A 288,358-nucleotide genomic window follows, 5' to 3' on the forward strand; every position below is an offset into this window, starting at 1 on the left:
CAGCAGCCAGCAGCGCAACGCAAAACTCGAAACACCGACGACCAAGTGGGGCGAATCTCGCGCGATATATTCCACACACAACAGAAAATGAAAAAGTAATTCTGTATGTTATTGAATTCGACATATTAATGTGATAACAAAAATTTATACCATTTGTAAAATAACGAGAAAAGAAGGGTTAAAGGAGAGCGCAAGATGAACGGCAGCGATGTGTCCGTTTGCGTTGAGTGAAAAACGTTGGACGCTAGACGGTTGCTGGTTGGTTGGAAGGATTGAAGGGAAGGCATACCTACACTGACTGAGACAGTGGGCAACTCTTTCCGACGTGCCGAAGGAAGGAAATCTGCTTCACCGTGGTGGTGAAAAAGATTTAACACTTCGAGGCGATTGTTGACTAGCACCTCTTTTTTAATTCTTTTATTACTTTTGCTTCACTTGAGAAATTGGTGCCGGGGAATTGGCCTGGTTATACGGCGGGCAGGCGAAGAATGCAATCTCAGTCGACGAGCCCTCAATGGTGGCAGATTTGAAACCTCGATGTTTAATAAATTATTTGCGTACAGGTATACTGCGAGATGAGTTTATCTCAATGAGAATTGTTGCAATAGGAATTTGAATAGCTTAACTTTTATAGTTTTTCTTCTTCTTATTTTAGGTTTTTGGTACTTTATACGATCTTACGCTTGCTCTATGTTTTCTGTTTATTGAAGTGCTTCCAGATTTATTGAGGCGATTGAGGTTCAAAATCATTTTTTTTTTCAACGCGTGCAAAAAGCTCACGCCATTTTGTGTAAAATAGCAAAAGGAGAAGAATGACGCTACACACTTAGGAATACCTAATTTTACACACGACGGAATTCATCTTTGACATAAAGGATGAGACGTGAACAAACATGTCATGTAAAATTAAGTGCTCCGAGACTGAAAAGTTCGGTACTCGACGAAAAGTACGTTTGATTGAGCTGAATTTCGCGTCTAGTATGACTCAATTTTATGTCAAAATTGACGCTCGTGTATGTCAGTCTCAGGGAATCAAAATTTACATGAATTTTTCTAAGTGTGTAGCTCTTTTAAATCTGAAATGATTCGTCGAAAAAAATACGAAAAAGACATGTAAATTTCAGTGCCCTGAGACCGACACATGCAAGCGGCCCTTTTGACATAAGAATCGGTTGAAAAGGACTAGAAAATCAATGCAATCAAACACACTATTCGTCGAGTTGCATATGTTTCAGTTTCAGAACACTTAATTTTACATGCCATGTTTGTTTACGTTACATGATTTACGTCAAAGCTGAATTACGTCTCGAGTAAAAATAATAATTTTTAATTGTGCACCTTATTAAAGCAGCCCCGGACAACCAGGATCCTAAAACCGGCACTGGGTTCCAGCACGGCCAATTGAATATTTGTTACTCCTCCTTTTATGCCATCAGCAAGGAATAAAAATTTCTCCAAATGACAAAATGACAAGCGACCAACGAGCCGAACGATAATGCTTTGTCAGAAATGGAACGCAATAATGATACACTCAGGTCTTTTTTTACACGGGGGATATGTACCTTGTAAAAAAACCGTGTAAAAAAATCTACCGAGATTTTAATTTTCACATGCTTAAATGTTTTTAAAAAATCGGATGCCATTTGTAATTATAGCATGATATGGTCCATATAGACATATTTTAAAAATTTCTATATTTACACCAAAAATTGTGATTTTTTTTTTAAATATGCCATTCGATTACCTATAGCTTGAAACGGATAATGTGATTGGAATCAAGTCGATAGGTTGTATCGTTGTCGAGAAATCGTTAAAAAGGTACAGTGAAAATCGCGAAAAACCGCGTAAAAAACCGTGTTGCTGACTTCAGTGTATAATCTTCTTTCTTGTTTTCATGACAAACAGCCTCGGCCAAGCAGCTCGCTCAAGCCGGTAGAAGGAAAAGACCAAATTGTTGGCAAGCTGTTTCGCGAAGTAAAGCTGAAGATGATACACATGTGTTAATGGGAATTTTTTTTTATATGTCTTTTCCAGATTCCGATCAAGCTATATCCTCAACCATGTATATTGCAACAAAGCAGGCAAGCAATATATCATTATCCTTTTACCACTCCGATCGAGCTGTGTTGCAGGGAGAGTCTGTCGTGGTAGTCGTAGCAAGCATTATGTCTGTATCGTTGGTTGCTATATGTGTTTGGATTAACTGGCCATTAAAAATAGTTAGGTGTCCATTAAAAAATGAGAATGATTTCAATACTTTTCTAACAGAACAAAAACGTCCGCAGAGAATTGTCACCGAGTTGTCACCTAAGGTGAAAGAATCCCTACAGTCTCAAGAAAATTGTAACGCACTTTATTTCACTCTGACATGTACAGTCGTGTTCAGCATGCCGACCATTTTAAGAGGGAAAATGTTCCGGTATCCACCGTATATCGTATCCTGGCATCAATGACAGTAACCTGGAAGAGAGGTAGCAGCCGTGCAACGAAGATAGTGAATAAGAAGACGCTCCGCTCGCTGCACAACATGCTCAAGGATTCGGTAAGTCAACGGGAAGCGGCCAGAAGGTTCCGTTGTTCGAAGTCACACATCTGCAAGACTCTAAGGTAGGAGGGAATAGTGTGTGGAAGAAATCCAAATCCCCAGAGAACACTGCCGAGCAAATCCAAATCTTGAGATCCCAATGCCGCTAGATGACCGAGAAGTACAGCGGAAAGATTTTCGGAGTCAAAATAAACCATATGTGCCAAAGGACCGGAATCCGCCAAATCTGCCGCAGTGGCGTCCTATCTAATACTGAAAGGCCAAGGACACCAAGCAACTCACCAACAGGATCAAAAGCTGCAGCCGGAAAATCGATGTGGCAGCTGTCCAACGGTCATGTCACTCAAACGATACTAAAAGGAGGAAAATCTAAGACTAACGCTTAAAATGGATGCGCATATGCTGAAAAGAGAATTGGCAAAATTGATTGAGGATAGCAATCTTAGATTTAAAAGATGAGGCAGATGTAATATCAGGTGTCCGTGTGTATAGACTAAGATATCTAAATGTGCAGTGCCATTAAATTAATATTCAAACAGCCTCCTTTCACCTTGTGTGGCGATGGGACATTGGACTGTCTCCATCCAACCTGACGGAAATATTACACTTCCAATAGCAATAGGCCCTTGTACATGTTGTACCACCGTATTATTGAAAAATGGTCTCACACGGTCAAGTCAAGATGGCTTCCAAGCCTAATTTTTTTTTTTTTTTTTTTTTTATTATAGTCACTTTAACACTCTTGGGTCATTCGTGACTTGTCCGGGGGTGAGATTTGAACTCGTGACTTTGGCGTGAGAGGTAAGGACGTTAACCACTACGCCGGGGTCGCCCCTCCGAGCCTAATTGCTAAAGATCCTTTACCGTCCTCAAAGGGCAATTCCCTCAAGGTGCTTTAATCGTCAACGAGGATCCCTTCTCGGCTCGACTAACGTGGCCATGCCACTGTCAGCCGATTTCCGCCAACGAAGGAAGACGCCTGCCAGCCAAATGACCCAGTAACGCCTGCAGGGCCGTTCACAGTTCAGGATATTCGTCATTCTCCCAACCCAGCACTATTTGCACCCAGCACTGCAAGTTTCCGGCCACACGGTAGTGCAGGAGCATCCGTGGGGCCAACACCACCGTCGCGACGCTTTAGGAGATCCCGCTGCAGCAGTGAGTAAACTCTCGCTTACACGCCACACTAATGGTGAATTTGGTTTTGATTCAGTTCCAACCTGGATCTGGTATCAAAATTGGGTCTGCTTGTTGCCTTTCAAACGTCACTGTTAACGTTTGTTTTTGTAACCAGGCTTGCAATTGCTCATTACAGCTAAAATGCTATTTTTCGGTATTATGAAACAATGGGATACTATAATAATAATTTTTATTTGTAAGATGCAAGAAAAGGTGGTAAAGTTTGTATATGACACATAAAATTTGTCAATTTTGCTTTCAGAAGGTCACAACTAACGATTTTATGATCGCTGATTGCTCGCTCATCGCGTTGCTTATCGTTACAGCTAATCTCTAGTTGTGCCCTTCTGAAAGCAAAATTGACAAATTTTATATGTCATATACAAACTTTACCACCTCTTCTTGCATCTTACGAATAAAAATTATCATTATAGTATCCCATTGTTGTATAATACCGAAAAATAGCATTTTAGCTGTAATGAGCAATTGCAAGCCTGTTTGTAACCAGTCACGGGTTGAGGTCGCACTGACAATAAGCTCGGGTTCACCTGGTTCCAACCTGGATAATCAACAAATTCGCTATAATGTAAATATCCACACCCGCCCGTCACAGAATAGGGCCCTCTGAGACCCAGTTCGAGGAGTCTCTTGCTATTGCTTAGTTATTGGGGTAAACTGTTGGGCATCAGCAAGTTAAAATTTCGACTTACATGAGTTTTAACAGAGCTCATTCGATCATGTTTTTGATTATTCAGCATTTATTGGACATCGTTGTTTCTCCTCTAAAACAGCGATGCTATTTTTATACGCTTGGATTCTCTGGTGAAGTAACGTTTTAATAAGACACTATTTTCATTTTCATTTTCGTTTTGCAGCGTTTGGTGGGGCAATGGGAGCTTAAAGCAATCTAAAGCCGAGGATAAAGTAAGGGTGATGGCTGAATAGTCTATGCGAACCACTTGAACCCCATGGGAAAAGGAAGGTATTGAAGAGGTCGGTTATTGAGGGGTTTTGAGGAAATGCCACATAGTACTAGATTTGTGCTGCAAAATGTAAAGAAACCGAAAATCCATCTCCCACTGATTCATCCTTTCACATATATACCAAATTGATATTTTACAACAACCATCAAAATAAACAGACAATATATGAAAAGGCTAGTTGCCAGTTGCTTTACAGGCTAGTTGCTTCCCTAAGCGGACCCCCCGCATCCTAACTCTTTTGTTAATCTACCTTATGCTATTAGGCTGTCTAAATTTTCTTATTTAAGTTCGTTTGATGATTATGATATCTCATTGCCTAATTTAATAAATAATTGAAATCTCTAATCTACCTATCCATGCTTTATTAAGTACCTGCACTTGTGCATCCAATCTAAAATTTAACGTGTCTCAAGTTGATTTTTGCTTTAACCTATATTTATTATATATTAGTTCATCCCAGGTGACACCTTCAAGTGACTAAAATGCTTCACTTTGAAGTTTGTTTCCTAGCTGATCTTTAAATTATAAAGGGTATATGCTCCAACTACGCTCACACGTTTCCACTATGTCGTCCCACAAAATTACGTATGCATATGTCGCAATAGAAGCACGCCACAGTGGAAATTCCGAGCCATAGTTCAAACACTTATCCCAAACCAAAATGAAGCATATATAAGATTAGTTACAATACCATGTACAAAAATGGTGTTTAGCATTGTTCCCTGAGTAATGCTTCATGCAGTAATGAAAACAACAATGAAAGCTTGTCACGCAAAGAGAAGGAGCATTGTTGGGCACTTTCTGAACTTTTTAAATAGTATAATTCCCGTGTAAACCCAAATAAATCTATCTGTGTATAAATAAATAAAATAAGAGTGATTGCGGGAAAACCCGCCAGTATCGCTCCCAACGTCAGTGCCTATACGTAAGCGTACTACGACGCGGCTCTTAAAAAAAGGAGCATCAGGTGTGATAATATTACTTCAGACTAGAACGTTGGATCTCTCATGAAATGGTTCATCAGAGCGAGGAAGCTCAGTAATCCTCATCACATGCTCATGACGCTATTCTGCCACGGCATGAGCCAACGATGCCGGACCTAAACTTACCTTCTCCAACGGTCCACTATGAAGCATAAGATTAGGCCCGCCGTCTAGGTTAAAAACTAGCCAAGGGGAGGGAACGTTTTAATAAGACACTATTATACATTTATTAAACGATTATTCAACTGCGGGAAAATTAGCCCGAATATAATAACAGGAAACAGGGTTGATTGTTTCTTCAGTTATTGTTTTCATTTTTCTGACGAGGCACACACCACACAGCTATTAGAAAATGTATTACATACATACATGGGATTCGAACCATGTACCTCCGATCACCAGCCGCTTGCTTTGCCATCTGAGCTATCCTATAAAATGTTGTTGTATCAAGCGAAATTTTCAGTTTAATTTTCGGAAATAAATTCGCGACGAACTATTTTCCGTTGTATCTTGTTTGGGTTTTTATATGCAACTGACTAAAACAAAGGTACATAATGCGCGGGAATTCACTTGAGCGAGGGAGTGGTTGGTTGATATAGGGGAAATGACGGCTTCGGCATGCCAGACTATTTTCGGCAACTCAAATTGAAACACTATTTTCACTGGATTTTCTTACGAAAACACTTCGCTGAATGCATGCAAACGATTCTTTATGCTTTCAGCTTCAATTTGACTATATTTTTACCACTGAGAAAAAGCAATCTAGCAGGGTTTTCTTGAAATGAAACACACGCACTACAAATTGTAGCTGATTTCGAGTTGCCGATAATAGAACAGCAGATTTACATGCAGTTCAAATGGAACGGTTGCCGAAGAAAAACTGATTGAAGAAGATTGGAGCTTTGTAAAAGCGTTTCAACAGTTTTTGACAATTCTTCCGACTGAAATTGTAAGAGCAGCTGGCAGCAAAAGATTGTAAACAAACCAGTACTGTATATGTGTGCGTTCCTTAGAGAAAAAGGCTATAGAAAGAAGGTCGCTGCTTAGGTTACTACTTAGGTTACGTAAATTCCCCTACTCTAAAACAATTTACTCTAAACAGCTCCCCAACTTGAGGCAGGAGCCTCAATATCTTAAGCTGTCGGCAGCGGTACTAACTTGTGGATCGGTCGTTGGTATTCAGATGATCCTCTGCGAAGTGTGACAGTCCTCACAACACCTTGACGATCCGGATGGACCGCGATAATCCGGGCAAGCTCCCACTGTGCTGGTGGAGTGTTCTCATTTTTTACTAGAACAAGTCTGTTGATCTGCAGGTTATCCTCCATAGATTGCCACTTGGTTCGTGGTTGCAAACATGAAACGTATTCATTTCTCCAGCGCTGCCAAATTTCTTCTAGCTGCTTCTGACATATCTGCCAAGAGTCGAGTCGATTAACGGGTACGTTTGGGACTGATGGTTCTGGCAGCAGATTCATCGGCTGCCCAATGATGAAATGCCCTGGAGTTAAAACATTGTAGTCGTCCGGTGAATTGGAAATGGCACACAACGGTCTTGAATTAAGGCAGGCTCACAGACAAACAGACATAACACTCGTAAGTTGTTCATCGAACAAGCATTTAACGGTTAATTTAAAAGTATCGTAGTTGGTAGTACCGCCACCTGTGGCGCGCATAGTCAATTTCCTTGCGTTTGACGTTTACACACTACCGCCATCTGTTCAGCGTACTACCCACCTCAGTGTACTCAACAGATGGCGCTAATGTTTCAGCGACGATGTTTTACAGTGAGAAATATTCAATGTGTTATGTCTGTTTGTCTGTGGCAGGCTTCTACTTGGGTGAGAATAGTATACAGATGTTCGAAGGTTTGCGGTCCACGACTGAGCACCTTGTATAAGTGCGTTTTGACACTCTTCACTGCCACCTCCCACAAACCACCCATGTGGGGTGCGGATGGTGGCATGAATGTCCACTTGATGTCTACATTCGAAGAAAAGCGGCTTGCTTGAGCTCTAAATTCATCGGATTGGAAAAACTCCTGCTTCTGGCGATCAGCACCGATGAAATTTGTCCCATTGTCAGACCAAATCTCTGTACATAACATAAACCACGACGAGCGATGAACCTCTTGAGCGCTTCGATGAATACTGCGGACGACAAATCACTGGCAGCCTCTAGATGAATAGCTTTAGTGGAAAGGCACACGAACACAACTATGTAACCCTTGGTTAGGAGAGGTTTACGAGGATTGCCGCTTTTGAGGATGATTTGACCGGCATAAATAATCAATCCCAACGTGGATGAAAGCTCGCACTGGCATGGTGCGAACGGCTGGCAAGCAACCCATAAGTTGAGTGGCAGTCTTCGCTTTCATACGACAGCAGCGGAGGCAGTTCTGTACTGCACGACGAATCACGTTCTGGCATCCAATTATCCAAAATCGTTGATCGAGTGTAGCTAGCAACAGCTAGAATCAATAAAAGCTTGCTTGAGAAATAATACCTATCAGCACTCTATAGCTATATCTCCTCCAAGGTCCAGTGGGAATGATTAATTCATTCATTGTTGTTTAACATTAGACCAATTTTACTACTTCATCTCTCCAATATCTAAGGAAAGTAGGGTAAATGGATCAAAAATATATCCATTAGTACCGTCCCACACTAGATAAAACTGAAAAAAATAGCAGATTGGGGTTGAGCTTGGGATTGAACACGCGACCTTCTACTTGAAAACCGGAAACGGTACCACTGTTCTACTGATTTCGTCTTGTTGTTGGGCTGAACCTGTGTAGAGGAATAATTAATCAAATACGTCGTTTATAAAGCATTTACAAAGCATGCGATTACAACATGGACGCTTATTGATATAAGAGCAATTATGCTGGCTGTATCCCCCTTTATTATTAATGTTCCCAAAAAGGACCTTGCTGGAACCTGCACCTGATGTTCCTCATTGGCCACACCATATTGTTCCGGAACCAATATATGCGAAGACCAAGAAATCAAACCCAGTTTTTTCATTTCAGATTACATAAACCTTTCGTCATTACATTCGTTTTTCTATTTTACACCAAATGCCGCGAGCTTTTTACAATCTGAAATGATGCGTTCAAAAAAAAAACTGTATTTTAATTTTTCGTAAATGCATAAAAGTAAATTGCTTAAGGTTGGAAAATTTAAATTTCAATACAAAATACCTACTCCATACAGCAGTCTTAGTTTGGTCATCGGCTGAAAACTGCATAACATGAGGAATTTGGAAGTGTTTGAGCTCATCGCCGTTTCGATTGTACACGCGCTCGCTCATTTGGGAAATGGTTGCACAAGCAGTGCAGTTGTAGATCCCCACCCATTGCAAATCACATTTTTTTTTTGCGATTTCCTCCACCCAGTTGTTGTTGGTTCGCCTGCAGCAACTACGTGCGGTCGACAATCGCGCGCGAGGAATGCACATTTCACAATGTGAAGCAGCAACGAACGGCAGCAGTCATCATCATCATTACACATTTGAATTGAAAAATTCAGCGCAGAAAAAGCAAAACTCCCTTCGTCACGACGCTCTTTCACCCTTTTTTGTGCAACACACGATCGACTGGACTTTCTGGATCGCGAGCTTTATAGTACTTACCCCCTGTGTGGCCAAGTCCACCCTTCCTTCCGCTGGGTTCTTGCAGCTCGAGGAGATCAGAGAGGAGGATATACGACCGCGAAGACGCGGCGAACTCTGACTGTTGTAAAAGCGATTTTTTTTCACCAATATGAAAAAGACAGAGGATCTCAAATTGAATTTTAACAATAGCCTTGAGGTTTGAAATCAATTTTTGGCCATAAATGATACCGCAAAGCCTGTAATTAATAGGCTCTTACTCAAACGCAGGTTACTGACCTTAAACTGGTAACTGGCGGCTTAAAAACGTCTTGCATCATATCATAGCTTGTGTGTCACTTCTAATACGACCAAGTATTTAATCGATACATACAGCTTTGATTGCAAATGAGGTCGACGAAGTTAAAATGCGATCGATTCGGAATGTCCATCAATAGTGTCAACTACTACATTTCACCTGCTAATAGTATCGCGTCCCTTGGGTCTCCTTTTCGAACGCTAGTAGACAGGTTTTGGACAACCTCGGGCATGCGAATGAATGAAACTACAACTGATCTGCTTCCATTTTCTCTCCTTTCTTATAATTCATTATCGTGTCAAATACCAGATGCTGTTTCGTTTCATGCACCCTCATTCCCATGGTACCTTGCAGCCACCGCCGCCGTTTATTACGTAAGGGAGTTTGAGTTCGGATTGCCAACTGAGCCACAGCAACGAAATATTTAATCTTGCTTAATTTATTCATAAATCTAATTAATGAACACTTTCGTTTTTCAATCTCCTCCGTTCCTGGCGATGTCTGGCCGATACTTCCATGAACGCGATAAACTCCTCGTCCAAAGCGTCGTTTTCGTCATCGGCTGCAGCGGCTCCTTGCTTTTGTTGCTGCTCACGAGCCGTGGCTTCTGCATATGTGTGATGAAAACGAGACGGGCAGAAGAAAAAAAAAAAACATTCAGGCAGGAGGCAAATCAGCAATGCTCAATCATGTGGCGGGTGGTTTCAGTCTTAAAGCATTTTTTTTTTTTGTATGTAGGTACTCACTCCTTCCAACTCTTGCGTAACCGTCTCCACGGTGGAGCCCTGCAAAAAAGCGAACCGATCGGACACTGTGACCATGCACGCAAGGGAAGGACAGAGGAGAGGCCATAGGTAGGCTAATTTGAATCGTTGTCTGTTTTTGGGGGCTGCCTGACACGAGGGTATTAAATAGTGATCGCTTTAAAGTGACCATGCTGAATGCAGGTTAGATATAAAGGGTGAGAAGTGCGTTGGCGAACACAGATTCGAATACGTTGGCCTCTAAAAGCAGCTTAGATACTTCGCAACCTAGTATCCATACATATTTCGAACATTTTGAATTTCCACCATGTATCCGTTCAGGTCCCTACTACAATAGTCGAATGCAAGAGCAGGCCATGCTGGGGGTGGCTGTGGATTCGCCGATCTGGTCGCGGATTATTTCGAGATGGAAATTATTTTGATTTATTTATGAATGCTTAAAAATAATCGCAATGCTGAATTTCAAAATTGTTTCAAACTGCTCGACAGTTCTAAAATTTGAAACTGTCAGAAGTTGAACTGCAACGTGATTAGCGCTACGCACAGTTTTGTGCGGGTTTTTCTTTTGCTTCGGTGATTTTAGCGCGAATATGAACTTGATGGCCTTTGAAATAGTTTCTGAGCAACCTGGTATCATAAGAGAATATCTGAGAGACGTGATTTGTATTATTGGACAGTAGAAGATCATCAGAATAGTTGATCCACCAGAAGTATTAAAAAAAAATCCAGAGCAGTTCTCTGATCACCTGAAGATCTATGGAAAAAATATAAGTCAGAATCTTCTCTTCAGAATTGTACTCAAGACTTGCAAAAATATATCTGATCACATGGAGGGTTATGAAATAATGAATAAGGTACTTGGTATCATGTGAAAAAATATCTTAGGGATGCCATTTTGATTGTTGATTATTTATGGAGACCGCTGATCTCCTCATGGTCTGATTGAATATCTGAGAGACGTGATTTTGGTGGACAGTTTAAGATCTTCAGAATTATACTTAATCAACCTAAAGGCTTGAAAAAAGATCATGAGAAGTTTTTGGAGATCTCTGATCACCTGAAGGTCTATGGAATATATGCTGAGTCGCCTGGTAGCATGAGAGAATATTTGGGAGATAAAATCTTGAAAAAGTATCAAGAAGACTTTATGGAAATATTAAAAAAAAAAAAACATTTCGGTCTTTGGAATAATTCCTGAACTGCCTGGTATCACATGAGAAAATATCTGAGAGATATGATTCGGGTTGTTGGATAGTTGAATATTTTCAGAATTGTACCTGATCAATCTGAAGTCTTGGAAAAGTAACCTAAGGTTATCATGACGACCTCTGATCACCTGATGGTCCACGGAATAATTTCTGGACAATAACCATGCTGACTTCGGTTCTGACCACCTTCCAGTAACTTTTGAAATATCTCAAGAAAAAATTTGTAATCCCAACAGCTCTATTTTCAATTACCATAGAGCTGATTGGGAGCAATATCGAACATTTATGGAATACAACTTCGATCCAAACATTCCTTCAAAAAAAAAATGAAAATAATTATGCTCTTGAATCTCTGACTACTTCTATAGTTGAAGCAAGAGCTGCCTCAGTTCCAAAATGCGAGGTTAAATTCGATTCAATTATAATAGACGACGATCTTCAGCTCTTGATCCGTCTTAAAAATGTCCGTAGGAGACAATATCAAAGAACACGCGATTCTCTGCCCTGAGGAACAAAACTTTTGAAAATAATATTTCTAAATTAGACCCGAGTTCCAAATCCTTTTGGAAACTCACAAAAAATTTGAAAAAACCACAAAAGCCTATTCCACCGCTTAAGGAAGATGGTAAAATTTTGATCACAAATTTGGAAAAAGCTCAGAAACTTGCTAAGCAATTCGTGAGTTCCCATAATTTCAGTTTGGGTCTTACTAGTCCTATTGAGAATCAGGTTGCTCGGGAGTATCTGAATATTTTCTCTCGGGAAAATATTTTTGATGATTCCTGGAGGACTGATTTGGACGAAGTAAGGTCTATAACTAAAAAGTTTCATAATATGAAAGCTTCAGGGGATGATGGAATTTTCTATATCCTCATCAAAAAACTCCCAGAGTGTACCTTGTCTTTCTTGGTAAAATTATTTAACAGATGTTTCCATTTGGCATACTTTCCTGATAAATGGAAAAATGCAAAAGTTGTTCCAATTTTGAAGCCGGATAAAAACCCAGCTGAAGCTTCTAGCTACTGCCCAATAAGTTTGCTTTCTTCAATAAGTAAACTTTTTGAAAAGATAATAATGAATAGAATGATGCTTCACATCAATACGAACTCAATTTTTGCAGATGAGCAGTTTGGATTTCACCATGGGCATTCAACTACTCATCAACACTTAAGAGTAACCAATTTAATTCGTTCAAACAAATCTGAAGGCCACTCAACTGGAGTTGCTCTTCTAGACATAGAAAAAGCATTCGACAGTGTTTGGCATGAAGGTTTGATTGCTAAATTGAAAAAGTTCAATTTTCCACTTTACATTATGAAATTAGTTCAGAATTATTTAACTGACAGAATTTTTTTTTTTTTTTTTTATATCTTTATTAAGGAGACTTTCAGCCGTTGGCATTTAACTGACAGAACTCTGCAGGTAAATTATCAAAATTCCAAACCCAACCGACTACCTGTTAGCAACAATCAATACGAAACTAACGATTTTAAATTGGCTCACCACTTTAGTAGCCTATTGGTCCCAAGCAAACGATTAACGTACCCTATTCTAGTTGAAATTCTATTACTACACTATGTTTGTTTTGATTCGCTATGAAAGTTTGACAGATAACATCAGGGTAACTCTAAGACCACTGAGTCCCGAAGAAAATCATTATTATTTTTGGCTCACTCAGTACCAGAACAACGGTCCCAAGCAGTCCCAAGCTATTTCACTCACCCCTGCATGTTATGCATGAATCCACACACCCCTGATGTTATCTGTCAAACTTTCATAGCGAATCAAAACAAACATAGTGTAGTAATAGAATTTCAACTAGAATAGGGTACGTTAATCGTTTGCTTGGGACCAATAGGCTACTAAAGTGGTGAGCCAATTTAAAATCGTTAGTTTCGTATTGATTGTTGGTAGTAGTCACATAGGCACTATGAACGGAGTTCCAATTTCCTGGTCAAACCAAGTGAAATATCTTGGATTAGTACTTGACCAAAAAATTAACTTTTAAAGATCACATTGAGGGCATTCAAGCCAAATGTAACAAATATATAAAATGTTTGTATCCTCTTATAAACAGGAAGTCCAAACTTTGCCTGACGAATAAACTTCTAATATTTAAACAAGTTTTTAGACCGGCCATGCTTTACGCTGTGCCAATATGGTCTAGTTGTTGCACTACCAGGAAAAAAGCACTTCAAAGGATTCAGAACAAAGTTCTGAAAATGATTTTGAAGTTGCCTCCCTGGTACAGTACTAACCGAAATACCTAGAATTTCGAATGTTGAGACTTTAGAACAAATGTCCAACAAAGTAATTAATAACTTCAGGCAAAAATCGTTGCAATCGATTAATTCTCTTTATACTTAGATAAGATTTAGTTTTAGTTTTTAGTTTTAAGATATCAATTGTTATACTGACATGCAGGTTTAAAAAACCTGTTTAAAATACTGAATTGCCAAGACAGGAACAATGTAAAAATACTTAGATATATATCAGAACAATTAAGGCTGGTAAGTTACTGTACTAACTGGAGCACCTAGGTTAAAATGAAATGTAATTAATTTGAATTTGAAACAAATAAAGAGTTAAAAAAAATAATAATATTTTCTGGGCAACCTGGCATCATGAGAGAAATCTAATAAACGTGATTTGATCTGATGGATAGTTGAAGATCTTTAGAATAATACCTGATTAACCTGAAGTATTGGAAAAATATCAAGAGGACTTCATGGATCTCATTAGAACACCTGAAGATCGTTGGAATAATTTATGTGCAGCCTGGTATCATATGAGAGAATATCTGTTTGATGTAAAAGACGCAAGCGTAATGCAATTATGTGACGATTCATGCATTTCTACAAAGTTTACTAATATACTATGAAATTCCCAGAACTTCTATGATGTTTCTCGATCTTTTATAAAATATATCACACTTCTATGAAACTACCTGATCTTCAATGATTCTTCCTGAATTTTTTTTAAAATACAAATTCCATAAAGTTTACTTTTCTCTACGAAGTTTTTTCGATATTTTTGTGAAGCTCTTCGTATTTTTATGTAGTTTTCCGAACGTCTATGAAATATCCCCAAACTTCTCAGAAGTTCTTAAACATCTGTAAAATTCACAAATTTCTATTAAATCTTCTCAACTGCTATGAAGTTCTATCAACATTTACGAGAAACATCTATAAATACATCCAAATAAATTTGAAGCAGAGTTCGATTCGTGTTTCAAACCTGCTCAGAAATAAAGTCGAGCAGTTGTAAATTGGTGAAAAATAGTGCTCGAATAATGAGACTGCAACTCAGCATTGCTAGGGGTGCGTTTCCGTTCTAGATTAAAATTTAAACAGTTCATATAAAATACAACAGCATTACGAGGCCGTTCACCGTAGGTAAAACTTTCAGTATGGGAATATTCACAAATGACGTAGCATTTGAGTGGGGAGTGGGGGCGTATCTGAAGTTGTGACCGACTTAGGGGAAAAGTCTCTAAAATTGGTTAAAAATATGCTACGTCATTTGTGTATGGTCCTTATCCAATGGGATCATGATAAGCTAGAAAGAAGAATCTACCGAAAGTGCTTTCCAAAAATTTGCTAAATCAAAAATTATTATGCAAATAATTCACCCAAGCAAGAAATGTAAGATTCTACTACAGATTTGCATGAAGAGAATGCAGAGTTTGCAATGTTTCGCGACATGAACAGGTTATGTAATGTAGTCGCCGAAAGGTTTATTGGATAACGTTGTAAATTTTATGTTAGCCTAATTTGAGAACAACGCTTGTTTCCTCAAATGCATTGTCTCAAGTGGAAATCATCTCGTGAAGGTTTTTTACAAAAATATCCATTCTGAAAAAAACTTGATTTTACGCTGCAGCCCATTGCAAAATCTGCCGTTACATTTGATGTATGAAACATATGCAGAGGATGTAATAAATCCAACCTAACATTGCACAGTGGGTCAGGATTGAAATCTAGCAGGAAATAAATAAGGTCCGTTCCGTATGCGCACACATCAACACTTAAGTAAAACACAAATATCGCATTATATTTCAATTGTAGTTGTATATTGCAGATTCATCGGATATGATTTAAAAATTCACGAAGTCAAAACATAGTTATTCGTTATTTGCATAACATTTTCGAACTTCGCGCTTAACTCCACCCATTAGGGTTTATACAGACTCCTCAGATACCGTGGTGGCCGTAACTCTGGACAATTTGGCGGATTTGCGATTATTGTAACAATATTCACTTGATTTGCTTCGCATCACTCCATCACAGTTTAGCATAATGGCATGATGCCAAATCGGGCCAGAACAAAGGGTATTCTTTTTGGCTTTTGATTAAGGGTACCAATCGCTTCTGCAGGCACTCTTTCTGGTAAATCTCCTTGTTGATTGTGCCTATAGTGACAAAAGATTTACTCTTTCGGCTACACGTGCAAATTGCTTGCCAAATAAGGTATTTTTTGGGAAATTTCGATGGCTTCTTCGTGCAGAAATTCTCAGCTGTAGCATTTTTGACCATAGCAGAATAGAAAGCCAGCCCTGGAAGGTGCTTGAAATCATCCAGGACATAAGTTTCATCGTCCATAACAACGCATGAAAACTAAGACTTAGATAAAATTGTATATGAATATTATAACGGCTTTCCTTTCACTAGCAGGCTTGTTGGTCCCACTAGCGTCCGACTAGGGGATAGTAAGAGATTAAAAGAATAAAGAGAGAAATAGAGGATTTTGTTGTTTTGCTGAAAAGAAATAAAAAGAACTAAAAAAACACGCCAGCTTGTTCTGCAACATCAGGTTTGTTCGCTTTCATTTCCGTTCCAAGGGGGCTACGTCCATCGCTGTCGTACTCAAATGCCTGGGAACCTTCAGAGGTGCACAGGGCAAACGTGAAAGACTTCCATTCTGGGCAGCTGCTTGACCTGGGCCCAGGTCAAATTCCTATCGGCTTGCTTGATTTACTTATTGACGCTTCACCGCCTTAGTGTTTGCCTTTGCTGCGATGTTCTGGCGGATTTAATTCATAATCATAATCAACAAAATTCGTTTATACTTCTTCACTAGTTAATTGTAATTGGTTATTGGTAGTAATCAGTTGCTTGACTGAAACGAGACAAAAACAAATACCGACAGAAACAGGAATAGAAATTTTTTGGTATCTCCTTTCAGCTGCAACTAGTTATTGGTTTCTCTTCAAAACTTGGTTGGGATTAGTTTATCGTTAGTCGTTTATCATGACTTCCATCCTCGCGTTCCGCTGAATAAGAGACCTGAAAAACAGAAATCTGTAAATCTGAAAAACAGTGCTTTAACAAGCCCCTCCTCTTGAATGCATTCCTTTATTGTGTTCCTCTCCTATTCCCCCTTATTCTGCGAGTCACGTGACTCTCTGTCACCGGTGAGGTGACAATTGTCACCTCGTGTGAGGTGACCCTCCGTGCGAATCAAATGGGGGGATTGTAGCTTCCGTCTTATCATATCCCTCCCAATGGGCGAACTTTATGTAAATGTTCCCAGATCCCCTTCCCAATCCATATCTTCACAATTATTGGTTATTAAATCTCGCTAATCTTAAATATGTAATTAATTTAGGTTCCTATTCCCATAGTCGATCCCGTTAATCCAGTTAATTAGTTAGTGCATCATGTTACGTTATCTTATTATTCTTATTTTATTATTATCTTAACTACTTAATTCATTCATTAATTCAATCAATTACAATTATATGCAAATTGCAAAATAAAACTTGACAAATCACGACAAATCATCGTCTATTTCTTCTTATTCTTGGGCAGGGCCTGATGATGTGAAGCTAATTTTGATTAGTGAACGGGCACCATATGGTACATTCTCTCACTATGAACCTGTAATTTCTAGCCTATCTGAACAATTTAATAAATGGAAACCATAACATGGGCTACGCTCCCCCTAAGCGGGCCCTCCGCATCCTATCTCTGTCTAATCTCTAATATCAAATGCCAATGGTTTGAATGTTTGGAAATGACGTTCAATCAAATAAACCCATGCCCCACTCACTTGGCCAGGCTTCAGAATCGTCCAGTGGGCAGTGCGCTCTACACTCCAAGTTCCCTTTCTTTCAAATTCACCCCAAATTTGATATTTTACCCCATTGAGTGTTGATTAATCACAATGAAACATTGTGACAGAGCACGGACTTGAGGTTACTAGAGTATTAAATAATCTAGGTCCTATTTAGGATTATATCTGAAAAATCCAAATCTGGCCAACGCCCACCAAGATCCTTCCTAGACAGTCATTTCAGTAAAAATCTAGTAGGGGAATTTACGTATTCTCGGCAACCTAAGCAGCGACCTTATTTCTATAGCCTTTTTCTATATGGAACGCACACATATGCAGTATTGGTTTGTTTACAATCTTTTGCTGCCAGCTGCTCTATCAATTTCAGTCGAAAGAATTGTCAAAACTGTTTTGAAACGCTTTTACAAAGCTCCAATCTTCTCTAGTGAGAGCTAGTATTGTCGGCAACCAGTTTTTCTTCGGCAACCGTTCCATTTGAACTGCATGCAAATCTGCTGTTCTATTATCGGCAACTCCCCAGACAACCAGAATGCACGTATATTCAAAGTTGTTTACGTGATATACAAATATATATACAAACAAACAATTCGTATAGAATGCAAATAAATGGCTTATACGTACAAAAGTGGAGGCCATATACGTGCATATTGTAATTTAATTTTAAACGAGCTGCTTTAACATCATATTCGATTTAATCTATAAAAACAAATTAATTTTGAAAAGTCTTACGATGTAATCCGATTTAATTTGTGATACAGTAACACGGAAAAATGAGTCATCGCATATAGGTCGGAAATTTGCATTCTATACGATTTAACTTAAACATAATGTGAGGTATGCCATTCTTATATGCGATTTTGACTTAAACTGTAGAAATTTACGCTACTGTCTGTACATTGTTATACGACTTCTGGTTGTCTGGGTCGAAATCAGCTACAATTTGTAGTGCGTGTGTTTCATTTCAAGAAAACCCTGCTAGATTGCTTTTTCTCAGTGGTAAAAATATAGTCAAATTGAAGCTAAAAGCATAAAGAATCGTTTGCATGCATTCAGCGAAGTGTTTTCGTAAGAAAATCCAGTGAAAATAGTGTTTTGATTTGGGTTGCCGAAAATAGTCTGTCATGCCGAAGCCGTCATTTCCCCTATATGAATATTAAAAACAAATTAAATTTTTGGTTAAACCCATTCGGTACCAATTTATTATTTACGCGTATTTTATACGGGTAAGAGCTTTTTCAGTATTTTTAATTTATTTAATCACAAAAGCATACAAAAATCACAGATTTTTTATTAACTAAGCCATTCAAACCATTTTGCTGCTGAATTCCGGGTATAAATTTCAGCGAAAAGATAGAAATTTATACATATTAGGTATATGTAGAAATTTTAATACGCTGCTAATTTTTGACAATATAGCTTAATCTCCAAGGCACGTGTCTTCCCTATAGAGAATGTACAAACATGTCTATAAAATCTAGATGCATCATTCAAGATTCCATCAGATTCAATTAGCTGGAAAACTTTTGAATACTTCCTGAGTAACCTAGTCTTGAAAGGATATTTGAATTATTAAACAGTTTGAGATCCTCAGAACATAATCAAGCTGAAATCTTGGAAAAATATTCAGAGAACTTTACTAATATCTTCGTCTATATAGGTCTAGGAAGGATGTCTTAAAAGAATATCCTGTAACTTATGCAACGTTTACTAAACTTCTATAAAACACCCAAGTTTTACAAAATTTCCTGAATTTATTCCAAATTATTCTACGAAGATCTCTAAACATCTTCGCACTTCTGGAAAGACACCTATCATCTTTAAATATTCTTGAACTTCTAGAAAATTCTTTGAAATTTAACGAAGTTCCCAAAACCTCCAAGAGCATGGAGCTTTTATGAAGTAAGATCTCTGACAAACTGCAACGAAGTTCCCTTAACTGAAGTGAGGATCCCTTAAGTTCATAGAAGTTTATTGAACTATTTTTAGACCTTTTACAAAATTCCTTACACTTATATAAAGCTTTACGCAGCTCCTCAAAATGCTACGAAATTCGCAAAACTTCTGCAAAGTTTGCTGCACTTTTACGTTTCTCGTTGGTTTTCCACGAAGTTCCACGAACGAAATTTCTTGAATTTCCACAAATATTCCAAGTCCATGAGGCTTCAAGCAAGTACCCTGAAATTATGTAGAAGTTCCCGATCAATAATAAGCTTCCCTGAAATAACATAATATTCCCTTAACCCTTAACTTCTACGAAGCTTCTCAAACTTAAATCAATTTTCCACTTCTACGCAGAACTTTTCCAAGTTCCTTGTTTCTACGATTTTTTCTGAAAATGTATGAAGTTCCCAGAATTTCTAGTCATTTTTCTCAATTTTTACGATGTTCCCTGCACTTCTTAGAAGTCCTTGAAGTTTAACGAAGTTCCCAGGAGTTAAAGACAAATCCCTGAGCTCATGGTCAAGTTGCAGAGCCTGAAGACGTTTTATTTTGTCATCGATTAATTATCGTTATAATATAATTCCTCAAAACTGCTTCTCTAGTCCAGAACATAAGAAAAGTAGTGACTTTAAGAAAATCATTGTTTTTGGTCCAATTTCATTAAGGGCCTGTTCATAAACTACGTAGACAGTTTTTTGGGATTATTGACCCCCCCCCCTCCCCCTGCGTAGACAATCGCCCATACAAAAATTTTTAAATTTGTATGGACCGTGGATAATTTTCAACCCCCCCCCCCCCCCCCCAACTGTCTACGTAGTTTATGGACAGCCCCTAATCGCTGATAAATAGTAACACCGAACTTGATAAGCTTGACAAAATACCGGTGAATAAAAAAAAACATCAAAAATAAGGGGGGAGTGGACTGGATAATTCTGGAGGGGGCCAGGCCCCCTTGACACCCCCATTAGCTACGCCAATGAACAATACTCTATATGCCAAAAGGAAGTCGAGAAAATTTCCCACTCGAAAGATTTTCTAGATCAGCCGGGAATCGCTTGGTAATACCGTGCTTTAACTGACCAAGCTATTTAAGGTCCTTGTAAGTTGTTAGGTTTTGCTAAAGCAAGCACTAAATGGGCAAAAGTATTTACAATCATATTGATGCAAATATTGACGACGAAAATATTGATGATAATATTAACGTAAATTCAAAAAAGTTTGATTTCATGTTTCAATATTTCCCCTTCTGTTTAGTGGACCTCACATGATTGTTTGACTACATCAGCAAATTGGGCCAGGTCCTCTTCCACTTTTGTCAAGGTAGTTGTGATGTGACTCGGAATATTTCATCGGAAACAACAATTTTAGTGAGGAGCAACGCTCTATTGATGACCCCATCGAGAATATTGTTTAAAATATTGGCATAAAAGTAAAACAAAAAACTGGCTGATAATGAAACAATCCGATATAAACCTACCTTCGTCATCTTCGTCCTCGGAATCCTGAACCGCGAGACACCTCCTCAGGCGTGCATTTTCCTCCCGTAGCTGCAGGGCGTGCTGTTTCCAGTAGTTTACCTGATGCTGAAACTGCCATTTTACGATGTTCTGATACGTTTTAATCCACACGTTTTGAGCATGTTTTACCAGCGGATAAATTGACCGCGGTCTTGGAGGGTACGAAGCCGGAGCCGTGGAGGGAGATTTCCCAGCAGCAGCGTATGGTTTATCTTCGAAAATCCGTTTCGTTTGCTTGACGCTAGACTTCTTGCGTTTGTATTTTCGTTTGTTCTTGTTTCGGAAAGTTTTCTCCTTGTGCGGTTTACCTTTGTCCTGGTCGGTGGATTTTTTCATTGAAAGTTACTGGTTGGCTTTCGTGTAGCTCCTAAAATTTAAGAAAAACCTTCAATGGATCTATTTACAACTTCTCCGCACTTTGTTTTATTTATGAATGGGGCATGACAAAACAATGAAGGAAAAACGTCGCGAATCAACTTATCGTTTTTCCCACGCTCGACCGACTACTGATCGTTTTCGTGCCAAGTTGCGAATGATGCAAGAAAAAAGAAACGAAGAAAAATATTTTGGTTACAAAGTTCATTGTGTTGACTGCGTACAAAGTGAAAAACACTCCCATTTTGATTATTGTGCAGTCAGTATGTCGTTGTTTGGTGTAAATATTCTCTGAATAAATCCACTAGCTCGTAATCTGTTGTGAGAATATTGGAATCTAGTGTAAGCATATTTCACACGGGCTTTCGTCATCAGATTCAGAAACAGTGTAAGTGGTAGTGGCGTGAGTAATTTTATTGCACCTCTTCGTGGGAAGGTGTCATCAGCAGACTACGGCTGGAACACGGAAATAGTGATTAGGGAGCCATCGAATTACGGAACAATGGACAACGAAAGCACATTCGAGGTGAGCACACATAAGGAAGCTTGTTTTGGGCTTTTGCCTTTATTATTATAAATGCGTCAAATTTGTAACATACTCAGTTACTAGACAGCTAAATGACCTTGGAAGACTTCCGTGCCAAAACCTAGCTTTCACTAAAATAGAATGGAATGCCTATTTTGATTTATATTTTTGCAGGAAATTTTCATTCAGCATGGCGTGACGCTGAAAAAGGCCAGTGCAAGCTATATGTCCGCTCTCAACACGATTGGTGTACTGTACTTTTGTAAATATCATAAAGGGAATGTTCACTTCTTCGAGTGGAAGGTTACGGAAATGTGCGAAATCATGGACACCGACAGTCAGGACAGCGATTGGTCCCTGGTGCATACTTTAACTGTATCTTCCGATAAAACATCAGACGAAAATCCAAACGCTGAGAACGATTCACAGAAGAACTCCAAAATTACCATCCGAGTGCTGTTCCGAGATCTTAGAGGAATCGAATTCAGCAAGAACGAGCTTCGTTTGTACAATCAAGACTTGACCGTTCACAGTCTATATTTGTTCAATCATGGTTCGCCACATTCATTTGTGGACTTTCTCGAGCGAAAGCGATTCGTTCGAAGGAGCACTCGCCGAAAGCACTTCTATCATTGTTTGGAAGAAGCAGACAACGACAAGCTGCAGAAATCATTCTCAGAGCTCAACATCGAAGACATCAGAAACAGACCTCGCACTACGAATAATTACATGGGTTTACTATCCCGGCTGGCCAACGTACACCAAATATTGCCTTTAAGCAAACAGCCTGGAGAAACCAGGACCCGCATTAGTCCACCGCAAGAGGATGGCGCGACTAGCAATGGAACCGACGAAGTTAATGGTAGCAAAAGTGACGAAAGTAATGAGGCTGAATGCAACAAACTGGCACCCCGGCCTGACGTGCATCGAGGCGAATCCTTGGATGCCAAGAAGTGGGCTGAATTTCGAGCATCTAATGGATCGATTACTGATGCAGACCGAGTGAAAGATATCATCTTCAGAGGAGTAAGTTAATGACATTTCCTTTCCTAGGAAAAATTAACCACCCTTCCTGATTTTCCAGGGCATCACCGATGAGATCCGTGCTGAGGTATGGAAGTACCTGCTTGATTTGGACATTTGGGATCATACCACCGCTCAAAGGGAAGAAAGAAGAATGACCAAAACCGAAGAATACTTCCTAATGAAACTCCAGTGGCAGACGATGACAGACATTCAGGAGCGTAACTTTACTGGCTATCGAGAACGCAAATGCCAAATTGAAAAGGACGTGAAACGCACTGATAGGACATACGACTTCTTCGCCGGTGACAATAATCCAAATCTTGCAAAACTGCAGGAAATTTTGATGACATACGTTATGTACAACTTTGATTTGGGCTACGTTCAGGGTATGAGCGACCTGCTGGCGCCGATTTTGTGCCTCGTTCAGAACCAAGCAGACAGTTTTTGGTGCTTTGTGGGTTTTATGGATAAAGTTTTCAACAACTTTGACATCGATCAAAAGGGAATGAAACAGCAATTGGAGCATCTGCGAACGTTGCTTGCATTCGTGAATGAAAAGCTTTACAAATACCTGACGGACAACCAATCGGAGAATATGTATTTCTGCTTCCGATGGCTTCTTGTCTGGTTCAAACGGGAATTTTCCAATTCAGATATTATGCACCTATGGGAAGTGCTATGGACTGGACTTCCATGCCCGAACTTCCATCTATTCATTTGTGTAGCCATTCTCGATCAGGAGATGGACATTTTCATAAACGGGCAATTCACATTCACCGAGATCCTCAAACATGTGAATGAGCTGTCTGGTAACTTGAATGTGACGGCCGTTCTGGAGCAAGCGGAAAGCATCTATCTCCAGGTGAAGAAAACGTTGGACTCGTCAAAAGAACCACACTTGGAGCTTCGCAAAATTATCGGAGAGAAAGTGAGTCCAGATGGAACCGGAAGCACCGGTAGTGATGAGGATGACGATAGTTGTATGTCAATTGTGAACGATAAATCTTCGGAAGATCAGGAAATGATGCAGCGAAAGATTGATGAGGCTTGTGATATGTCGCTGAGCTTTGCGTTTTTCTAGACGGCGGCAGCGAAGCGATTGTATTTTTTAAATTTCCTATCCTATACCTAATATGTTTATTCGATGAATTCGGAAATAAATGGACGATTGGACTTTATTTGTAGGTAGAGGCATACTTTTCTTAATTTTGTAGTTAATGGAAGTAGTAGTGCTCAGCATCAATGTACTTTCGAGATCTAAACTAACTAACACCAATAAACATAACGATTTTTTTTAGAATAGCCAAAATGACAACTTTTCTCGATGGCCCAGAGGGGGAGAAAATCCCATCGTCCGAAATTAGTAAACGTCATTTGTAATTTATTTCGAGCCGATCTCTTCATCTGCTATATTCTTGGTACGCCTGGTTTAAGTCAAACATAAACCTAGGTGGATAAACCATGCGGGACAACTCGCACAGTAAACAATCACTCAAAGTGCCTAACCACCTAGGTATTCGAGTTATTATACCAAACTCTTATGAATCATAGTGAGTACCGTAAAGTGTCATAATTCCGCACCTAAGTCATAACTTAAGTTTTGAAAATTTCTAACATTATTATAAATGGTATATATGTTTTGTTTGGATTGTACATGAAGTTAGGTAGGTATACTAACCGATTCTGTGACACTACCCCGAATGTCACTACCCCGAACGCCATAACCCCTAACGCCGTTACCCCGAACGGTACACTACCCCGAATAGTACACTACCCCGAATAGCCATTACCCCGAATGGCGACTACCCCGAAATTAAGACAAATAGAAGAACAGCAAGGGATAAATTTTTGAGAAGGAAATTTTCTTTTCTAATTAACCACTTCATTCGAGCACTTAAAATGACGTTTATTACCATTCAAACTTTGAAATAAAACATTATTTTGAGATTTTTTCTTCTAGAACCTCGAGAAAAGTAGCCAACATTTGTGCGTTTTATAATTAAAAATAGAAATTAGTTGGTCCAGTTTTGTGAAATCGCTGGTAGAAAGTCACGCCAAAACTGCTTGACAAAGTGGTCAATTTATACTGAATACAAATGATAGGATTCTATAACATTCCCCAGAAAACCATTCCCCAGATTCTTATTCCCCAGAATGCACCATTCCCCAGAATGCACCATTCCCCAGAAAAGCATTTCCCAGAATGAACCATTCCCCAGAATGTACCATTCCCCAGAAAAGTATGCCATGTATTAGATTGACTATTTTTGTTTATTATAGTCATTCCTGGAATATTCTTTCGCGTATATAAAAAGAAAAGAAAAAACTTATTAGGATATGTTTATAAATTATGTAGACAGTTTAGGGAAAGGGGGGGGGGGTCTGGGGGTTGGCAATTGTGCACGGTCCATACAAATTTTAAAAATTTTGTATGGGAAATTGTCTACGCAGGGGAAGGGGGGGGGGTCAAGAATCCCAAAAAAACTGTCTACGTAGTTAATGAACAGCCCCTTAATGGCTCAAGGGGGTTTCCCATCTTTGAAAATATAACAATAGGAAATAATTAATTCTTTGGATATACGATAAAGAAGGGAATATTCGCTTCTTTTAATATATAAAAGAGAAAATAATCAATTTGTTAAATATATGATAAAGAAGGTAATATTCCCTTCTTTGAAAATATAACAAAAGGAAATAATTAATTATTGGATGAACGATAAAGAAGGGAATATTCCTTTCTTTGAATATATAAAAAGAAAATAATTTATTCTTTGGATGTATGATAAAGAAGGGAAGGGAATATTCCCTTCTTTTAATATATAAGGAAACTATGTAATCAATAGCTTTTGGCAAGGGATTCAGGGTAATGACCATTTGGGATAATAACGTGTGGAATAATGTTATAAATTTGTAATCGATAGTTCAACGTTCCATGCACCAATTTTTCAATCCATAACGAGAAATTCTTCAACTCAGGTCTAGACTCAGGTCGAACAATTCTTTGATAAGGTTTAACAGTTTCCGACTGGTATTGCATATTGAATTGGATTGCATATTAGACCCTTTGACTTTTTAAATGGTGAACGAGGGGCTCGAAAACTTGAAGGTTGTCATTTTCTAAAGAGCTTTAAAATGGTTTGGAATTGATAAATACATAGTTCCATATAAGTAAACGTAGTTTATCATCAATTTAGTAAAGTGAAACTAATCAGAGAGTTTAATCACAGACAACAGACATAACACTTTGAAAAAGTTTTTCTTGAAAACATAGGACCTCAGTAACGACATCTCTCGGGCTTCTCGCGTAAAACAAGCTTGCTCGCATGCAAGCTTCAAAATTCCAATAAAAAATTATCATTTGTATTCAGTATAAATTCCAAAACGAAATTTCCTTCTAAAAATGTACCCTTCTTTTGACCCCTTGCTGTTCTTTCATTTGTCTTAATTTCGGGGTAATGGCCATTCGGGGTAGTATGGCATTCGGGGTAATGGCCATTCGGGGTAGTAGGACATTCAGGGTAGTAGCATTCGGGGTAATGGCGTTCGGGGTTATGGCGTTCGGGGTTATGGCGTTCGGGGTAGTGACATTCGGGGTAGTGTCACAGAATCATACTAACCACTTGTCAGTGTTCACTCGGCTGTCGACAGAAGCAGACCACTCTCAATGTGTGTCACGCGATCGTCTTGTTCTTCATCAGCAGTTCTTTCAGTCGATGCGTCGTCGACTTTGGAAAGCAACCGTTTCGTGATGAATGTGTTAGTGCTAACCACGTTTTTCGTCCATTGCTGCAATGGAAGCGATCTGACCCCCGTTGACGTATCTGCCATACAATGAAACCACTGGAAGCGGCTCCCGTTCCGGTGGAGGAGGCTTATTGTATAGCGGAAGATAAAATGTTGTAAATTTTGACTATAGTTTTAAGATGTATAGTGAACAAGAATCTTCGGCTCTGTAAAGTTAATTCAGTTGAACCTTATCAAATAAATTAATGAACAACAATTAACCACTTGTGTATGGAAAAAATATAAATTTAGATAAAGTTGTAATATACTGCAAAATTTTGGCGAAACGCAAAACGAACGATAATTTGAATGGTATAATTATATTCATACATGAATCATAGAAGGTATTCATAATAATGGTAAGGGGCTGTTCATTAACTACGCAGTCAGTTTTTTGGGATTCCTGCGTAGACAATTGCCTATACACAATTTTTTAAATTTGTATTGTCTGTGGATAATTGCCAACCCCTAAAGAGTTTTGACCTCATCATTGAAGAAGTCTTCATTACAGAATTTATTACATGAACCGTAAAGTACAGTTGTCCCACAGCTGTCTACAGCAGCAGTCGATTTTTTATTTCGGTGTGAACCACGCGATAGCCTGTTTTCGAGACTCGCTATTATATAGTTGCTCTTTGTTCGTTGCTAGCAGTTCGGTGCCTTTTGTTGCTACGGTGCAAGATGTGTGAAGTAAAAAACACCATCAAGTTTAGCTTCAGCCACCATGATGCTAAACCAAACATCGGAGAGATTGTAAATTTCGCCAAAGCACTCGATGCGGATCGGGGTGAAATGGAAGCTGTTTATCGCATTGGTGAGGAAAGGGGAGTATTCATCAAGTTCAAATCAGAGGAAGCGATGCTCCATGCTCTGACGTTCAATTCGGAGGATTTAATCTTCCATTATGCGAATGGAACGACGGCAAAGGTACGCATGTCGCATGCTGGTGAATACATTCAATATGTGCGTGTGTATGACTTGCCACCAGAGGTACCCGACAACGAGCTGGATAAAGTGCTGGGGAAATATGGAAAAATTAAACGCATCATCCGGGAGAAATTTCCATCTGATCTGTGTTTTGAGGTATATACTGGGATACGCGGTATATATATGGATGTGAAGAAGGAAATCCCCACGTCATTACATTTCTTCAATCGCAAAGGAAATATATTTTATGAAGGCAACAAAGATAAATGTTTTCTGTGCAAGGCGGACGGACACCGGAAGCTTTCCTGTCCCATGCGGAAGGCTGGGAAGGAAGCGGAGAAGCAACCTAAGGAAAAAGGAAAGCAGCAAAGTGAAAGAAAACAAAACAGCAGCAGTACGTATGCTGGTGTAGTGGTGGAAGGTGCGTCGCTAGTCATTAGCGACCAGGAAACGGACACGAGGTTGGAGATGCTGAATGAAAATAACGAAATGGACGTGACGACCCCGACGACCGACGAGAGTAGTGGAGAGCATGCAACGGAAAACGACGTTCAGAAGCAGCAGCAGCGATCACGATTCGGGTTCGGAACAAATTTGGGAAAGAAAGAAGTTGCGTGCACGGGAGAAGATCGCTTTGTCGCCGCTTCGATCGCCACCCAGAAAAATCCTATGATAAAATGCATTTTTATATATTTTTTGGTATTTGAGTACCAAAATTGGTATTCCATGTACTCGGCTCCGCTAAGTTATTTTTATAACATTTGAGCCTTCCAAATAAACGAAATGAAAAAAAAAACCGTAAAGTACATAAAACGTTAAACAACTGTAAATGAGTAGCTAATTACACGGTCCCTAACCTCACTTTTTGCTCCCTATCATTTTGCCTCTGAGTAAAAGAGATGGCAACGAATGGGAGCCAAAACAATTTCTGTTTTGCAAACCAATGGAAAACTGCTTGAAATGTTTTATCAATATTAAAACAGTACATACTGGCTTCCAAGTGACAAGTACATTGAGTGGGTCCACAGTACCCAATTCAAAACAATACACGAAACGGAAATCTTATTATTTTATTCATGTGTTTCACTTATACATTTTTGCCAAAACATCAGCCTTGTACATTCCATAAGACAAACCGCATAGGTCCTATATTAGAATGTATACACGGATTGTGTGACATTTCATCTGCCACATGATTCTCATTAACTTTGTTGCATATCGTCTTATTATTAGTCGACTTATAGTACGTTCAGACTACGGAGTTATCCCAAGTAACCATAGACACGTTATTTCACCTTTTTGGCTATATACAGCTTAAAAAGGGCTATACCAGTGTTTGTAAGTTCTGATGAGGCCCGTATATAGCCACACAGGCGAAATAACGTGTCTATGGTTACTTGGAATAACATGTTATAGTGCTATATGCTTTATCAGGCATAACATTTGATAACGGCACAAAAGCATTTGTAAACAAACTTTCTAAGGCCCTTTACACGCGAACCAAGGTACGCCCACGCAAACCAACATCATCATCGGATAGGGGCAACTATCACCTTTCCGAAAGTTGTATATTATAGTGTTGCGTTTATTTGAAATATTATAACTGCTCAGTCTGGACAGCGCTTTATACCCTAATAAAAATAACCATAAGAAAAAGCCCTGTCCAAGGATGAGGGGCTTGATGATGATTTGTCAAGTGTCGCTATGATTTTTTTTTTGCAATTTGATAAAATTGTAGTTTTTCTCCAGTTTATTGATTTGAATGGTTCATGCGAGTTAATTTCACGGAGCCGTAAATTGTAGTTTTATCATAATTTTAATATTTAATAGTTTGCTTTGAGTGTAAAATTAATTTATAAAAAAGTTCTAACAGTTTTTTTTTTTTTTGCACTTTGAAACTTGACGGGTCATACCTCTAACATAGTAGCTGTGACAGTGTCGCATGTCCTAACAACAACTGCCTGCGACTAGTGTTCGAGGGGCCGACAGGGCTGAATACGGGTCAATACTAACAAAACTCTAACACTAACATGACCCCGAAACTAACGTTCATCCATTGCACTAATAGTTATAATGTAGTTGTACTTTCCTAATAACCCATCTATCACAGACAAACAGACATCGGTTGGACAGGTTGTTCATCGAATACGCATTTGACGGTCAATTCGGGTGTTTTTGGTTGGTGATGCCGCCACCTGTGGCGCGCACGGTCGGTTCTCTTGCGTTTGACATTTGCACACTAGCGCCATCTGTTCAGCGTACTATCCATCACATGATACTCAACAGATGGCGGTAGTGTTTTAGTGACTATGTTTTGTGGAGAAAAATATTAAATGTGTTATTTCTGTTTGTCTGTGCATCTATGTTTCTTTTTCGTTGTGTGTGTGTGTGTGTGTGTGTGTGTGTGGGGGGGGGGGGTTAATGTAACCAATACTAATACCTTTCTTTCTGTTCTTTTATTCGTTTTCTATATCCCTTCATCATCACCCCATATCCCATCATTTTGACGAGAGATGACTTACTTGCATGGTGCATGCCCAAGTCGTACTACAGTATAATATGCTGAGCGTGGTTCTATCACAAATCGATAGAACTGAGGAATAATGAGGTAAATTCTACACAGTATTTTAAAGGAGCCAACTCTAAGCAGGTAATAATAGCAATTAATAATCAAACAACCATAAAAAGGTAAGAATGAATTTATTTATTTTAAATATTTTCACCAACCTCGATCATTATTAACAGGTAAATATTCATTTTATTAAATTACTATATTATACTGCCATTACTGTTAACACTATCATTGCAACTAATTCAATTAGGCATATTCAATTGACCTGCATCGGGTTATTATTTTGCATGTAATGATATGGGAAAAGGGGGGACTCACGATTCAGCATGGAGAGTGTATGGGAGCCGTTCTAGGGGTTGGTTGGGGCATGTGGTTGATTTTAGACATTATAGTCTGACGTGAGAACCATGTTCCACTCAAGTTCTGGAATTTGGCCTTGAGACTTGAGATCTGGCCTTCATAAGACCCCCTTCTGTCTCGCAAAATCAAAATCAAAAATCAAATAAAAATAACCATAAGAAAAAGCTTAACGACGTGTTCGCGGTATCATACAAACCATTTGTAGGATACTTCTACCATCCGCGATATTGTTCGTTTATGGTATTTTTTATTAGGGTACATTTTATAATTAATCAGCAACATAAATTTGCCAAAAGGTGTAAGGTTATTTCTAACCGTGTATATTTCTTCTGCGTTGAAATTTTTTTTTATCGGTTTGATTCAATATCCCCTAATAAAAAAGTGATTCTGAAGGGGCATGTGACGTTGGTAGCTGGATTCTGCATTCAACTTCATGAAGTGACATTTCTCACCTTCACATTAAGCTTCACCTAAACTTGCTCTCCACATGTAAATAAAAACAACGTGCACATTGTTCTTTCCAGAAACGATCGTTTTAATTTCGTTATTCTCGAGAAAAAAAGCTGGAATAAAAATCATGAGCGACTCCGATTCCGACGCCAACGACCAAGCTGGGAACATTGAACACTTCAACGGTCCGGTGGAAAACGCTTGGCTGCTGAAAATCCCGGAATTCAAGAAGGACGATAATCCCCAAGGACTGGGAGAGGAGAGTTCGTTCTCTTGTCTATTTCCGAAATACCGCGAGAAGTACATCAAGGAATGTTGGCCGCTGGTGGAGAAGGCATTGGATGGACACCACTTGAAAGCTGAGCTGGATTTGATTCAAGGTAACATGACGGTTAAAACCACCAGGAGTACATGGGATCCATTTATCGTCCTGAAGGCACGAGACTTGATAAAACTACTATCCAGATCGGTTCCCTTCGAACAGGCAGTTAAGGTTCTGGAGGATGAAATCAGTTGCGATATTATAAAAATTAAGAACCTGGTTCGAAACAAGGCAAAGTTCGTGAAAAGAAGGAATCGATTGATTGGCCCAAACGGATGTACACTGAAGTCACTGGAGTTGTTGACGAACTGCTATGTATTGGTCCAAGGAGCTACAGTTTCTGCCATTGGCCCTTACAAAGGGTTACAATGTGTGAGGAAAGTCGTTGAAGAAACGATGAAGAATATTCATCCAATCTACAACATCAAAGCTCTAATGATTAAACGAGAGCTTATGAAAGACGACAAGCTAAAGGAGGAAAACTGGGAACGTTTCCTGCCTAAATTCCAGTCAAAGAACACGACCAAGCGGAAGAAGCCAAAAGAACAGAAGAAAAAGAAGAACTATACACCGTTCCCTCCTCCGTTGTTGGAGAGCAAGGTGGACAAAGAGTTGGCTTCTGGAGAATACTTCCTCACAGAGGCACAGAAAAAGGCCAAACGAAACCAAGAACGGGTCAATAAGGAGCAAAAGAGCTCCAATGCTCAAAAACAACGCCGAGAAAAGGACTTCGTTGCACCTGATGAAAGTAAATCCAAGAAGGCAGGTGCTGCAACTAACAGCAATAAAGTCGATGTGAAGGCGTTGAAGAGTAAAATCGCGAAAGCGAATAAGAAAGCTAAGTTGATTAAATAAAGTTACCCCTAATGAAGAATTCATAAATTCATTGTCCGCTTTTTATTGTAGAACCGAACTTTTGTTTATGAACTTTCATACTTTGGTGATAATTTATAATAAAAGACTCAACCATTTCCGATTCCAAAACACTTCTTACGGCAGAGTTTTTTATTCTTCATCAAATTACAGTAAAACAGAATAATTTAGACCTTATGAGAAAAGAGAATAAGAGTGAGTTTTTTCATCTTACAGTTGTTCATCCCAGCCTGCGGATCCCGTTGTTTTACATGCATCGTATAAATCATTCCCACTTCCGGCTTTGCAAGATAGTTTTTATTTACTGTCGGCCACCGCGTAGTGCCAGGACCAAATGGAGCACGGAACCGCCTTGCACTTTGTAATCCTGTGCCGTTTTATCGTCATTCCTTATCAAAACAAAACATTATCAGTGTGTGGAATAATAAATACCTATTATGTATCTAGATTCCTACATCTGCTTGCCGGAAAAGATGAGACGCTGCTGCTGCGGGGGTATTCCTTCCTTCTCCTCTACCCTTTCCTTGATCCGATCCACTTTGTCTGTAGGTTCAATGTCGATCTCGATTTCCTTTCCGGTTAAGGTCTAAAACGCAGCAAGTTCGCAGTATATGGCACTTACTATTTTCATCGCAAGCTTACCTTCACTTTGATCAGCATTTTGAAGAACTTATTGCTCTAGAAATGGGATGAAAAGACGATTTTTGACGATATCTTAATCAAGCTTGATTTTTTTGTTCTGCAATTCTATCGCTTTTTATGAAAATCAGCTTGAACTGACAGCTGCGATGGCGTTTCGACCTCGAAAGAAGGTATACCACAAGCCCTTCAGGAAGGTCTAGCCTGAACCCTGAGCATGCACGCTAACCTAACACTACCAAAATACTCCATTAAACTGCGCAAATAAAAGTTTACACGCAAAAAATTCAACAAATTTTTAGTGAATGATTCGTACTGGCATCACGAATAGCACTCACCACCAGAGAGCGAGCAGGTTTCAAAAATTTGGGATGATGGAAACCTGACTTGGATCTATGTTTAATGAGAGGTACAAGGACGTAAAAAGAAAGTCACAGACTGAGTCTTGAAACAGATGATGTGGGATGCAAGTAGATGCGAGAAAAGAAAGAAAATTTTCGCAGATTGATTCGCTAATGTGAGATTTTTCGTGCAGCTAGAATTGAGATTTAGATGTGACGCCCCCTCGAAGGTAAGCACATATTATTAGTAAGAGACGAGGGTATGAGAAAATTTGCAAAAAAAAATATCTAAGGGCACATCTGACAATATAAACTTGAGTAATAAAATTAATACGATACTCAAAAATGAATAAATTACCAATTGGGTTCTTTGAAGATATTGAGGTAAATGCATATTCGTATTCTGCATTAAAAATGGTACAGGAATTCAAAATTTCATCAATTTTGGTACACTGGAACTATTTCAAATAAGTGCGATTATAATGGCAGAACCCTAATAAACGGGTACCATACACTAACGATACCATAGATGGTACGACCATACTACATAAAGTTAGGATGATATCCCGAATTGGTAGTTAGGCGCTTCTTATGATTATTGATTATGCGGGAAACCACCATCTTAGCGGTGAGACTTTGTATGGAAGCGAGCAGTCAATTTATTAGTTTAGTGTCAAACAGTGAAGTTATTATTTAGCTTTAAATCTTGATATTTAAAAAAAATATCGGTGTGCTCAGAAAACGAAGCTTTTTCAGATAGTGTATAAAAATCGATATATTTTTCAAAATTAGAGAATTTTGAGAAATTTTTATTAGCGTGCAATAGATTTTTTGACAGCATACGGGTATACCTTCTACCATCAATTTACCTTTATATTAGTTTACAAACATTAAATTACCAGCGTGCAAAACAAAATCGTCGTGAGTTTCGTTTGATTGTAATTTTTAATCAATAATAATAATTAAATAGCTTTTGGTTTATGACCAAGTATAACGATGAATTCTAATGCAATCGTTAAAGTCCTAACAGATCTAGTAGAAACTAAAGCTGAAGGTAAGATTAGAAAGCTTATCTTGTCGATTGATATCCTATAAACTAACATTTGCCTATATAGATCTGAGTATTGCGCGCCTGCAATCCATCCTGCAACCCGCTAATGAAGAGCTGACTGTTCTGGGGTGCGACGAAGGCGATCCCCTGTGGAAGTTATCCGTGCAGTTTCTTCACATTCAACACCGCTTCCTGACTAGCTGTTTAATTCAGACACGCACTTCTAATAACGGTGACGCAATAGAGGAGGAGTTGATTAATCTTCCGGAACAGCAACTGTTCCTAAAGGCAGTGGATCGAATACGGCAGTTCACCGTCAACTTGTACCTTCCCAAGGAGTTGCGGGGGTTGACAAAATGCGATTTGAAGATGATGGTTCAACTTGAAGCTGACGAACACCGGGAAAGATTGAAGTACTGCCTAGAGGCGTATCGAAAGTTATTCGAGTATAAGGTTGTTGCTGTGCAAACGAAACTAGAACATTGCATTTTAGAATATATTGCAGGAGTGTTCAGCTATCATTTCCTACTGGGAGATTTCGGATGTTTGAGAGATAATTTGCTATACAAAGGCATAGAATTATTTCCAACGGAGCAAGTTTTCAAAAGTTTATTAGTTATCAAAGGCGTTCCGAACCTACCGTTAGAATTGGCAAAACAAATCCATTTGGAGCTGCTCAGATTAACTGGAGAATCAGGAGGATTTCCTGTGCTATGCAAAACACTGCTGGCGAATGTCCCTTCGGACGAGACACCCACGTGGAAAAAAAGCGAAATCATTGCAAAGATCTTGGCCAGTAAAGGTCACACTAAGAAATTTTACCGACAGGTTCTTCACGATATATTCCAGTTCTACGAAGCGTCGTTGTTTAGCAGCGAGCAGGATAATCTATCCTTTGTGGGTACTTGTATTGAGTGCCTGAGACAAATGTACCTGCTTCCGTCTGCGTACCAGGAACTTCGAATTACTATAGATGAATATTTTGTGGGGAGGTTTGATCAACTGGCAGAACCGAAGGAATTTTTGAGCGGAACAATTCTGTTGGAACGTTCCCAGTTGATGGCAGGGCTGTATATAAATTATATGGCTTTCAGTGGATCTTCATGCACTTCTTTGAGCTCATCGATTCTGGTACGTTATCTTAACGTTTTCCTTAAATTATATTCTATGCTGTCAGCAACGGCGGCAGAAGAAAGAAAATATCTACAAACGCTGATCTTGTTTTGCCTATCGAATCGTGAGAAACCTGAACTTGAATCAGTATTGGAAGAGTTACTGCTTGGAAATGAGAATCCTGCTTACGTGACTAAAGAATTTCATCCAAGAATCTACCTTAAAGCTGTAAAGGGAGCCGAAACTTATTCGCTACAAATTGGTCCATCCAAAGAGGAAGATGAAGAAAGTTTAGCGCCAACGTTGATTGAAATCCTCAAAGTGTCCAACAGAAATATTCTAATATATGACGTATTCATAGTGCTTCTGAAGTTTTTTGAACGAATAAGTGTGGTAATTTTCTTAAGATTTTAAACTGTTATACAGGTTTACTAAACTTTTGTATTCTACAGGGAACCAACGAGAATTTGCTTCTAGAAGCAGCAGAACAGGATGCTTCCAAGTGTAAAACATTTTATCAAAAGTACGTTATCATTCAAGCGCTAGTGGAACTAATCAGTCACAAGCACTTCCATAGTCAGCTGTATGAAAATCCCTCCGATATACTTGCGTTTATTAAATCGCTTCTGGTTAGGAGCATCGAAGGAACAGATGTTAATGAGAGCTTACTAGAGGTGATCCTCTCGATATTTCAAGAATATCTACAACGATTGCAAACTCGAGAGGATGTTCAGGAAATTCTCAAGCTTCTAAAGCAGTTCAAATCGTCTAGCTACTGCAGCGATCAACTAAGATCTCAAATTGAACAAATTTGTGAAGGAAGCAAGCCTAAGAAGGACTTTGAATTGACCCCTTATCAGAATGCAGTTAGTTTGTGTTCCGATAAGGAACCCTATTGCAAAGTATACGGTACAATGCTGATGATCGGTTTGTTGAGGGAACGTGACCCGGAAACGCTTACTCAGAAGCATGCGGTTCTCATTTTGGCATTAACAAACTTGAGAAATGTGGAAAGTTATGCATTTTTGAACTCGGTTCGCTTGCTGGTAGCCTTGTGTGACGTTCTGGAAGCCGACACTATTGATGCTCTGATCAGAGAGTATCAATGCGGCGATAACAACGTGGACTTCCGATTGAAAATCGGCGAAGCAACTATGAAGACGGTGGAAGCCATCGGACCAATTGCCTTCAAATATCGGGAACAGCTCATCAATTGTTTTCTTCGCGAGTGTAAGAATCCGATCGATGAGTTCCGGTCATCTAGTTTGGCGAACTTGGGTAACGTGTGCAAGATTTTATCCTATCAGGTGCATAATTTCTTCTATGAGGTAAGTCCTTTTTTAAGTGCCATTCCATAAAAGTGTTTGAACTACTTACAGACGCATGCGGTACTCAAAATTACGCCAATTTCAGATGTTCCTGGTCATCAAGTCCGCCATCGAGACGGACTCCTATCTCCCGGTTCGTCGAGCGGCCATTCTTGTGCTTTCACGGCTCATTGAGGGCATCGATAACCTGCTCGACTTCCAGGATTATCTGTTGGGGATCTACCGCTTTCTCAAGTTCATCAACGAAACCGAACAGGACGATGTCACTCGATTGCAAGCCGCCGTCGCTTTAGATCATCTTAAAGCCAAGACGAAAGACTTTCTCACCGCTGCCAACACAGCCCTCGCTGCAGGTCGTCTTGAAAAGGAGATTCGGATATTTGGTATTAAGGAACAGGAAGCAGATGAACGTCGACGAAACATACGGGGCAGTGATAGCATACTTACTAAGATGTTAGACTAAAAATGTTTATTACAGTATCGTATCGTTTCGCTCCTACATTAACTGGGTTGAGTTTTATTAAATTTGTAATATCATACTCGGTCTAAGTCTTATAGAGGCAGATTTTACCTGTTAGATTTATAATAAAGTAAATTTTATTGGAATTGCATGCCGGCAAATTGAATATTGCTCAGAGTCTTATTCATATTTAGAGTATCACTTCATGATGACGATATAGTTAGGAATCAAAATATTTGATTTTTGCTATTCTATTCAGTTCAGTAGAGTAGAGATAGAAGTAGCAGTGTTGGTTCCTACAAAAAGCAGTTTAGAAAATTTTGTACACTTTTTCCTCGTAAACATACCTTTTAGCATGTTAATTGTTTTTTAATGTTCAAGTTGCGTTGCAATATAGGTAGGTTAATGTCTTAGATAAATTGGAGTAGAATCCTAGCATTGGGTGAGACTTATGCTCAGTCGTTTTCGAGAAATTGAAATTAATACCTCTTGTGAAGAATATTGAAAGCTAGTGTCCAACATATTTCAAAGGCTAGCATTTCAATAAAACAAAAGAGCATAGATTCACGCTCTTTCCAGAGATAGTGGTCTAACTTTTTCTTCTATAAAGTTTAAAACTTACCGTTAGCTTTACCAGTCGTGGTTACTGTTAAATAAAATTATGCCTATAACTACGTAATCTATAGCTATCACTTATCGCGAAAAAACACCACTTATCTGCGTTGTCGAATTTCAAAACGCTGCCATCCGATTCGGCGGTCGTTGCGTTTGCTGATGTTGATGGTGCTGTTGGATTATCCTCTGTTTCTTGTATTCCTTCAGCAACACGTACACGAAAGCACCTATCATTATCACAGCGAGACAAGCGGAAATCAGCAGACTAGGAAGGTCCACGGATCGGTCGTTGCTTCCAACAGAAGCTCTGGAGCTGAACTCTTCTTCTCCTGCTCCGGTAGACATTTCGCTTACTCCTACATCATTGTCTCCAGCAGCAGTCTTCGTTTCAAACAGCCTCGCATACTTGGCATCGCGGAGGGGTTCACTTTTATCAGCTCGTCGCCTGTTTCCCTTTCTTTCAGCAATTTCGTTCTCTTTGGAATTCAGTTCTTGCTTGGTCGATGGCCGATCGGTAACCGAGCTGCTCTCTGTGAACACTTCCTGATCGACCTGCCCAATGACATCATTCTCTTCAACCTCCTTGACATGCGCTGGAAGAATATCTTCAACTTCCTCCTCGTCGGAAGCCTTGAGGACCAAGCTGGTCTTGTCCACCATGTTGAATTGTCTAACACGAGCATTCCTTCCAGTAGCCGGCCAGTAATCAGTCATCGGAACCGGAGCCGCACCGCCTCGTCCCTTTCCGGGCAAAGCCAGCCGGGCTCTGACAGTCAACGTATCCGGCTGGAAAGTGCAAACCACTACAAACCTTCTAGTGCTGTGGGTCAAAATTCCCAAATTTTCCTGCACTGTAATGTACGTTTCAACGGTCAGATCCTCAGGGCTTACATGGCTGCCGCAGTTTTCGTGCTCGATGCGCATCACGTAAATGTCCTGTAGACTGTTGGCGTCACCTTGAATGCTGCAATGGCCATTTTCCGAACTAATACGGCCACCAAAGTATGGTCCCGTTTGGACCTCAATCTCCGAAGCGTGCGGCAGGCATTGGGTTGCGTGGGCGGAAACTGGGACAGAAAAGTGTAAAAAGATAAAGTGTTATTATAAGTATGTTTATGGAGACGCGGAGATTCTTCAGTTCAGAAAACCCAAACGAGCTCACCTGGGATCGAACCTAGAACCACTGGGGTAAGAATGTCACGATTACCCCGATTTCCACTCAAACAGTGGTGTCAGTGAATCAGTCCCAAGTTACACCGTAAAATATATGGATCATGTGCATTATATGGAGAATTTAAAGATAGTTCTGAAGATAATTCTATGAGGATTGTGAGAAGAGATCCAAGTGAATTCTAACAAGATTTTTTACGGCATTTTGAAGTGATTTTGTTTGCATTGTATTGCGAATCCCTCTGTTTTCTCTGTCTAAATATTTCCTTTTCGTGGTACCCAGCAGTAGTAAATTAGTATAAGTTAGAATATGCACAAATTGTCTGAAGAATTCCAGTTGTAAAATTAAAATACAAACCAACCCAGTTCTGAGCAGATTTTGTAACGAATCTCGAGAATAATTCCAATAGAACTATATTCTGATCATAATCACCCATATTATTGCTTTCGTTCGAACCGTGTTTTTCATACAAGGATATCATTATGGGTGAATACCGAAAATTTTTGAAGATGATTTTTCTATAGAGAATCGAATAACGTGGAAATTTTTAAAGGAATTCAGAATAGCAATTTAAAAAAGTCTGGGAGCATTCCTAGATAATGCGAGGTAACTAATAAAATTTGAAAACAATATGAAGCGAGGGAGTTCTGAGATAAACTTATAGACATTCTGAAGTGAATTCCTATGAAATTCTGAGGATAATTTCAAGGCCATTCTACGAGGAAAATTTCCAGTAATTTCTGAGATCATGTCCACTGGACTGTTAAGGAGAATTCTAGATAGAGCTGGTATAAGGGTGTAACAGCTTTTGTAAATAAGGGGCTACCCACAAACTACGTAGACATTTCAGGGGGGTTGGCATTTATCCACGGCCCATACAAAATTAAAGTTTTTGTATGGACAACTGTCTACGCAGGGAGGGGGGGGGGGGGGGCAAGAATAAAAAAAAACTGTCTACGTACACGCAGAAAAATTGATTTTTGTTTCAGGGCCAGGGTATTTTGTTATTGATTCAAACGTATTGTATCACTATTTCAACAAAACATATTTTAGAATCAACAAAATGGTTTTTAGAATCTACAAACAGATTATTGACTCTACAACCGGTTTGTTGATTCAAAAATATTTTTCTTTGAATTAACCGAATAATATATTTGAATCAATACCAAAAATATATAAGCCCTCAACCAAAAATATATCCATTTGAATTTTAAGATCATTTCTCTGCGTGTAGTTAATGAATAGTTCCTAATGACTTCTCTCGATGATTTCTAGGAATTCAAGGCACGCCCACGCAAACCAACATTACAATCGGGTAGGGGAAGTCTTACACGGAACCGAATTTTGTTCATTTAAATCAAAAATATAAATGTTTATTATATAAACATATGAATAATTCAAAATAAATTATAAACATGTTTGCTACAAAAATATATACGTTTGAATTAAAGTCAAAAGCATGTTTATTTCAACAATATATTATTTGGGTAAACGATTTTTAGCGTGCCCTGCCTTTTTTCCCTTCTTGTTTACATAGGGAAAAAAATTGCCCCAGCTTTGCCAATCAACTGAAAACGGCACACCTAGGTAAGTGTCTTAACAAAGTTCCAGCTCGATAAAACCGGAAAAACCCCACAGTATTGACGTCACTCTGTCGTTTCTGAAGCCAATCCCTGTATCATCCTCCTCCAAAACTGACGTCGGAAGAAAAACGAAAATCCTAAATGGATTTCGAATCTATTCCGGATCAACCGGGGCGGCCCCTCCTTCAACACCGAACGTATAAAGAGGCCGGTATGAGGATCAGCGTTAGAAACGACAAAACGACGCTAATATCACAAAGTTTCACTGGTTTTACTGAACTGGAACCTCTGGAACCTCCGGACACTCACCACGACGGGTCTCCGCATCTCGCACCAAGACCCCAACATCCACAGCCCACCCTTAATCGCACCCGAAAAAGAGTAGGAGTTTAGATGCCCTGTCTGCAGTTCGTTTTTTCATATCTTTGCAATCCATTTTTTTTTTTGCTTTATCCTTAATGCTAATATAATTTAAAATTAAGTATGTTTCTTTCAAACATAAGAAGGATGTTTAAAATAAACATATTTATTTTTGTTCGCATAGTTGTCAAACCAAACAAAAATATTCACGTTTATTTTCAACACGAATATTTTTAAAATAAACGTAACATTATTTTTATTTTAAACATTATTATCACATGACTTCAAACATGGAATACGTTTGAAATAAACCTTGTTTATTTTTGTGGCCAGAACAAACTGAATATACGTTTAAATTTACCTCAAATATGTTTGTATCAACGATAAATTTTTCTGCGTGTACCCTACCTGATGGTGATGCTGATTTTTAAGACATCATCGAAAGAAGTCATTGTTTACAAAAGCTGTTAAGCCCTAATTCCAACTCTATCTTGAATTCCTTAAGAAGTTTGACACAATACTTAACAACAATTAAATTTTATGGACGTAATTTTTCTATAGTGTTTCTAACTTTGCATATATTTTTTGTTTTTATTTGAAAATGCAAACATCTCAAAATGGCTTCCGGTCATATGAAACAGGTCCAAACCTGTCCATCGTCCGTAATTTGATTTAGTTTGGGCATTTTGTAAGGTGAATTTTTTATGAACTTTGACTGTGAGCACATTCACACCTTTAAATCTCTTACATCCCGGTCCTTCACAATGTACCTGTAATGCAATTATACCAATTATACCAAAGATGAATACTAAGATGAAACTGTCGGACGAAAAACTTTCTATTTTAGTCGAGGGGGACGACTCTATCTACGATGCAGGAAATATTGTGTTTTGCTGTGGCTAGCTGCGCGTACGCTGAGTAGATAGAAAGAAGATTTATCACGATTTTGAAAATTTCCTGCAAAAAGATGATGCGCGATGCAAGTAGATGCGAGAAATGAAAGAAGATTTTACGAAAATTTATTCGCTAGTGTGAGATTTTTTGAGCATCTAGAATTGAGATTTAGATGTGTCACCCCCCTCGATTTTAGTGTCCTCTTTCACGGTCCCTTTCATCTAATGAATACCCCCCGTATTCAAGGTAATTTTGTGGTTTTGCTGCGCCCTCGGTAGAGATGAAATTTTTCGCTCTTTTATATCAAAACCTAAGAGGAAGAGGTGACAATTGGCTTCTTCCTCTTTTATTTCTATTTCTATCTCTATCTTTATCTATCTCTATCTCTATCTTACGCACATGAAATCGGCCAATCAGGAGCTGGTTCACGTTTGACAGAAAAGTGGTTCATTTTCGCCCCCGTATTGTCACCTCTTCTCTTAGATCAAAACAAACACACCAAAATCAGAGATGTCCCATTTTTTAATTACTCGATTAACAACAAATCGATTTTTTTTTTGTTCACTGTGCTGCAATTTTTCCTTCAATGAGAGCCCTAATAAACGGGTACCATACACTAACGATATCATAGATGGTGCGACCATACCACATGAAGTTGGGATGATATCCCGAATTAGTTGTAAGGCGCTTCTTATGGTTATTGTTTATGCGGGAGTGCAGCACATGTTTGAAAAGATGGGTGATGATCCTCTGGAGAAGTTAATGCTTATATCGGCATGATATAACCGATTACAAATATTTTACTTTTCGGTTGGTTAATCGATTAATCAATTATTTGAATGAAAATCGGCCATCACTAGATGAATGTGAAACGTCATTTCAAATTTAAGGACCGTACATAAATAATGATACAACTTGAAAGAGACCGGGGCTAATCACGAATTACGTCCCCACGGTAACTGAAATAAACACGAGTGTTCACCGGTTGATTATACTATACTCACATCCCTTCGTTGGAATGATGACCGTCTGACCGAGATTGATTGAGTTACCATCGAACTCATCTTCGTCATGTTCCGATCGTCCACTGATCTTCTGATCACCTGGTTTGGTTTGAGGCTTCACGTGGAAAGAATATTTCGTAGCCATCCTTAGGTTCTTCACCGTCATCGTATACTGCTTACTGCTCCTGCACAAATCAAACAATTAATAATCTATCAATCGTTCAAACGATTACCGAACGATCACTCACCCGCTATCCTCGGAATTGTCGGTCAGTGTCTTGGATCGACACCGGTGGGGTCCCCAGTTCTGTATTTCACAGTAGTACACGTTGAACGATCGCTGCTGGCGGCCTCCGCGAGCTGCTTTGTGCTGCCGATGCTGCTCATCCCGTTGTTCGCTACCGTCTAGCGATTCCACCTCCCAGGTAAGGTTGACTGATTTGTAGTCCGGCTCTCCGGATAGATATCGTACTTCTGCAAAGAAAACAGCGAAAAGAAAAAAAAAAAACAAAGGGTTAGGGAAAATTGTGAATGACCTATTCTCAATCAAGTTTATGTGGTATTGTTGTTTTGTTGGCAAATCAACGGCGGCCGAGTCGGCGCTCCTTCTGTTCTTTTCTGAGACAAATATGTAGGTATTATTAGCACAATAATCTAATTAGCAAAACTGACGACACCAACTGCCAATTGTTTCAAAAAGCTCGGAGAAAAAAGCTCGTCCACATTTTAAATGGTAAATTATCCGTAAATTTGTAGTGAACCATTCATTTTCCACCTAACCTGGGTAGGTGTATCGTTCGTCGAGCACCGTGGTATATTTTCGTTGCATTTCTTCTTCACACTTCCGCGAGTTGCGCAACGTGGGGTTTTGTTTTGTTCCACACTCATCACCTATCCGTCGACAGATTGATTAAGTCTTAAGTCGACCGACCGCGGCACGATGATGCCGGTCGGTGTGGGTAATTGATATAAAATCACAAGAGGAGAAAAAAGCGCAGTGTATGTTCAAGTTCATTCATTAGTCGCTTTTTCATTGAAGACGTAATGAATATGGAAGTGGAGATTGAAAAAAAAAAAAACGATGCCAGGGTTTGCAGAAATAATTGATTGCATATAGATAATGGAATTGGCGGTGATCATTGTTTGCCCTGCCTTGCCTGAGGGTTGTCTATGGTGGAAATCGTATATTGTACCTGTATCGTACCTTGCTGAGTAATCTTCACTGCAGCAAACTTGTTTGTATTGGAAGTCGGTGGGCGAACGCTCATGATTGATTTTGAGACCCATGTTTTACGAAGTATCCCAGGAGTTCTTTTCGAAATTTCTTAGATAAATTTTGGGATTCTTCTGGAATTCCTCTGACATTTTCACCGCAACATTCTAGAATTCTCTCCAAAGAAATCTTGGCATTCATTTTGAAATTCTCTTCGGTCTTTTCAAAATTCATGCAAAATTTACTAAAATTTATTTCCATAGCTTTTTTTAACGTCTCCTTGAATTATTCAACACAGTTTTTTTTTCTCAAAACTTTCTTCTGAATTTACTTGAAGTTCTTATTCGTTCACAAATATCCTTTAAATATTTAGCATCCCAGAATTTTCCCATCGATCGTTTCAGAGGGGGTTTCACTGGTGTATACATGAAGATTTCCTCTACAACTTTTTAGCATTTCTTTGTTCTATAACGGCGCCGGTGGTGTAGTGGTAAGCGTGATTACCTCTCACCCCAGCAGGCCTGGGTTCAATCCCAGTCGGCGCCGCCGGGATGTTCTGTGGCATAACATCTCTGATCACGCCTTCCTTCGGATGGGAAGTAAAGCCGTTGGTCCCCGGTTCATGAGTTGATGGGTCGATAGGTAGGGTCCAGGTGTGGGAGCTGCCTTCCTGGCACGTCGGTAGCATTGGTGCTCAGCACGGAAAACAAGATCGACGGAAAAAAACAAACCAAAGGAAAAAAAAAATTTCTTTGTTCTATACAAATTAAACAAACCAACAAAAATTTTGCATTTACTCTTTCTTTTTGAATTCGATATTCATATTTTATTATTAATTCTCGAGAAATATTCGTTAGATTTTAAAATTACCTTGGATTAATTCTTAGAATTTTATTGAAATTCTCCTTAGATTTTATCAGTGCCGTCTAGCGGGACATTTGCACCTGAATCAGTGTTGAGCCTCCTTGCGAGAATGCAGCAAACAAAATTCACGCTTGAGATTGCACTCACTCTCACAATGCCGAAAAATCATTCCAGCTTTAAACATATAAAAACCACTCAAACGTCAATTTATAGCCATGCTTATTAGAGTGATGCAAAATTTGAATTTTTCGCTCCACAATACTTAAACGATTCCAAATCGGATCCTAACTAACCTCTCAAAATTTGAACCCATTTGGTGAGAAACTGAGATGGCACAAACCATTTGAAGTTTGTATGGGAATTACTATGGTAAAACCAAGATATTTGTTCATGTCTATCTACTAATTCACCATATCGGTCTGCTTCAAAAGCTTTCAATTGTACTTGTAGGAAATTTTCCCAGCTACAACTTTGCTGAAGGCCACTTTTATATTAAATGCAAGGATCGAAAGTTATCAATGGTTCAATGCGCTGATGTCTTATGATCATGCTCAATCAACTGCTCAGCAGGCAACATTGGTTTTTCTGGGGCGTTGAATAGGACACAAAAATCATGGCTACTATGTCACACTGCAAAATACAGTGTTGCCTACAGAGCAGCTGCTTGATCATGTCATAACTTTACCAATCTCTTAAATAATTAATAACTTTTTCCTGTCTCGCTTTACATAGAAACGATCTTGAGCAAAGTTGTAGCTGAGAAAATTTTCTTTGAGAATGGCTATCGAACTATTTCGCTGCTCAATATGAAAAAAAGACTAGAAGGCAATGAACAAAAAGTTGAGATTTCCCATAGTAGTTTACATGTAAACTTCAAATGGCTTGTGCGAAGTCTGTTCCTAACCAAATGAGTTGTAACTTTGGGAGGCTAATCAGGACCCGATTTGAAACCATTTAAGCACTGTGGAGCGAAAAAGACAAATTTTGCATCAGTCTAATGGTTGCGTGTTAGTTTTCCAACCCCTGACACAAAAACAATGGTAATAACAGTTAATTGCGACGTTGAATTTTGGAAGACAAAGGCGCATAGGCGCATAAACTCATGCATGAGATTTGAGTTTTTCCGAACACTGTAACTGATGTGCATATTTGGATTTCACCCTTCTACACACTTAATCACGGTTTCCCTATTCGGTAATTTTTTCTTACAGTTTCCGAACTGTAAATCACAAAAAATACATAACATTCAGCTATTTTCAATAAATCTACTGATGCTCAGTAACTTTTGCAACAACCACTGAATGCGGTAATAGGAAGTTCTGAATTTTCCGTAAAATAACAGATTTCTGGTGAATGACTAAAACTCAGTAAAATAGAGTACCAAGTTTTCAGTATTCATTATGTTTTACTGAACAATCATCAAACGATATTCCACAATTGCTGATCTCACCAGTTGTAAGAGATGAACTAGCCTATGGCTAAAAATCTCTTTAATAAAGAAAAAAAAAATGATCTCACCAGTAAGTCAACTTGCTTGCGTCATCCTCATCCGTTTCAAATCACGCATTTTACATTGGAAATCTCTGGTGTGCCAGCAGAAAACCCTAGAGAAAACCTTTGTAAAATTCAAGTGAAAAATCTGAAAATAAGTGAAACATCTGGAAGCCAATGCAGGAGTGCTAAACCTGCCACGGAATTGGGCAGTTTATGCACTCCTGAATCGACTTCCAGATATTTCACTGATTTTTAAGCAAAAACATCCACTATCATTGCCTGTTGTAGAGCTCCAGGCATGGACACGCAATCCGCGCACCAAGAGAGCAACCAACCGGCCGAACCACCAGGAAGCGATAAACTTGTTAACCTCGTCCCTAAATAAAAATACTTAAAAACCTACCCATCGTATGAAACCATAAAGAAATCTTTAACTACCAGTAAATAAACATTTTTGATGAATTTACTGGCTTATGCAGAAATAAACATACTGAACAACGCACCAAAAAATAAAGGTAAACAAATAAATTACTGATATAGACAGCAAATTCATTACTGACTTAAACGGTAATTTTTGACAGTTCAGAGATCCTGCGATTTACGGAGTTTTCAGTAAAAGTAAAAACTACTGCGTTGATTACTGTAAACTCAGCTATTTAAAAACCCAGCAAAATTTTACCGACTTCGGTAATCTAAACTCTGTGTGTAGATTTAATTAAAACTGTCTGCTGCTTTTACTAATCTATTCACACCACTTACCACAATAAATCCTTATCTAAAAGTATCCCAACCCAATAATACAACTATCCTTTCCATGGCAATTGTGGAAAATGCAGAAATATACCTCTACAACTCGGAAACTAACGATTTTAAATTGACTCACTACTTGACTAGCCTATTGGGCCCAAGTACATCTATAAGCGCATCCCATTTTAGTCGAAATTCTTTGTTTGTTTTGATTAGCTATGAAAGTTTGACAGATAAAATGAGGGGTTCGTGGATTTTCCTATGTTTCGAAGGGTGCATCGATTAGATTAGGACCTAAGATAGTACCAGAGGCGTGTGTGTGTGTGTGTATTCAATCTAACCCCCACTGGCCGGCAGTGGTATTATGGAAGAAATTTGCTTACAACAGTCCTTGATGTAATAATTTAAAGCAAGTTTAGTCCGGGAGTTAGAAAGCGATAGCTCTACTGCCGATTCAGCAACCCATTTCAGAATGCCTGGTAATTCACGTCCATTCCGAGGTTACTTTCACATACAATAAGCCCTGCATGTAAACACTACCGTTATCATATGAATAATGGTACTGCAAACACACTTCCAGATTTCGAAATGTGATGTTTCGAAATCTGGCGCGTATTTAGTAATATATGGAAATATGCATTTATGATTGATTATAAATCAGATGGATCTCACCAAATTCTGCCTCCGAAAAAGGACCGGTTTGTTCACTCGCGGTAATCGAAAAAATATTCCGCGTTGTTTTTACAACCCAACACGAATTTTTGCTTGACATTATTCGCGTGCATCTTCCGGAAGGCAGAACGCCAGCACCAAGAAAAGAAAAAAACATACCCGGTAAAAAACCTAAGATAGTACCAGAGGTGAGCCAAAAAGTTGAGCACGTTTTTTTTGCCCCTTCTGGCCTTAGAGTTACATCTATGGTATTACCAACGGGTGGAAACTAACGATTTCAAATTGACTCACTACTTGACTAGCCTATTGGTCCCAAGCAAATCGATTAACGGACCCCATTCTAGTCAAAATTCTGGTACTACACAATGTTTGACAGATAAAATGAGGGGTTCGGGGATTTTCCTATGTTTCGAGGGGTGCATCGATTAGGACCGAAGATAGTACCAGAGCTGAGCTAAAAAATTGAGCACGTTTCTTCGGGACCTTCTGGTCTTAGAGTTACTTCTATGATATTATTGTGCTTGCCACAAAATATACAAATTAATGCATTGGTATTGGTCTCGAATGCTTTCAATTAAGGTGGAAGTCAGGTTGAAAATTTTGCGAGTGTCTGTGTGTTTGAGAATTACTACTGTAATCAATGCATTTTGCAACGATTCCGACTCTCAGTGAAAGTTGGAAATACTATAAACAAAATCATCAAACACTTCCCTTGTCATACAGCTCACATGAATCTAGAATTTTACATTATTATAATAAAAAACTGCCCGTTGCAATTCAGGTGCACTGTCATTTTGTTTTGCGTCCCCTACACCAGAGTTGAAAATTATCTGGGGAGAATCACCCGGGTGCAAAAGATATCATTCTCTGGGGTGAATCTCTGCTAGTCTCCTGGGAGATTTTTCCTGGCACCACTGGAGAGATTTTTAGACACAGCACGAGAGAGTGAGAATGTTGATAGTTCACTTTTTGTCTGTTTATACACTCTGTGTTGCTGAGTTTAGTGCGGTTTGAGGACGGTACCGAAAAGGTGGTTGTAAAAGTTGTGCTTTGCAGGGCAAATGAAAAAAAAAACATTAAAAGTGGTCACGGTATTCAACTTAAAGCGGCATCTCGTCAATATTCATCGGGTGTTCTGGTGTGGCTAGATCTCTGCTCCTCTCTACATTTTCGCTGCAGCTGCTGACGGCATTCTAAGTGCCTTCCTCTCGACACATTTCATCGACGGCATTCTCCACGTTAAGGACGGGCATCTCCCTTCACAAAACTGCCTTGAACCTTGGACAGTCGAAGACCACATGCTCCGACGTTTCATCCACGTTGCCACACTCCGAACAGAGGGGTGACACTGCCTGTCCGAACCGATGCAGATACTTCCTGAAGCAGCCGCGGCCAGACAAGAACTGCGTTAGGTGGAATTTGACGTCTCCGTGATTTCTGTTCACCCACGTCGGAAAAAAAATCTGTATTAGTCTACGTGGTTAGGTTTAATAGAGAGACTTTCAGACAGAGGCTGGTTCATCTCTTTATTAGTCTACGTGTCCATCTACCGTTCTCTGCCGTATTCCACTCCTGTTGCCACTTAGCCAACGACTCCGCTCTCACAACTTTCCGTACTCTTCCGGCTTTCCTCCGCCTGTAGCACTCGCTGTCTTCCACTTTGAGGTTATGAAATGCCTCCGACGGTGATATCTTTCCGCTGTACCACTTTACAGTTACTGTCCAATAGAACTTCCGTTTTATGATGGACTATCTGCAGCTTCGCTCCTTACATCCAATTACCAATCATGTCGATCGCCTCGATCGCCAGCACTTCCACCTCTTCCAGCGTCTCGCCTGTTACCGTCAAGACAATGTCACCCGCAAAGCCAACGATCTCAACTCCTTTGGGCAGCTTCAGCGTTAGCACGCCGTTGTACATCCCGGTCCAGAGCGTTGGACCAAGGATGGAGCCTAGTGGAACTCCCGCTGTGATCCTAATCGATCTCTGTCCCATGTCTGTCTGTCGACTAAACTGAAGCAAATTTCAATAATGGTGCGCTGATGCACTTCCCGTATTCGCATTTCAAAATATGTATAGTAACCTTTAAAAAATCTTTGTATGCAATAAACCTAAGAGGAAGAGAAGACAATACGGGGGCGAAATCGAATCACTTTTCTGTCAAACGCGAACGAGCTCGTGATTGGCCGATTTGAAATGCGTAAGATGGAGATAGAGATAGAAATAGAGATAAAAGAGTAAGAAGTCAGTTGTCTCCTCTTCCTCTTAGCAACAAACTAACAACCAAAGTCTTCACCGGGGTGACTCTCCCGGTGAAGCAAACGAACTCTCTATGGTGCTCCCTAGTGATCACTCATACGCTCCGGTGTGTCGGACTGGTGGAGGTGCGAGGTCAGAAACTGTATTTGTTTGCGAAGTGGGAGAAGTGATAGAAACTGAAAACAAAATAAAGATCACTCGGGTGAGTTTGCTTTTGTCATAGTGCGAGGTGTCTTTTCAACTCATCACCCTGCTTACACTGGGGAGAATGGCATCCCTGCCCTACACACACCTTCTTAAAACACTACACAAACACACTCAAAAAATGCAATGCTAAGTTTCATTGCCTATTTTATTATGTTTCCCAACACTTTGCAGCCTTATACTAACCGGTGGAAACTAACGATTTTAAATTGGCTTACTACTTGACTAGCCTATTGGTACCAAGCAAACGATTAACGTACCCCATTCTAGTCATCATTCTAGTACTACACAATATTTGTTTTGATTCGCTATGAAAATTTGACAGATAAAATGAGGGGTTAGTGGATTTTCCTATGTTTCGAGGGGTGAATCGATTAGCTTGGGACCGAAGAGAGTACCAGAGCAGAGCCAAAAAGTTGAGCACGTTTCTTCGGGACCTTCTAGTCTTAGAGTTACCTCTATGCTTATACCAAAGATTTGCTTACAAGATTAATTACGATTGACACTGAAACATTTGCGATAACCCGTAAAATGAGCGATTTTAGGAGTGTTAAAGTGTATGACGAAGGAAAGCTGAAATACGACGGACTAGCGCGGAGCCCTATCTAATGTCTGAAATTTAGATAATATAAGCCCCTAAATCTTGAGATTTCTGTTTTTGAAACTGCGATTTTTTTTAACTTTATTATTGAGATTTTTAGCCAACGGGATAGTTTATCTCAAGGTGAAATTGCGAAGTGTGATATGAATGAGGACTCTTTAAACAAACCTTTGCTTCTAACAATTTTATGGATTTCCAGTTTGTTTAAATTTTCCGCAAATTTTCAGCGATTAAGGATCTTATTTAGCGGAATTTTGATTACAACATGATTTCAAAATCATATGATTTAAAGATTTTTTAAACAACGCTGGTTTAATAACTCTTATTATTAAAAAGACTGCTGAAGTTCATAGAAAGTCCCTAAAGTTCGTAGAACTTCCCTGAAGCGTTAAGGTCTTTCCTGAAGGGTTCATTGAAGTTTGTATTGCCTGAATTTCATGGGACTTCCCCGAAGTTCGAAGGACTTTTTTTAAGATCTTAGGACTTCCCTGAGGTTCGGAGTTTTTTTTTAATTCATTGGAATTTCTTAAATAACGTAGAAGTACCACGAAGTTCGTAGAAATTCTCTGAAGTTCGTAAGAATTCCTTCAAGTTCGAAGAACTTTCTCGAAGATCTGAGGACTTCCCTGAAGTTTGAAGGACTTAACTGAATATATGAGGACCCTAAATTTAGAAGAGCTTCCCTGAAGTTCATAAGGCTTTGAATATCGAAGGGTTTTCCAAAAGTTTGTGGGTCTTTCCTTAATTTCTTGGAAATTCCCTGAAGTTTGGAGAGCTGTTGGAACCTGTAGTTCAATCGACTTCTCGGAAGTTCTAGGAACTTTTTTGAGCTTGGAGAACTATGTTAAGTTCAGAGGACTTCCCAAGAGTATTGAAGACTTCTCTGAAGCTCGAAAAAAAAATCCATAAGTGTCATAGGATTATCCTTAAGTTTTAAGCAATGCCCAAATGTCGTAGAAGTTACATTAAATCTGTAGAAAATTCTGTAAAATTCGTAGTTATTCCCCAAAGATTAAAGGACTTCCCTGAAGTTCGTAAGACTTCTCTGAAATTTGTAGAACTTCTCTGAAGGTTCGGAGAGATTTCCTGACCGTCGTAGGTCATCACAGTAGTTCACAGGGTTTTCCTGAAACTTGTAAGACTTTCCCGAATTTTGTAGAACTTGCATGAAGCTCGAAGGCCTTATCTGAAGTTTTTAGAAATGGAACTTTTTTATTGAAAATGTTGAACAGATACTTCAAAGTAGTTACGCGTCGGCACTGCTTAAGTCTGCTATCAATTAAGCACAAATCATACATGCAATTGATTCGAGAAAAAAAAATTAAATTAAAAATAAATGCAAAATATATTTACTCAACTCTCAGGGTAAATTTTATTCATCAATGTTTAGTTGTGTGAAAGATTTAGCTTGAACAAAATGGTTAGTTTTGACCTGATTATAAAAAGAAACTTTGACATACATAAAATTTAAAACCTATGTAAATTATACAAACAAGATTATTTTCCTGGTGGACTTATGAAATTCCTGGTGTTTCCCGGTTTTTCCTGGTGAAAATAAATTCCCGACTTTTTCCCGGTTTTCCTGGTTCACTTGCCACCCTGATAATATAAGAGAAAATGTCTGCAAAAGGTTTTCGCAGTAGTCATACAAATTTTTGTTTCACAGATGCATACACTATGATGTGAATAGCAAAAGTTAAATAAAATCCTTGTCTCCTTTTCCGTTGAGATGTGTTCAGATTGATAAATTTTACAATTGCATTGTTAATCAGTTATTTCCCTCATCTAATGCTCTTGAACTATTTATCTGTGTAGAAAAATCTCTGCTCTGGTTATTTTCAAGCGGTACAGTATGCACACCTCTCAAGATAAAACCGGTAACAGCAAACGAGAGGGAAAATTTCTGCGCTACCGTAACTTCAACGAATCCCATCCATATCCAATCATGTGATATCATCGCAAAATTGCATTCAGTCGCATCGCCTTCGCACAGTACAGGCTTATGATGCTATCGAGACTGCAAGTGCTACTGTGAGCTGCATTGTTTGATCGTGTGCATATTTCTTTTCTGCCATCAACGATGAAATCCTACCCAGTAAACGAGATAAGAAAGACAAGAACAATAAATGATAATTACATGTTGCGTCGGGTATCCAAAGATGAGAGGCTACATGCTGTGGTGTCGTTTCATAAGCATGACGCTGGAATGGGATGTCTTCGGATGGGTTGATAGGATTTCATGCGTTGCGCTTGGGCTTGGAGCAATGATCATAATAATTTGCCTCAAATTTATGGTTCGGTAGCTAATGAGATGAAAACAGAGATTATGTACTATGAGGACACGTTGCACACATGTGCACATGTTTTCTGCTTTTATGGTTTTTGTGTAATGCAAATCCATATGTCAACAATAAAGCTAGGAAAGAGCTAGTGTGTAAAGTAAAAATCTACGATTATGATTTTGAGCAAAACAATGTTGGGTGTCATCATCACGTAATTGTTGCTTGTGGTTTATATCGAATTACATAATACCGATAAATAAATGTTAACTATCAGAACCTATGAGAAATTACAGCCTGAAAGATAATGTAACCAATGAACAAAAATTGCAAAATCTATCTCGATAAAAATTCGTGTTTGTTACCTGAAACTTGACAATCTTTTAAAATTTCAACATTAAACGCCAAGCAAATGGCTGTTAAAATCTCGGCAAAATAAAATAACTGTGTGTAAAATTAAGGTTTCGCTAAACATTGCTGATTACAAAATATCATCAATTATCACAGTATTATTCTGCCGTTATACGCATAAGAGTTCCACAGCCCATAAAAATTGCATTGAACATGGGCCTGTGATGTGTATAACGGCAGTATACGTATATTGTATAAATCGTACTAGGATAATGTATACAGCAATCTTCCTTATACAAATGATACATTTATAACCCCACAATCTAAAATGGATACATATCATAACATCAACAGCAGCCGCATGGCAATCAACAACTACTCAAATTTATTGGTTTTAGCATGTTGCTCGACCCAATTTTCTCTCACTTTCGATGCAAACATAAAGTGGCTGGCTTTTAACCATCTCACCATCTACCGACAAATCCAATCTACCAGAATGAAAACCTATTATTTCATGCATAGCAGCACGGGATGTGAGCTCCTTGTACTTCCGACAACCTCTCCTGTACGACCCAAGGCGGAATGATAGAAAGTCTTCACTTAACCTTTGAACGAGCGGGAGCATAATTTCCTAGCGCTGCCTGCTCCTGATGACTAAGCGTATACCGCGCTCTGTTCGCTGATCGGACTCTGAATCTGATAGAGTCGTAACAAAATAGCGCATATGTATGCAATCGGTTTGCCGCGGGAGTCAAATATCATATTTCTCTCAACCTAATCCGGCTCTATTTAATCACACTGTTATTACCCTCCCCCCCCCCCTCGTGTGTTTTTTGCTGGATGGTGGCGCTGCGGCAGATTTGTAGAGTTTTTCCTGGCCATGCAGACCGACCGTTGGTGCGAGCCTCTGGGAACTAGTTTTTGCAAACTCTGGATGCATTCGTACGTTTGATGAGAAATATTTTGCATATCATCGTAAATCAACAAGGATAGAGTCATATTATTTGCATAGTGGGACGATGACGATACTTCGAATACACAGACTAAATGCCTGTGGGAAAAAGTTTGACCTGCGACACATACGACAGATTTCGATATTTATGATCGTTTTATAACAACTATAGTTGGAGAAATGAAAGCACTTTTCGAGAATAACAAATACTGACTCTATTGCAAGAAATTATCATACACATCTTCTTCGGACACCTTATCGTTCAGCCCCTGAGTTTTTGCCAGTCGTTCATTGGCCAATTTCTGCATCCGCTCCAGCAAATACGAATGAGGTTCGATCAGTATCTGGAAATCTGCATAGCTTAGCTTGTACACTTCACACACCTCCAGAGCCACCACGTTAGCAGTGCGTTTTTGATCCTTTTTGAGAAGGGAAATCTCCCCAAAATGAGCTCCATCAACCAGATGTCCCAATTCCTTTCCTCCAGTCGAATAAACAGCTGCCGTTCCGCTTGCAATGAAGTACATGGCATCGCCAAAACTACCCGCTTGAATGATCACATCGTTTTCCAAGAAAATTTCCAACTTCAGTCGATCGACAATATCTTCAATCAGTGTGTGAGGAAGATTACGAAACAATTCTACGTTTTTCACCAAATGCTGACATGTTTCCATTCTGATGCTGCGTCTCAAGTTTACCGAAATTGTATTGTGGATAGTCTCTTCGTCAAAGTATCTCATGCAAAAGCGATTAGCAAAATGACGCATCATTTTCTCTCTCAATTCCGGACTTAACCGCTTATTGTGCGCATAAGCCATGAGCTCGTTCACAAACTCGTCGTACTTTGATTCGCTCAAATCCGATGAGATGACCATGCGTATCATAGTGAACAGAATGTACGTTAACCATAGCCATCCGGACAACACCAAATAAGCCGTCATCCAACTATTCGTAGCAATAGGTCCAGAAGAGTCTATATGGCTTGACTGCATAGCCACTTGAATCGAATCCATCATAGACCGGACATACATCGACAGCAACGTCTCATTCCTAAAAGCATCATCCAGTTTCATCAAAACGTACCGTTGATCTCTTGATGCCAAAGAGAAATTATTGCGCAAAAGGTGATTTCGATATTCACTGTACTCCAATCGATTCATCTCCGATCGCAGTCTGGTTACCGGGTAGGACATTTCGTCTCGATCTCGATAGTTTCTCCAGTACATGTCTACCAGAAAATCTCCAACCAGATACTCTGTGCTGTTCCATTCCGGAAGTGCACTGTGATCGTGAGTGTAGAATGCTATCATCGGCACAATGTCACCAATACAGGAAGTCCAGTGAAGTACATGAATCGTTCCAATGATCAGCTTCATGATTGTGATTTTGTTTTCACTTGCCTTGAAGAACTTTGGAATTACTTCAAAGTAACGGTTGATATCGTGGAAGCGAAGAATGTTGACAAAGTAAAGGAACAGCACTGAAGCCAAGTAGAAGAATTGCTCCGATTTGTAGTAGCAGTTGTTGAATTTGTATAGCAGCAGGATAAATGGCATTGTTCCCAGTAGGTCGTAGATTATTCGGAAATATTTTAAGCGATTTAGCGCTATCTTACCCGGATTCAATACGACTTTCTTGTTCTTCTGAACGACATATCCAGTGAAAAACTTTAAGCCGATTTCTATGCTCAAAATTACACACAGGATCAAGTCAAACTGAATGATGCCAGGGAAGCTATTCACGTCCATGTAAATCAGATACGATACTGCATACGAAAGCGTCATCAAGTGCGAGATCATAACGGCAAAAATCAGCATATCCCAGTAGAAACGGAACGCACTCAACGGATGGATGATGCACGCCGGATATTGTTCCAAAAGTCGTTTGTTTTCGTTCGCAATCTGGGCAAAGCTTCGGAAATAGGTTTCCGTGTCGGGGTGTTCGAGAGATAGCAGCATTAGCTTCCGGAAACGTCGTTGGATTTTTCGCCATACCGATGTTTCCGGCACGATCGGCGGTAGACCAGTACCGGAATCCTGACGCAGATTACACCGATGTGCTTCGGGAATGTCTGTCATCGTGGCAGGAGGTAGATGTTACTTGATATGCTAAAGGAAAGGCCTGCTATGTTACTTGTGAAAAATTTATTGCTTGCGATTCATAAAATACAGAGGGGCTATTATTGCCTTGTTCAGACTACAGAGTTATAACATGTTATAGCGCTATCTTGATGGTGGTTTCTGTGTTGCAATTAGTTGGCAACCGTTATAATATGTTATAACTCTCCAGTCTGGACAGCGTTTAAGGTGATACGCTAAAACGCTGTCCAGACTGGAGAGTTATAACATGTTATAACGGTTGTCAACTAATTGCAACACAGAAACCACCATCAAGATAGCGCTATAACATGTTATAACTCTGTAGTCTGAACGTACTATAATACCCCGTACAGACTATGGCTTATATCATGTAATATAGGCTATCTTGCAATGAACACTCATACATCTAGTTTTCACTGGAAATCCTATGTATGAGTACTCATTGCAAGATAGTCATGATATCAGCTATAGTCTGAACGTACTATAAGGAAGACTTTTATAGTACGTTCAGACTACAGAGTTCTAACATGTTATAGCGCTATCTTGATGGTTGTTTCTGTGTTGCAATTATTTGACAACCGTTATAACATGTTATAACTGCTCAGTGTGGCCAGCGTTTTATAGTACGTTCAGACTACAGAGTTATAACATGTTATAGCGCTATCTTGATGGTTGTTTCTGTGTTGCAATTATTTGACAACCGTTATAACATGTTATAACTCTCCAGTCTGGACAGCGTTTTATACCCCATTCACATTACAGCCTTTATAACGTAATATAGGCTGTCTTGCAATGAGCACTCATACATAGGATTTCCAGTGAGAACTAGAGGTATGAGTGCTCATTGCAAGACAGCCTATATTACGTGATATAGGCTGTAATGTGAACGGGGTAGCATGAAATTTTAAGAGCGCTAATGGCAGCTCCCACATAACATTATTCTTCTTCTTCTTTTTATTCTTCGAATTTCAAGCTTATTGCTCATCCGCATATTAGCTTATTGCGTGCTCTGGACTTAGTGTTCTAAATACACTCTTAGTTTTCACTGGAATGAGCACTTATACATCTAGTTTTCACTCGAAATCATATGTATGAGTGCTCATTGCAAGACAGCCTATATTACGTGATATAGGCTGTAATGTGAACGGGGTATTACATTTTTTTTAATTGAGAGCTTTCGATGCCTGTACCATTTTTGCATTAGTATAATTGTGTGGCAAGTACAATCATACCCTATATGCCCGGGAAAGTCGAGTAATTTTCCAACCCAAAAAAAAAATCCTAGACCTTAAATGTCAAAATCAAAACACACACACACACACACACAGCTACAAAATGAGGGGTGTTCTGGTTTTTTTAAATGCTCGATTAAAAGAAATGCGTCAAGTTTAAGACGACCAAATTTTGACCGTAATAGCCTTTAGATCTATTATAATTATTCCAACAACAACAACAACAAAAAATTCAGACAAATTTGACACATAGGTCATAGTCATTTACCTCTAATACCCCGTTCACATTACAGCCTACATAACGTAATATAGGCTGTCTTGCAATGAGCACTCATACATAGGATTTCCAGTGAAAACTAGATGTATAAGTGCTCATTGCAAGACAGCGTATATCACGTGATATACACTGTAATGTGAACGGGGTATAATGTTGGCCTATGGATCTAATAGCGAATTCGTTTTATTCAGTTCCAACCTGGATCGGGTATCAAGATTGGGTCTGCTTGTTTTCTGACAAACGTCAGTTTGCTCGTTTGTTTTTAAAACCTAGCTCAGGTTGACGTTCACACTGACAAAAAGTTCGGTTTCGCACTGGGTTGGAACTGGTGTTAACCCCGATAATAAACGAATTCGCTATAAGATTGGGCCCACCGCTAAAAATCTGCTTTTTATCAAAATAGATGAACGCGTCGTTGGGACGGTACTTATGGATATTTTTGGTCGCTATTGAAAATTTATTCGATTGCTGAATTTATGTATGGGCCCAAATTAGACTTTTATTCATGAGAAATCGGTGATTGACGTTTTTGTTTACAAATGCAATTACGCCCAAATCTCAAATCACTCCGGATTTATGTCCTTGAAGCACATTTTATAAAGTTGCAGCGCTATGTGACGGCAAAAGTTGTTTTTGTACGTCAACGATTATTATATGTTGTATATTACGGGCTTTATTGAGTATAAATATGCAGTTCCGAGAAGGTTGATAATTAAGCTTCAAAACGGTAATTTATAACAAGTAAGTAATAAGTAAATAATGGATCATGAAAACATAAATTATGAACTACAACATCCCAATCATGAACATATTAATATTGAATAGGTATTGTCCTTCAGCAAATGTTGGCGCATCATTAAAGGTTTTCAAAATTTGCCTTACCTCAAATATTAAGAAAGTCACCTCCCAGGAAAAGTAAGAAGAACTATGCAATGTTTCTCGTAAACATTTAATTTAAATTCTACAATTATTAAATTTAGTTAATCTAGTTTTTCTAGGATCTCAAATTGTAGGAAAATACAAAATTTCTAAATGCATTCTTTCACTTTCACCCAACACCGTTTTGTCATATAAATACAGTGGTCAACGATTTGTTTATGTCCTCCTTTCATCCACTGATCTGAGTATACTTATCGTTTACCTTTATCCGTTTTGCCAAATGTTTTCAAATTTCCTAAACCAAAATTCTAGCAAAGTCTTCACTTTTTTATCCGCAGTCAATGACTCAGCATGACTTCCATTGTTTATTTTAGATTTCTCTCCAATAGCCCACTGTGCCTCTGTATTGATGCATCTGCCCCAACTAGTTCACTACCGCATATTCAAATCAGCTCGTGCTGTTCGTACAACTCTTCCGATATGGACCGCAATCCAATCAAATCGAGGCTTCTTTTTTTTTGTCCTAGCTCGTGGAGAACTCCAACAAAACCATTATGGCTGACGGGCAAAAAGCTCTTTTGAGACGGAAATGTGGGTCGTCCGTAGTTCATTTCTATAGACTCATCTCGCCGTCCTCGGAACAACTACTCACGGTCAGTAGCGCAATGGTCGAGGTCAAAGAAACCTTCTTTTTTCACCATTGATGCAGATCACAGTCAGCGCCGTTCGTAGATCATCAAAATTCGTACACTGACGGATGAATGGCGCATACTGTGCACAAAATTGCCCCCGCTCGGCTAGCATCGCTTGGTTTCCATACAGATGTGATGCTAAGTAGGAAAGTAACCATAATTCGGTGAATCTCTGACAGCTGGAATTAACGATGCGCAAGCAAAAGAGTCATGGATGGCACGCTTTGGCAACTCGGGCGTCATATTTTGTTGCTGTTGAAAAGTGTATAATTTTATTGTTGTTGTGCGAGATTGAAGAAGATAAAATCGGCCAACATCACCGACATTGTAAAACCGAAAGCGAAGTGATAAGCATGAAAGATTCATCTCGCTTTTTGTGAACTAGTAGATTGGCCTTATGTAAATTTGGAGAATATGCAAATTTGTCTGCATATGCATGCGGTACATTTTCTAATTTTTAACAAGATGTAAAGCCATGTTCGAGCTGTGGGTGTTCGTCAAAGAAAATGAAAATTGTTTTTTTTTCTCACGAAAAGATAATAATATGCCGTAACAAACCATCTACTTAGTTGATAGCGCAACACAGAATAGACGTTTGAATTGCATATTTTGGGCAATCTCAAAGTTACATGTATTCTCATGATGTGCTTGCTGTAGGTGCTTTCCTTTTGAAATTCCATTGAAATTTCAAATACAGCATCATTCTCTACAATAGCCACTTAAATCGGCGCGTGCGTAAAGAGCATACCCCAATCGATGTAACCATGGTGCCCATTTTTATTCCTCGACTCATACCCAGTATCATTGCGCATTGTTAGTATGGGAAATTGGCGGAAATGAATAGCATCTTTAGTGGAGCAACAAGTGCGTACAGCATGTGACGCATTTCACTAATGAATGAGGTCAGGAAACGGGTCAACTACAGAGTGCAAGATGCCAGCCAGCAAAAAGGGTTTCGCGCGAGTAGAAATAGGTTAATGCAGCTAATTGAGTCGTATACGCTACCGACGACGACTGCAAACTCAACCAGTTTTCTCTTGTGGTAAAAGGGGCAATACCATCTCCGGATGAATTGCCGAAGGGAACCGGGGACCTACCTATTTTACTCAACGGATGAGTCTTTTCAACTGGAAACCGGATCGCAGCTGGTAGAATGTCAAAGTGTGATAACTTTGTTTTACTGACTGGGCATAGTGCCTTGCCAGCTGGATTGTTTATAACCAGTTGTTAAGAATACTTCTTTTACCTTTTTGCATTTTAACTGCTAATGTACCTCCCTACTGTATAATAGTCAAGAAAGATGGAGAAAGGAAAGAAGCGCGCGATAAGAAGTAACGAGTAGTGCCTGGTTATACAAAAGATATGATAGTCCATTCATCACACCGCAAGAGGGAACACTTTTATCTGGAAACTCCACTAGTGCTCGACAGAATGGAAAACAATTTATCACGCGAGTTGGTTGCATGCTGTTCGTTCTTCAGTTTCGGCTTCCCCATATGATAGGGTACACGACCGATTAAACCAACTCAAATTCGTTCACTAAAATTCGCATAAACGTAGGTTACTCATAGACTGAGAACAATTTTCCTCGATTTTCCAGGAAAACTTTTCGAACATGAGGAAAATCGAGAGAAATTTCATTCAGTACACTCCTAGATTGAGTAAAATTTTCGTCGATTTTCCCCATATTCGAGCAGATTTTTGAGGAAAACCGAGGATGAGTAACTATGAGTAACCTACGTTTTTACGATTTTGTGTGAAAAACCACTCCATTATGAGTCGATCTCATCGGCCGTGTAGTAAAAGCCAAAAGGTTCATTCTAACTGCTTCCATTTTTTACAACACTACTGTTGCTTCCAACAGACTGAGTTAAATTTTTTCACACCAAAATATGGGTTTTTAATTAATTTCACAAATAAAGCGAAAGAAGAATTACGGCTGCAGTAAAATAAAACTTCTTTCTATATGGCATGGTTCCATGGAAGAGATTGGATTCGGTTTCACTTCAGGGCAAAACAGGGTTCCAAACGCTAAGCTTGACGTTGTTCGAAATGTTAATTCATGGAATTGAATTATGGTGGCTGTAATGTTGTAAATCTGGGAATTTCGTAATGGATGTTATTGTATGTGCTGGAGCTCTGGGAACTCTTTGGTGATTAACAAAAGCTTTGCTAAACTGGTTGATCGAGTTACAAAATTTACCGTTAGTAGATTTGTTGAAGATGTGTCCGTGTTGCGTGAACGAGATTTACGCCAACATTTTTTGCTGAAAACCTTGATCATTTGCTTCAAGCATCCAAAGCATGGATACAATTATCGGTTACCGTCCTCTAAAATATATATTATATATATTATCAAATATTGGATACCATCCTCTAAAAATCATAACTTCAACATTTATTTTTAGTTTTGACACGCAGTTTTGGAAAAATCATTCACAAGAATCTCTCACTCAGTGCTCGCAAGAAAGAAATCAATGATGCCCACAGGTAGATTTTATAATCATATGAACGAAAAGATAAATTTGGGGTGGCCAATTTAGCCGGACATCACACTTACCACTACATCATCGGACCGCTGTATCATCATCACGTACTTGAAAATAATCATAACTCATGAACCAATCATTGTAGAACAAATGTTTTACAATGAAATGATTAACTCAACAAACCAATAAAAAATATAATCAGAAATATGTTTCCAAAGGAAATTTTCACGTTGCAGGAAAATTACAAAGAAAAGCAATTAAAACCATTTCACAAAGTTAAAAGTACTTCGCAATGAATAATAGATTAAACGCAGTATTAAGACCAGAAGGTCATGAAGAAACGTGCTCAACTTTTTGGCTCAGCTCTGGTACTATCTTCGTTCGTACTTCCCAAGCTAATCGATGCACCCCTCGAAACATAGGAAAATCCACGAACCCCACGTTTTATCTGTCAAACTTTCATAGCGAATCAAAATAAACATAGTGTAGTACTATAATTTCAACTAGAATGGGGCACGTTAATCGATTTGCTTGGGACCAATAGGCTAGTCAAGTAGTGAGCCAATTTAAAATCGTTAGTTTCCACCGGTTGGTATTATTGCATTGCCTTGTTTATAATATTAGTACTATCCCGGCGGTTCGTGACTTTTCAATCACATACTCAAAACAGCGAAATGAAGTTTAAAGTTAGAGAAAAATGAGCCAGAAGTTCACCTTAAGTTTGCTGGATTTTTCCCTGTATTTATTACAGATGATCATGTTTTTAAGAATGTTTAGATTATCATATCAAAATATGCTTCCGTGGAATACTTAGAAAATATCGATGAATATTGAGATATGAACTGTTGGCGTTGCAAGGCAAAGTGAAACATAAGTCATTTTTGAATTATTACAAAAATCCTTTCAGAATGTAACGGGGGTAATGTAATATGTGTTGTAAAATGTGAGAGGTGAATTGTAAAAGGTTAATAGACAATAAGTGAGATATGAGAAGTAATATATGAGGAGTAAGATATGAAAGTTAGTGCGTTAGGTCTGAGTAGTGAGATGTGATAATGTAGATATGATTATGTCACTAGACATTAATTTCTCATTTTTTGATTTTCATCTTATCTCTCTTCTCATCTCCGACATCAGATTCTCACTTATTACAGTCAACTTTCGCTCGTTGGGCTAAATTCATGGCCCACTTTTTTCCTTCTGTTCGGGACATAAAATGGAAATATGATCCATAGTAACTGTTTGTTGATACCGGAAGAATAGGGATACCGGGAAGGCCATTCTTGTGAAACCGCGTTAAACTTAGTGTTAGCTAAATGGAAAGAAAATTTGGAGCATAAAGATACGATTGTTGCTGTGTTTTTGGATCTAAAACGCGCTTTTGAGACAATTTCTAGTCCCTTATTGTTGAGATCAATCAAGCGCTTTGGAATTTCGGGTTCTGCATACAAATGGTTTGAAAGCTATTTATCTGACAGAACACAAAGGACTGTTTTTTAATGATTTTGTATCTTGTCCCGTTGACAATGACCTTGGAGTGCCTCAAGGAAGTGTATTAGGGCCCCTTTTATTTATTATGTATATTAATGACATGCGACGAGTTTTACAGTTTTGTGATATTAATCTTTTTGCTGACGATACTGTGTTATTCATTGCAGCTAAAGATTTAGAAGAAGCCGTTTCACGCTTGAATGAAGATTTGCGTTCTCTAAGTAGATGGTTGAAGTAAAAACAATTGAAATTGAATATAAGTAAAACTAAATTCATGGTAATTTCGCGTAATCGTGTAGATGATGATGTCTCTGTTGTTATTGATGATGAGACAATTGATCGCGTTCAGGAAACTAAATATCTTGGCGTGATTATTGATGAAAATCTCAAGTTCAATTCTCATATTGACAATGTCATCAAGAAAATTGCCAAGAAGTATGGAATTCTATGTCGCTTGAAAAACGATTTAACTATTGGTAGTAAAATACAGTTATACAAATCAATCATCTCCCCTCATCTAGACTTTTGTCCTTCCATTTTATTTTTGGCCAATGAAACACAAATATCGAGATTACAGCGTTTGCAGAATAAAGTAATGCGTTTGATTTAAAGATGTAATAGATTCACTTCCTCAACTTTTATGCTGGACGCTTTGCAATGGCTGTCAGTGAAGCAAAGAATTGTGTTTTTGACTATGGTGTTCATTTTTAAAGTAGTTAACGGTTTGCTGCCTCGATATTTGTGTGATCGAATTGAAAGAGGAAGTGATTTTCATAGATATAACACTAGAAACGCGAATGAAGTAAGAACACCACATCTTTTGAATAATGCTTCACAAAATTCATTATTTTTCAAAGGTATAAATGTTTTCAATTCGATGCCTAGACACATCAAGCGTGCAACTACACTTACAGAATTCAAGAGACGCTGCATTTCACATGTAAAAGCTGTTTATTGAGCAGTTAAATTTTTATGAATGGATAAATCATGTATCTTGACAAAGTTATCTCTAACGGATTATTTTGTATGGAGACTGTCATAAAGACATTTTAGTAATTTGTGTAGCATATACAAAAACTACATTGTTTGCCTCGATGGTGATGATGGATTTTTAGTTTTTTTGATTTTGTAGTAGTAATAGTAAAAATAGCTTTGAGTAGTCTACAATGGTTTTAGCCTCGCGCGCGGAGTACAGGTATAAATGACTAATACGTGGAAATGGTGGCAAAAGCCTTGAATTAGTAAAGGGTTGGCTGGAAGTCGTTTCCTTGGATATAGCCCTGGCACTGCGGAAGCTTAAACGTGTAAATCCCAGGTCACGTGTAAATGGAAGTATTGTCGAGGACTATACTTGGACTTTTGATAACTAGTTACACCTTTGAATGTTTTTGGTTGATGCCTATAGCATATGTAACAAGACATTTATATATGTAATTGTAACCAGCTCGATTTTGTTTGCAAACCTGGTAAAAATGTTTATATTTAATTATCTTAAAGATAACTCGTCCAGCTCAAACCTTTGTAGGGGTTAGAGGTGGGACCATCATCATCATCAAAACCGCTGCGACCAGTGATTTGATCTATTGTAGTATGTCCCGTGTCCTTAGTTTAGTACATGTCGTATTACTCCATCACTATTGTGAAATGATGAAGTATTTGTCATTGTTGCCTTCATCGCTAGGAATCGATTCTAATTGAAAGGTCTCGCTATTTATCAGTCAAAATTGGTTCCTTAGCAACCAAATTAAGCAATGACACCGATAGTGACCATGCATCAGAGCCCCAGACTTAACCACTTCAAACTAGGGAACAAAGAATAGAATATTAGGAATCACATTGATGATCATCATCGGTGGAAAAAGCCGAGTCTTGTCACTATCAACATGGCATAAAAATTAACAAGACTAAGATGTGTTCCTTTGATTACTGAAAAGTTTGAAGTAGTCAGGACTAGGAATCGGTGGTGGATCTTGCATCTCGTAAGGTACCACGAAAAGGTGATCTACCCACATTACGGGGCATAGCCCACTTAGTGAAAGACTTTCGTAAGTTTGGCTGAGCTGTCAAGCTAAACATTGGATGAGCGATACACCGATTGTTTATTAGCATCAACCTGTTTTAGCAACTTTTCGAATTGTTCATCCATGAGTCCCTTGAAATATAATGAGCACTGTCAGAAATGACGTTTGACTTCGATTCAGGTGGGCTACAGCCAAAGATATCTAATTAACAAGATATCCCACTAAACAATTCCTCAATGGATACACCACCCTTATGTGATCGCAGTGTCATCTGTGGTGAGAGCACATTGAAACTTTTGGGAGTCCCTCGCCAACTTCACCATCACGGCTTAATAACTGACAGGTGTCAGTATGGCAGATGCCAGCGCGCACTTTGAAGATCAGTCGAGGGAAGAGGACAATATTATCCTCGATGTCATCATCATTATATTGCGATAGCAAGATTCTCACTTTATACGCAAAACTCGCATCAGGATGGGCTTGTAATAGGCTTTTTTAATACACCATCAACGTAGAGGGCACCACAAGAGTTCGAGAGGAAACGTCAACCAAACTGTTTGTTTACATCAGAAAAAGGATTTTTCACAACGCAAATTGAAGCATTTTTCATTAAACATGTTGCCTATTTCCCCCAGTAATTGTCTTATTTTACGATTTACCACACATCTGTACTGATTTGCACCTAAACTATTCACACACAAGAAATCCGAAAGATCATAACCACTAAGGCACTATTAGAATTTTGCATTTCTCTCAACAAAAATATTCCTGAACACTAGCAGAATCCTTGCAAAAATTATACAGAATTAAATTTTACAACTATAGATCAAGTTTTCGAGCATCTCAGATCAATCGATTTATCAGGAAAAGTGAAAAAGTTTTCCGCTTCCAATTTCTCACGGCAAAAAATTCTGCTCACAACACTCTTTTTGACGTTCTAATATACACCATCAGAGGTTGAATCGATCACTTAGTTTCTATTAAAAAGGCGTATATGTTTTGGTTTTGAGTGAAAGAGTTTACAATTTCACAATCGGTATCAGTAAGGTGCAAATCTCTAATAGTAATTGATAATTTGCAAAGCTGTTGCTGAAAATAATTATTATAAGTATAGACGTAAACATGGAAAAAACATCCTCTCTTCCAAAATAATTATTCCAACTCTCCAGCCACTGGAAATGCAACGTATCGAAATCACAAACGTATTAAAATATTCCGTCTCCAACGCAGCATGCATTCTATTCAAAAATTAGGAACGTATTTGCCAACGCTGGCGAATGCAAACGCAATACGAAGCTGCCGAAGCTGATGACATCGCTTCGTGTTTTGATTTGCGCTGTATCCGAGCAGGAACGAATATCTCGATACCTTAAATTGGTATGGATGAGCCTGACATAAGAGGAAAAATATAAAAAAAAATGTTCCCACAATACCATTCCAATACCAAATTATGATAATGCAATACCAAAACAATAGCACACAGGTAATCTTTTGGTATCCAAATATCAATTTGTGTTATGTACAAAGTATTTTGCATGTAATTTTTTGGTATTTTCCTCTTATGTCATGCTGCTCAATACCTAATATCAGGTCAGAATAAGGTATTCATTAGTTATTTTCTCCTGTTCGGGTATCGTCCGCTCAGTGGTGTGGGTTAGTACATGCATAGATGTTGGTGTGCTTGTTTTCTTGCAACGCTGCAGTTCAACGTTTTCTCGTCATAAACCGTTTGGTGCTGTTATCTGTCTCTATAAATTCAGAAGAGTGAAGTGGGTCTGCTACAGCCCAACTAACGGGAGTCTATCTGAAACGTAGCCCACTTAACGATAGCCCAACGAGCGCTACTCGGAAAATGATTTTCTTACTTTTTGTTTGTCTTTTCTTAAACCGTGAATATTTTTGTGGAAAACATTTTTCAGGTGGATATTTTTTATGCATGGGTTATGGATTTTTAAAGTATTGGAAGTCCGGGAAAATCGGAAAAGTTAAGTTTTGTGTTCATAATTCAAGAACGGTAAGAGACACCGCTTTGCAGTTTTCAATAGAATAATATAGAACAATAGAATATATTTTTTGGTTCATGAGTTATGATTTTTTTAAAGAACGCGATGTCAGGGAAAATCCAAAAACTTCAATTAAAATTTTCCCGGAAAATTGGTTATCCCAATTTTTTGGATTTTTCTTTCGTTCATATGATAATAAACTATATTGCGCATTTTGCACCTTACTGGACTCCGCACTTTGAAAGTGCGGGGATGAAATAAGTGCGGGCCATGCGTATGACAGATAGAGTTGTCAAAGTGACAGTTATGCTTATCCGAAGTGAAAACAAAAACATTGGCTTTTGATTGTCAGTTCGAGTCACAAAACACGATTTTTTCACTCTCATTGCATTCTACTCGAAACACGTGTAAAAATAATTTTGCAAAATATTTGCAATTTTGCAAACAATTCTAAATTACTTATTTGTGAACAATTATATGGTTTTCCAAGTATGAATTATATTGAAAATGATTTTAAGACGTGTTTAAATTCAAATGGTACACCTTTTTTGTTTCCAAATGTGTTAAACTCAATAGCGTTCTAGGCGTGAAATAACCAGTTCGTTGTTTTTCGTCAGCGTACCATCAAAGTACGACTCAAAATATTCCCAAAAATCCAGTCACCACTGCAACTGACAGTACCTTTGGGCAAATTTTCATAGCATTCTGAGAACCTTCGACCCAAATCTGCCCGATAATTTAAAAAAAAACCCCTTTGTCACATCACACGTCTCTATAATTAGATTTATTCCTTCTTAATTTTTGATTTTTCACCTACCCACTTTCTTACATCTTTTACATCTCACTAAAATCTATTATAACATCATTTCTAACCCTCTATTTTTCCACTGACTCAACTGCCATTAACAATTTTCACTACTAGCTTTATGTTAACTACTTCACTCAACCGGAAAATTTATCAAAATTAATGAGATTCTATTACAGATTTGTATAAAAAGTATACAGAATTTGTAATGTTTCGCCATATGAACAGAACAACGTCTTATAATCTGAACATTCATTTCTACTTCAACCACAATGTTACTAATCAAAAGCAGTCAACTTAGAAGGATTCACACATCTTTTTCTGTTCGAGTAGCAGAACAAAAAAAAATCTTTAAAGCAGCTGGCCACCTGTAATTTGATGGTCACGAAACTTAATCGTTCAATCAAGTTCGCCAGTGAATTTCTATCCAACTTCTTAAGGAGCACAATGCATTGAAAAACAAACACACATATGGTCAAGAAACACTCTCGTAACGCCGAACCGCGCAAATATGGTTGATGAGCGTTTAAAGGAATGTTTACATGAATTTGCATCTTTTCCCTTACCCTAGTACCTATCTACCTACCTATGCTAGGCCAGCAATTACACCTTTTCCTGCTGGTTAGTATTCAACGGAGAGGTGGAGAGCTGCAATCACCCATCCGAAAACAAGAATGATGATTTTCATGTTGTTCTAGCCCTGGCTGATGAGACCGATTTCCTTTCCGCTTGTTGATCTTGATCTATTCCGCAATCAAGCAATATATTTTCTAAAACCTGCCCGGGCTAGTCCACGGTGAAAACAAGTACCTACCTACATTGTACCTATACGAGCAAGAAAGAGTTGGTATGCTCCATAGATCAAGGAGAAAGAGCGTGTTGCTGATGGCGCGTTTTTCGAGATTCATATCGCACTGAAGGCGAACCGTGTCGGTTTTGGTCGCGAAGAAGGCATCTACTTGTGTTCAACCTTGTCTCGACTGCAAACGTGCCTAATGCCGGTCTATATAAGTGAAAAGGAAATATCAAAGTTTAATGTACCGTTTTACTAAACACTGAAAGCTTGGAGGCGGGTTTATGTTTTTGAAAAACATAGTTAGATACTTCAACGTCCGATAAGCGACAATCTATTTGTTAAAACTTTGAGTAGTTTCGAGTAGCACATTTATAAGGAAATCAATTGTGTATTGTGTGTGTCTATTAACGTAATACATATGATTTCATAAAACCTTGTACATACTAAGTAATTAGTTGCATGTCATAAAATTGCAAGTCCTCTGGAAATATAACTGCAATTTTTGCTTAATGTACTCTTAACGGGCACTTGAAGACCACTGCTATCGAGAGATTAAATAAACAACAAATGAACAATACATACTTTTGGTTGCATCGCCAACTTGAAGTGAATCCTAACCGAATACCCTACCCAACCCTACAATTCCGTAGCACTTATGAGGGTGTCGCTAAGTCGGTGGCCTCTCGTTAAGTTAAGAGTTATGGAAAATTTTGAAATCTTTATTAAAACCTAGTAATTGCAAACCGCGGTCCATAACTCTTAATGGCAGTGTTCACTCGGCTGTCGACAAAAGCAGGCCACTCTCGATGTGTGCTACGCGATCGTCTGTTTACTCGGCAGCAACCATTGTGTGGTCCTCCTCATTGTTCTTCATCAGCAGTTCTTTCGGTCGATGCGTCGTCGACTTTGGAAAGCAACCGTTTCGTGATGAGTGTGTGAGTGCTGACCACGTTTTGCGTCCATTGCTGCAATGGACGCGCTCTGACCCTCGTTGGCGTACAACAATTTGCCATACAATGAAACTACTGGAAGCGGCTCCAGTTCTGATGGAGGAGGCTTTTTGGATAGCGGAAGATAAAGTGTTTATTGTGTTGTACCTTTTGACTATAGCTTTAAGATGTATTGTATAGTGACCAAGAATCCTCGGCTCTGTTAAGTTAATTCGGTTGAGCCTTATCAAATAAATTAATAAACAAAAAAAAAAAAAACTCTTAATGGCACATTAGAACAGTCAGAACAAGTAATTGCAGCTAAGTTTAATGATTATTTCGTAGATAGCGTTTCATTGATTAATCAATCTATTGAATTGGTCGATGAACCTGACGAAATAAAACAGCCAGTTAATAGTAGTTGTAGATTTGAAGTTTTTCACCCAATCACATTAGATAAACTTAGAGTTATTTGTTTTTCATTAGGAAATCGGCTGGAGTAGATAATGTTAATGCTAGAGTTATTCAAGATTGCTTTCATGTCATTGGCCACATCTTGCTGGACCTTATTAATGAATCATTACAAACTGGACATGTGCCACAAATTTGGAAGGAATCCTTAGTGGTCCCTATTCAAAAAGTTGCTGGAACGATTAAAGCCGAAGAGTTTCGTCCCATCAACATGTTGCACACATTAGAGAAAATTTTAGAACTTGTTGTTAAAGGCCAGCTGTTGGAGTATTTAAATAGTAATAGTTTGTTGATACCAGAACAATCGGGATATCGGGAAGGTCATTGTTGTGAAACCGCGTTGAATTTGGTATTAGCGAAGTGGAAAAATAACTTGGAGTGTAAAGATACGATTGTTGCTGTTTTTTTGGATCTTAAACGCGCTTTTGAAACAATTTCTAGGCCCTTATGTTAAGATCAATCAAGCGCTTTGGAATTACTAGAGCTGCATATAAATGGTTTGAAAGCTATTTGTCTGACAGAACTCAACGGACTGTTTTTAATGATTCTGTTTCCAGTCCCGTGGGGAATACCCTTGGAGTGCCCCAGGGAAGTGTATTAGGGCCCCTGTTATTTATTATGTATATTAATGACTTGCGACGTGTTTTACGATTTTGCGACATTAATCTTTTTGCAGATGATACTGTGTTATTCATTGCAGCTAAGGATTTAGATGATGCCGTTTTACACTTGAATGAAGATTTGCGTTCTCTAAGTAGATGGTTGAAGTATAAGTAGTTAAAATTGAATACAAGTAAAACTAAATTTATGGTTATTTCGCGGAATCGAGTAAATGAGAACGTCTCTGTTGTAATTGATGATGAGACTATTGATCGCGTTCGGGAGATTAAATATCTTGGCGTGATTATTGATGACACACTTAAGTTCAACTCTCACATTGACAATGTCATCAAGAAAATTGCCAAGAAGTATGGAATTCTATGTCGACTGAAAAACGATTTAACTATTGCCAGTAAAATACAGCTATACAAATCAATCATCTCTCCTCATCTTGACTTTTGCCCTTCCATTTTATTTCTGGCCAATGCAACACAAATATCGAGATTACAGCGCTTGCAGAATAAAATAATGCGTTTGATTTTGAGATGTAATAGATTCACTTCCTCAACTTTGATGTTAGACGCCTTACAATCGTTGTCGGTGAAGCAAAGAATTGTATATTTGACTATGGTGTTCATTTTTAAAGTAGTTAACGGTTTGCTGCCTCGATATTTGTGTGATCGAATTGAAAGAGGAAGTGACTTTCATAGATATAATACTAGAAACGCGGTTGAAATAAGAACACCACATTTCTTGACTTGTGCTTCACAAAATTCATTATATTATAAAGGAATAAATGTTTTCAATTCGATGCCTAGACATATCAAACGTTTAGCAACACTTACAGAATTTAAAAGACACTGCATTTCACACGTTAAAACTGTCTTTTGAACAGTTATCCAGTGATTTTTTTTATGAATTGACAAATTATGTATCTTGACGAAGTTATCTCTAACGGATTATTTTATATGGATAGCTGTCATAACGACTTTTTAATAATTATTGTAGCACTGCAAAAACTATTTCTGTTCACCACGAGGATGATGATGGATTTTTAATATTTGATTTAATAGTAGATTAATTAAAAAAAATTGTCTACAAAGGTTTGAGCCTTGCGCGCGGATTACGGATATAGAGGACTGACTTTAACATTTGATAAAAAAAAAAATGCAATTTTGAAGCTTATTTGGAAGATATCTTGAGTTAGTAGTAAGTTTTCTGGCAAATGTTGGGGGTTCGTGAGCATTCCTGACATTGCTGAAAATTATGATAGCATCAGATTGCGGGGTTACTAGTGTAATAGGATGCTTTGTTGATTGTTCATTAACTCTTGATTGCTTGTAATACTTATGAATATTTTAGGTGGACAAAAAGGCGAACTAAGAGGTGGACGCCTGAGCTTTTCCACATTTATATCGCTGTGAAGCAACTGTAAACTTTAGAGGGAATCTATATCTGTAACTGAAACCAGTTCGATTTTGTTTGCCAACCTGGTTAAAATGTCATATTCAATTATCTTAAAGATAAATCGTCCAGCTCAAACCTTTGTAGGGGTAAGAGGTGGGACCATCATCATCATCATTAAGTAAGTACTACATCAACATTTCCTTCCCTATCCCTAGTTATGGTAAAGATGGGCGTGGCCGGGAATAGCATTATTTCTGAAAGTAGTCTAACTGAGAATTTCAGAAGAGACGTGAGTGTCGCTAGTATCCAATCTACGTAGTATATCATAACAACGCTAACGCTAACGCTTAACGGGCACTTGAAGACCACTGCAGTAGGTAGGGGAGATGGGGGCTAAATGCCCTTGCTAAGAAAGATTTTCATTTAATCCATTTGATATGCTTAAGAAAAATTGATAAATTCTTGTTTAAATTGGTGAAATTGAAAAGGCCTACAAAAACATGGTTTCAAAACATTGAGGGACAAAATGTGCAAACTACACTGGAGTCGCTTTTTACGCGGGTGATACGTCCCGCGTAAAAAAAAACCGCGTAAATTCCGGAATCCGCGTAAAAAAAAACCGCGTAAATTCCGAAATCCGCGTAAAAAAAACCGAGTAAAAAAAAAACCGTGTAAGAAAAAACCGCGTAAAAAGCGATATACCGCGTAAATTCTGAAATCCGCGTAAAAAAAAACCAAAATCCACGTAAAAAAAAACCGCGTAAATTCCGAAATCCGCGTAAAAAAAAACCGCGTAAAAAAAAACCGTGTAAAAAAAAACCGCGTAAAAAGCGACTCCAGTGTAATTTAATTCTCCGGAAGCATACATTTAGGCTTTATATTGAATATCAAAAGTTCACGCCTGATAATTTTGCTTCCCACACTACAATTAATTTTTATGCTCCCACTCGCTCACTGGGGAATAGAAATTTGTTATACATCAACAACCAAAGAATAGACTATGCGAAAAATAGCCCATTGAATAGAATGATGTCTTGCTATAATCTGTGAATCTATTGCTATAACAATGAATAAAAGTACGCTTAAAAAAACTTTCTTCACGAGGTTAGCAAGACATCAATAATAAAATATAAATGTTATGCAAGTACTTGAAGTTAAATTGTAACAATTAGCGCCTAAGTAAAAATTGTAAAACGGTCTACACTGATTGACGCAAAATAAAAACAAAAAAAAAAAAAATTCGCAAGGCGTATTATCACAGGCGTTTGAAATAACAAATTGTAACGTTGAAAATGACTACTATTTTTGACTAAACATGCCATTCGACCTATTGATCCGAAATATGAAGGATGTATCTAACAACTTGCGTCAATCAAATCTAATAATTTTGGAAATATTCAGAAATAAAAACTATTTCTCCTGAAGTACTAATTTTGCGTGGTTTTGTGCCAAAATTGTTTTTCAATTGTATAAATTTCAAATTACTTTCTTATGAAAGTGTTATGCTTCCATTCCGATTAAAATTTAACGTATGGCAGTCATTTCTCGTCATCATATTAACCAAGGTTGCAAAGACTCATTTCAGCTAAAACAATGTTTTTCTAAATTATGAAATAATTAGATGCCATGATCAAATTTTGTATTGGTAGGATACAAGAAGAGGTTGCAAAGAATGTGTTTGACATATTAAACCTGTTTATTTCACTTCATGAGAGTCACAATCAGCGATTTTTCACAAACTCACTCACTCACTCAGCGATCAGCAAATCGCTGATTGTGACTCATAGAAAGCAAAATTTACAGGTTTTATGTTTCCAACGCATACTTTGTAACCTCTTCTTCTAAGTTACAAGTATAACATGCCATCATACCATCTTTTGGTTTTAATATTCCGAAAAACATTATTTTAGCTGAAATGAGTCTTTGCAACCTTGATATTAACTAGCAGCTGAGATAGAAGGGGGGCGCATTTTGCCCACTTTGGGCATTTTACCCCCATATTCCCTACTCTGAAAATTCTACAATTCACAACTATTGTCCATCAACTCAAAGATCGTGAGCATCTAATCTAGGCAAATTTTCTGTCAACTTGCTTGATTCCATTGTTGAGGTTCCGCCGCCATTAGCTCCATAATTTGCTTCTGCTGCGATGGCCTGCCTCTATCACATCATCTTCTTGACTCCAAATTCGTCATACAAGTTTCAATGGATCATTGTATGCTATCAGTTTTGCTCTCACAACTACTGACAGCACTTTGCTAGAGGCTAAACGAATAAAAAATAAAGTATAAAGATTTGAACATTTGTCCAAAAATATCGATTTTGGATGTGAAAACAGAAAAAAATGGTGGGGCCGTTCCGTAAAAATTTGACACAGCACCTGCACCAGGTTCTTATTTTGTTAAAAATCGAAATTTTCGGGTTTTCTGAATACCAAATAAATATTCGTAATTTTCATCTGCTCGAAAGAAGGTATTTCATTTCGTCCAAACACCTGGACACGTCATTGGATTTACTTCGGCATATAGATGAAGGTAGAAAACATTGATTCGATAGGAGTATTTATTTTGTTTTCGAGAAGAATGGATGTAAACATTCAAAATATGCGTTCTGAATTCTATTGTATTGAATTCTAAAGTATTTATCATTGATATATTGATGTTTTCAAGTCATCTAATTTCGTTACAAATTTAGTCAATAAAAAAATCTACACATGTTGGTTACTGATAGCATTGTCACTTGACTGTTAGCTCAAATGAGTGACCAAAGCAGAATTGTGAATATCGCCGTGTATTGTCGATATGTTGCACCACTGATCAAAACAATATAAATTATAAAATTACTACTTGTAAAAAGTAGTCTAAACCAGTTCAGGTGTCAACATATTTCTCGACTCCTATCGATAATATCTTCTGGGAAAATATGGTTCAAAGACATGAAACAAACATCAACAATTCAACGATCCAGTTAAAAGTGGAATCATTAATTTTACCCCTCGTTAGCTTATTTTCCCACTTCACATAAATAGATACATTGAGACAACGGTTTCTCTGTTGCCCTTCAAGTACAAATTTTCATCTGACACCGCAAAAATGTTATACAAGGTACAAATCACCGATAATTGATGCCACTGGCACAAATCCTGCACGGTGCAATATCAAAACCTTTCCACGAAACCGAAGCAAAGCACCTTTGCATTTATCACGAACAACTTGCTCTTCCCATGTGACCATAGGTTTACACATTTTCTGAAGATGTGCCTATTTGCCTTCCGTTTTCCTTGCCTATTTTGTATGTAATTTCAGCTCGCTTGACACGACAATAAGCCAGTGCTCTAGGTCCACCAGCAGAGCCTAACTATGCTGCCATACTCACTGATTCGCACCTCATATGGAATTGGGGTGGGTAAAGTCTGCTCAGAAGTCTTTGCAAAGGTAATTATTACGGTTCAAAATGCTTTTTTTTTCTCTCGCTTTGTCTGAAAATACCAGCGTATCAAATGTTGCCTGATCTTGACCAATGTTTATTCTCGCGCTTCTTCACAACTGTTTATTTTTTGCATATTTCATGCGCAGCCAGTACAGGCATGTATGTTTATATGCTGCCATGGTTCGCATGAACTGTTTCAGCACAACTAGGGTAGAGTTAATATTGCATAATCGGCTTACTTGCGGAACCTAGGAAGCTACTATAGTTAAGTGGGAAAACATAAAACTTAATAATGGTGGAGGCATATTCGAAAAAAAAAAATTCTTTAAAACGATATGACTTGAATATATATTTATTAAATTAATCTCCTGAGTTTTTTTTATCGAAACACAAAAAATCCTAATTGAAGGCCAAACTAGTTGGTTCCAAATAATGAGATTGGGACTACACGTATCTAAAAGGTAAAATGCATACCAGATTTGATTCATAAAAAAAAAGATCAGATCCATAAAATTAATAATACTCTCCAGATAAACTATGTTTTGAATACTTAAGCAAAGATTATTTTTTCAAAATGTTTCAAAAATTTTGGTAGAATTTTTGCATAGTTTTATGTTTTTATATGTACAAGGAAAATGCTTCCCTTCTATATTTTTTATCTCACAACCTGCAAATCCACATTAATTTGACGTCAACAAGAGAACAATAAACGCTGACTCTGAAAAATCAGTGGAAGTTGCAATCTAAGGCATCAAAATAATTATGCACTTAAACTACAAGCAATTAAAACATAAACTATTACCGCAACATAAGCGTATACCACACATTGCACTGTTATCACTCCCGTTTTCATCCGGTATGTGCAGAATGGTTCCACACTGGATCAATGTCATTCTTTTATCACGACATAAGACCTTAATAACTGTAATTTACAGCTCGCCAGGCCCCTTTGCTCAATACTCCAGCGATTTGACCACGATCACGGTCATCAGTGCCAAGTATGCGAGGTGTAAATGCGTGAGCACAATTTCGCGCATGTTAGAGTAATAACCGCAATTCAAGCTGTTGACTTACCGATGCAATCAAACAAGTTGATGCCTCTTCTTCAGCCACTCAGTCGAGCAGCGGGTTGCTCCAGAATTCAACAATACGTTGATGGTCACCAGTAGTTGTTATTTTTCTTCATGCATTTGCCACTTACCAACGAGCGGGAAAAACATAAATTCATCGACCGTTTTTCCGTCTAAATGGGTAAATGAAGGACAAGGTGAGAAGTGAGATGAGATGTTTAAATCAATAAAAAATGACTATCATCACCACGTTAATTGCAGCAAATTGGACGCGAGTGAATTACTGTTTCAACCAGCAAGCAGCCTCAAGAAAGAGGTGTGAAGTAGGTAGCAGGCGGCGATTTATATAAAAAAGAAAGATCTATTGCCAAAGACCCCGAAGACGTGCTTAATCTCGTTCCAGGGGAGAGCATTCAAAAGAGGAAGCAATGTGGGAGATAGCAAAACAGTTAAGTTTGCCGGACCAACTGCGGCTGTGGTGTAGCGTAATCAAAGCTTCACCCAACGAGCGGTCGGGAGCAGAAGCCACAACATAAGTTAAGAAAGAACTCGTGATTTTTTTTGGATCTATACCTGGAACCTATTTAAAGGGAAAATTGTACTATGCTGGTTGGCTTTTGCCAGCGGAAATAAAGACCAACCAAGAGATAAACAGTATCATAGAAGTTTTCCAGAGTTGACTGACTTTACGAGGGAAACTTCTTCATGCATAAAATAGTTGCAAGTTTTCCCGCACTAAGGCATATGCAGTAACCACCTGTTGAAATTAGGAAAACCGTTGGATGATGGATTACGTACGGCATGTGGCTCGCATGACACGCGGCCTGACATGGCCTTTGAAGTTTTAGCACAATAACCATGTCGGTAGCACATCCGCGTACCTTTGTGATTGTCGGAAGTTTTTACTCGTTCTAGTTTCACGCATTGTGAAAATGAGCGCACAAATTACACCGCTCTGCCGACAGCCAACGGTGCTAGGAATGACAACGATCTGCTGTAATAGCCCGACACCGACTGTTACCTCACACAACGAGGTTATGCTAGGATGGTTGCAAGGTTAATGAAATGTGAGCATCATTTGATGGTTGAGAATTATGCACAAATGATACAATGTGTCCGTTGCACCGTTATGGGTTCAGTTCCAAGCTTTTTAAAACGAGAAACGAGACATGTTCCCTGCGAAATGTGATTGCCGTTTAGTTGAAAACAAATCTATTAAATTTAATTTTAAGGAAATATTATTTTAATCTATTTTTGTTTAATGACGCATGGGGTTTGTGATGAAGGAACACATGCAATGGAACAGCAGGAAAATTAACAATTGCACGTTGAGACAACTTGCAGATGACGGCGTAGTGTCTATCACAGGGCCAAAAGAGGTTAACCTGCAAGGACCCTTACAGGATACCTTACACAATTTGTCTACTTGGGCTACCCAGCTAGGTATCGAATTCTCCACGGAGAAAACTGAGTTGGTCGTTTTTTCTAGGAAGCATAGCCCAGCACAACCGAAGCTTCAACTTTTGGGTAAACCGATCACTCATTCCATGTCTTTTAAATATCTCGGGGTCTGGTTCGATTCCAAATGCACCTGGAGATCCCACATTGAGTATCTGAGACGAAAATGCCAACTAAGGATCAATTACCGGAACGTGGTGGGGAGCCCATCCACAAGATCTTCTGACGTTGTAGTGGACAACGATTTTATCGGTTTTAGAGTACGGTAGTTTGTGCTTCCAGTCGGCAGCTAAAACGCACATCATCAAGCTGGAACGGATCCAGTATCGTTGTCTTCGTATCGCGTTAGGATGCATGCACTCGACTCATACTATGAGTCTCGAAGTGCTGGCGGGCATGTTGCCACTATCCGTCCGTTTTTCAGAGTTATCTCTGAGGCTCCTCACCCGTTGCGAAGTAATGAACCCACTGGTGATCGAAAACTTTGAGAAGCTTCTGGAGCTAAATCCTCAAACATGTTTTATGACTTTGTACTACCTATATTTAACACAGAATGTCAGCCCTTCAAGAATTTCGTGTTTATTTTTTATTTTTTATTTTTTTGTATTTCGTGTGTTTCCCAATCGTGTAGTCTTCTCCGATTTCGGCAATTCAGTGAATTTTGATTTATCTATGACGCAGGAAATCCGCGGAGAGCATCATCGTCCTATGATTGCTCCGTCATTATACGCTGCAAAGTTTGGCCATGTTGATTCTGCAAGAACGTTTTTCACAGATGGATCTCTAATAGAGGAGTCCGCTGGTTTTGGTGTATTTAATGAATTTCATAGCGCCTCTCGAAAACTTGAAGCTCCTTGTTCTGTGTATGTGGCTGAACTGGCAGCAATTCACTACACTTTGGAAACTATTGCTTCACTTCTTCCAGACCACTACTTTATTTTTACGGATAGTCTCAGTTCTGTCGAGGCTATCCGTTCCATTAGGCCGGTAAGGCACTTCTGCTTAGTGCTTTATCCGTGCGCTCTTTCATCATCACCTTCGCGTGGGTCCCTTCGCATTGCTCAATTTTGGGCAATGAGAAGGCGGATTCACTTGCGAAGGTGGGCGCTATGGAAGGCGACATTTATGATCGACAGATCGCCTATAGTGAATTTTTCTCTATTTATCGTCAGCAGTGGCTCGTTAGCTGGCAACATCAATGGAGTGAAGGGAGCTTGGGACGATGGTTACATTCAATTATCCCTAAGGTGTCGAAGTTTGCATGGTTCAAAGGGTTGGACTTGAGTCGAGACTTCATACGCGTGATGTCTCGTCTCATGTCCAATCACTATTGCCTAAACGCTCACTTGTTCCGTGTGGGGTTGGGAGACAGCAATCTCTGTGAATGTGGACAAGGTTACCAGGACGCTGATCACATCCTTTGGTCTTGTGCGGAGTATCGTGGAGTCAGATCACATTTTTATGATTCCCTTCGGGCTCGAGGTAGACAACCTAATGTTCCAGTTCGGGATATTTTGGCTAGACGCGATCTGGAGTTTAAACTCATATATGTTTACTTTAAGGATATTAACCTTAGATTGTAAGTTTGATTAACCTTGTGTTTAGTTTGTATTTTGTACGTGTGGGGTTTTTTTTCTTCGATGTTTGTGTTCAAGATGAATAGAAATAATTTCATGCTTTAGGATTAATTAAATAGTTGTATTGTAAACCACATTTAAAACCTCCTTCTTCCCTTTTCCCATCCAAAAAATTGTAAATCTCCACTAACCTCGAGACAACCGCGAGTACTCGGTCCAGTTCCTTTAACTTTAAATATAAGACAGTAATCTAATTAGGAAATGGAACCAAATTAGGCATGTGGGGGCGAGTGTGGGGGTTTAAGGAGATAATCATAGGGGGTAGCCCCTTAGATAATAGGGGGAGGGCTACATACAATATAGCATGCTGTTTTTTTAAATCGGCGCATAAACTCAAGCTAATATTGAATCCCGAGCAAGACCGGGCACACTCAGCTAGTAATGTATAAAGCAAATGATAACTCGGATCTGTAAAGTTTATTCGATTGAGCCTGTACAAATAAAGTAATTACAAAAAAAAAAGATGGCATTTTTCATGCTCATTTATTAAAAAAATATTTATAAAATATCGGCAAGGAAATTTAGGTTTTTAACATTTTTTTTTGAATTTCATCCTTATTCTTTATAACTTTGCAGACGTCATTTCGATCAGAAGTGCCATTTCTGTGCTATAACTTTTTGAAAAATTTCAAAGACGCCATTTTGAATATTTTACCAGATCCAAAATGGCCGAAGTTTAGCAAAAATGCGAATCATTGCCCACAACAAACAGTTATGCAAAATTTCAGGCGAATCGCAGAAGGTCGAGTTTTTCCGATTCGTTATTATTCACAAAAAAAGCAAATAGTGTGCAAAGATTTGGTGCTCGAAGAGTCGGGAAAATCGTTGAGAACCGTTGACTTTACGCAATGATTTTCATGATTCAAATTTGTGGTGTATTTTTGAGTTTGCTTCATCCTATCAGGAAGTTTCCCGATTTGATGAAGCAAACTCTAAAATACATTCCTAGACAAATGTACACCACGTGATACGAAAATTAGATCAGTTTTCCATCCACCTCATCCTACTCCAAAACGTCTAAAATTTTACAAGCAAATGAAAGACTAGGCAATCATAAACTGGCACCGGTTCTGAAGGAATTAAAACGACTTCAAGAGAACCGTTTATAATTGGTGTGATGTAATAATAACTAATGCTCTGTTTTCTATAACCTGCTCTCACGTACGGCCCACCAACGGGTGACGATGAAGCAGATGCGCTCCAGCTCAATATCTAATGACTACTTACAATAATGATAGCACATGGAACTATCACCTACGGGCTGCACCAGAGCCGAGTGGCTAGACTACGATGATTGGATTATTTTCATAAGAATGACGAATGAGAAAAGAAATCAACTCGGTATGACCAGATGCGGCCGGCAGACGCGTCAGACCGTAAAGTCTTCTGAAATTAGATTGAGCTCAATCAACGTTGCGAAAGGTTGACGTTGACGATATGACTCAAGGTAGCATCCAGAGGTTAGGATCGTCTGTCAGTGTGTTCCGGCTGTACCTACAGTTTAATAGAAGGTGCGTGTCGCGACCTATTTCGCACACTTTCTGTAGACATTGCAAAGGTAGATCAGCGTGCGCCCCTCGCAGACAGACTAATAATAATGAAGGCTATTGATCTATTTTTCAATTTCAACGTTTTTTTTTCTCATGTAGGTTGTAATTAACTCTGAATGTAAGCCCCACTGCGAACACATCATCTCAGCATTATGTAGATGGGAAGGAAAGGGGTTGGTGTTGTACCACTTGGATGATTGTTACATGTAAGTGCAAGCATAATTACTAAACAGCAGGCTTTCTTACGTTCGGTTCACGCTGTGGCTACGATGGCAAGAACACGTAACGGTGAGGTCCAGTCTTTCATTTGCTCTATGGCTTCCAAATGCAACGTGTCGAGGTTCCTCTGCTCTCTCGGTATGAATAATGTTGACCATTATAAAGTAATAAATTTTATACTTTTGTTATGGGCCTCAGGAAACCTACAGGTTTACTCTTCTCGGGAAGTTGACTCAGCTGTTTTATGCTGGACCTCGTTCCCGGAGAAATTAATTATGCGGACGTTTGCAGTACAATACATGGATTGTCCCATTAAAATGAAATACATGCATTTAAGTCTCGATGTACACGCCCACCTTATTAATCTTCTGGTCAAATGCGATAGTTTGATTAGCTTGAGAATCGGAATACAGAAGCGTTGATTTTTAGAGAATGGGCGTGAAAGGTTGGAAAATAATTTATGATTTCTGTTAAGGGAGATTGATTTGCAAGCAGAATTAAACCGATTAAAAATAGGTTGAATAACGATATTTAATGGGCTACACATAATTTTTATAACTACAGAATTATTGGAAATAATCCCAACCCTTTTGGATTGCGTAAATGAAATAATCTGTAATATGTACTTCAAATCCAACTATGCAATTCTTACAGCATTTACAGATACAGATGTTTAGAAATGATTCCAATTATTCAATGTTATTTTATAAAAAATCATACTGACAAGTATAACTTATAACGTAGGTTCCAATTCCGAGCTAGAAAATATATTCACGATCAGTTAATCGAATTTGTGAATTTCCATAAAATTCATTTATGCTGCTTGGCAAGGTTACATAGGGCCAATGTCCCTAATGTCGGCCTAATTGTCCCTAATATTGGGCCCGTACATACATTTCGAAGGAAAGGATCCAAATCAGAGATGAACTGCTACCGCTGAAAATCTCCTTAACAAAGTTAAAATAAAACTAGCTACCTAAAATATCTACTAGTATTGTCTAAATACGCAATGTTTTAGGGAAAATTTAAGAACAGGAGATTTTTTATCAATGGACCCAATCCTTAAATCCATAGGCCAACATTAGAGCAATTTCCCCTACCCCTATGTTTTTTTAAAGAACTTAAGCATCAAGTCTCAGAGTTTTTTTGTGTGTGCTCCATAAATCAAATTGAATATTCAATCCGAAGATTGCAACCGATATACTGTGACTGTCACCACAGGGAAACTCTCACCAGGAGCATTGCACTACCGCTCGATTTCTCCTTTGCGTGCATATCAGCACCGATCAGCTTTCAATTTATATTATTATTGAATTAACATGCATCCCAGACTAGCGTTCCACTTCAAATTGCCATGTGCCAACCACCACAACCACCACCTAGAGCAAAAGGTAATTAATTGATATGTTATTTACTCCTACCAGCACGGCAATGAGAAAGACTAGGCTTTTCCGCTCGTGGCGCCTTATTCATTTAGACGTTCAGTTTACACACCGCACGAATCGTTGACTGCCAGCATCCCATCGGATTCCCCGTAGGTTGAGACCCTGAATAATTGGGCCAACCGTGCCACAACCAGATATTCCCCTCTCATTTGCACACGCATCTCATGGAGCCCACAACCGGTCATTTGAGCTTAGTACGTTCCGCCGAGAGAAATTGCTTCCAGAGTGATTTTATACTATTTATAAATAAAAAGCCTTCCTCCTCTGGCATGCTTTGCTAGTTTTCTAACAACCGATCGGGTGACGCACCTATCCTATCAGAAGGAAGTCGTGATGCATTTTTCATCATTTAAAAATGGACAACCATAAACAACACGAAAAGAAAGTGAATGCAGGGGGAATAGGTGGACACACAGCACCCGTTTAAGTCGATTAACCAGATTGTACAATTAATTCTGTCTTCGTACGAACTAATTGATCAACGCCCGCAATTCAAATATGACTGAATATTAGATAGTTGCTCAGTTCACTTCAATGCACCTACTTCAAAACAAATGACTGTGAATTTCAAATTGCGGTGACTGCCTTCTCCTCTTCGGCTCTTCTACAGTTGTCATAGACCATCAATGTCCGAACACGTGCTTGGCCGATCGGACAACATTCCTCATCATTCAAATAAGTTCTCAGTCGGTACATGCCGTCGCATCGCCTAACACATGTGGATCCTACACAAACAACGATTTTGCACGATCCCGATTTCGTTGAATTTTAATTATCTGCCATTTGTTGACATTTCGGAGGTGGTCGCACACCTAGAAGCATTTAGTAGGACAGCCTCTTAGATGCTCCGGTACCGACATCGGCATGAAAGCTGCACTAACTTGTCTGACCTAATTGGACGCACTTCTTGCAATTGGACAGGCCATCTCACGCCTCCGACACTTTACGGTTACGATAGCTTTGATCAGATCTAATGGGAACAGATGGCATTCGTAAGCTGGACGGTGGCAGTGAGTGATCTGATCTTTCTTGAATGTACCGCATGTGCATACACCCTACGAAGAAACGCAAGATTCCCTTACAATTATGTAGAAAAGCTATATGAAATTTGAAATAAATCACCGCATATACAGGGGTAAAGGCTCAGCCGGTAAAGGCTCAGCCGGTAAAGGCGCAGCTATAAAGCAAGACTATGCTGGAGGTGTCTGGGTTCGATTCCCAGTCCGATCTAGGAATTTTTCGGGTTGGAAAATGTCTCGACTTCCCTGGGAATAGAGTATGATTGTACTTGCCATACAATTATACGAATGCAAAAATGATACAGGCATCGAAAGCTCTCAATTAATAACTGTGGAAGTGCATCTAGAACACTAAGTTGAGAGCACGCAATAGCTAATATGAGATATGCAATAATCGCGTAATGCTAAAAAGAAGAAGAAGACCAGGAAGAAGAAGACGACGAAGAAGATATACAGATTCAGTAACGAGGTCCACGGATTTCTTTTTTTAAATAAACTGATTTGTGCATTTGAATTCAAATTTCGGGAGGCTCTCTTTTAATTTAAAAAGATAGATTTTGGCTGCTGACTCATCAAATATTTATCGGTATAATATTGGGCTTATTTGGTTGAATATGTAAAAAGTTGAATTTATTTTAGATAAAACGCCTTATTTTCAAAAAATATAATTTACTGAAATAAAATGAGCCAAATTTGGCTCATTTATAGTTATACTAAAAATCTTTCATATGCCATTAATTTTATTAAAATCTTTTCGACACTGGATCCTGCAGCATGCTATTAAAGCTGCGGTTGTCAAATAATATCTCAACAAATGCTTGTTTTTCTCTGAATTGTAAATATTCAAAATTCGGTTAAATTAACTATTTGACCTAGTGTCCTTTTCATCAACAAATTGTCCTCCTTCATGTCTAAACCTGGCAATGGCAGGTATTTGGCATTTGTTTTCGTTCAATTGTGTCCACTATTTGGGCGTAGATAGTTAGTAACAAGGTGCCCGGCGCCGGTGGTGTAGTGGTAAGCGTGAATGCTTTCTCACCCCAATGGGTCTGGGTTCAATCCCAGCCGAGGTCGGTGGGATCTTTCTGAGGCATAAACATCTCTGGTCACGTCTTCCGTCGGAAGGGAAGTAAAGCAGTTGATCCCGGGAAGGAAAGGAGCTGCCTTCCTTGCACATTCGATTGCCATCAATGGATGGCAATCGATGTCCGTCGGTGTTTGGCTCTAGATTGCGGAACAGAAACCGACGTTAAATAAAGGAATGAAGAAGCTAGTGACAAGGCTGTGTTGCTAAAGGTTTTACACACTACACTCAACAGATTCGTACCACTCATGACAGTGTACTTAACAGATGGTGGTAGTGTTTTAGCGACGATCCTTTATTGTGAAAAATATTCAATGATGTTTGTCTGTGTTACGACACTCAAAACCGTGTTTATAACAAGCCAGCAGAAGATGCACATCAATCCCACACCCAATAGTGACAATTCAGTTCACAATTTTTGACTACCAAAATTATCCCATTTTTATGCCGATTTCCCAATCTATCACATCCGTTAACCATGCCTAATCTATCTACTCTGATCGATTGTATCTACCTATCTTATTCATCTGACACGAATTACATAAGACCGAACTGTATCGCGCTCAATGACACACAGCTTGGCAATGATCAAACTCGATTTATTGGCGAAAATTTTCAATTTTGCCAACCGCGGGCGGATGTATCTTCTGCCACCTTTTTCCACTCGAATGAATCGTGAGAAAGCGTCCCCCAGGGTACCGCAAGATGGTACACCAATAGAATGTAAAGAACGCCTCGTACAAAGTGAACAAGCGAAAATAAAACGGAAGTTTGCCAATACGTCGAACGGTGTCCGATTGCTTGCTCTGTCCCCCCCCCCCCCCCCCCCCCCACTTTGATTGATGATTGATGATGAGCCACACAATCTATTCTCACCACCGGCAGAGGAAAAGTTCCGTTGCTTGTCCAACTCTACCGAATTGAACTGTCTCTGCTGTGACTCGCTGCGATGATAGAGACGTTGTTAGGCTAATTTGAAAATTGGATTCTCGTGGAAAATTGATGCCAGTCCAACAAACCATCGATTATTCCGTTCCTTCGGTCGAAATAACAGGGCCATGGCCAGTCAAAACGAATACATATGCCATAATCAACAACTCTTCTTTACATCGTATCTTTTTTAGATGACAGGGCAGGAAAAACACAACCCATGGCGAATGCAATACGCTTTCCTTCATAAATTTTCGTAACCACGTTTATCATTTTTCATTTATTCCAATCGTCACTGACTTTTGAACGCGTAGAAGCGCCTCGGTCACGCTTGAACATACACTCATTATCATTTCAACGATTTTCTCCGGGTTTGCTCAGTTTAACTATCGTGGAGCGCTTCCTAGCACAGCACTCATCTCACCTTTCTCCACAAAATAAAAACTCTGACCATTAACTCATTAAAATTTAACAGCTTTGCCGAATATATCAAAGGAATTTGAAGATTTGCTAATCAGGTGAAACGACCCTCACTCAGTTGACCTGTTTTTCGACGATTTTTTTTTTGATTACCTACAACGAGCACATCACTTTTACTTCTTGACCAAACGAAGTCTCGTTATGTGGTCAAGTGCGCAAAAAATAAAATCGTTCATAACCAAAGTCTCATATTGTACTTGACCGACCATGGTACATCTTCAAACATGTTAGCATAGCACGGACGCTTCTTGCTTTACTTACTTATGTGTTCTTTGGAGTCTACGTTTTCACTGCCTTTTGGATATAATTCAACTGGGTAGTCCGTCTCTTGTCGAACGGCGACGGCGGCAGCGACAACGACGGTAAGACCCATTTCCGAACCATTTGCCAATAGGACTTGAATACGACGATGTACACATTTCGAACATATGTTAAAAGGCTAAAGCGCCGCTGCGCTGGACCGTTCAATGCACTGCCCAAGTAAGGCGCACGAGTAAGATACGAGAAAAAAAGCAAACGAAACTTATTGGTTGATTTTGCCTCCTTCGAAACACGCTCGAGAGGATGAGTATTCAAATTTATCTCTCTTTTTTGCAAGGTTGGTATTTGGAGTTCCAAATTCGCATAGGTTAAGTAGGACGATCTTTGTCCATATCGGTAGGGCGTGAAATTTGCTAGTCGATAACGTTCAATGGGGAAGTTGGAACAGTTTAAGGTAAAAGTTGTTGTGTTTTTGTTTGCAACGTATAAACAAGGGGGCACTGAGAGTCACTTGGGAATTTTCATAAATGGTAAGCGTCATTTTACCTGCACGGCGAGCCAGTTTCGTTTATGTACCGTGAAATATTATATCCATTGAAAAATACACTTTGCACTTACCTGAAAAATGAAAACGAAAAAAAAAAAAGAATGAACGATTAATGAATTATGTATTTGTTTTAATAGGAAATCTAAAAGGAGAAAGAGAATATTATCCCTAAAATAATCGGTGTTTTCAAAGTAGCGAATTGCTGTGTGTAAAGTTAATTTGTCGATGTGACTCTCTAGCGGCAGCCAAGCAGAATTCCGTACAAGAAAATCATGAATGGGGCATATTGCGACACTTCTCGTGATTCTTAGATAGGTCAACGAATTTCAAGAGTAGGTACCTGTCCTACTTAGTTTATAGCAAATACATCTCAAACTCAACTCTGATACGCAGAGTAAGTTGAATTTCCTCTAGGTGGACACTCCAATGTGGCAGGTCTCTTCATTATTGTCAAACATACTAAATCGTGAGCCTTCCGACATTACGATAACCGGGCAAACAGTGAAGAACATTTTGGCAGCTATAACACATTAAAAGGTGGCACCATATAGCCATAAGTTAATTAATCAAGAAGCCTGCTTGCTAGTTAATGAAATATATGAAATTCAAACCAGATTAGTCAACGCACATAGGAGTAACTGGGGCAGAAACCCCAAGTAACACATAAAACATCTTTTTGAAAAAGAATTAGAACGGCTTGTTGTATAAATGTATTATAAGAGATGCAGAAAACATCCCACGTTATATATGAGGTTTAAAGATGTTTTCTACATACTTCTTTGATTCAACATTTTCCAAAATAGTTTTCTTTTGTTTTTATCTTTAAATGTTATTTGAACGTGCATCTTACTGTTTTAATACCACTATAAAACTTGTCGTATACAAAATCAATCCAGATTGACGTAAACATTGACGGTGCCTTTGAGCTGGACTGTCTCTTCATGCATTGATTTACAGTTTCTTATGAGGTATTCGGAGGTTTGTTATAAAGAAAGTTGAAAATACTTTTTTATGGCATCTCATAAATTAATACAACTGAAAATGTGCAGGTTGTCTTATAAGCAGTTGAAATTACGTTTAAATAACATTCTGGCAATTAGATGCACGCTTCGCTACTAACAAAAAGTCTTCATGACGGATCGAAGGCGCGATGAACGAGAAAATAATTTTCATGTCATTGGCAAGAACATGATAGATACTTATAACAAAACTTTCATCAAGCGGTGTTGGTCTAGTTAGGTAGTAACAAGTATACCACGCCAAGGACCAGGGATCGAATCCCATGCTCAAGTTTTTTTTATTGTTTTTTTTTTGTCGCAGGTTTTTATGATGTTTCCAAAACATGTTATGATACCAGTTTTTAGTTGTATAAGCTCCGCGTCTTGCGCTTTTTAGGTTGTATAAATGTATTAAATGATGTATATTAAAGTATTAGCGATTCTTTGCGTTAGTCATTACAAAGTATTTTCAACTTCTTTATGACAAGCCGTGTTGCTTGGGACCTAGCCAAAACTATCCACTGTCGTTTTCAGTGATATTAGATATGTAAACAATGTAAAAAATAGTTTTTATTGAGTCAAATTGATTAAAAAAAAAAAAAGAAAAAACTAAATTTTATTGACGAAAATTTGCCTGATGTGAACATACGGTTTTCAAAAGGTTCGCAAACGCCAACCCGGACGAGTCCGGATGAGCTCTCACCACTAATGTGTACATGCCAACATGAAGTTTCATTCGTCCATAGATTGATTATATGATCGAATCACGCAGAATTTAACAACAATGAAAAAGTACAAAAATACTTAGAATCACATTTTATCAAAACCTTCTGAAACACTAAAATATTACGACCATTATCCATATATCGAACTCTTTTTCAGAAAAATATTGACCATTGATCATTTTGCTCAAGTCTGATAAGGGCTGTTCCTCAAAATAATGTAAATTTTTAAACACTTCCCAAAATTTATAAACATCATTTAACGTATTTCCACTGTATTTCAACCGATGTTTGCCAGATTTTTGTTTTAGGTGGCTCTCGGTGCAACGCACCAAAATTCGATCCGAATCAGAGATGATTTAAAAGGTCTCGCAGATGATCGATGCAATCAGAAGCTGATATCAGCGAACAGGAGAAGTGGGGTAAGACAGACAACATAAGGATTTTTGTATCGTCAATTAATACCGAATATTACACTGAAAATATTTTTTCTTTATTTCCCTTACGCTCGTTTCTTAAAAATGGGTTTCATAGATAAAACACATTTTTCGTAAATTGTACTAAACATTCGTATTGCCTGTTATCTGGCAAAATGCTAATATTACGCCTTATTCGTACATGAGCATGATTGACCGCCCACGGTTGCTACTCTGTTATTGCCAGATCAGCTGAACCACAGCTGAGAACCAATAAACGATGCTTGGGACTAGCAATCATCCTCAATGTGTAAAAACTGGTGATTTCAAACCAACGCCGGCCGCGCCCGAACGCTAATATTACGCCTTATTCGTACAATATACGAACTGAATTTCATACGGACCAGAAACTGCTTCTCTTTTCGTTGCTCCTGTTGGTGAAGGAGAGGAGATTTGCAGAGATTTGTGTATTGAAAAGCTGTTGCTGCTGCTGTCTTCCTGCACATATTTTTTGCGAGTGATGCTGATGTGAATGCTGATGGCCATGAAGGTGCAATCACCAAGTTGATGTTGGAGATGGGATTAAAATAAGGGATAGGCTTTAATCTGGTGCGGGGAAATCATTCTTCACGGAAGGAAATACAGGCTGGTTGCCACGTAAGTGAAGTGCGATCGTACGAAATGCCGAAATCGAAATCTTCGCTGCCTTTTGCATTATTTTTGTACAATGCACTAATATGAGTTTTTGAGTATATGAATGTTTCTTAATTTTTTCTATCGACATGAAAATTTCGTATTTATTTAAAGAATCTTTCGTTCGCAATACGAAATAAAATCAGTAGCGAGTGTGGCATTTATAACGAAACTAGCTTCATAAAAAGTACGAATCTATTTCGTTGCAGATTCGACGATCAAACGAACGATTTCGTTGTACAAACTAAATTTTATTTTCAGTGTACATGTTATTCGTTATCAGTATTCTGTAGGATTCAAACATGTTTAAGAAACTGTATACACCAATTAATTTTAAATAGGGAAAATGTCGGCTTCGGCAATACCTCAACCTATTATCGTCAGGGGTGTACACACTTATGAATTTCGGAGCTGTTCGGTAAGATTTAAAAAATCTGTGAAAAATTCAAAGCTGAGAAAATGTGTTACGAATATTTACGAACTTATTTTGTTTAACGATGAAAAATAAAATTTGTTGATTTTATCGAATCTTTACGAATAACGGTCATTTGAATTTTAACCGAGTTTTTCAGTAACTCAAAAACCCAGTAAAAAAATACTGACTCCTGTAAAAAAATCTAAGTGTGTAAACAAAGTCCGGGAGCACTCAAATTTGGCCAATAGATGCTCTGAAACACAATGTATCCACATGCCGAAATTGAGCTCTCTGAGGACCCTGATGAATGTGGGCGTCTTAGTGGAATACTTATAGAGAGAGAGAGAAGGATTAGTAATTTCCATTTAAATCCACTACCTTATTTGCTTATCCTTGACAGATACGCGTATTTCGTCTACAATGTGCAGACTTCTTCAGTGTTTAGTACAAATACACGACTCATCGAGTATTAGTACAAGACACTGAAGAAGTCTGCACATTGTAGACGAAATACGTGTATCTGTCAAAGATAAGCAAATAAGGTAGTGGAATTAAATGGAAATTACTAATCCTTCTCTCTATCTCTCTTTCTCTCAAGGACGTTGTTACCCCCTGAAAATAATAGAATAAGGTATTGTCGAAGCCGCCCTTTACCCTAGTATACCGTAATGCACCGAGTACAAGAGGTCTGTTTATCCTGAGATTTAATTTTTAATAAAATAATACGTTCACTTGGCAACATCATAATGATTTTATATGAAAATTAACGTAAGTATAGGATATTAAATTAAGTAGAGCTGTGAGTGGGTTGGTTTATTTCCTTTAAATTCCGTTATAATTGCTTATCTTTTGACAGATACGCATATTTCGTCTACTACTTGCAGACTTCATCAGTGCCAAGTACTCAACACCACTGGTGGTGGTGCATCATCAGTGCCAAGTACTCAACACCACTGGTGGTGGTGTTGAGTACTTGGCACTGATGAAGTCTGCAAGTAGTAGACGAAATACGCGTATCTGTCAAAAGATAAGCAATTATAACGGAATTTAAAGGAAATAAACCAACCCACTCAAAGCTCTTCATAAAGGGATTCCGTTAAGAGGTTCGAGAAATTTAAAGGATTAAATTAAGTAGTTTAAAGATCATATAAGATGTAATAATTAACTTTTAAAAGTGTCCGGAATTTGATGCTTTACGATACTAAATGTTTTTTTTTTTGTAGATGTTATACATTTAAAAAATTTTCAATTTTGTTCAGCTACGATATTGAGTTCCCAAGATTCCATTAGCCCAGGCATGTCATGTTTACTGTACCAGGACCAGTATTTTTTTTTATAATTGCGGAAAATAAAATATTTTAATTTGTTTATATTAAAAAGTACTGGCTCTCGGCTCCTTGGAGTCTTTTTGGGCATTTCAGGCTTAATAAATAAAGCAATTGAAAAAAAAACTCACAAAATTGTAGGATAATAAAAATTAATTGCAGGAAAATATAAACGGTTAAAAATATCAGCCATTTTAAGTAACATTAGGGTAGAGCGCTACTTCATCGTAATCGCCCATTTCCGTTCTATCGATCAGAAAAGATCAATAATATCATTTCACCGAGTACAAATTAATAATAGGTTTGTACCGATGCGTTAGTTCATTAACTACAACATAAATCCTATTAGAGCGCATTGTATGAATATTTACGCTCATTGTTCTCGAAACAAAAGAAGCGCTCCCTGCGAATCCCCTTTTTCTACGTTTATCCGTAGGACGAAGAAAATCTAATGGCGTTTCAATGCGTTAGGACGGAATAGAAACTCGTAAGACGAATTTAGAATCAAGAAGCAGTATTAGATTTTAAACAATATCTCAACAATTTGTGTGACTCTTTATCAAATCCAAGGTGAATAAATTTAGAAGTCATCCTTCAAACCCGTTAAAAAAAGAGAGGCTAAGTGAGGGTTGTGCTTAGTAGGACGGAAATTGGATCAAAAACCCTATTTAAAAATCGTTTAATTTCTAAATAATATAAAATTTCTAATTTCAATATGATTTTAATTTAGTTGAAGATGCTAATTTCAAATAACAGACTGTAGTGGTAATTTTTATACGATATATGGAGTAGAGGAAAGCATAGAGTTGATAGTTCCGTTAGAGTACGGCAGTGTGAAAATTGCATATAGATATTAGAAAAGCGAGCTAGGACAACTTTTAAGGAAGGTACAAATCGATTTTTTTAATTTCTCTTTACCAAACTCCCCCTTTGGAGAGGGATGGTGAGGGGTGTCCCCCTCCGCCACCACTGGCAAAAAGAGATGAAAACCAACCGCTCAAGTACCAACTGCGTGTTTGAAATAGTTCTACCGATTTTTTACCGCACTACAGTTGTTATTTGAAGGAAGGCATCCAGTCGTAGGTTTGGAAATTGCAACTATTGTTTACCCCTACCACGATATGTGCTCCTGTCATCGTCGACTTGACGATCTCGAGGGGACACGGGTGGGGTAGGTGCTGCTACTGTATCTTTCGACCATTGACAGTAATTGATGGTATGCTCCCATCCAGAGTTATGTACTTTGACTATATGTTTTAGTATTACTTCTACGTGAAGTCAACGATTTACATAGTTGAAGATGCTAATTTCAAATAACAGACTGTAGTGGTAATTTTTATACGATAGATGGACTTTACAGTGATACAACATTACTTGAATTAAAATTAAATTAAAAATACACTCTCTTTTAGTTCTTATGGGTATTGCACTAACAATCCATTATTGCGCATTTTTTGTACCGGTATATGAATCGGATATCGTTGTAAATGAACCAATCCAAGATCATTTAATTAAAAAGACTCAAAATCTAGAAAATAGCAACAAAAATCAATTAAATTTAAAAAAAAATCTTAGGTTCACATGAAAAAAAAAAACAGTATTATTAATAATCTGCAAATGTCGAAAAATACTTAAAAGACTAGAATATCATGGGATATCTATATAGGAGCTAATATTTTATCATATAAAATATCATTTTAATTCAGATAAAAAAAGGGATCAGCCGAGATAATTTCAAACTAACTACTACAGTAGGCTATAGAGAATACACAAAAGTTATCTGTATTTGTTCTCCACTCTGTTACGCCTCTTTCTAACGCAATGGATTCTTGTTCTCACGATTTGTGTCTGCCGACATCTGCTGCGGCCGTAGGTGTTGTGTAGATATAATAAAATAGATTCTGATGATTCAAAAGCCTTTCTAGCATTTCCTGACTTTACAAGAGGAAGGAAACCGTGCGAAGCAAGAGAAAGAATATGTCTGACTGTTTTATCTCTGTTAATAGTGTGTCTATGGAATAAAAATTAATGAATAGTTGATGAGACTTTTTCTCACAGAACCCTGAAGGCGATAATGCTCTGGAAGCGTGTCAGCATTTTATTCACGATTCACAGGCATACTGAATTCTGAGCCGGCCCCATGTAGAATCACGCAAGAGGCGAACTGGCAAAATGGGTGATTTGCAGTTGGAACATTTTTGACTAATTGACTCGCTTGCGCATGCAGAAAAGTTTTTTTTTTCTTTTCCATTCGGTATCTTTGTAGAATCATTCCAAATGAGGTGAGTTTACTGTTATCAAACTCGTTAGTTTTAAGGTCATTAACACCCGTCACGGTTATGGCAAGTGTGGAGTAAGAGGGTGGATATTACGTCGACAATTATGACAATTTGTTATATCGATCAATGCTTCGATGAGATATGCATTCCAATCGATCAGTGCCTCCACGTCATATGGAAATCGAAAGTTTATCATGCATTATTACCTCATCCACGGTTATGATGCCAATGGCAAACATGGTAGTGGAAATCGTTATAAGGTTAAAACATTTAACGCACATTTTCCTTTTCTACAACTATGGGTGCTGAATACTGAAGGCGGTTAACGCATTTAAATTTCAATCTTCTGCGCAATGCTGTTTCTAATGACCGAAAGCTTAACAACAACTAAGCCATGCAGTGAAATAAACTGTATATTGCACTTGTACGAGCAATAACATTGAAAACAATTCAACAAACTTCCAAGTAAGTGCATGCGATATTCATAGCGCAATAGATACGCAGATTAATTGAAGAAGTTGAAGCAGCAGTGGGTGCTTCCTCTACACGATAGCAGCGAACCATACAAATACGACATAATAGAAAAATTTGTGTGATAATTGTGTGTGAACGAAATGAACGTGAAAACTCTCACTCTTGTTTATCACGATTCGGCCGCACAACGAGGCTCTTCGGTTTGTTATTATTGTGCCGGATTTTTTTTTATTATTATATAGATATAATGCGAAAGGTGATCGCGTTGTGTATGCATAATGAGTTTTCAAATGCACATTGAACTCACCCGTTCTGAAAAAGCAGCGACGATTACATAAGCCTCCTTTAATGAGAGTGGTGATTGAACCTTGTCAATGATTAATTGGCTGCATAATAGGCTTTTGCACGATAAAGTATTGTTACGTAAGTTGTGTAAAATAATTACTATCTTGTCGTTTGGTGGTTGTTGCAACATAACATACTTGAACTAATATGTATATTTCAATACAAATACGTTCTATGTCACACAATTAATATAATTTCCGATTTAAAAAAAATTGACCGTTGATGAGCTTGACATTAACATGATACAGCTGAATATAATTCAAACGCCCAAACGAATGAGTATGTGTTCATACAGCAGAAAAAGTTCAAATCCCTCCTCTCGAAAAGACCTCAATTAAAGCTTTCAATTGAAATAGCCGACATTTAAACGAAAGTCACTCTCTGTAAAACTTTCGATATGGACAATTTCTATCACCAAGCAACTCATCACATCATAAATTATGAAACTGTTAATACAACTTCCGAATAAATCTTCCGACCAAGTTACACCGGAATAAACTGTGCCATCTTTTGCCAGTTATTATTGTTAAATCCGCCATTGGCACAGTGCCTCACTTAGAGTTTACTTTCCGTCACTTCATTCCGGTGATCACGAATGGTACAACATAAAATGCTCCTTCTTTTAACTGTCCACCGAGCGAAAGCATCCAACACTGCACTTCAACCAACGTAACGCTGGAATACTAGATATATTTGCAAAGCTATAAACGCTATATAATAAAATTTCAAATCCTGATGGAACCTGGCATTAAACAGCTAGATTTATGAGATGTCAAAACCATTGTGTTTGCCTTCCTCTCGGCACATGAGCAACCTCGCAAGAGTTGATTAATTTTGCAAGCATCATTAACCCAACTACGAAGCTTCAATGTGCACTCATAACTCCCTGCAGCCGGAAACATCTTTTACCACAGCTGAAAACCAGCATCTAGTGCTGAGAGAGAATTTGCGGTTTGTAATTGTGAATTTTAAATTTGACCAATGATCTCTCAATATAAGAGAACATAGGGGGTATTTCGATTAAATTTGCTTCTCGTCCAAGATGATGATCATGATGCTGGGGTTATTATCATTACTACACCGTAATGGAGTCTATTGATCCAGGAACTTAATTCTTGGCTCACCCGGTTCGAACCACGCTCTCGAAGCCAAACGGGACGGCTGCCCAGTAGTAGGTCGAGATTTAAACCACATATCAATCAAACAATCCAGAAACAGAGGGAAGGAAACAGCACTGTTATACACTCGATTTGGTGTCTGAGCGATGGAACTGAGATGATGTGCGTGTGTGTGTGGATATGCAAATTGCTTTTTGATGGAGTGTGGTGCTATGAATGAATGGGTCAATCTATTTCTGATCAAATTTTGCATTGTTGGTTTTTGGGCTCCTGTGCGGTTTTCGTAGTGACGGATGAGGGATTCCCTGATACTGCTACTCAATTGTTGTGTTGGAAATGTAAAACTGTTTCATTGATTTCAGCTTGTTTTTCAACAAATTGGGGCATTCAATTAAAAGTAGCCTACAAATTGCAACGCAAATTGTCAAACTTGAAAACGAAAAATTATAATTGTTGTACTGTGTTTACAGGTATAGAGCACAATAAAATTAAAGGTCGATGGATGTTATTTTGTTCAGGGCGTGAGTATGTGTCTGTTGATGATGTTTGGAAGAGTATTAGACTTTTTATATGACTTCACGTAGCGTGACCTGCAACCGACGGATGTGGGGCAGTAGTACTTTTTGAGCATTCTTCAAGAAACGATTATCTGTGATTTTTTCTGATCTCTGTCCGAGGAATGGAGATGTTTTCATTTGAAGATGTTACTAGTTGAAGATTTTTCAAAGGGGATTTTTGCTGCTTTAAAACATGACCGGTTCATTCGAGTAATATTGAAGCAATAATCTTTGATATCGTGGATAAAATATGCTCCAACATAAACCCAATAGTTTTGTCTTCGTTTTGCTGCTGATTAATACAGTTAACAGCAATTATTTAAATTTCGGCCTAACGGCGTTCGGTCTAATGACCCATCATCCAAAAATATATGCAGTGACCTTGAATTCCAGCATCAATCCGAGTGGTAAAATGAAAATATGTTTATAGGTTTTTACACTAAATTCATGATCATATATTTTTTTTCAAAATTCGTCTCGAGCTCAGTAAGTAAGGGAGGATGAAACGACCCCAAGTCCCCAACCGACTACATCGATCTTCAGATACTGAATAATTTTAAAACTATCATAAAGCCCGTCATTTCTGAACAGATTTTCTATCTAAAAAAACAATACTCTTCAAGTTAAAAAAAAATATAACCTTTATTCTGAAAATATGTTGAATTGAAATGGGGTAGTTTTTTGACGTTGGGAGTTTGAAAGTTAATTTCAATGAAAACAAGAAATTAATCACTTAGCTTATAACCATCATGTAGATCAGTTAACCATACGCTTATAATCAGGAAAACAAACCGCAGTAGCAACACGATTTGCGGTGGCGTTAACGACCCATACCGCATTCTTTTCCGATGCTCGAAGGCTCAAAGTTCTTTCGATCAATCATGCAAACTAATGTTTAGCGCATTGCATCATAATTGTCACGGAAAATTAGTTGTATATAATATAATCAGGAAAATCATCAAGTAAACAAAAAACGTAAACCAAGCAAAGCAGGCATCCGTTCCCACAGCTGGCGCTCATCCATTGCAATTGCACGTAACTGCATTGCGGTCGCGAGTGGGGAAAACGTATGAATAATGATTTCGGGTAACACGCATAGGTGTGTAAGTCGGAAACGCTATGTAACAGAGGAGTACCGCTTTCTTATTTTGCATTCATACGTCCTTACAGGGACTTTACACCGGCTCTCAACTTAGTGTTCTTCCACAGATGTTAGCTTTCCAAGTCTGTACCATTTTTGCATTAGTAAAATTGTGTGGCAAGTACAATCCCTGGGAAGTCTCCAACCCGACCGGGACCGGGGAATTGAACCCAGCATAGTCTTGATTTTAGCTGCGCCTTCACCCACTGAGCTAAGGGAGACCCCAGGAGTAGCACGAAGGATGTAAATAAATTGGCCCGCGAGGGACACGCACTAGTCTTTCAATACTACGCAGCCTGTGACCAAATATTTACAATCTTGCCATTGCTGCATTCATTACTTTAAATACACTATCAATTTCAGTAAATACTTTAATTACTAACAAAATTGGATATTTTAAATATTGTCAATACATTTTAATTATTTATCATTAATTATTTGTTGGTTACTGTCAACACCGCTACAAGTATTTAATTTCAAATTATTACTGTCTTCAAAGGGATGTGATATGAGGGGCTCGATGGCCTTAGAGCAACCGTTTTTGCTTACTGGGCAGAACATCATGAGTTTAAGCTCAAGCCCCTCAAGATTCTTTGATCACTTTTTTTGTCTATCCATCCATAATTGCAAGGTGCAGCAATGATTGTAACTGAACTCTATTTAATTAAACGACACTTCAGTATGTTAGACGTTAGAAACAGATTTTCAAGACACACAAGGGAATCCAAATACTTTGGGTAACCTGGCAATCCAAATACTTTGGAATCACACAATGGTGTAATATTTTAAGTGTCTAAAATAGTTGAGGTTCAAAATTTTAGTAAGCAGCATTTGTAAAGCAAAAATTTCATTGTTCCAGTGGTAGTAGTAGTAATTTTACTTCATCGATGACAATCACCTTTAATGGTCATTAAACCATGACAATATGCTCTTTTACTGCGTAGCAACTTAAATTTATTGTCCTGCTCGTGCCTAGAATGAGCTTCCAACAGAAGTTTCTTTTAGAATATTCTTATAGAAGCTTTTTCTTTAGAATATTCTGTTATTCTAGTTGCAGATAAATTTCTGAGATTTAAAATAAGTTCCGATATTCCAAACTAAGAAAAAATGTAATCATATAGGGGAAATGCAGGTAATGTCGGCCTAAGTGTCCCTAATTTGGGCCCATACATAAATTCAGCAATCAACTTAATTTTCAATAGCAACCAAAATATTCATTAGTAACGTCCCAATAACGCGTTCATCTAGATAAAATTGATAAATAGCAGACTTTTAGCGATGGGCCCAAATTAGGGAATGTAGGCCGACATTACCTACATTTCCCCTATTGCTTGGAGTCGCCTATGATTATGGAGTCGCCTATGATGCTTGGAGTCGCCTATGATTATAATCCTACAGTGTTATTCATTATATTTTTAGCCTACGATTTTTGCATGATGATTTTTTTGCGAATTACTGCGGAAAGTAATGACGGGTACGATGGTTTAATCCCATGCCAATCCGTGAAATATTTATACCTTTGATAAATTGCTATTATAACGTTTACCAAAGGTATATTATAACGTATCCTCCCTACTAACGAATTCCACCCTTTCCGTGACAAGAGGGGCTTAGAGTTCCTTGTATCTCTCTCCAGTAGGTATCCAACTAACAATCCTTCATATTCTCACCAGTTGAAAGAATGTTAGCAGGTCAATTCTCTTCATTGGAGGTTTTATCGTTTTCATCTAAGAAGCAGTGATTAATCCCAAATTGCTGTCCATGAGGTATCGGATAGACGCCTACACAGGCATGGCAAATCATTTACATTCATTTCGTGCATTCATTTACATTCATTTGCCTCTAACTTTTTCCATCAACAGAATTCCGTTAAATGATGTATGAAACATTTGTAGGTTTTGATATTAACTACAACTTTTGTCAAAAACTCAAATCTGTATCTCTTATGCATGACGAAGCGGGCAGAACTTGATACTATTTTTCAGTGAATGTAATTAACATTCACTGAAAAACATAGGTAAGTTCTGTTCGCCCCAGTTCATCATGCATAAGATATACAGATTTGAGTTACTGAATAATATTAAAACCTACAAAAGCTTGATACATCATTTCATGGAATTCTGTTGATGAAAAAAGTTAGAGGCAAATGAATGTAATTGAATGCACGAAATGAATGTAAATGATTTGCCATGCCTGCGCTTACATAACTACACAGTTCGAAAAAGTAGTGTAAATTTCTGTTCAGTATGATGCACATAAATGGAGCGTCACATATCATATAAGTTTACATTATATACCATGTAAAGTTCTGAGACATTTCATGCAATGTAGAAAATATTGTATACAAAAGTCCATTCTTTTACTTTAGGTCAAGTGCTCGACACATACCCACAAGTTTATATATATGCCTGTAGAGATGCGCGAATCTCTTGACCTCAAGTAAAAGGTTAATAATCTTTGGCAAAAAGTCGATTTGTGATCTTCAAAAAAGTTGTTCTGCATAGTATGTTCGATCTATGTCTCAGGTATGGGCAATATTGAGTAATGTGTGAATTTTAGACAATGTAATGAATAGTTTCCCATGCAAACTTTAATCCAGATCAAATCAATTTCGTTTAAATTTGGCACTGTTGTTGGGGACCTCAATACAAATCGAAGCAGTGGAGCAGCAGGGGGTTGTAAAGTTAATCTACCCTAACGTACAGTGAACCCTTCTTGACTGAATGGACTGCGTCGATGGAATCCACGTCACTGCGACTTATTCTTGATGATGATGATGAAGTATTAAACGATGAAGTCACTTTCTAAGCATACAATCCAATGTTTGATGCAATCAACTCGTACTGTCTGAGATTACTGCTTCTTTCCGTAGCAACGATAAAAAATTCGATTATCAAGCAAATCAATCTATGATTGCAATTTTAAATTACTTGAAACGCATCCTCCAGTTATTATCTGCGGCACAGATTATGACTAGATGCGGGACTTTTCCGAAACGATAATCGAAAAACAAAACTTTCCGCGGAACAAGTTCCGTCCGCAACCAGTATTATCGGAACTCGGAACGCTATGACTTTCACTGAAGCAGCCAGCAACTACTGTTGCTGAAAGAGATCTTCATTATAAGTCTTTGCAGTATAGAGCTCACTGCCAATATTGTCTGCTGGGCGCATAAAGAAGCCGCCGATCGATCGAACCTCACAGCGGCACGAACCTTTATTAAATTAGTTTCCGATTGGATCAATTTCGTCGGTACCTCTATTTGGGTCGACATGGGAACACGACTACCGGATCGCTAAGCAGATTCTTCTTGTTTTTTTCTCGCCGGGAAATACTGTGCACCAATTTGTCCAATATTTTCCCTGATGAGTGCACAGAGCATATTCAAAGAAAAACTTCCACAGGGCGATTATCGATTATAGATTGTTTTCATTTACCTTAATTAACACCAGCAACAACATCAGCGTCGACGTACCTATTGGCGATTGCCAAACCATCATCAAAGGGCAGAAGGCGGTAGCAGGAGATCGTAATAACGCACTCTATCTCGCACTCATACGATCACGAATATGGTGGCTTAAGGTACAGCCGTACTGGCATCCGATATCGCACGAAACGATATAATTTTAGGTGGTATGAGATAGACACTAGTACTAATTGAATAAATATCGTCCGATATCGGATGCCAGTGCGGCCGTACCTTTATAGGCATTAAAAGCAGAAGATCACGGTCATAGTGGTAAATAATGCCCGAAGGGTAGTAACCTTGAAATGGTTCCGCTTGTGGGCCAACATAACAGTAACTGCACTGGAGCAGTGTTCATTCGGAAATCGGCATAATTCATACCCATTATGATTGAACAAATGAATAAGCATGAATGATCATTGATTTCCTTTGCACAGCACTATCACTTGTACACCCACTCGATTTTTATTTTCAGGTGAGGTACTTATTGATCGCTCGGTTCCTACCCATTCCACACTGCAGCGGCAAATGAATTTGCATGAAATTACCGATACTAATCGGATCGGCTAATGACGATATGAGAAAACCTCAACGCGATCACACAGCTCAATGACCTTGGAATTGTTGGGTGTGAACTAATGATGAGTAGGGAGCTAGAAAACAAAATACCCTTTAGAAGCTCTTAGTCGCGCGGATGGAACCGTCCCGTAAGATACTTCGTCGCGGATGATGGATTGATGGAAAGCATGAAATTGTTTGGAGGCACACAAAGAAAAAGAAATCCAATTGATGACATAGGATCAATTTCTCACTTTAGGAGAGACGGGCAGGCGTGACAACTATGTCTAGCATGCGATAAGTTATGCTTTCGCGTGTGTGCATGTTTACCGATCACAAACGTCCAATGTGCATTTAGTCTTATTATGTACAAATATACGGATAAACTACCCACGATCGGCCCGGTCCAGTCATTGTTGGTGAGGGCTATCTACGTACATATTTAAGTGCGAAACAACCGTGAACCGTGTTTGGGAAATTGTAAACAAATGGTAGCAAATTTTCATCAAATTTGATCGACGTGTGAAAGTTTGTTGCGTGCTTCGCCAGTAGACTGCTGTTGCGGGTTCACCGGGTAGTAATGAGGTGAAGATTGGTTGAATTTTGCATGTTTTAATTGGGTGTGAAACATGAAAAATGGCAGAGCTCACATGATTGCTTTATTTGATATGATCAATATTTTGGAATTTCATAAGCAGCTGTTCAATTTAAAACGATTACCCTTTACCGTTTGACGTATGAAATTCCATTTAATTTTATTGTAAGTAGAATTTCAGACAAGCTTTTTGAGCACATTCATCGTGGGCCAGAAAGCCAATCGTTTAAAAGAACCCAAGAGTTCCAAAGGCAACCTCTGATGATTTTTGATATGTGTTCTTCACGCAAAATTTGAATTATTATTGTTGGCAGGAAAATTTTGAAAAAAATAAAGCTTTTTTTCGAATTGGATTTTTATGTTTTTACTGGGTGTTACCAAGGCTATGCAATATTGACTTCCCTAGCAAAGCATCTACGTCGTGACAGAGTTTGGAGCTGACTACCGTTCTACACCGAATGCCAGATCTGGACGTTTTTTTATTCAACATAATATGCACATTGCTTTCTTTGAACGGTGGTATTTGTACTTCTAACGAACCATAATTTAATGCAACAAAAATAGTACAAGACACTGAAGAAGTCTGCACATTGTAGACGAAATACGCGTATATGTCAAGGATAAGCAATTACGGTAGTGGAAATTACTAATCCTTCTCTCTTTCTTTATACAGGTATTCCACTACCCAAGTAACAATTTGGGTTTTATGAGGGTTCTGTAGACCGTGTTTTAGATTTGTAGAACGTTTTAAAACCTCGATAAAACTTGCAATGTTACTTGGGTACCCCAGTAGGAACGAATATCTCGATACCTTAAATTGGTATGGATTAGTCTGACATAAGTGGTAAAATACCAAAAAATAATATCAAAATAAACGTCCCCACAATACCATGTCAATACCAAATTATGCATAAGAAATACCAAAATGAAACCACACAGGTATTTTTTTGGTATCCAAATATCAACTTTTGTTATTTACAAAGTATTTTGCATGCAATTTTTTGGTTTTATTCTTTGGTATTTTACCTCTTATGTCATGCTGATCAATACCAAATGTTTGTATCAGGTCAGAACTAAGTATTCATTAGTTATTTTCTACTGCTCGGGTGTAGACGCCCACCTTTATCAGGAACAAAATATTTCTAGGTGCTGCACAAAAAATGAAAAAAATGTAACTGTGCAAAAATGGCGTTTGATGAACATGTACATCATCATAAAATTCACGTAGGCATAGTAGGCATTAATAATTAACTATCAAAAGTGTTCGGATTACAACAAAATTATTGCATTATTGCCAAATATAACTCTAGCTACATCCAAGTTTTTTTTTTTTTTTTTTTTTTTTTTTAAATTCTTTATTAAAGAGATTTTTAGCCTTAGGCTAGTTCATCTCTAACATCCAAAAGTTGATTTCATCAAAAATGTTTGAGTACAACCCTTTTCACTTAAAGAAGAAATAATGTTTCATTGCCTTTTTTTTCCGGAGGAACCTTGTACGAGAACCTTACATGCCAATGCTAGCAGGGATGGCATCGGTCTTTCAAGCATCGTTCTTTCTTTGTATTATAGAAAGCTAGCGTTTAGTCCAATTGTCTTTTTTGTTAATCTATCTTAAAATAGACAAATTAAGCTAGTATTCTCCCAATAAATCTTCAAGATTTAGCACAAATTGTCCGAAACTTTTTGTGCTACGATTTTTGTAAACTTTTAAGTGTCAAAGTTTTCAATGTTACAAAAATTTGCATTTTTCGTAAGATTTTTGTTTTAAATAGGGGAAATGCAGAAAATGTCGGCCTAAGTGTCCCTAATTTGGGCCCATACATAAATTCAGCAATCGACTAAGTTTTCAATAGCAACCAAAAATATCCATTAGTAACGTCCCAATAACGCGTTCATCTAGATAAAATTGAAAAATAGCAGATTTTTAGCGATGGGCCCACAAATCGGAAAATATTGAGCCTATTTTTTGCTATTTGGCATGGAACTGCTCGTGTTTAATTTCCAAGGAATTAAAAATATCTCAAAATGACAAAATGACTTGCGATCATCGAGTCGAACGATAACGCTATGTCAGAAATGCAAAGCAATGGTGATATAATCTTCTTTCCTTTTTATCATGAAAAATTGCCCTTGAACGTCATGAAGGATTTCAGGACTTTTGGACGTAGATGTGGCCACAAACTTGGTGTTTTTCGCAGTACAGTTCGGAATATACGCATTCGGGAGGTTTTCTTCAAGTAGCAGGCTATTAAGTAACCGAATTGGACCGTAAAACAAAACATTACGGCCAAAACGTGGGCCCGAAAGCTGTTTGATCAGGTGCTGACCAAATTCAACGGATGGACGATGAAACGCATCTCAAATTAGTCTTCAAACAGCTTCCGGGACAGAAGTTTAATTTTGACAGCGGTCGCGGAGATGTTTCTAAGACATATAAATTTGTTCATTAGGTTCCACCAGGGCCCCGTCAAGTTTTGGCCAGATTTGGCGAGTTGCCACTACAGTAAGGATGCGCAACAGTGGTATCGCGATAATGAAGTAGACGTTATTGAGAAAGGGATGAACCCCCCAGTGTGCCCGGATTTCCGCCTAATCGAAATGTATTGGAGTATCATCAAAGCTAAACTGATGGAAAAATGGCTCAGGATGCTATTTCAATGGCCAGATACTGGAAAAAGCAGCCGGTGAGATTGACCAGCAGCTTGTGCAGAAGTAAATGGCACGTATTAAGCCCAAAGTTCGAATTTTCATTCGAGAGGAATAAAAACCGCAAAACCCATATTGTATATTTAAACTAAAATAAATACATAACATTTTCTTCTAATAACGTTTTATTCTAAACCAAACCAAACAGTACCGATTCTAAATTGTCAGGGGTTTAGTAGCAAACGTTTTGTCTTTATCGCTGCTAATTTGAATTGACATCTGATTTATACGAACTTTGATTTTTTGAATAAACTAATGGAAATCATCCCAAAATATTATTTCTATAATTAATTGCCTTTTGCAGGGATTCAACTGAAAAATAAATAAATTTAATATCTGTAACCATGAAAGAAAGTTTATCAAACAAAATCTTCATCAAATAACTATTGAGCACTACTGTAGAAAACCCAACTAAGATTTTTGGTTTTATCAATGAGCAATATTTTTACTAACGAATTGATTATTTCTTTAATAAACGTATAAATATGAATATAATAAGAATATCATAAACCTTGAATGAAGAATCATTAAAACATGATTATATGTTTTGTCACAACCAAAAGATTCACGTACCCTTATTCTTACGATCGCAGAATGTTATTGTTACACACTTAAAAATAACTATTTTTACACGAGACATAATCCACCATTGACGTAAATTATGGAACGTAAACAAACATGTCATGTAAAATTAAGTGTTCCTAAACCGAAACATACGCAACTCGACGAAAAGTACGATTAATTGAATTTATTTTCTCGTTTCTTTCAACTGATTCTTGTGTCATTTGGGCCTCTTGCATGTGTCGGTCTCAGGGCACCGAAATTTACATGACTTTTTGGTAGTGTGTAGTTATCAAATTCTGAGTAAGAAAAACCTATGATCACAGAGCTTATGACACTGTGAGAGAAGTTTAGTTATCAAAGGAAAGGGAATTCTTGAATGAGAAATGTCGTTCGTGCAATAATGTTGTTTTAAGATTGCTTAGTTTTATCTGTTCGTATATCTATGAAACTTTAACTAAATTAAAACATAATCCAGAGTAAAATAGCAAAATAATCCAATCAACACGTAACGATTCGATTAAACGGCATAAATGAACCTTTATTGAATCGCTTTACATTTTTTATTAATGGAAACGTTGCGTACAACAACTCATTAAAACAAACGATCACTAATTCCACACAGAAGCAAACAATGATCCGTCTAAATCAGTCCTCCTCTCTGAAGCAATTTTGAATTAACAACTCGATCCTCATATACGTTTGGCCTAATAATAAAACGGTTTGCGTGTAACACTTTCCTGGCGTTGAGTTTTGAAGTAGATAGCATGATTTGATTTCATAACTCAATCATCATTAGCTGCCAGCCAGTACTACAAAGCACAGATGAAAGTATTGACTATCTTTTTACTTTCATTTAACCATAGAAGGTACCAAAGAAAATAATAACGCTGCATCGTTTCACCCCCATTTTGCACGACGTTGCGCCCGTCTGCTTATTGCTCTCCTACGTTATTAATTTAAACATTTCAATTATCCATCCTATGTGTGCGCGCTTATCCTCCTGCCGTACTTACGAGTCTTCTGCACGCTCGTTTCACAAGTCGAAGAAAAAAACTATTGGATAACTTTGATTAACATTTTTAGCGATCCGCTTTCATGTTCACTTTTTGGAAACTTTAGGACTACACATTCAACTGAACATGGTTTTTCTATACTTGACTGAAGCAAGTTCAAAAAATATCTTCCGCCGCCGCCGCCGCCACTTCAATTGAAGAAAAGAAATAAAATGAAACAAAAACTTACCGAAATCTTGCGCCGGCGACTCTTCACCGGAAGCTTCCGGTACACGCATCAGCATTAATAGCAAAAGCGCCGAGCTAATTACCACCAGAAGGTGCATTCTTGCCGATGCCCACCGGTTTAGAATCCAGCTGCTGGAGAACATATTGCCGTTGTTTTCAATATATGCTTTTCACACTTCTCACTCCGGCGACTGCTTATGGCCGATGTAAAGATCAATATGAAAACGAAAATTTTTCTCCTTTAAACACGAATACCAACCGAAATGAACAAATTAATTCAATTTCAGACTTGATTCTTCCTTCCAGCGCAAGCTTTTTGAACTAGTTCAGCATGATCATTATCATAATTTTCCTCGCTCATAGGAAGCGGATATTAAATCAGAACGCGATATGCTCATAACTCACTACAACGGCAGCTAATTATTTAATCTAAGCCTTTTCCGTTCGCTCCGCATCCAGCTGCAGGTATTCCGCTATCTTCCCGGTAGACAGAGACTTCAACAGGCGAGAGGTCACTAAGCGACGAACCTCACTAATTAATCTTTCACTGCGTGACACCAAAGTCCCTTAATTTGTCCTCGTACACCTCAGCAGTGTACCAGCACAGTAGCCATTCTGGTTAATCCCGCTATTCTACAGCACACTCACTACTCCCACAGCATCATGATCAATGACCAGCAGACAGAGTGTCTTGTTCTTCTTACTCGCACTGGGGTCCCTCAAGGGATAAACCGAACACGTACAACCAAACAACAACAAGAGGTCCCGTCAATCCGGAGGGTCGTTCAAAGAGAAGACACACGGAAAGCAAATTATTCTATCACGTTGCTTGCTTGCTTCTGCACGAGTCGGCAACCATACTGGAACTGAACTCTAGACGTTCAAACTGTGAACACGTTCAGCAAGTAGATACCTCTCTTCGCACGCTCTCGCTCTAGAGGGGTTCGTTGTGGAGGATCATACCGCATCGCAGTGGCGCATAAGCGATCATATTGCAGCTCGTGCAAAGTCGAACCAAGAGAAGAGAGGGTTAGGAAAACTCTGAAAATAAGGAAAAGCACAAAGAACCACATTCAGATGGATGACTGCGGGCTGGAAGTCACGGATGGGGCGGAGATGAGAATAACAAATCAGCTGCGATGTATGGAACGCTTTATTGGTCAACGCCTGGTCGTATGGGATCCACTGATAGAAACCCGTGAACGAACGGTTCCTTTAATCGATAGGGGGGTCTTATGTGGCAGTTAGGAAGTTATTGTTGATGAATAATTTACTGCAAAGCAATACAGTAAAACATGGTTCTTTTAATTGACAAAATTACGCTCCTATCCTTAAATCTGATTTATTGAGTATTGAACTACACCTATTATTATTATTATTATTATTATTATTATCTCTATTTAGGAGATTTAAAAACTACACCTATACTTATTGGATTGTACCTTTAAAACTAGTAGTCCATAATGTTTCAGTTTTAAATAATTTATTTAATTAGATTACAAAAAATATTTAGTTGATGTCTTATTATTTTCTGTGATGTAATGCATGTAATGTAATTTAAAAATAGTGATTCGACGATTTAATTAACTGTAATTTATTATCTACCGAATGAATATTTAACCCCATAAAATATGTAAACAAAACGTCCGATTACAGTAAGTTTTATTTCATTTTCATTTTCATTTTCAAGCACAGAAGGGGGTCATAGGGCCAAGTCACCAGCGAAAAATCGCTGTCCATACTACACCAGGGTAGAGGTATAGATTTGGCATCACAGAATAATAACCACAGGGGTCAAATGAATCCTGTTTACGATACCGGATAGTAAGGAAAGCTGTTGAACATAGGGGATAGTCAGAGTAACAGCAATAATAGTGAAAGTTAGGAAAATAAGCAGGTAGAGATGGTTGATTTGCAATGGCTATCGACTCTGTTATATGGCCTACCGTATCAGATTCAAATTTAATGTCGTTTAATATTGCGCTTATTACTTTTATCTTTATTCTAAGCAATCTCCTTTCATACTTGTTTGTTTTAAAGTGAACTGGATGAAATTATGTTAAAGTTAACTATGCTTTCAATTGTCAACAGTTTAGTTTCAACTGAATTAGTTGGCGACTCAATTTGATGTTATTTTCCATTTTTAATTAGTTGGAAGTATATTTACTTACGTAATCGATTCGTTGAGTGATTGATGATTTACTTACATTTTATACGAATTATGTAGTTTTACGTAAAACCCTGCACTTGTGAATGTAATCTGAAATTTAACGTGTTTCAAGTTGTTTTTTAATTTGATCTATACACTGGAGTCGCTTTTTACGCGGTTTTTTTTTACACGGTTTTTTTTACGCGGTTTTTTTTACGCGGTTTTTTTACGCGGATTTCGGAATTTACGCGGTTTTTTTTACGCGGATTCCGGAATTTACGCGGTTTTTTTTACGCGGATTTTGGTTTTTTTTTTACGCGAATATCAGAATTTACGCGGTTTATCATTATACACTAGAGTCGCTTTTTACGCGGTTTTTTTACACGGTCTTTTTTTATGCGGTTTTTTTTACGCGGATTTCGGAATTTACGCGGTTTTTTACGCGGATTCCGGAATTTACGCGGTTTTTTTTACGCGGATTTTGGTTTTTTTTTACGCGGATATCAGAATTTACGCGGTTTATCATTATACACTAGAGTCGCTTTTTACGCGGTTTTTTTACACGGTCTTTTTTTACGCGGTTTTTTTACGCGGATTTCGGAATTTACGCGGTTTTTTTTACGCGGATTCCGAAATTTACGCGGTTTTTTTTTTTTTTTTTTCTTTTAACGCGGGACGTATCACCCGCGTAAAAAGCGACTCCAGTGTATTTAATATATATTAGTTCGTCCCAGGTGACACCTTCAAGTGACTAAAATGCTTCATTTTGAAGTTAGTTTCCTAGCTGATTTTAAATTATATAGGGTATATGCTCCAACTACGCTCACACGTTTCCACTATGTCGTCCCACAAAATTACGTATGGTTATGTCACAATAGAAGCGCACCACAGTGGAAATTTCGAGCCATATTTCAAACATTTCTCCCAAATCAAAATGAAGCACATATAAGATTAGTTGCAATACCATGTACAAAAATGGTGTTTAACATTGTTCCCTGAGTAATACCTCAATGAAAACAACAACGAAAGCCTTTCACGCAAGTAGAAAGAGCACTGATGGGCACCTTCTGAAATACTTCAATAGTATAATTCCGCTGCAAACCCAAACAATCCATCTGCGTAAAAAAATAAGAGTGATTTGCGGCAAAACCCGCCAGTATCGCACCCAACGTCAGTGCCTATACGTAAGCGTACCACAACGCGGCTTTCAAACAAAGGAGTAACAAGTGTGATACTATCACTTCAGGCTAGAACTTTGGTTCTCTTATGCAATGGTTCATCAGAGAGGGGAAGCTCAGTAATCCTCATCGCATGCTCATGACGCTATTCTGTCACGGGATGAGCCAACGATGCCGGACCTAAGCCAACCGTCTCCAACGCTCCACTATGAAGCATAAGATTAGGCCCGCCCACCAACGTCCAGGTTAAAAAAACTAGCCAAGGGGAGGGTCCGATTACAGTAAGTTTTATGATAAATAAAACCTTAGCGCTGTACGAATATACGAATAAAACAAACTACTAAAAATGTAAGCCCCAGTGCAGTTCAACACAATATCTAAGGGTGGGAATTATTTTATTAATAGAAATATTTCAAATGCTACACACTTAGAAAAATTAATGTAAATTTAGGTGCTCTGAGACTGACATATACGACCGTCAATTTTGACATAAAACTGAGTCATATTAGACGCGAAATTCAGCTCAATCAAACGTACTTTTCTTCAAGTACCGAACATTTTTTTTTACGTCTCATCCTTTACGTCGAAGATGGATTCCGTCACGTGTAAAATTAGGTATTTCTAAGTATGTAGTAAATAAATCCAATATAAGCAGTTTTTAATGTGAAAAACTAATGGGTTTTATAAAATCTAGAGGTATCAGTACTAAAAAGGAAACCACTGTATTAATCTTTGACCCCAAGATAATTATCAAACTCTATTCGTAAAAAAATATATATGCATGGTTTTCAAGGAACACAGCAAAAAAATAATTTTGATATCACATCAAAGTGGATGCACTACAATCATGTCGAAAATTTCATGTAATTTTTATGACCACATAAATAAACAAATGCAGTAAAAGCAGCGTAATGTCAGTTCATGTATTGTATGAATGATAATTTTGTCCTTTTAAGCAAGTAATATTACACCATATTTTCGACATGATTGTAGTGCATCCACTTTGACGTGATATCAAAATTATTTTTTTGCTGTGAATGCCATTATCAGATATTTAACAAAATGCGATAAATGCACTTGTGTCATACTTAACAAGAGTAAATTTGAATTGTGTAAGACTTAACTAGTGAAAGTTCTTCACCAGAAAACGTTCAATTTGCCAGTATGAATTAGTTTTTCTGACAACAAAACTGAAGAAAAAAATCAATGCACAATGCAATGCAAGATGAGAACATAATTTTATTTTGTTTTTGATTTTCACGATTGCAAATAAATTTCTAAAAGCCTCAAAGATTGAAGTTTGCAAATCAATCTAAATATAATATGTTATACCTTTAACCCATCAACGTCCACATTTGAGAAGAGAAACAGGGTAGGGAGCTGCATCAGCCTAAGCACATATTTTCGTCCTATAGAACAGAAAACATAAAATATATCTAAGATTAAGCCGTGAACCAAACATTCGTTTAGTACGTTACCTTAAAAAGGGGTCACTTTGATAGTTTTTGGGAGTATATTCTAAATATTTTTCACAACAATTATTTTTTTTAAATATATTTGTTAAACAAGTACTGAGGATCCTGAGTAAATTAGTTAGTAATATGTTTAACGGAAATTATTGGATTTGCACTATTTTTAGGGTCTTTTGACCGAACATTAGTTTTTTTTTTGTGTTGAATGTTGAATGTAGAAAAATATGCGTAAATCTCAAACAATTAATTTCAAGATATATGATACTATGAATGTCTATATAATCAGAAACATCATTAGCAATAATAAGACAACATTGAATTTGTAACGGTTGTATCGAAAAAAAAAAAACATTTAATAAGCGATTGTTTAAGTGCCTTTGTTGTTTGTTCAGATTGTTTGTTCAGATATTTGGAACTATTTACTATATCAAAGATAATACCCTAAGCTGCAAAATGGAACCAATGCTTCCAATTCGGAAATAGTGCAGAGAGTAAATTTAATAATTATATTCTACTATCCCCGTTTAGGGTACCTTATTTAGGTCAAAATTTACAAAGTCTGTAAGAAGCATTTTTTCTCTTGGAATTCTTTTCAAAATTATAATTATATATCAATTATACACCTTGGAATCCTTCATATCATTCTCCTGAAGTTCTCCTTTCAAAACCAATGGAATTCTTTTCAGAAAAACCTTTGGAAGTCTTCTCGGCATTCCTTAAGAATACTATCCAGCATTTCGTATGAGTTCTCTTCAAAGGAATTATCTCAAATCTCATAGAAATTCAAATGATCGTTATCCGTAAGGAATCAATGAAATCGTCAAATTTAATTTTCTATCATTAAATGGGGTTAACAAGTTCGGAATAAATTTTCTCATTTTTTAATATTCCACAGATTTTTAAACTTTTACCGATTTTCGCAATTCAACAACCCAGTAAAACCTTACTGACTGCATTAGTGTGTAGGATATCGCACCCATCAACACACTTGGGCCGGGGACTTCCGTGACCAGAGATTTGTATGCTTCGGTTGGGATTGAACCCAGACCCATTGGGGTGAGAAAGCAGTCACGCCAGTGGCGCCGGCTACAAAAAAAACTCTGTAATTACTAAAACGCTGTAACTAAGGGGACATCCCTCTGGAGACCCTACCCTTTTCCACTCAGCAAGTAGGAGTGCTCCCTTTCGGAAATGAACCAGCTTACGGCTGAAAACTTCTCTAATAATCTTCATTTTTTTTTCTAAATATTGGAGCGTTTTTGTTAGTCTTAAACATATTTTCAAATCTGGATCTCATTTTTTTATCAAACTCACAATTTCTAAAAGGATTTCTAAGCACAATCTCTCGCTTCAAAATTCGATCTAATTGCTCATTCAGCCCAATAACGTTCGGCTTTGCGCCCTTCGAATGTTTTTCTTGATAATATAACTCATAAAAATTCTGCAGAATTTCAGACTTTGGAAAATTTTCGAGATCTGGAACTTATAAACATTTTTCAAATTCTGCCCTTATTAAATTTATTTTGCTAGCTAGATTCACTTTCCACTACCCTGTTCTGACTAAGCTCATGCATTAAATGTAAATATTTTTGAATTTGACCCTTTGGCTGATTTTGTCACCAAATTAACAGCACTTCGGTGCTGTATGCTTTTCATACCGATGCTAATGAGCGGTAAGTGCGATCATGCATGAACTGACATTACGCTGCTTTTACTGCATTTGTTTATTTATGTGGTCATAAAAATTACATGAAATTTTCGACATGATTGTAGTGCATCCACTTTGATGTGATATCAAAATTATTTTTTTGCTGTGTACAATCGTTTCTGTACAAAAATAGATAAGCAATTATAACGGAATTTAAAGGAAATAAACCAACCCACTCTAAGCTCTACTATTCTTTCATAATCCCGCGTAACTCACGGTCCCGAATTATGTGGTGTAAGTGGGATTTCTGATTATTATATTTAAAAACCTCGCAATGGCCCAGTTTTTCATCAGAAATAGATTTATTGAGTTATTCTGATCGTCTTAGAAAAATTGGATTTGTTGTGTTATTTCTATGTAGAAAAGAAATATGGAAGACTAAATTGGAATTCAAAACAGTGTTCACTCGGCTGTTGACAGAAGCAGGCCACTTTCGATGTGTGTCACACGATTGTCTGTTTACTCGGCAGCAACCATTGTGTGATCCTTCTCATTGTTCTCCATCAGCACTTCTTTCGGTCGATGCGTCGTCGACTTTGGAAAGCAACCGTTTAGTGATGAGTGTGTGAGTGCAGACCACGTTTTGCGTCCGTTGCTGAAATGGAAGCACTCTGCACCCCGTTGGTGATACTGCTCTACAATGAAACCACTGAAGCGGCTCCCGTTCTGATGGAGGAAACATTTTGGATAGCGGAAGATAAAGTGTTTATTGTGTTGTACCTTTTGAATATAGTTTAATATGTGTTGCATAATGAACAAGAATCATCGGCTCTGTAAAGATAACTCGATTGAGCCTTATCAAATAAATTAATTAACAAAAAAACAAAAAATGGAATTCAAGATTCCATAATAAGACTTTGTAATATATAGTTAAAATCGCTAAATTTTCGCTTAAATTTCTGTCAAAATGTTATGCATTAGATGGAATTCAATACAAACTTTCAAATTATGGTGGAAATCAGATAAAATTATTACGATTTCTGCCACACAAGCCAATGATCCCACTTCCACCAGTGTACGTACCGCCCTTTTAAAAATCATCCTTTTCTATCGTTTTACCGCTTTATGGGCTGCACAGATGTAAACCCCGCTTTACCGCTTGTAAACATTCAAGTGAGGACTTCCCATCTAGCTTCTACACTGTCCGTAGATTCCGTGCCAGCATCATATTTGACGCGTTTCCAATGATGACGCACTCGTCCTTTTTAAACGCATCTAGATTTTAACAAGATATTTTTAAAAACTTTGGTACACCATCATCCCTAGAGTAATGGAACTCATAGTTTCAGAAGTAACATTTCAAAAATAATGATAATAAGGGCATCGATTTAGGAACCGCATCGAATTTATCATAATTGTAGCCACTTAAAACTCTCACTCAACTGAATTGCGAAAACAGTAATACGTATTTTGCTATACCTAATATGGCCGGTCACAACTTCTGAAACCACCCCCCCTGCTACGTCATTTACGTAGTTCGAGAAAATTTACATCTAAAAAAATGTTCTATACCAGACTGGAAATCGCCTAAACTTATCAGGCTATGTCTGAGGCCCCCATTTAACGGACTGCTCACATTTAATCTCTTCAGGCACCCAACATTTCCAAACATTTTGATCCAATCATCAGTGGTTTTCTTCTTACTAAGAAGGGAGCAATGAAACTCCCTCCAGTCACAATTGACGCAACCTTCCGCATCTCCTAACGAGAAGCATTGCCAATTTCAACCAATCATCCCGATCAAGAACGTGTCTTCCAGTGCCGATCGAACTGGTGCCTCCCGTGGCTCGCGAATCACCTAGCGCTAGTCTAATTGGACAGAGAGGAATACTGTTAATCCCGTGCCAGTGTACGTTCCGTTGATCGTCTCGAATGCGATAGACACGGTACGAGTACCCGAGTGGTCAACCCGCAATGGTCAGAAAAACGATCGAAGCCGAATCGATAAGAGGTTTAATGGCAACTCCGCACAGCGCATCGTTTCCGCCGCGCGCGCAGGGGTGATGATGATTGATAAACTACTCACGCGTAAAATGGACAAACTCAAAGGGACCCCTTTGCACTGTGCAACTGACCCATGTTAAAAGAGTCCCGTAAATCTTTGCTCGTAAATATCATAGCTGAGGTCTCACAGCCACAACGACACATATGAAACCGGCTTGCTGCATTGCATTGACATTACTTGTTCGCCCGTACCTATGCGATTCCCAGTTTCGCGTGAATGCTCCTTTATGGGATGCTGGGTCTGAAGTATGTATATTCGTTCTCATAGCTGATAATTAATTCCGCATCTCTCCCTCCATGTCCTCCGCAGAACGGCGCTGGGCTACATGGGCCCAACTGTTTCTCCCAAGCGGCAAAAACATGACAAATTGCTTCCCGAGTGTTTCCTTTAGCGACACACTGAAACATGCGAGAACTTCTGGCTCGCTCCCGGGTTGTAAATGTGCTCATTACTGCGCCCTGGCTGTTGGATATACGAGTTGGAGAATGAGGTATGGACATAAAAGTAAATTATCTGTGGTTAGTTTAAAATTCATAGAGAAATCAACCAACCAAAACATTTTTATAGACTGTGTATACGTATCAATAAAAAAAAATGGGAAATGAAGATTTACTACTCAATTCAGGTTGACAGTAAAAGGACAAGCTCACGATAATTTTCGGAGATTTGAATAATTCTCTATGTCTTTTTAGTGATGTGAACGATAACGAATGAATACGTTATTTGTGTGCTTTCGCCATGAATCTTAAAACCTTAATAGGGACTTCGTGGTCGTTCGATTTCCACTCCAGCCGGTGGAACTTTTCGTAAAAAGGATATTTCCCTACTGGTCTACTGGGGGTGTTATGTGGTTTCCGTTATCTATATAGTTTTGAGTTTTCAGTCTGTATAGCCTCCAGTTTAAGACGGTGTTAAATGAATTTTTTAAATAAAAATATTATTATTTATATTTGGTTTAGATTTCTTCCTCCCGTAAACGAACAAGAGCTTTTTTAACAAACAAAAAACAGCTCTAGCGTGTTACACGGGGCACATGAAACAATTTTTCTAAGCAACAGTCTCATGTTCGTACCCATCGAATAGTGTACTTTGAACACCTTCTTTCAAGTCGCTTTGTAGTGCACGAACATAGATGAGCTACCGAGATGCTAGTTCACCCGAAACCGCAGACCTTCATGTCCCTTCTCTAACAAGATACGATCAGTCAAAGGTATTAACATTTCAATTCTCCTGTTTTCTCCTCTAGGCCTGTCGCTGCACTAGTGGGGGACCGATCGAAATGCTAATTTATGCATGTTCTACAACGGGTTAACACAGTTTTGCACTTCTGAATAGTCGTGCTATGGATCACGGTGCACGGTGGCTAAAATGGGAAACAGTTGCAGATCGGGATTTATGGGGCAGTTTGCCAGAGAGATGCTAAAATGCATTATTTACGGCGTGAGCTGACGAGCCCAAAGGGATGCACGGTTGATCGTCATTTGTTTCCGGGAAATGGGCCAAACAGTTTAAGCAAATTGATTTTTTTGTTTAGTTTTGCCAAGCACATGTATTTAATATGCCAATCTTTAACGATCACCTACTTCCTTGCTTCTAACAGATAGGGCACCAGAGAAAAATTTAAAACTACCATCATTCTTCATTCAAATGAACAGAGCATTTCTGGCAAAGATTAGATCAAATCCCATTATTACGAGCACCATTTTTCACTTTTACTTTTATTGACTCTCACCCTGATGGCATCTGATATCAAGCAGATTTCCCATCATCAAACCTCATGCCTACACACCGGTGAAGGAACTCAACAAGAGGAAGAAAATGTGGTCTAGCTTTTCGACACCCGGCCAAATTACAGTGCAACTTTAACCGCCTGTCGAAGGGAAAGAAAGAAAAATCTTTCTTTCCCTCCATAGATAAGCCTCCAGCTGGAAGCACCTTTCCAGCTTGGAGATGGGTGGCATAACAGAAACAGCCAAATACAAAAGCTACAGATGGAGGCAAAACAGCGAAATGAAAATGTTTTGGCGCTCGCCAAAGAAAATCTGATTAAGGTTATACAGATTCACGTGCTACATTTCAAATTACCTCTGCGCTTTGTAGGGTACGAAGGTGTAGTTCTGCTTTGCTTTTCTCTATGCTCATTCAAGTCTGGTGCAGTAGTTGCTTTTGAAAAACGTGAGCAAAACCACAATGTGCAGCTGCAAGGGATTTTTTTCGGATTATTATTCCAAGTACAGTGTATGTGTTAATGGGGATCTAATATGACCCTCAAGGCTAAGGGGAAAGTGATGATGGAAAAGCTCCTTTATAAATTAGATAGGGAAAGTGATGGATGAGTGGGTCACGATTTTCTGTAAATCCAATGCTTCCACAGTTACATTGAAAATGAAGTTTGACAAGTGAGAACTTCTTGGCAAATACTGCTTCAAAAAGAAATTTACAATTTAGATCTGTCGGAAGCCAATAAAAATGGGCAAAATTTGCGCCGAACAATTACAGGCCACGCGCTATAATTACAACCTTCAGAGTTCTACGATTGATCTTTTCGCTGCCATATCTCCGGAACCGGTTTACCGATTCCAAAACCGTTCAATAGCGTTCAATGGGACCCCAAGACCTATCATTTGGCGCCGAGTTTGTCCAAATCGGTTGAGCGGTTGCTGAGAAACGTGAGCGCATTCATTTCATTAAATACACACACACATACACACATACACACATACACACGTACACACACACAGACAGACATGTTCCGATCTCGTCGAGCTGAGTCGAATTGTATATGATGGTTTGATACGTTTTCCGTTAAATCCAGCGTGAAGGTCCATATTCACCGGATCTTATTCCGGCCATATCTCCGGAACCGGTTCACCGATTCCAAAACCGTTCAATAGCGTTCAATGGGACCCCAAGACCTATCATTTGGCGCCGAGTTTGTCCAAATCGGTTGAGCGGTTGCTGAGAAACGTGAGCGCATTCATTTCATTAAATACACACACACATACACACATACACACATACACACGTACACACACACATACAGACATGTTCCGATCTCGTCGAGCTGAGTCGAATGGTATATGACACTCGGCCCTCCGGGCCTCGGATCGATAGTCGGTTTTTCAAGTGATATCTATACCCTTCTTTGTAAGAAGGGTAAAAACATGAATGTATCCACCTATGCTGTGATCTGGTGAGGTAGCGGCGCCGGTGGTGTAGTGGTAAGCGTTTTTGCCTCTCATCCCAGCAGGCTTGGGTTCAATCCCAGTCGGCGCCGCTGGGATTTTCGGAGGCATAACATCTCTGATCACGCCTTCGGAAGGGAAGTAAAGCCGTTGGTCCCCGGTCTATGAGTTGATGGGTCGATATGTAGGGTCCAGGTGTAGGAGCTGCCTCCCTGGCGTCGGTAACATTGGTACTCAGTACGGAAAACAAGATCGACGGAAAACAAATCAAGAAAAAAAAATCCACCGAAGGACCTTGAAAGAAGATTCAGAAAATGTTCACATGAAATTTATGTTGATATAATTGATGGTTAATATTTTCGAAGCCTGAGAATTTAAAAAAAACATAAAGATGAACATTACAAAGCTTACAAGATTTCGCAAAAATATTACGAATTTAAGAAAATATTGAAAATATGAAACCCAGATAAAATTTAAAATATACCAGACAACATTTCAGAACTATACTAAGGGGCTGTTCATAAACTACGTAGACAGATTTTTGGGATTTTTGACGCCCCTCCTCCTCCTGCGTAGACAATTGTCCATACAAAAAATTTCAAATTTGTATGGGCCTTGGATAATTAAAACAGCAAAAAGGTTATCTTCCATTTAATTCCACTTAATTAATTTTGGTATCCATGACAGATACGTATTTCGACTACAATGTGCAGTCTTCATCAGTGTCTTATCTTATCAAAATCTAACCCCCTTAAGTACTCATCCTCTAGGTAAAAAAGTCAAGATCATAGGTATAAAAATGAAACTACAATGTGTTGAATCGGAACCTACCTAACTAATAAAAACCAAAGATTTAAGTAAGCTAAAGGAGAAAAATCTATACAACTCTCTAATAAGGAAAATCCCCAAAGGCTTGGTAGCCATCATAATGAAGTAATGAAATTGGGTTGTTAGCGGAATGTTAAATAAAACAGCAAAAAGGTTATCTTCCATTTAATTCCACTTAATTAATTTTGGTATCCATGACAGATACGTATTTCGACTACAATGTGCAGTCTTCATCAGTGTCATTCCCACTAAAGAACTTATCAAAATCTAACCCCCTTAAGTACTCATCCCCTAAGTAAAAAAGTCAAGATCATAGGTATAAAAATGAAACTACAATGTGTACCTACCTAACTAATAAAAACCAAAGATTTAAGTAAGCTAAAGGAGAAAAATCTATACAACTCTCTAATAAGGAAAATCCCCAAAGGCTTGGTAGCCATCATAATGAAGTAATGAAATTGCCCAAGCCTTTGGGGATTTTCCTTATTAGAGAGTTATATAGATTTTTCTCCTTTAGCTTACTTAAATCTTTGGTTTTATTAGTTAGGTAGGTTCCGATTCAACACATTGTAGTTTCATTTTTATACCTATGATCTTGACCTTTTTTACCTAGGGGATGAGTACTTAAGGGGGTTAGATTTTGATAAGTTCTTTAGTGGGAATGACACTGATGAAGACTGCACATTGTAGTCGAAATACGTATCTGTCACCTATGGATACCAAAATTAAATGGAAGATAACCTTTTTGCTGTTTTATTTAACATTCCGCTAACAACCCAATTTAATTACTTCATTATGATGGCTACCAAGCCTTTGGGGATTTTCCTTATTAGAGAGTTGTATAGATTTTTCTCCTTTAGCTTACTTAAATCTTTGGTTTTTATTAGTTAGGTAGGTTCCGATTCAACACATTGTAGTTTCATTTTTATACCTATGATCTTGACTTTTTTACCTAGAGGATGAGTACTTAAGGGGGTTAGATTTTGATAAGTTCTTTAGTGGGAATGACACTGATGAAGACTGCACATTGTAGTCGAAATACGTATCTGTCATGGATACCAAAATTAATTAAGTGGAATTAAATGGAAGATAACCTTTTTGCTGTTTTATTTAACATTCCGCTAACAACCCAATTTCATTACTTCACTTGGATAATTGTCAATAGGGGGGTCCCCCCTAAACTGTCTACGTAGTTTATGAACAGCCCCTAAGTGTTCATGACCACAAAGCTTGATTATTTTTTAAATGTACTTATTAAAGTTTCAGGACTAAAAAAATGTGATTCCGGACTGGATTTCAGTACTTTAAAAAAAATGCAAGATGCTGGAAAAATACATTTTTGGAAGCTTTATTTTTTTAATATGCACATAACAATCAAGATACTTAAAAAAAATTCAATATTTTGTAAGAACCAAATTTACCAATCGAATTATCAAAGTTAAAAAATTCATTACGATGCAAAGATTTCTTCTCGAAAACAATTGCAAAGAAATCAAATATATTCAGTAAAATGTGCTCATAAATAAGAAGTAAACTTTTAAATTACATTGGATTTGTATTAAAATGAGTAAGCGCAAATGGAGTTAACATAAAATGTAATTTCATGCATCCTCTGTACGGCTTTCTTACAAGAAATGTAATAGCAGTTCTTAAAACGGACTGTAGCGTACAAGCAAGTTTATCCAGAATGAATATTTTCGCATAAAATCATCATAAGATGATATTCTAGCCCCAGTGCATTTAGGGGGAAACTAACTTTGTCCCAAAAGCAAGCTAACATATATTTTTAAAAATTATTTAAATTACCTCCGACCTTTAAAAATCTAGTCATTCGGTGACTCTTAACAAATCCAGCACATCTTATTTCATTATTATATTCACTTTAGCATTCTTGGGTCATTCGAAACTAGTCCGCGGATGAGATTTGTACCCGTGACTTGAGAGGTATATGGATGTTAACCACTACACTGGGCCCCCTCTTTTACATCTTTACTTACACGTTTGTAATAGAATCTTATATTTCCTGGTTGGGTGTAGACTTACATCTTAATTGGTACCGCGCTGGAAGTCAAGTTTATGCAGAAATGCTTTGTGGTCAAGCCAAAAAGAAAAGTTATTTTTGAAAACTCTGATGCCGGTTCCATTACTTTTGTCTTTTTAATCATGCTCAAAATGTAAATGAAATTAAATGATTTCTTCACCAACCTGTCAATAATAATCTGGAGTCTGAATTAAGTTCCCGAGCCAAACTACCTTTTTTGTAGTAGAAAATATATCGATTTATAGGTTGCAATATACTATCGCGTTGTGGATAGTTGATTGTGAAGTTTAAACCATATTGGATTGCTTTTAAAGTAGTTGGAAAGGAATTATGTCATTACAAACCTCAAATCGGTCACGGTAATCAATAATCTTTTAAGCCAAACATACTGCAACTATTGGTAGACAACAAATTTAAAACGCTCGGCATATCAATGCCTAATCAATGATTAATGATGTGTCTTCATTTGTATAGTAATTGACATAGATCTGTAACTTTCTCGCTTACACGAACATCATTAATCAACTTGTCTAATAATATGGATCACTGTTACCTTAACTAATCTGAATAATGCCATTAGATTAAAGTTTCCTTTCGATGTTTCCCATTGAAATATCAATAAAGCTACATTAAAGCAACATTTTCTGAAAAGACTTCAACCTACAAGACTGTACAAGCAAAAGAGAGTAAAATGATTATCCTAACCACATGTTTCGAATTGAGAACGAGAGAATGAGAACAACTGATTATGACGCTGGCAAGTGAACCCTCCGTCGATCGTACTGATTGAGGCAATTTCTACCCGACTTTTATCTTTCCACCTGCTACAATCATCTAGGGCTACACCAGACACGAGACAGCACAAAGCCATAGATCGTTGATCTTTGCAACTTAACAACCGATTACTGGACGGGAATTCCATTGCATTCTCTACATTTGAAATGATTGGATTTGTTCATTGAATATTGAAGATATTTTCAAGCACTTATAGAAAATTTGGAGAACTATGAACTTACTTCAGAAATAATCAAGTACAAATAAACACCCTTGAATGGTCAGACACAAAATGACCTGCACCGTTTTCGATAGACGCGGTCTATATTTTATCCACGGCCAATAAACTCGGTCAATGTCTGTAAATGCGTATAGCTTCCCGGAGCATAGCACTAAATTTCATCTGAGCGAATAGTACAATAAACAAAATCAATCAAATTAACCAAAACAATGCATAGCTAATTACTTTCTGTACACTTTTCCCTTTAAATAGTAATTTGCTTTCGATTTACGCGAGCACAGGTGCACAATATTAGCACTAAACCTCATTGAGAAAGCCTACTCTATTTACTCGGTATTTTTTGCCTTTTGTTCGTATCTGTACTTTAACGAAAATGTCGCGAGAGCGAGTCTAACCAGCTCGTTTAAATAGTATGGAACGACACTGTCCAAAACGATGCTGCCGAGGAGAAAACGTTCAAAATTTCCCATCCCATACAGCGTTGGGGATCTTTTGCATAAAGAGACCGGTCGGTGGTGTCAAGGTGCGAACAAAAGGTTGGTTCCGCCCACCCCGAATGCGACCGTAATGTATGCATCAAACTCACGTGGAGACTCCTTCCATTACTTAAACTCACGACGAAATTTCTAACGAGAGTCTACCGGCTCAAGCAACAAGAGAGCCTGCCGACAAGCTACCACTAGCGGTAACATTTTCCGTTTCTCTTCTTTGGTTTCTCGATGGTCCGGAACTCTACCGCCGTCGGTATCAAGACAAAAGCAAAGGCCAGCAATAAATCATACTGTAATAAAAACGAATTCAATCATCTCACCTTAAGCTTCATTCCTTGGCGCTGGTCCTGACCGCCTCACAATGGGTGAAATCTAACGAAAAATGTGCACCATGTGAGTTGAAAACTATCTTTTTTATGATCAATCACGTCATATTTTCTAATATTCAGTCGATAGCTTTAGATTTTCCGGAACACATCTTTGCAGAAAATTAATTCTAGAAATGAACACTCGAATGAAGGGTTTCAATCTTATTCCACTTAAGGATCGTACAAACCTATAGCAAAAAGCACTGCGCGTCGCTGGGAACACAAAATTGACCGATTTTACAAACCCCTTAACCCACATTTCAACAGCCACATTTTGCAGCATCTCCTCTCCACCAAAATCAACAGTTTGGTTTTAAAATATTCATTACTTTAGGCAGCTTTGATATCGCACTTTTTGCTGCAGTAGTATGCCAACTATGCTTCTATTGACGCCAAAGCTGAAGGTTGATCTTTAAGGTCACCACTCGTAATAGGAAAAGAAACAATGAAAGTGTTAAGCCCCAAAAAGCAAAGACGTTATTTATCATATTTAAGTTGAAAACAAGTGGCTTTCGGACAGCTCTAGACAATGATGAAAGTTTGAATGACAATGAGCGCGTGCGGATTGTGTTAACTTTGTTCAAAAGTTACAAAAAATTTTATTGCTTCTAATTTTGAATTATTATATCAGCGCATATATTTTTGTTTTGCTTGCATTGTTTAAATTATTGCGCGAGCTGAATATCGTTTCGTGTGTAAATAAATCAACCCATAGTTCGTTAGTGAAAGCCCCCAATCTTTGAACAAATATTGAACAAAAAATAGCGGAGGATTGAAAAATACTTTTAAGGCACGAGTTAAATTACGCTTTCATCCATAATTTAGTGTTACCATAATTAAAAGCGTAAACAATGTGAAATCAAATATTTTTCAATCAATTTGTATTATATAAATTTATGTGTTATTTATAAAAATTACATAAAGCTTTCTGTTTTGATTTGTCGATTGTAAAGTATGAAAGTTATCATTTGTAGAATCAATGTAGTAAAACAAACCTTAGCACGTCGTGTTTGAAGCCCCATAGCTTTCCAAGTGACCCATGAGGACCTGTTGCAGATGGTTGCGGAGGGTTCGTTCTTCGCTGACCTGAGTCTTTACTTGGGCCATATCCTGTTGCAGCTGGCGAACACTGATGAATAATTGGCGCAACGTTGGGGTCATGTCATCGTACTCCAAACCTACATAGATACCAGAGCAAAGGAAAAAGACAAATTGCATAAATCAACAGTCGAAAACGGAAACCTGAACCAGAGTAGCATTAGCATTGAGATAAATGTACAGCATACAAGGTGTTGCTCAGCTTCGCATTGCGTATACAGTTTAATTGTGTTTCCTTCAAGCTAACGGAAATTGTATTTCTCTTGGTTTGTTGAACTGAGATATGAAACGGAAACCAGTCTTGGTTTGCTTAAAATACCATCGGAATGTACTTTTATCTTCCGATTCTATTCAATTCCTTCACGCGGACTACAAGCGACTTAACACTTTGCTCTGGATGTGCCTCTCGAAAAGAAGGCGGAATAAATCAACAATGGAGTCTTCTCACGTTTATCGGATTTGTAAATTTTTGAGTGTCTTGCAGATGTGCACTGTGCTGTTTGAAGGTGGATTCCAGTAAGTAGGAATTTTAGCATAATTAACAGTTCATATTGAGTGATAAAGCAGAGAAAATTGATGGTCCTATGAATGTATACGGCAAAAAATTGTACACATATAAACAGTTGTATTTTTTGTTTTGTTCAATACGATACCAAATAATTTGAAATTTTCTGAGAATGTCCTTAAGAGAGTAGCGGAAAGTAGTCAAAAGTGAGACAGGTTTTGTTCAACAATTATTCAATGTTTTTTCGATAAAAGCTACGCATAAACCCTTGTCTGCAATCGAATGGTATATGTTTCTAGAAAGCTTAAAAAAAGGCGGTTTGGTTGTAATCTAATTTAGTTATAACCAGAAATGTAAAAATCTTGAACGTTGAGACACATGTTTTAATATGGTTCAAATCATAAAATTATTGTGCGACTACACCTTAAATGATATTTGGAATGTCTTGTGGTATATCGGGTATAGGAACGATCATAAATTACGTCACGCTTTTAGGAGGGGGGGTCTTGAAAACCGCGACGATCCATACAAAAATGTTTAAGGTCCACACAAAAAACGAGATAAAGGGGGAGGGATCATATAAAGAATAACTTTTACCCTTCTTCACAGGTATGTTTTGAAGATTGAATATGCATTTTGTTGATGAAATTGACTTGAAATTGATTGCAATAAAATTTAGTCTGACCGCACGTAAAATGATTTTTGCTAAATTGTACAATAGAAATAATATATTGTTCTCAAAATACATCACGTGATGCAGCTTGTCTAACATCACTTTCTAGGAAAATATCACGAATTTTGAACACTTTTATGATCAAGATATTCCTCCCGCTGACTCACTGTTCCTCTTGTCTCAGTGTTGACTACTTTCCCCTACTAAATTATGTCAAGGTTCAACGGCGAGCTATAACACGGATTAAAATAAAAATATAGTAGTTAACAGATCATGTTTGTGCAGTTGCGAAAAAGAACATTTTGCTATTTTTACTTATTCGTGTGTCATTTCTGAGTTCCGTGAAGTGCCATAATTCTGCGCAGCACCTAATTCCGCGCATTTTGGCAAAAATTTGCAGTATAGGGTTAAGATCTAATATCCGTCATACTAGTATAACCCACATCTTACCCCTTACTTAAGATCGGGTTTGAAAAAAATAATTGAATGGTTATATGAAGACGAGTTCTAAATCTATGTACCTTTCTTTTTGATTCGAAAAAGAGTCACAAATAGTTGAGATATTGTTAAAAATATAACACTGCTCGTTGATTGCAATTTCGATTATACGAGTTTCAATTCCTTCCAAACACATAGAAACGTCACTGGATTTATTCGGCAAAAATTTATTCGGAAGGAGCGCTTCTTTGGTTTTCGAGAATAATAAATGTAAATATTCATATTATGCGTTCTTATAGACTTTGTTTTGTAGCTTTTGAACTACACTAACCTACCGAACGTATGATTGACTCGTTCACATCCTTGATGTTTCTGTTCCATATAACAAAAATAGACGCTTATGCCAAAGTAGTGCTCTTCTCTATTGCGATTTCATCTAAATTTATATTTGCCACTACACAAATTGATAATACCTACCTACCGTTCAATTCAATTCATATTATACACAATTTATTTATTATTTAGGAAATTTTCAAAACTGCGGAGAATTGTAATTTAATAATATTATACCCCGTGGTATGTCTTAATAACCGTTAATTTAAAATTTGAAACTGCGCCAATTTTGAATATTTTGACCTCTCGGCTATAACTCGGTGTAAAGTACGCTCCAGATTATTTGGCAACATCGTTGGAAAATTACAGCAATTTTGGTTTTTATTGTAGTGCATTACCTTTATTCCGCGATTTTGCACTCTAAATATTAGCAGATGTCCAGATGGTGATGAAGATGATGATGATGATGATGGTCCCACCCCTACAAAGGTTTGAGCTGGACGTATGACATCTTAACCAGATTAGCAAACAAATAGGAACTCGGCAAAATTCATCAACATTTTGCTGGTTTCTAGCAATAAAAAATTTGTATACATAGCCATTTTTGTCAAAACTAAGTTTTTCAGCTAATTACCCATCTTTTCATAATACTGGATGAACTCAAAAACCTAGTTCTGAAAAAATTGGAACGACAGTCAAATTGGATGTCCCAGCACACAAGAAGCAATGGTACGAAGCAAACTTGAAACGCGATTTTCTCGGCTTGCTGATTTTCGATATGGGACGGTAGAGCGGCAGTATGGAAGGTTGTCAATCTCTCAAAAACTGTACACGTAATTTTTGGTCAGTTCCTTTAGTTTTAGGCGATTACTGTTTTCATAAAAAAGAGTCCATTTATTTCAGCCAAGATTATTTTTTTTCCCTTCATTTAACGTCGGTCTCTGTTCCGCAATCTAGTGCCAATCACCGACGGACATCGATTGCCATCCATTGACGGCAATCGAATGTGCAGGAAGGCAGCTTCCACACCTGCGTAGGATATCGCACCCATTCAATTCAACACACATGGGCCGGGACCAACGGCTTTACTTCCCTTCCGAAGGAAGACGTGACCAGAGATTTGTATGCCTCAGAAAAAATCCACCGACCTCGGCTGGGATTGAACCCAGACCCATCGGGGTGTTAGAAAGCAGTCACGCTTACCACTACACCACCGGCGCCGGCTCAGCCAAGCTTATGACATGAGTGAAATTAGGATGGTTTCTGTGATTAGCTAGTTCTAAGTATTTTTGTTTAAGTTGAGAGAAAATGCTTCACTTGATTCACTAATACCAACGTGAAGCTTTAATGAGATAATTTATTAGCTAGATAAAGTTCTGAAGAGGATAAATTGAGTACGGCAGTGGGAAAATTGAACAGAAGTTGAAATTGAGCAAAGAGGCACAAATGCCACAATACTAATAAAACGCGTCCTTTACCTAACTTACACTTTGATGGGTGATGTGATTTTAGGTATTTATAGAACAATTTATTTGATGCAATGGCTCACGTTTTATACTGATTTTAATAATAAGTTACTGGCCCCTAAAAATCGGTTTCATTCAATTAACTTTTTTACATTGAGTACAAAGTTACAAAAACAATTATGGACGATTGTCGAAAACCCCTCAAAAGCTGTCTACGTAGTTTGTGAACAAAATGATCGAGTTCCAGCACAGGCTTGAATAACGATTGTCTTTTTAAAAAACATACACCCTTTTAAAAGTTAATTAAATCAGTAAAACAAAATAAACCATCGCAGTTGTTTCTGCATACATACATAAAAATCGGAACGGTGGAAGAATAAAGATAAAATTGTTTGCAAGCTTCTTCACAACATACACAGGAGACGATATACGTATGAAAATGGGAAATTGTTCATGTCATTTCACCGTTCCGATCAAGCTATGCCGTTAATATTTGTAGCAACAAAGCTTGCAACCAATTATCTATTTGCTATTTAATAAGATTGCAGAGACACTTTATCGTTGTAGTCGTCGCAAGCTTTTTGTCTTTTGCGTACCGCAGAGAGCAACGTTTGATTCCCTGAATGACATGCGATATCGATTCAAGCTAATTTTCATTAACAAGTATAAGGCTACGAACGGTTCAGGTCTTCAGAGCTAAATTTGCAAACACCGTCGTGGTGGAGATCTATGCTTTGGACTCTTTGATATTTAATAGATTAAGTAAAGTAGATTAAAGCAATAATTGATTGTTTATCAACACTGCAGGTTGTGCAATAGAATGTGTATTAGAATAAGCATAGTTAATTGATTACCTCCTTGAATTAAGCAGAAGAGGTAAACAAACGAGTACTAAAAAAATGTGTATTATATAACAATATTTTTAAATATGTAAAGAATAACAAAATTTAAAAAAAAAATCGCAAAAACTTTCAGAATTCTGGAACCTCTTTTTCAGAATTATTTGAAAACAATTCGTAACAGTTAAATCTTAGAAACACAGAAGGTCTACATAATTTTATTTTTATTTCAATTCTTTTACATTTAACCCTATACAAACTCAACTAATATTGGAGAACGCGGAAACGTTTCCATGCCTTTCAGTCGTATTAATACCTATATTTATATAAAAAGATATCAAGCGTTTGTCTGGGAGTTAATATAAAAACAAATGATTTTACTCAACGATTCCAATACTTTATTTTCAATATGAAGGATAATAAATACAAAGTAGTTTCAATTTTCTCGAGGCCAATTTCAGTACAAAAAGTTTTAAGATTTATTATATAACAAGTTTACCAAACACATTGTAATAGTGTCGCAAAATGTACGCCAGGTCGAACTAGGAAGAAACTAAATTCTTCATTCCATCATTCAATGTTCGTTGTAATAAATTTTGATTATGGACAGTTTAAATTCTTCGTACATCGAAGGAACATTAGTTGAGTTTAACTCCGTTTCAATTATTGAAGAGGCTGATAAAAAGGTTTTTATCCTATTTCTACGTTTGATACATTCAATATTACATCAAATCTGTTCTGCAAGCTTGACAAGGAAAATAAAACCGTTAGTTCAACTAATATCACAAAATGTTTTCTCCGTTACCGTTACGATTGTTATTATCTCCGTATGTTATGTGTTACAAATTACGTCTATGTCTATTCTAAATTTTGATTATCAAAGTTGTCATTTGCTATATGCGTTTCTACAAAACGTGGTATTTAGTTTTGGACGATTCCAATCTTTTATGGCACAAAATGTCCACCACAATTCCGCACGAGTGTTAACGATTAGTACAGCTATGTTTATTTTTGGCGCAAAACTGAGACGTGTATACTTTTGCATGAATACGATTGTATGAATATATTGTGACTAGCTATGATGATTAGGAATCCGTAAACAAATGGCAAACAACAATAATCTCATGAGTATTGTCATATAAGTACATAGACGTTCAACCTTCTTTTCTTCCAGCTCTTTTTCTCTTGCCTCCAAATTCTTTGTATTGTTGTTGCTTAGCTTGAAACCATCCAACTAACATCCTGTTTTACAGTACGGATAAAAACCAAACTTACATGCAGTTTAAAACTCTAGAATTATCTACAACCTCTACTTTCTTTATCGGTTCTGCCAGTAGAACATTAGCAACTTGTTGCAGCACGATACGGAATTGCGTGACATGTCGTCTCTCAGTTGATCATCCTCGTCACCATTCAATTGTGGTGTAGAACGGCGCATTTGGGACATTTTACTATTTCGACCCAATCCCTGAGCTGTTTCGAATGATCGGTTCAGACGTCGATCGTAGAGTTGTTGTTGTATGATTGGTCCTTCCGGTGCCGGTGGCGGGGGACTTTCTCTCCTGGGGATAGGTTCCACTTCCCTGCTGGAAGATCGATGTCGAGTTATTTGATTTGCGTTCATCCAGACCGTCTGTTGTTTCGATACACGTGATAGTAGAGGTGTGTTTGTATTATTGTTCATGAATATATTATCATAGTTAGATCCCGATCGGCCAATTGGCGTGGTAAATGGTTTGAGCGTATTTCCAGCTGCTCCACCACTCCCGGTTACCCCGGTTACAGGCTTTTCTTCGGAATGTGACCGCCACTCGGTACTACCGTAGCCTCCAACAGAATATCGTCCCCGACAGTTGGATGAAGTGAGTGAGGATATTGAAGCGGAATAAAGGTTGAAATTATTCGGAGTAGCCTCGCGCCAAATGTGGGACGTATTGATACTGCTAGTTGAGGCAGTATTGTGACTTTTACTGCTCTTTATTCCTGCCGCTGGATTCACCAGATAAGATGATATTGACGAACACGTGAATGGTATTTGCGGATTTGAGGATGAGAAATGTCTGCTCGTTTTCAGCTTGCCACCTCGAATTGGCAAACAAGGCGTCCAGGGTTGCAGTGCTGTTCATGGGTTCGTTATACGGCAGATTGGAAATACAGTTCGGTAAGGAAAGAAAGCGGATGGCATTGAGAGAAAGAAAGGAAGAAAAGAAAGAAATAGATATTTTCACTGCGCACTAACACGCGTTTTCTGAGGGAATACCAGAGAGGTATTTTGTTGGTGATGATTTGTTCGTGGTGAGTAATGCTTTGTGGAGCGTGTCAGATGCAAAACAAAACATACTATTAACACAAGACCAGTTGGTAACATCACTTTTGGTAAATTCACTTTTCAACCATTGTTGCACTAAGTCATTTACATAGAAAGCGTTAGTCATTGGCGACTGTGTTAGTTACAAACAAAGCAACAAAAATTAATAAATTAAAAGAATGTCTAAGAATTATTTCGTTTTTCAGATATCTTGCAATACCGTTTACTCAAAAAAATTGTATTATCAACAAAACCAATTTTCTTTCTTTCCCTTATGGTAGCACAAATCTGTTGGTCCATATATTCGAAAATCAACTTTCGTTGTGGCTTCATGCGTATCAACTTTATCAAGAAATCCTAAGCGTGTTGCAATTTATACACTTCCCATAATCGCATATCCGTCGCATCTTTCCTTGATTTCCGATCCATATGAGACTGTTATGCGATTATGGGTACTACAAACCTGTCATACCCTTTATTGGATCCGAATATTTCAAAAGAGGAGCTCAACCCATGTACAATTTGTATTTTGCCAAAAACTTCATTTTCTTGGTCAAATGCAAAACAAATTTTAAAAATGTCTAAAATAATACATTTGCCTTAACATCACTTTAAAAGATGGTTTAAAAGAAAAACAAATAAAACAAACCTCTCAGTGGGTGGCACGTGTATTAGAGTTGTTGTCAGTAGGTGAGGATGATGGGAGGATTATGAAAACATGGAAACATTGGCAAAAACCAAAAATCGGAAACTTACCGGAGTGCATCGTATTACGTGCGTTGCTCTGATAGGCGGCGCAATACGCTTCGATGACACGCAGCACGAGAGCGTCCTCTTCGTATGTGGGTGGTGCTTTCGTGCTTTGCTGACTAAGCGACAAACTGTGATGAACACTTCCGGATCCGGTGAGACCACCGCCGCCGGTACCAATATTTCCACTTCCACCCCCGCCGTTCAATAGAGCCGGCCGTAAAGAGGGGGCAGGCCTGAGGTTGGTGATTTTCCAATTAGCTACGATGATACAGAATGGCGCGTATCACAAATAGTGGGAGATTTGGATGACATAATAAGCAACGAACCTTTTTCTTTGATACCCTTTAGGTTTGGCACCGGTTGCTGTTGGCTTTGATCGGAATTCCGGCTGGCAAAGTTCGCCAGAAGTTGCTTTTGGGACTGCTGATGCTGGACCTGATTGTAGCTCAGATGATGATTGAACGATTGGCTGCGTTTGTGTTGCGACATGTGCTGTGTGATGGAGCTGCCTCGTGATGGATGGCTGTTGCCGGATGTTGGTGGGGACATCTAAAATGTGTACGGTGAGAGAAAATACAACAGACAAATGGTGGTTAACAACATGATGGATATTCTGATGAAAGATGGTTGACAAAAAAAATCAAATCAGCTGCATTTAAGCGATGACGATGACTTTATTTAAGACAGTTCAGGGAAATTTTACGGATTAGATCATTAAGTAAGGAAATACATTTGTGCATGAGCGAATTCATTTTAGACGGACAGTGAAATAATGAGAAAAGGGAATGCTGTGTGGCTTTCAGGGAATGCTTTTGTTTTTATTTGTACAGTTTTATTAGTATATTGTTGGTTTTCGTGGATGTGACCGAAATGGGGCCCAGGCAGTGCAGTCTCGGAAATGCAGAAGATATAAAAATGATGAAAAAAGAAAATGAAACGCAACATGATACGATTTAGTTTATTCAAACAAAGCGACCACGCATTGTAAGCCACTCGCCAAGTAGTTTAATTGCTTCAAACAAATAAAAAAAAACTGAAAATAATTCTGTTATACGTTAATTAATCGCGACGCATTTCAGTCATTTGTGTTTTCTTTAAATTGTAGGACTGATAAAAGCACATATTTATACTTATAGATCTATTAAACCTATACAGCGAAAGCGTTGCAAGAAAAATAAGATTGCGCCCGACTATTCATAACTTCGGCGTATAATCATAGCAGTTTACTCAACTAAAATTTACGGCTTGATGCTGTTCAAAAACCCATCTTTACACGACACAGTCCTACAATTTGGAGATATTTTTGTATATGCCTTATGCACAGTCTGCAAAATTCGTTTCAACAAAAACCATTGAACCAATCGAGAAAAAGTAAAGCATTCTAAACGTTCTCAAATAAGGAAATTTAAAACCGTATTAAACGTATGGTGAACAAAACATCAAAAACCAATGCAACAACACTACAGAAACGTTAGATTCTTGCCTGAACCCCGAACGGCATCAACATGATCACGATCACGATTACAAGCAGCACCAGCTCTTTTGCTCTTTTTGCCTGCCGTGTCATCGTGGCCAACAATAAAGATGGGTAGCTTTTCCTTTTTCCACCAATGTGCATACAGTCCAGTCTTATAGATTGTTCCTTGTCGCGACTGATCACTATGTTTGCTCTGATCCCCTCTTTCGTCCGATTCAAAAGTTCTCCGATGTCCGTATAGATTTACTACTATTCGAGTTCGTCCGATGTACTGCTTTTTGGTAGATCCTTCATCGTCACTTGAATGGCGTTCCTCGCTTCGACTACGTACGAATGTCAGTGGATCCAGCTCGGAATCCTCGCTTCGAAGGGTGTTATTCCGATGGTGATCTTCATGAAATGGATGACTTTGATCAAACTGGCCACTGTCGATGTAGTTTAGCTCACTGTCACGAGGTAATGCGAAACGTCCGATATTGTGACTCGAACGCGAATGGCGCAAAGAATTGTCTCTATGGGCACTATTTTGGTTGCTACTCTTTTCAGTAGCCGTGGCCGCACCATTGTCCAGATGTTCTGAATCATAAAGAAGAAAATGGCCTGATAATTTAGGAGGATCAGGTGAGGATATCGTACAACTACCGGCCATACCTGAATCACTCGACCGCGGACTGTGACAACGTGATCCAGAGCTGGTACTACAAAAACGGCACTTTGAATGGTGTTCTCTTGGACGATGATTTTTGTAGTGTGTCGTTTGTTGAGTCGGTGTTTCATCTTCATCACCTTTCTTACTGCTACTGTTACTGATCTCACCCGATCGGTCAACGTTTCCCATATTTACATATTGATAACTGACACACCTCCTACCAGACTGACCAGATGATCGATCCTCACTATTGCCCTTTCTGAGATGAGCTTGATTTAGCAGAAGTTTTTTATCAGAATTTATTGAATGCTTACGGAATGGTGACATCTCACGGGATAAGCAGCCAATATCAGGATTATGGATCTGGAAGTCTTGTGGAGACGTAAGGACCTTGCATGATACCGCTGGCGAGGATCCAGATGACGAATTATGGAAATTGTATAGAAGTTCTGCAGAGACATTATCCGGTACGGAAATGGTTGCCTCAGAGGCGGGAATATCTAGCGAACTGGAATGTACACTGGTGCAATTAGCGGCAGGACTATCTACGGGTTTCTGCTTCTGTTGTTGCTGTTGTACTTCTTGTTGATCCTTCCACGAAGGTATATAAATCTCAGTTACCGAAGAACTAGCGAAACGATTTCCAACAAACAAAGTTGGCATGCTGTGCCTTTCCTCGATTATTGGTTTCTGTTGAAGCGAATGTTTGATCTTCATGGAATCATCTAAGTTCACTAAATCCTCACACGCCATACGGCCATGGCCTACTCTATGCTCAAAACTAGATACTTGAGACTGCTCCGAACACTGCTGCTTGATCTCCCCGAGATGCAATCTTGCCGTTGTAGTATGTACAGAGCCTGTGCCACCATTGCCATTACCCTCGCCACTTTCAAATGACTCGCAGTCATTCAGCATTAAACAGGGAATCGCTTTTGAACCAATGATATGTGAACCGTGACTCTCGATACTCTTTCTCTCCTCGCTCACCGATTGACCCTGAATGAAGAAAAACGACTCATCTGGTTCATCCGCTTCTCCCGCATGACCGATGTAGCTTTCATAAACCGTACTTTCTCTAGTAGTGCTATCGTTTTTCCGGCCTGTGAAAAACGTAATCATTTCATATGGATCCTCATCGCCATAGTCGACTGCATTTTGGCGTTCCAAATTATTTGATCTACCTGAACATGACGAAGTACACGAATCATCTCCAGACTCTTCGTCGGGAGTTGTGTCTTCTTCTTCTTCTTCTTCGTCATCTTCTTTTTTAACCTCCGCTTCCCGGTCTCTGCGGTACATTCGAATGGTAGTCCGATGCCTCCGGCGCATCACAACATCGCTGAAATCGATATCCTGTGTGATTTGGGGATAGAGCAATGCTTGCACAATATACCGCGACATGCCACCATTTTTGAACAGGTGTCGAAAGAAGGACGTTAGCGCGGTGTACGGTGCCGTAGGTGGATAAGAGCTAGGCGGAAAAGTCGGTTGATAGTTTTGACTGTATGCACATACGGACACGCGGGTGCAGTATCCACGTGTGTCGAGCGTTTCTTTACTCTGGGATGGGTTTTGTTCATTTTTCAATTGAGTGTAGTTTTGAAACATTGTTTTTTTTTTACATTTCAGCGAGGGAGAAAGAGATACAGAGAGAAACAAATAAAATAAAATGGAGACAGAGTAAAACGGTTTTTCTTTTTTCGGGAAAGTCAAGTAGCAATTGTTTGAAGATGGAAAAGCTAAACTGCTATCTACAAACAATCCCTACTCGACAAAAGCTAAACCAAGGACTCGTTACAAGTTTAGAAAGAAAAAAGGAACTAATACCATAACCACTGAGGAGGGCAGCAAGGGTAGGGGTCAAATTATACATTCATACTTACATGAGGTGGAGGCTGCGGAATGTTAACCGCGGAACTGCTCACAATTCTTTTCATATCCTTTCCCGGTTGACCATCAAGTCCTGCTAGCTTTGCACCGAGAAGATCGACCCATTTATTTGCCTCGTTCGGCCCTTGACAAACGGCTACAATTCTATCGATCAGTGATCCTGTTATTTCGAATGCATTTTTCAATTGCTCTGAATCTTCCAAACGATTCACACTGATGCCAGTTAACGGAAGTTTTCCCTCGTACTTGAAGGCACTCATTCTCTGACTTACGCTCAAAATGAGCAACGTTTGCGGAAAAAGCACAAAGTAACGGTCTTTGTGCTCGGGACCAACGGCAACGCTACCCATATGGATTATTTCACCCAAAGTAGTAAGTTCTTGACCTTGCCAACCCCGAATCGGTCCAGTTAGGATTTGTAATTCTAGTTCCTTTTGCCTGCGAGTAGCCGCACAAGATGAAGCAATATCCTTGTAAACCGCTATGCTACGTTGAGTGTCTCCTCGGTCCGGATGGCAACTTTCCATGTGTCTTTCAAGCTCTTGTAAAATGGCAGAATATTTATCCAACCGACGGAAGGGTTTGGACAGACCGGTGGTTAGGACCAACAGACCGGGTTTAGCCGCACCTTGCTTTTCCATAAACGCATTCAGTTCGTCGCTACGAAACAAAAGAGCGATAGATTATAACAGTTGTATAGCTTAATTCCTAGAAACAACTTACCGATACTTATCAACAATAACGATGGCACGAGGATGCGCCGAACAATAGCATTGGTGTATTATTTTCATGGTGGGAGCTTTCGTAAGGAACACTTTTCCGACACGATCGTTCGATTCTTCCAGATTCTGAAGAAACTCTTCGTGCATTTCAACAATCTCGACAAAGTTACACATTAACTGCGTGTATTCATCGGTATTCAAACTGTTTGGAATTATTGCATAGCAAGGTTTAATACAATCAGATGTCTTAAAATGAGAGAAAAAACTTACATTTGACTACTTTGCAACGGCTCTAAGAAATTTTCCACCATTCCCCGGAGCTCAGCGACATGTGCTCGTTCGCTTTCCAACAGATCGCGAAATACAACCGAACGAAAGGCTTGAATGTCTTCCGGAGGACGTATCGTTTCCGAAAGTGGCAGTGGACCTAATTAGCCGGAAAAGAAATGATGCATTTACCTCCTACTATCTACCAAATCGGAAAATTTTTATACGTACCCACATATTCCTTGACGTAATTGCTCGGAAACCAGCCCGTTTTGTCGCCAAGGGTACCTTCCCACCAGCCGCCATCCTCGCGCTGGGTCAATGTGATAATGTCACCCTTCTTGAAGCACAGTTCATCATTATTCGATCCCTTGAAGGAATACTGTGCCTGCACGGTAAACTGTGTCTGGGAATTGTCCATTCTGCTGCCGACGGATGCTGTGTGGTGCTATGTACTCTGCAATGATACAAAAAGATAATTATAAAAACCATGCATTTTCACTATACAAGCTCTAGAATCTATATATCCATTTCCATCGTTATGTATTAAACTGATTTCTAGGGGTAAAGCCCGGAAGCTGATCAAAAGAAGTACTCAACAACTGGTATTACCATTTTACTTTCGATCGCACAATCTAGATGCTGATATTTGCATTTCAGAGCCAATCTATTGGCGAGTGGATACTGTCGAAACCTTAAAACCCGCCAATAATTTAATCTCACAAAACCAGTTTTCTTTTTGTCTACTTCAGCAACCCTTCCGCCATCGCAAAACTGGAGCAAGGTCATGAAATTAGTATAAAAAGATAACCAACGGTTCTGTATAATGTGTTTCTTTTAACGGTGGCGCCCGAAGGTGGTAGTGAGTAGGATAAAAAGGCGCGTTAGTTGCATTCTTGTCACACAGTGTATCGTATCGAAATGATAATCAGAAAGACTTTACTGATTCTCGTGACAGTGAACTGTGTTGCGTGGGCACGAAATGAGACAACCTTGAAATCATCTGTCGAATTTGAATTGAACGATGTGGACGTAATTCGTAAAACATTGGAGGAGTTGGCGACGAAGCCAAGGTATGAAAGAAGTAAAACATTAAGTAGAATTCAATTAATTATTCAGTACCCTCCAAAATAGCATTCAATTTATTGAATATGGCCCGGATGGCACTGAAGGTTACAAGTATCACTTATCATCAGGAGAAGACAAAGAGTATATCGTGCACACCACAGGTAATATTTACAACCATTTTGGTCTTATGTTAAACGAAACTAATTTTTTTTATCTCCAAATAGGACCGATAGCTGTACCCATTATTGAAACCATTAGTGGAACCAGGGAGGAAAAAGATAGGAAACTTTTAGCACGATTAATTACGTCAAGAAAGATTAAATCAATGGATAGCGTACAAAGTTAAGAAGAAGAGTAACAAAAATATTCAACCTTAACGTTTATTACTATTCAACAAAATATGATGAGTCTTACGAAAAACATAAAATCTAATCTAATATTATGTTTAATGCTCTATTAATATTTTAACTTGTACATCCAAAAGTTGATGCTCCACCACGAATTTATACATACCTCAAAAAGCGAATCGTGATTTAAAGTTTATTTCACAACTTCGTATGTTGTCGGATACATAACTGACGATATCAATTATGTTCGAATTAGAACATCCGGCTCAGTGCTTGCTACATTGAGTTAATTTCTGAGATTTTCTTTTGGAAGCAAATGAGGTTAAATAGGTTGAAAATTCCTGTGTATATATTTATTACATACAGTTCATCTCAATATTCAAAAATAGACATACCTTTTAAAACCAATTTAAGTAAAAACAAATAATGGTAAATTGTACATACAAATTGCTGAATGCAAAATAGAAATAAAACAAAATTTTACTATCCAAAAGTGACGTAGAATTATTAACTTCCAATTTATAGCCTGGTTGTTTACTTTGCTCATAACAAATATAAATACCCTGTCAATTTCTCTTCGAAAACATTTTTCACATTGACTTTCACACGCGCCGTAAACTCACTTGACCGTCTAAACTACTTTTCCTGTGCAGTCCGATTCAAACAAATATGCAAATACCTACCTACACAAACGAAATGCATTTCTAAAAAAAAATCAAACGACACTTACACTTTCAGTTTCAGTGTCACTTCCGCTGAGCACTCATTAGCCATTCCACTACACACCAACAGATGCTATACCGCTCTGCACTTCTTAGGAGGAAAAATCAAGTGGGTGTCGTACCGTTTTCCCAAATTTTCTCCCTGATCTGTCCAACTAGACGACTTCCTGGCAACTGACAGTCCACGAAGGCGACGCTGCCGGTGGGCAATTTTCCAGTCTCATTTTCCGACGGCAAATGGCAAAGTACCGATGGATTCTTTTTTCTGTACAACGTTGATGAGAGCGATGACGGCGGCCACGACGACGACGACGACGTGCATATTTGTTTATGCGTTTGGCTCTTGCTATTTCTCTGTCTCGACGATTTCGTTTATTTATATCGATTATAATTATTAATTATGTGTGCATAATTTTCGCTATGGTTTTCCGTAAGATATCGGCCATGTGAATGCGTTTTCCTTGCAACGGAGAATTTTCGGTTTATTTTGACTCTTATTGCGAGAGTCTCTTCTGAGTGGACACGAAGACGACGACGACGACGACGATATGGTTTCGGTTCTAAGCTAATTACTATACGCTACGTTATTTTGCATACAAACTTAGTAGAAACATTTCTAACAGCTGTGGCATGCTCTCTTTCTAGTCGCTCGCTGGGATACATATTTCTTCTAATGTGTTGAATGGAAGCAGCCACTATGGCGAGAAATAACTTCTAGGGGTACGTGTCGTTTAGGTACAGCGTGTGTGGCGTGTAGGACGGTGTTGTCTTTTCTTATATTTTTTCCTTTTTTTTTATTGGGAATGTTACAGCTATTCTAGGCCGGGACAGGTGTTGCATGTGCTTGTCGCCTTTTATGTGTTCAGCGTGCTCCTACTGGTGCCGGTGACTGAAATGGATGGCAAGTTGCTCAATATAAGATGATCTGATAGGTTTGACGGTGAACAACAATTCCCAGATCCGTAGCTAATGGCTCTTGCCTATCGGGTTTAATCTGAGCAATCAATTGATCATTTCTAGTCTAAGTAACAACTGTGTTAATGGTCTAGTTTAAAAGCTAAAAATTAAAAAAAAAATTACTTGGGAAAGGATGAGCACCCTTCATGAGTAGTTCAGTTTAGTCTAAAGTTGACTCAGTTTACGTAATTAGGTGACATGTATGCTTACAACGAACAGTGTTGATACATTTTTTTTTTCTGCGCTTATATTGGCTGAGTGTCAACTTCAAGCCTGCCTTCAGATAAATCTGCTAGATACCTGTTGGGTAGAGAACTACTTCGGCATAAGCGTCCATTTCCATCACATCGAACAGAAACATCAAATATATCAATGATTTCGACGTAAACGAATCAATCACACGTTTGAAACGATAGTTTAGTTCAAAGGCTACAAAACAAAGTCTATAAGAACGTTTATTATGAATATGTATATCCATTCTTCTAAAAACAAAAGAGGCGCTCCTAGCTAAACTATTTTTTCTGTCTTCGTCCGTATGCCGAAGTGAATCTAATGACGTTTCAATGTGTTTGGATAGAATTGTAACTCGTATGACAGAATTGAAATCAAGAAGCACTGTTAGATTTTTAACAATATCTCAACAATTTCTGACTCTGTATGAAATCACACGGTACGTATGGAAAGGTAAATACATTTAGAAGTCACATATTAGATCTTAACCCTATGAGTTTTAATTTTATTATGACAACATTCTCTCGATCAAGCCAACCGTTGATTGTCGAGGTTAAATTTTGTTTAGGTTCATTAGCCGATGAATATTGCCGGTATTGATGTAAATTTGAATTTTCATTTCCATTTTGGAAGGGAGATTTTGAATATCATCGGGCACTCACAAAAAAAATTCTATTGGTTTTAATTTATGCAAGTCGATGAAGATTAACTGTTACATTCCAAATTTATGATAGTAAGTATTATGCATTTTGCCCCAAAGTTGATTCCTGCACTAAAAATAGTCCCTCAGCATTTTATTCTCTCAGTCTAATTATAGTAAAAATTTACCATCATGAATGTAACAAAATGCTACATTTAACAGTTAGAAAATCATATCGACAGAACTTTGAAAATTAATAATTTTTACTTTTTAGAATGAACGAAAAAATAATTTAAACAAGTTGTCACTCTCGATTGATTATAAACGGACTAGCAAGTTTGACGTTACACTCACTTTTGTAGTGAGAACATGACCGTTGCTAGCTGATGAGAACTGTCAAATGAGAGAAGATGGAAACAAGATAACGATAACGTAACAAAGAGCGTAGGATCTGAATGCAAAGATTTTATTTAATGATCATTTTTAACAGCTCATTCTCAATCCTTAATGTTTTCGATCAGAGTACATTGAAAAACTTATTGAACTCTGATGAACCGATGATCCGGGCCTTACTAATAAAGATAGCCTTGCTTAACCTAACCGATGATCCAGTTTTTAATAAAACGAAACCGTGGAGCATTCACTCTCCATACTGATATTTTGAACGGATCAGATTGCTCATCTCTAACTATGTGAAATTAAATGAATTAAATCAAACTGATAACGAGGTTTGTCTACAATCAAATGTTCAACTATTTCAATTTACCTGCTTTTTAATCGTCACTGAGTTTCAATAACCATTATATTATCAGGGTAGTCACTAGCAAGCATGGGAAAAATCGATTCATTTTGCATTTACTACTCACTCACATGCATACAACATCAGAAACCGATGTGATGAACTAGCCTACGGCTAAAAATCACAAAAATAAAGAAAAAAAAAAAAAAAAACATCAGAAACGAACAGCAGCTTGTGCGAGCCGCACTGATTTCGTTCGTATTCGCATCGCTTCTATTTTCTTCGATGAACGCAGAATTGAGCAAAACAGACAGCTGAGCGTAACATGAATGATTCTGAGTGTAGTAGTGTGGATCATTCCTCTCTTATTATTTTTTCTATGCTGAACCTTTTACGATTGCATTCTGCTGAGTGAGCTGAATGAGAATTTTGCAGAAAGAATCACTTTTTATTTTCTAGCTTTGAAAATACATTGACACATTTAAATTATAATGAGAGAGAGAAGGATCCTTCTCTTTCTCATTATACAGGTATTCTACTAAGACGCCCACATTCATCAGGATACATTTAAATTGCTATTAATATGGAGAAAAAGGTTATACTGTAACAGATAAATATAAGCGTTAAGCAAATACCGTAAAACTGCTGTGACCAATTCAAATGATTTAAATCAGTGAGCCAAAAACTATCTGAATCGGCTATTTAAATCGTTAGCATTCGGATCTTACGCATTCAATCTAGTTCTCCCTCGATAGAGAACATTTTTCGGCTGCCTTTCAGTTTATCCTTCTTTCCTTCTATTGCTGTCAGTTCTGAGTCGACCTGCAGAGTCACTTGGTTGGAATAATTTACACTCGTTCGGCAATCTGTTTGTAGGTGATGATGGCTATTTTGATTCTGTGGTGTTCGCGCGAGTGAATGAATTTTCCCATGCTTGGTCACTAGAATTAAGAATTTAAATTCCCGGTTTTTTTCGGTTTTCCCGGTTTGAAACAGCTAAATATGATAAAAATACCCCAAGAAACATTGCAAGTTCTATCGAGGTTTAACAAGAGCGATGTCTGAAAGAGCACGATAAAACCAAAACTGTTACTTTGGACACAGATTATTATTTCGGAAAACTTTTGGAATGTGGCCTGTAGTTGGGAGATGAAAATACGTAGTTTTCAAAGAAATTTATAAGAACATTGTTAGAAAATTCCTAGGAAAATCCTTGGCAAATCTTGTGAAGCATTTCAATGATTTTTTTTATTAAATTCAATTTGGGACTGCTAGACTGAATTTTTCATGTTAGGCTGTTTATATTTTCAAGACTCCAAGGGAATTCTAAGAGATATCCCAAGCGTAAAATTCAAAAGGGTAACTTTTCAAGCTAAATTATTGATGTTATGTACGCGAAAATTATTGATGTTATGTACTAGGATAATTGTAGAGTAAATTATAAGAGTTTCCTGGAGGGGATTTCTAAAGTGGTATGCAGAGAATTGCGAAGACTGTGAAAAAATAAACTTCAATGGAATGCTAACTAATGTCACATTAGAACAGTCTGAACAAGTAATTGTGCATCTAAATTTAATGATTATTTTGTGGACAGTGTTTCATTGATTAATCAATCCATTGAATTAGTCGATGAACCTGACGAAATAAAATAGCCAGTTAATAGTAGTTGTAAATTTGTAGGTTTTCACCCAATTACATTAGATGAACTTAGAGTTATTTGCTTTTCATTAGGAAAATCGGCTGGAGTAGATAATGTTAATGCTTAAGTTATTCAATATTGCTTTCATGTCATTGCAGACTGGAAATGTGCCACAAATTTGGAAGGAATCCTTAGTGGTTCCTATTCAAAAAGTTGCTGGAACGATTAAAACCGAACAGTTTCGTCCCATCAACATGTTGCACACATTAGAGAAAATTTTAGAACTTTTTGTTAAAGGCCAGCTGTTGGAGTATTTGAATACAAACTCTTTGTTGATACCTCATGGATATCGAGAAGGTCATTCTTGTGAAACTACGTTGAGTTTTGTGTTAGCGAAGTGGAAAGACAACTTGGAGCGTAAAGATACGATTGTTTTTTTTTTTTGATCTGAAACGCGCTTTTGAAACAATTTCGATTTTTTTTTTTTGCTAACCTGGTTAAAATGTTATATTTAGTTATCTTAAAGATAAATCGTCCAGCTCAAACCTTTGTAGGGTTCCATCATCATTTCTATTAGAGAGAATCAAAATATTATTCAGAAGAATCCTGAAATCAACTCTGGAGACATCTTGGTATGATTCAAAGGAAATTCTTAAGAAAATTCCCTATATATCCAATGAAGATTTATCTTCTAGAAATATAGACATATAGCTTATTGCTATTTGAGTATCTCATTTAAAATGACGGGTATGCTGAGATTCAAGCTAGAATGTCTGTCTGCGCTATTTGCTTCAAGTGATATTTATATGGACAATGGCCTGTTATTAAACCAGTACAGACACTGATATTTTTCATTGATAATTCCGGAGCAAATTGTGATTAGGGCGAAACAAGCAAAATGTAAATAAATGGAGAAAACCCGAACAGGTTTTTACGTATTAATTTAATTTTTAATTGAAGATGTAGCAATATTTTTTTTTCGAAAGCAATTAAATTTACCATTGCAAATTTTATCCATTTTTATTTGTGTTGCACGTTTTGTTCATTTTCCCCTGAAAACTCGTCATTTTTTATAATGTCGCCCGTAAATGCGGAACATTAAGAATACGCCCTCATTAAATCGCCCCTAACATGTATGACAACAACAATTCGCTAAATACAATGCGCCTTGTTTTGATTTCCTTAAAAGTGTCGCCCTTAACTTTCCGCCGTGTTTACGTTTGAGACAAAAATGAGCCTTTTACTATTTTCGCTTTTGTTGGTAAACAATATTGGCCTCGCCCTTTCATTGAAATGTTTCAAAATTGCGCCCTGTACTATCGTAAGCACAGGAAAGAGCATAATCTATTTTTAAGTGAGTTTAGAAATAAATTTTGTTCCGCCGGATTTTTCGATAGCGGAACATTTAAAAAATGGTTTGTGAATATTTGTTAGTAGATCATTGCCTGCTCCGTCTGATTGCTAATTTCTTGATCTCAATTACTTGTTCAGATGATCCATGCATTGCTAACATGTCAACTTTTGAATTCCGCAGCGGTCAGGAGCCCAATAATTGGTTTAATGGCTCTTAATTTTCAACCTGATTTAGCACAACTTAATTTAAATAAATCATTAAAAATTCAAATAAAAGTCTTGTGGTCTTGAATTTTCTGTACTCATTCTTAATGAGAACATGATCGGATAAATTTAAATCGTGTGAAAACAGAACTGACTGTATTTGACTTTCTTATGGTCAGCGGATTAAAAGCACCGACAAACCGACATGCCACTGGAGCATTTCGTTTGTCCGCAATTCGATTTGTCAAATGAGCGATTCGATCTAGCAAACGGGCGATCAAATCTGTCAAACGAGGTGAGACGCAAACCAAGTCAATATAAATTGTACGTGCTTCGTATCCTTGCTTACGATATGACGCGATCGGATGAGTAGATGGCGGTAGTGTTTATCGTATTTTAAATATGGCGTCTTTGGCAAGAACTTGATTGTAGCTTCTATGAGCTGGCACGTCGGTTCGTCGGTGTTAAAAGTCTAGAATATGCATTAGCTCCTACACGTCACGTTTTTTCACTCTTTATGTACCGACCTACACTGCCCTGTGAGGTATAACAGTCCTTTTAGCATTTTTAGCGAAAATGAGTTATGCATTGGAATCGATTATCAAGTACCATTACTTTACAATGTACAAGAAAAGTTTCATACTTTGTTTAGAAAATGTTGCGAAAAATACCAAAACTAGGTTGTCCCATCCATAAGAGCCCGCGGAGAAAAAAATCTTCAACTACGTTTTTCTCAGCGTGCTGTTTTAACGAATGGGACAACTATGCTGAAAAGGGCAGTACAGGCGTGTATGAGATAAGCGAGCTCGCACCACGGAGGTTGTCGGCGTTTAGAAAGACACCACCTAAGTATTAGATACATTCCATCGAGATAGCGTTTTCAAATGTTTGAAACAAATGTTCCTTCAGTCATTTTCTACAAATGTTGCTTGTACAATAATAATGCCACATGCTTAGGTTGGCAGTTGATGGCCAAAATCCTGAATCATATCGCCATTCATAAAGAGGGCGATACATAAAAAATGTGACGTGTTTGGGCATAAGTATATTTTACACCTTAACTCCAGGGGGAACCACAAGAAAGTCAAATATGGTCAAATTTGTCTGTGCAGGAAAAAAGTTCAAGTTTGTTGCACAGTGTAATTAAATGTGTTTTGATTCAAAGCTTATTCAAAAATTTCAACCTATAAAAATTTGCTCAAATAGTTTCATAAATCCAAGAACTTCCGACAAGTTATACGCTAATGTTGACAAAAAACAACTAAATACTCTACCAGCAAGCCCAACCATCAAAAGTTTCATTTAGTATACAATTGAATAACCAAAAGCCTACTTATGTGGAAACCTTAGATGAATGTAACCATCTGAACAATTCTCTCTGAAAGGAAGATTCTAGCCACGGCACTGGATAACCTAAGTGTACATTTTTTTTCAAGTGCGAGTGTGTGTGTGTTAAAAGTGAATGTGTGTTTGCGAGTGTCAGTAAACTATTGTCACATCTCCACTACGATTAAGTCTTCGTCGCTGATGGGCAGCAGCTACGTCCCACCAGCATTTTGCAGCACTCATCCCCTTCCATCGTTATTGGGAAAATGCAAAAAGGTAAACCAGCACAATCACAATTATCAGGTACCATATCAACACCATATAGTTTTGGTTCATTTTGATCATGGTGTGGATGTTTTGCAAATATTAACTGCTCTGTCGCTTGGCTGCTTGAATTTTCTGTCGATTGAGTGATGCCACAAATATTTCAATATTTCCCAGAATTTGTGATTTATTTATAATTCTCTTTCAACTGGGCAGACGAGGCAATCGAAAGACCATCCGACGCTCGAAAGATGACTCCAAACGTCACAAGTCCTCCTTCAGCTAACCGTATTCTCTCTTGTTCCTTTCGAATCACTCTCAGACTGCTAAAAGTCGCTTTTCATGCATGCACACTTTTCCTTTCCTTCCATCGGGCGATGTTTTGTGAATCAGTTTAAATAACCGCTCTTGTGTAACAGCCTTCGCCTCTGTTCGAGAACACACAAAATCAGCAACAAATTATTCGAATCTCTTCCACCGACGACCGTGTCGTTTCGTTTTAATTTATCTCCTGGACCCACTTCGTGTCACGCACAGTTTCAAATCGCACACGTGAGCGCTCTCGAGACAGCATCCGTTTTCTTCGTCACACGGCAGCACAGATATGGCGAGGTTTGCCCTTATTCCGGAAAATTTGAATCCACGGAACCTGAAGTAAATGCGACTGTTCACAACCGAAAAACTGCTTAGCTTTGAGGTGGGAAAACATTCGTTTAAAATATAATTATCAACAGCAGCCAAGATATTCGTCATCACTGCCACTTGCCCTAACTCTTTCCCACCGCAAGCCCAGTAGTGTGTTCAGCTTAGCTAAGCGGTATGATGATACATGCCTTCAGGTCCAAGAGTTTCGAACGAGTGGAACTTAGACTAATTTACAAACATAGATGAAAATATGAACTTGAGGGTGTGAGATGGCATGGGGTTGGTTCGGTCATTCACCCGCGCGCCCACCTCGATCATGTCCACTTCAGCCACCCAGATCATCTACAGTAGATCGAAGAAAGATACAACGGGGCGCTTCGAGCAGATTTATTGGGTCCATGCCAACACAGATTCCCTCCATCGTTTCGATGCGAATAGTTTGAAGAGGCACGACTTGACACATTTCCTGCAACTTAGATGAGAAGAGTATGTGCTGAGATTATGTCTCATTCAATTTGGAAGAAATATGACATCCTAAGAAATGCACAATCATTCAATAGTGAGTTAGCTTCAAAGATAGCAATGCTCATTAGGATGCTTCATTATGTAAAAACTATTTTCAGTCACCCAGACCACCCTCCATTTTGATTCATAACTCCAAAAATATAGGTCTGTGTAAAAAATGGTAAAGACTGATGAAGCCTTTGTAATTTGGGTTGGAAAGCTGGCCAAAATAGTAACACTCAAAACTTTCATTAACTCAAAACTTAAGCGTTATTCATTGTTATTATTGTTTTTTTTTGCATCAGTGAATGGAAAACTAGCACAAGATGCATGAGCATGCTATCAATTGACGTTTGAGTGTTTTTATGAGTTTTAAACTGGAATGATTTTTGGTGTTGTGACTGTTATTTTGAGTGCATGAAAATTTTGATTTCACATTTATCTCCAGCTGTGCTCGGGAAGGGTTTCTGGCTCTATTGGTCCTCTAATTGGCCTTATCTTATATTTCATATTATTCCAATCTTTAACAAACTTATTTCATTCCAAGTTTAGCAAATATATGTTACCTTATTTTTTTTTTTGTAAAATAATGAAAATTTATTTAAAATTTGATTTTGGCCCTAGGGCTCAACATTGGAGCATTAGTACCAAAAATGGCATACTTTTTCTAATTGATTTCATTGATGTTTCAAACAACTTTTTGTTTTAGGAATCTGCTGCATCGAACCTAAAAAACTTTAATCAAACAAATGTTTTTACCCATAAAAAAAACTAAAGTTTAGGATTTATCCAATCCGCACAACACAATCGGATTGTACTTCAGCTTGATATTATGATCAGTTATTTTAAATTTAAATTTTAAATTTATTAAATCTAAAAACTATTAATTTCCAAACCACAATATTGGGTGAGTGTGGGCACTTTCTGTGAAATACAATTTATGAGCATTTCCGGTAAGCGCGCATCATTCTTCATATAGAAAATCTTAACGGAAAAATGACGTCTATCTGCGCACGCAAATGAATGGAATCCATTAAAGGATATCGACTACACTTCTTCAACGCAGAAAGAACCATGCTAACCGAAGAAGAGTAATAAATTTAAAACGCTTCCATACCCAGTTAATCTAGCTCTGCAAATCACGGATGCAAGCAACGACGAAGGGAGGCAACAAGACGAGGCGAGATCTATAGCGTACACATAAACAAGCGGGTCAAACCTTTGCTTATTGCCATTCGTTCATCGTTCTGATGTTGACTGCCTTTAAGGTTTCTATTTATAGTGAACCGACACGAGTGTTCGACAGAACATGGGTATAGATCTCGACGAGACAATTTCTCGGCTCTGCTTGTTGGGAATGTTGGGATGCTCTTTGGTGTATGATGTGGCCTGTGTGTATCCGTGTGAATGTGTATCTGTTTGTGTTCATATCGTTATGATGATCATGTCTAGAGCCAACCAAAAGATCGTCACGATGTCTCTGATCGACATCGCTTCATGGTTAAGAAGTTTTCAATTTTCAACGCTATTAAAGTATATTTTTATGAGCAGCGTCTTCACACAATGCACTAAAAGTAACGATTTTCTAATTAAACTTCATCTGAGAAATTAAAATTCATAATAATGAGTTTTATTTTTGGGATCCATTGCTTATAATCACAGCGGATTTGTTCTCCGAGACACATATCATTTAGATTCCGAACTGATAATTCATAAACAGATGGCAAACCCGAAATTCCCAAATAATCAATTAATTTCAAAAAATGTCTAGACTTATAACGGCCTGCCAACAACGAACAAAAAAAATATAATGAATAACAAAACGTGCATCCAATTTTAAAAATACACATTCCCACTCTACCTCGGATTCTAAACTTTTCGTTCGACCTTGCGCCGGGCGATGCACATTGTTGCAAAACCGAACCTACATGTATCTAAACATTTGCCCCAAATATCAAACACATTCATTTCATTGCTTTATAAACTGGGTATAAGGTAAGTAAACAACGTAAGAAAATCGTACGAAAACAAACCAAAACTATATACAAATATAAACAATCACGTTGCTTGCTGAACTGATCTTCGGATACTACGATCCTACATAGCTACTGAATATTTCTATTTGGCAGTACTGTTTTTTTCTCCGACCACCGAGTCCGACGGCCGCTAAGTCTAACTAAAGCGTCAAGACGTGAATATAGGGATTGCTGAATATAAGCCCGGTATAATGTAAACCAACTGCGCTGTTCAACGATGCGATTGAAGATGGAGTTTCTTTCTGTACTATTTGTATGGTTTATTTACCGCAACTGAAGGTTGAACGTGTGAATGTGTTATTGCTACTTCGTGGTTTCGTGTTTTGTTTGCTTGACTAATTGCGAGAGTTAACAACGAATTCACGGGGAAACAAATATTAGCACTGAAATGAGCAAATATGTGTATTTCAATTATAAATGTGATTTTTACTTTAGGTTTCAAGTTCTAAATGTACGTATACTGAACGTTTTAAATATTAAACCACACGTAAAACAAATTTCTTTTACATCCAATGTAAGGTTGGATTCAATACATCCTCTGAATCATAATACAACACATGTAATGACTGTTCTTGCAATGGACTGCAGCGTACAAGCAAGTTTTTCCCATACGGCAGCTTTTGCTTCCAATCCGCAGCAAAAATACACATCCTTAAGCTGCAACGGATCCAATACCGTTGCCTTCGTATTGCGCTAGGCTGACAGATCGTTTCGCTGAGCTGTCCTTCCGGTTTCTCTTCCGTTGTGAAGTAATGAATCTTTTGGTAATAGAAAACTTTGAGAAGCTGCCCGACCGAAATCCTCAAACAAGATTCATAAGTTTGTACTTCATAGATACTCATGTACATGACGCTGGAGGTTGGTCCTTCTTCATTAATCTCCAATCGTGATTGCTTTCAAGCCTTCTATAATTCCTCTGTAAATGTAAGTAACGATAAAAGTTTTTTTCACAGATGGGTCAACCATAAATGCTTCCACTGGATTTGGTGTATTTAATCTATTTCATAGCGCGTCCTATAAACTGCAAAAACCATGCTCTGTGTACGTTGCGGAACTCGCAGCCATATTTTACGCAGTAGAGCGAATTGCCTCACTACCTTCTGACCATTATATTATTTTTACAGATAGTCTTAGCTCATTGAAGGCTATTCGAAGCACTCCTCGTATTTCCTGCCTGAAATACGATCTAAACTGAGTGCTTTATCCAACTGTTGGGTCCCATCTCATTGCTGGCTTTCAGCCTTTAGCTGGTTTGTCTCTTTTTCTCCCAAGTTGTTAGCTGCCCATCGGTGTACTCCCATGTTTGTCTTTTTCATCAGTATGTCGCTTAGTTCAAGATCAAGATCACCATCCAGCCATCCATTTGTTACAATTCGTTACCCCTAACCTCGAGATAGCCGCGAGTAATCGGCCCCGCTTTACTAACGACAGTTTTAAGTAATTTTGTGATCTAAACAATGAATATCGCAAAGCTACATCAAATGAGCCTGGAAAAATAAATGCATTATAAAAAAGCAAGTTTTTCCCCAATGCACATTTTTGTATAAAACTTTCACGAGATGATTTTCTAGATGCAATGCATTTGAGAAGACAAACTTAGTTCGGAAAATAATCAAACATAAAAATTACAAACTTATTTTAAAAACCATCTAGCGACCACATTACAGAATCTGTTCATGCTACGAAACATTGCAAATTTTACCCACTTTTCATGCAAATCTGTAATAGACTCTTACATTTCCTGGTTGGGTACAAGTCTAACCATATAGTTAAACCAGGTTTAGGCTTGCGAAGGTGAAGAAATCGGCCCTAACAGAAATAATCATATGAGTAGCACGAGAAAGACATTTTGTCGTTTTAGGTATTTCAACATGTGTGGCTTTTTATGGATTCTTTGGCAACGTCTTCTTCTTCGTCCTCGCAATTCAAGCTTATTGCTTATCGCATATAAGCTTATTGTGTACTCTCAACTTAGTGTTCTTAATGCACTTCCACAGTTATTAATTGAGAGCTTCCGATGCCTGTACCATTTTTGCATTAGTATAATTGTGTGGCTTGTACAATCATACTCTATGTTTCAGACAATTATACAGCCATTTAGGAGTTTTAAGGTCATTTTGGCCTTACAAAATCTGTATGCAGCTTTTTGCGCAAGTTACAAGGCGATATGCCTCGTAACGTGGGTAGATCACCTTTTCGTGGTACGTTACGGGATCTACCACCGATTCCTAGTCCTGACTACTTCAAACTAGGGGAACAGGATTTTTCAGTAATCCAAGGAACACATCTTAGTCCTTGTTACTTTTTATGCCTTGTTGATAGTGACAAGACTCGGCTTTGTCTACCGAGGATGATCTTGAAACAAGGAAAAAAATGAGTTAGTTGTCTTCATCTATGTGATTCCTAATCTTCTATTCGTTGTTCCCTAGTTTGAAGTGGTTAAGACTAGGGTTCGGATGCATGGTCATTATCGGTGTCATACCTTAATTTGGTTGCTAAGGAATCTAATTTTGACTGATAAAGGGGCGCGCCTTTGGAGGGTGTTTCAACACTCCGAAGGGTATAAATAGCGGAACCTTTCAATTAGAGTCGGATCCTTGCGATAAATGCAAGAGTGGCAACTGTAAAAAAATCGAATAATACTTCATCATTTCTCAATAGTGATGGAGTAATACGACATGCACTAAACTAAGGACACGGGATATACTACAATAGATCAATTTACTGGTCGCAGTAGTAGACATTGCTACTCAAATGAAGAGAATTATGCGTGCAGAGTAATTTGACAAATTTTGGTCAAATAGCAAAGCACAAAATCAATTTCAAACTGGACCTTCTGCTATTTGCATCTCGCTTCAAAAAATGGATTTGTTATTAACTTTGAATCTGAAATTCGGTCAATTTGAATTCTGCCAATTTTTTTTAAATGGCGTATTCGATATTTTTCAATAAATCAAGATAATAAGTTGTAGGAATCCACAAACCAGGACATTGTCCCGGCACTGAATGGTAAATTTTAATCTATTTTAACGTTGTAAGAGCGATAAGTGTTGTGTATTGTATGGCGTCGCGTCTTGTGAGTGTCGTGCAGTTACTTTAGCACAAAACACAAAATAAAAAGCTCTCCACCACATCTTTGCGTAATGGCAGGAAGCCAAATCCGGCCAGAAAAGCGTGCGGCAATCTTGCGACTTAGAAATGGGATAAATCTCTTTTGAAGGCACTTTTTCATGTATAGCTGCCCATCGATGATCGCAATTGTCAATAAAGGGATGCTCCGTTTTCCACACGAACACATGACTTACCAATACATAAATTTCTTAACGAGCTTGGATAGTTTCTGTTTCGTGAGGTGCTCTGGTAAATCAAACTAGCAGTGACATACTGACTCACGGAATATACTGGAATTCCCCTATACTTATGTCTCGTCATCTATGACACAGCAATGTGGTATTATCAACATTTGTGTGTAAAGCATCCTCCGTGCACGCGTTTTAGCTACCATACTCTGTTGCCCGTTTCTTAACCTTTGGCATGAAACTATTTCAAGCTGAACATTGCATTAGGTCCTAAGTTACATTGATCGATTCTATTCGTCGACTTTCTCTTTAACGATCTGTGTGCTGAAAATACCTGGGAATGTCTAAAGATGGCCGTCGAGAAAGTCAACGAAGAGAATCTGTCAATGTTACTTAGGACCTAATGCAATATTCAGCTTGATTTGTCAGATAAAGTTTTTGGCCACATCGCGAACTTCAAAGTTTATAATCTTGTGGTCTTTCGTCCCCTTTAATGCTTACGATCGATGGTTGAACGTTTTATGATACGAGAAACCTTGGAATGCACGATTCCAAACATTTTGCTGATGGCACGATTTGAAAGATGCGGGGTTTTGGAGGACGTGTACAGAATTTTATCGCGTACACGCTATGACTTCCGACGTCATTTGTGTAATTAAACTACAACACGAAACAAAATTAAAAACCTACTGACTTTCGTGTCCAATAGACCAATACTTGAAGAATATTTTGGAGAATATCAAGTGCCCTCAAAGTGAAAATAATATACTGTTGTATTTTATACAACGCGCAAGTGCTCGTGTTACAAAAATTGGCGTGGATTTGGCCTTTGGACTTGAATACTTTTTCATTTTTTCTCCATAGACTTTTCAACTAAAATAATTTTCTAAATATTGAATTCAAATATTAGGCAAAGAATTTTTCTTGTTTAAATTCTTTATTAATGTGATTTTAAGTCCCTTTTGGGCTCATTCATCACCTTAAATAGGATTACAGCCTTAAAAAAAGACCTCCAGCTATTAGAATAAATTTTCTGAATCTCAGACTACCATTCAAAGTATCCAAAATTCAGATTCAGAAATATGTTAGATATCATGAACTATTGAAATGTTAACGATTTCTACTTTATTTCTTTTTTCACTATCATTAAATTTATCTAATGATATTGAACTAAAACTTTAGAATCTATTAATTTCTTTAACTCACAAGTTTCAGAGAATTTCAACTTCATTTAATATCTGATTAAGAAAGCTTAAAGATCCTACACACGCACTGAACTGAACATAAATATCAAAACCTCGAACTAATAAATCTTTCCAGATTATGGATTCATGTAATATTTTAGATATTTTCTAAATAAGAATCGACTGGAACTCGAACTAATTTTTGTTTTATGTTTTATTTTTGAATACTGACGGTATAGCTTTATATCCTCTGAAGATAATCAGGTCGAAACGCCGAAATGTCGAACATAATACATAGATATGCGATTTGATCCTTCGTTACACTGTATTGGTCAGACTTCATAATTGAAAATAAACAGACTGAACATCTTCACAATGTACAACGAAGTTTCCGAACTCTAAGTTTCTTGTTGAGATTTCGCTACCATATATACTGCCGTTATACGCATAACTGTCCCATGTTCTATGCAATCCTTATGCACTGTGGCACTCTTATGCGTTAACGGCAGTATAAAACGTGGAAATCTATCTCAAAACCATGAGAAAGGTGGACCTGTCCTCTATGGTCATATATATTACAGTCGATCCCTGGGTTAGACAGGGTAAAACAATGGTCAACTCTTCATGATGCATATTTAGGCTAGAAAATTATATGTACCATGACCTTATTTCTACATGGAATCATGGTTTTGTTATTCTTTGAGCCGAATATTACAAAGATTGCCTTAACCGTGACCAGTGTCGGAAGAGAGTCCCAATACTTCCGCAACCCCAACATATCCAGACATTCCAGATATTACATTCCACACGATAACCTTGCGAATATATGACCACGTACAAACAAAATGAAATACCTGTGTGTGTAATTTCAACTCGTAAATAGCTAAGCAACAAATGGATCACGATGCGCTACACCTAGTCTAGTTTCGAACATTATTTTCGCAATTTTCCGCAGCGACAGAATCCTTAACCTTTAGCGCCGATCTGCTATTTGTTTGTACCAGCACTACCATCACCTTCTCCACCACCCACCGATAGCGTTAACGATTCTGTGCTGTGAATGTGATGCGAGAAATAAAGATACTCTTGTGTAGCCGTAAAAACTTAACGTAAAAGATCCCGAAGGGGAAAAACTGAAAATATTTCAGCGTTTTATAATTAGCATCACTTACGGGGGAAGACAAGAACGATGAGAATGGCAAAACTGAAATCCTCAAGCAAAGCAGTTGAAAGATCACTGCCAATCTCTCTTGGTTGAGGGTGACTCGGGAAACTTTTCTGCTGCCCCTGTGTGATCTTCTGCTCCGTCTGCGGCTGCTTCCTATTGTGCTGTGCTCTGTGCTTAGATTTTTTTTTTTGACGACTTCCTTTTTTGTATATATTTTTCACTCTGTTGTCACAATGTAATTTTTTTCTGAAGATGCTTCACTGCTTATTCGAAAAACACAAAGAAATCAAAATATCACAGATGATCACATAACACAAGCTCTGTTATTTGGCGAGCATAATTTCACCGGATTTAGGCACAATTTCCACCGACATTTTCCTGCTTTTCAGTGCAGCACAAGACACGGAAAAGATCACACACCACCGCCGCGATCGAACTCGTACTTTCCGTCCGGACTATTTTTTTCCGTATCTTCCTTATAATTTTACCGCTGCTGTGCGGAAAATGAATCTTCGTTCCTCCGATGCCTGATGATTTTGGATGAGCAATGATCTGACAGGTTGGGAGTTTTTTTTTTGTTTGTTCTGTTGACAGCTGTCGATATTCAGGAGAGGATACACTGTCCCACACGGTAATCGCAAAGAACTCTTTTATGACTATAAAGTACACATATTTGAATGAAAACGGGACTACCCACAAAATGAGTAACATTTCACACATTTATGAGTAATTACTAGTACAAAAATGAATAAATTTTATGCATTTATGAGTTCCAGATACTCATAAAATGTGTAAAAAATACACACATTTTAGGTGTAGTCCCGTTTTAGCCGAATATGCATACTTTATAGTCAAAATTGAGTCCTTTATAGTCATTTTTGCGTATTTTGCGGTTTCCGTGCACAGATATTGAAACAGAAAATCAAATAAACACAGCGGAGCCATCGAGTACACGGTAAGAAAAAAGTTCCCAACGGTCAGTTCACATTTATACCTACTTTTGATTTCTAATGTTGTCAAAAACGGAGGAGCAAAACAACCCAACAGTACTGAAGTAAGGGAACCAGGGTTGAAAAAATCACCAACATTCACTATGAAATGAATGTTTCATCCATAGTGAACTTTAATGAATTTTAGTAATTTTTTCAGCCCTGGTGGGAACCCATCGTTGAGCAAAATCATGTTAACCTATTTTTGGGTACAACAAACTTCCCTAATTAACAAATACCATAAACGAACGATAACCCAAATAGTAAAACTTTTCCACGAATGGTTTTGAACACTTCGTTGAGCAAAATAACCATACTCGCGGTAACACAATCCAAGTCTAAATTTGAGTATTTGATTCTTATCGTGTCTGCAAAATGTTTACATCGAGGTACACGCTATTTCAAAACTAATCAAATTTGGGTAGAATTCACCCAGATCTGTCAAAACTGAACTTCCCAAAAATGGGTAAACTATGTTGAGAGCGACAAGTTGACAAATTATGTCAATGTTGTCAATTTTTCAACTTGTCACACCCAACATAGTTTACCCATTTTTGGGAAGGTTCAGTTTTGACCGATCTAGGTGGATTCTACCCAAAATTTGGTAGTTTTAAAATAGCGTGCAGAAACCCCTCGTTTATATCTAGATAGAGCTGGAATTAGGGCATAACAGCCTTTGTAAACAATGACTTCTCTCGTGGATTTCTCGGAATTCAAGGCACGCCTACATGAACCAATATATCCATCGGGCAGGAGAAGTCTACCTCTACTCGATGGTGATGTTGATTTGCTAGGGAGAGCCATGGCTTCCAAGAAATCATCGAGAGAAGTCATTGTTTACAAAAGCTGTTACGCTCTAATTCCAGCTCTATCTAGATATCTAAGAGGAAGAGGTGACAATTGGCTTCTCCCTCTTTTATTTCTGTCTCTATCTTTATCTATCTCTATCTCTATCTTATGCACATGAAATCGGCCAATCAGGGGCTGGTTCACGTTTGACAGAAAAGTGGTTCATTTTCGTCCCCGTATTGTCACCTCTTCTCTTGGGTTTATATCGCACAATGATTTCAAACACATATTTGTTACCGTGTACAAGGACACACAGCTGAATGTCGTTTGACGTTTGCTTTTACCCATATTCGTCAATAACTCAAAAAACTCTTTCGGCCCGCTTCGGCTTTTGATGCTTTTGATGCGTCCTAGTGGTTGTTCCTCAAGTTTTTAACTTTTAAATAATTTTCCCTGCGTTTATCGTCCTACAATGACTGCTATCGATAAAATTCAAGTCCTCGACTCTATCGAAAAGGAATTGCTCCTTTGTTTACAGAGTGCAGGTAAGGAAACCGCTGAATATTCCATCCGGTTTAGAACCGGCAATGACATTTCTTACGTATCGTTCCAGGCCAAGCTCTGCTGGAACTCAGCAAAGAGAAGACCAGCCAAAAGGCTACGGAAACCCACACGAATCAGTTCTTAAAATCGCTGAATATAGTGGAATCCAAGCTTTCGGAGCAAATCAATTACCTAACGCAAGTGTCCACCGGCCAACCGCACGAAGGATCGGGTTATGCGGCGGCTAAAGTATTGCAGATGGCCTGGCACCGTATTCAGCATGTGAAATCCCGTATCAAGGAACTGGAAGAATGTAAGATCAAATACGTCCAGGCTACGAGTAGGCTTCAAACGCAACGAGCAGGACAAAATCCACCTCCGGGAGGAGTACTGTAAGGGTAAAATATTCTCAACTATTTAGGTATCGATAAGCTTCCTTTTTGCGACAAATAACAATTTTATTTCATTACTCTAGATAGTCCGATTGTTCGGAAGCCGATGTTTTCGGCTGACCGATTCCGAAAAATCCCTTTTGTACCACGAATCGGACACACTGCAGCAGAACGTTCCGTTCGTGGCGAATGTCCGGTTCGAGAAGCTTTTCCAACAGCGTATTCTGTCGAGCGTGTCGAAGTTTTGAGTAATTCAATAATGGTTTCTCAATCCGAGTGATTTTGGAAGGCCCGGGTTGACTAGACGGTTCATCTTGCGATCCTCCATTTCGCCGTTTGCGCGTGCGATTTTTGCGTTTGGTTTTGGTTTCTTCATTTGGTGGTTTACTTTCTGGATTATTTTCATTTTTAACTTCTCCATCGTCAACTTCTGTGGTACATTTCTCCTGAACCTTAACATCATTTAAAATATCCTGCTCCGTTTCAGAATCGACAACTTCTCCGTCACTCAAATTAGAGGTACTTGAAGCAATTGTTTCCGCTGGCATAATGGTTTCCAACTCATTTTGAATGGTGCCCGCTTTAGTTGTACTGTCTGGAATTGGCTCAGGCTCTGGTTCTTCTTCGGATGAACATTCCCCACTGTCACTGCCATATCCACATAACAGAGATAATGAGTTTGTATCTTCTTCTTTGTAGTCTTTCAATTTCGATGTCCCCTTGAAGGAAATTCTTGACTTGGTATCTTCGTCAGAGTCTTCATGCTCTTCAACAGTGTCTTTGAAAATCTTCGGTTTTTTTGAAGCATATCGTTGCTTTCCAGCACTGCCTCTAAAATTGCGTTGTTTATCGTTCCTTGGCTCTTGGTGCTTTTTATTTGGAAATCTTTTCTTATCTTCCTCTATCCTCTCTCCCCTTTTAAATTTTTCCTCTTGTTCCCTTTGCCTTCTTAGGATATTGTTTTTGGAAGGATATCTAATTCTTCTCTCTGCTCTCCATTTATCTATATCTTCAGGAGATTGCTTGCTCTCCATGTGTGCCTTTTCCTATAATTCACAATTTGTAATCTCCTATAATTCACAGGACATCAGAAAAAAAAAATTACCTGTAACTTTTGCTCATCATGTACCAGCTTCCAATGACGCTTCATTACCCACGGGTGTCCTACGTATTTGCAACCTTCTACTTCACAACTCCGATGTTCACTCAAGTGCTTCTGCAGTTCGTCTTCCGTTCTGCAATTCACATCGCATTTTTCGCACCAAAGATACCAGTTCACCTCTAAGAGTTCCGGGATGACATCCTTCTCGAATCCACCATTAGAGTAGCTGCTGTGACCACGATGTGGACCTTTGGAGCGCTGATGATGATTGGTCGGTCCTTTCGAACCATAGTTGTGCTGTTGAGGTCGGTTCACCAACCAAGGTGGAACGGTCGATCCACGCGGTCCGTACATCGGCGGCGGTTGATTGTCCCGCGGAAGTAACATTCCTGACGGGGTGGAGAAATGCGGATTACGTAGCTTATTGAAATTATCGAGTGATTTCTTCGTGTCTGCGCCGAATTTGGGTGGCGGAAGTCGAAACGATTCAATTTTCTCCGGATTGGCCATGTTGTTGAACTGAAGAACTTCGAGAAACAGAACGTAAACAAAACACGCATGTGTGTTCTCCCTTTTTTATGGCACAGACCTGTTGGTCCATATTTAAACGCATGTGTGTGTTCGTAATGTTTTGGAAATAATTTTGACAATGTTTTAAAGGAATTTTGTTGGCAGCGTTGCCAGTCATCAAATAAACTCACGGTCAGCAAGATCAACTCAAAATTGAGTCCAATCGACTCATAATCGCAAAAAGTGGAGTTTGTGAGTAAATCTAGGACGTGACTAGAGATTTTTATGCCTCAGAAAAATGCCACCGGCCTCGGCTGGGATTGAACCAAGACCATTGATGTGAAAAGCAGTCACGCTTACCACTACACCACTGGCGCCGGCAAAGAGTTGTTCCAATCGAGCAAAGCAGTGCGTTTTGACGGTTTGATTGGAACAGCTTTTGACAGACGTCCACACTTTTACTTACACGGTGTTTGGTGAAAACCCATTAATGGGTAAAAAAATACCCATTTCCGATAAAAGTGACCCTCCTCATTTAATGGGTTAGCTATGGTTTACTCATTAATGGGTAAATGGGAGGTCAAAATGGATTCTAATAAATTGAAAATAAATGCAGGTGTTCCGATCCGAAAAAAGTTGACGAAGTATTTGTTCAAGTCCATACTTTTTCATCTGTTTTGACCGCACAATGAGAACCGCGTACACTCGGTCCAATATTGAATTGATTCGGTTATCAAAGTTTTGCCTTAACGCTAGCCAATTGGTTCTGTAATATGATACCAAGAACATCTTTCACGGCCATGTGGTGCATTGTTTCTTTAACCTGCCTTGTCATTTTAACAGATTTGAACATGCGTTTGTTATCTTATGGCGAGCTACACAGCAAAAAAAAATGTAATATCGATCAACGTAATTCAAGCTGATGTATGAAATAATGATGTAATAGCAAAAAGCAGATACAATATTACATCAATGGATGTAATTTTGTTCGCAAAATCGATGTACATCGTACAATGTGATATTACACAACCGATGGATTGACCTGGTTGCAGCAGTTTCGATGTAATATTCAACAACTTTTTTTGCTGTGTACTTGGTAACGCGTTGTTTTAAGAACTTTACGACTACTCAGTACGAACTTTTTAGGTTCTGGAACAGTATGCTGCTTAATCCCACAAAGATACGATAGATTGTCAGCAAGAGTTTTAACGTCAATGAAACCCTAATAAAAATAACCATAAACTAACGATAACCCAAATAATAGAACTATTCCGCAAATGGTTTGGATGATACCCGGTACACGTCGTTAAGCAAAATAACCATAACAATTTTATTAGGGAAGGTTTAGAAATTTCTAAATGAAATGAAATGAGACGATAAAATATCCAAGTGATGTTTCCCCCATTAGTGGGTAAAAAATATACCCATTATGCAACCGTGAACTGATTCTTTAAATGGGTATTTTTTCACCCATTTTTTGACAGCTGCATATATGGTTTGAAAATTGTAGTTTTTACCCATTAATGGGTTTTCACGAAACACCGTGTAGACATAACCGTAACATTTTTGAAGCCTTGACTGTAATGTTCCGACATATCCCTTCAGAAATTTTATTTCTGCCATTCTGTCACATTCCCGTTTTCAAGCATCGCATTTTGGAATCGTATATGGAAAATATTGGTTTACTTTACAACTTTTCCTCATAAAACTGCAAAATTAAGTGAAAAGTAGTGGAGCACATTACATACAGTCGGAACTACAATGTCAGATAGTGAGCTGTCGCGTAAGCGACAAGAAAAGCGCGACCGCAGCGCTTCACGCGATTCTCGCCTTGGTTCGGACGCACGCCGAGAAGAGCGTCGAAAAAAGGTTTCACGCAGGGACCGAGATTCACGCTCCAGATCCAGATCCCGTTCACGATCTAGAAGTGTTGATAGAAGACGAAGGCGGGATGATCGCAGACGGAAGAGTCGTTCAAGGTCGCAGTCTAAGGGTAGGGAACGAAGAGACGATGACTCCCGGAGGAGGAGGAGGAAAGACCGTCGTGAATCAAGCTTAGAATCTGGTGAACGTTCACGGAGCAACAGTGCTGAAAGGAAGAAACCAGAGGTGAAAAAAGCTCCGGAAAAGGAACAGGACGGAGATGAAGCTTTGCTGAAGAATGAGAAACCAGCAATCCGACGGACGGTGGATTTGTTGACATCGAAAACTGGAGGAGCATACATCCCTCCGGCCAGGTTGCGTATGATGCAAGCAGAGATAACCGACAAATCGTCAGCGGCTTATCAGAGAATCTCTTGGGAAGCACTGAAGAAGTCGATTCATGGTTATATCAATAAGGTAAACGTGGATAATATCGGAATCATCACGAGAGAGTTGCTGCGGGAGAATATTGTCCGCGGAAGAGGTCTTCTCTGTCGGTCGATTATCCAGGCCCAAGCAGCGTCGCCAACGTTTACTCATGTGTACGGGGCGTTGGTGGCTATCATAAACTCGAAGTTTCCAAACATCGGAGAACTTCTATTGAAGCGTTTGGTCATTCAATTCAAGAGGGGATTTCGAAGGAACGATAAAAGCATCTGCCTTTCTTCGTCTCGATTCGTGGCACATCTGGTGAATCAACGGGTATCTCACGAGATTCTGGCGTTGGAAATTTTGACGCTATTGGTGGAGAATCCTACTGACGATTCGGTCGAGGTTGCCATTGCATTTCTGAAGGAAGTAGGTCAGAAGCTGACCGAGGTTTCCGGAAAGGGAATCAATGCGATTTTCGAAATGCTGAAGAATATTTTGCACGAAGGAAAGCTGGACAAGCGGGTTCAGTATATGATCGAGGTGGTGTTCCAGATCCGTAAGGACGGCTTCAAGGATCACATTGCGGTGGCCGATGCGCTAGAGTTGGTGGAGGAAGACGACCAATTTACACATTTGATAATGCTGGACGAGGCCACCGATACGCAGGACATTTTGAGTGAGTACTACTTTTATTGGGTACCTACTTATGTGGAAATAATCATAAACATCTAATGTTTCTACTTTTAGATGTCTTCAAGGTGGACAACGAGTACGAGGAAAATGAAGCCAAGTACAAAGCTATCAGTAAGGAAATTCTTGGAAGTGATGCCAGCGGCGATGAAGACGAGGATGGATCATCAAGTGGAAGCGGCAGTGGTAGCGACTCCGACGACGAGGATGAAAGTGGCAGCGGTGAGGAAAGCGGTGAAGCCAAGCAGCAGCTTATTGTGGATAATACGGAGACGAATTTGATTGCGTTGCGTAGGACGATTTACCTGACGATCCATTCCAGTTTGGATTACGAGGAATGTGCACACAAGCTCATGAAAATGGAACTCAAACCGGGCCAGGAGTCGGAGCTTTGTCACATGTTTTTAGATTGCTGCGCTGAGCAGAGGACTTACGAGAAGTTCTACGGACTTTTGGCACAGCGTTTTTGCATGATCAACAAGGTCTACATAGAACCGTTTGAGCAGATTTTTCATGTAAGAAATCTATTTAATCCATGATTTAGATCATGTAAAATTAATGCTCGTTCTTTTTAGGATACCTACACCACAACCCATCGACTGGATACAAATCGCCTTCGCAACGTTAGCAAGTTCTTCGCCCATCTTTTCTTTACCGACTCGATCGGTTGGGATATAATGCGCTGCATCCGTCTGAACGAAGAAGATACGACCAGCTCAAGTCGAATCTTTATCAAAATTCTTTTCCAAGAACTCGCCGAATACATGGGCTTGTTCAAGTTAAACGCACGATTAAAGGATGCAACGTTGGCGGAGCCATTTTCGGGACTTTTTCCACGGGACAATCCCAAAAATTCCCGTTTTGCCATCAACTTTTTCACTTCGATCGGATTGGGGGGCCTGACCGATGAATTGCGGGATTTTCTCAAGAATGCTCCCAAGCAGATTGTCCAACCGCTGCCCGCTCCGGTGCCGGAAGAAGCATCTTCACTCAGTTCGTCTTCCTCCTCGTCGTCGTCATCATCTTCCTCTTCGTCGTCCTCGTCGGATTCGAGTTCAAGTTCATCCGATTCCGATTCGGAGAATGATCGCAGAAAAAAGAAGGGCAGGAAGGACAAAGACCGTAAGAAGTCGAAAACTTCTACCTCGAAACAGAGAGATGAGAAACGGAAGCAAAATGGTAGTAGGAGGGAATATGCAGAGGTGGAAGTGGGTAGACGAGATCGGGATAATCGGGAAAGAGATAACCGTGAGGCGTATCCTCGAGAGGAGCAGCATCGCGATCGGAATTATGAAGGACGTGGCAGGAAGGAGCAGGACGATCGAAGCGGACGTGGAGGCGACAGATCGAAAAGGGATCGCGACAATAGAAGAAAGGATGAAGAGCATTCTTCCAACCGTAGGAGATGAGATGGAAAACAATGGTAAGAATTGTGTAGATGTATAATTGTGTCCTATTTTAAGAAATATACCTAGGCGTGTCTCAAATTTGGATAGTTTCGTTTTTGAAAGCGTTTGGAAAGAAATCCATCTCAGTTCGCTGTTAACTACTGTCGAGGGCAGCAGTGGAAGTTTTACCTAAGGATGACGATAACAGGATCGATAATAATTGTTAGTATTGTTATGTTGCTTTTTATACGTTTTCGGCAGCTGCGCGGTTAATGCTCGTATCGTCGCCGTTGGAAACAACAACTACGGTGACCACCTGAATGACGCTGAGGCGGAAAACCAACACAGCAGAAGGATGGCTTCATCGGTACGGCGTCTAAAAAGTAGACAACTCCTTATTGGTACATGGTATTCAATGGCGTTCGGCCCAGCAGTTGCCCTACAGCTGTCTACAGCAGCAGTCGATTTTTTATTTCGTTGTGAACCACACGATAGCCTGTTTTCGAGACTCGCTATTATATGGTTGCTCTTTGTTCGTTGCTAGCAGTTCGGTGCCTTTTGTTGCTACGGTGCAAGATGTGTGAAGTAAGAAACACCATCAAGTTTAGCTTCAGCCATTGTGATGCCAAACCAAACATCGGAGAGATAGTAAATTTCGCCAAAGCACTCGACGCGGATCCGGCTGAAATGGAAGCTGTTTATCGCATTGGTGAGGAAAGGGGAGTCTTCATGAAGTTCAAATCAGAGGAAGCGATGCTCCATGCTCTGACATTCAATTCGGAGGATTTAATCTTCCATTATGCGAATGGAACGACGGCAAAGGTACGCATGTCGCATGCTGGTGAATTCATTCAATATGTGCGTGTGTATGACTTGCCACCAGAGGTACCCGACAACGAGCTGGATAAAGTGCTGGGGAAATATGGGAAAATTAAACGCATCATCCGGGAGAAATTTCCAACTGATCTGTGTTTTGAGGTGTATACAGGGATACGCGGTGTATATATGGATGTGAAGAAGGAAATCCCCACGTCATTACATTTCTTCAATCGCAAAGGAAACATTTTTTATGATGGCAACAAAGACAAATGTTTTCTGTGCAAGGCGGACGGACACCGGAAGCTTTCCTGTCCCAAGCGGAAGGCTCGGAAGGAACCGGAGAAGCAACTGAAGGAAAAAGGAAAGCAAAGTGAAAGAAAACAACACAGCAGCAGTACGTATGCTGGTGTAGTGGTGGAAGGTGCGTCGTTTGTCATTAGCGATCAGGAAACGGATACGGGGTTGGAGATGTTGAATGCAGATAACGAAATGGACGTGACTACCCCGACGACCGACGAGAGTAGCGGAGAGCATGCAACGGGAAACGATGTCCAGAAACAGCAGCAGCGATCACGATTCGGGTTCAATGAAAATGAGGAACAAATTCGGGAAAGAAAGAAGTTGCGTGCACGGGAGAAGATCGCTTTGTCGCCGCTTCGATCGCCACCCAGAAAAATGATATGATAAAATATATTTGTACATATTTTTCTTTTGTATTTTGAGTACCATAATTGGTATTCTATGTTACTCGGCTCCGCTAAGTTATTTTTATAACATTTGAGCCTGCCAAATAAACGAAATGAAAAAAAAAAAAAAAAAAATGGCGTTCGGCCCCGTAAAAAATATCCATCTTAAATTTGTATATAAGCTGGTTTGTTTATTTGCTTTGTGTTCGTACTCTAAGCTTTTTCATCGAATAAATTTGGTGAACTTTGCGTTATTGCATTTTAACTTTACTCCTACTCGAATATCAATATTAGATAGGCAGCAATAGTCGTCGGTTGTTTCTGTACAACTGATCGTTACAAATCGTTATATATTATTGAGGTCAAAAACAAACAAAAAAAATCCCACATCTACCATCCCACAGCACACATAAAACAGATATACGTTATATGTACAATACTGTTCTGCACGCGCGAGAGCCACTTTCTACCAGAACGGACACCATCCGATGTAACACTGGCAGAGGTTCTCGTTGTTGGTGGCCTGTCGTATTAGTAGATCGATCTGCCGTTGCACTGAGACCGGATCATTCGTGTTGAAGTCCTTTCCGGTTAGTTTTTGCTTTACGCGATCTACAATTGCACGAGCCTTATTGTTGGTAGCTTCCGCCGGATTTGCAATGCAATTGCTGCTTTGGTCCACCACATCGCCACCACCATTGGTATTGGCTTCGTTCATCCTCAGATTTCTGGCATTGATCGCCAAAAGATCCAACGTTTCTTCAATGCTCTCCGTAGTGCTATCGACATCGGTGGCATTCTTGGACCTTCGGTTCTTATCCGCATCCAAGAGGCGCCAGTTTAGCAAAGGATCGTACACGAACGCTTCCAGTACGGCCATCAAACTGTCCTTGTTGCGACGGAGCACGTTCATGACACTTTCGCATGTACGGCGGTAGGTTCCCTCGATACCAGTTACTTCCATGGCATTGATTAGCATACGCGTCAAACGGAACGGGATCTTTTCCGGGAATTTCTCACGGGTCATTGCAACCTGGTGGGGAGGGAAAAAAGATCATGAATGTCGGAATTTAGTTAGGGTAGATGTACCAAACTCACCTCGAAACAATCACCGAAATCAATATGCAGAATTTTGCCACTCAGTCGGTCCAACATCAAATTGGAAGGATGCCGATCGCCCAGGCCGAGAATGTATCCAACCATTGACATCACTGCCAGCGACCGGGTATAGTTCGTTCTTCGGTCGAACCAGACCTCTGACGATGGGCTCTTCAGCCATAACAATTTGGCCAGATCGTCTCCCTTGGTAAGTTCCAGCGCATACTCAAAGACCTCGACCTTTTGCATCAACGTCAAATGGTCATAATCCGGGGCCATGCGGAGCATAATCCTATGCTCGATATTCAACATGGTCTTCTTTTTGTCGCGGTAGTCTCGAATCAACGTATGCAGCGTGTCGCAGTGCGGCACCCATCCAATCAAACCGGAATTGGTACTCAACGGAATAACCGCATAACGTTGGATGGTCAGATTTCTTCTGAACGTGTCCGGATCGCTGAGCAACAGAGTGTTCACCAATCCGAACAGTTGCATCACACGTTCATCTTGACGCAAATCTTCGTGACCCTTCAACAGGAACATGTATTCCTTTCCATTCGAACCACGGATGCAAAGTTTTCGCGGTCTCTGCTTCGAGGTGATCACCTGGAGGTTCGACTGAATGCTGGCTATGCTGATCAGCTCCTGCCCGGGAGTGTAGCTTCCCGGTACGGCTAGCTCCAGATCGCGACAGGCCAACAGTTTCGGGCTGACGTACTGAAGTTCCAGTGAAGTGAGCTGCGGTAGCTGCCGGGAAATTCGGCGGAACACATGGTAGTACAGGTCCCAGGCTTGGTTCAAATCGCGGATATTGCCCGAGTTCTGTGAAAGCGGTATCTTTGTTAAGCCGAATACTGATGAAAAATCGTAATATTCTACAATTTACCTTATAATGTTTGCACCATTCTTGAGCTTCGTTTAAATCCCTTCCGTAGGCTTGGTTGAAGGAAGTTTCCTTCAGCGTTTGCGGCCCCCTCTGGAGCATTTGATGGAGGGGCTCCAACGTTTCAAACATACCCTTGATATTGCGTTCGCCAAAGTACAGTCGTGAGGCTTCTTCCAAGCCCTCATGCCACTGTTCATGCCACAGGATTGCAACGCGGATCAGTTCCTCGCTGCACATGATGGCTTGATTGACCAGGGTGGACGAATGTTCGCCCATGGATCCCAGAATTTTATGAGCCGCCTGCCGACGAGCACTGGATGCCGAGTTGGAAGCCACGGTCAACGGATAGACTAGAGCTTGCGGGTGACATTTTCCAATGTCATTCAGAAGCTGATGGATTAGCTCGCCGACTAAATTTCGGGGCGTATCGATGCGAGCTATCAGCTGCGGAATCACCTGCAGCCAGGTATTGATTTCGATCACACGCATTCCTTCGACGAGGGCATCGAACACCTTGGGATACTGTCCGTAGTCGAACCAGAGGGTCAACAAACGGAGTGTGTCCTGCAGGGAGTTCCCATGCGACAAGTTGATCGAACGGAAGAAGCCTTCCACAGCGGGAACGGCGTACTGCCGGATCATACACTTTTCCTTATCTCCGCCGGGGTTCTTCAGAAGATCTTCCTGCTGCTTTTGATTCTGAACGACTTCAAAATTCATGTAGGCCCAGAGATGCCATGCTTTGTACCAATTAGAGTCGTGCTTGGTGGCTTTCTCGTAGCATGCGAGGATACCTTTGATGGACTGCTCGTTCAGACCTTGAAGTTGGTTCTGCCACTGGCCTAGCTTCATGTAGCATCGCGCCAACAGGCGACGGTTTTCGTCCTTCTCTTCTGCGTCGAAATTTCCCTCAATGCCCATGTCGGTTACCAATCTGTTCAGTTGATTGTAAGCTGTTTGCTGTTCACCTGCTGCCCAGAGATGCTTTGCATAGGCGAAGCTGATATCTGGTTGCGTAAATTCCAGCGGGTGGTCCGGATACTCCGAAGGATTGTAACGAAGCAACATGACAAGGGTCTTCTCGGAAAGTTTCAGCGAGTCACTCTTGCGACACAGTGAGGCGAACTTCAACCATGTTTTGACATCGTTGGCCGGATGTACCACCAACGTATGAACCTGGAGAATTCGTTGCCAGTCTTCGACCAAGCGTTGACCACCGAGCAAGCGATCCCACCACATGGCTTGGATAGTTTCCTGTCGCTCGGGGATCAGTTTGTGTTGAATAACTTCTTCCAGTTCGGAGAGCATCTGGACGCAAACCATCGCTCCGTAGGCCCGTTCATAAGATTCACCTGCCATTGCGGTCAGCTCCGTATCCAACAGATCTCTCGTATCGTCGATCAACGTTTGTGCCAACTCGTACTCACCGTGGTGAACGGCCAGCACGGCACGATAGAATGATCCATCCTGCGTATCCTCCGGAATGAATTTGACAAATTCTTGCATTCCATCCCAATCCTTCAAACCCCAAGCAGCCGCAGCTGCCAGTCTTCCTGCCTTGCTCTGTCCCTCAGTACCCAGCGATTCCCATGTTTCCTTTGTCACCGCGTTCAGCGTGGACCATTCTCCAAGTGCTTCCAAACATCGCCACTGACCGAGTCTCGATTCCAAATCGCTCGCATTGGTCTCCAGTTTGTCCTGGTACAGATTCAACGCTTTCTCCCAACTATGTAGCTTTTCGTACCACCGTACCTGAACCTTCATCTCCTCGGACGCACTCCTGTGCTCCATCGCGTACTCTAGCAACCCTTCGGCAGCTTCCTTCTGTTGCAGTTTGTTATTGATTAAGATCAGTGATTCGAACACACTTTGATCCTTGTCCTTCATGTTTAGGAATTCTTCCTCTTTGTAGTGCAAGGCTTTCGCATAGGCCCGGCATTCCATGGCTCGTTCGCCGAGAATCTTCGGATCGATCCTAAGCGCGTCGTTCTCGCAGTGTTCCATAAATTCAGCCAGATTCAGTATCGTTTGGGTAATCTCCGGGAGATCCGGAACCATCAATGCCTGTCTCAAACTTGACGACAATTCCTCCTTCAAACTATCCGGCAAATCGGTCCAGCAACTTACGAACGCCGCGTTGAACAAGTCCTTCAACAGTTGCGGATAGTTTTGAGCCAACGTTCGGCAAGATCGTAGCGCTGGGCTCTTGGATTCCTTAAGCAAACCGATGCTGAGCCGGCGAAGCCATTCGAGCCAATCGTCACGCGATACACGACGATTCGCCTTGAATGCCAACTGAAGGTCGACAGTGGAAACGTTTAGCTTGCGAATGGTAGTGTCACTGGCTAGAGACATTTCGCGATTCTTGAACCGAGCCTGACGCAGACGGAATTCGTCGTCCAGTGCTAGGGTGCTCTGGCCCTGCAACTTGGAGAGCAGTTTGTTGTACTCGGTGTAGGAGATTTTGTGCTTGATCATGACGCGGTTGACGAGGGGGACGAAGACTAGATACTTTTTGCCCAGTTGGATCATGATCGAACAAAGGGTTTGCAATGCTGCGGTTTGGAGTTGCCCGGGATGGTTGTCCAGGACTCGGACCAAGGGATGAATGATCCGGGACGAGAAGTCAGTGAAATCCAGGATTTCCGCTAGATAGTTGATTGTCTCCAGGGCAGCGAGGGACACCTGGTACGGAACTTCGATCGGTTCAAACAGTTTGACGATGGCCGGGATGATGAGATGCAGGTAGTCGTCAAGGTTGTTGCCGAACTTCTGCAACGCAGTGAGGAGTTTCACGGTTACGGTTCGATTGGTAGATGCATCGTGGAGAAGGACCCGGAGGATTTGTGGCATCAGCTGAGGAAGATAGATTTTGAATTCGCACCCCAGGGCGATCGCGATTTTTTCTACCAAGTTGATAAGGGTCGGTTGCAGGGGATAGCTACTGTTCCAGAAAGTCTTAATCAGCTGGAAGATTTCCTCCATAAAGCTGATGATGTGCTGCTTGACAATTTCGATCAGAATCGAGAGCTGCTGGAAAAGAAACTCTTTGAGGTTCACCTCGGCATTGCGAATATTTCCGAGAAGACTGGGCAGAACTTGCGACAAGTACGGAACACACTTTATGCCAAGGCTTTTGAAAATGAAGGTGATTGCCTGAACGACGCTTATGTGGTGGTGGGATAAGGTTGGATCACGAAGGATTTTCATCAACGTTGAAATGGCAACTGCCGGATAGTACTCCTCCAGTTGGTTTCCCATATTGATCAACATCTCCGAAGTGGACAGATCCGAGTATTCGTCTGTTTTTGTGTCGGAAATCGAAATCAGGATGTTGTTTTTCTGACTATCGATTAATCCTCGATTCATTTTATGTTTGTATGGATCCAAGGCACCCAACAATCCCAGAACGCGGATGGTTTCTCGTCTGACGTACGGCTGTTGTTCGGTTTTCAGAAAGTTGATCAATATATCAATTAAATGGGGATACTTGTGGTATGGTTTAACGGCTTGTCCCGTAGCACTGACTAGCTGTCCAAGAGTCCACAAGGCAACGCCCCGCTTTTCCGTTGATCCTGCATCGCTTAACATTTCCAAAAGTGTAGCCAGTAGCTCGTCTGACCACTTTTCCAGCACATGATGGCCGCCGTTCACTTCAGCCAGATCACCAATTGCTCTCAACACGTTCAGCACTACTCCGGGATTGGATTCGGGTTCCTTCAATTTCGGTACCAGAATAGAGAGGATTGGTCTCATGTAGGAAGAAATCAGTCTCGGTGTACTGACGATCAAATGATCCAGCATCCTGGCGCTCTGTTCCTTGTTCCGACTCATTCCGGAATGTTCCAATTCCGTCAAAATCTGCACCATTGTCTTCCGCAAACTTGGCATAACGTAAGCCGGATTGATTGCCGATAGCCTTCCGATGATAATGATAGCCAGCTCTCGAATCTCAAACACCTCGTCGTTCATAGTAATCAACAGCGAGCTCAGGAACCACGGTTGAGCCAGCTGAGAGTCAAAACTATCGTCCAACGATTTCAGTACCCTCAAACGCACATTCGGATCGACATCCGTGATACCGACGATCAGAATCTTCTCCAGAACGCTGCCCACTGTTTGGGTGAGTGTTTCCGAACCATCGGTGGAATCTACGGATTGAAGGGCTAGTTTCAGCAAAAGTGTGCATGTCTGCACTGCTTCGATACGAATTTCCTGCTGTTCGCTGAGAAGGAAATGATCGGCGCAACGTTGAACGAACGGGAGCAAGCTGTGCCCTTCGAAGTTGAATGTTCCGAGCGTGCGAAGCGCCAGAACCGTGGTAGGTGTGTCTTGGATTTGCTGTTCGTAGAGGTTAATACTCGTCGTACCTGGAAGTGAATGATTACGGTTAATTCAGCACGTATGATTGCTTCGTTTTGCGGATAGGTATATATTATTTATATCGTAAGATTTAGTTAATTTTGTTGATCTTGTTTAAGACTTGAAGACACTGCAATTCATTACATTTAAACATGCAAATGGAAATACGGTTATATATTAGAGGGTAAGTTTGCTGGATTGTTTTTAGGCAGTACTTTCAGCAGGTTCAAAATAGGTGTGATCATAAGCTGTATATAGAGTTGGCAAATATCACATTGAATTTGTTATTTGGGTTTCGTTCCACAAACAGTTATATCTCACGTAACATCTAAAAAAGGGCCTATCAGCTTTTGTAAACAAAACTTCTTACGCCCTTTTTGCGCTAACATTAACAAAATGTAAAAACAAAACAAATAATTGCCCCTAAATACTTTAAAGTAAAAAATGTGTCTTATAATCTCCAAAATACTGTTAAAACATTCGGAAACCTACCTTGAGGCCGACCGGGAATAAACTGCGGAAGAGGTTTGTTCATCAGCACACAGGACAAGATCTTTAGCAATCCACTTGTTATTTCCTGTTTCATCTGAGGCACATTCTCGCTCAACTCATGCAAGCACACCGTCAGTCCGGTATTCAATCCCGTCGAAAGCATCGGCAGGATCATATTTTTGATGTCGGTCGTAATTGCACTCTTCAGAGCGTGCCCAAGCAAGGTGATGCACATGAACACCGAAGGATCGACGCATATTTTCTTCTTGCTCGGAGTTTCTTTTGGAGGAAGGGCTACCGTGATTACATCTACTATCCTGGTTCTGAACGGTGCAATATCTTTCTCAACTGCAACCGCTATGTAACCGAGTGTGACGAAAGCCAGGTTACGTTCCCTTTCTTTGCTTTTCACCGTTAGTATTAGGTAGTTTACGACAGCCTTCAAATGGTTATTGACAAAATCTCGCCGATTGAACGCAGCTAATCGAGGTAAGATTGTAAGCAGTGATTGAATCACGTGCGGAGACTTGGAATTACGCTGTTCCAGTACTTTCTGGCAGATTAAATCGTAATTATCATTGACCAGTGCTCGACAGATCGCAGACTCTTGAATGGAGCTGTTTTGGCGGAAGAACTTGACATCGCTGCCATCGGTACTGCGAGAGCTGCTGGAACCATGCCCTCCACTAAGCTTCTCCATGAAAGGTACACGAATCCTGGGAAAGATGCTATGGCCTTCGTCTGTATGGCGATTCCTACGGTCCACGTTCAAGCTTTCCAACTGCATGTACTTTTTCTCCCAGGGTGCGTTTGAACAACGCAAAATTTCATTGAACACAATAATCGCCCCATGAATGCGATCATCCCGGTTGAAACCTTTTTCGCGCGAAGGAAGCTCCTTGAAACAATCCATAGCACTGTCGTAGCAGTGGTTATACCTGGTTAATTGAAAATTGAAACATGAGATTACAATTGATTTTACTTTGATTCCAGTTGCCTACCATTGTGGATTATTATTCTGCTTGGTTCCCTCTCGCTGGGAAGTAACGATCAGCACAGCTCGAAGTGCTTGACCGGCTCCTTCCCGAATCATCGGTTTGGAATCCTTAATTGCAACGAATATGTGTTCGAAGAAGCTTCCAACTTGCTGGTAGAAGAACGTTGGCATAGCCACGGCCAGCTCACGCAACACCAAAACGGCAGCATGTCGCTTTCCCTCGGTTCGTTCCTCGGTCAGCCATTCGAAGGCACGTTTGATGTCGAACTCAAACGATTCCGCTCCCTTTGAACCTGGCAAAAGGGCCAACTTAACCAACACTTTCGCAGCCAGCTCCATAACGGAGATGTCACTCGACGGAAGCAAGTTTCTCAAATTATTGGAATAACGTGAAATTTGAGTCGTCGTATTAACCACATCACCGCTTATCAAGCAATCTAGAATAGAAAATAATCGATTTTACTCCAAAAAACAATAATCCTGGGCATGAAAACTCACTAATAGCCAAAACGCCTCCCTTCTTGTCGTTGGTATCCGCGCTGGACAACATTTCGAAAATATACTGATTGAAATCCTCGAAAAATGCCAACAGATCGTCTTGCGGAATTTCACGCAGTTCCGTCTTAACGTATAGCGACAGATCCTGGGCCGCCTTATTCTGGGCATCCTTGTTGCGGCTTTTCAACCCACCCACAAACTGCTGCACCACGGTCGACATTTCGTACAAAGAAAACAAAAAACCACTCACACACACAAAACCAAAATAAGCCACAAACAACACCTGACGATTATTATTATTATTCGACTTTGTTTTGTAAACACCAACCGGTCGCTAAGCACGCATTAACGACCCCCCGGGAGGCGGGGGCGACGAGCGGTACCGGATAAAAACAGTCGACGAAAAAAGATCGATGAAACCACGAACGACAGCAGTAGCGCTAGCACTCCCGGCTGGGAGCACCGATGATGGCGCAAGGTGAAAAACGCGCTTTTCGACGCGGATTTCACTTCAGCATGGGAAATTTCACTTCGATCCGCTGCGCCGGAAATTTAGGACACTAGTTCAATAGTTTTTTAAATGTTTCGGCATGTTTTTCTGGTCCAAATTTGTAATTTTTACGCGAATTTACACTTCTTTGACACTTCGTATTGCGCACTACTTGGTCGATTTTCGGCCAGTGCAGGCGGATGATTTTATATTTTGTCGATAAAAGTCCAAAAACTGATTCTGAAGGGCGAATTTCCAGGGTTGAAGCTGAGAGGTTTTAATTTTTTAATTTTTTTAGCTAACATTTACAGTCGTAATTCGCTGGATGAAGAATAATATATGATGAGGGTTTATGATTTTGTTCTATGAACGATGAATTTCAAAGGACCGCTTTGCAAAGTACACGGATAGTAATCTCCTTATATCTTTTGGCAAATTTCTATTGCTGATTATTCATAAAATGTATAAGTCAACTAATAAGTACACTGAAGTCTTTTTTTACACGGTTTTTTTTACGCGGTTTTTTTTTACACGGTTTTTTTTACACGGTTTTCCACGATTTATACGGTACGTTTTTAACGATTTCTCGACAACGATACAACCTATCGACTTGATTCCAATCACATTATCCGTTTCAAGCTATTTGTAATCGAATGGCGTACTTAAAAAAAAAATCACAATTTTTGGTGTAAATACAGAATTTTTTAAAATATGTCTATATGGACCATATCATGCTTTAATTACAAATGGCATCAAAATCCGATTTTTTAAAAACATTTAATCATGCGAAAAATCAAAATCTCGTAGGTTTTTTTACACGGTTTTTTTACACGGACCGTATCCCCCGTGTAAAAAAAGACCTGAGTGTAGACGCCTTGCAAAAAGTTAATTAATATCATGTGTCAAATGAAATGTATAAGGGTTCACACATACCTTTTACGCATTCTTATAGGACCTATGTGGTTTGTTTTATGAAATGTATAAGGCTGATGTTTTGGCAAAAATGTAGAAGTGAAACACATGGATAAAATAATTGATTTTCGTTTCGTGTAGTTTTGCTGTAGTAACCAAACACTCCCAAACAAATCCCACATTTTCTAATAATGTACACATGGCGCTCATGCGTGATATTTCGTGCAAAGCATACAAATTATCCCTTTCCTAGTTGCTCTCTATGTCCTTATTTTTATGACATAGCTATCGCATAACTTAACCATAGATGTAACTCTAACCCGACCAACCGTTCGTGAAACTTCTTCAAAGTTCTTGATACAGAAATAAAGATTTATTTAAATTTTCTATGATTTCGATGTACACATTTGAAAATCTTTATTGATCGATACTTACATTTTAGATTATTTCTTCATCGGTCATATGATAGTAATCTATAAAGGTGCCATACTAAATTTCTTTTAATTTCGTTATGTCACATGGACTATTTGGTATTTTTTACAAATATTCATCAATAAATATTTAAATACTGATATTATCTTAACTTTGAACTTTGACATAGAACAACAAAGATTGCCATCGATGCACATTTATAATCTCCTTGTTATCGATTTGCATCGCTGGTTAAAGAGAGTTCGAGGCACACCAGGTGACAGATGGCAATGTTTATATTATTTATCGACATATTCGGCATTCCATCGGAAGAAGCAATCTCTATATTTAATAACCCGTGATAGCATGCGTGGCGGGATTCTCGGCATTTGGAACCCAATGAGGAAAATTTATACCTTTTTGCCTTCTATTACACACGGAGAACAAATTATAGTAGACACAATTATTTTTCCGGTCAAAATAACTATATTGTTCAATTGTTTTAGAGATAACCCGAAACTATAGTTGATTTGACTATATATAGAGGGCAACAACTATAGTCCATAGTTGTCCGTAAAAAAAGAACGATATAGGTACAATGAAATGTATTGTAACCATACAATAGAATTTATTGTACTTAAAATAAATTGTATCGTCCACAACTATAAAATAACCATAGAATTTATTGTTTTCACAATATAATCTATGGTAAATTGAGAAATCTACAATAGAACAAGGGGGTTGTTATGTATCTTAACCATACAAAAAATCACTTTTTCCTGAACAAACTTGAGTCATTTACCATTCATTTTATTGTTTTTCTATTGTTGAAAATTCATACTATATGGGACGTATTGTACATCTAATGTAATAACAATATGTTAAAATTTCTTGTACAATATACGCACAATAAGATCGATTGTTGGCAATAGATTTGGATGTAATTGTATTTTATTTTATGGTAATTGTATGGTTATTTTTTTCCAGGTGGCTCCTCGGTTGGCTCAACTATATTTTTCAGTAGATGAACAAACGTCAAACTTCAAAATACAACTATGCTTTAGTTGATTCAAGAAAACTATTGTTAGGAAAGCAACATTTTACAATGTTTATTAAACGAACTGCTCTTCTTTATCGACATATCAAGGAAGTTTGTTTTGCTTCTTTATCGATCTCAAAAACACAACTGCAAAATCATAAAAAAGTGACCAAGAACATTCAACTTAGATTTGAACCGTGTTCATCTGCGTGAGAGCCAGCTATCTTATCGCCTGCTCTACGCATCACAAGTTAAAAGTGTGTGGATTTATGATGATCACTTGAAACCAAAGTATATAAATAAATTACATTTGGCGGTTGTTATAATTGATCAAAGTTATAGTTGAATCAACAATCAATATGAAACTAACGATTTTAAATTGGCTCACCACTTTAGTAGCCTATTGGTCCCAAGCAAACGATTAACGTACCCTATTCTAGTCAAAATTCTAGTACTACGCAATGCTTGTTTTGATTCGCTATGAATGTTTGACAGATAAAATGAGGGGTTAGTGGATTTTCCTATGTTTCGAGGGGTGAATCGATTAGCTTGGGACCGAAGAGAGTACCAGAGCTGAGCCAAAAAGTTGAGCACGTTTCTTCGGGACCTTCTAGTCTTAGAGTTACCTCTATGCTTTTAGCATCTTTACAATTATTCATGAAATGGTTGACGATTGCTATCGATTTTTCTTATGAATGGCTTTGAAGATCGATGTATAGAAAATTAAACAAAATTAACGAAATGGTTGGTCGGGAAGACCAGAAGGTCTCGGAGAAAAGTGCTCAACTTTTTGGCTCAGCTCTGGTACTCTCTTCGGTCCCAAGCTAATCGATGCACCTCTCGAAATATAGAAAAATCCACGAATTCCTCATTTTATCTGTCAAATTTTCATAGCGGATCAAAACAAACATTGTGTAGTAATAGAATTTCGACTAGAATGGGGCACGTTAATCGATTTGCTTGGGACCAATAGGCTAGTCAAGTAGTGAGCCAATTTAAAATCGTTAGCTTCCACCGGTTGACTTAACTGTGACGAAGTCAGCAGAAAAAGCTTTTCCTCTTTCCTTATTTTGAACCCCTCATACACGCAGAAAATTCTATCGTCGAAAAATAATGCTACGTTTATTTAAAAAATATTCGTTTTGAAAATAAACGTTAAATTTTTTGTAAGATTTTACAACTATGGGAACAAAAATATATATGTTTATTTTAAACATGCTGTTCATTTTTAAAACAAACTTACATTTTTTTTAAATTATTTTACAATGTATGGGAAAGCGCTATAAAGCAAATAATTAGAATAAAATATCTGCAGACAGGGCATCTAAATTCCAGCTATTTTTCAAAGTCGATTAAAGGCGGTCCGAGGGGTGGTCTGTGGGTGGTGACATCGTGGCCCGGGATTAAATATGGTGCCTCCACGGTATCGGCTTCTTTCTACGGGGAAGGGGGTGAAACCGGAAAAGATTCAGAATCCATTTCGGGGTTTCGTTTTTTTCTTCGATGTGATGGAGGAGGGTGATATTTCGATCGGTGAAACGATCGAGTGACGTTGAATTATGGGGTTTTGCCTCGGGTTCCACTGGTTTTATCGAGCTGGAACATTATTTGGATGCTTGCCTAGATGGGTTTCCAAATCGATGACTTTCGGGTCGTTTTCGGTTGAGTTCCGAGGAATAGCTGGAGCTAAATTCTGGCAAATGTAAACAAGGGGCTGTTCATAAACTACGTTGACAGTTGAGGGGGGGGGGGTTGACATTTATCCACGGCCCATAAATTTTTTAAATTTTTTGTATGGACAATTGTCTATGCAGGGGGAGGGGGGGTCAATATTCCCAAAAAACTGTCTACTTAGTTTATGGACAGCCCCCAAGAAGAAACGGTGAAGGCATGACACGCTAAATATATATTGTTGAAATAAGCATGCTCTTGAATTTAATTCAAGAATACATATTTTTGATGCAAACATGTTTTTAATTTACTTTGAATGATTAATATGTTTATTGAATGAACATTTAAATTTTTGATTTAAATGAACAAAATTAGTTTCCGTGTAATTGTTACTGCATATGCGCTAACAACAAAACCTATTTTCCAAACATCACTCACGTCGCATTCCATAGCAATCTTGTCTTCACTTTTTTGCACGAAATTTTCAAAACCATCATCAATCGTATTCCTATCTATTAAGGGGTGATCATATTATTATGTCACGCTAAATTGAGGAAAAATTAACCATCCCCCCTCCCCTATTCCTAATGCATTGCGTGTCACAAAATCATAAACCCTACCTCCCCCCTTAGAGCGTGACATAATATGTGCCTAAGCGAGAGTTCATCTCACAAAAACAAAGCAACAATTTGCCTGCATCTTAGATAGAGTCACCCCCTCGTGTCAAATTAACCTTTCCATTACTTTTTTGGGAATAATCTACAGTATCCCCCGCTAATCCGGCTCTCGTTAATTCCATGGCCTCAATAATTCGGTTTCTTATGGAGCTTTTTTACATTGTTAGGTTGGTAACATAAATTTTATGTAAAATTTCACATTAGTACAGATAGCAAACTTTTCCGTATATAATTGGGGGTGAAGGGCTAGAACCAACAATCAATACGAAATTAACGATTTTAAATTGGCTCACCACTTTAGTAGCCTATTGGTCCCAAGCAAACGATTAACGTACCCTATTCTAGTTGAAATTCTATTACTACACTATGTTTGTTTTGATTCGCTATGAAAGTTTTACAGATAACATCAGGGGTGTGTGGATTCATGCAGAACATGCAGGGGTGAGTGAAATAGCTTGGGACTGCTTGGGACCGTTGTTCTGGTACTGAGTGAGCCAAAAATAATAATGATTTTCTTCGGGACCCAGTGGTCTTAGAGTTACCTCTATGCTAGAACGATGAGAACAAAATGTTCACTTCTCCTATAATAATTCCTGTAGTGTATGCCGAGGTGCATGCCCCCCTTAAAGATCAGCTACTGTTAGCACTCAAAGCACCGACGAACTCGCCGACGAACCGACATGCCACAGAAGCATTTCGTTTGTCCACAATTTGATTTGTCAAACGAGCGATTCGAACTTTCAAACGGGTGATCAGATCTGTCAAACGAGGTGAGACGCAAACCATGGCTATAAATTCTACGTTGGTTCGTATCCTTCCTCATGATATGACGCGATCGAATGAGTAGATGGCGGTAGTGTTTAACGTATTTTGAATATGGCGTCTTGGGCAAGAATTTGAATGTTGCTTGAATGAGCTGTCACCACAGAAAAACCGACATGACACTCAATTCTGACTTATGTCCGAAAATCGTAAACGGCCGATTTAAATGTGCAGTGATCCGAACTGCCAAAACCATAGGATTTTTTGATCTAGATAAAAATAATTTGACCAGAATAGATCAAACACGAGCCAATTCATAACTTTTGCGTGCAGATTCTTGGCTTAGCTAAATATTTCCCGTGAACACGGAGCCAGATGTCATTAGTGTACTTTGGTCAGAAATTTGAGTGTTTTTGCTATGGTAATTCATGTCGGTTTGTCGATGCTGTCACGTCAGCTCGTCGGTGCTCAAAGCACGATATTGTATGTATGTATGTAAGGTAGCCACCATCCTTTCAAGACTTGTCTTGTATGCAGCTCCACTTAATAGCAAGATCAATTTGAGCTACCGATCTGAATTCACTATATCGCTGTATGAAGGGCCAAAAACGGAGGGGTGGACCCGTAAGCAGAGACACTTACGCGAAATCCACGGGAACTTAAGAATCTCCTTCCAACGATATGCTCCAACAAATCGAATAACACAATTCGCAATACTTATTAAGCTTCCTACTGGATGGTTTGTTAAGAAGGGCGCGTCATTCGCCCTGAAACTGTTGGAGTAGAATTCACACCACCACAATCGAATCGGTAGGATAAAGAAAATGATAGTGTTTATTCCCTCCTAGACTCCGGCTGTCAATCATACCATCGTCCAGTTTCAGTTTGAATGATACCCTGATGCTCCCTCCCAACCCAGTATTTATTTATATAATAATAAAAATATATGCAATGGAGAAATGAAATATATCAGAACATTAAAATATGACATAATGAAAAACATTTATATGGATAATATAGTTGCTACTACAATGAAGAAGTATTTTACATATAATAAGATGCAGCTCTACACCTCCTCAGCTCACAACAGGTGGATGCAACACTGAAATGTATAGGATATATTAAGCAATTATATATATTTTGCTCGAATGATACTAACAATAATGCTAAAAATTGTGATGAATAACTAACATGACGAGAAATAACCTGCTTAATAATTATAAACATATAATATTATTTAATGCTTCTGTTTCATATTAATTTCGATGACTTGCTTGGGTAAACTGAAATATTAAGCTAAAGGTAATAGTATATCATGCAATGTATAATTTATATAATATATGTAGTGAAATGCAAAATGTATGTATGTATGCAGGTATTTCCTTAAACCACAGAAAATATAACAAAATACCAGTGGCGTCCCGTAACCTCACTATTTACCTGTGCATTAACTTTCAAACCCAGATTTAATGCCATATTCATATTCGAATCGGTTGAAAATACACTCAATCTTCTAGTTTACTCGATATCTATCTATTGCAGGCAATATATTGATTATTATTTATGTTTTGAGAGTTGGTGCACAGGTAGATCGAGGTTAAGGAAACGCCACTCAAATTCATTACACTCAAGCTATATATGAATATTTTAATTGCATGGTATGATTGAACTCAACTTTGCCTATTTAATGAATCCACAATTTAAGTAAAGAATCAATTTGCTAAATAATTGAGGTTGTTTGGGTGCTCAAAGCACGATATTGTACGGAATAAATAAACGTTGTCAGCTGGAACTAGCTCTCTTTTAGTGTGAACTGCAAACCGATCAACAACCGCTATTATTTACCGCCGTGACCTGTCAAAGGAATATTAAACAGTAATAAACTTAAAACTTTTGTATTTGAAAATTCCCATACATACTTTAAGGGCCTGTGCAGGATATGTTCGCATCCAAATGAGCTCACATGTGAAATCGGTTTAGCTTTTTTTACTTGATTTGTTTTCTGTAGATCTTGTTTTCCGTTCTGAGCACCAATGCTACCGACGCCAGGGCTCTACCCAGCGCTGCCATTTATACAGATTTATCTGTATTATACAGATTTTTTAATCTTAATACAGATCCGATACAGAATACAGATTTATCACAGATTTTTAAATTACAATACAGATTTATACAGATTTTTATAAAATGCTTGAGAAAAAAAATTCCAAATTTATAAAAACAAAATAACTTGCTCGATTTTATCAGCGTACCCCCTTCTCTCCAAAATTAATTGTTGTGCTAAAAACCATATTTTTTGCAGTGGGATTTTGGGATAGTTTTATCAAGTATCCGAGAGTTTTTGCCCCTCCAGTGGTTGGAAAACTGTGTTTGCAGTATGGAGAATATCACAAAATTCGCGACTCTCTACTAAATATAACTTCACAGAAGGAAAAAGGCGAACATGAAAGAAAACGAAATCCAATTTGGCTCAAAAGACTAGAAGAAGCTTACTCGTCGCTATGCTCCTCTACCATAAAAAAAAATTTAAAAGTTTATGGAACATTTAATTGATTCCACTGTGCGTTTATATAGCTGCCTTTAAATAACTCATGATGACATCAAAATTTGATGTATTTTTATTTTGTTTTTTCGGCATGCATGCAATAACATGTTGATAACTAAATTTGTAATCTAAATAAAATATCTATATCAAAATAAGTTATCAAGCAGTTCTCACTAATATCAATATATGTTATAATTTTGATATTCTTCGCATATCTTTTAGCTCTCATTTTTGTTCTGTTAGCCATCAACTCCATCAAAATGAAATCAATTTGAGTTATCAGGAATAATGCAAACAACATAATTCTTGTTTTCATTTTGTTCTCACCCTCTGCTCGGGAACCTATCAAATTTCCATCGACAATTAATCATGTTATGGTGTTTTTGACAGCATTCACAACCAGAGGACCAACCGCTTTCGGATGCATATGGAGCTGGGGATTTACAGTATTAATTGAATATTTCCAATATAAGCATGTATGTTAAATACAAGAAAAGTGCCCGAGCACATTAAAATGGTACAAATACAAGTACTCGTAAACATTTTACTTGCATTGAAAATGTATTTCATAAGAAATTGCGGATTTTCTGATATTCTCCATACTGCAAAAATGATTTTACCAGCACTGGCGGGGCGACATCTCTCGACTTTTCGGTGTAACTACCACACAAATGATGTAATTAATTGTATTCATCTATATTAAAAATATCAAATAGTAATGAACTCGTGCACTTTTTTGCAATTAAAACTGCTTATCAGGAAGATAATGAATAGAAACTAAAATCTCCATACATTTTCAAACGGCTTCATATCAACAATCAATACGAAACTAACGATTTTAAATTGGCTCACTACTTGACTAGCCTATTGGTCCCAAGCAAACGATTAACGTACCCCATTCTAGTCGAAATTCTACTACTACGCAATGTTTGTTTTGATTCGCTATGAAAGTTTGACAGATAAAATGAGGGGTTATTGGTTTTTCCTATGTTTCGAGGGGTGAATCGATTAGCTTGGGACCGAAGAGAGTACCAGAGCTGAGCCAAAAAGTTGAGCACGTTATTTCGGGACCTTCTAGTCTTAGAGTTACCTCTATGTTCATATCACTCTTATAAATAAGTACGGACGATATCACAAATGGCGCAATTATATCCCGTATGGTTAGTACGATAGCCCGAACAGGTGGTTAAGCACTTTTTATGGTTATTTTGTATGCACTGTATTTGTAAAACAACAAAACATGATTAATTAAGAAAAAAAATCGTCAATACAGAAAATACAGATTTTTTAATAGAGTGGATACAGATTTTTTATAAAACCACCTGGCAGCTCTGGCTCTACCTATCAACTCGCGCCGCTGCTTGGTAGAGCAAAAACAAACACCCTACTTCGTTTCGTTTCGTTTTTTCGCAGTTTACAGTTCATGTGAAACGAAATCGATCAGTTTACACCTCCGGTGAAGTGAAAATCTGACAGATACGCTCTCCCGAAACGTCAACTTTTCGCTTAGCTGCTGCTCTTTTCGCGAGCGCCAATCTTTACTTTTCTCAAATTCGAGATTTTTCCCCTGGAAAATCCTGGGAAAACATGAGGCAAATTTACTCATCGCTGAGTTCCTGCACTTTTGGCGATTATGAGTGAACTAAACTCAAATTTGAGTCGTTCTCATTCGCCGTGCTCATTTTATCTGTCAAACTTTCATAGCGAATCAAAAAAAACATTGCGTAGTACTAGAATTTCGACTAGAATAGGGTACGTTAATCGTTTGCTTGGGACCAATAGGCTACTAAAGTGGTGAGCCAATTTAAAATTGTTAGTTTCATATTGATTGTTGGTGTAACTGATCGATTTCGTTTAACATAAACTGTAAACTGCGAAAAATGAAACTGGAAAATGTTCCACAAACATTTTTTCACAACCTTTTTCGCTAGCGAAATTTCATGATTTTTCGCGTGCTTCAGTTTTCGTTTCGCTTCGATCTGTATACTAGGTTTTACAGTTCAAAGCGAAGTGAAAAATTTGCCAATCGCGTTTTTCACGCAGGTGAAAAAAATTAGTATTTTATATGAGGTTTTCGCTTCGCTTCGATCTCTATACAGGTCTTAAGCGAAAAAGATGCGATCCACAACATTAGATTTCGCTGGATCGTATCTGTTTACAGTTCAAAGCGAAGCGAAATATTTGCCAATTGCGTTTTTCACGCAGGTGAAAAATGTAGTATTTTGTATGAGATTTTCGCTTCGCTTCGATCTCTATACAGGCCTTTATCAGAAGCCAGTGGCTACCCGGAAAGTATTGTTCTGCACTTCGATTCGGCTGATAATTGTATCAAGAACTTCCTTGCGCATCAGAGCACCCCATACTACCAAGCACAGACTCGCTTAGAATTCGTTGAACTGTTCTAGGATGATACGGAGCGTGACTAGTGAGTCCTACCTGTTACCACAAAAGGGTCACGTCGATCCTAGTCAGAATAACTTTGCACGTAACCTTGAGAACAATACACACTAATATGGTGCCTCACCAATTGTGGCATATGGTGTGCGTCACTGATGTCACATTTGTGTGTCTAGCATGTTTTGCAGTTAAATTAATCCTGGGATTTTAACGTAGATGATGCCATGATGTTGATGGCTGGTTTGACATTGAAATGTGTAGAAATTGTTCGAGGTGTTCAAACCAGCTGGTTCAGTTGCTTCTCTCCTTCCTTCGAGAAAAGACCCAGAAGGAATTTGCAATGACTTTTCGGAAACGAAAACACCAATTCCCACATAAATAACCATTTAGTTTATTAACGCCAAGTTCCTAAAAATCAAATTCAACAACAAATGTTATCAGCTAAGATCGAATATTTACACGTACGATACAATATTGAAAACTACTCGGTCTGATATTGTGCCGCAAAGTATTTGCTCTGTATATCTTTCCTCTACATACTCTAGTCTAATGCTTCCTCGCCTACTTCATTATTCAATCAATCGAAAGTACATCCTACAAACAGCACGTACCAGTAATTACAAACTCTACCATTCTCGCTGTTTACCGTTATATCTTAACTGTAATTAAATAATTTTGATTGATTACACTTTGGCTCCGATTGTGGTCCTAATAGTTACTGGTAAAATGGAATTCATCGTGATTTTATTTCCTTTTCCGTTTTTTTTTCAATTGATGATGAGTACGATTAAATTATTCAATAATACTAGCTTTTTGCATGCAAACTACGCATCAAATGCGGCCGTGAAGCGTTTCCTTTCTTGGGTTGTAATGTAAAGTAAAATGTGTGTATGTGTGCGCGAAAACTAAAATCTAAACCGAAGAAGCTGTCCTATAATTGCAACAGAAATATCCCTTAAAGCCCGTGGTTGAATAATAGCTATGATCCTTGTGTGTGTGTTGTGTAAATATGCGCTATCGTTGGGAACAAAATAAACTGATTAGTCCTTATTAGGTGCATTACGAAACTAGAAAACTAACTGAAGATTTCTATTTTTGTTTGTTTTTTCGATTGGCTAAAATTTCGTTACTAAAAATAAAATAACTCAATTTGTACTTGTTTGAGATTTTCTCATTGTTCCAATTTTGGTTGAATGGCAAACTACGAAGAACCTTCACTCCTTGATTTTACAGGAAATTACTTACATGCTAAATTTCAGGTGTCGTTTACATGTGCACTGGTCATTTTACATTTCTATTTACGTGTGTTTTGTGTGGAGATTATATGCTTACTACTTTCCATTTTGTGTAAGTGAATCTGCGTGTAGTTTATTACATCTATTAGCTTAGAAGTCAATGATAATCCTATCGGTACTGTTGCATTCGCTGATGTCGGTGTCCATCACAACTCCATCTGAATCGTAGCGCAGTTCGAATTCTTCGATTGGATTATCTTTGGAGGTTGCGATCAGCTTGAACATTACCTCCGACTTGTCCAATGCGGCGTACTTATCCACCTTGGGGAGCATAATATCCGAAAAGTGGAATTTCACATGATCCTTAAAGGAACACTCCGAGCTGTCCGTGTAATCACAATGTTCACAGCTGTAAACCTTTGGTTCTTTGGTTATCTCGGTAATGGCGGTCGTCACCATTGGACTGCTATTCTTGGATCTGGTTGATCTCCGCGGACGAGGTTTACCTTCAGGTTCCGGCGTTTCGGCATGTTCATTGTGGAGTTTTTCGTGGTCCATCTGAACTACCCATAGTTTTTCACTTTCACCGACCTGGACTAGCTTCGAACGTGGATGCTTATTGCTTTCGATGTTCAACTTTTGCAGCTCTTCTGTGCCTCTGTGGTAATTGACTGAATGGACATTCCTGTGGGTCGGTATACCGGACTCGTCGCACGTAGAAAACGAACAAAGGTCACATTTGTACTTTTCCTCTTGCGTATGACGATTCTGGTGGATAACGATTTCACTTTCATCCAAGTATCGAGCCGGACAATAGGCACAGTAGTAGACGATCTTTTCGTCTACATGTATCTTCCCGGTGGGAGTCCCACTGGCAGGTGTTATGCTCACTTCGTCGCGCATTTTCTTCGTCAGGTCTAGGATATCGGCTGGCGTCAATCCAGTAGACTTGGTTTCATTACCCATCACTATGGAAAGTTCGCCGCCTCCTCCGACCGTTTTTGTAGTGGTAGTTGTTCTGGCCTTCGATACAGTATGGCTATTGGATGTAGTCGAGGGAACAGTTCTTTCTGCATGTGTCTTCTGATGCTGAATTAACAGGTGCTTCTTTGTGACGTTATATGAACATATGTTACATTTATACGGATCACCACGTGGTTTGTGGAAAGACTTGTGGTAGGCAAACTGGGTCTTGCTGTCGGTCACGTAGGGACACGCATCACACTGGTACCGTTTCAATCGGGGAGCCACCGGTTCTTCATACGGCTCTTCCGTGGTGGCATCACTGGTTGGGGCACTGTCGGTTTGCATTGGTGTCGGAAATGATGAGGGCGGTTCCATGGAGGATTCGTCCGTCAGATTGATGAACGTCATGGTCATTGGTGAGGTACGCGTTGCTACGGGAGCTATGCTGATACTGTGGACGGCGGTGCTGCTGTTAATGTTTGGGTAGTGGATGATCTCCCGCGATGAAGGGTGAATGATTGGTTCATCCTGGACAATTAGGCTGACTTCGGGGACAAGCTCTATCGGGTGCAGCGTGACCGGCTGTACGGGGATATCCTGTGAAACTGAGTCGAATGATTGAAATGGCTTTCTCACTTTCTTCAAATTGCGTGTATCAGTTACGTTTTGTGACTGTTTTGCGGTGTTGACCATCTCGATGAGCACGTTGCCGTTATGCTTTAAACGGCAGTGCCTCTGTAAAGATACGAGCAGCGTGTAATTAATTATACATTGGAGACGCTGTCAGGTCATGCAATCAAAGATGGAGAAATTATAGCAAGGTAAATAAAGTAAGTGCCACACATTTAACACGACTATCTACATTTGAACTATCTACTGTGCATTACTGTAATGTGCTGTACTTGGGTATGTGTTCCTCAGGCCATTCTTTAGTTTAATTTTCGTGATTTTTTTTTTAAATTCATGTACGATTAGTGTCCCTAATATCGGCCTAAGTGTTCCTAATACTGGGCTCATACATACATTTCGAAGAAAACCATTTTTTGCCAATGTTTTACTAGTAACCAACAATATCCATCTATCTTGTCCAGATGACGCATTGTTCTAATAAATATTTAAAACAGGAGATTTTTTATCGATGGGCAAAATCTTCATATGCATGGGCCAAACATAAGAGCCATTTTACCCATTTCAATACTTTCAGTTCCAGATTTTCCAAAATGGGCCGAACGCCGTTTGGACGGGTGTCATAGAGCCAAATTTTAGAAAGTGATAGACTGAACATCAAAAATTTCTTTTGATTCTCGGACCAATTTTTTTTTATCAAGATAGCGGATTTAAAATAATCTGTCGACTTAAGAAAATGTTCATGATTCTGGGACATACAACTTTTACGAGAGCTTAGAGATTTTTCCAAGTCTGAGAATCCGAGATTTATTTCTCTGACTTCGAGAAATTTTACCACTACTTTGACCAAAAAATGTCAGACTTTTTGGAAAAAATGACGCTTTTGGATATTTTCAGATCCGAAAAATACATCCAAGATTCAGAAAAAATCGAAACTCAGGAGATATGCGAGATCTCGGAAACAGACATTTTGCCAAGACTCTGCATAAAATATATCGAATGTTTTAAGATTTGAAACAATGTCAGATGATGCCAAATTATATTTTTTTCAAGATTCTTGAAAAAAACAAATATCGATGCAATTTTTTTTTTGAGATCCTGAACATCGGCAGGTTTTCACAATTATGAGAAATGGAAAAGATGTAAATTTTAAAAAGTTTTCGAGATATCAGATTTAGAACATTTTTCTACGGGAAATGGCTCTACTGTTGGCCTATGGATCTAAGATTTTTATCTTGATGAACGCGTCATTGGGACGGTACTAATGGATTTTTTGGTCGCTATTGAAAATTTAGTCAATTGCTGAATTTATGTATGGGCCCAAATTAGGGGCGTTAAGGCCGACATTACAACTATTTCCCCTATATTCTAGACTTGGAGGAGTGTTCAAGGTTCTGGGACTAGAGAAATATTGAAGTTGTTGAAGATTCGAGGAACTTGGAAAATGTGTTTTAAAGCATAACGCTTGACGAAAAATAGATGCCAGTTAAAATTTAGGTCTAATGACCTACTTGGTCTTGAAATTCACTCGCCTTACTGGAACTAGCTTTTAAAAAATTACTCAACAACTACGCTATTGGAATTGACACTATACAGTTGAAAGGCAGCAATACTTTTCGTAGCAACCCATGAAAGTTGAGTAAATACGTCTTTTAAGGTGATACTCTAAGGAAGCCTTAGCGTGAAACTTCAAAGGCACAAATTTCAGCTTCCACAAAACATACAAATTTGAAATTGCTACACGAAACGAAAATCAATTATTTAATTCATGTGTTTCACTTATACATTTTTGCCAAAGCATCAGCCTTAAACATTCCATAAGACAAACCACATAGGTCCTATTAGAATGCATAAAAGGTATGTGTGACCGCTTATACATTTCATTTGACACATGATCTTTATTAACTTTTTGCAAGGCGTTTGCTTATTAGTTGACTTATACATTTTATGAATAATCAGCAATGGAAATTTGCCAAAAAGTATAAGGAGATTTCTATCCGTGTACTCTCTGTTTGTAGTAGCACAGCAATCCGTTTTCCAGAAATAAGTGTCCCATAAAATCATCTCCACGAATAAATCCTTTCTCGGAATACATTGTCACGGAAATTGTTTTAGCATAAAATTGCTGTTAACGAAAACTATTTCCCTCTAGAATCTATTTTTTTATTATCAAAATGTGAGTTATTGATTAGATATAATAAATAATCTTACATTTTCCTGTGATAATATTTCCAAAGCCAGGATTTAGAATTATAGTTAGCAGAGTGGTCAATAAGTCTATACTAGGTTTGTTCTCATACTAGCTTTTTTGCTTTTGCTGTAAGTTGCTGTAAGAAAATAATACAGGAATCCCCGATTTGCACGATGGTTGGTGTCGTCTACCTACCGCCATTTCTCAGCAATCTTTCAATCAATTGAGCTGATTTTTTGCATGTGATTAGGGCCAACCACAAACTTGACACTCACAAAAAGTGAGCTCAATTAAAAGACTGTTGAGATATCGCGAATCCTGTATTATTTTCTTACAACAACTGACAACAAAAGCAAAAAAGCAAGTACGGGACCAAACCTACTGTGATTATTTTTTTATGTTCATGTCCATGGGCGTAGCCGGGGGAGCACTCTTGAAAATTTCTGTAAGGCGTCACGGAATTGATAATCTGTTCAAGGTAGTGCTCTTAAAGAATCCAAGTCCCAGTAGTGATATGATTTTCATGTACTCTGAAATTTTCCATCAGTTAAAGAATTTTGTGTTCTGAAGAATTCCGATTTTTTCACGGTTCGTTTATATCGCTTTCGATTTTATTACGAAAAATGTTTTGTGTATATCACATTTTTCATCATTTAACAAATCATTTTTATACCCCGGACAGACTATGGCTTATATCATGTAATATAGGCTGTCTTGCAATGAGCACTCATACATAGGATTTCCAATGAAAACTAGATGTATGAGTGCTCATCGCAAGACAGCCTATATTACATGATATAAGCCACAGTCTGTACGGGGTATTAAACTTATATAAGTTATAGCGGGGTAAATGGGACCGCGGGTAAGTGGGAACGGCCATTTTCAAGTCTGAACGCTGAAATGTGGGTGCGATAAGACAGGAAACTGCATAATATAAGCATAGAGGTAACTCTAAGACTAGAAGGTCCCGAAATAACGTGCTCAACTTTTTGGCTCAGCTCTGGTACTCTCTTTGGTCGCAAGCTAATCGATTCACCCCTCGAAACATAGGAAAAACCAATAACCCCTCATTTTATCTGTCAAACTTTCATAGCGAATCAAAACAAACATTGCGTAGTACTAGAATTTCGATTAGAATGGGGTACGTTAATCGTTTGCTTGGGACCAATAGGCTAGTCAAGTAGTGAGCCAATTTAAAATCGTTAGTTTCGTATTGATTGTTGATATAAGTATGGCATTCAGATTTGAGAATGATCGATCCCACCTGGTCCGATTTGTCCCGGTGTACCTTATGTACCTTATTCGTTAGTGAATGTTTACGATGATTAATTGCTAATTTCTATCAACTTTGAAATTTCTAATTGGACATGAAGCATAACTCAAATAACTGTTTTTAATAACTTTGCTTCTAGTGCCGTGAGGAGTTAACTTGGTATGCCTTAGCGAAGTGTATTAGGGCATCTTTTATTTATCATGTATATCAATTATACGTGATGCATTTTACGGTTTTGCGATTCTTTTTGCCGATGATACCGCATAATGTATCGATAAAATTTTAAAGAGGTCACTTTCCTATTGTAAAATATCCTTATAGAGCAGTTCCAAGCAAAATAGCGAAAGAATAAAAATTTATGAATTGACCTTCTCCGATTCGTATGAAACTTGGCGTAATTCATTGTTATGGGTAATGATTCAGATTTATGCTAATATTAGGCTATTTTATACCATGTTCACATTACAGCGTATATCACGTGATATACGCTGTCTTGCAATGAGCACTCATACATCTAGTTTTCACTGGAAATCATATGTATGAGTGCTCATTGCAAGACAGCCTATATTACGTGATATAGGCTGTAATGTGAACGGGGTATTAGATCTTTTTAAACTTTAAAATGTCGTCCATGAAAGTTTTCAAAACATTTAGCACGGAAATGCCATTTCTGATCTAAATGTCGTCTGAGACAAAATGTTTTATTAAATTTAATTCAAACAAAATAAAAAAAAAATTAAGCCAAAGCTCAAATATCTCAAAATGCTAAAAGTAGAAATATATCAGATTATCTTCTTCGCATTTCAAGAATTTTGCTCATCGCAAATTAGTTTATTGCGTGCTCTCCACTTAGTGTTCCAGATGCACTTCCACAGTTATTATTTGAGAGCTTTCGATGCTTGTACCATTTTTGCATTAGTATAATTGTGTAACAAGTACAATCATACTTTATGCTCAGGGAAATCGAGAAATTTTCCAACCCGAATATTTCCTAGATCGGTTCGGGCATTGTAACCCAGCCACCAACATGGTCTTGCTTTGTAACTAAACCTTTAACAACGAGAGAGCCTATCTGAAAATGTACTAGCCCGATTTTTGGAAAAAAAAAGGTTCAGTAAAAACAGCTTGCTTGTAATGTTCAAATCCAGCATTTAACAAAAAGTTAAAAAAATGACCATAAGTTCTTGTTCTATGATTTTTGACAATTTGAAATTTTCACTAACTTTAAACATTCCAAGAGTTTGCATTTTAAATGAGCTTTATTAAAAAAAAATCAAAATCGAACAAGAACTTTTTGAGATATTTTGGTGCCGTTTCTATGCTACATTTTTTAAAAAAATATCTAATATGCCATCTTGATTTTTTTAAATTTGTTGAAAATAGCTTCGAGCATTTTAATCTCAGGATATTTGAGTGTTTTTAATAAATTATTTTATTTGGTCAGAATTAATTATATGATTTGAGTAGTAGCTATACTGAAGATCCGCGAGATGTCGCCCCTTCAGTGGTAGGAAAATCATTTATGTAGTATGGAGAATATCAGAAAATCCACGATTTGTGACTAAACATGCTTTCACAGAAAGAAATAAATAAACGAGTGTTTACCTTATCACCAAAGTAATGTACTCGTGCAATTTTTGTGCATCTAATACTGCCCATAAAGACGATAATGAATAAAAACTGAAAATTTTCATGCATTTCCAAATGGTTTCCTACCATTCCCATACATTCGAAAGTGACTGGCCCTCTGGATGTGGATGATGTCAAAAACAACAAAACATGATTAATTAAGGCAAAAATGAACCATAAGAAACTTGTTTGTCTAACTTTACAATCAAACCAAAAATGTTGAATAAATTTGAAGACAAGGCTTAGACCATATTTTATATCTTAACTTTAAGCAGACAACACATCAAAAAGACTGACAACTCTTATACCCCGTTTACATTACAGTCTATATCACGTAATATAGGCTGTCTTGCAATGAGCACTCATGCATAGGATTTCCAGTGAAAACTAGATGTATGAGAGCTCATTGCAAGACAGCGTATATCACGTGATATACGTTGTAATGTGAACGGGGTATTAAACTTCCTCATACAAATTTAAAAAGACGGACAAATTCTAATCATCCATCGCTAAAACGATAAGCGAGCCAATCTCAAATGAGAGGTTTGCGTATTTGCTCATATTTATCGAGATCTCAGAAAATTTTATCGGGATTAGAGAGATTTTTTAGGCCCTCATTGTTAAATACTTTACTAGACCTAGCTCATAAAGGTTGAACACGAAAAAATCCCACGAATTTTGAGTAATTTCTTTCAAAATTTCACTAATACCCCGTTCACATTACAGCCTATATCACGTAATATAGGTTGTCTTGCAATGAGCACTCATACATAGGATTTCCAGTGAAAACTAGATGTATGAGTGCTCATTGCAAGACAGCGTATATCACGTAATATACGCTGTAATGTGAACGGGGTATAAGATTGTATAGAATCACAGTAGGCATTGGTTGACAGGATAAGTTCATTTGTTTACATCATGGCTTCACCGGAGCAAGAACGTCGTGATTCGATCCTCGATACGAAAATCTCGGTCTATCCGCTCCTGGCAGTTTTCAATCAAATTCCTGGGCAGGAATTTTATACCACGGTTGAAAGGAAGAGTGCCCCGAAAGAATGTATATTCAAAAAGAAGTCGAAATTCCACCAAAAAGTTCCTTGTCTGGGAAGCAATCTGCAGTTGTGGGCTGAAAAGCGAAACTTTCGTTACCTCTGGGACCATGAACCAGTAAATTTACCAGGAGGAGTGCCTATGGAAGAGACTAATACATTTTCTGGAGCAGCATGAAGTGTAGATTGCCTATTCTGGCCGGAATCAAATTCCACCAAACAGTGGTACATCGAAAATGGCGTCACAATGGTTCTCAAGGAGTTGAGGCACACTGGTCAATTTTGAAGCACATGCTGAAGAAAAATGGCGTAACTGCACTTGACCTGAAGGATTTCAAGTGGAAATGGAATTCGGCAGCCAAACAAGTGAGAACAGGGCTTGTGCTAAAGATGATGGGCCGTGTATGAAGAAAATTTCGAGCAATAGCCTATGGTAAGAAGGAAGACTGAAACAATGGTCTTACAATAAGCATAATACATACCTACTAATGTATAGCTGTTACGTTGAACTATTAAAAATAAAACGTATTTTTAAACCGTGTCCGGATGTTTGTGTATTCAAATATTATGTTTAAATTTGATTACAATTAAATTAATTTTTTGAAGTTTAGTGCAATTTCAATTTTGATGATAAATTGAGAGACCATTATTTCAGCATAACTTTATGTAAATATTTTTTCACTAATTCATCTCAAATAGGAATTTTTCTGGTTAAAAATTTTCTCGACTTCCCTGGGCATAGAGTATGATAGTACTTAGCAAACAATTATACTAATGCAAACGTGGACAGGCATCGAAAGCTCTCAAATAATACAAGTACATCTACATCAATAAGCTTGAAATGTGATGAAGAAGATCGAACGTTTTCCTTTCCAACAATGTATCCAAACCACTGATTTAAACTTGTAAAAACACGGAGAGTTATACGAATGTATGCAGTTTAATCACAAATCGGTTGTAAATATACTGTGGCGAAATTTTCATATCTGGTCATCGCATGAATGCTGAGATTCGTGCCGTCAAATGCGCGAGATGACGCGTCATAATCTATATATCACGTCAATTCATTCAATGTTAGTAATCAAACTAAAAAAAAAATAAAGTCAATACTAGAGATCATCTGACGGAAGGATGGAAATGAACTTTAATGAAAAATAGATCTAGTGATAAACCTACTCAAACGAACGAAATAGTAACTATAAACAAATCACATCTCACGCGCACAAGAAACAAAACACAAATGGTGTAGTAGAATTTTGATCTTGCAAATACCTGGATGACATGCTTCCAATTCGACACCTGATGACAATGACCGCACCGATACGGGGCACTCGGACGCCACGTGTTGGACGCCCCCTTGCCACCCGTTGTGGTAGTGGTAGTGGTAGTACTAGTAGAGGGAGGAGTAGTAGTGGTATTGGTATTGGTAGTACTAGCCGATGCAGAACTAGCGCTTATAGTAGTAGATTTGGTAGTTGTACTAGCAGTGTTTATCGTCCTATTCACCTCACCACCAAACACGACACTAGGTATAGTATTACTGAGAGTATAGGTAGTTCCCAACCGATTGTCATTAGCTACAGCCTGGGTAAAGTTTAATCCGACACCAATTAATGTAGCGTTAGTAGTAAAATGGTTACTATTGTAGCCACCGGCCGAACCGGAAGTCACACTTGGAGTGGTACTAGCACTGGTGGAGGCACCGGTCAAACCACCGATGTTACCGCTATCGCTTCTTGGACTAACAACCGACAGTGGTGATAATGATGTTCTTAGCGGAGATTGTGCATTAAGCGTACTGTTTGTTGCTGTGGTAACGGTTTCGATCGGTTCGCCGTCTTGGTCCTCGCCACAAGGCATCAGATCCAGCTCAGCCTCGGCGTTGTTCGATTTATCTATGGTCATATGGGTGGACTTGATGTGCAGCAGCACTAGCTCACGGAAGGGATTCCTGTGCAAACGGGAGAAATGACATTTAGTGGCTCGTTCTTCTTTTGACCATTCGATAGGGAGGTACTTACTTGAAATTACACTTTTTACATTTGAACGTCACCTTCTGGGGTGATTGCTTAGCATCTTCGGCTGGCAAGGGTTTCGGCATTCCCACGAGGTTTTGCAGCATCTCCGGTTCGAATCTGGCCATCTGGTTCATGGTAGCCAAGTTGAACGCCTGGGCCAATTCCTCGCTGGAGTACATCTTTGCTAAGCTGTTCAAGCTGGCCGGCGATTCTCCAGCTTTGCACATGGCTAGGTAGTCAGCTTGGCTTGTATCGATCATGGACTTTGAGCTCGAGGAACTGTCCTTATAGCTGTTGTCGGTGACTTTCATCAACGTAATATACCGATTGTACTTGGTATAGTTTCTTCGTCCGGTTTCGTCGTTCATCAAGACTCCGGCGTTCTTGTGGCTAGGATCTCGAATCGTCTTCAAGCGAATGTGTTTGGTAATGTCCCAACGCCAGTTCGATCGGTAAGAGCAAAGCGAGCATTCGAAGGGCTTCTTGTTCAGGTGACCCACAATGTGAACGTGAAATCTGGAAGCCGTCGAGGCCCAGAACGAACAATGTGGACACTTGAATACCTTTTTCATAATTGATGTTTGGGTAGTACCATCGTCAATGTTGAGCTTACTCGTTACCTCGCCATACCCGGGAGCAGTTTCCACTCCTAAATACGTGTCGTTCCTACTTATTGCTGACTCGACTGTTTCCGCATCATCCTCATCGTTGGAAAACTGTCCAGATTGCATTTCGCTATCGTTTTCACGAGACTCTTGCTCTTCCATTATCGCCTTATTGTTCTCCAACAGCCTCTTCCAGATGTCTATCGTTAAGCTCTCTGCTGTATACGACTGTAGCTCTGTTTGTCCATTATCTTCGGGTTTCTTTTGCAACAGTAAGGCAAATAGTTCCTCACTGTGACACGTTCGCAAATGCATCGCCAAATCGTCCGTCGTTCTCACCATAATGTGGCAAAAGATGCACTGATGCTGTAGACTCTTATCGCCATTCTGATCTGCCGTCAGATTGATTGGACTTTCATCGTCGATGACGTACGTCTTCCCAGACGTGCTAGCATTTATGGAGTTGTTATTATCACTATCGGCAACGCGACTTTTGATGGTGACCTCTGGGTTTAGATGATACGTCTTACCCACCTCTCCTTGCAGATGCAGCTGACCGATACTGTGTAGAGGTATCAGATCGGGGATGGGACGTACCTTCTTCTTCGGTTTCGTAACCATATCCGCTCCACTTCCCCCACTACCGCTTGCCATAGAAGTAGGAGTGATCGTAAGTTGCTTATTCTTATCCACCAAATTGTGCTGCAACATGGCCAGAACGTCCTGTTAAAACGAAAGAACAATACTCAATGAGTACCTATACGGCGAAATAAAAAAGAGTAGTACGATAAAGACTCACGTTGTTTACCTGACTGCTTGAATCACCACTAGCACTAGCACAGCCGAGCGACGAGCTTCCACCGTTATCAGTGAAGATATTTATGTTTGATGAGCCCTTTAGCTGCGATAACTGTTGTGCCTGGTCGGCCAGTGTTAGGCCGGGTTTGAAGTTGGCTACAAGAAGAAGGAAAACGTTTTCGTGTGTTAGAAAATGGTGCAACTCTTGAGCTTAGTCGTCACACTGTTGACTGATTAAATATTGCGTGTTGTATTTGTCGTTGTCTTGGAATGTTCACCTTGGAATGGCTTTTGAACGGCAGGAATGACTGGTCAATTTCGCGAAATTGATAAAACACAGGATGTAGAGAGATATGATTTCAATTGTTAAACCTGAATCTATTCCTCATAAAAAAAGGAACTTATTAGTATCATATAGTTCAGCTCAGAGCGCTGTATCGCATAGAAATTAAACACCTTATATGCCTCAAGTTTGATATTCTGGAAAACATGTGATGTGGAGACGCGTGTCTCTTAATTCAGCGTTTGATGCAGACTTTGCCTTGTCATATAGAATACAAAAAGGAATTATGCGGACATCGCCAAAACTCCTTCATACAGAAACCGTTCAAATAAAGATACTTAGTTGTAGCATTGAAAATTGCTCCAATGTTCCTTGAATTGTTTTTTTTTGTCTTTACATCATGAAAATGTTCTCAGTTCCATAAACTTCTTCCAAGTTCCATAATTATTTTTTCGAAGTTATCTGAATTTGACCAAGATCTCAGAACATTTATGACCTTCTCCAAGCTTCAGGAAAGACCTTGAACCTTCTTTACAAATTTGAACTTCTACGAAGTCCCTTAAACCCTGAAGTTTTTAAAAGTTCCCTGAATTTTCACGGAATTAAAGTTCAATAAACTTTAACAAAGTGCCCCGAAGTTACTTAAAATTAAGTAAAGTTTATTATACTTCAACGAAGTTTCCCTAACTCGTACAAGGTTCCCGATTCTACAAAGTACCATGATTTTTTTTAAAGGTTCTCAGAAGCTTTCATCGAAGATTTCAGAATTCATTTTAAATTTATCGAGTTTCTACAATGATCACTGTACAAAATCCTTGAAGTTTTGAATAGACTTTTGAAGTTAAAAAAATATCTGAGCTTCATCGAATTTCCCCTTCTACAGAATTTGATTAATTTCTCTAAAGTTCGTATGTTTTTGAGAAGGTTTGATGAAGTTATATAAAACTTGCTGAAGTTAGTCTAGTTTATAGGGTGTCCCAGAAAGTATAAACACATTTTAAACTCACCGTCAATTCTACCCCGATGAAGTTTATCAGCTGTTCTTCTACGTGTGTTGTTGTTTACTTATTGCTCAACAAGTTTGTGTGCACAAAAACGCACTTATGAGGGTGTCGCTAAGTCGGTGGCCTCTCGTTAAGTAAGTACTACATAAACATCCCAGACAACCAGAAGTCGTATAACAATGTACAGACAGTATCGTAAATTGCTACAGTATAAGTCAAAATCGCATATAAGAATGGCATACCTAGCATTATGTTTAAGTTTAATCGTATAGAATGCCAATTTCCGACCTATATGCGATGACTCATTTTTTGTACGTATAAGCCATTTATTTGCATTCTATACAAATTGTTTGTTTGTATATATGTTTGTATATCACGAAAACAACTTTGAATATACGTGCATTTTGTTGTCTGGGATCTCCTTCCCTTTCCCTAGTCATGGTAAAGATGGGCGTGGCCGGGAATAGCGACAGTCATGCTTCTGGTATTCTTATTTAGATTGGAATCAATGTTTACTCCCCAGCATTATTCTTGAAAGTAGTCTGACTGAAAATTTCAAAAGAGTCGTGAGTGTCGCTAGTATCCAATCTACGAAGTATATCATATCAACGCTAACGCCAACGCTATCAAGTTTGTGTTTGTATTCCGTCTAACCCCCACTGGCCGGCAGTGTTATTATGAAAGAACTCTCTCTACAATGCCGCATTTATGGTCATTGTAGACAGCTTTAGTCCGGGAGTTAGGAGGTGATAGCTCTAACGCTAGCAAGTTTGTGTGCACAAAGTGTAGTTTTTTTTAGATCAAATAGCTCGTATATTATGTTTTCGTCGCAATTTTCCAAATTTTATCTGAAGATGATTTGTCAGCTTTGAAAATCGATAAGTTTTTTGAAGAATAGTTTTTCTTTTTATGGTCGAAAGAAGGTTTTTTTCCAAGTGCATTTATGACCGGTAATCCGATTACAAGTAGAGTCCGATTCGAAAAAGAAATTAGAATCCAATTTTGTGCAAGATTAGCTTGTGAGACCACCGAAGTTCCGCTTTATTCAACCAGTTTTACCACTATTTGATCCGGAAAACAACCAGCCAAATGGAGTGGCTGTTCGGTAAGGAAATGTCTCCGGACGAAATGATGTGCAAGAACCAGCGGGCTCTGAATAAAGCGATGCGGGATTTTGATCGGGAGAAGATGAAAATGGAACAGCAGAAAAAGAAGATCATCGCCGACATAAAAAAGCTGGCCAAAGAAAATCAGATGGATGCGGCCAAGATTATGGCTAAAGATCTGGTCCGGACGCGACGGACTAAACATAACCACGAGCAATGACGAGGAACTGCATCCCAAACCCCATGATAAACAAGGAGCGGATGGATGCATCATCCAACGAAACTTTTAAGCGCAAAATAATCATTACCAACATAGGAGAAAATTCGGTAAGATCCTTCAATATTGTACAAATATTTACACATTACACACAACTACACATAGTAACTCGGAACGTTTGGTACGGTATGTCCACGCATCCTTCCACCCCTGTAGATTCAAGTAATGTTCCCATTCATTTCCATGAATCATCTTTGCGGCAAATACAACGCAGTAGGTCTGGCCGTATTGATGTTTATATCATACCTCAGATATGCTGTAAACATCAATTAGACAAGAAAAATGATTAGACCTCATCTAACCTAATCTTTTTCCAGGATGCTTTATCGTACTGGCTGCGTTTGTATTAGACTAGATTAGATTAGATTAGATTAGATTAGACAAAGTGCAGCTTTTTTTTTTAGAAAATCATCAAATGCTAACAAAGCTAACGCAATCCCAAGAAAAGCGCAAACAGATCGTGCACAAATGGTGCACTATTCCCAACCTATCAGTAAGGAAGTTGGTGAAAATGGAGGAAATAAGTATCGGAGCAGTCCAAACCGCCATCCGGAAGATCGGTGCAGAAGTTACCTTCAAGAACACATCGAAATCTTGCCGTAAACCGGGACCGGTGGACCGAAAAGTGAACCAGAAGATCACCAAACTTTCGTCAATAGTAAAAGTGCCTCTGTTCTAGATTTGGCCAAAAAACTGAGAACGTTCATACGCGAAATTTTGCAGCTACACTGCAAATGCTCCGGTAAAACGAAGCTTATTCCAAGGCTGGTTTCGCTAAGTTCACATTACTCAGCAATTCAAGTCATCAGGAAACTATTTTCATAAGCTACAAACTATATCAATGTTTCCTTGCGCTGAACTAAACATTCTCAGATTATATCCAACTTGGTAAGGACGAAAAAGTTAATGTTCTCGATACTTTCATACAGATACAGAAGGTGAAAATTAACATGTATTGTAAGATTTTTCCGGTTAATAATTTTGTTTGTTTAGATTAGGTAATTGATTATAACTAAATTATTCAAAAACTCAGAAAATACGTATTTGTCTAATAAGCATGAAGAAATTTCCGAAAAATAAATAACGGTTGACTTTTCACTCAGATTTTAATACCTCCTGTTTCTGTGTCGATCTTAAATTTACAATACAAACTGGTTCAATTCTGACAGTTTAAATTGGTTCGAAAATCATTACGTCTTCGTCAGACCTATACGGCGAATGAGAATAGTCACTAAAAGTGCTGAAACTCAGCGATGAGCAAATTTGCCTCCTATTTTCCTGTGGACAACCTCAAAAATCTACCGGAAAATGAGGAAAATTGACATAAACTTTACTCATTCTAGAAGTAGTACCAATAGACTGAATGAATCCAATCTTTGCTTTTCTCATATTCAGGAATTTTTTCCTGGAAAAAACCTGGAAAAACATGAGATTAATTTATTCATCGCTGAGTTCCTGCACTTTATGTGATTTATGAGTAAACTAAACTCAAATTTGGGTCGTTTTCATTCGCCGTGAAGGTTATAACTATTAAGTCTGGCAAGTGTTTAAGCTAATTTAGGAGATTTACAAGCCTTGTCAAGCATCACGATCATTTAGTTTATAGATTTTTAGGTTTTAAGCGTTTTTAGTGTTTCAAGCAGTGCTGCGTGCTGTCCACAATGTGAATTGACATAAGATATTGGTCAAGCACTGAATTTCACTTCCGACACTGATATTCTTCGAAAGCATAATATCAGGCGGTACAGCTTTGATATTATTATCCATATAAATATCACTAGGGGAAAGTTGAAAATCTCTATAACTATCAACTATTTTGTATAACCGTTGCTTGTTTTAATATAACTGATGTATTTACAATAGATCGGTACTCGATAAACTGGCCTATACAAGAAATATTTGCGGAAGAACTTTGAATATCAGTGGTCCTTTTACGACGTCAATGTCATTTGCACACTGACATTGAGGCGAATGATATTGAATATTTGCGGAAGAACTTTGAATATCAGTGGTCCTTTTACGACGTCAATGTCATTTGCACACTGACATTGAGGCGAATGATATTGATATTCTAACTGTTCTAACCACTGACATCAGGTGGCTAGTGATATTCAGCATTTTGTAGGTATTGATATTGATATTTTGCAGCACTGGTTTCAAGGTCATAACTTCCTTATAATTTGATTTGTAAAAAGGACACCACTTTTAAGACCCTTCACCTACTTTTGGTTGGCGTGTGTCAATCGCACCACCAGTTGATTAGTGTTGGGTATAGCTGAAAAAGGTATTAAATGTTATTATGAATAACAATACAATAGAGAAAGCCATTTGACCTAACCTTTTACCCATAATAGCAGTGAAAAGCTTATTCAAACAAATACTATACTACCTGCTTATAATTCCATATCAGTCCCATATGGAAAAAGTAGGCATTGAGAAAATGGGAGTTGAAGTTAAGAAGTGCAATTTCCATGTAAATATTAAAACAATTATAGTAAATTAATCGATAATTTTGTCAAGTTAAAATCAGTTGCAATTAAGCTTGAATGTTTTGTTATATCAGCAAAAATATGACAATTCGATTAGCAGAACTTTAACTTCATCTATGGACGATTGAATTTTAGGATGGGACTAATATGCGATTATTTTGCTTGATGGGAAAAACTGACTCGATGTTGTTTTCACATTTTTCATGATCAAAGTCCGTAGTTTTATCACGTAATATGGAAATAGATTCCAATTAATAATGGACAGCGTTGTTATCTCAAAATTGACGAAAATTTACATGGGACTGACATGCGATTATAAGCAGTATAGTAACAATTCAACAAGAGACTCACGTGTAAGGTACATTGGATTGTCCCCGGCAGTCTCACTTGCCGCACTGCTTCCTGCCGCACCGCGCAGCATCTTGCTCAGCTGATCGAAATAGTTAGCTCTACTTTGACTGTAAAAATCACTATCCGTTATATTGGTATTCATTTTGAATTTATTTTTCTTGAAATACTCTTTTCGAAACGTTCCACGTCTTCGCGAACTAAACGGTGTCTTGATTCCGTCCGTCGAGCCGTGCACCATCTTCATGTGGCGCACCAGCTTCTGATAGTGGCGCGAGGCATACAGGCATCGCTTGCATTCGTTGATAATAATCTTCTCACCGTGAACATCTCGCAGATGAGTTAAATACTTTCGTGGGTTTTGGGTAAAGTACGTACAATTACTACACGAATAGTTTCGCTTAATCTTACACTGGGGCAACTGATGCTCTGTACTGTCACCGGTTTCACTGGTAGAACTCTTCTGGGCACTGTCTTCCAAAATCAGGCCAAATTTACTGAGATCCTCTTCCCTGGGATAGATTTCCGCCAGGGATTGATTCGACGCCGATGACGATTGGTGCTGGACGTCCTTGCTGGACGCTACCGACGATGGGGAGTCGGTTTGGTTGAGAATCACTTCGTCGCCACTGACCACACGCCGCACGATCAATTTGTCGCCATCACGTTGGACCATTGATGGCGCATCCATATTTCAGGATTGTCGGTGGGGTACTGCTTTGGCGCGTCCTGTGAAGGGGAAAGTGGAAAATATTGCATTATTACTGGGACTGTCTGGATCGTTGTTCATGGGTTGCTAATGATTTGGTATATTCTGTTTTTACGAGATTTTAAAATTTAGGATTTTTTTTTTAAGTTGATCACATGATCAAAAATATGGGTGAAAAATGATACGTAAAAACAGAATAGAGTATGTGTTTTTATTGTCTGAGTATGTGTAAGTATTGCAGATTTTGCACCTCACTAGACTCCTGCACTGGAAATAAGCACACAGTAACATTTTTGCACTGAAAATAATATTTAAATTGCACTTCTTAAAGTTTTTTAGAGTGTTAAATTATTAGTGTAGCTTGTCAATACTATTGCTGAACTGCTACGGCTTTCAAATAAGTAAATTTTAAATTTTGCAGTCTGTGCGAAAATATTACTGTGCAATTATATTTTGCATAGGAGTCTAAAGTGATGCAAATTACGCAATAGTAAGATACGAATTTAAACGCAAAATAATGTTTAAACGCATCCGAGAGCAGTAGTAGCTTGGGGCATCACATTGAAATATTTCAAAACAGTCATGTATTTCCATATTACTCGAAATGTGTCTAGGATTGATTTAAAAGAGGCCCCTTCGTAATCCATAATCCATGTTAAAAATAATAATAATTCTAGAACTACATATGTTTCGATTACCCATGATGAAAATATCATTCAGCGATCAAGGCTTGAAAAAAAAAAATCAACTACATTAGACTGATTCAAAAATTCACAATAAAGGAGAGTCGATAAATGGCCGAATTTTGTGTAATCAAGAAAAGAATTTATCATAGAATTCCGCATTTTATAGCGATAAGGGGCTATCCACAAACAACATGGACAGATATTGATTTCAGACCCCTGAAACAATCATCATCAATCAAGGAAACAAGGCAATCATCTATATAATTTTTATAAACCCTACTACCCCCTAAACTGTCCACGTGTTATATGGACAGATCTTAAAGTTTTATCAAGGAGAATCATGTTTTTTTTTATGTTTAAAAAGTGTTTTTCGTTGAATGTCTGTATGAAACATATTGGAATTTTTCCAGATAATGAGACACATATTGAAATCACCGAAATGAACCAACGTATTAACCAAATGCCTTTTATTGCATTCTGAAATAAAAGAAAAATCCTATCAAATGCACAAAAACAAATTTATATCTAGATGAAGTATCACTAATGAAATATTTTGTATGCATGATTGTCCAACCATTTTTAATAATTGTACTGACAAAAACTATGGTGATGATGGATTTTCAATTTTGACTTGATTGTAAAGTCTCGAACGCGCAAAAATTGGTCAACTTGAAATTGGTGAAATTCTGTTAAAAATGCAGAAAAAAAACCTGAAATGCTGCATTTGGAAGTTGAGTATATACAATGGTTGCTAAAGGGTGTCCACGATGAAATTGCCACACTATGAAATTGCTCTAACTTTTTAACCGTTGGGTAGAATTTAATGAAAATTTGGGTGGATTTAGTTCATAGTGCATTATTTACATCCTGCAAGTTTTAAAGTCCTGTGATCAAAACTCGCGGAAATGGAGTCGAAAGAACAGCTCGTGCGTGATAAAATCTTGCGCATTCATCACGAGAACAAGGATCTCTCGCATCGTTCCATCGCTAAAACGTTGGGAATCGCGAATTCCACGGTGTCGCGAGTGATTAAGCGGTTCGAGGAACGGTTGACCACCGATCGGAAGCCCAGAAGTGAAGGAAAAAGTATTCCGTACAACACCAAAAATCACAACCGCGTAGTTGGGGCCTTCAACCGAAATCCGAACGCCTCCGTTAGGGATGTGGCTAAGAAGCTGCACCTAAGCCGAAGTTTTGTCCAGAAGGCCAAAACTAAGGCTGGGCTTCGATCGTTCAAGGTACAAAAGGCACCTAATCGCGACGAGAAGCAGAACAAGTCCGCCAAAACCCGTGCCAGGAAGTTGTACCTCAACATGCTGACGAAAGTTGAATGCTGCATCATGGACGACGAAACATATGTGAAGGCCGACTTCAAACAGATCCCCGGCAACCTGTTTTTCACGGCCAAGGATAAGTTCAGCGTTTCGGAGCATGTCCGCACTCAGAAGATGTCCAAATTTGCGAAGAAATTCCTGGTTTGGCAAGCCATCTGCACGTGCGGGAAGCGGAGTGCACCTTTCGTGACCCAGGACACGATGAACGGACAGGTGTACATAAAAGAGTGCCTCCAGAAGCGGCTGCTTCCTCTCCTGAAGGCCCACAACGTCCCAACAATCTTCTGGCCGGATTTGGCCTCATGCCACTACTCCAAGGACGTGCTGAAGTGGTATGCGGACAATAAGGTCAATTTCGTGCCGAAAATGTTCAACCCTCCCAACACTCCGGAGCTCCGCCCCATCGAGAAGTACTGGGCGATTATGAAGCAGCACCTTCTTAAACGACCTAAGGTAGTGAAGACAGTCGAGGAACTGAAGAAAGTATGGGTTTACATGCAAAAAACGGTTGATTCACATGTTGTGCAGAATCTTATGGCCGGGGTTAAGGCCAAGGTGCGGGCATTTGCGTATGGACTGTAAATAAAATACGAGTAAAATGGTAAAATGAAGTTTAATCCCTGAAAATTTGATGGCAATCGGATGAAAACTCGAATTTTGCGAATCAATTTTGTGTGTGGCAATTTCATCGTGGACACCCTTTATGATGAGTTTTCACCGTTTGCAGTTTTCAGCGTGCAGCAGCGTGTCAAAATTTTGCTCGCGCTGCAAGATAATCCGACGTTCTTACACGCCAAGTTTGCAAAATTGCTGGATGTGACCAAATCAACCGTGACAAACGTTTTAAAAGTGTTCGGGGAGCGTCTGTCGACCGCCAGGAAGCCTGGAAGCGGCGGCAATTGTAATCCAGACGTGGCAGCGACGACGAAGAAGGTGGCTGTGAAATATAAGCAGAATCCTAACCTCTCCATCCGGGACGTCGCTGGCAAGCTCAATTTCTCCCATACTACTATGTAGTGGGCCAAGAAACGAGCCGGGTTGTCGACGTTTAAGAAGGTGAAGGTGGTGAACCAAGATTACAAGCTGTATACGAATCTGCTCACAAAGTTCGACTGTGTCGTCATGGACGACGAAACTTATGTGAAGGCGGATTTCAAGCAACTTGCGGGACAGGAGTTTTATTTTAGATCTACGTCCAGGAGTGCCTGGAAAAGCGGCTGCTATCATTCCTAAAGCAACATAATAGACCTGTGCTGTTCTGGCCGGACTTGGCTAGCTGCCACTATGGGAAAAAGGCAATCGAGTGGTACGATGCGAAAAACGGGGTTGTGGTACCCAAAGACCACACCCCAGCCCCCCCCCCCCCCCCCCAACAGCCCAAAACTCCGCCCTATCGAACGGTATTGGGCCTTGGTCAATCGGAATCTCAAAAAAACTAATAAATCCCTTGTAAACGAGCAGCAGTTTAAATCTAACTGGCGTTCGCCGGCGAATAAGGTCGATGAGACCACTGGGCAAAATTTAATGGAAGGGTTTAAGCGGAAGGCACGGAAGTTCGGATTTGGCAAACCAAAAGAATAAACTAACATTTTTTCCTTTTAATATATGAATTGAACTACCAAAAGAAAAATAAGAAGATTTTTGTGATATGAATTTTGACTGAAAGAAACAATTTTTTCGTTGACCAATTTTTGCGCGTTCCAGTCTTCAGCAGGTTATAAAGTTATGCTGTGTAGTCTAGAATGGTTTGAGCCTTGCGCACATGTTTTAGATTTTAAGGACTACATTTCACATAAGATACACAATATGTAACTTTGAAGCTTATATGAAGATGCATTGAATCAGTAATATTAACATTTCTGGCTGAACATCTGGATTTTCCATGAAAATCCTGACAATGCTGAAAATTATAAAAACATCGTATTTGCTGAGTTGCTATTGTAAATGAATGCTTTGTTGGATTATGCTTGAAGTCTTAATCACTGGGAGTATTAGAGAATATACGAGTTGGATATATAGCTGGAATAAGAGGTGGATGACTAAACCTTTTTAACATGTGACTATGAAACTATAATAAAATTTAGAGGGAATTTAAATGTGTTACTATACCCGGTTCGATTTTGTTTGCTGATCTTAAACTTAATTATCTTAAACCTAAATGACCCAGCTCAAGCCGTTGTTGAAGAAAGTGATGGGACCATTATCAGCATTATCGTCATTGATCCTCATTAAATTTATAGCACGTTTAACTAAAAACATGTTTTCGTAATATCTATATAAATGTTTACAAACAGGCTGACTAAGAACCATGTTCTCGACTCTCTCTGTCGTTAATAACTTCACTGCATTCATATTACGGGCTATTTTTTCTATATGAATGATGAAGTATTATTAAGAGTATTGGGCGATAAGAACAGCTGAACATGTTTTTGAAGCCAAGTTATTAACGAAAGAGAGAGTCGATGATGAGATCGATCAATGTAGATTGGTCTATTTGAAAAATGACGCGAGAATACTATTAGGTTTATAAAGTTGTTTATAACTACATATATCAAAAATTAAATTTAAAAACACCAAGAATTCAAATCAACCTGCTAATTAAAAATCATCATTCCACCGATAGTATTGAAACGATACCATGGGGAATCCTTTCCTTTCCTACATTTACAGTCATAACATACATCTTATTACGAAAAGAAGTCACGAAAACAGTAGAAGTGCTTACTCGTCATTAGGGATCTACAAAAAAATCTTGGTGATCATGAAGTAAAACTGTTTGGAAAATCTTGTTTTTTGTTCAGAGAGTTAAACTACTGCATTGATTGATTCGAAGTTTGGAATATCTCCTGATCTGTAGTTGGTATATTCCTGTTTACTGTGCGGGTCATGCAAGACAACCACATTTAATCGAATGATCAGCTAGTTGCCTCGACACGTTCCCAGTTAGGTATGATGTGGTGGTTTAGCAGACCAAATCTCACAGGGCTGTAAACAACCACTATCAAGAAATATTGATCTGCGCCTATACAATGCACTACAACTGCAAAGCAGATGCTTCAAGGTTTCGCTTTGACGGCCCATGTTCTTCAAATGATATCTGCACGGACAGTGAAATGAATCATAAATCAGTCAAGATTTTTCATATTACTTGAGTGCTCGAGTTGCCAAATGTTGCCACGAGTATGGTCAATGTATATATAGTATTGATTCCATAGATAAGCGGAGGCACAAAACAGTTTTTTTACTACCATGAAAAACAAATGATCTTACTGGCTCCGGTGAAAAATGTTCATCATAGGGCTCTTCAATGTGCAGTTTTGTTTTGTTGCAAGCGCAAAAGTTCAAAATGAAGTGCAAAGGAAATCTTTGCAACAATCAATCGAGGAGTGGTTTGCGTAATATTTCCTTCTTCCATTTTACGCGAAATAAATCGGAATGTGGAGGGTGGAAAGCGTTTTGTGCTCATAATATTACAATACTTCCCCTGCTAAAAACACCATGATGACATCATGCTCGGCTACACTTACTGACAGTTCGTTTGGCTACATTCTACTTCGGCTCCGCTTATCTATGTAATCTATAGTATCTATAGTCAATGTGATGCAAAATATCATGACACTCACGTGACACTCGTCTTCGCATCAACCGACTATCGCTGACAGATCGTTTTGTCACGCAGTGAGAGTTAGAGCCATGGCAAACAACAATCACCAGTAAAGCTGGGTTTAGACAGGGCAAGTCAATTGATCAAGTCGAACGCGAATTGAACGTGTAAACCATGCCATTCAATTGACTTGATCAACTCACTTGAATTGAAAAAAGTTGAACCAGGCTCAACTTTTCAAGCCAATTGAATTCAACTGAGTTGTTCATTTGACTTGCCTAGTCTAAACCCAGCTTAATGGTCGCTGCTCACAAGCAAAACGTTACACTCGCTGCTGATAATGAAAAGCACAACGAAAACAGTGAAGACTTCTGCAGTACGATCATGGGATAAAGCGAAACGACAGAAGAAAATGACCTACGCATTCCAAGTTCGTCTCGGCAGGCGCGAGTGTGTGAGTTACAAACGAAGCAGGCAACATTAAACGGAAGCTGTTGGGCTCACTCACAAACACACTCACATAAGGAAGCAAAGCAGCAACTGCTTCAAAACGAGCACAGATGAGTGTCGTGATTGTCAGGAATGACCAGATCGGTGATGGATCACAACAGAAGACGACATTCACCAGTTGCTTTTTACTTCTTTCGTCAACTTGATGGATGGTCATGGAGAGAGCTTCGACGAGCACATTGATAGGAATGTACAAAGCGTTACTACCATCAGCTGTTTGATGATGGTGATTGTGATAGGTCGCAACTCTGGTCAATGTTTACAACAGAGAGGATCTAACTACACACTTAGTTTTTTCTACCGAGCTCAGCTGTGCAAATCTCGGTAAAAATAAGTTTCACTGAGATCTCAGCATAAGTGACAATTGATTGCTGAGCCTTGGATAATGCTTAGCTGAATTTCAGCAAACAAAACAAAATGTTTGCTGAGATCGGTAGAAAAAACTTAGTGTGTAGGCTCTGTCGTGTGAACGGTTCATTTTGTGCTAGTGCTGTCAGAATTTGTTTGTTTGAATTGGTGTGGTGGTATAACGCCCTAGGACGAGTTTCTACCAAAGATTATATGGTCGAAGTGTGCTCTGCTTCTTAGCTCGAAGCAATGTTCTAGAAAAGAACTTTAGTGCAAAGCATGTGCAAGTGATCGGGTGAAATGCATTCCAAAGTGTTTTTATTTATCAGCATCCTTTTCGTCGGAACTGCAGGCGGTTCGATGATTCTAATTGGAGGCGAATTGTACAAGAATATCTTTGAAGATTCAATGGAATGTTGTGAAATATTGAGCTAGAATTAGTTTTTGCTTCACGGGCAAACCATCGTTCATTTGGTGAGTTCGTTCCTGTTTATTTATTCACCAGTTTCGGTACCTTTTACCAGTTTTCTAGTCAGCTTAGATTTGATTAGAGTCAGGGATAGATCGCTCTTTTCGGACTTTTTCGTTACTTTTTAATATAAAATGCCTACGTTAAATCCAGTTGAATGTTCAGTTAACCCATCTTCAAATCGATAGTTTAGTGCTCAAAATATGCGCACCATAGAGCCACACTCTATGTTTTTACTGAAGGCACACTTGAGAGCGCTCTCGAGTGTCGCTTCAGTGAAAACACAGAGTGAAGCTCTACGGTGCCGATATTTCGGATTTTGATAGGGATATTAATAGCACTAAAATATCTATTTTAAGATGGATTAACTGAACATTCAATTGGATTTAACGTAAGCATTTTATATTGAAAAGTAATGAAAAAGATTATATGAAAAAAAAACTTCTTCTTCATTGCATTTCAAGCTTATTGCTTATCGAATATTAGCTTATTGCGTGCTCTCAACTTAGTGTTCTAGATGGACTCCACAGTAATAATTGAGTGCTTTCGATGCCTGTACCATTTTTGTATTAGTATAATTACAATCATACTCTATGTCCTGGTTAGTCGAGTAATTTAAACTGAAAAATTCATAGAGCGGTCCGGGAATCGAACCCAGCCACCTCTTGCTTTGTAGCTGCGCCTCTTCCGACTGAGCTCCTATATGAAAATTAAGTAATCAAAGTTTTTTTTTTAATTTTAACAAAACCTTCCTTTCTAGCAATGAAAAATTACATTTCCTACCACTCGAACGTTACCGTGGAACAGCTTCGAGAAAAAAAGGGTTTTATTTGCGCTCTCTTTAACTTTGTGGATGAATCCCAGTGGGAGTGCGTTAGATGGTTTAGAGGTGATGCAAATATTATGTCACGCTATAGATGGGGGGGTATAAGATTGTTTGACAATTAATGCATTAGTTATAGGAAATTGTAACCAAAGGGGGAGGGTGTAATAATTTCCTCATTTTAGCGTGACATAATTAGTGCATTAATGCAATTAATACCAGGAGGAATCAACAAAATGTATAGGACTTTTGAGTTACATTAAGAATTATAAATTAGAATAAGTATACTTTTTTCCCTTGATTTGTTTTCCGCCGATCTTGTTTTTCGTACTTTGTACCAATGCTACCGACGCACAGTGGGGCCGCTCTGAAAAAAAGTCGGTCAAAAGTCTTTTCTAATCTTCATTGACGTTTTCGAGGGTAGGTTTCTTCGGTGAAGTAAACCGAGCTGAAGCCTCTATCTACCGTCCAATACATTTGCTTTCTTCAAATAGATTTGGATTTTGTCATTGTCATTCAACTACTCATCAACTTTTACGAGTTACAAATTGGATTCGTTCTTACAAATCTGAAGGCTACTCAACTGGAGTTGCTCTTTTATAAATATAAAAAGCATTCGACAGTATTTGACACGAAGGTTTGATTGCTAAAATTATTCTATTTTATAAAATTAGTTCTGAATTATTTACCTACAGGGCTCTGCAAGTAAGGGGCCTCCCTTAGCTCAGTCGGTAAAGGCGCAGCTACAAAGCAAGACAATGCTGGAGGTGGCTGGGTTCAATTCCCGGTCCGGTCTAGGAATTTTTCGGGTTGGAAAATTTCTCGACTTCCCTGGGCATAGAAGTATGATTGGACTTGCCACACAATTATACCAATGCAAAAATGGCACAGGCATCGAAAGCTCTCAATTAATAACTGTGGAAGTGCATCTAGAACACTAAGTTGAGAGTACGCAATAAGCTAATATGCGATATGCAGTAAGCTTGAAATGCGAATAAGAAGAAGAAGAAGCTCTGCAAGTAAATTATCAGAATTTCAAATTTGATCGACTACCTGTTAAAGCTGATGTTCCTAAAAGTAGCATTCTTGGGCCGTAACAGTTAAAGTTTTTAGTTTTAAATTGAGATGGCTTGTTACACTGACATGTATTTATAAAAAAAACTGTTTAAATTGTACTGAACTGCTTAGGCAACAAAGTGTAAACACATCCAGGAAGCATGAAAATTGTGCCACAATCAGCAAGAGATCATCGTGGTCTAATCAAAACAACAATAAAAGATTCGATCATCCATCTATGATTCACAATGTGTATGGTAAATCCTAAATTGTTAAACATAAGCAATGGGCGATCACTATTCGGCCGAGTGATCATGGCGACATTCAACTGCGCATTTATCAGCGAACGTTATCAACAACTTCATCAGGACAATGCCTTATTCTGAGTCGCAAATGTACTCGGAAACCAGCAAGTTCAAGAATTTTCACGAAAGCAACCCACCACCACCGGTGGTGACTAACCGTTGGCCATGCACTGCACAAATATAAAACCGAGTAAACAAAGTGGGTTAAAGGTTCTTAAAACGTATTACATCACGCCAACATCCAGCAAGATGTTGAAGATCAATGTATTGCTCTGCCTACAGCGAGCGTCAATTTTCTTTCTCCGCACCGAGCTGTGCTTTGCTTTGCTTTGCTGTGCTGTGCCTCGTACTATAGAATCCATCAATGAGGAAGTGTCGGGAGGAAAACAGATTAGGTTATGCAAACCGAATGCTGCTCCGAACCACCGTGGCCGATTCTCGTCTGAATGTATGGGTATATTTATAATAATGAATGCAGTGACACGGCCTACAAGGGAAAACGCATTTCCACCAAGAGTTGCTCTCAGCTTTTTTTTTATTACTGCATGCCTGCAGAATATAATGCGATTTGCGCGAATAGTTCTGTCTGTGGGGTGGTATTAATAACTCTTTTTGCTGTGTTGAGCGAATTTCTTCTTTTCTGCACTTCTGCACATACTCCCTATCTTTCTTCGGAAAAGATTTGGTGGAGCTAATCAAGGGGAATGAAACCCTACACAGGTCAATGGAGTTGTGCTTCCAAATCGATACATACCATCGTTTCGCGTGAATTTCGTCGGTTCAATCCAATATTTATGTGCGTTATTCTCGTTCCGAAGGTCACAATCATCGAGTAAATAGTTGTGTCTCTCAACTCACCACACCACTCAAACGTGTGGAAAACTTCTGAAAATTGTTTTCTTCATTTCCCGTGCTACTCGGGATTAAGTAGACATTCTTCACACTGTATCTCGGGCGAATACCCACTGCCCTTGTAACACTACTACATATATACCCTCTTATTTTTCACAGAGCAAAAGAACACCACCAAAAGCAGCAGCACCAGCACCAGCAGTAACAGCAAGGATGATGATCTTTGCACCAAACAACAACCTTTGCCTAGTGCTGTTGACTAGGACAAATGCCTTCAACTTCTAGCCAGCGTTACTATACAAGCATCACAGCAAAGATCGGAACACACGAGTTTAAGATCAGGATGTTACTGATTTTTCACCATTTTCATCTCACAATTTCCAAGAATTTGAGGCAATTTTCTTGCTAGTAGAAATCCGAAAGTGGAGCTCACATAGTGTTAAATCTCTGTCAGTCGTTCACCACAAGCTGCTCTAACAACTGCTGCTTCTGTTTCTACTTCTGCTGCTGCTGGTGTTGCTGCTGTGGGGCTTTCTATGAATAAATTCGAAGCATGCGCATTCGGGACCTTCTTCCGTCGTCGTGGTCGTCGTCTCTGTGTCGTCAATACTCCGCACCAGTGCTAGGCCAGCCACAACAGAATGGTACCAGCAGCAGCAGCACCAGTACCAGCGTCGGCCGTTTCGTTTCCTTACTGCCCACAGTATCGCACCATCATCCCTTGTGCTGCTCAGCCTGCCACCATAATCAGCAGTAATAGCAGAAACGCGATAAACACCGTAGGGGTGTTCGTTTTGCAATAGGGAAATTTCTTCTGGTCCGGCCCTGGTGATCTTTGGTCGTCCTATTTTGAATGTCGCCAATCGTTCAATTTTGCGGTGTTTCTTCGACAAGGAAGGTAATTTTTTTTTTTTGACCATCAATCGGCAAGGGGATCTGTTTTCCGACGCTAATTCGATCACCCCTTTGGGAGGCAGCAGCCACACCGCCAGCTGAAGGGAAATATGAAACTCTTCGCGGTGTTGTTTCCATAGGGTGCAGTGTGGTGAGAGAGGTATATGCAAGCGAGATTCAACATTTTCCCGTTTTACTTCCTTTGTCAGGACATGGCGTAAGATAAAAAGCCAGATCATCTGTTTACAAATTGCAATCATGAATATATACTCTAGGTATAGGCTAAACATCGACTAAAGGATGGAATGGACCAAAACTTGTATCATGTTTAGTAGAATGGTTCTACACCCAATGGAAAAATTTAAGGTTCCCTTACTGTTGATTGTCTCTTCTTCTAAGATCAGGAAAAAACATCATCCGCAAAAATGCGAACCTGGCTGTATTCAAAACTAAATCCGTCAAAAACTTCCACCCCATGATCCCCTGCGCGATCAACCACTCTTCAGCGGAATAAATATGTGTGGATATAGCTGGCAGTAAGTTGGTTGTTATCCACCGGCCAAGCGACGGCCGGACGGTCGGTCGGCTCACCACATCGCTAGCAATACCTACGTACCTATATTAGCAACAAGGACTACAAACTAAACACACATGCTCGTACGAAAATCACCATCAGACCACTAGATGTAGAATGGATGAAAGCAATTTCACCGAGTTGCAAAATCCCCTAGCATTAACAGAGTCAGCCACCACTGCTCCGGGATGTTCCATTTCAACTTTTTGTTGGTTTTTTCTTTCAATTTGGGTGTTATATGGCCTATGGTTTTTACATATGTGTGAGTGTAGCGCATAGGGTATGTTATTAGTTAACGATGCATTTTAGTGGGGTGGTTCATGATGATGCTTTTTGTTGCTGCTGTTGTCGCTGTGTGGTGTGATGATTTTTGGCAGACAATAAGAGGGAGAGAGAATATAACTTCCATATGAGTGAGAATAAACGCACGATCAAATCGTTACTGCCTGTTCTCGGTAGGTCTGTGAATGGGCACGATGAATCATTCAGACAAATCGATTTCATCCCGTATACATAGAAATTAAGTGTATTAAGAGTATCATTGTGAGGCAAATTATTCAGAATGATTGTCCAGCATGAAATGTGACACTCCCGCCACCGAAGGCCGGAACTGCTTTTGTGTTGCTGTGCTGTGCTCTTCATTCAAAGTACAATGCATATTCTTAGAGCACTCGAATGTTGCGCAGACTGGAATTTGCTTAGGTGGTTGAATCATTTCCATGATGGTGCATTTCTGCAGCGACCGACGATCGTCTTGTCTTATGCTGCTATTGTATATGGATTATGTCAAGGTTGGCGCATTGGAAATTATTCTGAGTAAAGTACAGTAGAACAGTAGATGTGGGAAAAAAGATAGAACCAAAGGAATGCTACACTTTAATAAATTCAAATTATCTCAATTATTTATAATTTTTTTTTAAGTTTAAAAGAACATTTTTTTTTTTGAATTGAAGTTGTATTTGAACAGTTCCACGCAAAATTACGAATCGATCAGCCGCGACCTTTGAAACTTTGCAAAAATTTTTGTATCCCTCACATTTTTGGTAAAATTCGGCCATTTTGTGTATTGTAACTTTTTTTTCAAAATGGCATCATTGACAAATTTTTCCAAAATTGTAGCACGAAAACGTCACTTCTGAATCAAAATTACGTCTGAGACAAAGTTGTGGAGAAAAACAAAGTCTTGATAAAAATAAAAATGTTAAACAGTTTAACTAATTTTGAGTAAAAATAAAAAGAAAAGTAAAATCATAAATATTAAAAAAAATAAGATAAGAAGTTGTATTATCAAAATCTGTTCCATTCTCTAAAGTGACTAAATTGACCAATTTGTAGGAACATGGGGAAGCATATTTATAGTTCTATGTTTTTAGCTGGTACATATGTGTGCTCTAACAAATTCGATGTGATAATGAGTCCATTAGGTGATTCCTTGTAGAGTCCACAAATCTCAGAAATCAGTACCTCATTTGATTTGAAATTGCTACTTCATGTATGCTGCAGTGCAACAAACGGGCAGTAACAATTTAAAAGTTGCGCATGTCGTAAAAGCTGGTATTTGTGCACTTAAAGTTTCGAAGTGGTTACGAGAATAAGAATGTTAAAGGGAGCCCGCAAGACAAAAAAAGGAGGTCTCCTGAAAATAAGGCAACAGTTTTACCCAAAATTGACAAAATTAGCTAAAAGTTATTTTCGGACATTGCTAACATATTTTGTTTCATAGTCCTGGGGGGTATGACACTGATGAAGACTGCACATTGTAGTTGAAATACGTATATGTAATCGATACCAAAATTAATTAAGTGGAATTAAATGGAAGATAACCTTTTTTGCTGTTTTATTTAACTGCCGCTCTTCGCATGTCGGTCCCATAGTCGTTTTTGTCAAAACTAAGTTTTTGTCAAAACTAAGTTTTTCAATGCAAATGGTAACCCATATTTCATGATGCTAGTTGAGCTCATCAACTTTTATCTGAAAAAGTTTGAAAAGACAGTCACATTGGTTGTCCCATCACATAAGAAATAATGGTACGAAGCGAACTTAAAACGCGATTCTCTCGACATGCGAAGAGCGGCAGTTAAGCATTCCGCTAAGGACCTAATTTCATTACTCTTCATTACTTTGTCCTGTTGCTGTTAGTGAATGATTTCCCGAATAAAAAATACTGTTTAATAGACTAGCATATTATCTCCCATGTAACATTTAACGTTTAATGAAGTACTATAAGGCTTCTATAAAACAACATTAATAAAACCCCGGTCAAGATAGCCCCACCAAAACCTCACTAAGACTAGAATCTGCCTAGTTGTCCCACCCTGAAGAAGGTTCTAAGGAGTATATTATCAAGAAATTTCAAGAATTACTTGCTGCAAAAAGGTTATATGACGAATGCATTGAGAACCATTTAAAATCCTTATTAAAATTACAAAAAATGCCATTTGGCATCAATACTTGTTAGCGGCGCTGGTGGTGTAGTGGTATGCGTGATTACCTCTCACCCCAGCAGGCCTGGATTCAATCCCAGTCAGCGCCACCGGGATGTTCTGAGGCATAACATCTCTGATCACGCCTTCCTACGGAAGGGAAGTAAAGCCGTTGGTCCCCGGTTCATGAGTTGATGGGTCGATAGGTAGGGTCCAGGTGTGGGAGCTGCCTCCCTGGCGTCGGTAGCATTGGTGCTCAGCACGGAAACCAAGATCGACGGAAAACAAATCAAGGAAAAAAATCAATACTTGTACGCTTGCTAAGCGCACTATAAATAAAGCATTAATCAAGATGAAAAGGGATACATAAATATTGTCCGATCTTGCCAAAATCATTGTTCAAAAATTAATCCGTCAAAATTCCTCATAAATTTCCTCATCATGTGGTCTATTTTTAGGTGACAGATTAAATCTAATGTGAAATGTGCTTCTGAAGATCGTCCAGCTTCGGAAAACGTTGATTTGACTTATTATTTTTAATTTAGGGAACAAAATATAGTTATGTGTTATGTTAATTATGTTAATCATTGGGGGCGACCCCGGCGTAGAGGTTAGCATCCATACCTCTCACGCCAAAGTCACGAGTTCAAATCTCACTCCCGGACAAGTCACGAATGACCCAAGAGCGTTAAAGTGACTATAATAAAAAAAAAAATAAAAAAAAAAAAAAATGTTAATCATTGCTCCCAGCCGACACAATTTGATGATTTTCGTAATCTCTATTAATACTCATTGATGAATTGATGAGAATAAAATTAGTTTTAAATAAAAAACATCTTGAAAAACGAAGATTGTAAAAAAACAAATGGAATAATAACAATATGGCGATAGCATAAACATTAATTTTCCATGAGCCATAAGCTGTTTTGCTTTTATGAAATCTCTAACAAATGCTTAACATTTTAATACGGCTTTTATGAAGATAATTTGCAGACTGGATTGTTTTTATCTGAAGCCATTTTGCTTGATCCTATTCCGTTTAGTTTCATGACGGCATTAATGGTGCCAAACCCAAGCAACATTGCAAGTTTTATCAAGGTTTTAAAGCATTCTACAAGTCTAAATCAGGGTCTACAGAAACCTCATAAAACCAGAAATGTTACTTGGGAAAGTTGCCTGGAAAAAGTTAAACGTCAAAATTTGTTTATCTTTCGGTACTTGTATTGTGCGATCATTGCAACGATGTTCTACTACTAATAATTATCTACGGTACTTGTATTGTGCGATCATTGCAACGATGTTCATGCCCTTATCAAGGATGTCACGCAAGCGTTGGATCAACAAGTTGCGTGACATCCTTGATAAGGGCAATTCATCTATTGGAAGCAGTTACTCAGGAAGTGTGTCTACGTAACTTGGAACAGGGGGAAGCTCGATCGTTCCCAAAAAGTTTTCCTTCTTCCGGATGATGCGATGAAGTTTATGTGCGCTTGCTTGGAATTTTTGGAACAGCTAACCCGTTGGCCGAATGAAATCGTTGCTATGGTGTTGAAGGCAGCCAATACCAGTTGACGAACAGCTTCTGAAGTTTCCTGTCAGCAGTTTTCCGCAGTTCCAGTTTGGCACTGATGCTATTCAGATCATCATCGTAACGTTATTTCTGGATAAGGCTTTTTGTTGTTTATTAATTTATTTGATAAGGCTCAAGCGAATTAATTTTACAGAGCCGAGGATTCGTTTAGTGATGAGCAGCCATGGAAAATCATTTGCATTCATTTCGTGCATTCATTTTCATTCATTTACCTCTAACTTTTTTCTTCAACAGCATTCCGCAAAATAATGTATAGAGCTTTTGTAGGTTTTGTTATTAGCTACAACTTTTGTTAACAAGTCGAATCCGTATCTCTTATTCGTGACGAAGCAGAGCGAACAGAAGTCACTACTGTTTTTCAGTGAATGTGTTTTACATTCACTGAAAAACAGTAACAAGTTCTGCCCACTCTAGTTCGTGATGCATAAGAGATACAGATTTAAGTTATTAGCAAAACTTGTAGCTGAACCTACAAAAGCTCCATACATCATTTTGCGGAATGCTGTTGATGAAAAAAGTTAGAGGCAAATGAATGTAAATGAATGTATGAAATGAATGCAAATGATTTTCCATGCCTGGTGATGAGTGTGTGAGTGCTGACCACGTTTTGTGTCAATTGCTGCAACGGAAGCGCTCTGACCCACGTTGTCAATTCTGCCATACAATGAAACCACTGGAAGCGACTTCCGTTCTGATGAAGGAGTTTGGATAGCGGAAGATAAAGTGTTTATTGTTTTGTACCTTTTGACTATTGTTTTAAGTTGTATTGTTTGACCAAGAATCCTCGGCTATGTAAAGTTAAGTCGATTGAGCCATCTCAAATAAATTAATAAACAACAACTAAACGGTTGTTTTCCAAAGTCGACGGCACATCGACCGAAAGAACTGCTGATGAAGAACAATGAGGAGGACCACACAATGGTTGCTGCCGAGAAAACAGACGATCGCGTCGAGAGTGGCCTGCTTTTGTCAACAGCCGACTGAACACTGTTTTGGAGAAGGCTGCCATTGACAATATGCTGTATATTCCCATCAATTTTAAACGTCTTTTTTTTAAATTGGCTTCCAGTGCTTCGTAAATCGCATTCACTTTGCTCCTCTCAGTCGGCTGCTCTGTTGATTGATTTTGTCGGAGCTGTGGGCCCTCCCAGAAAGTTCTGGAATTGGATTCCTTTTCTCTTCCGTCGACAGCATTGGTAGAATTATTACTCGATTATTCTTTGGCATTTCCTTGTGATTCTTCGTTTGAAAGCCCCACTCGATTATGTTTTTCTCTAGGTGGACCCATCTTTTTAGTTTTATTGGTAAACAGTGGGAGGTTTTGTGATACACTTCATTGACACCAAAACGCATCAATATATGCTTTCTGATCCCGTTTGAAACCGAATGGTTTTATAATTGCATTTATAATGATAAAACATCTTTATGGAGTATTTTTTCGTGACATCAATAAAAGAAATACCGATTGATTTACTGAACAGTTTTATAAATAGATATAGACACTTTCTGATTTTCTAGTCAGACTTTAAAGGGTTTTTAAAACAGCATAAAGCTGAACTACTAATCAAGAATGTTTTGCACTTTTAAGTGTTATATTTAAACTAAAAAGATTGCTTATTGCCGTTATAAAACCACAATAAATCAGAACAAAGGCCATAAGGCTGTTCAGTTGTTACTTGGGATACTATCTTTTTCATAATTAATTTATCTTATTTAGAAAACGTTTATTTCTGTTGTTTATGATAGTTTGATTTAACATTTCAATTGATTAGCCTTTCTAGCACTTCATCTTTGTATCATTGGATAGTCTAATTTAATATTTGCGTTTTTCAACTTGTTTAGGGTTTTGTTTTAATTGAAAAATTTGATAACCTACCTAACTACGAATATAACATAACTTAACGTGCTAGATCACGTATGACATGTTGATCTGTTCTCAGGCAGGTGTTTTTGAACCTTTCCAGGATGAATACTCTCTGTTCTTCTAATGTCTGAATTCCTGCCAGGAGGTGGATCTCAGAATTTCGAGTCCGCGGGGAACTGTTTAGGACCATTCTAAGGATCTTGTTCTGGATACTTTGCAGTTTAAGGTGATGGCATTTAAAACAACTCTCCCAGTTTGGCATACCATATTCAATAATGGGTAGAATTAGTTATCTGTAGACAGCAAGCCTATTTTGTCAGGGATTCATATTATTATCAAGATGTTGCACTTAGTGTTAGTTTTGTCAATGTGCTCCTTGAAAAGAAGCTTGGTGTCTAGTGTTAGTCTGAGGTACACAACCTCTTTGGACTATTCCACCACTGTTTGAACGACACGGTTGATCTTATTATTCTCAGACGGAACTAGTCTGGGAGATTTGGAATGTGAAAATATGATGACCTGTGTCTTCACCAAGTTTATACGGATCAGTCAGCGGTTGAAATATTCAGACAGGACATCCAGTCCTCTTTGAAGTTTGGCGGTCAGAGCTCCGATGACCCTATCCCTATAGATAATGGATGTGTCATCTGCGAACAGACAACGATACACAATCAGGGAGAGCCGTCATACCGGAGGTGAACAGGTTGAACAAGATATGTACAAGGATGCTTCCTTGTGGAACAACCGCACCGATGTTGAAGGCATCCGATGTGATGCCATTCAGAGAGACTCGGAATGTCCTGTCCGAGAGATAGTTTTTTATGATCTTCACTAGGCAGATTGGATGACTGTATCGCTGCAATTTTTAGACTAGGCCATCGTGCCAGATATTGTCGAACGCTTTTTCAACGTGCCATGACAGATGTTTTAGATACAGATTTGTTCCGTCTGAAAATGTTTGTCACTCGAGTCAGCTGGTGAACAGTCGAGCGACCTTTATGGAAGCCAAACTGTTCCTCGAGCAACAAGTTGTTTTCATCATTCAGGACACGTTTTAGAACCTTTTAAATGATGGGGAGATGAGATTTAACATTTTACATCATACTGTCTTATGTACATACTAAGATTTGTTTTCATACTTCAACGCATTTTCGATCATGGATTTTTTTGCCAAGAAATATTCATTGAATTTTCTATAGTTTAAAAAGATGTCAGGTCTTTCTGAATGATTATGAACAGTTGATCTATTCTAAATGATTTCTTTTGTATCGATATGAACTTAACTCAAATTTACATGAAAAGTTTTTGAAAACTTGAGAATCATTTATGAGCGACAGAGTGGAAATCTATGATTCCAAGATAATCTCAAACCTTGTTAGTCAACAGCAACAATTACATTTGCGTAGAATTTTGAATTACATTCCAACACTAACTGTGACGTCGCTTCAAATCAATTTTGATCAGGTAGGATAAAGTTTCATAAATTGTTGCAAAATTGCCCACATTTTGATCAAATAGCTACGGCTCTTTGCATTAATTTCCCAGCTCATTTTATTACCATCACTTACAGTTTATTGCAGCAAATTATGACCATATGGATAACCTTTCCACACGTATAACCCACCTCGGAGACCAGTCGAGCTAACCCCAATCCCATCTCGGTACGTTCGATTCCTACACTTTAACCGACCGCTTGATCTTGATGGAAGAATTTTAACAAGTGAAGGTCTCCTCTAGCATCGGAGTTAACCCTATTCCATAAACGCAAAGACAGAAGCAGAACCAGCATCAGCATCACCACGACTAGTAGCAACAGCAATAGCAAAAAGTTCTTGAAATGCTTAGAACGCACAAACTGCAGCTCTCGACGTCAGCCAACGCGCCGCCCCTGCCGTCGCCGTCGACGTCGACAAGTTCTCCGCAGATCGTCACGTGACGCGCAAAGCGTTTGTTGCTATCTCCTCAACAGCAGCACCAGCAACCTCCGTACTATCAATTCTCTAAGGGGTAACCATCATCAGTGCGCACCAATAGACATATACGACCCACTCTGAGCATACAGAATCGTATTAGTCGGTTTACTACTTTTTTTTTCTACCATGACCCAGTGGCTTTTCTTCTTTTATTCATCGGATTAATCTATTATGGATCACGTTCTGCCACCGAGTGGGTACCTTCATCTCTCGCTCTTTGGGAGAGCGTTGTGCGCGGGCCAAGACAAGTCAATCTAGCTTAGCTTAGCCCGAAGTGATGTGAGAAAAATCCACGCTCAGCAGTGCCAGCACCAGAGCTATAGTCACATTTTACTTGTCTTTACCATCTCAGACGCAAAGAACTCCTTGACATAGTTCTGATATAAAAAAAATGATCATCACATCTAACAAAAATATATTCTCATTCAAGAAAGATGCAGAGAGTGCGAGAGACAAACAGACAGACGGATACTCACACGCGCCGATCCGGTCTGTTAGTGGTTCTATGAGATCAGAAAATTGTAAGTAGGCTCAGTGTGTCTCTCTCGCGGGTACCTTGGATACGGGTCTAGAACAGCACTGTCGGTATGTAGCATGTGTGCACCGCATTAGGCCAACACCATCGTTGCACTGGCTGAGTGACTGCTGCAGTTGTAAAGAAAAGCCAAATAGATGTTGTTTAGGTCAGCAGCTAAACTACCAAAGAGAGCGACGACAACGGCGACGACGAGACCGCAAATGCATTGTCGTGTTGTGTGCACGCTGGTTGTGCTGGGCAAGATCAGCAGCACTAGGCACAGCAAAAGGCCAGATGCACACAGAAGCGCGCAGAGAGCTAGGCGGCTTCGCTAGAATATTCTTGGTCAGGGTCGTAGCCAAAGGGGGAGTTCAGGGAGAATGTGGTATTACGCTTAGGGCAACGTTGGCGTTTGTCTATGGAGTGATTAGCGAGTTTTTTTTTTACAATTCTAATTAGAAAGATCTCGTGACTGGGATTCATTTCTATTTGTGAATACTATTTCCCTAGGTCGCTTGATGCGTTTATGTAATCCAAAGAAAGAGCTTGGTTTATCGAAGCTCCTGGCCTTAATAGGTTTTGCTATTAGAATTTTAAATGGACACATAGGGAAATGGATGTAATGTCGGCCTAAATGTGCCTAATTTGGGCCCAGCATTCGACTAAATTTTCAATAGCGACCAAAAATATCCATTAGTACCGTCCCAATGACGCGTTCATCTAGATAAAATTGATAAATAGCAGATTTTTAGCGATGGGCTCAATCTTAGATCCATAGGCCAATATTAGAGCCATTTCTCCTATCATGTGTAGAAAAAAGTCTAGCATATTTGTTTTTTCATTCAGTGAATTAAAGTTTATTAAACTTACAATTATTAAGCTGTTATTGACAATCATTCACGTCTCAATGTTTATCATTAAGTGTCAATAATGTATATTTTTACAAAGCCATAAATGTAAATACATACTTTGCAGCATGACAATTAATAACTTTCCATTGGACGTAAAAAAGCTGTAAGAGACAATCTTTTATATTGGTCGAACCTCTTAACGGAATCCCTTTATTAAGAGCTTTGAGTGTGTTGGTTTATTTCCTTTAAATTCCGTTATAATTGTTTATCTTTTGACAGATACGCGTATTTTGTCTACTACTTGCAGACTTCATCAGTGCCAAGTACTCAACACCAGTACACCAGTGGTGTTGAGTACTTGGCACTGACGAAGTCTGCAAGTAATAGACGAAATACGCGTATCTGTCAAAAGATAAGGAATTATAACGGAAATAAACCAACACACTCAAAGCTCTTTATGTAAGAGACAGTTTTTTTTTTTTTTATTCTTTATTTAAGAGATTTTTAGCCTTAGGCTAGTTCATCTCTACTAAGAGACAGTTCATTTAGTTAGAAAGGATTTATTTCTCAGAAAAACTATAGTATTACAGTTTAAGAAAAAGAAAACAGATTTAGAAAATATGCAGTATTATTCATCGTTGAACAAACAATTTATTGAATTTCAACACTTTTGTAACTAGTAGGCAACATGCGTGTATCTGTTATGATACATAGGTGGAAGTGGAATTGCATGGAAAACACGTACCCATTTTGTTCATAGTATGAGCATTCCACTAAGAATCCCTTTCTTTTACTCTATGTAAACACTGAACTTAGAACATGAACAGTAACTAATTCAACCACATCTCAACTTAGCACGCATTTGTAGACTTTTTGCGTTCCACAGTGTTTATTATATTCATATCCCCCAAAAAAAAAAAATGAGCTAATTAAAAGCTGGATAATCTATTTTTTTTAACTGAAAATGTATATTTTTGTCTGAATTAGCTCTTGTTTCTAGATGAACATTTCAAGAGCTCCTATCTGCATTGATCGATTCTCTTCACCGACTTTCTCTTTTATTTATAACTCAGCTGCATAAACATTTCCTGTTGTGTTTCATGTTTTGAATGCTAGATAAGAACTTTCTTTATCAAACTAAGTGGTAAAAATAGCACGAAATCTGTTTGCATAGCCATGGTTATCGAAAGAGAAAGTCGATGAAGAGAATCGATCAATGCAGATAGGACCATTTGAAATGTTTATCTAGATTTAGCTTTCAATGTTCAACATTATACGATACAGAGTCCAAAAATGGTCGTCTTGGTGGCTGAATTGCGGGGATGCCAGATTTGAAGACATGTTTTCATTTTGAAGACATGTGAAATTCTGTAAAGGCATTTATTTTACGCAGAAATTTTGTAGACATTTATTTTTTTCGTAAAAACTTCTGAAGACATATGGAATTATTTGGAAATTGTGGAAGATAATATTATCAGAGCACATGTGAATGTTTTTGAAAGGCAAGTGATGATTCTGACATCCTATTTAATGCAGCTTCTTGAAAATGGTAATTATGAACAAGTTCGTCACCAAGAGCGCAAATGTAGTACTTCTAAAGAAAGAGAAATGCTATGTTTCGAATAACACAATTTGTTTAAAAATCTCATAAAATCCATAGTTTATTTCTAAATATGTATGAACCTTGATTTTTTTTCTGTGTGTAGGATCTTGAAAATTTGTTTATGTCTGGTTTATCTTGGAATCCTTAAAAGGATTTCTTTGGCTTTTCATCAAGAATTTCTTCAAAATTATCTACATGAATAGAAATTCCCTTATACCTTTTGGCAAACTTCTATTATTGATTCAAATGGACGTATCAGCTTTTGTAAACAATGCTTTTGATCGTCGATTTGGCGTAACTGGTAGCTCGCACTCGCTTACTAACACCACTAGCAAATATGGGAAAATGTCCTCTATATGATGGTAGTGTTAGCATGCGTGAGCGAGCTACCAGTTACGCCAAATTGATGATCAAATGCATTGTTTACAACAGCTGATACGTCCCTTTGAAAAAGTTATCAAGAAATGTATAAGTCAACTAATAAGCAGACTTTTTGCAAATAAGTTAATTACGATCATGTGTTAAATGAAATGTATAAATGGTCACACATACCGTTTATGCATTCTAATAGGACCTTTGTATGTGGTTTATCTTATGGACTGTATAAGGCTGATGTTTTAGCAAAAATGTATAAGTGAAACACATTAATAAAATAATTTATTTACGTTTCGTGTAAGATGCTCATTCTTTTGAAATTAATTCTGCAAATTGAATTCCAACTAATTTTAACAGAATTTACTTTAAATTCTTCTGAATATTCACTTGGAATTTCCTGCAACATTTTCTTTGAATTCCCTTAAAACTTCAATGCAATTATTCCTTAAATAACCTTGAATCCTGCTCTATTAAAAAAAATATTCTTAAGAATTCTTTCTAAATTCCACTTTGAGTTGCCTTGAAATTCTCATAGGAATTATGTTAAGATACTCTATAGAATTTCTTTAAGTTCTTCATAACATTTCCTTTTAATCCTGCGCAGATTTCTTTTTGAATGAACCTTAGAATTCTTTTGGGACTATCCTCAGGATTTCCATCCAATTCTCCACCAGGATTTCCACTACACTAAACGTTCGCTAACTGAAAGAGACTTTTTGATTTTTATAAAAATCACATCTTTCTTCAGCCCTCCTTTGACAACTGTAATCAATGAGTTGTTGACTGAACAATTTTAAACAGAGATCAACATTTGTCTGCGGTTAGCTGGTATTTTGAAAATATTTAAAATGTCCCTTTCAGTGTACCTTCAAATTCCTATTAAAATTAATTGAAGTTCTCCTTTAAATTCCTTTAGAATCTTCATCATAATTATCTTCGAATTTTCGTCAGAGCTCCCATGGAATTCTCTGAAGAATTAGCTCTTTCTCATTTGGTAGCCATTATATGGTTGATTTTTTCAAAATTCTTAAAACTCTCTGAGATGAACTACTCAAGTAACCATCCCAAGCAACACCATTTGTTTCTCAGCGAGGAACAACAACTGTAGTGTGACTAAATGAAGATCTGAATTATGGACAACGCATCGCATTTCATTGTACCTTAAAAAGCGCAGAAGGTGGAGTCTCTTTGCAACTTATGTTTCTTGCAAAATGTGTTGCAATTCAATTACATGTAACATTATATTTTGATGACACAAGTTGCAAATGAGGTTGATGACTTACTTAGGTGTAATGTTTTACTGAAATATTTAAAACAGTACAGTGATGTTTCAAATACTTGTGAACTACATTCTGGTTAACCATGTTTAAACAAAAAAAAACCCGGCATTCCCGTGGATTTATGCTTTGACTTCACGTCGAATGCTCTCAGAATTCCCTTGGTAATTTATTCGGTATTCGCATCCCAAGCAACATTTCCGGTTTTATTGCAGCCTTCAATTCAATTCTAGGCCTTATAAACCCCTTTAAAACCATGATAAAACCATAATTGTCACTTGGGTTGGATCTATCTACATAATTTCTTAGTAGTTATGCTCAAACAGTCTTTAGGTTTTTTCAATGTTCTCTTGAAATTCTTCCAAAAAATACTATGGAATTCCTCTAAGAATTCAATTGAACCTCTACTCTTTAGATTTATCCTCAGAACTACATATGAATTATCATGACCATTTACCAGGAATCAAGAGGTTCTTAGATTTACCTTGGGAGAATTCCTTAGATTTCACTTGTAGGTCTGCTCAATTTGTAGAACTTAAAAATAAAATCAGTCCTTAATACTTTTCATGCCACAGAATCTGAAAAAAAGTCGACTCACACGATCTGAAAATTTTCCTAAGTTTCAGGGTCTTGAAGATTCAACTAACCGATGGCTGTAGAACCGATCTCTCTCTAAATTGGTAGTTATTCCATTTAATCCAAATGAGGGAGAGAGATCCATCCCACAGCCATCGGTAAGTTGCAAATGCCAAATCATTCGTTAGTTTTATAGTACCACTATTCCAATAGTAAACTATTCAATTTGCTGTGGTCTTAGAATTTGATAATTCTGTTCGAAATTTTTGATATTACGAATGCATCTTTTGGCAACGCCCTCTTAGTTGAAGACATTTGAAGAACATTGGTTGAAATTGTTGGAGACTTTTTTCAAAACACAAGGCTGACTTGCACTATCTATCTATCTACTTCACATCTCCTAAGAGCACACATTTTGGACGCTGTTGCTACTGCAAGCATGAAAATAAGACACACACAAATGGTTGCTAAACATTCTGTTCGAGTCCAATTCTCTTCAAACTTTCAGGAAATAAAGTATAACATGATTTTTCAACATCATTACTTTATTGAACCTCTTCTTCATATCCAAATGAACGCACATTTGCTTTGACACTGCTCATTAGATTTTGGGCAGTGGTGGAGCTAACTTGTTTCGACAGTTTCAACCACTCTTTCTTCAAATCCAGTTAATATTCTAATAACTTAAAGGTTTTGCGAGATTTTGTCTTCATGATAGCCCAATATTTCTCGATTGGGTGAAGTTCCGGCGTGTTCGGAAGGTTGATCTTTTTAGGTCCAAACACAACATTTTAGGTTTGGCAATCATTTTTGTGGCTAATACCATTCAATATATTGTTTTGTGCATAGGAATATTTTGCAATTCAGAGGATGTATTGTAGATACATTACAAATGCAACCGGTTGTAGTCTCTAGTAACATAAACTCATCATAAGATAAATTGTGAACCTAATTGAGATCAATACAGTTTGTAATAAATATATCTTTTTGTATGGATTACTTATACTACTTTTTAATCCGGGCAGTTTTGAACTCTGCATCGTATCACCATAAATGATTGAAAACAAGTGTCAACGCTCAACGGCGCCGGTGGTGTAGTGGTAAGCGTGATTACCTCTCACCACAGCAGGCCTGGGTTCAATCCCAGTCGGCGCCGCCGGGATGTTCTGAGGCATAACATCTCTGATCACGCCTTCCTTCGGAAGGGAAGTAAAGCCGTTGGTCCCCGGTTCATGAGTTGATGGGTCGATAGGTAGGGTCCAGGTGTGGGAGCTGCCTTCCTGGCACGTCGGTAGAATTGGTGCTCAGCACGGAAAACAAGATCGACGAAAAAAACAAACCAAAGGAAAAAAAAAGTGTCAACGCTTCCGATAACAGGTTTGCATCTACTTATTCTACGTTGTGAAGATTTTGAGGTAGCATTAGTAAGCTAACCATTTGAATTAATTATTGGTGAAAAGTGCGCTCAACTTCATGTGTCGTACATTTCTTAATAGAAGGGAAGAGCATAATGATGTGCGTGTACTTGTCCATATCGGGTTGGTGAGGCGGAAGAGTATTGAATTGCAAAGACTCATCCATCTGGATTGTGAACAAATTGAACTAGATTGTGGAAAACGCCGCATCAAGATGTAAAAAAGTTCTGTTGGGACTAGCTTAAAGATAAGCAAAATGTGCGGTGCAAGATGATATGTCCTAGATCCTCATTCTGATGTGTCTCAGGAAATCATTCTATGTGAATACCTTCATTGATGCCTTTTTATTGCTGGACGGTAGCATGAACAAACATTCGATCAAGGTTTCGTAGCGGTCGCAGTGTTTTGCAGTGATATGATTGGCTTAGTGGCCTAGTGGTGCCCCGTTTTGCTTACTGAGCAGAAAATCGGAGGTTCAATCACAGGCTCCATCACATTAAACTAGGTTGCGAGGGTAGGTCATTTTTAATACTCAACTGGTACAAGACACTGGTGATGTCTGCACATTGTAGACGAAATACGCATATCTGTCAAGGATAAATAATTAAAGTAGCGAAATTAATTGGAAACTATTAATGTATAATAGGAGTAGAAGGTTCACTGGAACATTCCAAGGAAGGTGGAGAAGGGCATAACGAACGAATTTCCTTTGAAAAGATTCAATTCTCGCTATCCAAACTCTTTGATACGGGCACCATACAATTCCACCGAATTCCAGGATTTATCGCACGAGAAAATAGTAGAGAGCTTTTAGCCACGCTTGATCATGAAATTCGTGGATGTCCGTGAAATGTTGCTTAAACGTTAAAGCGAAATCAAGCTCAATTCCAAGGTTACAAACTGCATCCATCAAGTGAATCTGGATATTAAGAAAAAGATCGTAGGTTCAATCCCAGGCTCCTCCGTATTAAAGAGGTTGATAAGTCACGATGCAGACAAACGATGATCACATCCCTTAGCATGGTGAGTTAAGATATTATGCACACTTTCAAAGTTCCAAGTACCAAAAATTGAACCATTTGAGATTTGGAAATTTTTGGGATTCCAATGCTTTCAAAATAATTTTATGTAAAACAGCAAAAAAGGTTATCTTCCATTTAATTCCACTTAATTAATTTTGGTACCTATAACAATCTTATGTGTCAGAATCCTTGATATCAAGGGCATTTCACACACTAGGGTATTGAAAGTTTACTAACTAGTTTAGTGATTTTTCAATATTTGAAAGTTATAAACAGTCACAGCATATTAAATGTTCCTAATGATACACAAAAAACCTTAGTCAAGGTTTAAAATTCTCATTTCGCATAACAACATGTTTTTGAATAATGCAGTCAAAAATATTCTTATCCCACTGCGTTACTAGTATAATTGCGATAATTGCGGATGTCAGATTTCTTGCCTGATTTGAAAATAGGCACCAAATGAGACGATTTAACTCGGAATCGCCATCCCAAGCAACATTTCTGGTTTTATTACAGCCTTCAATTCAGTTCTAGGCCTTATAAACCCCTTCAAAACCATGATAAAACCATAATTGTCTCTTGGGTTGGAACTATCTACAACATTTTCTAGTAGTTATGCTCAAATGGTCTTCAGAATTTTCTTCAATATTCTCTTAAAATTCTTCCAAGAAATACCATTGAATTCCTCTACGAATTCAACTGAAACTCCACTCCGTAGATTTCTCCTCAGAACTACATATGAATTATAATGAGCATTTACCAGGAATCAAGAGGTCCTTAAATTTACCTTGGGAGCATTCCTTAGATTTCACTTGTAGGTCTGCTCAAGTTCTAGAACTTAAAAATAAAATCAGTCCTTAATACTTGTCATGTTACAGAATTTAAAAAAAAACGTGGACTCGCACGATCTGAAAATTTTCCTAAGTCTCAGAGTCATGGAGATTATGTATAGTCTGAAATCTTTTTAGGTTTTGTACCAGTCTAAGACTGTTCGGGCGTAATGACAAGATGCCAAATCCGGCCAAAACAGCGTCCGGCCTCCGTGGGACTTCAGGAAGGGCATGAGGTGCTTCTGGAGGCATTCATCCTTGTAAATTTGCCCGTTAATGGTGCCAGATGTGATGAAGGATACCTGCCAGACAAGGAATTTTTTTTAGAAAATTTTGACAGCTAAAAAAAAATGATGATGGTCCCACCTCTTACCCCTAGCTTCTTCTTCCGGACGGTTTCAGGAACGACCAACCTGGATTTAGCGACGTAGAACTCCTATTCCAGCATCTGTTTGGTGTCAGCCTTGATATACATACGTCTCGTCGTCCACAGCAACGCACCTTGGTTTGGCGAGCCACTACCGGTCTAACTTTCTTGCGTGGGTTTTGGCCTCCGTGTTCTGCTTATCGCTCCGGTTCGGTGCCTTCCGAACATTGTATACGTGTAGTCTAGCACTATTTTTTTCGAATACAGTCTTTAGAGAAGCTAATCATTGGCAAATTCGCAATTGTGTTACAGATTTGTGCTTTATAAACTACTTTATAAACTTTAATAAAAATATCATTGAAATACAATGCTACTTTATTGTTACAACGCAATAAAGCCAATGACAAATATAAAAAAAAATACAACAACGAACCTATATGTTTTTTTTTCATAAAATTTATGGTAAAGATATTGCAATAAGTTATATCCATCATTACGTACTCTTACGATAATTTTTTTGGCAATCAATTTTGTGGCTACCATTCAATATATTGTTTTGTGTATAGATTTTTTTTTGCAATTCTGAGGATGCAGTGGCACTTCCTTAACCTCAATCTACCTGTGCACCAACTCTCAAAAAATAAAAAAAATATCAACATATAGCTTGCAATGGATAGATATTGAGTAAACTAGAAGATTAAGTGTATTTTTCAACCGATTCGAGTATTAAATCTGGTTTCGACAGTTGGTGCACAGGTAAAAATGGAGGTTACGGGACGCCACTGTCAGGATGTATTATAGATACATTACAAACGCAACCGGTTGTTGCCTCTAGTAACATAAACTCATCATAAGATAAATTGTGAACCTCATTGAGATCAATGGAGTTTACAATAAATATATCTTGTCAACGCTTCCGATAACAGATTTGCACCTACTTATTCTACGTTGTGAAGGTTTTGAGGTAGCATTAGTAAGCTAACCATTTAAATTAATTATTGGTGAAAAGTGCGCTCAACTTCATGTGTTGTACATTTCTCAAAAGAGGGGAAGAGCATAATTATGTGCGTGTACTTGTCCATATCGGGTTGGTGAGGCGGAAGAGTATTGAATTGCAAAGATTCATCCATCTGGATTGTGAACAAATTGAACTAGATTGTGGAAAACGCCACATCAAAATGTAAAAAAAGTTCTGTTGGGACTAGCTTAAAGATATTCAAAATGTGCGGTGCAAGATAATGTGTCCTAGATCCTCATTCTGATGTGTCTGAGGAAATCATTCTATGTGAATACCTTCATTGATGCCTTTTTCTTGCTGGACGGTAGCATGAACATTCGATCGAGGTTTTCATAGCGGTCACAGTGTTTTGCAGTGATATGATTGGCTTAGTGGCCTAGTGGCGCCCCTTTTTGCTTACTGAGCAGAAATCGGAGGTTCAATCACAGGCTCCATCACATTAAACTAGGTTGCGAGGGTAGGTCATTTTTAATACTCAACTGGTACAAGACACTGGTGATGTCTGCACATTGTAGATGAAATGCGCATATCTGTCAAGGATAAATAATTAAGGTAGCGAAATTAATTGGAAACTATTAATGTATAATAGGAGTAGAAGGTTCACTGGAACATTCCAAGGAAGGTGGAGAAGGGCATAACGAACGAATTTCCTTTGAACAGATTTAATTCTCGCTATCCAAACTCTTTGATACGGGCACCATACAATTCCACCGAATTCCAGGATTTATCGCACGAGAAAATAGTACAGAGCTTTTAGCCACGCTTGATCATGAAATTCGTAGGATGTCCGTGAAATGTTGCTTAAACGTTAAAGCGGAATCAAGCTCAATTCCAAGGTTACAAACTGCATCTATCAAGTGAATCTGGATATTAAGAAAAAGATCGTAGGTTCAATCCCAGGCTCCTCCGTATTATAGAGTTTGATAAGTCACGATGCAGACAAACGATGATCACATCCCTTAGCATGGTGAGTTCAGATATTATGCACACTTCCAAAGTTCCAAGTACCACAAATCTCATGTTGGAGATTGCGAACTGTGTTTGAGAGTAGGATATTTTTGGGATTCCAATACTTTCAAAATAGTTTATGTAAAACAGTAAAAAGGTTGTCTTCCATTTAATTCCACTTAATTAATTATGGAATCTATGACAATCTTATGTGTCAGAATCCTTGATATCAAGGGAATTTCACACACTAGGGTATTGAAAGTTTACTAACTAGTTTAGTGATTTTTCAACATTTAAAAGTTACAAACAGTCACAGCATATTAAATTTCCCTAATGATATACAAAAAACCTTATTCAAGGTTGAAAATTCTCATTTCGCATAACAACATGTTTATGAATAATACAATCAACAATATTCTGATCCCATTGCTTTACTAGTATGTTACCAGAAGAGGTTCGAAAGTATATAGTTGACACATTTTGATTTCTTAGAGTTACAATCAGTGAAAATTTATAAAATCTCTGATTACGATTCTCAGGAATTGACACACACAAAACACATAGTTTGAAACCTCTTCTTGTAACTTACAAGTAAAATATATGATCATAACATCGAATAATTTCATAACTCCGAAGATATTTGTTTTATCTGAAATGAGCATTTGCAACCTTGGCCTTAGTAACCCTAAAAGGTTATGAAATATCCATACCAAATGCTACAACATCGATTCTCTCAAACAGGCCTAAATACTCGTCACAGAGGCTAAACAAGTTTCACAAAAACGGATGTTCCAGATCGCACTTTCCCTTAAACGGAAAAGCTAGCATTTTCTCACTACCCTTTGCTCTTGCATCTGAATCAGTCGTGTGACCTAGAACTTGCCGAGAATGGAGATTACAATGGTGCTACCGAAGGCGATAACGATTTTTCCCGTCCACTGCTAGAAGTTACTGCTAGAGCACAGCACACCATCGCTGATTGATGATGATACTTCAGTTTTTTTATTACCCCCTATTTTCAGTTACATCACGTGGAAGTTGCAGTTCTACTAAGAAAAGTGCACGGCGAAAAACAACAATTGCCTCGTCAGTCTGCGGTGCATCATCGTGTAGAGTCGCGGAAAAATGGCGACCGATTATTATTGTATACCTAGCTAGCCAGCGTTTGCATGCTCAGTTCCTTTCAATACCTACTGTCGAGCCGAGCGATTGCTGCTGCCCACATCTAAACTATGGTTGGGAAGCAGCAGCAGCAGCAGCAGCAGAAACAAGCAAACAAGCAAGCAGCAGAGTTCTAATAGCCAAAGTGGCAAACCGACCGACAACTGAGCAGCAGAAAACACGTGCGATCGTTACCTTCACTTGCCATTGCGCGCTTCTTTTTTTCGTCGCTGCCGTCGCCATCGCATCGCTTCCCAGTGCGGCTAGTGCATGTAGCACATTATAGACAGGGGGAGCTTGGCGTTCGGGAATGTGTGTGAGTGTTTCTAACATAGTTAGTTAGTATATTCTGCGGAATACTATTCTCTCTGATCCATCTTTCGATTGCTCCCTGGTAGTTGTTGAATGCATTTAGCTCTTCTGCGGAGTCGGTTTGTAGATTGTTTTTTTTTTACCGCTCTGTTCATAGCAATTGCTAGCTGCTGCCTGTTGCGATGTGCACTTCTTCACAGTACGTACTGCAAATGGCAGTTTATAGGTTTTCTTCGCTGTGTCAATCCTAGAATATATATTTTGTGACGCACTCGCCTTGACTGCACACTGAGATGGTAGCGCGTAAGATACGAGCAAGCAATTAGATACTTCTCAGGTGGTTATCAAGTGGCGGTTGGTTGTCGCTTCATTTAGGTTTTTTATTACATGCAGAGCATCCGCAGGAATTCATGCAAATGATTTTTCCTTCAGAGTACGTTCGAAGAATTTATCAAAATATAGTGAATAGGTAATTCAGTTGGAAGAGTTATCCCATTAGGCACATGACCTTGTTCAAATATGCTAACCATTTGCACTATATAGCATCAGATCAGATGATCATGAAGTAAAGATCAAGATGATAACCAAGAAGTAAATTTACATTTTTGCACACCATTTACATAACATTTGAAACATCTCAAGCTACTATGGCGATGATTGAAATGATTTTATTGAAATGCCACTGGTTAGTGACATCCTGGGAAACAATTTTCGCAAATTTAATCAAAAATCACTTTTCCCAATTCTAGGAATGATAGTAAGATTTTCGGGGGGACAGGTAAATGCCACATATGTATATATTCTCACTTAAAATAGATCACACCGACCTGGAAAACATTCCCGAAAAAATTCACTTTGTGAAAGTTTCCTTTGAAAGCTTATGAAAATTATTTGGAGAGGTTTGAAAGAACTTTTAAAAAAGTCGGAAGAAACTTCCGGAAAAAGTTGACCGAATTTATTGGGAGATAAACATCCAGGAAAAGTCGAAAGAAACTTCCGGAGGCAGTCCAATTGAGCTTTCGGGGCAAGAAACTTCTAGAAGCCCAGTCAGACTTCTGGGGTAATAATTCGCAAAAATCCCAGATAATTCGCAAAAAGCCGGTAACACTTCCGGGGAAAGCTGGAATAATCTTCCAGGAAAGTTGCAGGAATCTTCGTTTGGAAATCAGATGCAACTTCCAATAGAAGTCAGAAGAAACTCGAATTCATACGAAACATCCTTATAAAACTTGAACTATCGTACGTGGAAATATGGAAGAATGATCCGGGGAAAATTTATTGAAAACTCAAAACAAAAATTCGGGAGTGGTCGGAAGGCAGACAATCTTTTAGGAAAATTGGAAGAAACGTCGGCGGAATGTCTTAAGAACCATTCAATGGGAATCAGAAGAAAATTTGGGAGGCAAATAGAAGCAACTACTGAAAGAAGTCAGAAGAAACCCGAGAGAGTTGGAAAATCAATTCTGAGGAAGTCTGCTGATACTTTCTGGAGTAGTTGGATGAAACTTCTTGAACAATAAAAAAACATCCAGGGTAGCTAGAAAAAAAAAAAAAAAAACTGTGGAGATTTCGAATTCAACTTCCAGGGTAAATTAACATATTAATATAATAAATGTTTATATTTGTTTAATGCTTTATAGCTAATAACAGATGATACTGATCCGGGTAAAATTTCGGGAGCATTCAAAACAAACATCTGAAAGTAGTCGGAAGGCATACATATTTTCTGGAAACGTTGGAAGAAACGTAGGCGGAATCTCTGAAGAACCATTCAATGGGAATCAGAAGAAACTTTAGGAGGTAGATAGAAGAAACTCCTGAAAGAATTCAAAATAAACCGGGGAAGTTGGGAAAACAGTTCTAGGGATGTCTGCTGCTACTTCCTGGAGTAGTTGGATGAAACTTCTTGAACAATAAAAATTAAAACTTCCAGAGTAGTGGAAGAAAAATTCGATTACAACTTCCGGGGTAATTCAAAATATTAATAATAAATTTTTAAATAGTTTTGACTGGTGCCCAACAAATCAATTCAAACAACGTTAAAGTGGGATCCTCATCATGATCGAATCATGCTTTGAATTTCCGAATGTCTATCATTGAGTTTAATCTGTATCGAAGCTCTGATGTTCAGGACCGTAGGATTGATAGTGATACATACTGTGAATTTCAACGCGTCATTATCGGGACCAGCCATCGGCTGCAGACGGAAATTCAACTGAACTTAGAGATTCCCAGTCAACTAATGATTCCAAGTTTTGTGGTGTTTTGAACATGCTTATTTGGTAAACATTTAGACATTGGGTAAGATCATGCCATTATACCAACCGGTGGAAACTGACGATTTTAAATTGGCTCACTGCTTGACTAGCCTATTGGTTCCAAGCAAATCGTACCCCATTAGACTGATGCAAAATCTGACTTTTTCGCTCCACAGTGCTTAAATGGTTTCAAATCGGGTCCTGATTAGCCTCCCAAAGTTACAACTCATTTGGTTAGAAACAGACTTCGCACAAGCCATTTGACGTTTACATGTAAATTACTATGGGAAATCTCAACTTTTTGTTCATTGCCTTCTAGTCTTTTTCCATATTGAGCTGCGAAACAGTTCGATAGCCATTCTTATAGAAAATTTTCTAAGCTAAAACTTTGCTCAATATCATTTCTGTGTAAAACGAGACAGGAAAAAGTTATTAATTATTTAAGAGATTGGTAAAGTTATGCTCTGTAGGCAACACTGTATTTTGCAGTGTGACATAGTAGCCATGATTTTTGTGTCCCAGAAACATCAATGTTGCCTGCTGAGCAGTTGATTGAGCATGATCATAAGACATCAGCGCATTGGACCATTGATAACTTTTTGATCCTTGCATTTAATCAAAAAGTGGTCTTGAGCAAAGTTGTAGCTGGGAAATCTTCCTACAAGTACAGTTGAAAGCTTGTGAAGCAGACCGATATGGTGAATTATTAGATAAACAAAAATCTTGGTTTTACCATAGTAATTCCCATACAAACTTCAAATGGTTTGTGCCATCTCAGTTTCTCACCAAATGGGTTCAAATTTTGAGAGGTTAGTCAGGATCCGATTTGGAATCGTTTAAGTATTGTGGAACGAAAATTTCAAATTTTGCATCACTCTAGTACCCCATTCTAGTCGAAATTCTAGTGCTACATTATGTATGTTTTGATACGCTATGAAAATTTGACAGATGAAATGAGGGGTTCGTGGATTTTCCTATGTTTCGAGGGGTGCATCGATTAGCTTGGGACCGAAGAGAGCACCAGAGCTGAGACAAAAAGTTTAGCACGGTTCTTTAAACCCTCTGGTCTTAAAGTTACCTCTTTGATTATACTATGTTCAATATTGTGTATGATATTAATTACATCATATATTATATATTAACACAACCTCGGAGCGTTTGGTATGTTTGAAATTTAAACATTTATTAAAATTTATTTAAACTCGAATCATTTCACTGAATCATCTTTGCAGTAAATACAAAACAGTAGGCCTGGCCGTTTTGACGTTTGTGTCATACCTAAGTTATGCTGCAAACATTAATGTTGACAAGAAAAATGATTGGGCGTTATCTAACCTAATCATTTTCCAGGATGCTTTCTGGTACTGGCTGCGATTGTATTAGATTAGACAAGACATTTATTTAATGCTTCATGGCTAGTAACAGATGATAATTATTGAAACTAGTTATTGCCTATATAACATACATGGATTTTCGACCTTCATTCTTTTGGCTTAAATCATCCCACAGTGTATGTGCTAAAGTAAAATAAATACAATAAAAAAAAAGAATCGCATATTTTTAAACTATTCGCATATTTCTAAACAGATCGAAATTGGATATTTTTAGTCCAATTCCTAGCGTTCATCGATGTGAATTTATTGGTGAAGACCTACAGTTTTGTAACTGGTTAAAGAAGAGCTTTGAGTGGGTTGGTTTATTTCCTTTAAATTCCGTTAAAATTGCTTATCTTTTGACGCGTATTTCGTCTACTACTTGCAGACTTCATCAGTGCCAACTTGACACTGATGAAATCTGCAAGTAGTAGACGGAATATGCGTATCTGTCAAAAGATAAGCAATTATAACGGAATTTAAAGGAAATCGATCGTACAATTGATCGCATCTGGGTTTGTTACAATTCAAAATCCCTTAAGCACAGACACACTTTGACGGTTCTATACATTATATTGAACTTGTGTATAACATTGTTGAGATGAGAACTTTTTTTCCGTGAATAGCTCGCGATATGACAGTTTATTTAAAGAGTTACGTCTGTTTGTCTGTGCCTTAAGACTACACGCGCATTCCTTCTTGCTTAAATTTATATTGTAATAATTGTAAAACTGCGATCTTAATGAGATTTTCTCAACTGCTCTTTGATAAATCGTTTTGTGCATTTTGCACCAAGGTAGACTCCTGCACAGCGAATCCAAACACAAAAAGCAATCAACGATACAGACAAAACGGTTGCTACGACTACCATGACAAACTTTCTCTGTAGCATAGCTCAATCGGAGAGGTAGAAGGATAATGATATATTGCTTGCCTGCTTTGTTGCAATATATACGGATGAGGACATAGCTTGATCTGAATCGAGAAAAGACAAAAAGCTGGGTTTAGACTAGGCAAATCAAATGATCAACTCAGTTGAATTCAATTGGCTTGAAAAGTTGAGCCTGGTTCAACTTTTTTCAATTCCAGTGAGTTGATCAAGTCAGTTGAATGGCATGGTTTACACGTTCAATTTGCGTTCAAGTCAGTTGAATTCAACTTACTTGATCAATTGACATGCCCTGTCTAAACCCAGCTTAACAAAAAAATTCCCATTAACACACGTGTATCATCTTCGCCTTAACTTCGTGAAGCAGCTTGCCAACAATTTGCTCGTTTCCTTCTACCGCCCGATTGAGCTGTGTCGCACGGGCTGCTTGTCATGAAAAAAGATTATGTCATTATTGCTTTCCTCTTCTGACATAGCGTTATCATTCGATTTGGTGATCGCTTGTCATTTTGTCATTTGGAGGTATTTTTGATTCGTTCCTGCACTAAAAATAATCCCTCACATTTTGTTTCGCTCAAGGCAAAACAAATAAAAAATTACCAATTTGAATGTAAAACAGCACTACATTTTATATGATAGGTGATAGAACTTTGAAAATTTTAATTTCTATTTTTTCTGACCTGAGCGAAACAAAATTCTGCACATCTTTGCTACGTAAAATCTCACAGTAATGACCCGATTTAGATGGAGACACCCGTGGTGACGCTATTGATTTTAAAGGTACTCCGTAAGTTAATTAATTTTTTGAAGACTTTAGATTTTGCTTTCGATTTGACTAAGTGATGTGTTTTGATCGTCAGTAGCCTCGTCAGTCTTGCAGAAATGAAAGGCTACTCCCACCATCACCATCAAGAAGCAACTTTTCTTTAAGCACGTCCCCACAACAAACTCGTCAGGAAGTAATTATTCCAATATCAACTGTACCATTTGTGTAAAATCATGGAAGGTTTCATAATGCAGTGCCCTTTCAGTAATGATTGAAAATATAAATATACGCAGAAAAATTAAATTAAATATGTCTGTGGTTAATTTTTCTAAAGCAATTGAATAAAAAATAATTCATATTTGGGATGAAAACATACATCATTGCGATAAAAATATCCATCTTTTAAAATAAACCCTTTCACGAGTCTATTTAAAAACATAGGCTATTGGATTAACAGTTCTACAATTTGATTCGTTAAAGGTAAATAATGAGCTACTTTCGAATTGACAGTTGGCTGACTTTTGTGTGGTGCATCAAAACCACAAAATTGAACGGATTTTGAAAATAGTATAGTTTTGCTCCATGTGATTGCAATTTTTAATAAAAGATTAATTATTAATAACGTGTATGTTATAAAGATGTCATGTGAGTCATCCACGCTCCAAAATCAACGAAATCATTTATTAATATTAAAAATAAAACCGTTCGATTTTGGCACGGTTAGATTTTGGCAACACTAATGCTTGTTGCCAAAATCGAACGGGTCATAAATACTAGCTCTCTAGGGTAAACGCACCAATAGTGAACGTAGGTAGGTTCCTATAGTTTTGTATGGAGTGGTAGTGATGAATTAGTGAATTGGTTGAAATCACTACAATAAAAAATGTGAAAAAAGGACAACTATAAAGTGCCACAGCTTTTTAAAACTTGTATTTGAGCGTGAAATATTATACAAGTGAGGCAAATGTATCATAAATTTTCATCAAAACTACATATTTAAAAACCAATGTCATGTGCCTTAGAGTGTATGGGATTATGTTAACCTTGGCTTTGGCAATAAATGGAGACGCTTGGTACGTGACTTACGACAAGGATATCAGGACGAATCAACATTCTTAAAAAGCAATAGCAATCAAGTAGGACGTATGGTGCCTTACAATCACATTCTACTGCCAATTAGGGTAAGTGTTCCAGTTTTGGCACCAGTGCTTCAGTTTTTGGTTTTCCTAGTTATGTTTGCGTAAAATGTGAAATTTAAGATAGGACCAATTAGATGACCACTAGGGCCAAAAACTAGCAAACTTAACGTATTATCATTTTTACACTTATACTAATCATTGACGAGAAATCTTGTATATTTTGAATTCAACAAAAGCTTTTTGCATCGAATGAGCACTGCTTTCCCAGAACGATTGTGTTATCGGTGATATGCTCGGTGTAAAACCCATAAATACCAATCCAAGGTAACGTGTTTCAAGCCTATCCGTCAACAGCAAATTAATACCATTCCAGTGTGTCCCCGAGCTATTGTAAATGTGGTTAACTCATTTCGCTGCGGTCTTTGCTTTCCGCAGTACTCTCTTGTTAGTGTGTACCACACTTCTTTCCCTAATCTGCTACAAACCATGCTTTGCAGAGCCTCTCGTACGTGTACTAGCTAGTGTAGTGTAGTGTAAGTAGCACATCGCACAACGAGCTTCTTTGTTCACTGATAAAGAGTTGTGTTAGCAGCGCACGAGAAAAAGATGTTAGATGTTAGATGTTTAGAACCATCCATTGCCAATGGCCTTCGACCGAAGCGATACGATGAATGATGGAGACGCCAACTACACGTCTACGCTGGCTGCCACCATCATCATCGTCGTCATAACCATTCAAGAAGCATCCACATACATGCAATTGTAATCTACATATACATACAACCGTGATCAGTTTCCCTTTGCGTTCACCGTGCCGCGCGAGATGGTATCATAATAATAAATTCAAATTTAACTTACAATGACAATTCATTCCAGCATTTGTTCTTCGCCTGTTTACTTTATTTTCTTCGCGTTCCAGTGCCGTGTTGAGTGATGGAAATTGCTATCGCCTTCTGAAGCAGTTGAAGCAGCACCAACAGGGCCTTACGCTACTAGTATTCCTCTGCTGCGTCCCAGTTGTTGATAACATAGTCGCTGAGATAATCAAACAAAATTCGCTTCGAGTTGAGCGAAGATACACACAGGCAGCACTTTTCTGCTCTGCTCTGCTCTCCCAATCATATGGGGTTGTCTCTAATGCATGATGGTCATAATTGTATATTAGCTAGCAGCACCAGCAGCAGAAGAGAACATATACACACAGCAAGCAAAAGAGTGTTTTTGAAGTTAGTACATTCTAAAAATAGCGCACAAAACCAACCAACACACAAAACACACGTTTATGGGTTCGAAAACTCACATTGCCATCTGAACGAGGAGGCCAATGAAGACGACAACGACTGAAGACGAGGGGCCAGATGTTGAGTGGTGCCGTCCTTTTTTCGAGAATTGGAATAATTGTGCCCCTTCTTTCACTCTTTTCTCTCAATGCGATCTTCTGGCGTTGATTTTGCTTCCTTTCTTCGAATGGATCACCGCGCACTGAAAGGCGCTCCTTTGTGCAACGAAAACGGATAACACTTAAACGGCGAACAGTAATGCACTTTTCGGCTCAACTGTGCAGTGCAATGGTCAAAAATTCCAACTCCAGCCGTCACATGTGTGCGCGCGTGATAGTCACGCCCTTTTCGTCGATCACCGCAAATTGCTGCGCGCTTCACTGAACAACACCAAGAATCTTCTTCACTTGACTGAATTGAATGTGGTTCCAATCAGCTCGTCACATTGGCGTCGAATCAACCATATACAATAAACACATTAATTCCGTGCTTCGGAGGCTAATTGGATCACTAGAAAAATTGGAATGGATGCTGCACTTAGAACTCTTTACCATCAATTACCATCGAGTCACTTCAACACTTTGCTATTCTGTGCTATCCCCCTCTAGAACACAAACTGCGACGAAGCGGGAGCGGGAGAACCAATCGCGCGGGATACCCTTCTGACGATACTTTGAGGCCACCAGCCAATCTGCAGCAACACTATACCCCGTAACACACTTTAGCAACACTCAGCACGTTCACATTAGTCAGCGTTCTAACACGAAATGCCTCGTTTCGTCCAAAGCATCTAGTATTAAGCCCTTACAGCTTAGAGAAGAGAAGCCGCGCGTACGTTTTCATCTGAGGAAACACATCACCATATGAGCGGCAGTAGCAGCAGCAGCAACAGGCAGATCAACAGCAACAGCAGCACCCGAAAACGAGAACGAAGAAGAAAACATCATACCAACTTATATAAACAACAGGGTACAACACTGTTTTCTCTAAGGGGGGAAGGTCGGGTTCGGGACGCGTTTAGTACTCACTACGACACTGTCTGTCGCTGTTGCCCTCGACGCGTACTAACCTACTAAGTCTCGAACCCGCTGACACTGCTTTAGGTACTAACGGCAGCGATCTAACTAACCAACCAACCATCATCACACCAGGCGATCATCGGCACCAATACCAAGAATGTTGAACCGACTCAAGATTCTAACGATTTGCCGTCCTCTGCACTGCACTGCAGTGTGTTTGTGTCAAAGCAAACGAGAATGATGCAACGGGCAATAAGCGGCTTGTACTAAACGAGTAGTGCATTAGTAGATGCACGCCGCATCGATCCCGTTTGGTAGTTCGCTCTTGGCTCTCGCTCGCTTAGTTCTCTCATCGCGATCACCGATGCTCTCTGATGCTTTGACATGTTCGGATTCTGACGCCGGATCCGGAGAAGCGGATTTTTTCGGCTGACTATAAACAAACGATCGTTGGCCAGGATGCCCCGAGTGCAGTGCTGTATCAATGATACTGCAAAAGCATCGTTTGAATGTGCTTGAATTATAATAAATTAGAGTAGAAATATTTAGAAAAAAGAAAAAAAATATTCTCAATTTATGCTATTCCTAATGTTGATGGATGCTAATGAATATTATTTAGGCAATTATTCTTGGGTTTTTCGTTCCATATGGAATTGTATCCTCGAGCTTATTTTAACACTTCCACAGTTGTTATTTGAGAGGGTTCTAATGCTTTGTTCGTCGCACTAGAGCCCTTTTAACAAGTTATAATAATTATCGTTAAGAAATACGTCATAAGGATAGCTTTTTTAGATGTTTTAAGTTGCTAGTCTGAACATAACATAAGCCTATACTATTTTAGCAATGACTATGATACCCTATTCCCAGAAAATTTAAAAGAAATTTTCAACCCGAAAATTTCTTTGGGAATCAGACCTCCCACCTATGGCATGACGGCCGTGCTTTTGTTGTCCAGGTTCTAGGTCATATTTTGGAGGATTTAATTTGTTTATACATTCTAAGAAGGTGAAAGTTTTTGAAGTTTGAGAACTTGCAAACAAAATTAAATTCAGTCATCTAACACCTTTCTCTAAGCCCAATGCATAGTGTTCTAGAATGGACATTTAGTTACACAAAAGTCCGAGTTCTTTTGAATCTAGTTCGTTTATTTGTAAGGCTCAATCTCGTTAGCTTTACGGAGCCGATAATTCATTGTTCTTTGTTTGTAACAGAATTCACTTAATTCTATGTCTAGTAGGAGTTGGGCCAAATACTCGCGGCTTACCCGAGGTTAGAGGGGTACATTGTCGAAGAATAGGAAAAGGGGAGGAGCTTGTGGAACTAGCACACCTCTGACGTGGATGGGCCTTCTTCCCGCAGAATCTGCACGCCTTTGTTTGGTTACAGTATGTAATCAGAGTGATCTCTGCGTCGATTGTTAGGTACGGAGGAATGTGATTAATGAGTCGCATTCGGACCACACGTACTCCGTTATAGACGCCATTTTTGTCACACTTCATTGTGTGCTGTAGATGGTGGGGCTTATAGTAGCGCTTCGCTGTTGCTTCATCTACCATCTCGACATAAACACAATTCCGAACATTGTGGAACTGAATGTTTATTGCGTCCGCAATGTTGAACTTTATTTTCCCGTACATGAATCTTTGCATAACAGATGCTTACGGTCGCTTCGGAAGTATACTGAAATCCACTACCAATGTGTTCTCACGTTTCGTACCCATCCTTAGAGGAAACCATCCGATTGATACACGACAAGATATAAGAAATACGTCTAACTCTCACAGGGCTTGGCTGTCAACTGAGAGTATCATAACGGACAACTTTTTCTCACTAAAATAATCGTGCACAAAATAAACTTTTACGCACGCTTTTGAGAACTGACATGCCTTTCCAATGACGTTTATATAAGGTCCGGGTTAACAGGCAGCTTCCCAAGTAACAATTTCGGTTTTATAAGGGTTCTGTAGATCATGATTTAGACTTGTAGCATGCTTTAAAACCTCCATAAAACTTGCAATGTAGCTTTTGTTAGAAGTAAAAATATTGTAAACATTGCTGAGCACTCAAGTGACGTCGTCATTGTACCATAACATTCTATGCTGCGAACAGTGAGATTTACGTCACTGCCAACAGCTGTTTCATGCAAAATAAAGTAACCAGACGTCCCGGATTCTGCGGGACAGTCCCGGATTTATAATACATGTCCCGCATTACAAGTGTCCCGGAAAACGTCCCGGATTACTAAATGTCCCGGAAAACGTCCCGCATTTGATAAGTGATTTTAAAATTTTCATTAGTGCACTCTTATTTATTTTCAATTCCACCAGATAGAGCGCGCATCATTTTAAATCCATTTCTAAAGGGTTCGACTATTACTGAAGGGTATGAAATGACATTTCAAGAAAGAGAACAAAATAAATTGGTAAATCTAGAGTCGGTGTATAATGAGTCACGCCAAGAGAAAAACAGTTGAACTCGCATCACGTTTTTCGAAAGATTTCCTTTCTTTTCACTTGGCAACAGAGGACTGCTACATCAACTTCAAATGACTTCTAGCGAGCAAAAAAAATAGCGGCTATTGTAAATCATTCTATCAGTGATTTTGTCCAATCATCTTAATAAAAAATAGTAGAAATTCTCATTACTGATCGTTACCAAACGTATCCCATGACAATTTAATGCTCACTGCGTATTTATGATCATTTCTTCGATTATATTTTATATTTTATTGCGATACCTTTCGTGGACCTTTCATAGCATCGTAATGTTTGTTTACTTTGCACGGTAGGTAGCCAGTTTGACAGTCCAATAGGTAGACTTGGCTTCACTCTTGGCGTGACTCATTATATACCGACTATAGGTAAATCAAAGTTGGCACTCGTGGAGAATAGAAGAACTATGAAAGTGATGATGGTTTCAAAATTTTCCAAGGGAAGGTATACGAATGCAATCTTAAAATGCTTTTATTTTTCAAATGGAGCATTTTATTTAAATCTGGTTACTGCTATAGTGGTAGAAAAGCTGAAATCTATGTATACCTTTAAAAATCAGAAAAGAAATTATTTTTTCTATATTATAGGGGAAATGTATGTAATGTCGGCCTAAGTGTCCCTAATTTAGGCCCATACATAAATTCAGCAATCGACTAAATTTTCAATAGCAACCAAAAATATCCATTAGAACCGGCCCAATGACGCGTTCATCTAGATAAAATTGATAAATAGCAGATTTTTAGCGATGGGCCCAATTTTAGATCCATAGGCCAACATTAGAGCCATTTCCCCTATGTTTATTGAGTAGTCCTTATGTTTTCTACTAACGTAGCATTAACCAGATTTAAATAAAATGCTCCATTTGCAAAATAGAAGCATTTTAAGATTGTACTCGTATACCTCACCGTGTAAAATTTTGAAACCATCATCACTTTCATAGTTCTTCTATTCTCGACGAGTGCCAACTTTGATTTGCCAATCGGAACAACAACAATAACAACAACAACAAAACTTTTGTCAACTACTGCACACACTGAAAATTGAAGGAGTGCGATCAAGACGCATGCAGATAAGTGGGAAAATAATGAAGCCATTCATCCATGTGTGCAGCTTGACAGAGAAAGGTAACTAAAAAAAGTTGCTCAATTGATAATTGCCCAAGGATGCTAAAAGATTTCTTCGAAGATGATGGTTCCGAAATGTGGCTCTATTTTGTGCACAATCAAGCGGCAATATTCCATCAAACAGTAAAAAAGATAGAAGGAAATAATATAACCATCGTTGAAGTTGCGTCAGAAGTAGGAGAGCTGAAGTTCAAGCTTGAAGAGAGGCTGAAAATGGAATACCTTCCCTAATAAAAAAAATACCATAAATGAACGATAACCCAAATGGTTGAACTATTCCACTAATGATTTGGATGATACCCCGAACACGTCGTTAAGCAAATTAACCATAACAATTTTATTAGGGTTCCTTTAGCAGTATGGAATCAGTTGACCAAGCTTGTAGACGACACTTGGCCACACGCAGGCGTGTTTAGAATTAGCACGCAGAATTTTTATCGAGCATGTATTTTGTACTTGGAAGCTCGTATTGCTCAATTTGAAAAAGTTGATTGCTTTAAGTGTGTTTGAATAAGGTACTTGAATGGTCAGTCGTTCAGAAAAGTTTTGAGTATATTGCAGTATAAGGAGAAAAATCTATACAACTCTATAATAAGAAAAATCCCAAAAGGTTGGTAGCCATCATAATGAAATAATGAAATTGGGTTGTTAGCTGAATGCTTAAATAAAACAGCAAAAAAAGGTTATCTTCCATTTAATTCCACTTAATTAATTTTGGTATCCATGATAGATACGTATTTCGACTACAATGTGCAGTCTTCATCAGTGTCATTCCCACTAAAGAACTTATCAAAATCTAACCCCCTTAAGTACTCATCCCCTAGGTAAAAAATTCAATATCATAGGTATACAAATGAAACTAAAATGTGTTCAGTATTTTGGACAGAGCGCATTAGCCCGGAAAATATCTGGTCACTTTAATGTAAAAAGATAAACATTCCAATGAAATACGAACACCACTAAACATTTGCACATTTCACTAACACCAATAAGCCTGTTGGTCCAGACCTTATATAATGGACATTGCCGTCATTCGTCTGCTCGGCTTGAAAAATTGTGACAGTCATATTTCATAAACTACTTGATCAGAAAGATTTGATTGCATGGTTGCCATATGCAGTTAATCTTGAAACAGCAATTGGAAAATAAATATTAAAATTTGACACCACTGTAAAAAATATATTCTTGATTTCATGTTCTCTTTTTTTATTCTTCTACTTAGAAGAGCGGACGAAAAGAAAATTGAAAAGAATATTGTTTCTCATAATTTTGAAGCAAATGTTGTTTCTCAAGAAGTACGCTAATTATTTTTTTTTCTGAGTTTTTATTATGTAACAAAATATGGGGAACACAATGGTACTGTCAAATTGGAAATCTAAATAAATTCATTCTGATAAATTAAGGTTTTTAGTTTTTAAACAATTACACTTTTGTATTTTTTCTCGGTCACTTGGCGCGAGTGACCCATTTTAATTTCTTGACTTAGATTCGAGTAAAAAGAAGTTTCCGTAGATCAGACATTGTTGAGCACAAAAAGCTATATCTTGGAGAGAATGAAAAAAATGTCAAATTTAAGATAGAATCCCTTGGACTTTTTTGCTAACTCTTCGTATTTCATATCCGTGCTTCACCAGTAATTTGCTTCCGTAGATCGTCCTTGGTTGGTTATGACATGGGTTTTTCTTGTTTTCCTAGGGAGATAAATCCGCACTAATTTCCGTTCTTGGTTAGATGTTGACTCCTTCCTCGCTGGGATCGGTTTCAAGAAGTGACAGTTTCATCAGATTCCCCAACTAACCATATTCAAGCAAAGTAAGTATATAGGGAATTGACTATGCGTGCCACAGGGTGCGGTACTACCAACTAAGATACCTTTAAATTGATCGATAAATACTTCGAATGAACATCTTGCGAGAGTTATGTCTGTTTGTCTGTGCCTTAATGTTATATCACAGACAAACAGACAAAAAAAAAAATGAACATTTCTCATTGTAAACCCTTGCGCCACCTGTCGTATACACTGTGATGTGCAATACACTCAATAGATGGCTGTAGTATGCAATCGTCTATCGAATCGATTATGTGCGCCACAAGTGGCGATACTACCAACTAAGAAACATTTAAATTGGCCGTTAAAAGCGATTTCGATTAATATTTTAAGTGTGTTATGTTTGCTGTTTTGTAATCATACCTTCACTATCGCACTTTTGATCTAATGGCAATCAGTCTCTCATACTCGACTCCCTATACGGTAATCAATGCCGCCACCACTGGCTTTCTAATACCGTGCCTGAACTAATCAGGCTATCTGAAGTCTCTTAACGTCGATTCGGTCAACCGTCCATGTGTCAATGTATATAATACGTTCTTATGCCAAACGAGGTATTTTCTAGTTTGAGAACCTCTGTGCGAGCCATCTTCATGCATATCTGTTATGCTGGGCACAATTTTCACTTAATTAATAGCTCTTTCGTCGCATTCATCGCATGCATTTTTCGCATGTGTCCTAAATGTAACATTTTGTAAATGACCTGAATAATAACCAAATTAATTACCCACTAAACGTTTCCCGCAAACCGTCACCTCCGAAAGCGATTCAAAAAGCGTGTCGATCTCGCGACAGTATTAGTTTCAAATTCAGGCATGTGTTACACAGAGCTATGGGGGAAAAAGATGAAACCACCCAGTGCTGATTGCTGTGAGAGCAGCACCGATGGATGGATGGCCAGTGAAAATTCTTAGAGAAACGCCAATGAAGACAAATTGTCGATGTCAACCAACCGAAGTGACGCAAAGTCATATGAGCGTTGACAAGGGAATGGGAATATGATTTAATCAACGTCGTCTCCAAACGGTCACAGATGCCGGTGGTGCTACCCGGTGATATGTAAACGACTGCTGGTGGCTGGTGAATGCTTCTTCACCTTCCTGATCTCACACGAAAAAAAAACAAATCGATGACAAGTTTGGTTGTAAGTGTAGCGTGCATAATCATAAGGGCCTAAGTGCGAGGATCAATTCTCTTCATCGGTTAGCTCTTTTTTAATAACTCGGCTTTTTTAACATTCTTCGGTACGTTTGATGTTGCTTTTACTACACTGTACTGGATCAATTTCGGAAAATTGGTTCACTTAAATGTAGTAATGCGAAGAGAAAATCGATGATCGCAGTTAGGCCTGTATGATTCCGAACGCTAGAAATATATTTGTGGGTGACCATTATATAGGAGAAGGTACATCGCACCAAGTGAAGTTCGTCTTTGAACTTGCGTTTTTCTCCTCGGATCCATTCTCGTGATCCGTATATTGACGACGGTGGTGATTTTCATGTCCAACTTACAGATGCATCTTTTTTCTATTTTACTCTTGTGCGCGTTTCGGGATATTCACCGACGACGTTCCTCGTTGTGCATTGAGATGCCTTCCTCCCTTGAACTCGCTCGCTTGTAGCCTCTCACAGCGTCGAAATGGATATCGATATTAATTTCAAAGATAGAAAATTTCTGAAAATCTCCATTTCCAACCCTGTTCCGAGCGCCGGTCGTGTGTTTGATGGGTGGTGTTTTAATCATAATTTTCATTTCAATATTTTCTTTATTTATACTTACCGTGCAATGGGGTGAGAGTGTCTCATTCATCATTCACGGTGCTGTTGGTTGTTGTATCCTATTTATTGGTGTGGAAAACGACCGATTAATTGCTTCTCCTGCAGCGCCAGCTTCTCTCCCTTCAACCTACTGCAGTCATGGTCAGTACACGGTTTTTAGCCTTGGGACGCTGGTTGTTTGAATTGATCGGCGTTTTGCATTCAAGTTCGAACGGGCCCGGAATCAAGACCACCAGCGCGTCCTTCGTGTGTGTACATTGAGTGACAACAATTCTCTCTGTTTCTTTCTTCCTGGTGGATAATTTCCCTCAGTGTGTTCACTTTATTCTAAATATACCTAATGGTTCATATTTTTATTGAAAAGTGCTTCAGTCTCAGCATTCGGTTGAAATTGATCGTGGAATCTAGTTTATGTAATAAGTATTGATTTTCAATCGAAGCCTCGCACGAGTACAACCTTCAGTTCTAAACTAGGCGTTTTCCCTTCCGGTTTACTTTCATACATTGCTGGTCAACATTGACGGTGGTTCCGTTCCTGTGTGAGGACAACTCTTGTGCTTCAGTGCGCTATTGTACATCTTTGGAACGTATACGGAAGTGGTAGATCAGTCCCGGAAGGTACTCATCAGTTGATCGCTTCTTTTTGAGATTCCAGTGCACCGCTAATGAATGTTGAGTTGAGTACACAATGTGCAAAGTATCGTGCGCTTTGGAATGGATGTATCTAGTCGTGCGTTTTACTGCTTGCGTTTAGCATGAAATTTGAACCCGCAAATATCACAAATTTTCCACAGAGATCAATCACCGTTCTGCTGCCTAAAGGGTGACTGGTCTTATATTGGACAAGGGCTCCATATTGATTCAATATGACAATTTTCATCAATACCAGTTTTCAAGATTTCAACGCATCAAGTCCAACTAGATAATGGTAAAAGTAATTTTTAATGATTAGACGAATACTTTATAAAACTCCATCAAACATAACTAAAATAGGAATGTAGCTCCAATAACGGATCATCTACCCCGTATCGTTATTATTTGATACATCTAAGTGTAATCCTGTTTAGCGCGCTGAGTTTCCCTCGAGTGAATATGGTGATGGATGCTAATGTCAAACGGGAAGTTGCGGTGCCAGAGACGTAATCGATTTCACAAGTTGGCAAGTGTTTTTCTGGTGCATTTGATCGCTCTTTTGATCTGTGTGTGCAGCACATGTCAGCTTTTCCGTTTCATTTTCGTCATTGTTTGCCTAGTGTGAGGCTTAAGGTGAAAGTGAGCGTCAAATGGGCGTATAATATCGCATTTCAATTGGATAGGTGATATTCTAATAATAGAGGATGACGTTGAGACAAAGTAAGGATTGAATCTATAAAAGGTTATTAAAGCATGCATTCTGGTTGGATTCGGATTGCAAGTTCGGTATTTTTTTGTTTGTGTCTTGCTTTCATTTGGTTGCGCTAAATAAATCATCGTTTAATTTTATTAAAAAATACTATAAGTTTTTCTCGTATTATCATGGATCACATTCATTACATACTTTTAATGCTTTATACTAAGTAAAGGTTGAACACGAAAAGATCCGGACACGAAAATCTTGTTGATGTTTAAAAATGCGTTTTATTTTTCATAGTTCAATGTAACAGCTGTACATTAATATTGTATTACGCTTATTGATAGACCATTGTTTCAGTCTTCCTTCTTACCATAAGCCATTGCCCGATCTTTTCTTTGTACACGGCCCATCATCTTTTGCAGGAGCCATGTTCCCACTTGTTTGGCTACCAAATTCCATTCCTGCTTGAAATCCTTAAGGTCAATTGCAGTTATGCCCTTTTTCTTCAATATGTGCTCCACAATTGTCCAGGGTTCCTAAATTGGCCTTAGTTCCGGAGTATTGGCCGGATTCATCTCCTTGGGAAACGGGGACGCCAATTTCGCTGTACCACTGTTTGGTGGAATTTGAATTGTGGCAGCTAGCCAAGTTCGGCCAGAGTAGGCAATCCACCTCATGCTGCTCCAGAAAAGGCAGTAGTCTCTTCCGTAGGCATTCCTCTGGGTAAATTAGCTGGTAACGAAAATTTCGTTTTTCAGCCCACAACTGCAGATTGCTTGCCGGACAAGGAACTTTTTGGGGAATTTCGGCTTTTTTATTTAACATACTTCCGGTTAACCAAGGTATAAAATACCTGCCCAGGAATTTTATCGGAAAACTGCCAGGAGCGGATAGACCGGGATTTTCGTTTCGAGCGTGCAAGATCGAATCGCAACTTGCTTGCTCTGGTAAAGCCATGATGTAAACAAATGAATTTATCCTGGCAACCAATGCCTACTGTGATTATATACACTCTTAGCTTTATATATTCAATGAATTTTTGAAAAAAAAAAAAATCTCAAAATTAATGAGTCCGGATTTTTTTACGTTCAATTTTTATTTACACACACACAATTTTATTTACACACACGCGATTTGTTTAATTTTTACCATGTCTAAATTAAAAAAATAAGCAAACAGTGTTTTTCAAAAACTGCAGTGACATAACATTGAGAACGAGCATGTTTACACTCAGGAGTCACAACTATTTCTTTTTAACCAATTTTCTACAGTGCGAATATTTGAAACTGTAAGCTTTTAGAAATACACAGCCAAGCGTAATCAACCAGATTTTCAGTAGTTTTTCCGAATGCCGTAGTGCTAGATGTTAAAGAGTTTCATGTTGTCCCATCGACAAAAATCGACTATTTTTTCAACGAGCAATAAGTCTAGAGCAGGGCGCTCAAGATTAATCAATGAATGGCTAATGAAAAGCATTTATCATGAACTTCTATACATCAATAAATAATCGTTATCAATATAAGGTAATTAATTTCGATTAATGATTTACGATTATTGTCTACAAAGCAATATTACAAATTTTGATTATTCATTAATCATTTATCACTTAGGTGAGCTGTGCAAATAACATAACGCAAAAATTCAGATTTTGGACCCCCCCCCCCTCAACCCTATGTAATAATAAGTAACGCTTGATAAGACTACCCCGCTAAAATTAATTATTGAATTGACAGATTATTCAATCTCTAAAAACATCTCAATTAACAGTTGGGAAGTTTTTACTACACAAGGGTTGCTAGATTTATTTAACATCAACTTTTTTGTTTCGTTATTGAATTTCCCATCTATTACCATAAAGGACCAAACATAGTCATAAATAGATGTTAGAAACATATCCATATAGATGGCGCCAAAACATAACTTTTCATTCTGATACTTTAAAGACTTCTCGACAAAATTTGAACTATCTATCTACTCTCTTGTAAGACCATTCTCTTGCTAATAAATTATCACACTAAAGCTTCATCTTAGATAGCATTTCTAACCAACTTTGAATTGTATACCAGATCATAAACAAAAAAATTGCTTAAGAATCATTTGAACAAATTTGAACCAAAAAAAAAAAAAAATTGAAATTAAATTTAATGAATAAATTAAATTAGCGATAATTCATAGCATAAGCGAAAATTGATCATACATAAATAGTATTCGTGGTTTCAACCTTGGATTTTTTTAGAGACTTCAGAATGTGATTTTATTTTATTTTTTCCAAAATTGAAAAAAAAAAAAGAAAATCAAATATTCAAATATTTATTAATTGTTTAAGAGATTGATAATCTTATGTCATGATCAAGCAGCTGTTCTGTGGGCAACACTGTATTCTGCAGTGTGACATAGTAGCCATGATATTTGTGCTCTATTATTCGCACCAGAAACACCAATGCTGCCTGCTGAACAGTTGAATGAGCATAATCATAAGACATCAGTGACTTGAATCATTAATAACTTTTGTTCCTTACATTTAATTGAAAAGTTGTAACTGAGAAAATACAATCACTGTTATCATTTTTAAAAGCATAGTGATGTGGTGAATTGTTAGATAGCTATGAACAAAAACATAAGTTTTCCCATAGTAATTCCCATATAAACATGACATGGTTTGTGCCAAGTCAGTAAAGTAGTTCAAATTTTGGAAGGCTAAGCAGGACTCAATTTGGAACCGTTTAAGCACTGTGGAGCGAAAATTTCAAATTTTGCATCAGTCCAATGGTCATTGGTAACTTCATAGTCAGATTGTCACAATGTTGAGATAAAATGCGACTTATCTGGTGTCAATGATGACACAGTGTAACCTTTCTGTGTCGATCTAATGTTATCAATCGGTTGAACTGTAAGTGAGTTGCCACATTGACCGAAAAGTTACGACCTGTCAAGTTCGTGCTAAAAAGTTGTTACGTTGAAACTTTATTTTTATGACGAATATGTAACTTGGCAATTATTGTATGCCGCATTACAGTTACATTTTCGTTTCAGCGTGACCCTAATAGTTGCATGTCTCCAGATGGTAACACAAATGCAATCTTTATTATCTAGAAAAAATGAGAGCTACACTGCAGCTCTAAAATGTTTCACCAATCACAATCTTATTGTTTGTTCCTTTTTTTTATCCAAATGGTTAATTATTTAATTAATAGTGATGTTATTGTGAATGCTGAGCCATAAGGACAAATTAATAGAAACGAGTTTTCATTATAATATCCAGGCTTGTAATTGCTCATGCTATTTTTCGTAATTATGAAGCTATGGATACTATAACAATAATTTTAATTTGTAAGAAGCAAGAAGAGGTGGAAAATTTTGTGGTTGACAAATAAAATCTGTCAATTTTGCTTTCAGTAGGTCACAACTAGCGATTTTATGATCGCTGATTGCTCGCTCATCGTTGCCGCTAATCGCTATTGTGACCCTCTGAAAGCTAAATTGACAGGTTTTATGTGTCATACACACACTTTACCTTTCTCTTCTTGCATCTTGTAAATAACAATTATCATTAAAATAACTCATAACTTCATTAATCCGAAAAATATCATTTTAGCTGTAATGATCATTTGCAAGCTTGATAATATCAAGTACTTTTCATATCATGAAACTTCTTTTTTTTAGAAGTGTAACTCTCAAACCGAGTGAACACAGAAGATTTTTTTCTTCGGATCATATATGGCCAGTTATATGTTAATAATTCAATTAAAATATCCCCCGAAGAACGCGTTACCCACTGAGTTGCACCCACCGCTTTTTCTCGGTGGTTCATCAAGTCGGTCTGATTTTTTGCATGTGAGTAGAGTCAATAGAGAACTAGCCACTCGTAGAAAATCAAAGCGCTTTTTAGTCCAAACAAACCACGACCCTCGTGGCCTCCTGAAACTTTGCGGCCTCCCTGTCGACCGTGGACCACCGGTTGAGAAGCCCTGCCCTATACGCTATCTGACCAATGGGCAGGGTAGTTTACAGTTTATATCAAAACACATTAAAGCGAATGAGAACTAATTGATAAGATTATTTCCGGCCATATTGAGCTTCCAGGCCCCTATTGACCATACCAGCTTATGATCCTAGTATATGTCTTCGGAGAAGCTAAATCAAGTGACATGAGAATTTGAAAGTTCAATTTAGTACCAAGAATATTCAGGGGAGTTATTAAATGTGAGCTTGAGCAATTTTGCCGGAATTTTATTCAGTGAGAAGAGTCAGATAGATAGGTTTTAAGGCAGCTACAATTTGTAACGTTTAGATTCAATGCGCGATTTTCCAATCCATTTTTCAACTTTCTCTGAGCACTCCATTCGCCCGCCCTGTCCCACAGCTGATGGTTCGATTCTTTTCACATTCTCCTCCTTCGCTGGTTGAAAACCCACCGAGACAAAGCGGTGCACTATGGGCAAAAATGGGTCCAACATTACCCAAAATTCAATATCTCAACCAGGGCTCTACAATTTCGAAGCTCTAAAATGAACTCGTGTTTTGTTTCTCTCATACATACGTGTTCGACGCTTCATTTCTATAACGCCTTAGCTAGACTATCAGCAAGAAACGAAAATAAAAAAAAAGGACGCTTGGAAGGAAAGGCTGGCTGTGGAACTTCTCGTCGTTGCTTTGCTCATCGCTTTCAATGTAAATAACGTCGATTTTCTAGTTAAACGAACTTCATTATGGCTTTCAATCCCCTTTCACGAACACTCTATCGCCGCTCTTTCAATTTGTTTAAAATGCGTTATGTCCCGTTTTCGATCATTTTTTTAGATAAATTAGAAATATGACGTGTAATCTTCAAGTGTTTTGACGTGAGAAATGCTTTAAATGTGTTATTTCATTTTCCGTCATATACGTCATGAAACCTCTGTTGATGTGTTTCATGAAAGAGAAAACTATCAAAGTCGAGCGCTCTTTCGCTCATCCATTTCGACGAAGCTTGAAAGGAAGACCAATGGAGCGACGGGAGAAAGAGAGACAAGCGATTGAACATTTGTTTGTGCACGCCGACTGAGGTTCTAGAATGCTGCGAAGCTGTTCGACTTTAACAGAAAAAGAAAGCCAGCAGTCTCTTCGTCGCATCGATTTGGTCGATTGAAGCTGATATTGTGACGCCCTGATCTCAACAGCTGGATTTCGGTCATGAAAAACAACTTTTCCGAAGAGAAATCGTCCGGGGAATCGATTGCACGTGGTCCCATAGACCGGAAAGCCTTGTAGGTACGTGTTTTTGGCCCTTTTACCCATTTTCCCCTACTTTTTGGAGGAAATGTTTTTTCACAGCGCTATTTTTCGTAAAACAGTTCATGATATATTAGGGGAATACGGGGTACACTTTATAGGGGAGTCAGGGGTAAAATTGAAAATACAATCAATGTTTTTTAATACAAAATCATTTTTTTTTAATATCATAATATTTTTTTCTGAAAAATACTTTTAATTAACTTTCATTTGGTATTTTGAGTTCCGTCATTGGCCAAACAGTTCAAAAGTTATAAATTTTTGAAAAAAATCGAAGAAAATTTTTTTTCTTTTGGCCGCCCTAATATATAAATAGTCACCCTAATGACAAAATAAAAAATACGGGTCTAATATGTTGCGATAAGGAACAAAACTATCAATTTTTACAAAATTCTGAGAACCACTATATCGTTTTGCTGTATACAGACAAAAAAAGTGAAAACTCTTTTAAAACAGATAGCTGTAAATTAAAACTTATTTAACCCCAATTAACCATAAAATTTCGAAAAAAAAAATCTTATTATTGCAGGCAACCTTTAGGGTCATTCAAACAATCGCATCGTTCAACATTTTTATGAATTAAAATAAATTTAGCGAGGGTTCAATTTTACCCCTTACTCCCCTATAAAGTGTACCCCGTATTCCCCTAATATCTCATGAACTGTTGTTTAAAGACATAGTATTCTAAAACCATGCATAAATTGCTTATGTTTTACGAAAAATAGAGCTGTGAAAAAACATTTCCTCCAAAAAGTAGGGGGAAATGGGGTAAAATGGTCCAAAACACATACCTACAAGGCTCTCCGGTCTATAGGACCAAGTGCAATTGATTCCTCGGACGATTTCCCTTCGGAAAAGTCGTTTTTCATGGTCCAAATTCAGCGTGCTGTTAAGATATTGAATTTTGGGTAATTTTGGACCCATTTTTGCCCATAGTGCGGTGGGTGCAACTCAGTGGGTAACGCGTTCTTCGGGGGAAAGCTGTATATGATGGCGCATTTATTTTATTAATATAAAACTTCCAACTTCACCGTAAATATGAAACTACATTTTTTTTCTAGAACGTGTTTACTCTTATGATTAGTTATTATAATTTTATCAACACCTCAAAAGGTTTATGCCATAAAGATACTCTGCGAAAGAATAATCATCGCCGAAATATTAAACTAAATTTAATGAAATGATTGTATGTAATCGAATATTTCTATTTCGTCACTACTGTGTAACTAGTTTTGTAACATTGAATTGGTTACATATCAACTCACATCTTGCGCTTTTTTGGTTGCATTGCTGTTGCCTTCATGGTTGCTGTAATGACTTTAGGACACATAATTTGGTCACAACATAGTGGCAGTAACTTTTATGTGACAACAAGTGCTACTTGGGTTGTTTATACTTGATTGGTAGAGTCTATAATATATTTTTTCAAGATTCATATTTTGGCCCTTCTTCGTACAATTCGAATCGTGTTTGCTTCAAAGACTTTTAAAGTTCCTCTGTAAATTTTGATCTGACCATGTTGCAAGAAATCCATGGAATACCAGATCACCATCGGTCGATGGTTGTTTCCTTAATTTTTGCAAACAAGTACCACCATGTCAGTAACAATAGGAGTTTTTTCACAGATGGGTCAACAATAAATGATTCCACCGGATTTGGAGTATCCAACGAATTTCATAGCGCCTCTTATCAACTGCAAAAACCTTGTTCCGTATATGTTGTGGAAGTCGCAGCCATATTCTACGCAGTAGAGCAAATTGCCTCACTACCTTCTGACCATTATTTCATTTTTACTAAGCTTTTTACTGAGCTAAGACTATCCAGCTCATTGGAGGCTATTCGTTCAATGAGGCCGATGAAGCACTCCTCGTATTTCCTGACCGAAATCCGAGCCAAATTGAGTACCTTATCTAACTGCTCCTATACCATCACTTTAGTCTGGGTATCATCTCATTGCGCTATTCCGGGTAACGAGAAAGCGGACTCGTTGTCTAAAGTGGGCGCTATGGAAGGCGAAATTTTTCTCAACTATCCGTCAGCAAGTCCTCACCAACTGGCAACAAAAATGGAATGAGAGTGATCTGGGAAGATGGTTACATTCTATTCTCCCACAGGTGTCGACCAAGCCGTGGATCAAAGGGTTGGACATGAGCCGTGACTTTATACGTGTCATGTCGAGGCTCATGTCCAATCACTGCTCGTTAGATTCGCATTTCTTTCGAATCGGGCTCGCAGGCATCAATTTGTGCGCTTGTGGTAGTGGTTATCACGAGATCGACCACGTGCTTTGGTCATGCACCCTCCAGTTTGTTGCTAGATCCGAGTTATCCGAATCCCTCAGGGACTGAGGAAAACAACCTATGAGAGAAATCTTGGCGAGCCGAGATCTCGACTATTGCAATTTAATTTATGTGTTTAAAAAACGGGTAGATCTGGGGATTTAGTAGTTAATGTCATCTTGTGTTCCCCAAGTTGTTTGCTGCCCATCGGTGTACCCCCATGTTTGTATTTTTCATCAGTTTGTCTCTTAGTTCGAGATCAAGAGCACATTGCTCTCCAAACCTTGTGTTCTCAATCCCTACCCTACCATCCATTTGTTGCAATTTGTTACCCCTATCCTCGAGATCGGCCCCGCAGTTAGTTTTAAGTAATTTTGTAATCTAAACAATGAATAGCGGCTCCGCAAAGCTACGGCAAATGAGCCTGGAAAAATAAACGCATTAAAAAAAAACATTCATATTTAGCAGCAGGCAAGTATTAGTATTTGTGACACTTCGGCCTTTTGACTGTCGGCCTAGTGATCATTTGGCCTAATGGCGGTCGGCCTAATGACCTAGCATCCTCCAGTACAGGTCTACAAAAGTGTCCTCGTTCATGCTAGCCCCGTATTAGTCAAGTTGAGTCGGTACAAGTCACATCAACTGTGGAAACTAATCATCGATTAAACTTTTTTCACCTCAAGAAAGCATGTTTGGTTTCGACCAGCAGGGATGGATCGCTCTTTTGGTACTTTTTCATTAAATTTTAATATTGTTAACTTATCTCAAAATAGATAGTTTAGTGTTATTAAACTCTCTATCAAAACTCAAAATTTCCGCACCATAGAGCCACACTGTGTTTTCACCGAAGGTGCACTTGAGACCAGGGTTGCTTCCACTCACTTACTAAAAATGTTTTTCTGAATTATGAAATCATTTGTTTACAAATAAAATTAAAAAAATTAATTTGAACCTTTGACCAATGATTCTTATGTAAAATCGTGCGATGAATCCAAAAATGTAGTAAAAAAAATCTCTGTACGATAGTTAAAAAAAAAATCAAAATTCACTTTAAAAAGTGTGTTTACTAAAATACAAATATCTCCGGTTGCAATGAGACTATATCAATTATTTTAACATCAAAATAAATGTAAGAATATTTTCAATTGATTAATTTAACGTCAAGTGTCAGTGAGATTAGTGGTATTGTTGTTAATTAATAGTTTGTTCATTATATGTTTTATACTTTGCATTTTTACAAGAAAACATTGAATTTCTGATAAGTTTTTAAGCAGTGTAAATAAAAATGTTTGTAGTGGTTGTACCACAAATCTCACTGAAAAATTGTGGTGAAATGATCGAAAGAAAATTGTATCACCTTTAATTTGGCGTTGAAATAATTAATATAACTTCATTAAAACCGGAGATATTTGTATTGTAGTAAACACATTTTTTTACAGTGAAATTTCATTTTTTATCAATATCTTGAAAACTATCAAACTGAGATTTTTTTTTTGACAGCATTTTTGGACTCAGCACACGATTTTACATGTAAAATGACCATCAGCGCACAAATTTCCAATATGCTGTATACTAGTGTAATTAATGCTTGTAAGTTATGAGAAAAGGTTGTAAACTATGTGTTTGACACATAAAACCTGTCATTATTGCTTTCATTGCGTCATAATCCACGATTTTACAATTCGTGCGTTCTCACTCTGAGTGAACGCTCACGAGTCATACATTTGCTGATTGTGACGCAAGAAAGGTGCAAAATATTGCGCTGCAATCAATTATTATTTTTCACGTAAATCGAATCAAAAATAAAAGTCACCTGAAATGCTAGCTTCTAGCAGGGGTTGGAAGATAATCTAGGTACAAATCCCTGCTGTTTTCTCCACCCATCTTCTCCTCTGAGTATTTCTGACAGATTAGGAATCAATTTTGACAAACACCTTCGCGAAAATCGAACGATCAACAACAGAGGGGTTCTCGAACATTATAATTTATTTTCGAAGCGTAAAATTTAAGTGAAAATTCACCAAATGGAGCACAACCTTATATCCCGGACAGACTATGACTTAATACATAGGATTTCCTTTAAATACTAGATGTATAAGTGCTCACTGCAAGACAGCCTATATGACATGATCTAAGCCATAGTCTGTACGGGGTATTAGATTCTAAAACAGCATGCTTTGAATGCACCTTACATTGAACTTCAATAGCTCAAATTGCCATTTCAGGGGGAAACAAATCAACGCAACTGACAACCGCAGCATGCTATTATTTAAAGCAGATAATCTGATGCCAAATGCTAATTTTTCCCTGAATTGGCAATATATTAATTCACACGTCATGCACAAAGATATTTTGGTTCATCGTTTTCAGTCGACCTATATCAGGAGAGAAAGTGAGAAACTACGCAATCCATTGTGACTTAACGTTCTGCTCGAGCATGCTGTCCACCATTCGATCGCCGTTACATTTTTACTCAGATAGATAGGATCTATAAAATTTAAAGGTCACACTCCGCAACCAGACGTATCCAATTACGCTAGGAAAACCCTTTAGCTGGTGGTAATTTATGTACCGTTGACTCGAGTGCTAACATCGTCCTGTCACTTCGTTGTAAAAATCGGAAGCTATAGACATCATCGGCCGGACAAATATGAATAAACACATTTCGAACCATCGGAGCAGGAGTGGAACAAAAAAGCCGTGTTTTCAATGGAAGTGACTTAAAAAATCGATGTTATTTGTTTATTTACGATCCGAACCGGACGGTATTTTTAACCCATGCAACTCCTGTCCGGCTTTCCGTTGGAAAGAGGAAAAAAAAAGGCCACACCCGTACAAGAAAGAAGTAAAAATTGAGCACACGTTTTTGCTATATACCAGGCACATAATTTCTTGTACCATATAGCGAAAAAAATATGATGGTATTTTTAGAAAAATTATCTTTTCCATCCGACTGTCAGTATCGATCGTACTCTCCGCTGGAAAACATCTCGTGACTCCCCAGGAAAGCAAACAGCACCGAAATGTAAGTTGACTCTGCGTGCTACTTTGTATGCTTTACTACACCACTGTCGAGCACTGTTTTGCATTGATCAATGTCAGAATAGTTTGCGGCCACGGTTGATCACACAGTGCACTTGTTTCAATTAATCTACCTATCGATTTTGATTTATTTTAGCCAGTGTACCCACGTAGAAAAACCCGATCAAGATGTCTGAAACTAGAAACCTCATGACGACGTTCTTAATTCTGATCTTCCTGCTATTGCTGCTCTACGTTATAATCGAAATGTTCTACTAAGAGGATACAGTCTGCAGCATTAATTAGAAGGATGTGTGAGTGTTTGAAGTATTTGTTGTTGTTGTTGTTGTGCGTGAAAAGGACTGCGAGCGAGTGAGGAAAAGATCGGACCACTATTCACCGATGCCGAATGGATAAACAATGCACCACCTACATTTAACATTTTTAAGATGCACGTAGATATTAGGATTCCAGCTTGAGCTTCGAACCTCCCAAACATACACACTGCATCCCGATTGCACAGCCGAGTGATAATGTTGCACCATCACTGTCAGCTATCGATGGACGTCAGCATGAGTAAGTATTCCAATTTATCTTTGAAACGTTGCTTGAAAAATGTTTAGTTTTGAAAACGTCAAAATGTAACGATGGAAATAATAACAAGTGTGGCATTCTTCACCGGTCCATTGCTTCGCTTACTAGGTGGTCAGGCCGGAAAGCGTTCAACCTCGTTTTCCGAAAGTGCCAGATGTTCCACCAAAAGGATGTTAAATTTAGATTCGACTCCACGAGCCGTGTGTTCCTATAGAGTCGTTAGGGAGCCGCTTGAAATATTTCCTAATCATTACAACACCAGCATGGCAGCAACGTGCATGGCATCAGTTCGGAGTCATAATTTCTTGAACACCTACCTACCTTCCTTTTCACGTTGCTGCTACTGGTTGTGCTTGACCAGCGATTCGATCCACCGCCACCTTCTGTGTAACGATGATGGAGACGCACGGTGCGTAATAGGATGGCGCATTTTTGCGCTTCACTTATGAATTTCATTTACGACGCTCGAAGATGGCTATATGTAAATGCGTCACTGGTGAAATGAGATGGGTGGATTTTTGAAATGTTCAGTTTTATGGACGAGGAGCTCTTGATTTCAATTGGATTCCACTGTCCTAATTAACTTTATTGGTCATATTAAACGGGGTGGTGAAAAAGTTCAAATGTAGCAACGAAACCGGCACTAATTTCAAATTATTGCTGATGGACCGAAATCTATGCGGGACCGAAATCCATGCCGGATCGAAATCCGTACACCTCATACAAAAAGTAGGCGTTTTTTTATTAGGTGTATGGATTTCGGTCTCGCACGGTAACGGGGTTTGTTATAATATTTTGGAAAACTGTGATTAAGCATTAGACTCGCATATCCTTTGTTACATAACACATATAAATAGTTGTTATTTTGACTAAAATAAATGTGACAAAATCAAGAGATAAAAATGATGAATTGAATTCCAGAAATGGTTTTCAGTTTCCCAAATTGTACATGATTAAAACGTGTTTTTAAATCCAGTTAAATTTTCCATTTTGCTCAACACGCTAAATTCAATTATTAATCAAATTCTAATTTTCTTTCCGTCGGTGTTTGTTTCATCCAGGGATGCAACTCTACCGATGGGGCCATAGCTCCAAAATATAAGGTGAAAAGAATTTTTATCCTCAGAAAGCAACACCTATTTTTGTTTTTTTTTTTAATCTAGGAGTTTTTAGCCACGCGCAAGTTCATCTCCGAGAAAGCATCAACGATATCAGTTTGAATTGAATAAAATGTGTTCAAGTCACGTATATAACCACCGGGTTCGTGATTCCTCCTTCACTAGGCTTACTACCCTTACTATCAATCTAACTGAAATGCATTTCATATGTCAAACCAGTCATCAAATCTCGATTACTTTTTCGAAGGGACGTATCAGCTTTTGTAAATAATGCATTTGATCGACGATTTGGCGTAGCTGGTAGTTCTCCCACGCATTCTAACACTACTCTCAGATAGGAGAAATTTTCACCTACCTGATAGTGGTGTTAGTATATGTGGGCGAGCTACCAGTTACGTCAAATTAACGATGAAATGCATTGTTTACAAAAGCTGATACGTCCCTTCGAAAAAGTAATCGAGAAATGCATTTAAAGTGCCTTAAATCCACGACATTACTCTGACAATCTGATGTTGTAGAAATTTGGCAGATAAGCGTATTGTACCTTTTTTTTTTAATTCAGTAGGCTGTTTTTAGAGTTGAGAGGAAATGCTATACTAATATCAACATGAAGCTTTAGTGCGATAATTTATTAGGTAGAGAAAGTTCTGAAGATGGTAGATTGATAATTCCGCTAGAGTACGGCAGTGTGAAAATTGAACAGAATTTGAAATTGAGCGAAAGGCCGTTATTGCGACAAATACTTATCAAATGCCTTTACCTAGCTTATACTCAATGTCCTCAAGTCCACAGGCAAAAGAGTGCGTTGTTGTTTTTAGTTAATAGATCTATCAATAAGAAGAATTTCATTTTGTTTACGAGTTTCAATAATCAATATAAATAGTAAGGTTTTTAAGTTTTCAACGCCTCTATAAAATAAAATTAACTAGCCCTAGTTTCGAAAGTCTTTTAGAGCCAGGCTATCCCCCAAATAATTACAAAAAGTGGTGGTGTTTTCGTAGAATTATAGGCAAAAGTGAGTTTCGGGAAGATAAGTTATAACATTTGTCCCAACTTTGGGGGCGTACAACAAGGAAAGTTGAATAGTGAAGAAGCAATTTCAATTCAGAGCATGAATGCGTTACTCTTGAAGATGATTTCAGGATTATCAGACTTTTGATATGTCATCAGGAAGCTGGAAATGTCTATAGTAAGGTAAAAATTCGAGTCGTGTCCAAAACCCATGTAATCATTCACAAATGTCTAAAACGCAGTTATTTACTCTAAACAATCATAGATGAAGCAGAATGTGACAAAAGCCTTCAATTGCAATTTTCGTGATTTTTGTTTAGAAAGTCTGGCTCCTTCCATACACTTTACTCTAATTGTTTTAATAAATAGCAGTTTCCGTTTATCAATGGGTAAATAAGACTTCTAAACTACTGAACTCTCCAGCAAGTTGCATTTATGTACACTGAAGTCTTTCTTATACCCCGTTCACATTAAAGCGTATATCACCTTATATACGGTGTCTTGCAATGAACACTCATACATCTAGTTTTCACTGGAAATCCTATGTATGAGTGTTCATTGCAAGACAGCCTATATTACGTGATATAGGCTGCAATGTGAACGGGGTATTACACAGTTTTTTACGCGGTTTTTACCACTTCGGTGGCAGAAACGCCATCCACGAACATATTGCTTGAAACCAAAGTTGTTGGTTCCTAGGCTCTATTATCTGCCAATCTAATACACCTGATGCAAACATTGAGAAATTATGCTCTGTCCACATAGATGTTTGATTTGTTGCGCGGCAAAATAATCTTGATAAATCTTCAACAAATGAGTACTTGATGGAATTAAATAGTTATTAAATTATTATTTTTTAATTAGGCAAGCTAATCATGAAAAAATCAAGTTTCATGATTGATTATTCACACACGATTTTTAACGCATACGTGTCGTCAATGCACATATAAACATAGCATTAAAACTGTAGGCTACAGTGCTGACACCACCAATGGTGGTGGCTTCAGCAACCCTCCTTTTTGGCAGAGGATCGGTTTTTTTTACACGGTTAGTGCCGCTGAGTCGCGATTTACACGGTACGTTTTTAACGATTTCTCGTCAACGATACAACCTATCGACGTGATTCCAATTACATTATCCGTTTCAAGCTATAGGTAATTGAATGGCATATTTAAAAAAAAACAAAATGTTAGGTGTAAATACAGAAATTTTTGGACCATAGCATGCTATAATTGGACCATAGCATGCTATAATTACGAATGGCATCAAAATCCAATTTTTAAAAAACATTTAAGCATGTGAAAAATCAAAATATCGGTAGGTTTTTTTTTACACGGTACATATCCCACGTTTAAAAAAAGACTTGAGTGTATTGTTTTATTGGAGAAAGAACCATTTTTCAAAATTGATCCCCAACTCTTCCAGTCAAAGAAAGTGCTTCTGCGTTTTCGATGCGGCTATCATTTTCGTAAATCTTGTCAATTATACCAAAATTAATGCAACGATGGCCGTCTTAACTTCTGGTTCATATGAATGAAAAAAAAAAAACAACGGCACATTGGTTGCATAACAAACGGATACAATTCTTCGTTGGAGAAATCCATGTTAAATTGCACACGCTAGGCTACATAATCTTGATCAATTCCTTCTCCACCGATTTGTGCTGCCAGTGCGAGAACTCATTTAAATAAACAGCTGTTAGGATAGGTTATTTTTAAGTTGAGCAATACAAAATTTTCGCATCTACATCATTTTCATATTTTCTTTGATTACATCCCATCACATGGTTTCCAAAACATCCGTAACACAATCTGGTTTCCGTTCATCATTATAAAGAAATCTATAAATTGTACGAATTGATTTCGTGAAAACGCGATTGTACAACATGTTTTCGTACATACGGCGATGGTCAGAATGGCGATTGTATTTTTCATCGAAATTTTCGTGTCCCTTCGTATTGTTTTCGTATCATCTGAAGCGCCCAACTCCGTTGCACATCCATGTTTCACTCCCGTGATGAAGTGCCCAACGTAGAGCAACAACTTGCGTGGTCTTTCTTTTTCCGTAAAATGAAAGACAGTGCAATTCCATTTCTACTGTATGGAAAATGCTCTTTTATGAATCAGTTATCCTGAGGTTGAAACTGTGCTCGTCCGCACTTAGCAAACCTCGAATAATAACTCATCAGAACAACTGCCCTGATTCTTTATTTTTTGAAACCTTTTATACATGAATTTGTTACTTAAACTCTACACAATAGTTTTTATCCAGTATGTACATATAAAGCGAGACAGATAGTTTTTCTCTTGGAAAGTCGGTGTTTGCTTTTTTTACAAGAATTGATGCACCCCGCGGTAGGAACGGCTATGTAAGATGCTTAATGTTTAATGTTTACTTTGACCTTTTGCGAAGCACCGAGTTAAGCCAGCGCGCATCGCTGACGACGCTGTAGCAACTTTTTTTTTAAACAACTGACCCGGAAATGTGCGACATTGTCACTGTTGCTTTTAAGTTGTGTATTTTCTCCTACCGCATGGGAGTTTATTACTGGTTTATTTCTTACTCAGATTGATATTGGAATTTGAGGCCTTTGCACCATCTATGGTTTTTTATTATAGTCACTTTAACGGTCTTGGGTCATTCGTGGATTGTCCGGGGGTGAGATTTGAACACGTGAGAGGTATGGATGCTAACCACTACGCCGGAGTCGTCCATACAATCTATGCCATTACGTGGTTACTTGAGTCTCTAGGCAGTATATCCATTTCAACCAAACCAGCTTCATATAAAGTACGAATCTATTTTGATGCAGAAAACAATGAAATGATTTGTGGAAAAAAAGAACGATTTCGTTACATAAAGTTAATTTAATTTTCAGTGTAGTACCCAGGCATGGAAAATCATGTACATTCATTTGTCTCTAACTTTTTTCATCAGCAGCATTCCGCAAAATAATGTATAAAGCTTATAAAGGTTATATTATTTGCTACAACTTTTGTTAAGAATTCAAATCTGTATCATCTGTATCGGGCAACAAAAGTTGTAGCAAATAATATAACCTTTATAAGCTTTATACATTATTTTGCGGAATGCTGCTGATGAAAAAAGTTAGAGACAAATGAATGTAAATGATTTTCCATGCCTGGGTACTACACTGAAAATTAAATTAAGTTTATGTAACGAAATCGTTCTTTTGTTCCACAAATCATTTCATTGTTTTCTGCATCAAAATAGATTCGTACTCTTTATGAAGCTGGTTTCGTTGAAATGGATATACTGCCTAGAGACTCAAGTAACCACGTAATGGCATAGATTGTATGGGCGACAACAATTAGAGCGGGCAGAACTCGTTACTGTTTTTCAGTGAATGTAAAATACATTCACTGAAAAACAGTAGTGGATTCTGTTTGCTCTGGTTCGTCATGCATAAGAAATACGGATTTGAGTTTTTAACAAAAGTTGTAGCTAATAGCAAAACCTACAAAAATTCCATCATTTTGAGTAATTCTGTTGATGAAAATAGTTGGGGGCAAATGAATGTAAATGAATGCACGAAATGAATGCAAATGATTTTCCATGCCTGGTAGTATCCGTTGTATAATTGGTAATGAACCCGTGTGCTAAATGGGATTTTTTCCGCAAAAGGTTTCTCATGTCACTGCTTCTATATCGTTGTTTACCATGTGTGCGATGCGTTGCATTTGTAACGGAGTAATTCGTAGATTGCATACTGGCAACTGTCATGTAACGTTCTTATTCTCATAGCTTAAGGAAAACTATTTGGGTGAATAGTGAATAGTTCTACAGTCAAAGTTCAGAACAGGAAAAGCATGACAATTAACATTGCCAGCTACGCCCATCTTCTCCATTACGGGAAAGGAAGGATATTGTTGATGTAACATCTACTTAACGGGAAGCCAGCGGCTCATCGACGTCGCCATAGATGCTACGGAATTGGATAGTTGCGTAGGAGATGGGTCAGGATTAGCTTAAGCAGACGATGCGTAATTGTTTTTTTTTTCTTTTTGAGGATCTTGGGAGAAACCCACGATCTTCTACTGAGTAAGCAAAAACGGCAGCCGTCTAGCTAACAAAGCTCCTCAATTTAAATAACAATCTTGTCTAAAATACAATTAAACAAACAAACAAAAAGGGTCTCACCCGAATGAACCAGCCATGTGTGATAACAATACTTTAAAGGATATGCACTTTAAGGGGCCACTTGGCCAGTTCTGATAATTACTCCAACGGAGGTCGATAGTCGTGAAGATTAAATCGCACTCGCGACGGTTTATATCCTTCTGCAGTTAAACAAAAACTATTTCAAGAAGCTCCACTATTAAATTAAGCAGAGTGACAGTAACGAGCGAAAAACAAATGCGACTGGGAAAACAAATATGTCCAGCCGCGAGCATAGCACACTTCGATCTTCCTCATAGTTGTTCATCATGTGTGCGCTACTTATAGTGAATTTGTTTATTATCAGTGTAAAGCCGAACTTTTTGTCAGTGCGAACCTCAACCTAAGGTAGGTTTTAAAAACAAATGATCAATCTGACGTTTGTCAGAAAACAATCAGAGCTAACTAGACATATATCCGATCTAGGTTGGAACTGAATAATAAAAAATAGCTATCAGTATGTTCTCCAAGGGGTAAGTCACTCAGCACATTGTGCCGAAATTAGATTCGGCACAATCTCGTACACGAAACGGAAATCAATTATTTAATTCATGTGTTTCACTTATGCATTTTTGCCAAAGCATCAGCCTTATACATTCCATAAGACAAACCACATAGGTCCTATTAGAATGCATAAAAGGTATGTGTGACCGCTTATACATTTCATTTGATACATGATCTTTATTAACTTTTTGCAAGGCGTCTGCTTATTAGTTGACTTATACATTTTATGAATAATCAGCAATGGAAATTTGCCAAAAGGTATAAGGAGATTTCTATCCGTGTAGGCATTGAATTGTTGTAAATAAAATGGGAGCACTGCTGGACAACTGTCATTGAAGTTGTTCACAACATTACGTGCTATTTGACTGACTGAGGCATGCTTGGCATACACAGTTGTACATACCAACCGCTAATTTGCTGATAAATTTTCACGCAGTTGTTGATTTTTTTTTCTTTAAAGTAATTGATAGATTAGGATTATAGTTTACTATAGATATGCAAATAGTAGGGAAATATTAACATTTGAATCAACACCAATGAATTTTTACACTTAAAGTCCGAGAAGTGCAGCGAGCTTTTCTCATTTCATTTTTACAACGCAAAAACAAATACAGTTTATTACTAGCATTAAAATCTACTTTTCGTCATGTATCTATAAAAACCTTAAACTCTATTCTATTGACTGCTGCAAACAGAACTATGTTTCGTCAACTGTGTGCAAAGTTATTAGCAAATGAGCAGTTCATGACCAAAACTGTGACCAGCAGTTCACTAATAGATCTAAATACGAAATGTAGGTTCTAAAGTGGGCTCAACAGAAAAAAGGCAGTTAATTAGACCCCATTAATACCGTAATTTCAAATAATGCTGCAACTCACACAAAACAAACTACAGAAGTCTATTCATCATCCTCTATAGTCGGTCTTCAACAATGTTCCCCACCGGTTCCAACTCCTTCCGGCCACTGATAGACCGTTGCTTTTCATATCACGAAAGGCTAGGTTTCTGGTCTGCCTTTGAGGGCATTATAAAACTTTTACTATCCTATGAAAACAAAAAAACAAAATTTTGCACACCCGCGTAATCCTCAATCCGATTTTCGGAGAACTTCGAGACTAGGGCGTAATTGCTTTTGTAAACAAATAACAAACACATCATTTGTCGATTTCTTGCGAATTAAAGCTCAATCTAAAAAAATACAACACAAACAGGTAGATGAATGATTCCTTTATCATTTGGTATAGTTTGTTCGTGAGATTGTTCTTTTGTTCGCGAGAAATCGGCGATTGACGTGTTTGTTTACAAAAGCGATTACGCCCAAATCTCAAAGTTCTCCGGATTTATCCTTGCGATTTCAAACCAAAACATTCAAGGTGTCAGAAATAGCGGGTTGCCGGGATCGTTATTTTACAAACAATCGCAGCTTGCTCTATTGTCGCTATTGGAAATTTAGTCGATTGCTGAATTTATGTATGGGTCCAAATTAGGGACATTTAAGCCGACATTACATACATTTCCCCAACATAAATTCAAAATAGAATAGAAACATAAATTCTAATAGAGATCTCCAAGCGCAATCACACGAACACTAAAATCCTAGGGGTAAGACAGCTTTTTATAATGAGTAAAATAGGAATAAATTTTGAGTAACTCTGAGTAACTCGAGCTGCTCAATATTCAATGTCAAGGTAAAATAGCAACCTGTTTGTTTTGTGTGCATTCCACAATTGTCAAGCAAAGATGTTTGACGAGGAAAATCTTATCTAATCTTATTCTAATCTTAATAGAAGGATTTTCTATTTAACATGGAGTAGTGACACAATTTATCATAGTGATGATACATACGGTTATTGAACACAGTTATTTAGCACTCCATTGCAAACACTTCATGTGGCGTCAAAGGGGGTCATTCCGAGAGTCAAAGTGACTTTTGCAATGTGCCAGGAAGTTTATGGAAAATTTAAGTATTTTTAATGAACATTTTATCACAGACAAACAGACATAACACCTTGAATATGCCTCACTGTAAAACATCGTCGCTAAAACATTACCGCCATCTGTTGAGTACACTGCGGTAGCTAGTACACTGAAGTCTTTTTTACACGGTTTTTTTTACGCGGTTTTTTTTTACACGGTTTTTTTTTACACGGTTTTTCACGATTTACACGGTACGTTTTTAACGATTTCTCGACAACGATACAACCTATCGACTTGATTCCAATCACATTATCCGTTCAAAGCTATTTGTTATCGAATGGTATACTTAAAAAAAAATCACAATTTTTGGTGTAAATACAGAAATTTTTAAAATATGTCTATATGGACCATATCATGCTTTAATTACAAATGGCATCAATATCCGATTTTTTAAAAACATTTAAGCATACGAAAAATCAAAATCTCGTAGGTTTTTTTTTACACGGTTTTTTTTTACACGGACCGTATCCCCCGTGTAAAAAAAGACCTGAGTGTACGTTGAACAGATGGCGGTAGTGTGTAAACGTCAAATGCAAGGGAATTTACTATGCGCGCCACTGGTGGCAATACTACCAACCGGTCAGCACTCGTGTTTATTTTAGTTACCGTGGGAACGTAATTTGTGATTAGCTCCGGTCCCTTTCAAATTGTATCTTTATTTATGTGTGGTCCTTATATTTGAAATGACGTTTCACATTCATCCAAGTGATGGCCGATTTTCATTTGAATAATCAATTAATCGATTAAACCGAAAAGTAAAATATTTCGACAGTGAGCATGCATAAGGGCCTATACGCGATGATCGATTCTCTTCATCGATTTTCTCTTTGCATTGCTACAGCTAAGCGAAAGAATTTTGTAGAATTTATTCAATGTAGAGTTGTAACAGGTTGCATTGGCTATCAAAAGCAACAGCAAACGCACCGACAAACGTTAAATCTAGCGAGTTATTAACAAAAGAGAAAATCGATTAAGAGAATCGATCATCGCGTATACGCCCTTATGAATGCTCACTGTCGATATGTAATCGGTTATATCATGCCGATATAAGCATTAATTTCTCCAGAGAATCATCATCCATCATTTCAAACATGTGCTGCACTCTCATTGATTGAAAAAATGGCAGCACAGCGAACAAAAATTAATCGATTAGTTGTTAATCGAGTAATTAAAAAATTGGACATCTCTGATTTTGGTGTGATTGTTTTGATAAAAAAAGTGCGCAAAATTTCATCTCAACCGGAAGGGGCATTCATTGGATGAAAGGGATCGTGAAAGAGGACTCTAAAATAGAAAGTTTTTCTTCCGACAGTTTCATCTTAGTATTTTTCTTTGGGACTACCAACTGAGATTCTTTAAAATTGACCGTTAAATGCTTGTTCGATTAACAACTTATGAGAGTTATGTCTGTTTGTCTGTGATTTTATCTTTCTTTAGGATTTTAAGGAGAATATTTTTAAATTTAATTCTGCAATTTTAGCTATTTTCGCGCCTGGACATTTTTTATTTAGCATTTCAACTAAAGTATTGGCACATCTTACTGTTTTCATGGGGTAGTTTTGGCAGTTTTATTGAACTTAATGATTTAAAAACGGAGATAAGAACATTTTCCCCTGCATACATTAAGATTTTATGCAAGATTTAAAAAAAAAATCAATACATATCATCCAATATTTTAGAACAGGCCTGCCCATCCTTTCAAAACATGATTTTCAAAATGGCTGTATCTATGTTCGATAAACATGTTTCAAGCTGCATTTTGTATAATGCGCATTCATTCTGGGCTAAAATTCATAATGATGAATAAAATTGAACTAGAATGAAATAATTAATGAGACCCAGATACACCATGCGGCCCGCGCTGTTTTAGAACATCGAAAAATTAGAGACCAGCGGAATTGCTTATAATCTATTTACGTTAGAAATGTAAGAAATTGTGCATTTCCCATTTTTTTTTTACGATTCTAACACGCACACTTGCTTAATCACTATTTTCAAGAGTATAGTTTGTTATGCTCACTTTCGTTGCCACCAAAAAGGTCGTTAGGCTTAACGCACTAGCATTGAATACCCGAGAATAACAATAAACAAACTTTGATTATTATTGATCCCGGTTAGTTAGATAAAAAAGAATTGCACCATTTTTTTAATTCACATCAATTCAATTCGTTAAGCACAAGCTTTCTAATTTAGGATTGTATATTTACGTTTTCTTTAAAAATCAAAATGAATGTCGGGTAGGTAATTTATTTGGTCAAGAAGCATTGGATCAATAAATACAAAATCATATTAACCGAGCTATGAAAACACCACGCGTCTCCATCGTTTTTGCATTCTCAAGTGGTTTACATTTAACGTTACTGCTCATGCTGGGAGGAAAACGACTCTATCTTGCGCAAACACAGCTGGCCAATGAATGGTCGATTTCATTCGATTCAGTGTTACTTCACCGCATACGCAATTAATTCACTGATTGATTCCAGGATCACCAGACGACCGACTTCGTTCGCAATGCTGCTTGTCAACAAACGGCCCCAGCTCTCCAAAAACTTCAACTAGGTCACCTGCTGTTTTAGACGTTCGAGTTTCGCCAATTCGCTTGGCGTTGAGTTCTGACGACCTTCATCACATCCACCATCATCATTACCGCCTTTCCGACGGCTAGCCATCACCAAAACGATCCCACGGTCAGCAACTTACAGTTTCAACATCGACAGGCTCCGATAACCAACCTCAAATCTAAGAACAACAGGTGTAACAGTATGAAAAAGGACGACAAACATGTCAACCAATCCAAGCCGGATCGTAAAATAATACGCCATCCGACGGCACCATTTTCTACCAAATCGATTATCATGAACCTGATTATTGCATTCTTCCTGTATATTTTGCGACGAGGCATAGGTCTGTATTAGTGGCCTGTAGATTTTTTTTGGCTCTGACGCTGTGTGATCCGGAGGATTACGAACCTTGTTTATTCTTTCTTTTCTTTTCCCTCAATTTTAGAAGCCGGTGGGAAAAGTGCAATCACCAAATACAGCCGATTTATCAAATAGTGCACTGAGAGGGACGGCGTCAGCGGCAGGTGTTGGAATACTTAGTTCTTTCTTCTTTGCACATGGCTATTTCTCTGTCTTCCCCGCTACTATTATCAACTACAAATGTAATAATGTAATGTTTGAGGATTGATATTTTTCATTTGTTAAAATCCGAAATCCTTTGCATTCCGGGGGAACTGTCATCAAAACTCAGTGGAAAAGAACATCGCCAATTGTAAAGCCACATTTATTGCTCAGGTTAGGCTGTCATCACAGAGTTAACTCCAACAAATTTGATAAGTACATATCAACGCAAAAAATCACATCTAAAAATCATGTACGGGTTAAATTTTGAATGTTAGAACTAATTGTACACTTTGAGTATAAAATTTTGGACGTTGTCTTGCTCGTATGTTTCAACATCATCTAACAACTACTAATCTATGCCCTAGTATTGTCATATCGAATGTCTATATAGTTGTGTTAAAATTTATTGTAAAATCTGGTAGAGTAAGTCTTCTAGTCAACTAAAAATAATGAAACCCGGTACCTGGTACCATTACCATTATCTCTACTAAGTAGTTAGTACTGGTTCTAGTTTTGATTAGCCGTTTTGTTCTTTCTGTTGTACTAATTGTAAAATGAATTGACTTCTGAGAGTTTAACCGAGCTCAAAACCCAAAATATCGTCCAAACCATAATCGAACAGTCGGAAATCATCTTCGTACAATTTGTACAAGCTTTTAATAATTGGTAGTGGAATGTCACTGAAATACTTTCGTAACCGTTCGCTGGTGCCAGATGTTTTGTACGAAATGGGAAAGTTAACCTCACTCACTCCAGCCAAATGGAGAGCTAACGTCGAATCGTCTACCAGTGTTTCGTACTTTCCGATGATGTTGTACTGCAGTAGACAGGGATGGCACAGTTTTGCAGCCGGTTCCCAGTGTTCGTTGAACGAATGGTTCGAATTGCGACTCAACTCCGGCGTCAGCAGGTACTGTATAAACTCCAGGAAGGTAACGTCATGGCCGTGCTCCAGCGACGCATTGGACGCGTTTGGACGGAATGCTCGGATGATGGTTTTACCCACACGGGACTGAAATTTACGCAGTTAGCTGTTAGCAGAAGGTCGGTGTAATCTGAATTGGGATTATATTTACTTGGAAATATTTGGCACTTTTGGCGTTTCCCTCCAGCTTATTGCGGAAGGCGGACAGTAACCGTTCGAAGGGGTGCCGAACCAAAATGAAACGATGGTAGTCAGTCAGCACTGTTTGGCGTTCGTCGGGACTTAAGGAACTGAACGTACTGAACACACCGTTCGAGTGAGCAGTGTCTGCGGGAATCTGCAGTGGATCCGTGCCGTTCCATTTTTCAGTCATGATCATTAGGATGCGCTTCCAGTTGGTGCAAGCGACCTGCAATAAGTGTTGATAATAAGTTTAAGAGTATGGATCAAGAGTGTTTTCCTAATGGCACAAATTAATAAAAATCGTAAAACATCAACTTTTAATAAAATGTTCGAAAACATTTTTTCGCGCAATGTTTTTGTAATTTATTCATATTTTGGAATTGTTTTTTTTTTTTTTTTAATTTCAGCAATTTTTCACAGCAAAATATTTGCGAAAAACAGTTAAGATTTGTGTCCAAAGCACGTTAACGTAGGACTACGAGATTATTTTTGCTGCTCCATTCAAAAATATATTTAGCAAGTTATCTCCAAAATGAACAATTCATTATATAAATTTTTGAAATTGGGTGGTTATTGAATAAATCCTAAAATTAAGATTCAATTTTTGAAACTTCTTTTATTATTCATAATTTGGTTCCATTTTTTTTTATTCACTAGCTGAGTGTGCCCTGCCTTTCTCGGGATTCAATATTAGCTTGAGTTTATGCGCCAATTTAAAAAGCATGCTATATTGTACGTAGCCCCTCCCCTCTTATCTAAGGGGCAACCCCCACATGCAAAATTTGGTTCCATTTGCTTGATTAATTCTCGAGTTAGGCAAAAATGTCTGTTTAATTTGTTTGGGGGGGGGGGCTCTAGAACCATCTTAAGAATCTTTTCCTGCCCCAAAAACCCCTGCATACAAATTTTTACGCCGATAGGTTCAGTAGTTTCCGAGTCTCTAAGGGTCAGAAGGACAGACAGACAGACATGTTCACCCATCTTTCGGAAACTTACTAATGTGAGTCATGTCCAGGCATGGAAAATCATTTGCATTCATTTCATACATTCATTTACATTCATTTGCCTCTAACTTTTGTCATCAACAGCATTCCGCAAAATGATGTATAGCGCTTTTGTAGGTTTTGTTATTAGCTACAAGTTTTGCTCATAACTCAAAACTGTATCTCTTATGCATTACGAACTAGAGCGGGCAGAACTTGTTACTGGTTTTCAGTGAATGTAAAATACATTCACTGAAAAACAGTAGTGGCTTCTGTTCGCTCTGCTTCGTCATGCATAAGAGATACGGATTTGACTTGTTAACAAAAGTTGTAGTTAATATCAAAACCTACTAAAGCTCTATACATCATTTTGCGGAATGCTGTTGAAGAAAAAAGTTAGAGGTAAATGAATGTAAATGAATGCACGAAATGAATGCAAATGATTTTCCATGTCTGGCCATGTCACACAAAAATCACACATTTGTAGACCCCCCTCCCTCTTAAAGCATGACATACTTAATGGATGCTCCCTAGGACGAATTTGCAATCAAGAAGCAGTGTTAGAATTTTAACAATATCTCAACAATTTGCGACTCTTTATCCAATCGAACTCGAAAAAGTCGATAGCAAAATTTGATGTATGGAAAGTTGAATAAATTTAGAAGACATCTTTAAAAGAAACATTAATTTTTTAGTTCAAACCAATACAAAAAAGAGAGGTAAAGTGCGGAAATTAGACCAAATTCGTATTCAATTTCATAACATGACCCAATCATTTAATTGTCCATTTAGTTATGATTTTCATATGTGATTGAAAATTATATTTATTGTTTCATGCGTAAACTATTTTATTCAGATTTTAATCCATAAATCTAATCAACTTAATTTTATCTAAAAATCTTTCTACTAATCAATGAATCGCAATGATCAATTTCACTGATACGGCTTTATCTAAAATTATCGAAAAATATATAAATAAAATAGTACAATATCGGTTTAGGGAGATGCAAGTACATGGACAAATTAATAAAAAAAGGACGTCGAGTAAAGGAGGTATCTCGTTAGGGAAATATAAAGTTAGAGAATTTTGTGTTCTCTGCGGAAAGTGCGGCAATCTTCCACGTCATTACCATGCACGCCAGCAAACCGCTCTGTATCCTTTCGGACTCTGCAAATGTTCTAACAGATTTGGAATCCCAGACATCCAGACATCCTTGGATCCAAGGGATCCAACTGGAAGCTCCGTCGAACACTACCTTCCTATGTGTCGATTTTATTGAGAAAAGTATCAATCCACCAAATTGTCCAGATTTTCGTCCCACAAGCGCAAATCGAAGAACTGTTGTGAAACAATCAAAACGCCATCTGATTTGGAGAAGTGGTGGAAAAGGATGGTAGATGAGGTTGACAGTACTACCACAGACAAGCAGACATAACACTCACAATCACATTCATCGCAAATAATGTGTTAGTTGGGAATGTGCTTGCATTTGTCATTGTGGCACCACTGAAGCATTGAGCAAGCCACCACATTTCGAACTTATCAGTGATGCCAGTTCTTTTTCATGTTTAGTTAGTCGATGTCAGTTCTTGAAAATGATAAGTGGTCAAGGCATCCCACTGAAGACACATACCACATCTGACGAATACATAAAATAAAGTTGTAGAATATTACATTAAAATTGCTGTTCCTAATATTACGCTGTACTATGTACACATAATTCGAGAAAAAATCATGTTGATGACTGTAATATTTTATCAACTTTTACCAGTTATTGATGTTCAATACTCCACCATAAATTTCATTGATTGATACATATTATATTTTTTGCTGTGTACACATTAAAGTGATGAGCTGTGGTAGAAAGAGCAGGAATTAGTGATGTATTACCTTGTTTAAAAACTTGTTTCCAGCAAAAGAAAAAGCACACGAAACAAACAAAACAAATCCCTAAAAAAAAGTCTCAGCTTCTGTGAATTTTTCTTACGGATCCGAATTTCTGTAGAATTCAATCAATTCTATAGATATACGGAACATTTCGTGGAACCGACATCACTGACATCCATCTGTTTTGTTTTTATTCAACACAGCTGACGCGTTGACAGAACGAGGGAAATACAACCAGTGAAAAAATTGCATGAACGAGGGATGCTCCGATTGCAAAACAATGATTGGGAATGTGGATGATAGATGGTCTCTTTTAGCGTTAGATTGGATACTAACGACACTCACGTCTCTTCTGAAATTCTCAGTTAGACTACTTTCAGGAATAATGCTGGGGAGTAAACATTGGTTCCAATCTAAACAAGAGTAACAGAAGCATGACTGTCGCTATTCCCGGCCACGCCCATCTTTACCATAACTAGGGATAGGGAAGAAAATGTTGATGTAGTACTTACTTAACGAGAGGCCACCGACATAGCGACACCCTCATAAGTGCTACGGAGTTGGAGGGTTGGGTAGGGTATTCGGTTAGGATTCACCTCTAGTTGGCGATGCAACCAAAATTATGTATTGTTTATTTGTTGTTTATTTAATCTCTCGATAGCTGGCTATCGAAAGAACATATTCATTTTGTTTAGTGATCATGAATTTTAAGAGTCATGACGGAGAGTTTGGGATTAAACCCATGATTTTCTGCTCAGTAAGCAAAATCGATCCCTCCAGGGTCATCGAGTATCTCATAATCCACAGCGCTTCGCGTCAAAGTACGAATATATGGATGAACTAGCTATTATTGAATAACTATTATTTACGATGATTACATGAAAGAAATAAAATATAAACTACAAACAAAACGTGTTTACTAAAATCTCAAAAAGATATTTTTACAAATATATTTCACGCAACCAGGAATCTCAAAACCATTAGACGCTATAATGATACTCTGCACATGTTAGACATAAGAAGATGCCAAAAAGCAAGCATCCGACACACAAAACCCGTCAAATCCACTTGCAGTCACAATCAACGATTCTATGAATCGCGAGCGTTCACGAATCATAAAACCGCTGACTGCGACACTCTGAAAGCGAAATTGACAGGCTCTATGCGTCAACGCATCCAACAGCACAAATCTCCACTACAACATCTAACGAATTCAAAACTCCGAAAATCACTCATCTATAGCAAGTGCATGCAACCATTCTTCATGATACACTTTTTCTGCCTATCTTTCTATTGGGCCTGTGGACATGCGTTAGCTTCGAAACTTCTAACCAAACCGGAAAAACTTTCAGATCACAAAAAAAAAACTTGAAAAAAAAATTTTCAAAGTTAATTACAAGTAAAATAAATATTAATTATTTTACGCAAAAACGAGCAAGTAATATTAAATCTCTTGTAATAATATGCTTAAATAAAATAAAATATTAATAAAATTATATGCAAACTTTACTAGAAGATCTTTACTATATTGGTGATAAGTTTCTAATACGCCCTCCCAGTTCTTCTGTATACAGAACAAATCTGATACTACTATCAGAATTGATCAGTCTGCATGAAGCAGCCGATTTCATCAAGGAAGTTCTATTAACAACCAAGATCTACTCGTTTGAGGCATACTGAAGCATTAAGAAGGTGATTTGTGTCACTATAGGAAATCATCATCGTTGCAAATATAAAGAAATTAAACATAACCCTTTGCTTCAGTACCGTCAACCTCCATGTCCATGGGGAGGGGGTATGCAATTTCAGCCTCAGCGTGCTCAACAAAAACTCTTCAGACCCACCATGATCACAGAAAAGGGAACTTTAAAGTACAAAAACATCACTGAAGACATCAAACGTCTAAAACCAGAAACGAAAGCACTTGGATGACTCTCTTGCCGTTCCTACTCGATATCAACGTGTGAAAATTGTGCGCTCGACAAATTACAGCATGAACGTGGCTCTTCGAAAAGATGTCCAATACAAAATTGAAGAAAACTGATAGATGGTATCGAAACAAGTAAACAAATAAACTGGAACGAACTCACCAAATGAACGATGGTTTGCACGTGAAGCCAATACTTGAAAGACTGTTGCATCTCTTAATTCTAGCTAAACATTTCATAATATTCCTCCGGATCTTCAAAGAAGCTCTTGCACCTGCTTCCAATCAGAATCATCGATTATGATAAACGAAAACACTTTGGAATGCATTTCCAACCGATCACTTTCACTTTCTTGCACTAAAATTAGAAAACGCCAAGAAAAAATAAAACCGTAAATTTTAAACTCGGAAATTTTTCGCGTCCGTACAGAAGCAGAGCACACTTCGATTTTTCTAAGGGGGAGGAAATCCACCACATATCACATAAACTCAATTTCATCTTATGCTTGGACAACTTTTCAGATCACGAAGTAAAAATGCTAGGATATTGGGATCCAGGGGCAAGAGAACTTAGATATATTTGAAAATATCATCAAATATTTCTAAGAAGTGAAGTAACTCTCAAGTTTAAAATCTCTATAATAAAAAAAGAAATGTTTCTAAATATCAACGACAATATTTTAGTATTTTCAAAAACTAATACATATAAAAGAAAGAACTGTCTGCGCTGAGCAATGTTTGTTCTACGGATACTTTTGATTTTAAATTTTAGTCAAGAAAATTAAAATATTAAAAATATTCAGCTAAGGTGTCCCGCCTCTTGATTGGGACCAGATTTTTTTTTCTGTGACTAATTCGAGATCACAGGCAAGAAAAAAAAATCTGAACAAATTTTGAATATAACAGAACGTCTAGATCACGCAGTTGAAAAACAATATCAAAATATTAGTGATTGGACAATGGTCACTAATGAATCTTTAGAACACCAATTTCTTGTCTAATCAAGCTGTAATTTGATTATGAGATTTGAGATTAATTAAAGGCAAATTCTTAACTCTCAACATTGATCGTAAAAAAAGTGACTTCATACTCTACATTTTCGAAGCTCTAAAATGAACTCGACTTTTGTTTTCTGCAACGTGTTTAACGCATGATTTCTATAACGTCTAGGCAGCTAGCCTATCAACAAATGAGAAGAATCACGCTTAGAACGAAAGACTGGCTGTGGATTTTCTCGTTGTTGCCCTTATATTATCTTCACGTAGTAATGCAAAGATCCAAAAAAAAAATTAACAGATAACAACAAATAACAAATGACTAATTTGAATACAGACGCTGCTTTTGAAGAACAGCAAACAAGCAAGATGCTGGTTAAAAGTAAAACCTCTTCTGATGCTAATTAAAATTTGACAAGGTCAATCATAAGAAATACATATAGAAGACACATGTGTATTGCCTGCAGCTGTAAACAATCCTGATACATGTATTATAACCAACTAAATCGCTAGTTGTCCGTCGTTATGAAAGTTGCGGCACATGATAACAACTATAATCCGTTTCTTATAGATAACAACACATACCTTAGGAACATAACAGTACAGGAACTTGTGCTTTTCGTCAACCAGCAGATGACTCATCTGAAAAGTGTTTAACTCGTCCACCGATTTGTACTCCAGATGATCCCGCATCTGGGCACACGCTTTCGTGAGGGCATCCTGCCGTTGTATGTTCTGCGACTGCGTCAACTCGTAGCCATGTGCGCCGAAATCATCGAGCGTGTTTTCATCCACCAGAACCGGAACAGCATGCTGACTCGGCTCCAAGCTGGTCACCGTTACGGCCAGGTGGATATTTAATGCCAGTAGTAATTTAAACAATCTTGAACACGGTGATATCATTCTACCCATCGACTCCCTTCCTCGTACCTTATGTCATGGGGTTCGCTCTACCGTGTGCTTCTGGCATAGGAAGTAGGCAGTCTAAAAGTGCAAAAGTAAGCTATATTTAATGTTTGTTTACTCTAAACAATGGTTACAGCGGAATTCGCACAAAGAAGGTTCCGCTCATAAATTACGTAACACATCTTACTGACCAGCACCTTGCACGCAATCAAAATTGATCAATTCCTCACTATGCAAATTTCAATCCACTCACTGTTTGAGAAACCGCGCCAAACACCACAATTCATAGACTGATGATAATTACCATGCTTTTGAAATTTTACGCCAAATGTTTGTTTACGAAACCGAGCAATAACATAATCCGCGACAGATTTCCTGGTTACGCGTTTTGATCGAACTGTCTATAAGTACTACAGTCTATAGTGATGTTTCCTTTCCCTGGCTTGATGCAGCAATCTCAAAGAGAAACTGCGCCCTTTGTCGTGTTGAGTTAATTCCGAGTATTTTTTTTAACGATCACTCCTCATTGCAACCACTTAGTACTTTTTCATTATCTCACGAGCCTTCTATGAGAAACTAAATAGACACGATGATAATTAATCATAACAAAAAATCAACACCCTTGACGCACGCAGATTACCGAGTTGTGATAATACGTAGCTTTCCTCTCTCTGTGCTCGCACGATGGAAAGTAAGTCCAAAATCAATGTGGGTCGTTTGTTTCTCGAAACAGCTTTGCTTTCTTCCAATCAATTCGTTTAGGGCAGCAATACTCACGTTTGTTCTTACTGGTGAGGGCAGAGCAATCTTGACCTGTATCAAATTTCACTCGAATCCATCGTTCGAGAGGCAACTACGTATACCTAGAGAGTGAATGATGCTTAACTTGTATGTTTTCCGAAGATTCGCATACGACTGTCGGTTGATTTGCCTGTCATCATCAGCATTGGCAACATGTGAAAGACCTCCACGCTATAGTAGTGTGGCTCCTAATGTTGCTGGTGTGAGTTCCAACATCTGTTGATACCTGAGCACATGAGAACAGGTCTCGGCGCTTAGGTTGACGTAAGTTGATTTCAAACCAGATGAATGATTTGACGTGAATTTCTGGCGTTAAGTGATAGAAGGCTATTTGAAATTTAGATAGACTATTTAAATTTATAGCTGAACATAACGGGGAGTGATATTTTTAGTGGAAAAAGTAAGAAAATATTCGAACGCAGGACGGGTTTAAATAAATTTCCTTAAACTAGCATGCACAGCCTGTACCGACAAATACTATTATAAATAACACCACACGTGTCTTATAGTAGTCTACTGTGATATGGAATGAGTAGTTTGAAGCACGACATGCAGAGGTCTCAAAAGTCGATTGTTGATTACGAGAGGGAGTCGTTAACCTATCGCCTGTATCGTGATAACCTCATGCAATTTTCGCAATATTGATAATCCATCAAATCGTTTATTTTCAATGACAATGGGTGCGATCAGAGAGTGCTTAGGCTGAGTGTGAAAGCACTGCACTATTCAATTTATTGCTCTGTCATGAAAGGCAATGAAAGAGCCAACAAAAACGTTCAGTGAATGATGAGGCAGATGGCAGTTCATATTCATATGAAAATGACTCTTTGAACCTGACTGTTTTGCGCACTGGGTGCGATATCCTACGCAGGTGTGGAAGCTGCCTTCCTGTAACCAACCGGGGATGTAAGATTCGCTTACATTTATGTGGGATTCATCATCAGAGGATGTTAGTGGAGACCGCATGAACCGAAGATGCGATATACCTAGCTGTGGTCCAATGCAAGAAAATTGGAGACCGAAAAATGTAGAGTGTACTAGTGAGCGAAATTAATTATGTCGAACAAAATAGGAAAAAGGTTGCCGACTGGACTCGAACCACGAACGTTGCGATTATAAGACCTGCTCTCTCCATGCTTCTGAATGGATAGCCTAAAAGCAAAAACGAAGCGTGCATTGCCTCTCATACTCGACTGCGTATGTTTTTTCTGCTGGAGAGATTGGAGGCAAGTGTGTGCGTCGTTCTACAATTATAACATTAACATTATAACAAACTTGCTGGTATAGTCGAAAGCGTAGATAGAACACTAAATAAAAAAGACAAAAAAAAACATTACATCGCCTGCAAGGTCAACTTCTAACATTCGTTGTGATGTTCATAAACAAAGGATGATAGGAAATGGAACTAACATTCATTGTAATAAATTTTTGGTTGGCGTGTGCACATTCGATTACCGTCAATGGATGGCAATCGATGTCCGTCAGTGATGGGCACTAGATTGTGGAACAGAGACCGACGTTAAATAAAGTGAAGAAGAAGAAGAAGAAGAAAAAGAAGAAGAAGAAGAAGACAGTCTTAAACAGCGATGCATTCCGTGAATCTACAGGGGTGGTAGGATGCGTGGAAATATCGCACCGGACGGTCCAAGATATTTAGAAATTTTATATGATGTAATGTAATTAAATATAGGGTATACGTCCCTAACCTCGGTCTAATATGCAGCCATCGATTACGTTTTTAATCATAACTCATCAATGAATTTACCTGCAAACGATATTCTACTGCTAAATGGTATGCTTAGATATGCTTATCATGTCGTTTGCTATCAGAAACCACGAAAAGTTGAAAAACTTACTTTTTTTAAGACAATAACTCACGAGGGAAATGTATGTAATATGGGTCTATTGTCCCCAAATTGGGTCTATTTATGGATGCAACTTCGTCCTATCTTGTTTGATCCTCAAAAAAACGCTCTTGGTAACGTTTTCTGATGTATTTTTTTTATCACTATCACTGTTAACTTAATGCTCTTCATTCCTCAAAACATTTCTTAGAGAAAATTTTACGAAAACTACATTAAATCACTCAATTTAAAAATTAAAAATTAAAAATTTCGCTTATCGTCTTTTGACCGCAGAATATCTAAATCAGAACATTGTGATGTTCATTATACAGGTTTGGCAGAAAAAATCTCCCTTCCTGTTCGTTCCTTATCATCCAAATGCAAAACAACATTGTTGACGTTACTCTTATTGCTATATGCTGTCAAATGAATTTCATGGGCCATAGTTAGGAACATAGAAAAGAAATGTGTCCCTAAAGTTGGGTCCATGTTTTACTTGTGAAAACGTTGTTAAACAATTAAAATAAACATAAAATATTCAAACAGCAACTGTAAGTTTTACGTCTAGTGTGTATTATCAGGTAATTCCAATCAATAAATGCCATAATCAGGCCATTTGATGATCGTCAGTCAACCTTCCCATCTTAACCTTATAAGTCATGGCGGCTAAAAACTCCGAACATTGTGATATTCTCAACCAGTTTTATTACTTACGAGAGCTGAAAATGTATTGAAATGTTGTGATATAAATTGATTTGTGTGTGGTACACATTTATCAACCATCAGTGATCAATATTTTCCTTATTTTTTGTGTAATATTCCTTAATTAATTATTTATTTGCGTGATAGGCCGAATGAAAGGACTAGACCCACATTACATACCGTAACCCTATTAAAAAAGATATAAATGATCTCACCAAACAACCAATTTCAATTTGAAAACACCATAAAACACATTACCAGGCAGCTGACCGATCGTGGTTTTCTATATTATGAGCACACTTACTTATGTCGAAATGTACAAAGGACACAACACGTGCAGCACCGATACGGCACTTCTTTCTCGACCAATGTTCATACCCCAAAATGCGACGGAATTCCTAACGCGGGAATCTTTCCTACACTTTAGCACTCCGAATGCGGTGGGTAAAAAACTTTACGCCGACTACGAAACTTACGAAAAACGTGTAACGGCAAGTTTGCAATGATATAACTTAGCCATTTCTTGCTGAATTTCAAAAATTGTGGTAGCTCTAGAATTCCTCGGGTCTGTTGGTTATTTTGATTGTACAAATATTGAAAATAGGGTTGTCTCCTTTATAAAAAGTGAAAAGAGTCGTTACACTTTTTTTTAGGGTGTGTTTATGGGCAAGTGGCTTAAGATCTATAATTTAGATTAAAGGAGACAAATGTTCTTAATTAGCCAGAATACAGTCATGGTTCTCTTATATAGATCCTGGAGACAACGAAACGGTACTATGAACTGTGATGATATAATGAATTTGGGGTTGTGACATAAACATGGACCCTGATGGCCAAGGAATCGTCTTCCAGAAAGATCCAGAACATCGGTAAAAGTGGCCAATCTATGAAACTGATGCTTTAGCCCCGCGGTTTCACGAAAACACTTGGGGGTCGTAACATAGGACCATCCTGCGGAAGACCTGGAACATCCTTAAAAATGGTCAATCAACGAAACTGATCCTAGAGTTCCATGGGTTTTTCGAAAGCATTTGGAACTGTGATATAAGAAAGAATTTGGGTTCATGACATAATCATGGACCCAGATTCCATGGGGACGTACTCTGGTAGGTCCAGAACATCCGTAAATGAGGTCAATCAAAGAAACTTATCCTAGAGCTCCACAGTTTTATATACAAAATATAGGCCATTAAATCGCATGATGGCCTCTTACAATCAATACTGCGAAACCATTGACTTTACATAACAATCTCGGCATAAACTAAAACAATATTTGAACTCCATATGGAATTATAATTCATAAGAAGCAGACACTGCTTAAATTTTATTTAAGACAAAATTGTACTTTTTCCTTTTTCTTTCAAAGATTTTTTTTTATATTTAAGAAAAAAGCTGTATATGTATTTGTACTATTCTACGTTGGTTGATGAAATAAATAAAGTAAACTAAACTAAGCTCTATCATCAGTTTCATGGATGGACCACATTTACGGATGTTTCAGGCTGTGCGTGTGTTCAAACCTGACGTTTGTTTTGTTTTTCCGTGGAGCTTTTTTATATCTATAATCGGTTGCTGATCCGACC

The 288,358-nt window shown here is 38.3% G+C and overlaps 13 protein-coding genes and 1 long non-coding RNA gene across 28 annotated transcripts; 6 read left to right on the forward strand and 8 right to left on the reverse strand.

Moving 5' to 3' along the window:
* Positions 1-10,023: 10,023 nt before the first annotated feature.
* LOC135713998 (uncharacterized) lies at positions 10,024-21,490 on the reverse strand. Its single transcript, XM_065237258.1, has 2 exons — positions 21,066-21,490; positions 10,024-10,207 (listed from the first exon to the last, which is right to left on the reverse strand). Exons 1-2 carry the CDS (start codon positions 21,439-21,441, stop codon positions 10,056-10,058), a joined length of 528 nt encoding a protein of 175 aa, XP_065093330.1. The 5' UTR covers positions 21,442-21,490; the 3' UTR covers positions 10,024-10,055.
* Positions 21,491-21,695: 205 nt separating this feature from the next.
* Positions 21,696-24,289, forward strand: Tbc1d15-17 (TBC1 domain family member 15/17). Its single transcript, XM_065237184.1, has 3 exons — positions 21,696-22,006; positions 22,181-23,032; positions 23,091-24,289. The coding sequence occupies exons 1-3, from the start codon at positions 21,983-21,985 to the stop codon at positions 24,111-24,113; spliced, it is 1,899 nt and encodes a 632-aa protein (XP_065093256.1). The 5' UTR covers positions 21,696-21,982; the 3' UTR covers positions 24,114-24,289.
* A 6,893-nt stretch (positions 24,290-31,182) lies between these two features.
* dbe (KRR1 small subunit processome component homolog dbe) lies at positions 31,183-32,329 on the forward strand. Its single transcript, XM_065237190.1, has one exon. The coding sequence runs from the start codon at positions 31,252-31,254 to the stop codon at positions 32,299-32,301; it is 1,050 nt and encodes a 349-aa protein (XP_065093262.1). The 5' UTR covers positions 31,183-31,251; the 3' UTR covers positions 32,302-32,329.
* Positions 32,330-32,448: 119 nt separating this feature from the next.
* Nedd8 (Nedd8 ubiquitin like modifier) lies at positions 32,449-33,070 on the reverse strand. The gene is made up of 3 exons (XM_065237192.1): positions 32,962-33,070; positions 32,775-32,905; positions 32,449-32,708 (listed from the first exon to the last, which is right to left on the reverse strand). Exons 1-3 carry the CDS (start codon positions 32,977-32,979, stop codon positions 32,621-32,623), a joined length of 237 nt encoding a protein of 78 aa, XP_065093264.1. The 5' UTR covers positions 32,980-33,070; the 3' UTR covers positions 32,449-32,620.
* A 1,165-nt stretch (positions 33,071-34,235) lies between these two features.
* Positions 34,236-37,266, forward strand: Tango6 (transport and golgi organization 6). Its single transcript, XM_065237219.1, has 4 exons — positions 34,236-34,353; positions 34,415-35,856; positions 35,916-36,791; positions 36,877-37,266. Exons 1-4 carry the CDS (start codon positions 34,296-34,298, stop codon positions 37,252-37,254), a joined length of 2,754 nt encoding a protein of 917 aa, XP_065093291.1. The 5' UTR covers positions 34,236-34,295; the 3' UTR covers positions 37,255-37,266.
* Positions 37,267-37,626: 360 nt separating this feature from the next.
* LOC135713987 (uncharacterized) lies at positions 37,627-107,649 on the reverse strand. 2 transcript variants are annotated; one of them, XM_065237239.1, is made up of 4 exons: positions 107,450-107,649; positions 43,127-43,352; positions 42,879-43,057; positions 37,627-38,933 (listed from the first exon to the last, which is right to left on the reverse strand). In XM_065237239.1, the coding sequence occupies exons 1-4, from the start codon at positions 107,589-107,591 to the stop codon at positions 37,984-37,986; spliced, it is 1,497 nt and encodes a 498-aa protein (XP_065093311.1). In that variant the 5' UTR covers positions 107,592-107,649; the 3' UTR covers positions 37,627-37,983. The 2 variants fall into 2 exon arrangements, with proteins under 2 accessions (XP_065093311.1, XP_065093310.1); XM_065237238.1 differs by having other exon boundaries at positions 42,879-43,063.
* A 16,799-nt stretch (positions 107,650-124,448) lies between these two features.
* On the reverse strand, positions 124,449-156,157 carry RtGEF (Rho-type guanine nucleotide exchange factor). Of its 5 annotated transcripts, XM_065237172.1 has the most exons (9): positions 155,640-156,157; positions 137,541-137,766; positions 137,313-137,469; positions 137,044-137,244; positions 136,314-136,980; positions 134,430-135,990; positions 133,785-134,354; positions 132,628-132,850; positions 132,473-132,559 (listed from the first exon to the last, which is right to left on the reverse strand). In XM_065237172.1, the coding sequence occupies exons 2-9, from the start codon at positions 137,728-137,730 to the stop codon at positions 132,556-132,558; spliced, it is 3,573 nt and encodes a 1,190-aa protein (XP_065093244.1). In that variant the 5' UTR covers positions 137,731-137,766; positions 155,640-156,157; the 3' UTR covers positions 132,473-132,555. The 5 variants fall into 5 exon arrangements, with proteins under 5 accessions (XP_065093246.1, XP_065093245.1, XP_065093244.1 ...); XM_065237174.1 differs by lacking the exons at positions 133,785-134,354; positions 134,430-135,990 and adding an exon at positions 124,449-125,066 and having other exon boundaries at positions 132,305-132,559; positions 155,640-156,154; XM_065237173.1 differs by lacking the exons at positions 133,785-134,354; positions 134,430-135,990 and adding an exon at positions 130,261-131,358 and having other exon boundaries at positions 132,305-132,559.
* A 1,670-nt stretch (positions 156,158-157,827) lies between these two features.
* MED11 (mediator complex subunit 11) lies at positions 157,828-158,422 on the forward strand. Its single transcript, XM_065237200.1, has 2 exons — positions 157,828-157,958; positions 158,027-158,422. The coding sequence occupies exons 1-2, from the start codon at positions 157,886-157,888 to the stop codon at positions 158,350-158,352; spliced, it is 399 nt and encodes a 132-aa protein (XP_065093272.1). The 5' UTR covers positions 157,828-157,885; the 3' UTR covers positions 158,353-158,422.
* Positions 158,404-159,972, reverse strand: Nufip (nufip). Its single transcript, XM_065237199.1, has 2 exons — positions 159,454-159,972; positions 158,404-159,394 (listed from the first exon to the last, which is right to left on the reverse strand). Exons 1-2 carry the CDS (start codon positions 159,958-159,960, stop codon positions 158,423-158,425), a joined length of 1,479 nt encoding a protein of 492 aa, XP_065093271.1. The 5' UTR covers positions 159,961-159,972; the 3' UTR covers positions 158,404-158,422.
* Positions 159,973-161,632: 1,660 nt separating this feature from the next.
* Positions 161,633-164,432, forward strand: ncm (nucampholin). The gene is made up of 3 exons (XM_065237180.1): positions 161,633-162,931; positions 163,003-163,460; positions 163,521-164,432. Exons 1-3 carry the CDS (start codon positions 161,722-161,724, stop codon positions 164,352-164,354), a joined length of 2,502 nt encoding a protein of 833 aa, XP_065093252.1. The 5' UTR covers positions 161,633-161,721; the 3' UTR covers positions 164,355-164,432.
* A 1,571-nt stretch (positions 164,433-166,003) lies between these two features.
* Positions 166,004-174,833, reverse strand: Tor (serine/threonine-protein kinase Tor). The gene is made up of 6 exons (XM_065237177.1): positions 174,172-174,833; positions 173,678-174,110; positions 172,677-173,614; positions 167,823-172,192; positions 166,937-167,758; positions 166,004-166,871 (listed from the first exon to the last, which is right to left on the reverse strand). The coding sequence occupies exons 1-6, from the start codon at positions 174,389-174,391 to the stop codon at positions 166,305-166,307; spliced, it is 7,350 nt and encodes a 2,449-aa protein (XP_065093249.1). The 5' UTR covers positions 174,392-174,833; the 3' UTR covers positions 166,004-166,304.
* Positions 174,834-185,450: 10,617 nt separating this feature from the next.
* On the reverse strand, positions 185,451-243,783 carry LOC135713978 (uncharacterized). 5 transcript variants are annotated; one of them, XM_065237218.1, is made up of 7 exons: positions 242,547-243,780; positions 203,144-203,702; positions 202,977-203,083; positions 197,468-197,622; positions 196,067-197,391; positions 195,318-195,996; positions 185,451-188,011 (listed from the first exon to the last, which is right to left on the reverse strand). In XM_065237218.1, exons 2-7 carry the CDS (start codon positions 203,662-203,664, stop codon positions 186,461-186,463), a joined length of 4,338 nt encoding a protein of 1,445 aa, XP_065093290.1. In that variant the 5' UTR covers positions 203,665-203,702; positions 242,547-243,780; the 3' UTR covers positions 185,451-186,460. The 5 variants fall into 5 exon arrangements, with proteins under 5 accessions (XP_065093290.1, XP_065093286.1, XP_065093287.1 ...); XM_065237214.1 differs by having other exon boundaries at positions 202,977-203,702; positions 242,547-243,783; XM_065237215.1 differs by having other exon boundaries at positions 202,977-203,702; positions 242,989-243,780.
* An 8,029-nt stretch (positions 243,784-251,812) lies between these two features.
* LOC135713999 (uncharacterized) lies at positions 251,813-275,678 on the forward strand. Its single transcript, XR_010518795.1, has 5 exons — positions 251,813-251,827; positions 263,053-263,117; positions 263,271-263,689; positions 274,980-275,400; positions 275,503-275,678. It is a non-coding gene; the product is annotated as an uncharacterized LOC135713999 (long non-coding RNA).
* A 74-nt stretch (positions 275,679-275,752) lies between these two features.
* Positions 275,753-284,345, reverse strand: LOC135713965 (carbohydrate sulfotransferase 11). 6 transcript variants are annotated; one of them, XM_065237196.1, is made up of 5 exons: positions 284,069-284,182; positions 283,620-284,004; positions 283,108-283,506; positions 276,698-276,955; positions 275,753-276,633 (listed from the first exon to the last, which is right to left on the reverse strand). In XM_065237196.1, the coding sequence occupies exons 3-5, from the start codon at positions 283,432-283,434 to the stop codon at positions 276,196-276,198; spliced, it is 1,023 nt and encodes a 340-aa protein (XP_065093268.1). In that variant the 5' UTR covers positions 283,435-283,506; positions 283,620-284,004; positions 284,069-284,182; the 3' UTR covers positions 275,753-276,195. The 6 variants fall into 6 exon arrangements, with proteins under 6 accessions (XP_065093268.1, XP_065093265.1, XP_065093270.1 ...); XM_065237193.1 differs by lacking the exons at positions 283,620-284,004; positions 284,069-284,182 and adding an exon at positions 284,206-284,345; XM_065237198.1 differs by having other exon boundaries at positions 283,733-284,183.
* Positions 284,346-288,358: the final 4,013 nt, after the last annotated feature.

This window comes from Ochlerotatus camptorhynchus, unplaced genomic scaffold (genome assembly GCF_037179485.1).
Source record: "Ochlerotatus camptorhynchus isolate MF236.1 unplaced genomic scaffold, CSIRO-AGI_Acam_v1.1 ptg000598l, whole genome shotgun sequence".
In the NCBI taxonomy this organism is placed as follows: Eukaryota; Metazoa; Arthropoda; class Insecta; order Diptera; family Culicidae; genus Ochlerotatus; species Ochlerotatus camptorhynchus.

Coding starts and splice junctions, on each gene's coding strand:
- LOC135713998 (XM_065237258.1), bottom strand. CDS start 21,441: ATGAAAAAATCCACCGACCAGGACAAAGGTAAACCGCACAAGGAGAAA. Junction 10,208..21,065: donor CGAGGACGAAGATGACGAAG/GTAGGTTTATAT, acceptor ACACATATGCAG/AAGCCACGGCTCGTGAGCAG.
- Tbc1d15-17 (XM_065237184.1), top strand. CDS start 21,983: ATGGACAACGAAAGCACATTCGAG. Junction 22,007..22,180: donor ACAACGAAAGCACATTCGAG/GTGAGCACACAT, acceptor ATATTTTTGCAG/GAAATTTTCATTCAGCATGG. Junction 23,033..23,090: donor AAGATATCATCTTCAGAGGA/GTAAGTTAATGA, acceptor CTGATTTTCCAG/GGCATCACCGATGAGATCCG.
- dbe (XM_065237190.1), top strand. CDS start 31,252: ATGAGCGACTCCGATTCCGACGCCAACGACCAAGCTGGGAACATTGAA.
- Nedd8 (XM_065237192.1), bottom strand. Junction 32,709..32,774: donor ATCTTTTCCGGCAAGCAGAT/GTAGGAATCTAG, acceptor TGTTTTGATAAG/GAATGACGATAAAACGGCAC.
- Tango6 (XM_065237219.1), top strand. CDS start 34,296: ATGAATTCTAATGCAATCGTTAAAGTCCTAACAGATCTAGTAGAAACT. Junction 34,354..34,414: donor AGTAGAAACTAAAGCTGAAG/GTAAGATTAGAA, acceptor TTGCCTATATAG/ATCTGAGTATTGCGCGCCTG. Junction 35,857..35,915: donor TTTTTGAACGAATAAGTGTG/GTAATTTTCTTA, acceptor TGTATTCTACAG/GGAACCAACGAGAATTTGCT.
- LOC135713987 (XM_065237238.1), bottom strand. CDS start 107,591: ATGTTCTCCAGCAGCTGGATTCTAAACCGGTGGGCATCGGCAAGAATG. Junction 43,353..107,449: donor GTCGCCGGCGCAAGATTTCG/GTAAGTTTTTGT, acceptor TTTTCTTTGCAG/AAGTACGATATCTATCCGGA. Junction 38,934..42,878: donor CATCATTCCAACGAAGGGAT/GTGAGTATAGTA, acceptor TTTCTGTCCCAG/TTTCCGCCCACGCAACCCAA.
- RtGEF (XM_065237170.1), bottom strand. CDS start 137,730: ATGGACAATTCCCAGACACAGTTTACCGTGCAGGCACAGTATTCCTTC. Junction 136,981..137,043: donor GTTATTGTTGATAAGTATCG/GTAAGTTGTTTC, acceptor TTTGTTTCGTAG/CGACGAACTGAATGCGTTTA. Junction 135,991..136,313: donor TTCCGCAGCCTCCACCTCAT/GTAAGTATGAAT, acceptor AACCCATCCCAG/AGTAAAGAAACGCTCGACAC.
- MED11 (XM_065237200.1), top strand. CDS start 157,886: ATGACTGCTATCGATAAAATTCAAGTCCTCGACTCTATCGAAAAGGAA. Junction 157,959..158,026: donor CCTTTGTTTACAGAGTGCAG/GTAAGGAAACCG, acceptor GTATCGTTCCAG/GCCAAGCTCTGCTGGAACTC.
- Nufip (XM_065237199.1), bottom strand. CDS start 159,960: ATGGCCAATCCGGAGAAAATTGAATCGTTTCGACTTCCGCCACCCAAA. Junction 159,395..159,453: donor ATGATGAGCAAAAGTTACAG/GTAATTTTTTTT, acceptor TGTGAATTATAG/GAAAAGGCACACATGGAGAG.
- ncm (XM_065237180.1), top strand. CDS start 161,722: ATGTCAGATAGTGAGCTGTCGCGTAAGCGACAAGAAAAGCGCGACCGC. Junction 162,932..163,002: donor CGATACGCAGGACATTTTGA/GTGAGTACTACT, acceptor TTCTACTTTTAG/ATGTCTTCAAGGTGGACAAC. Junction 163,461..163,520: donor CGTTTGAGCAGATTTTTCAT/GTAAGAAATCTA, acceptor CGTTCTTTTTAG/GATACCTACACCACAACCCA.
- Tor (XM_065237177.1), bottom strand. CDS start 174,391: ATGTCGACCGTGGTGCAGCAGTTTGTGGGTGGGTTGAAAAGCCGCAAC. Junction 172,193..172,676: donor TATTCCCGGTCGGCCTCAAG/GTAGGTTTCCGA, acceptor ATTCACTTCCAG/GTACGACGAGTATTAACCTC. Junction 166,872..166,936: donor ATTTCGGTGATTGTTTCGAG/GTGAGTTTGGTA, acceptor CCTCCCCACCAG/GTTGCAATGACCCGTGAGAA.
- LOC135713978 (XM_065237214.1), bottom strand. CDS start 203,664: ATGGATGCGCCATCAATGGTCCAACGTGATGGCGACAAATTGATCGTG. Junction 197,623..202,976: donor CAATCCAATGTACCTTACAC/GTGAGTCTCTTG, acceptor TTCTTCTTGTAG/CCAACTTCAAACCCGGCCTA. Junction 195,997..196,066: donor TGTAAAAAGTGTAATTTCAA/GTAAGTACCTCC, acceptor CCGTTTGCACAG/GAATCCCTTCCGTGAGCTAG.
- LOC135713965 (XM_065237193.1), bottom strand. CDS start 283,434: ATGGGTAGAATGATATCACCGTGTTCAAGATTGTTTAAATTACTACTG. Junction 276,956..283,107: donor TGTACTGTTATGTTCCTAAG/GTATGTGTTGTT, acceptor CACTTATTGCAG/GTCGCTTGCACCAACTGGAA. Junction 276,634..276,697: donor AAAGTGCCAAATATTTCCAA/GTAAATATAATC, acceptor CGTAAATTTCAG/TCCCGTGTGGGTAAAACCAT.